The sequence below is a fragment of the Cupressus sempervirens genome, chromosome 6 (assembly GCF_028749045.1).
Source record: "Cupressus sempervirens isolate cs-2001-9-10 chromosome 6, ASM2874904v1, whole genome shotgun sequence".
In the NCBI taxonomy this organism is placed as follows: Eukaryota; Viridiplantae; Streptophyta; class Pinopsida; order Cupressales; family Cupressaceae; genus Cupressus; species Cupressus sempervirens.
This window is the reverse complement of record NC_143123.1, coordinates 594,191,202-594,479,559: the sequence shown is the minus strand read 5'-3', so window position 1 is coordinate 594,479,559 and position 288,358 is coordinate 594,191,202. Positions and strand designations below refer to the sequence as shown.

The 288,358-nt window shown below is 36.0% G+C and overlaps 1 protein-coding gene across 6 annotated transcripts; it reads right to left on the bottom strand.

Annotated features, from left to right (window-relative positions):
• Positions 1-111,398: 111,398 nt before the first annotated feature.
• THO1 (nuclear matrix protein-like protein) lies at positions 111,399-286,655 on the bottom strand. 6 transcript variants are annotated; one of them, XM_089789045.1, is made up of 22 exons: positions 286,388-286,655; positions 270,004-270,087; positions 269,635-269,709; positions 256,032-256,125; positions 255,725-255,870; positions 255,570-255,641; positions 218,210-218,282; positions 218,001-218,069; positions 217,757-217,803; positions 217,469-217,540; positions 217,325-217,342; positions 217,108-217,236; positions 216,875-216,940; positions 180,838-180,879; positions 180,594-180,710; positions 180,155-180,237; positions 159,806-159,872; positions 112,831-112,902; positions 112,676-112,726; positions 112,368-112,427; positions 112,111-112,266; positions 111,399-111,961 (listed from the first exon to the last, which is right to left on the bottom strand). In XM_089789045.1, the coding sequence occupies exons 1-22, from the start codon at positions 286,514-286,516 to the stop codon at positions 111,623-111,625; spliced, it is 2,061 nt and encodes a 686-aa protein (XP_089645171.1). In that variant the 5' UTR covers positions 286,517-286,655; the 3' UTR covers positions 111,399-111,622. The 6 variants fall into 6 exon arrangements, with proteins under 6 accessions (XP_089645171.1, XP_089645172.1, XP_089645173.1 ...); XM_089789046.1 differs by having other exon boundaries at positions 159,806-159,869; XM_089789047.1 differs by lacking the exon at positions 217,325-217,342.
• Positions 286,656-288,358: the final 1,703 nt, after the last annotated feature.

Sequence of the window (288,358 nt, the reverse complement as noted above, 5' to 3'; positions counted from 1 at the left end):
TCTTAGTGCTCCTTTTATACATCAAATAACTCAACCTTTCTCTAGGTACTCGTGTTATCTTATCTTTTCAAATCTTCTTCAACAATCAAACAAATGGTAGCATTTAGACCAAAAAGTAGTTGCCTTACCAAAAAGTGGTAGACTTGACATCATTGACAAAGTAATAATTATTCTATGATAGATTCCACACATCAAACAATCTTTTTTCAAAAATCTCCCTCTTTGGCATTGATGGCAAACCAATAATAACAAAAATACTAAAAAGAAAATGAATACCTTGTATTGAAATCTCTCCCTCTATCAGTATGTGTCCTTCCGCTATAAAGGGTATTGTGAGCTTTGTCAATTTCCTTCAATGTATCTCTATTATATCTTCATTATCAAGATCTCTTATATCTACCTCTTTCTTACTTCCTTTTAGATCTCCCTCATAGTTTTTATCTCCCTCTTTCTCTGAAGATTATATATCCATGTAGATCTCTCTTTCTATCTCTCTCTTTGACAAAAATGCCAAAGACTTGTCATCTCAACATGTAGATATTATAAATTTAGGTTCTCCCTCTATCACCTTGCTTGCGACTAATCTTTTGTTCTAGCTCCTTGATTACTTTAGGAAGCTTCTAAAGTAAGATCTATTGCATCAAATTTTAAAATATGAAATTCAACTCAATTGATATAGGGTACTACTCTTTCTTCTTAAGTAGCTTTGGATAGGGGTATCACCCCTATTTTACCTCTTACATACTCATGAGAATTCTTATGTAAAGCCTTTATGAATATATCAGCTATCTATTCTTTTGTATTCACATATTCCATTCTCACGTATTTGTCTTAAACCAGCTCTATCAAGTAATGATACTTGATTGTAATGTGCTTTGTCTTTGTATGCATCACAGGGTTCTTAGATATGTTTATAACACTTTTATTATCATAGTAGAGTATCACAAGTTTGATAATTTCCCCCTTCGTTCCTTTGAGTAACTATTTGATCCGCACCACATTTGTAAAATTCACTACAATAGCCACATATTCATCTTCAATAGTAGATTGTGATATATAGTTTTGTTTCTTCATAGTCCATGAGATTAATCTTTTTCCTAAGAAAAATGTTCCACCACTTGTACTTTTATGTCATCAATATTTCTAACCCAATCAACATCTATATAGGCTCTCAATTCAAACTTATCATTCTTCTTGTAGTATATACCATAGTCTTATGTCCCTTTAAGATATCTCATAATAATTTTTATAGCCATCAAATGATTCTCCTTAGGATTTGCATAGATCTTGCAAAAATTCCAACAACTAATGCAATGTCAAGTCTTTTTGTGAACTACATATTGTAATTTTCCAATCATAAACATGTACACTATTTGATTTACTTTAGTAGAATCATCAGCCTTAGATAGTTCATGTGACCATAGGAGTACTAATAGGTTTTTAATCCTCCATACCAAAAAAATCAATATTTCCTTCACATACTTGGACTAGGTGATATAAATACCATATTTCATTTGATATACTTGCAATCCAACAAAGAATTTAATCTCTCCAAACATAGAAATCTCAAATTCTTTCTTCATTTCATCAACAAATGTCATACACAATGCATTTTTTTCTCCAACTATGATAAACAAAAAATATTTCAACTAGTACAATACCTTTACCTCCTATCTTCAACTATATTTTTTTTTTATCATTAGTCTTCTCAGAACCAATCTTCATAAGATAATTGTGAAGCCTCTCATACCATGGTCTTAGAGCTTGCTTCAAACCATATAAAGCTTTGTGTAATCTACATACCATGTTCTTTTTGTTTGGATCAAAAAATCCTTTTAGTTGTTCAATATAAAGCTCCTCTTCTAGTATATCATTTAGAAATGTCAATTTAATATCAATTTGATAAACTTTGAAACCTTTGTATGTAGAATAAGAAAACACAGTTCTTACTCTTTCCAATCTCACAATAGGGAAAATATTTCTCCATACTCAATTCCTTCTTCTTGAGCATAACCCTTGCAAACTAATCTTTCCTTATTCCTTGTGACTTCACCATTCTCATCTAGTTTGTTTCTATACACCCACTTTATTCCAATCACATTCCTATTCTCTAGTCTAGGTACAAGTGACCAAGTTTTGTTCTTCTCAATCTGATCAATCTCTTATTGTATGCCTTTACTCCAGTCATCATTTTCTAATGCATCCTTCATTGACTTGGGCTCATTCATGCTTAACAAACATGTATCACTTCTCAACTTGTTTCTTGGCATTGGTCTAGCTTCTTTGTCTCCAATAATTTGTTTAGCAGGGTGATATCTTTTGACATACTTTGACAATTTTAGTTCTGCACTACTTTCTATAATAAATCTGTCAACTTTAGAATCACTATGCACTTCTCATGTAGGAGCATCCTAGGTGTAAGAGCAATCTTGTATCACCCAAAATTGTTTTATTTTCAATCTTTTCCATTTTAATAAGGACTAGTAGATAGGGTGGTTACTATTTATGGAAACTTTCTACTTTTAGTAAGTTTGTCATATGAGCTTGGAATATTCTCATTTTCTACAAGAAGGTTCATTTTAGAGTTGTAAGCCTACCATAAGAATGTCATCACTTAAGCATAAGTATCAAAGAAGTTATTGGGGACTTTTGATGAAATTTTTTGTAGAAAAACCTTTAAGCTCACTGTTGGAGGCCTTAGAGTGCCCGGATGAGGTCTAAAAGTTCAATGGAAGGGTGCTAGCACAATTTTGAGCTTGTAGATCAAAAGCTGGCATTTTCGAAAAGTGGCTATAATAGCCAATTGAAGAAATAGTTCATGAGTTATGGCCTTTCAAAGTTGGGCTACCCAAAATATATTAAATAATTGTCGAAGATGTATTTGGCCAACACTATATGTATTTTTAGGGTCTATCAACCCCTAGCTATTAAGCTTCAATGTCTAGAAACTTTTTGGGTGCATAAAATTTCCTATTTAAGAAAGGCTCAAACATTTTCTAGAATAGCTCTAGGTGATAGTTTTTAGCTTGTCTTGCAAATTATTGTGACGAAGGCACCCATGTGGGTTAGCATATTGTACTCATAAATTCTATAATTTTGCATTTGAAATACAAATGAGAAGTCCATATTTTGTTATCACATTCTATGTTATTTCTTTGTTGTTTGTTATGGTTTATGTTATTAAGGAGAGCACCCTTCATCAAGTGGTATTAGAGCCAAGTTTCTGGAGTATGTGGACAAATCACTGACTATGAGGTAGTTTGCACTAGGAATGTGGTTTGGGATGAGCTTGTAGATAGATCCCCAATTCTGAGGTAGTTTGCACTAGGGTTTCAATGGAAATGCAAAAATGCCTCCAAGAAGTGAGCATGGTGGAAGAGTTATAGGTGTTACACCCGAGGGTTTTTGAGCCCTCCAAAGATAAATGCAAGCATTGGAAGAACAAATGCATAGAGGAATAAATATTCCTGTAAGAGATGAAAGTGAGAATGAGGATGAAGTAGAAGAAAATGTCAAAGTAGAGGTAGTTCTAAAACTAGAGGAAGAGAGGCTTTTTAGGGCCATCTCCAATATTGGAGAAAGACCTAAGCTTCAAGTTCCTACATTTTTGGGAAATATTAACCTAGAGGAGTGGATTGATTGGACCAATGAACTGTAGGAGCAGTTTGAGTATGAAGATATTGACAATCTTGATAGGGTCAAGTTTGCGAAGGTGAAACTAAAGGGACATTCAAAAATCTGGTGGTAGGAGGTTTAGTTGGAGCTAAATAGAAAGGGAAAGGATAAAATCACTAGATAGGATTGGATGATAGCTAAACTAAAGTAATAATTCATTCTTGTGGATTATGAGCTTGATTTTTTGAAGAAAATGCAAGGATTTAAGCATGCAGGAAAATCTATTCAAGAGTATACTGCAAAGTTCTATCGAGTTCTCATTAGAACTAACCATGCAAAAGCTAATAAGGAGAAGGTAACCCACTATCTTAATAGGTTAAGGCCAAGCATTCAGGATGAGCTGAGTCTAGTTCAAATGAACAGTATTGATAAGGCATACCAATTTTCCCTAAGAGTTGAGGTGAAACTAAGAAAGAAATTTGACAACAAGAATAGTGGAAGAGGTCACGGTGGAAGATCTAGTAGATGATCTTATAGTGATTGTAATGATGATTAGAAGAACAAGGATGAGGCTAGAAGTATAATCTAAACCAAAGGGGAAACAATTCCAATCATTTCCATGATCATAACAATAAAGAGCAGAGAGGAAGAGGAAGAGGACAAGGATCTAGAAGAGGAGGCTTCCATGGAAAATGTTTTTATTGTGGAAAAGAAGGGCATAAAGTATTTGACTATTCCTAGCACCAAGGAAGGATAGATCCAAGAATAGAAGGTCAGGCTAGAGTTGTACATGTTGATGAAGATGCCAATAAATCACATTCTAAAGATGTTGAAAGAGGAGAAGTCCTAATTAACAAAAGAGTCCTACTAAGTGGTGAGAATGAACTTGATCAAAGAAGGAGCTTGTTTCACACAAGGTGTAAATGTGAAGATAATTGTTGTGATGTGATCATTGATGGTGGAAGTATTGACAATCTGGTGTCAAAAATGATTGTTGAATCTAAAGAGACAAAAACACTTGCATCCATATTGTATTGCTTGGGTGCAAGATGACCACAAGGTCATGGTCACTGAGCAGTGCTTAGTGAAGTTCAAGACTAGAAGTTACCAAGATGAGATACTATGTGGTATCAAACCTTTGTACATATGTCATATGTTGTTGGGTAGGTCACAAAATTTTGACAGACATGTTGTACATGATGGGCAAGAAAATATCCACACTCTGACCAAGGATGGAGTGAAATATAAGTTAAAGCCATTGAAGGAGGAAAAAAAAAGATATGTAGTGCTACTAGAATATGTTTTTTGATGGAAAAGAGTTTCTCAAGGGTATGAAGTGTCATGTCCCCTTTTCAAATAATAAAAAAAATAATAATCTTTGCTAAGACAGGCAGGCCCAAGAAAGTGAAGTTTCGGAAAAAAGGGGGGTTAATCTTTGGAAATCGTTGGACTAATAAATGAAATTATTATTAAAATATGTTTCATTAACCTCTCTTGGATGTGAGTTACAGTTATGGCCTCTTTTAAGGGGTTTGGAGGCATTTTGGGTAGAGAGGAGAACTTGATTTTTGTTCATTCTTTGTTATTCTTCAGAGGCTGCCAAACCTGTGGAGAAGGAGACCCAAGAACGGGAGTTTGCAGGTTTCCAGGGAGACCCAAGAATGAGATTTTGCAAGTTTCTAGGAAGGCTAAGGATGGGAGCTTTAAGCCATTCCATGTGCATGCTCATACAGAGTTTGCCTTTGTGCTGAACAGTGTAGATTTGTGGATTTTTGGGTGTGTTTTTTGCATGAGTTTGGTGTTTTCAGTTGAGCATTTCATATCAGTTTTGGTTGCTGCTGTATTTTAGACTTTAAGCTTTTAAAATAGAGCTGAATATATGTATTGGAACGTGATTAAACTTCTGAGATAGTTTATTAGTTTTTTTGTGGTGTTTTCGGGCATTTTTGTGTTAATTTCGGGAGCCCGATGAGCATAGTTTTTGTCCTACATTTGTGAGCTGTTGTGTAAAGGCTATATAGATCTGGAAATGTCATTTTTTAGGCTATTATGCTTCTGAAAAATCTGTAAAAATGGCCATTTTCAGATTTATTAATAATAGGTGAAGCTGTGAAGCTTTTGGCACCATTTCTAGCATACCCGATTTGGGGTTTCTTGAGAAATTTGGAGGATCTTTGTGATATTAGTTGTTTGATCTTAAAGATCTGATTAAAGATTGGAAATATCATACAAAATAAGAAAAGGGACATTTCAGTGGTATTAGAGCCATGATCTTGCTAGCCTGAGGGTTTGTAGAAGTTGCAGGTCAGTTTTGACAACTACCCAGATCTTGCATGTCAGTTTTGACAACTACCCAGATTTTGCATGTCATAATTTATGGTTGCATGTTTCTTCTAATCAGCTGCATGTTAAAATTTATGGTTACATTCTACTTCTAATCATTTTCATGTTATTTCTTGGTGAATTTGGTGGTTGTAGAAGTTTGCATGTCAGTTTTGACAACTACCCAGATCTTGCATGTCAGTTTTGACAACTACCCAGATCTTGCATGTTAGTTTTGACAACTACCCAGATCTTGCATGTCAGTTTTGATAACTACCCAAATCTTGCATGTCAAAATTTATGTTTGCATTCTACTTCTAATCATATGCATGTTAGTTCTTGGTGAATTTGGTGGTTTCATGTTGCTTCTAATCAGCTGCATGTCAAAATTTATGGTTGCATGCAACTAAGTGAAAGAGAAAAAAGATATTTGCAGCGAGAAAAGAATAAAGAAATTTTGATCAAACCTCCAGTTGAAAGTAAAAGTATAAAATCCAAGGAAGGGAAAATTATGGCTGATCCAGATGAGATGGCAAAGAAATTCTTCCAAGACATCCAAAATACTCAGAAGCAAACAGTGGATAGTTTGGCAGAAACTAGGGAGACTTTGCGAATATTGACAGAAAAACTACAAGGAGTTGCATCTATTAATGAGAAAGGGAGCACTTCAAAGGAGCCAAGAAATTTGAAATCCACACCATCTAAATCAACCAAAACTATTTTCTTGCCTGCAGATGAGCCACCAGTACCAAATCCAGCCATTAATCCTATGGAAGAGGTTACAGGTAACTTGATTACATTAAGAGCTACTTATAATGGCTTAGATGATGACTTTCGTAGTTCAGTTCCTTTTAGAGAATATGTGGATATGATGAACACTTTGATGCCCAAGAAAGAGTATAGAAGGGAGCATGACATAAGTGGAAGAGAGCTCAAAAATAAAATAAGCAAGTTTATAGCACCTACTTTTGATGGAACAAATCAAATTTCAGCTAGAGCATGGCTACAAAAATTATAGACCTTCTTCACACTTAACCCCATGAAGGAGAGTGATGTTGTTCAAATTCCAAGTCTACACTTGGAAGATGCAGCCTACGATTGGTGGTATCATGGAATGACTACTCAAGGTCATGATCAGGTAACTACATTTGATGATTTTAGTCAAAGAGTGATAGATAGATTTGACCTCAAGGATGATGATTATGAGGATGTTGTTGTGCATGATGGTGAGATACCTGGTGTAGATGAGCAGACATTGAGCATTCATGACTTTTCTGAGAGAGAGTACCAAGCACAGTTAGATGCTTCGTCACATGAGGTTGAGGCTAGTAGTACTTCACATGATTTATCCCGCCAGCTGAAGGTGTGTGAAGACAGTATTGTCACTACATTATCTCATCATGACAGGTATGTGGAGTTAGTTGGTATTGGTCATATTACTCAAGTCAGGATTTTGCTTGAGTTACCAGCTAATTCTAGTTTACAGATATGGACTCGAGATTCTTATATTGGAATTTGGGGTTCAGTTGACTGTAAATCATTAACACTTTTTGGTAGCAGTGATTGTTTGGCTGCTACCATGGATTTGATTAGCAGATTGCACAGTGTTGTCTTTTCTTGTGCCAGGAGCTTATCCGATGTTTGTATTAATTTTTATACACCGGTGTTGGGCTTTGTTCATATATCTAGTCGACCATACTTGCTGGAATGTGTTGATGATATTTCATATTTGGCAGTGTGTACAGATGAGTCCCAGGATCATATTGGCATTGATGACATCCAGGAGGATGTAGTGGGCAGTTTTGAAGACTTAGTTTCCTTGGGTACAGAGGAGTTGGACAGTAGTGCTAATGTTTTTGATACTCCGTATGTTGATATGAGCTTTAGATTTAATTCACAGGGTATGGATTGTAATACTCTAGAGACTAGTGACTTTGAGGATACTCCTTTAGACAGTGCATCAGAGGAGGTTTGTAGGAGGCAATCAAGCCAGTGCCATCATGTGCCTAATCAGTTAAGAGTTAGTGACCGAGACATTGCTATCGCTTGCCAGCATTTTGATGCTGCTCATCAGTTGTTAGCAATTTATGGATGGGGTTCTCCTACTAGTGATGAGCAGGAAGGCAGTTATCTTTCCTTGACAGAGATCCACTCTTTATGGGAGGCTATTCAGATTTTGAGACAAAATTATATGCATTTGGTAGCTGACAGAGATTATCTTATGGAGTGGGGCAGTACAGCATATGATGCATTGTTGGCCAAGGAAGATGAGGTGAGTGAGCTTACCGAGCAACTTGAGGTGACTTTTGAGATTCTTCAGAGTACACAGTTGGCTTTCAAGGAGTCACAGTTTCATTTGGCTAGGGCGACCATGGAGTTAGAGTGGCTACAGTCTTTACCTAATTCTATACAGTCACAAGCTATGGTGTTTGGTGATCCGAGGATGTCCATGGCCCAGATTTTCAGAGACAGTGGAGATGGGGATGCATCCATCCTTGATACTAACATTGGCATATCAGGTTCATTCCCACTAGAGTCAGGTTTAGTTGAGTTGGGTTTTGTAGTAGATTTTTGTATGCCTAACATGGTGGTGGCCTCTAGTACTGATGACATAGAGACTAGAGATGTATCAAAGAGCATGTGTGATGTTGGTGAGTCGACAGTTGGCATGCTTCCTATTAGTAATACTACTCCCTTGGTGATATCTTCAGAGATAGTAGTCAATTCCAACATGGTGAATGATCAATTGTAGTTAGTTTCATCTGGATTACAGTCTGAGCCACTGACTGAGATTGGCGCATTCTATCGGCATTACACTGTGAGGTACACTCATCAATTTACCTTTGATGACCATGTTAATGAGATTATGATACAGAGATGTACTTTGGTTCCTAGTGCTTATCATTAGTTATGGAATAGTTTGATGCCTCGAGATGAGAGTTGTGATGGGCACGACATGGTGATAGGTCCTGCAGTTGGTAGCTTGATAATACATGACTTAGAGTAGGAGTTTTGGAGTGATGCTTCAGCAGGGTATGTACATTAGTTAGCAATTGATCCTTGTGTTGAGGAGTTGATGGTAGGAAAATTTGGTTTGGGTTCCATTTCTTGTTGTTCATCTTGTGATGGCTTTTCACCATCAGGGGTGCATGGGAGTTATGGTTATGAGACAGTAGCCGATGATCTACAGAGTTGTGTTGATTGCAAGAATTGTACAGTGTGTGGATTCTCCATACTTGGTATAGTTTCATATGAGAGCATTCACCATTGTTGCAGAGTTGGATTGTACATTTTGTATAGGCTAGTGGGATGCGTTGATGGTATTTATTGTGTTGGAAGTTTGATTTGTCCACTTTACTTGGGTTCTGATGTTCTAAGAGTTTGTGTCTCATGGGTTTTTGACTATGGTGGTGGTGATTTTGGAGTTTGGTTGAGCTATAATTGTCAGTTTGATTATGGATTCCTCTTGGTCATATTGCAGAGGATATTGTAGGAGCCTGTGTTAATTGGTAGTAGTATAGTTCATGACTACATTTGGGATCCAGGTGGATTGATTGGTTTATTGTTCAGCCATTTCTTGAGGACAAGCAATGTTTGGGGAGGGGAGGACTTGTCATGTCCCCTTTTCAAATAAAAATAATAATAATAATCTTTGCTAAGACAGGCAGGCCCAAGAAAGTGAAGTTTCAAAAAAAGGGGGGTTAATCTTTGGAAACCGTTGGACTAATAAATGAAATTATTATTAAAATATGTTTCATTAACCTCTCTTGGACGTGAGTTATGTTTATGGCCTCTTTTAAGGGGTTTGGAGGCATTTTGGGCAGAGAGGAGAACTTGATTTTTGCTCATTCTTTGTTATTCTTCAGAGGCTGCCAAACCTGTGGAGAAGGAGATCTAAGAATGGGAGTTTGCAGGTTTCCAGGGAGACCCAAGAATGGGAGTTTGCAAGTTTCTAGGAAGGCTAAGGATGGGAGTTTGAAGCCATTCCATGTGCATGCTCATACAGAGTTTGCCTTTGTGCTGAGCAGTGTAGATTTGTGGATTTTTGGGTGTGTTTTTTGCATGAGTTTGGTGTTTTTAGTTGAGCATTTCATATCAGTTTTGGTTGCTGCTGTATTTCAGACTTTAAGCTATTAAAATAGAGTTGAATATATGTATTGGGACGTGATTAAACTTTTGAGATAGTTTATTAGTGTTTTTGTGGTGTTTCTGGGCATTTTTGTGTTAATTTCGGGAGCCCGATGAGCATAGTTTTTGTCCTACATTTGTGAGCTGTTGTGTAAAGGCTATATAGATCTGGAAATATCATTTTTTAGGCTGTTATGCTGCTGAAAAATATTTAAAAATGGACATTTTCATATTTATTAATAATAGGTGAAGCTGTGAAGCTTTTGGCACCATTTCTGGCATACCCGATTTGGGGTTTCTTGAGAAATTTGGAGGATCTTTGTGATATTAGTTGTTTGATCTTAAAGATCTGATTAAAGATTGGAAATATCATAAAAAATCAGAAAAGGGAAATTTCATGAAGTGTGAGCATGTGTGTTTTGATATGATTTCAAAAGATATTATAGAAGTAGAGGAGGTTACTGCAGAAGTTGTAGATATGTTGGGAGAGTTTTTTGATATTGTATTAGATAATGTACCTAATGGATATCCCCCAATGAGGAAGATCAATCACCAGATGGATTTGGTTCCAAGAGACAATTTACCAAACAAGGTAGTGTACAAAATGACACAGGTAGAAAGTGAAGAGTTAAATAGGAAAGTTCATGAGTTATTGCAGAAGGGGTTGATTCAAGAGAGTCTGAGTCCATGTGTTGTACTAGCAGTATTAGCACCAAAGAAGAATGGAGAATGGGGGATGCGCATAGATTCTCATGCTATCAACAAGATCACAATAAAGTATAGATTTCCATTGCTAAAGATGGATAATATTATGGGCTACTCGAGTGGAGCTGAGTATTTCACAAAGATAAATCTAAAGAGTGGGTACCATTAGATTCATATCAGAGAAGGTGATGAGTGGAAGATTTCTTTCAAGAAAAAACAAGGTTTGTACAAGTGGTTAGTCATGTCTTTTCGGCTAACCAATGCACCAACCACTTTCATGAGGCTCATGAATGAAGTACTAAAGGAGTTTCTAGGTAAGTTTATCATTGTTTACCTAGATGATATATTGATCTTTAGTAAGACATTGGAGGAGCATTTGATTCATATTCACAAGGTGTTTGATAAATTGAGGGAAGAAAAGTTGTTGATAAACCTAAATAAGTGTAGTTTTGTAAAGGAGTTGGTGTGCCTAGGATTTGTAGTTTCAACAAAAGGTCTAAAAATGGACCCAAAAAAGTGAAGGCTATCCTTCAATGGCCTACTCCAAGGAGTGTGATAGAGGTAAGATCTTTTCGAGGACTAGCTAGTTTTTATAGAAAGTTCATAAGAGGTTTTAGCAGTATTTTTGGACCCTTTCTTGAAATAATGAGAGGGGATAGGAAAGAGTTTAAGTAGATAGTAGGAGTAAATAAGATTTTTAATCTATTGAAATAGAAATTTATCGAGTAGCCTATTTAGCACTTCCAAATTTTAACAAGGTGTTTCAAATAGACTATGATGCTAGTGGTACTATAATAGGAGCTATTTTGAGCCAAGAAGGTAGACCTATTGCTTATTTTAGTGATAAATTGAATGATGCAAAAAGAAAATATTATGTTTATGATCAAAAAATTTATGCTATATTTCAAGCATTCAAGAAGTGGAGACACTATCTTCTTCCTAAGAAGTTTATTTTATATATTGATCATCGAGCTTTGCAATACTTAAATAGTCAAGGAAAATTAAACCAAAGGCATTTATGGTGGGTTGAGTTTTTGTAGAGTTGTACATTTTTTTTGAAAGATAGGAGTGGGAAGTCTAACAAAGTTGCAGCTCCTCTTAGTAGAAGACAAATTTTGCTAACAAAAATGCAGATAGAGGTGGTTGGGTTTAAGAAACTCAATACTTTGTATCTAGATTATCCTAATTTTGGTGAAGTGTGGAAGGCTTGTATAGAACCTATTACACTTAATAAGAAAAATTGGTTGGATTTCATGATCCAAGATAGTATGTTATTTAAAGGAAGCTAGTTGTGCATTCCTAGAAGTTCAATGAGAGAGAATCTCATCAACAAGAAGTATAGTGGAAGATTGGCTAGACATTTTGGTAGAGATAAAACCATAGCTTTGGTTGCTGAGAATTATTACTAGCTATAGTTGCAACAAGATTTGAAGAAGTTTGTACAAAGTTGCAGAGTATGTCAGATGGCAAAAGGAGTGAAGCAGAATATAGAGTTGTATCATCCATTACCTATACTAGAGAAGTTGTGAGAGGTTGTCAACATGGATTTTGTTCTTGGATTATCAAGGACACAATGTGGGCATGATTCTATTTTTGTGGTGGTTGAAAAGTTTTCAAAGATGGCACATTTTATTCCTTACAAGAAGACTAGTGATGTTGTTCATTTAGCTGAGTTATTTTTTCAGAGAAGTGGAGAGACTACATGGTCTACCAAAGATTATAGTTTTAGATTGAGATACCAAATTTGTTGGGTATTTATAGCATACATTGTGGAAGAAGTTGAAGATAGATTTGAAGTTCAATTCATCACATCATCCACAAACTAATGGATAGAAAGAAATTATGAATCGCAATTTGGGAAACTTGTTGAGATGTTTGGTTGGAGACAAGCCAAAAGGATGGGATATGATTTTACCACAAATAGAATTTTCATATAATAATTCTATCAATAGGAGTAATGGTAAATCACTATTCTAGATTGTATATGGGAGTAGTCCTAGAAATGCTTCTAAATTGAGGCAATTGGATAAAGGAGGATAAGTAGTGTTGAAGCAAAAGAATTTGTTGAACATTTGAAGAACATTCATGAGGAGGTGAGGAAGCACATTATAAATAATAATACATAGTATAAGGATAAAGAAAATGTGAAAAATAGATATAAGGAATTTTAGTTTGGAGATGAAGTCATGGTTCATTTGAGAAAGGAGCATTTTCCAGTGGGTACATATAATAAGCTGAAGATGAAGAAGTTTGGATCATGCAAGATGGTGAAAAGGCATGATTCTAAAAATTTTAGAGTTGTCTATTGAATTATATATTTCACTAGTATTTAATATTTTAGATTTGATAGAGTATTATGAAGGAGGTGATGGAGATTAAGTTGCAGAAGCATAGTGGAGTATTCTAGCAGCTAGTTTGGCTACAAAGGAGATTGAGGAGATATTGGATAGTCATGTTGGCAAAAGTACAAGGAAAAAAACTTATGAGGAATATTTGGTCAAATTGAAAGGGAGGCCAGTAGAGGATTCATAGTGGCTAGCAAAGGAGGAGGTTAATCACCTTGGTTTTCCTATGAAAACCTAAGACATGATGGAGTCACTTCTCAAATTACCCCAGGTGTCTTATGTAGGAGCATCCTAGGTGTAAGAGCAATCTTGCATCACCCAAAAATATTTTTGTTTAGTCTTTTTCCATTTTAATAAGGACTAGTAGATAGGGTGGTTACTATTTATGGGAACTTGCTATTTTTAGTAAGTTTGTCATATGAGCTCAAAATGTTCTCATTTTTTATAGGAAGGTTCATTTTAGAGTTTTAAATCTACCATAATAATTTCATTGCTCAATAATAAGTATCAAAGAAGTTATTGCAGATTTTTGGTGGAAAAATTTGCAGAATAATCTTCAAGCTCAATATTGGAGGCCTTAGAGTGCCTGGATGAGCTCTAAAAACTTGATGGAAGGGTGCTAGCACCAATCTGGGTTTGTAGATTAGGAGTTGGCATTTTTTAAAAGTGTTTATAATAGCCAATTAGAGTAACGGTTTGTGAGGTATGGCCTTTCGAAGTTAGGCTACCTAAAATATCTAAAATAATTGTCAAAGATGTATTTGGCCAACTCTATATGTATTGTTAGGGTCTGTCGGTCCCTAGGTATTAAGTTTCAATGTCTAGAATCTTCCTAGGTGGCATAAAATTGCATATTTAAGAAAGGCCCAAACATTGTCTAGAACAATTCTAGATGATAGTTCACAGCTTTTCTTACAAATTATTGTAATGAAGGCACCCTTGTGGGTTAGCATATTGTACTTGTAAATTCTGTAATTCCACATTTCTGGTGCAAATAAGAAGTCCATATTTTGTTCTCACATTTTTTGTTGGTTCATTTTTTTATGTTATGGTTTATGGTATTTGTTAGTGTAAATACTTAATTAAAAATTACACTTTACTTAAGTTTACTTAGGAATATGCATAGTCATATGAGTTGTCTTGTTGACAGCATAGGAGTTAGCAACTTATTTGAGCATATGGTTCCTACAACATCTCTTTATAAGATACACCTCTGTAAACTTATCCTCTCATCATCGCACAAACTCCTATGCTCAATGGAGGATAATCCACTCTTGGTGGACATGTTCTCAGTTGTAATGTTTATCACTTTGTTGACTCCTAGTCATTCTAGTTTCCTTTATATATAGGCACTTCTAGTATGTATTTATTTGATATGCATTCTCATTACTATTATTATGATCATCCATTATTGATCCATATTGTGCTAGTACTTGAACTTCTTGACCTTGGTGTCATTTTTCCCTAAGGAAAATTCTTACATGGTATCAAAGCCATAGGAGTTTCATTACATAGCGATTGGAGATTTTTTTTTGCAAGTCAAGATTGGAGCTTGCTGGTATAAATCATATATTGGCATCATATTCAAAAGGTCAAAAATCCCCCAAATTGACTTTTATTTCATCAAAATTGGACATTTGAGGTGAAATCTAGAGTCATTTGATTTTTTAAGGTGCGACGGTGGTGATTCATGAAAAATAATTACAGAGGTGATTTTCAAACTATAATATCTCCCTCATACGAACTCCTTGTTTTGAGCAATTTTTTTTTGTTTTGGAGTAAAATTTTGTGATCTACACATTAGTTTAGGTTGTTTGAGATCTCTATACCTAAATTTTTCTACAAATCACAAATCTCAATTTTTGCAACTTCAAAGGCTTAGTTCGGGCTCATCTAGACACATATTCAAGTGCTATTTTTTTTAAAGTGTATGATTTTTTGTCTACTTTCTAGATTTGGTATCAGTTTACAAAAATTAAAAGTAGACATACTACTTTCAAATTTTGGTCTCATTTTGGCCTATTGGAACTTGCAATTAGATCCTTGAGAGGTCTTGTGTCTTATATTGTTGAGTCTGATATAGCTTCGTATCTATTGTTGTATCTAGCAAAATTAAAAGTCCTCTAAAGCCCTAAATTAGCAAGTGGCCCTTGTAATCGCACTAAATATAAAGTGTCAAATCATGCATTATAGGGGTTTCTTTGATTTTCTTTTTGTATTTTTGGGGTGTATACATTATTTGATCCCATGGAGTCATATCAAAATGTCACTTTGGTTTAATATTCAAATTAACAAAAAGGAACTATCAAAAATGGAGTGCTTTGATGATTGATCATCTAAGAGAACATAAGGAAGTGTTTCCTTATCTATATTTGAAGATATTTCCACTTAATACTAATTGGGGACATCTTTCTCTTCTTCTTCACTTTACGTATAATAGTATGAGTAAGGAATCTTTTACTCTATCTTCTATGATGTATTCATCAATTCATCTCATATCCAATTATCTAATATCCATTATCATCTTGATCATTAAAAAAAACAAGCACATGTCAACCAAGAGTAGATTATCCTTCATTGAGCACAGGAGTTTGTATGATGATGAGAGGATAAGTTTACATAGGTGTATATCATAAAGAGATGTTGTAGACACCATATGCTCAAATAAGTTGCTAACTCCTGTGTTGTCAACAAGACAACTCATATGACTATGCATATTCCTAAGTAAACTTAAGTAAAGTGTAATAATAATTAATTATTTACACTAACAAAGTGGATCACCCTTCATCAACTTCTCTATCAAGTAACTTTGCATTCCTTTCATGTACTCTAATCTTAGTATCAAACTATACCTTGGCTTTTGATTGTAACTCAGGTCTTAAATGCAACTTAGTATTCTTTGTATGTGGCTCAGTACACATTGATACTTGATGTTGTTCATTTACAAATTGGTTCTCAGCTTCATCATCATTCATTTCTTCATAGAAGTACACAAAAGTTTTGTAGTCTTTAGATTCCTTTTTAGGTTTAGGTTCATGTCCCTCTGTATATTCATCAAACTTTACATGTGCACTTCCTACAACTTTGTTAGTGTTAGTATTTAAACATACATAAGCTTTACTTCTTGTGGAATGCCCTAGGAATATACCTTCTTCACTTTTAGCATCAAATTTGTCATTCTTGTTGTCCTAAATAATGTAACACATGCTTCCAAATACCTTTAAAAATTTACATTGGGTGAGTATCCATATCATAGTTCAAAAGGTGTGAAATTTGTACCTTTATTGACTTGTACTTGGTTCAAGGTATAGAGAGTTGTAATGGCAGCTTCTCTCCAGTATTTCAAAGCAACATTCTTCGCCATCATTAGTGTTCTAGAACAATCTATTATAGATCTCTTCCTCCTTTCATCAATCCCATTTTGTGGAAGGGTTCTAGGTACAGAAGTCTATCTCTTGATTCCTCTATCATTATAGAATATCTCAATCTCATTTGATGTAAATTCTCCATCTCTATTAGATCTTAGATATTTCAAGCTCTTTCCAGTTTCATTTTCAACTTTTTCTAGATACCACTTAAACATTTGAAAAGTATCAATTTTTTTTTCAAAAACATAACTGTCATTGTCCTAGAATAATAATCAAAAAATAGGATAATGTACTTATCACATTTGTAGCTTTTCACATTAATGGTCCACATAAATCAATATGAACTAATTCCAAAATTTCTTTTGAGGAGTGTCTTACTTTTTAAAGTAGATTTTACCATCTTGCCTAACTAACATTGTTTATAAATTACAATATCTAGTTTCATCAGTTTTGGAAAACCTCTAACTCTCTTCATCTTAATTATACTAACTAAATTATCAAAATTTACATGACATAGTATTTTGTGTCATAGCCACACATCATCAAATTGTGCAACAAGACAAGTAGCATCATTCATGTCAAGATAAAATATATTACTCTAGTCTGATCACCATTTCAAATTAGTTCTCCATCTACATCATAGATCTTAACTTTCCTAATTCCAAATTCAACCTTACATCTAGAACTATTCAATTGTGTCACACTTAATAGATTATAGTTAAGTCCTTCTACATAGTAAGTATTGTCACATATGATCTTGTCTGTCAATCTTATTGATCCTTTTCCTTTGATTAGACATGTTGCACCATTTCCAAATCTAACACTATTTCCATCATGATCCACAAGAGAATTGAACTTACTTTTTTCTCCAATCATGTGATTAGAGAAACCACTATCACTAATCCATCTATCACCCTTGTTCATATAAGACACCAATGCAGTTGTTTCATCTTCATTAGAATCATCCTTCATTGCAACATAGACAACTTCATCATCATGGTCATCAAATTTTTCATTTGATTCCTCTTCAACAATGTAATAGGCCTTCTTTCCTTTTTCCTTATAGTCTTTTCTATTCTCATCTCTTTTACCTCTGTATTTTTCTCTACTTTTATTGTTCTTCTTCTCTAGACACCTTGCAATAGTATGACCATCCACATTACAATTGAAACATATGATAGGTGATTTACCTTTGTATTTCCCTTTGCCTCTATGATATCTCCTAGCCAGTAATGCTTCAAGCTCTTCTACATCATCGTCATCTATATAACTATCACTAAAAATATGTTTGACCTTTTTCTTTTTCTTTTCTTTAAGCTCTTTTAGTGACAATTTGGCTTTGAAAGCATATTCAACATTTTTAGTTTTGAAACTATCGAAATTGGAAAGCTCAAAAGTAGTGAATCTACTCATAATTCCTTCAAGGGTCGGATCATTACTAGGTATACATCTTAGTTCTTGTATGGCAGAGACTCTAATAGCATAGATAAGCAACAAGGTTCTCAATACTTTGTCGATCACAATCTCATCTTCAATAATATCAGTTGCTCCTCTGATAGAATTAACTTCTTTTACTCTAGCACAATACTAAACTATATTCTCACCTTCTTGCATTCTCATTTCATTAAACTTAACTCTAAGATTTTTAGATTTGGCTCTTAGCACATTCTTATCCTCCTCGTAGATATTTTCTATAGCATCCCACATCTTCTTAGCAGAATCACATCCTTTGATGTCATCAAACTTTGAGTATCTTAGGTCAGATGTAATCTCTAACATTACCTAATTTTGTTCTTTCTTCTTTTTTAGATTATCAGTAGTAGGGGCTCTAGTAGGATCAACATGCTCAAAGCTAATGGTAGATTTTGCATAATCTCCAAGTCCTCTTGGATGTAGCTTCATCAAACTTTTCCATGCAAAAAAGTTTTCATTGTTAAGCTTGGGTGCCTCTCTTTTGGACATCTTGATCTTTAGCTTCTAGTACCTACAAACTATTTCCTCACAAGTACCAAAACTTTGATACCAATTATTAGAATACTTTATAATAGCTAGGAGGGTGAGTCAATTATCCAATGTCCAAATGTCCAAATAAAACTTTTCAGCACTTGACATATTCATATCCATATATCCTTATCATGCATGCATCCAATAATTCCATAACTTAGTAGGTCATTGTCCTAGGTTAGAATAAATTTTCATAAATGTAAACATTAAACACCACAAAATCAATCACACATTTTGACATAATAATTTTATGTGGAAATCCAATTTGAGAAAACCACCAATAAAATGCTACCATTTTTCACTCTTCTAAAGTGATGCCCTATGAAAGGCCAACCCTATTAAAGGTTACAATACACACTATTAAATGTGACCTAGTTAAAGGATTTCAATCACCCTTTTAGGAGTGAGGCTTTATAGAGGACTTTAGAACATTCCATTAGAATGTCACCTAGCTAAAGGATTTACAAATGACTATTAGGTCAACCTTAATCCAAAGGATTTATCTAGACTGATACAATGGTTAGAAAGTAATAGTAGGACTTGATCTAATAACAAATCACAACTCACTTGCAGATCATAGATCTCTAGTTCAATCCTCTATTCTCTTGGCAATCAAACTCTTCATCTCTGATAGCATGTTCACCCTTCAAGCATTCATCCTCTTAAGCCATCTTGCTTTGTTTTCCAATTGCAGACTTTCTATATGGCCACCATATGAAGAAACACCCTAGACTTCTTGTCTTCTTGGGTTCTCACACATGAAAATAGTTTCTTCTAGTCGTGTATCCCCTTATAAAGATAATTTAGGTCATTTTTCATTTAACCACAATCATCCATTTTAGGATTAGGTTAGATTTATTTAATCCTCCCTCTTTTCATTTTGTTCCCTCTAGAAACTTCTTATATAATCCTCTTTGAATTCACCTGAAAATGATTTATTTTGAATTTTTTTCTCTCTAGCTCATCATCTGTATCTTCCACACAATTCACATAATCAAAGAAATTAACTTTCTTAGGTCATATTTAGTGAAGCTTTGATCAAACTCTTATTGTTATCACCTGGAAATAACTTTCGTTTGATGCTCAACACACACTAGGTTACTTGGCATCCATTAAACTTCACTTGGCACATACTACCTTTTTACTATCACTTGACACATACTAAATTTACTTAGCATACACTATTTCTTCACTTTTCTTAGTACTAATTGATTATATTCCCGAATTGAACTAACATCACTTAGCCCCTACTAATCACTTAGTTAAGCTTAGCAAACACATTTTGTTTTCCTTCTTCTTCTAGACTAAGATGTTGTATCCATCTATTTCAGCCTTAAGTAGATAAATAATGCATCATATCATCCATGTCTTACTTGGTCTTAGTGCTTCTTTTATAGATCAAATAAGTCAACCTTTCTCTAGGTACTCTTGTTATCTTAATTTTACAAATCATCTTCATCAATCAAAAAAATGATACCATTCAAACCAAAAACTAGTTTTCATACTAGCAAGTAGAAGGTTTGACATCATTGAAAAAATAATGATTGTTCTATGATAGATTCCACACATCAAACAATCTATTTTCAACACTTTAGGATCCATAGTGATTGTAAAATATTTTTGCTCCCAAAATGTTATCCATAAAACCATTTCAGATGCACAGAGTTTACAATATCTAGGTGTGCTAAATGCGTACCTTTTTTGTGAGGAATGGAGGGTAGAGGGTGTGCAGTAGTGCAAAACACCGAGATAGGTGTGCTGTTGTGCACCAAGAATTTTCTTTTATATGTGTTGTTTTTTAGTATTCTAAAGTTTCTTGGATTTAGAAAAACATGCACAGCTACACACCTATACTTAGAGTTTGTTTATTTTATAATGAGTGTAGGTGGAAAAGTGGAGGAGGCACATCTCAGTAGATGTAGTGTTGCAGTTGATAGGGTGCACATTAGCACTCCCCATGAGGTGTGCTACTACATAGCCAATCTTAAAAGCTTGTACAATTTTTCTTAGGTTAAAATGGTTACAATTAGGTTTATTAGGTATCTTCAAGCAATTTAGGTTTCTGTTGCTTTCTATGTTAGTATTAGGGCTTAAGTTAATTGATTTTTCTTTGACCCCAAACTAATACACATTCTTTTTGTGCAAATTAAATGGCCTCTTCATCATCCTCCCTTACTAAAAAGATGGTTCCAAAAATTTTAGTATTCAAATTTTAGGGTGTTCTAACAAATTCACATTTCTAGGATGATTATTCAGATATCTAGGACACCAAATTGGGTCACATAGAATTAACAGCATTCTTGACACTATGCAACAAGCCGATTGAAAGGTCCCTAATGATATCAGCTTTGATCTGATTAGGACTTGTTACCGTAGCATCACATCCAATGTTAGTGCAATCCTCATAATTGATTATGAAACTCAAAAAAAATTATGTGCCTAAAGAAAGGATCATGAAGAGCATAACCAAAGAGATCATCCTAGATCTCCAACCCAATAACATAGAGAAGGTGTTCCATCTTTTGAGGGTAGATCAATTCAATATGTTAACCTATCACCAAGCAGAAAGATGGCATAGGGAACATGTTGATGAAGCCTTCAAAATCATTCAGTCCTCATACCTCAATAAGAAGACTCCTTTAGGTCATAAAGTAGGAAAAGTCAACATGACAAGAGGATATATGAAGGAAGATATCATATATTCAATCATACTCTTGAGTAGATTCATGGGGTTGCAAGCATCGAGGCACTTGAACATATAGATTGTGCATTTCATTAAGACTATCAAGACGATGAAGATGCCAATAGATTGGGCTTCTATTCTCAGTGAGAACTTGGGTGAGTAGCTAGTGGCAATTAAGAATAACCAAAAGTTTTACATTACATCATACTTGGTGTACTTGTTAGCTACAAGTGTGATAGATTACCCTAGGCTCTACAAAAAGGGTAGCATGTAAGATGCAAAAACATGGCCCTATATAATATATACTCAAGTGATGAAGAAGAAGCTTCTAGAGCACAACAAGGAATAAAAAAATAGTGAATGATGCATTTATATTCACAATAATTCAATTCATTGAAGGGGATTATGCGAAGAGGATGTTAGAGGAGGTAGTAGCTAAGATATGAGAGGTTGGAGCCTACTACATCTAGTTTTGAACACTCACATATTTGAGGGTAGTGAGAACAACTATCAATCCAAAGAAGCTCCCTAGCTATCCAAGTGATAGACTTATACTATTGGAGATTTCTCAACAACTCTTCTTTACATATGATAGAGTCAGGAAACTATAAAAAATATGTTGGGTATGGCCTATTACTATAGGAAATTTTAATGTGGTTCAAAGACAAGGCATTCCATCTTTCAAGCCTAAATGGGATCAATATCCCTTAGAAGAATATTATTCTCCTTGGCCCTATTTTGATAACATTGGGAGAGTGTAATATCTAGCTGGCAAGACATTTTGGCATGAAGATGCAATCAAGGATCAGTGGATGAATGCAATAGATGACTACGATGTTCATATAAGGGATTATTATAGGATGACTCTCTATCTAGTAGGTAGTGCTTTAAAGATAAAGATTCCTTTGAAGGCAGTGTAATAGGATATAGAGTATCTTCTCAATCCATTATTCAATAGGGACAAGATTGACAAAGAAGAAAACTCAAACATCAATCACAAGGTGAGGCATGTCATCAAATTGATAAAGGATTGGATCAAGAGACCTTTCAAACTTGATCCAATTCCTCAAGCAGTAGTCTTTCACGCTCAAGCCTACCCAGCTAAAGATCAAGGAGCTAAGGTCGTAGTACCTACATTCATAGCTCAGTCACCATTGAGACTAGAAATGATGCACCAACTTGATAGACTAGTTGTATATTATCAGGTTCAAAAGGGTGAATGTAAGAGCAAGAGAACTTCTCTTGAAAAAGCTAAGCTAGAAGAGAAATAAACTCAAGCACCTCCATAGCTAGGAGAAGAAAATGTACAAGGGTTAGAAGATGTGGAAGCCACACAAGCCCAAGATAATCCTTAAGTGCCACCAGCTAAACAAGGCCAAGGAGAAGCTAAAATAGAAGTACAAGAGGTATCCCCACCTCAACAAGAGGTACAAGCCTCCCCTTCTACTCCTAAGAGAAGAAAGATTAAGACTGCAGTCAAGAGGAGGAAAAAGATCATTAGGAGAGTGATTCCCTTCCCATCAGCTCCAAAAGTTATCCCAGAAGAAGATGAAGAACAGGATGATAAAGACAAAGAGGATAACCTACCTTTAAACTGGAGGACTCATATTGCAAGAGCCACAGAATTGGAATGGAGAAGAAGCTCCATAATCACACCGCTATCCATTCTTGAGAAACCCATTTAGTCTATAACCTTTGAGAATGAAATGCAAAAATGGATAGATGAGCAAGATGTTGAGGGAATTGATGTCTTTTACATGTCATATTTTTATTTTATGTTGGTGGGCACTAAATTGGTCAAGGATAAAATCAAAGATACTCCAACCAATCAACCTCAATTAGAGGATTGGAGTCAGTTGTTACCCAAGCCACAAGGGCCCAAAGTAGCCATACCATCACCTTTTCATGTTACATTTTGTGTAGAAAAGGTATTGGCTACCCCTCTTCCTCTAAGCACCAAAGGAGAATAGGTTTAAGTAGAACAAGAGGAAGAGCCACAATGATTATCACCACCAAAGGATGCATGGGCATTAGCCTTCATCATGAGTGATCAGAACTAGGACTTATTTTCTCACATAGCTATCCCTCCTCTAAATATAGATGTTGAAGAATTGACTCCAAGAGATTATTAGATTAGGGAGGTCATTCTAAGAAAGACTACATTGGATACTATTAAATTGATGGTAATAATGGGGATCAAAGAAGTGTTTAGACACTTAGAATAGGATGTGGTAGAATTGAAAACACTTCAAAGGAAAAATGAGATCCTAAAAGGATATCTAAGTGAATTTATTGGTCTCTTAGATCATACAAATATTGAAGAGACTTTGAACGTAGCATTGGAAAGAAGAGATAGAGATACAAGCCAATTAGATCCATTTTTGAAAGCTTGTTAGCAATGGTGAGAGAGTTTTGAGGAGAAAAGTGTACAAATTATATAGGGAAATCTCAAGTTGCTACACCATATGTAGGATAATGTGGATAGGCTAGTTGCCATTTTGAATCAAGATTTTGGTTTGATGGATGAAGTACATACCTAGGGCAAGGATTTGTAGGCACCACAAGAAATTAAAGGCCAAAGGTATCAGATGTTGATGGAAGTATATACAATAGAGGAGTTACATAAAATTGATGATTGGATAGAGAAAATTGTAGATGGCAATAAATTAATGAAAACATTAGATGAAGAGATTCACAAGCTCAAAGATCAAACCAAAGAGAAAATTTTGGAGGTAGAGAGGCATTATAGTGATGCGTGCTTAGAAATTTTGAAGATGATTCTAGAGATAAGTTAATACTAGTAGAGGTAGTAGTTGAGAAATTTTGAAAAACTTATGAGGAAGCTTCTAATGATGACAACATTAGACAAGCATTTAGAACAAAGGAAGCATTATTAGAGTTGGATGTGAAACTCACAGATCTTTTAGAGACTCGAATCAAGGTGGGAAATTATAGGAAGAAAGTCAAAGACAAGTATGGGGCCTTAGATTTTTCAGATGTAGCTCAAGTCACCAAGATCATTGAGAAATTCAAGGGAAAATACCCAAACATAGCTCTAGTATAAAGGGGAACAAAACCTAGAATCTAGAATTTCAATTTTGACACTTAGTGAAATATTACATTTTTTCAAGGTGCACAGGTGCACCAAGTGTGTAGGTGTTCTTTTTTAGTGGTATTGTGGAAGATTTTGAAGAATTCAAAGGTGCATCAATAGTTAACTGCTAGTTCTAAAATTAGAGCTTTCTATGCATCAGAAATGCATTCTAACAATACTTTAACTCCTAAAAATGCCTAGTGAAGATGGAGCTTCTATTTTTGGCACTTCTAGACACTTCTCCATTATTTGATGGCTTTCTCTTTCTTATTCTCTCATATTTTCTTTGTTTTAAGAAATTTAAAAGCTCGTGCATTTAATTAATGATATAAATATGGATTGAGTCCTACTAAGCACCAATTAGATAGTCAATTTGTACATAAATAGATTTGTTTTGTTAGTTTAAAAGTATGTGATTACATAAAGATATCTCTGACTCTCAACACAAATTGGGAGAAGATTTATTACAAATTCAAGAATGTAATATGTATTTTAGGCTACCATTATTTAGATGCAATAATATATGCTATTGGTGCTCACATTTGGAGTGTAGTGATTCTTGCCTAAGTGTGTTATATTTTGTGAATGTTTTTTCATGAAGTGTAATTGAGCCAATAGTTTTATTGTGTTGTTCTAGTTGTGTGATCTTTTATTTCTAGTGTTTTCTATGGGTCTACAAATTCTATTGACGTACTTAGTTTGAGAAGAAATCACCATATTGTTCCTACATAGCTTTTTGTCTCGCATGAGCGCACTTTTTGTGGCCTTGTGATTAAGTGAACCATCTTACAGTTACTAAGTTCCCATCAATGAATGCATCAGTGGAATTAAGGAAGCACTACTCCTACTTTCATTAGTTACCCACTAATCTTTTCAAAGGCTTAACTTGCAAACACATTGTTTCTATGGCTTATTCCCATTAGGATTTTACTTTCATGTTATTTTCTTAAACTTCTTGTTACCCTACCTTCATCATTTGCATTTACAAAAATCTAGTTAATTTAGGAATTCATATAGTTGCATTGTTAGATTGCATTCATCATAAAAATAGAAAAATACAAAAATATATTTCTTTTTGTGTGTTTTATTCTTTTGAAAGAGCAAGCAAATTCTACATCTTATCTGAATTGTTTAACAAACCAGCAAAGGTCTCCTCATGAACACTCATATTTATCTTTAATTGAGTGGATTCTAGTAGGTTTTAAGATCACTTGGAACCTTGGAGTTGATCCCAAATTAGCTTTTCAAGAGAGGAGTTTGAAAGGATTCTTGTTGTTAAGCATTATGCAAAATGATGGCTCAATAGAAGTGCAAAAAAGTAGTTGAGTATTTAGTGAATTTTCAGTAAGTGATCCAAGGGATTATTGGAGGCAAATTTTGTTATCTGGTATTGACTTTAGAAGGAGAAGAGGTCTGGTTAACAGGATAGAGGAAGAGAAAGGAGTAGTATAGCATAATTCTATTATTCTACAAGGAATAATATAGAGATCATTTGGATAGTGGGTTTGTTGATCTTATGCCTAAAGTTGTTTAGACAGTGGCTCCATTTGTCTTCTACAATTTATAACAGGCTTGACACAACTCCTAACAGTGATTCAAATTCTCCTACTAGGTACTAATATGTATTGAATGTATTTCATGAACTCCCAACATGGTCCATCCTCTAATAAGAAATATTTATATTAGTACATCATATTGTTTATATCATCCCCACTGGGGTTTTCCCTCTAATCAAGGGTTTCCCTAGTTAACATATTTGGTGTTATTGTGCATGATTATCTTGTTGTGGTTTGTTATTATATTGCTCATATGGTTAAGATTAATAAGGTTTATAATTTTGATAATAGTTGGATAACTAATTCACCCCCCACCCCCCTCATAGTTATATTGGTGGACTCTATATTCTAACAATTGGTATCAAAGCATCAAGTCCTTAAAGAGAAAGCTTCACAACTTTGGGAGATAAATGGCAAGTCATTTTAGAAAGGATAGTCCTAGTTTGTTGGAGTCAAATATGATAGATGGAAATAGAAGATGAAGACTCTTCTTCTATGTATGGGTCCATTATACTAGATTTTGACAAAAGATGGAAAAATAATTGTGGAAGAAGAAAAGCTTGAACAATATAGTGAAGTAGAGAGAGTTTTGTTCATGTGAAATATGAGAGCTAGAGAAGCTTTATTAACAACTCTTCCTCAGAATGAATTCAGTCAACTAAAATATCTGGCAACATCCCATCTAATTTAGAAAGTACTAGAATCTACTTTTGAAGGAGATAAACATACAAAAATGATAAGATTGCAAAAATGGATATGTTTGTTTCAAGATGCTAAAATGGTGGAAGATGAATATGTAAGAAGCTATGTTAGTAGGATACCTAAGATTTTTGTAGGAATCAAATCATATGCTAGAACTAAGGAAGAAGATGAGGTTTTGTGGAAGATCTTGAAAACTTTGACACCACCATTCAAGCAAGTGGCACAAATGATTGAACTACTAATTGTTTGTACTAATAAGTTTTGTAGGGAACTAATTTGAACTACTTTGTACTAATAAGATCTTGAAAAAATTGACACCACCATTCAAGCAAGTAGCACAGATGATTGAACTACTTTGGTTAGAATATTGGAAGCAACAAAAGTAGGTTTAAGACAATCTAGAGAATTGACAAGTGTTGAAACAACTTTTAGTTCCTTAAGTGTTTGACCAAGTTTTTCTAGAATTCCAAGCACACGTGGAGATTTTGCTAGTAGTAGTAGAACCAAATCTAATGAAGATAGGAAGATTCAAGAAGGTATAATGCTTCTTGTAAGAAGATAATTAGATGGAAAGAATACCTTTAAATGTTTGACTTGTAATGAATTTTGTCATTATGCACCTAAATGTCCTAAAAGGGATAAAAAGTGTAACTAAAAGTTTAAGCATAAAAGGCCTAAAAATTATTTGTATGAAAATGAAGATGAGAAATCTGATGAAAAAGTTCATAGTGAAATTGATGATGAGCTAGGATTTGTATCTATTAAAGAAGATGATTTTGAAAAAGAAATTAGAGAGAGAGAAAAGATCTAGTTTCCCAAGTTGAAAACAAATATGATTGGATAAAATATGGTGGATGTTCACATTACATGACTAGTGATATGAACAAGTTTGTTAAATTTAGGAATCATGATGGAGGTATTTTCAAAGTTGGTAATAATGCAACCTGTCACATTACAAGAATAGGATCTATTACTCTCGATGGAAAGACTAACACTAATGATGTTTACTTTATTGATGGATTAAAGCATAACTTGTTGAGTGTTGGATTATTGGTGGATAAAGGTTATGAGTTGTAATTCATAGAAAAGACTTGCATTATTAAAGATGAAGATGGTAAGTTGATTGGAATAGGAACAAGGTCCAAGGGTTATGTATTTTAGTTGAGTCCCACTAAGATGACATGTTTGGTTACAAAATTGATAACAGTTGGTTATTGCATAGGAGGTTTTGTCATATAAACTTTGATAACATTATGAAGGTTAGTAGTACATTTGCAACTAGAGATTTTCCTAAGATACTTAAGCCTACTAATATTGTTTGCAAAGAATGTATCTTGGATAAGTAGAATAAGGTATCATTTCCTAGCAAGAAGTTCACTACTATAGAGATGTTGGAGATTGTTCACATAAATTTAAGTGGCCCTACCAAGACAAGAGGATTCTATGGAAAAAGGTATTTTATTGTTTTTGTTTATGATTTCACTAGAATGGTGTGAGTAGCATTTCTGAAGGAGAAATGTGAAGCATTTGAGAAATTTAAGATATTTAAGAATAGACTTAAGAATGAATCTAGTGTTAAGACAAAATATTTGAGATTAGATAAAGGAGGAGATTTCACCTCTAGAGATTTTAACATATTCTATGAATAGAATGGAATTAAGAGATATTTATCGTCACCCAATACCCTTGAGTGGAATAGGATTGCAAAAAGAAGAAATAGATTAGTATAAAAGGTAGCAAGAGCAATAATGTTTGAGAATGATCTATCCAAGACTTTTTGGAGAGAAGTTGTCAATACAACAGTGTACACTATGAATAGAGTACAGATCAGAAAAGATATGGATAAGACCCCTTATGAATTATGGTTGGGTCATTCACCCTCAGTAAAATATTTCAAAATCTTTAGAAGAAAATGTTATATAAAGAGAGATGATGATGTTGGTAAGTTTGATCCAAGAAGTGATGAAGGTATGCTTCTTGTTTATTCATTGAAGAGTAAATCTTAATTAGGTTTTAATCATAGAACCAAGACAATAGTTGAATGTTCAAATGTAAAAGTTGATGAAAAGTTTAGAATTAAGGAAAAGATGATGGATTACAGTTCTGATGAAGAAGAAGATAATACTAGAATTTCTAGACACACTACTACATTTGGACCCAAATTGCAATGGCAGGCTATCACAATTGTGACTTTAGTCATCATCCTAGTGACAGAACCATGAAGTGGCTTTCTTCAAATGGTCATTTGACTTTTGCTATGAAAAATTATGATGGTAAGGTGATCTTTTGTAATGGTGATGACTAACACTATCACAACTTGGAAGAAGCAAGAGGCAATAGTTCATGTTCATGACATTGCAATTATGACATTGATGTGATAGATGTATTGCAGAAGCAATGATCATTTGTTAGGAATAGTCATCATAATTGTGATGTTTTGATAGTTGTGTTGTGCACATGATGGCTAGTCATTAAAATGTTCATCATAATTACTATGGATAGTCAAATTATTTTTAAAAATATAGACTTTGCTCTTTGTTTATCAATGTTTTCCTATTTATTTCTCTACTTGGATCTAGGTAATATGTTTTCCTTAGGTGTCTAGATCTTGTAAGTTTTTGGTGCTTGATATAGTCTTTCCAATGATGTCTTAATGGAGTTTGTGGTGGTTTCTCTTGATCTTGTTATTATGTTCTTTCGGTAGCTACCAATAGCATTCTACCAAAAGGTGGTTTTGTTTATCCAACATGGGAAAAGTGAGTGAATGAGCTCTTATGATAGTGCTATAAAAGAGATTAAAGAGTTCTCTTTGGGTTATATTAGATATGTACAAATTTAAATAATATTGGACAATTCTTCCACAAGGGAATGTGAGGATTAAATCCATAATGAAGGACACTCTCAAGATTGCTAAGGGCTTATTGAAAGGTTATTTACATTTGAGAGAGATGTTGCTTCATTTGTCAATAATCATTTCCATGAGAGTTCAATAGAAGTACTTGAAGTGGTATTTCCTACTACCTTGTGGAGAATAAGTTGGTAGAAATATTTTTGCATTAGTTTGGAATAATGATATTTGTCTTACAAGCCTTCTATAGCATATAAGTAAGCCATCTCAAAAGAGAGGGTTTGTAGGGGGTGTACAAGCTTGTGACTTCCACAAATAGTTGGGCATCAGCTTTGCAACCCTTAATATTCACATATAGTAGTTTGAAAACATCTAAAATTGGGAGCTTAAAATAGAAGCCATATAGACCTTCTATTGATTAGAGTGTCAAATATGCTCATTTGGTGGATGTACTAAGTCTCTAGTTGAGTTTTGGTCATCATTTTGTTAGAAATTTATTCATCACTTCCCTCAAGATTCATGAAAAGGGATTGACTACCTCCTAAGTACTATAAGTTGAGTGGTTGTATTGGACATTAATAGATTGGTCTTTTGATGCAACAACAACCCCACTCTAACAAGTAGTATCAAAGCTTAGTCATAAGTTTGAGTCTGATGCGATACCATCCTGGGTGCAAGGGAAATCTTGCATCGCTCAAAAATATTTTATTTTTACTATTTTGTATTTTAATAAGGACTAGTAGACAGGGTGGTTACTATTATGGGAACTTACTATTCTTAGTAAGTTTGTAATGTAGGCTTGAAATGTTCACATTTTCTATAGGAAGGTTCATTTTAGAGTTGTAAGCCTATCATAAAAATCTCATTTCTCAAGCATTACTATCAAAGAAGTTATTGTAGATTTTCGATGGAAAAATTTGGAGAAAAATCTTCAGGCTCACCATAAGAGGCCTTAGAGTGCCCAGATGAGGTTTGAAAACTCGATGGAAGGGTGCTAGCATAGTTTCAAGTCTATAGATCAGGAGCTTGCATTTCCAAAAAGTGGTTATAATAGCCAATTGGAACAATAGTTCGTGAGTTATGGCATTTCAAGCCTATAGATCAGGGATTGGCATTTCCAAAAAGTGGTTATAATAGCCAATCGGAGCAATAGTTCATGAGTTATGGCCTATAGAAGTTGGGCTAACGAAATTTCTAAAATAATTTTGTGAAGATGTATTTGGCCAATTCTATGTGTATTGTTGGGCTCTATTGGCGCTAGGTATTAAGTTTGAGCATCTAGAACCTTCTCAGGTGGCATAAAATTGCCTATTTAAGAAATGCTCGATGATTGTCTAAGATAGCTCTGGGTGACAGTTCGCAGCTTATCTTGCAAATTATTGTACTAAAGGTGCCCATGTGGGTTAGCATATTGTACTTATGAATTCTGTAACTCCACATTTATAGCGCAAATGAGAAGTTCATATTTTGTTCTTGCATTTTTTGTTGTTTCTTTGTTTCTATTATGATTTTATGGTATTAAGGTGAGCACCTTGCATTAGAGTCCTTAGACCCTCGAGTAATGATGAGGGGGAGGTTGCTAGAAATTATTTTAGTGCTCCCCTTGGGATTTGTGACAAGGGCTTAACTACCTCCTGTGTACTATAAGTTGAGTGGTTGTATTAGACATTGATAGATTGGTCTTTTGGTGTAATAGAAACCCCACTAACACATTTTTGGTAGGTGTTCCTTACTATCACGGTTTGAGTATTATTGGACACTGTGTATGAAATTAGATCTAAGTATTCATGTAATCCTTATTTTTGACATTATCACAACATTGAAATATAATATAAGTCTATTATTATAAAAGCATATTGAGTTCCCCTAAATATGAATATTATTATCATTATTAATCTAGTTGATACAATATAGTATTTGAATGTCATGTCCCCTATCCTTGACCTAACTTTAGTAAATCAATTGAAGATATAGATTTTTACAATGCGCTTCACACATTCACTCCAATAAATCAAATGTTGAAGTGTAGAAGTTGCACACCATCAGATGCACAATGGGATTATCTTTCCTTAGTCTATCTGATCACTCTAAAATCTCCATCAAATGCTAGGGGAATGGATATCCATTAGAGATTGATTATTTAGATTTATTGGCCCCTATAGGTGGAATATTATTTGATAGAACTGTCATAAATTCCTTAGACACAGACTTCAACTTGTGTGCAAAGAAATTTCAAGAGCATAATGGATGTTTTCCTATTAAGGAGGAAATCTTTATTGAGGAGGAGAATATGGATTATCATACTGCAATGAATAAAACTCAAAAAGAATTTAGCTCATTGACTAAGAAAAACATTCTTAGAACCAAGCATATTCTGATAGACTTAGCAAACCATAATTCACCCATACCTACTCCTCCAACTAGAAGCTTCTTTAAATGTAATATCATCATCTCCATAGAAAAAATACCAGATGATGCAAAGGTAAGGGTGGTGGATGAATGGCCCAATTACAAGCTTACTAATTTGTGAAGGTTAACTAGTGTCTCCCAAGGCCTCAAGTACTTCAATGTCTTAAAAACCTAACAAGAACTCTTCACCAAGATTCCAAGTGATAGGGTTGATATATTTAGATGGTATTTTCTTGGATTTAAGGATTCTTAGGGTTTAAAACTATTCCCAACTCTGGAACTGGAACTCTTCTAATCTCTTCAAACTACCTTCTAGGCCTCCAACAAAAAAGAATATTGAATTGTTCTCAACTTTTCCAAAGTACAATCCTAACTCTATAGCTTTTCAGATACCCTTTTGGTCAAACTACAACATATCCAAAGCCAAGCCTAGGTTGTTTCAAACAAAATCTAATTTCTTTAGACTATTTCCAAACAACAAGCATAAAATACGGTGATTTTCCAAAGAAACTACAAGCAATAGTTACTCCCTACCTTCAAGAATTTCAATAGTCCCTAGATATGACTTCAAACCACAAAATATCCAATCAATTTGGTCCTAGATTGCCTCCGAGTATCAAAGCCCCAAATTTCTCCTCAAAACCCTCTTAAAGGTGTTGTCCCAACACTTCTAGGATCAAACAAGTGTGGATTCACCTTGTATAGGGTATATCTAGAAACCTCAAAACATAAACTATGCCCCTCCTTCGAATAGATTCTCTACTCTTGCTCCATACGTATCTTTTCCCTCTCCCTTAACTCCTCCTTCTTGGGTGATCACCTTCAAAAAAACTCACCAACACATGTCAATGTTAGAATAGTATTGTAAAAGTTAGGGATGGCTCATTCCATGAGAATCAGCAATGTCATTCATGGAATGATCATCCAACCATTAGTTCTTGTCAAAAACTAGTAAAAAAACACTATTCCTAATAATGTCAACACTATTTTGCAAAACCAGAGGTCAAATATGAACTTCAAAGCATTTAGGATGGATCTACACAAAGCACAATATCTACCAAAGGTTAGAATATCCACTAATCACAAAACTATAAAGGAAAAGCCTCAAACTTGCATCAAAATAGAGTTTTTATTGATTTTTCTTGTACAATTTGCATAATAAATGGTTTCAAGTGATGTATGTCATACAATACCTCCAACTTGACTTAATAACCTCCCTTAAAACTAACCTAATTTATTGGGATTGGTTTCCATGATTAGGTATGCTCAAAACTCCTTAATACTAATTTCCCTCAAAAATGAACTAACTGTTGGGATTCAAACATTTGAATTCTCCAACTTACAATTTATTGAATGAAAAAAATATTTAACTTTTCAAACTTGTCTAATGGATCCTCAAGACCAATTTAATCAATCCTAAATCCTTTCTAAGACTCCTAAATACTTATTTGAAAGCACATTTCCTTTTCTACCCTTATCTCATCATTAAAGATTCTAAGATCCTTAATAGGCCCTTTAGGATTTATTAGATTTTTAACATCCTTAAGGTCTCCCATGGCCATGATTTTCTTCAAAACATGCCAATTTATTGAATCGCTCTCTTTCTTTTCTTTAATCCATCTTTTATCTTATTTAGGGATCCTTGCATGTGTTGATGCTCCTGCATCATACTCCCCTCATCCAATGAAACTCTTGTCCCAAGAGTTGATCTTCTTAGGCCAAGCATCGTTCTTTGGTGACTTCTAGTATGCAAGGGTGAAGTAATCGCCCAAGGTGACCAGCCTCTTCATAAAATTCCCTACACTCACACACAAAGAATTAGTAAAATAATGTTCCTTTTCTAACTTTCTAGATGAAGGACAGTAAGATGGTTTCAATGCATTTACTGTTGATGCATTCCTAGGATAAAACATTTGCCTCCCCATTTCTTCTTTAATTCTAGGTGATGGCTCCATTATAGGAAATTTAACTACCCCAACTTGCACATGGGTCAAATCCCAAAGTTTTCCTCCCTTAGAACTATTATGATTGCTCTATGACTATACTCCCTTATTGTTGTACCATCTAGTATCATATTGTACCTACACATTTATTTCCTTCCCAAAATAAATGACAATATGTTCTTCTTTCTCTTTTGACAAGGGTTGTAGCTCATATTTCCTACCTTCTTGATGGACCACGTATTTTTTTGTGAAATCATCATGGATAACTCTTCTAGACCATTTCCAAGGTCTTCCTAAAATCAAATGTTTAAAACTCATATTGACAACATCACACCATACCTTGTCCCTGTACTTTCCAAATGAGAACTCAATCATGACTTGATCACTAACAAGAATATTCTTATTCATGTTCACCCAAGTTTCATAATATGGTTGAGGATGTGGAAAATTTTATAGATTCAACTTCCTAACAACTTCTTAAAACACTACCTTATGACTTGTTCCTAAGTCTATAATGAATTGACATACTTTACCTTGGATCAAACAATTGGATTTCAAAGATGCTTGGATTTTGTGGGTTTCTCCTTCCACTAGAAAAAATTCTCCTTCTTTAGGTAAAGCCAATATTTTTCTAGACTCATCCTCTTCTTTTGGTTCTTCTTGGGTTAAATTGACTCTCTTATCTCAACCCTTGTCTTCAATCCATTTAGGACACCTATATGACTGATGGCCTACTTAATTTCAAGTAAAACATCTCCCTATAAATGCTCCATCATCTCTTCCTCAATGTCTTCCTCCCCTATATCCTGCTCTATAGCCTCTTCTTATCTCTGATGTGTATCAATTATCCTTGTCTTTATCACTACTATTCTAAAAATTAGTAGTACCACTACCACCTCTTCCTCTCACTAATGAATCTCCTCTTGTATTACTTTGTCTCTCTTGCCTCCTTTTGATCTTCTCCTCAACCTTAATGGCCAACTTGTAATACTCTTCAACTAAGCTAGGGGTAGAAAGATTAATTTCATCTTGGACATTGAACCTCAGTCACCCCATGTACCTTGCAATCTTCTCTAAAACATCTTCATCATGACTCACCCTTATGTCCAATTTATGGAACTCCTGAGAGTACTTTTGTACATCCATGTCTTTTTTCTTAAGACCCTACAACTTCTTGTATAATTGTACTCTATAATCATTAGGTACAAATTTTTCCTTCATCTTATCCATCATAGTGTACCAAGATGTGATTTTGGCTACCTATTCTTCCATCTCTCTTCTTGAGCACAATCCTACCATAGTAGAGTGTGTCCCTCCAACTTTGACTTTTCTATCTTCAACTTCTATCCCTCTTCAACATCCTCACATTCAAATAAATTCTCTATGGAATTGAACCAATCTACCAATTCCTCATTATCCATTTTTCCTCCATACATAGGAAAATTTTCTCATGCCCTTGTGTCTCCACTCTTTATAACTTTCACAAACCTAGCCATCCTTATATCTTCAGGATCTAATTGTTTTTACTCTTGGGGTGCTTCTTCCTCTTCTTCAATTTCTACTTCCTCATCATGTCTTCTTCCTTTATCCCTTTTCTCTAATGCCAAAATTCTCTCCATCATAGTTTTTAGTGTCTTATCCTTCTCATGGCTCTCCTTCTTTGTTTGTTCTAATGTTGCCTTCAACTTCTTGTTCTCTTCCAACTATTATTTGCCTATCCCTTCCAACTCCACATTTTTCATCCTTGTGGTAAATAATCCTTCCCCTTTAGACATGGTTCATAATCTCCTTGACAAGATAGATCAACTCAAGTGCTTCTCCTCAAAGGACACTTCAACTCTAAGGGCTAACTAAGGATTCAAACTATCAAAGTTCTTAAGACCACTTTCCCAACTTCCAAAGGATTCTTATTGAGCTCTAATACCACTTAGTGCAGAGACAAGGGTGTTGGATGAATGGCCCATTTACAAGCTTACTAATTTGTGAAGGTTAACTAGTGTTTCACAAGGCCTCAAGTACTTAAATGTCTTTAAAACCTAACAAGAACTCTTCACCAAGATTCCAAGTGATAGTTTTGATATATTTAGATGGTATTTTCTTGGATTTAAGGATTCTTAGGGTTTCAAACTATTCCCAACTCTCTAACTCTTGTAAATTCTTCAAACTACCATCTAGGCATATTTTCCCCTATTAGGACTCTAGTGAGAAAGAAGCTTGAATTCCTCTCAAATTTTTCAAATCACAAGCCTAACTCTATAGTTTTTTACATATCCTTTTGGCCAACTACAATGTATCCAAAGACATGTCTAGATTGTTCCAGACAAAACCCAAGTTCTTCAAATTGTTTCCAAATAGTAAGCATAAAATAAATTAATTTTCCAAAGAAACTACAAGTACTCCCTTCCTTCAAGACATTCAATAGTCCCTACATTGTTAGGAATAAGGTGTCTCAACCTTGGATAATTCCTATTCTTATTATTTGTTTTGAAAATGTATTTTTTGCAAATAATGTAGTTAAGTGTGAGTGTACATGTCTAGTTGGCATGTTGATGTGCCACTCCACTTGCATGTGTCAGCATCTTGAATTGTGTGTGAGGAGATCATGACTAAAATGGTTACGATGGATTCCTATGATGTGTAAGATATATCTTTGGAGGATTTGATGATGGGTGAAGATGTGAAGATATGTGGCAATTGATCATTGAGTAATCTACACTCGAGTCTCCATCTAGAGTACAAGGTTTGAGGTATTGCCCCAAAAAAAAATTGAGTTCCTACCTTTTTGGAGAATGGTAAAATCCTAATACAATTGTTCTTTGGAATTTGCCCTAAAAATAGAAAGTGCATGATATAAGTGTTTATAAGGTTGTAGATAGGTGAGTGTGAAAAGTGTACTATTGGTTGCTATTGAATCAGTCTTCTATATCCTAAAAGAACTTGCATTGCAAGTGTGGTGTAACCTTTTACGTTGAAGATAATACATTGTGCAGGTTTTGGAGAGGTAGGGTTATTGTACTGAAAGGTTTTCCCCCACCAGCTTATCTTTGTGTTTATGTATTTTCTTTCTCTATCTAAATTTTGTATTCATGGTTGACTACAATATTATGGTTTAAATAATATCGAATCTGAAATTGTAAGGATTTAATAGGAATTTTCACAATAATTTCCTTAAGGAATTAGTGTAGCAAGTTGTTTCTACACTTGAGTTTCCTTACAAGTGGTATCAGAGCTTGATCAACTTTTGATCCTAGTTATTGAGTAGGGATTTTTGAGCTAATCTCAAGTTGAGTGGGAGTTTTGTGCAGAGCATTCTAAATCTTATTTATAGATTGAGATGGCTAGTTCATCATACAGAAAAATGGTGGAGAAATTTAATGGCAGTAATTTTAAGTTGTGGAAACTCAAAATGGGAGACTTGCTTGAACATCATGATCTATGAGAGGTAGATTCACTTGATGTGAGACTTGCAGTAATATCTCAAGAAGATTGGGATCTCAAGGATTGGAAAGCTAAGGATCTCATTAGACTCTATCTAGTTGATTTAGTTCTGCTAAATGTTCTTGATGAGAAGACTGCAAATAGTTTGTGGACACAAATTGGGTTTGTGTATCAAGCCAAATCTCTGATGAATAAATTGTCCCTGAGGAATAAGTTGTATTCTCTATGAATGGAGGAAGGAGGATCTATTATAGATCATCTAAATACTTTTAATTTACTGATTGCATAGTTGACATCATCTAGTGTCTAGATAGAGGAGGAGGATCGATGTATGACCCTATTATATTCCTTGCTGGATCATGGGACCATCTTATGATAGCTCTTGGAAGTACTTTAGTCACTTACAGAATGGATGATGTTGTGTTTTCACTATTATGTGAGGATATGAGGAGAAATTCATCAAATTTAGCTAAGGAAGCTCTTGTTGTTCATGGGAGATCCAACAATAGAGGGAAGCAAAATGACAACAAGTCTAGAAAGGGTAGATCCAGATCCTATGGAAAATCAAAGACTCCTTGAAAGTCCAAGGTAAAATGTTGGAACTGTGATAAGACTAGGCACTTTTGTAAAGACTGTAAAGAGCCAAAGAATAAGAAGAAGGCCTCATATTTAGGTTCAAAAAAATCTCAAGAAGATGGTGATGCTTTCATTACAACCTTGGTAGCATATGCATTTGATGATGTGTGGTTGATAGAATTGGGTGCTTCTTTCCACATGACCTCTCATTGAAACTAGTTCTCAAAGTATGAAGTTTTTGATGGTGAAAAGGTGTACTTGGGTGATGATTCTCACCTAAATATATTTGGACAAGGATAGGTCACTATTAGATTCCCTGATGGATGAGTAAAGGGGATCGATGGGGTAATGCACATTCCTAGTTTGGCACAAAACCTATTATCTATAAGTATGTTGAATGATGTAGGTGTAAAAGTTGTTTTTTCTAAAGATGGATGCAAGATGATGAGAGGAGCTATGGTGCTTGCTAAGGGTACTAGGAGAGGTACTCTGCTTTTGCTTGATGCATGCATTTATTAGTGCAATAGTTCTTCAATTTCAAAGAAGAGAGAAACTATCACTTCATCCCCACCATCTGAATGAGCAGTAAAGAAGACTATGGTTATTGGTTCCAATGGTAGTGCAGCATGTATACGTAAAGGTGCAAACACATTGGAAGGAAAGCTTCCTATAGAAAAGACAATGTTGTGGAACATGAGATTTGGCCAGATTGGTGAGCAGGGTATTAGAACCCTAAAAAATAAGAACCTCATTGAAGAGTTAAATGATTTTAATCTTGAGTTTGACATCTGCAAACATTGTGTCTATAGTAAAAAAAAATCATATTAAATTTTTCTCTAGTTCTCACAAATATTCTGATGTTTTGGATCTTATTCTTTCTAGTGTATTTGGTCCTATAAAAGTTCCTTCAATCTGCAAGTCTATATTTTTTTAATCTTTTATAGATGATTATAGTAGAAGAACATGGATTTATTTCCTAAAAAATAAGACAAAAGTCTTTATTCAGCTCAAGTAATTTAAAGCCCTTGTAGAGAATTAAACCAGTAAGAAGATTAAGTGTTTGAGAACTAACAATGGTGGTGAGTTTTTCTCAATAGAGTTTACACAGTTTTGTAAAGAACGAGGTATCGAGAGGCATAAGACAACTCCTTATAACCCATAGAAAAATGGAGTTGTAGAAAGAATGAATAGGACACTGATGGAGAAGGCTAGGAGTATGCTTAGTGGAGCTGGACTTGAACAAAAGTTTTGGGATCAAGTTGTGGCCACTACCTGCTATCTAGTTAATAGATCTCCTACATCAGCTCTTGTTGGTAAGACACCCATAAAGGTGTGGTCTAGTAAGAAGCCTTCAATTAAAAATCTTCAATTTTTTTGTTGTGAAGCTTATGCACATGTTCTAAAGGAGAAAAGATCTAAGTTGGAAAATAAAGTAGTCAAATGTATTTTCATCGGATATAGTGTTGGTGTGAAGGGATACAAGCTTTGGGACCTTGCAACTAGTATGGTGTTGTATAGAAGAAATTTTATTTTTAGAGAGCTAACATCTTCTCCTATTGTGCTACAACCAAATGAAAATGAGAATAAAGAAGATATTGTTTCATTGCCTCCTACCCCTGAGAAGACTAAATAGAAAGACCATATTGGGTCTAATGTTGAGGAGAGCTCTAGTAGCTCTAATAGTTCAAAAGAAGAGGAAGAGCAACCTCAACCTCAATCCTTGAGGAGATCCAGAGAGTAAAAAAGCAACCAGAAAGGTTTGGTTATTCTATGTTAGATTCTAGTTGTGCCTTTGCTTTGATTACTAACACTAATGAACCTAGATCTATGAAAGAGGCTTTAGATATGGAAGATGCAGGTTCCTAGATTAAGGCCATGGATGATGAGATGGCTTCATTGGATTAATAAACAAAACTTGGGACCTTGTACCTTTTCCTAAAGGATGGAAACCTATTGGTAGAAAATGGGTGTTCAAGAAGAAATTATGTGCATATGGAAATGTTGAAAGGTATAAAGCTAGATTGGTTGTGAAGGGGAACTCATAGGTAGAGGGAATAGATTATGGTGAAATATTCTCTCCTATTGCAAAGTTTACATCCATTAGATTTCTATTACCTCTTGTTGCATCATATGATTTAGAGATAGAATATATGGATGTGAAGATAGCCTTTCTTCATGGTGATTTGGAGGAAGAGATTTATATGTCAAAACCTGAGCACTACATTGTTAAAGGTAAAGAATATTTTCTTTGTAGATTAAAGAAGTCTCTGTATGGTTTGAAACAATCTCCTAGGATGTGGTACCTTAAGTTTGATACCTTTGTATTGTCAATTGGATTTGTAAGATCAAAATCAGATCATTGTGTTTATTTTAGAGTTTAAAATGATCACCTTCTTATTGTTGCATTATATGTTGATGCTATGTTGCTACTTGGGAAGGGGAAGGTATGATTTCTGATTTTAAATCTCATTTGTTACCATAGTTTGAGATGAAAGATCTTGGGGCAGAAAGATACATCTTTGGTATGGAAATTAGTAGAGATAGGCCTAACAAAAAAAAATTCTTGAGTCAGAGTAAGTATGTGAAGTCTTTGTTGGACAGGTTCAGCATGGTAGATTGTAGACCATTGTGTGTTCCTATTTCTATGGAAACAAATTTATCTATAGATGATTTTTCAAAATCTCCTAGTGAGATGAATTACATGAGTAGAGTATATTATGCTAGTGTAGTTGGAAGTCTTATGTATGCTATGGTCTATACTAGACCAGACATTTCCCAAGCAGTGGGAGTTCTGAGCCAGTTTATGGCTAATCCTGAACAAGTACATTGGGATATAGTTAAGCAAATATTTAGATATTTGAGGGGTACATTAGATTACTCCATTTTTTATCATGGTAACTCTTCTAGAGCTCTGAATTTAGTTTTTATTTGTGGATTTGTGGATTCAAATTGGGTAGATGATATTGACAGTAGGAGATCCACCAACGCTTATGTGTTTACTATGTTTGGTGGTGCCATCAGTTGGATGAGTAAGCAACAACTTGTGGTTGCTTTGTCCACCACAAAAGATAAGTACATGGTTGTTACTCATGTTTGTAAGGAATCCATTTTCCTTAAGAGATTGTGCTATGATATTGGTGTTAATGCAGGATAGATTACTATTTGGTGTGATAGTCAAAGTGTTATTTGCCTTGCAAAGAATCCAACTTTCCATGTCAGAACAAAGCACATTGATGTGTAGTTTCACTTTGTGAGGGATATGGTGGAAGATAGAAAGGTAAATTTTGAGAAGGTAGATACTATAAAGAATGTTGTAGATGCATAGACAAAACTAGTGGGCATAGAGAAGTTCAAATGGTGTGTAGAGTCTATGGACCTTTCGGCCTATAGAAGTTGGTCTTGTTATGTTCTTGTTGCTCTTACAAGGTGTTCAACAAGTGGAAGAATGTTTTCTGTAAATAATGTAATTAAGTGTGAGTGTAAATTTCTAGTTGGCACGTTAATGTACCACTCCACTTGCATGTGTTGGCATCTTGAATTGTGTGTAAGGAGATCATGACTAAAATGGTTATGATGGATTCCTATGATGTGTAAGAGCTATCTTTGGAAGATCTGATGTTGGGTGAAGACATTAAGACATGTGGAAATTAATCATAGAGTACTGTACACTTGAGTCTCCATCTAGCACGTGGGGTTCGAGGCATCGCCCCAAAAAGAAATTGGGTTCCTACTTTTCTAGAGAATGGTAAAACCCTAATATGGTTGTTCTTTGGAAGTTGCCCTAAAAATAGAAAGCACGTGATATAAGAATTTTTAGGGTTGCAGATACGAAAGTGTGAAAAGTGTATTTTTGGTTGCTACTAAATTAGTCTTTCATGTCCTAAATAAACTTGCATTGCAAGTGTGTTGTAACCTTTTGTGTTGAAGATGATACATTGTATAGGTTTTGGAAGGGTGGGGTTGTTTTACCAAAACATTTTTTCCCACAGGCACATCTTTGTGTTTATGTACTTTCTTTCTCTATCTATTTTTTGTATTCATGGTTTACTACAATATTATTATTTACATAAATTTGAATCTGAAATTGTAAGGATTTAATAGGAATTTGCACAATACTTTCCTTAAGGGATTAGTGTAGGAAGTTGTTTCTACACCTGAGTTTCCTTACATACATATGACTTCAAACCACCAAATTTCCAATCAATTTGGTCCTTGGTTTCCTCCAAGTAGAAAAGCCCCAAATTGCTCCTCAAACTCCTCTTAAACTAGGGCTTTATAATTAGGTTTTGTCCTAACACTTCTGTGATCAAACAAGGGTGGATTGACCTTTTAGAAAGTGTATCTAGACACCTCAAAACATAAAATCTGCCCCTCCTTCAAATAGATTCTCTACCACTGCTCCATACCTACCTTTCCCCTCTCCCTTAACACCTCCTTCTTGGGTGATCACCTTCAAACAAACTCTCATCTCCACATCTCAATGTTAGAATAGTATTGTAAAAGTCAGGGATGGGTTATTCCATGAGAATCAGAAATGTCATTCATGGAATGATCATCCAACAATTAGTTCTTATCTAAAACTAGTAAAAAGAACATTATTCCTAATGATATCAGCACTATTTTGCAAAACCAAAGGTTGAATATGGACTTCAAGGCATTTAGGATGAATTCGCACAAATTAAAATTTCTATCAAATGTTAGAACATCCACTAATCACAAAACTTTAAAAGAAAAACTTTAAACATGCATCAAAATAGAGTTTTTATTGAGTTTTATTATACAGTTTGTAAAATGAATGATTCGAAGTGTTGCCTATCATACAATGCCTCCAATTGGACTTAATAACCTCCCTTAAAAATACCCCAACTGATTGGCATTGGTTTCCATGATTAGGTATGCTTAAAACTCCTTAAAAATACTTTCCCTCCAAAAGGAACTAACCATTGGGATTCAAACATTTGAATTCTCCAACTTACAATTTATTGAATAAAATAACTATTTAACTTTTCAAACTTGTCTAATGGGTCCTCAAGACCAATTTAACCAATCCTAAATCCTTCTAAGGCTCTAAAAGACTTATTTGAAATAATATTTCCTTTCTAATCTTATTTCATCATTTAAGATCCTAAAGTGCTCCTTAAAAGAGCCTTTAGGATTTATTACAATTTTAATATTTTTAAGGCCTCTCAAGGCCATGATTGGCTTCAAAACATGATAATTTATTGGTTCACACTCTTCCTTTCCTTTAATCCATATTTTTTCTTCTTTAGGGATCCTTACATGTGCTGATGCACTTGCATCACCAGATCTATTAAAAAATAAAGCTTTGGCGAGCCCCAAATTCAATTCTACAAATCTTGGAGGGCAGGATTCTATAAAGAAAAATCTAAGTGAGTTGCAAAACATATATGATTCATCAATTATAAAGAAGGATTCAAAGACACCTAATGTAAGAAATGGTAGTAGCTTTACAAGCCAGATTTCACCAAGGATAAGTCAGAAACCAAGCAACATATTATGAATTCACTATTTTTAATGTATTGAACAAAACATCTCTTCCATGACTCATGACAACGATAACAACATTATCACTATTCATATATTAATATTAGATGCTTAAAAGGAATAAGAAACCTTCTTTATAGAGAAATTGTTGTACCTGATCTAGAATGGGAATACCAACATTAGTCTTACCAATCTTCCATAGCTTTTTCCTACAAAGGAAAAATGTATGTACTTGATACATACACTATTTTTGTGGAAATTAGTGGCTTCTAAGGTGAAGCTAATTAATTATTTTCTACCATTCCAATCAACTACTAGTTGAGGACTCTGACATAGCTATAAAATTATGGATATGATCATACCAACATTTTTCTAAGAAAACCTATATCAAAAAATAAGGTTTTACATAATTATTTCCATCATATTTACAACACCCATATTTGTTATTGATGTATAGAATCATCTCTCTTAATACTTACATCCTAGCATAGAAACAACTCTCTATCCATATCAAAAAATCGTTAGCCTCACATAATGGGTGACGACAAGAAGTTCGGTCGCAATTCTGCGAAAGTCAAATTCGTGGAATTGTACTTCTCAAAAATGGGTACCCAATTTTTAAAAAATTGGGTACCCATTTCTAAAATTAAGCTTCAGGCACCTGAGCCAAATTTCAAAAATTGGGTACCCGATATTAAAAAGTGGATCAGGTGCCCGAGGTGCTCAAATATTGGGCACCCAATTACTTTTAATAATTGAGTACCTGATTTTTAAAAATTGAGTACCCAATTTGGAAGACTTTATTTAACCACCTTTTTTGGCATTTCTGAAGTCATTTTCATGACCTCAAAAATGGGAGCCTGATTAGAGAAGCATACGGGAGCCTGATTTTCAGCCCTACTGACCACCCCCTTGTTGCTAGTTCTTGATATATCGAGCATTTTAATATCTTTTGTACTATTTTACTTTATTTTTTCAATTTTCAATTTAATATATATGTTAATTTATTATTTTTTTCATATTTAATATAGTTAAAATTGTAAATTTACATTGTTAATGAGTAGATGTTTAAATTTTTGTATTTGTTAATTAAAATATAGTTTCGTAAATGTTTATTTAAAAAATTATTATTTTAGATGTTTTGAAATGTATTTAATTTATGTATTCATTACAATGTTGAATGATTAGATTAGATGTAAATTCATTGTTTAAACATGTAATTTTACAAATAAATATAACCTCGACCTAGAAACATATAACCTTGACCTTGTTTTAACTATAACCTTGACCTAAATTCATTGTTTAAACTATAATATCGAACTAACCATATAGTTATGTACAATAAAACCTTAAACATATATAACTAAGTACTTAATCACATAACAGCCCACCAAGGGATCCAAACAAAAAACTTATTTTTTAAAATGATTTTACTTAAATTGTATTGTACTTTGTTTCATAGATCAAAAATGGATAATGTAAACTATTTTATAAATGTATATTCTTTCAGCCTTTCATACCTTGTGACATGTACACTAGATGATTGTGCATTCCAAATTAATTTTCCAAGTGGCATTCAGAACAAATGTATATATTATTTAAATGGATTGAACTGAAGTAGTTAATATTCTTTCATGTGGATGTGTTATTTATTTTACTTTTAGTACTTATAATTATTTAAAAATGAAATGTAAATGTGCTCATTAAGGAATGCAATGTTTTTTATAAATGTAAATTATTGTATGTATGTTATTACTTGCTTAGTAAAATTTTTGATTAGTTCTTTGGATCCCTTGGCTAGGCATCATTTAGGATTAACAATAATGTCAATTTATATTGAATTTAACTCTAATCATAACCCTTACTATCATCTTAACCTTAATCTTAATTTGCCAAAACCTACACCAGGTAATATATAAATAATTAAATAACTTTCCTATATTACCTTGAGTACTAATTTTATAAATGTCAAACCCTAAAATTGTGACCTTATTTATGATTTAAACTAAATTATCCTAGAGGAGCATCATATCTACATCTACATGTCATGTACATGTGAATCTAAAAACATTTGTACATATCTAATTACATCATTTATTGCATAGGAAGGATTTAAAATTTTCATTATATATATTATCCATGCATATCATATCAAAAGAATCATATAGAGATATGTCATTTACGACATGTCCATCATAGATAATCAAGAAGGGTACTTAGGTAAATTTATATATATGACACTATATATTATAAGAAAAGAAAAACACCATAAATAGGAGCATCTCATGTACATACACTAAAAATAATTACCATGACACATGTAATGAGATCAAATAATATTTTTAGGATTCATCGCATATAATTTATCAACATGTATAGGGGTGATATAATCAAAATATCAAAAAATGAGTGATATCAAAGCATTATATCTTAATATTTAACACTAAAATAAATGAACCCCTAGGTAACCCTAAACCAAATTGAATATATCAAACTAGATTGAAAGGTAACCCTCGCCCTTAACTAATTAATATTATACTTATAAACCAAATTGAATTAAACCATGATCATAAACCTAATTATATATCCCAACTTAACAGTAGAAACCTTGAATTTAACCTTGAATCCTTACCCCAACCATTAACCAAATTGAACCGTTACCCTAAGATTGAACCAAGTTAAACGTTGACCTTAAGACTAAACTAAATCACCCTAAACTAGAACTCAATAATATATTCAACACTTTAAAACAAAATTCAAACCTAACTTTTTTGAATTAATGTTGGTTTTTAATCTAAAAGCTCTAACTATAATTCTTTATCTAAAACCAAATTTAGCACTTTAAAACTTAACTCAATTTATTAACTCTTGTCCTAATTGAAACCTAAGCATGTAAACCTAATCAAACAGTACAAACCAAATTGAACCCTAATCCTAAAACTAATTAAACATTGATATCAAGGTCTCAAAATGATACATCATAAAAAAATTAGAAGAGACTTGAATCAGCTCCTATCATAAATCAGCTCCTCCATCCAAAAAATTAGTAATGAGAAATCCCTACATCAAGTAATCAATGGAGGGCTCATAAAATTGATCAAGTGATCAATTGAGGGCTCATAAAATCCCTAGGTCAAGTAATCAATGGAGGGCTCATAAAATTTATCCCCAAGGGGAGATAAGAATCTCATTAAAAATTAGAGAAGAGACACTCCTAAATATATATCATACAAAATTATTGCCAAGGTCTTAGCCTCTAGACTAGAAGATATACTACCCAAGATATCCTACTCATCCATAAATGCATGACAACTAACTTTATCTCTAACTAGATCACACCTTCTTCCAATCTTCCCATCCTTCAATGGATATTCAATAGTTTTGAATCTTTTTACCTCAACTAATTTTTGTCCAAAAGTAGTCAAAACATTTTCATGCAAACATTCATCTAACAAAGAAAGATTGTTGCACATATCACATGTACTAGAAAGACATGCATTGAAAAGAAAGTATTGATCATTAGGTGGCTTACAAAACAAACTTGATATGAAATCTTTTATAGTTTGAGGTGGTATTTTTATACCACATTCTTTCAACATTTCTTTACTATGCATGGTACCACGTATAGATCAAAATACATCATAATGGTAACAAAATTGAATATGAGTTTTACAAAAATATGTGATTCTTTCCTTGTTAATCCTTACATACCATGGTTTACACTTTTCAAAAGATCTTTGACTAATGGTAATATTTAATACCTTACCATCTACAAAATTTTTAAACAATTCAGTTTGAGTCATGTCCAAAAGGTGTTTAGGATGTGGATCACGTATTTTTGACCCAATTCTCAATTTAAGAACATATCTTGAATTAGGTGATACTCTTGTATTATCATGCTAAAAAAATTTCAATCAAACTTTTGACTTCACTAGTAAGTTTCATATCACATCTCAGGAGTCTACCACTAGAAGTCCATAAAATATTTGTTGGATCACATTCAAAGTTAACCCTTCTCTTTATAGCTCTTTCTAAAGTCTTATGATTCACATTAAGATATCCACTTATGTTGCTAATCAATCTTTTGTCAGATGTTGATTTGTTAACTAAAGCTATTGTTATTGCTCATAGTGTTGCATTCTTATCTTTAGACTGACTTCTCTTTCCAATAACATCAAAGGCACTAGCAACAGTGGATACAACTTGTTTTAAAGACTCATTTTTATTCTTGGGTTTTGCATACATTCCCAACCTTCTCATTACTTTTTGCATTTTAGACATTTTAATTAGTTGCAACATTAGCTAACATTGAAACCCAAATTTCTTAATTTAAAAAAAATGCCTATACAGTCTATTAGCATGTGTCCTAATTTGTCTCCAAGAAACCAATCCCTCAAGATTATCTAACACATCATTAGGAATATGAAAATTATGTTCAGACACTTTACCATCATCCTGACATGTTTGTTTAGTAGTTGGTGTTTCTATGTCTACATTCATGCAATTTTTATTTTCAGACACTTTATTATTTTCACTATTATTTGGGATTTGAATATCATTTTCAAATTTTCTTGGTATTTCTTTCAAGGTAGGCATTTCAATTGGAGTGTTTTTTGCATGATCGTTTGACAATTGCTTCTCATGAAGAAAATCTAAATCATTTAAATTGTAACCTGCTTCTAAAAAATCACCAATTTCATCAGGAGAGAAAATTTGAGGGTTTGGAGACACACCTGTATTGAATGCATGATTAGAATGTGCACCTGAATTTTCTTGTATTGGGTTCTCTTCTTTGACCTCTTCATCCATTGTGGTATCCTCAATGTCTTTCTCCTTTGAAACATTGTTCAAGTCTCTAATTCTTTGTCTTCTCTCTCATTGACATCAAGCTTCATTCTCTTTATTTGCTGCAATCTCCTCATCAGTCAGAACTTTTGATTTTTTCTTTCTTCATTGTTTTGATCCCATGTTTGCACCAATTTTGAATTTGAATCAGTAGCTTGCAAATTGTATAAGAGGACAAGAAAACAGAATAAGCATGACAGAATTCATTATTGCAGATCGAAACTGTTATTCAATCATTGAAACTCAATCTGTGGGGTAGCTTTTGGGGCCCAATGGGTACATTAGAAATGGGTACCTGATTGCCTAAAAATCAGGCACCTGATTCTTTAAAAATAGGGTACCTGTTTATAAATCGGGTACCTAATTTTAAAAAGAATCAGGTGCCCAATTTTTAAAGAGTCAAGTACAACGATTGAAAGCAATTGGGCACCCAATTTTTGAATTACAAATTGAGTGCCCAACTCTTGAGACGTGAGAAGGAATTTGGTATGGCTCCCAACTTTTGCATGGGGTTTTACCTTGGGGAAAGGCATGGCATAGGCTTGGTCCCACCAAGCCATGCCTTTATGATCCTTTTTTTTTGTAAGGCATTTAATCGATAATTTTTGGTATTGTCATAATTTTTTTATAGTCATTCCCATTGAATTTTTTGATGAGACAAAAACCCATTATAGGTCTTACTATTCTGATTCCAAAAATTTAAATTTTATAGTGTTATTAGTTTATTTTCTATTTTTCCATTATTTATTAATCAAAACTATCTCCTAAACATTGAAAAGTGACATTCACTAAAACTTTAATAACTTTTTTATTTTATAATTTTTCTTACATTAATTTATATGTCATCAATCTACATACAATTCTTTTGATGTTAAAAAAAAATTTTGAAAAAAGTGAGATTTTCATCAAATTATGTGGTCCGTACATGAGAGGTTTTAAAATTTACCTTTATAGCCAATTAATAATTAATAATAATAAAATTATTCAATAAAAAATTAAGGAAAAATATTGTCATCAATCTTAGGTGTATTAGGTAACTCCCTTTAAAAGGATTTGTGAAAATTTATTTATTTGTGTCAAATTATGGTGTCCGTACACGAGCATGGTATGGTCCTGAAATAGGCATTTTGAAAAAGTGGTTTTTAAAGATCCATACCAAAAAAATAATCTATCATATGGGTACACAAATAAATTACATATTCAAAAACTAGATTCTGAACACTAAAAAATTTATTTTTGGAGTTTGTTTATATTAAATCTCTAAATACCTCAAATTTTGACATCAATTGACAAAAAAATTCAAAAACAGGAAAAACACTTCCACTTTTTGGCCAAAAGTGAGACCCAACTTCTTGCACTGACCCTAATATCATTCCAATGGAGGCATTAACAAGAAGCCTTTTACCAACCTCACACTAAGTTAATCTTTCTACAGTAGAGCACCTTTAAAGATAATTTATTTGGTTAATGATTGTTCAAACTTCTCACAACAAATGGATCAAACCAGTCCCCATGTAATGAATTCTCTTATATGTTTAGAAATCCATCCAATCAAAATAAAAAATTGATACTATGACGTCTAAATTTTACAATAAAAGGCTATTCCAAGAACACCATTGAGTAAAAAGGCATATGAAATTGGTGTTACAATATAGTGAACATACATAAGAGTGATCATGCAATGAACTACCACATTAGTGTGACTACTTCTGAAAAATGTTTTTACAAAGATTGAGATGGAAAAGGCAATGAATATATTACAATATAATATAGGATTATATCCACAATCAACTTAGTATCCTTCAATTAGACCAAAAAAATGAGCACATATAAAGTGGGAGTATGCCTTACTTGAAGAAATTATTACTTCACACTTGCATGAAAGCATATGAAGATAGATGAATTGAGGATATGATCACCTATTTCAACCTGGAATATGAAGGAAACAATGTTATTAAATGATATGTGTGAAAAAATATTCATATTTATGTGGATACGTGTGAGAAAATATTTTTGAAAAAGGTTCCAAACTTGCAAAAGTGACATCATTTTCCCATCTTCTGGTGCATGTCATTTTTTTGTCACATCCAAAATAAGATTATGCCACTTTGAATCTAGAATGCACATTTTGTTGCATTCTATATGCATGGAAAATAGTCAGAGCTGAAAAATTGCACTACATTTACATTTATTTAATACAAGGTGATCCCACAATAATGGGTTCCACTTTTTGACCAATTTTGATACTGAAACCGATATTTTTGAAAGAAACCTCACATTCGAGTGACAATATCTCTAAAAATATGAATAATTTGAAGATCATGTAAAATAATGATTTTTAGTACTCTATTTCTACTTTATAATCATATTTTTTAATTCTAAAAAACAACTTAGTTAAGTCAATTATTTCTTCTCCTTTGAAAAATGGTACATATAAAAAATCTAAATTTTTAAAGAGTGCCACTCTAGTTGACATGCATAACTTTTTTATGTAGAAATTATAATGATGCAATTCTTTCGATGTTTGACTTGCAACATCAATAACTAGAGGATGCATTTGGTTAGATTCAATTTGGTTGAATTTTGTATAGTTTATGAAGGTTTAAAGTGACATTAATCGTAATTCAAACATAGGTTCATTTCGACTAGGATAACTTGAACTCAATATATCATAAATCAAATTTTCTTTTTTCTAATAAAAATCTATCTCAATAACCTATTTCCTAGATATTTTTCAAAAAAACTTTGATCTAATTCACAGTTTTTCCCGAAGTGTTGAAGTCAATTGATGTTCAATCATTAATAAACCTATAATAAGTTAAACTCATTTTTGAAATACTTAATGAATATGATACCTATTAAAATTATAGTTGTTGGAAAGCTTGCTCCAAGAGGCACAATTTGACATTTATTGATTTATATTAGGAGATTATTTTATCCCAATTTTGAGGGTCAAAACACCATTTTCTCTTTTTTTAAAGAAAATAGTAAAGTTTTTTAAAAACATATATTTGCGTGAACATAGTCTTCATGTGAACATATTTTACATGTTCGCATGAACATATATTTTCAAAAAATTGTAATTTTACGATAGAAATAGTAACTTTTGTATGTTCATGTGAACATTTATAGCACTTATGTTTGTGTGAATGTCCCTATTTATATTTATTTATGTTTGCACAAGTATAAATGTAGGCAATGTTTGCATGAACAATTGGAAATTGGAAATTTCCATCCATTTTTTATTTTGTTTGTGCCACAAAAGTGGCACTTAGTATTATGGGATCACCCTATGTCTATTAAGTTTTTAAATTTATAGACCATCATAAACATTAGAACTCTAGCTACTATTTTTGAGAGAATGTACTCAGCAAGCTAGCACATAGAAAGTCTTGATTTGCTTGCATGCTAAGGACATTACCCTTGCTTATAAGAGTCAAAATTAAAATGTTCATGATAGTCTATAACTTAATCAAAATCCAAACCTATTTCACTTTTCAGCTCTACTTGATGTTGTATGCATATGAATTGAGATTGTATATTGAACTATGGCCTCCTTTTGCATTACCTAAGACCAAGAGATTCACACAGTTAGTTGTCATGCAATCATAGTTTAATTTTGAGCTTCACTTGGTTTTGAGAATAGTTTAATATTGCCTACTAATTAGGGCCAACCACATGAAGATGGAAGCTCATTTGTGCGCCCCCGCCCCCCCCCCTCCACCCCACCCCCCCCCCCCCCCTCTCCCCCCCGCAAACATCTAAATTCTTCGTCAACATCTAAAATCTTTAAGAATGGATCAATCTTTAAAGTACCTAGAAGTTGGGCTACTCTCAAGGGAAGTCTATCTTCATTGCTCATGAGAAATTCATCACAATTGTTTAGTGTTCCCATACATCTAACATAGGTACACCCAAGAATCCCCTCATCACCTCCATAAAATGGATCCAATATTTAAAAATGTCCCCTAAGAAATAATAGTTCAAGTGAAATAAACACACGAAAAATGACAGAGAAAAAGAGGAATCTACTTACCAATAGGTGTTTCCATCGCATCTATGGCCATGCTACATGTTGAGTGAGTTTTATTGTTTTATTATTTAAATTTTGGAATATGTATGCAACTGGATCAATTTTTCTATTGTGCCAAGATCTCTCTATATACATATACATACATACATACATAAACACACACATATGTGTATGTATGTATATATACACACATATGTATACATATACATACATACATACATACATACATATATATATACATACATACATAGATATATACATACATACATTTATATCTCCATCTACTGTATCAACAGAACTTCCATTTCATATTGATTACTTATTTGGACTATCTTTCTCCCATTGATAAGTTTTGATAGTGCAAAGAACTAATTATTTTAGTTGTTGATGAGAACCAATAGACATTATTGTCTAGCTTAGGGACATAAAGAGAAAATATTGGTGCAATGAAGGAAATGTCATAATTTTTGTTTCATTTATGTCTCTTCATTTTGATTTTTTCAAGGGAAGCCCATCAATGTTAATAGAAAACAACAATGAACTTTCTAAGAGTTTACAATTGTTCAAAAAAATTAATGTTTTACAAGAAAATGCACTTGAAAAACTATTAGCTCAAAAGCAAGAACATGGTGTTGAAAAGGTACAGAAAGTGCTTGACATGAGAGGTCCACAAGTGAGGGTTTTGACCAATCTTGAAAACTTGAATGCTAAAATGAAAGATATCGAGGATCAAACACCTATGCTAGAGTTACAACACAATGTGAAGTTGGTTTTAGATATGGTAGAGGTAGATATTCAAAATTTTAATCAAAATTTAAGGCATGAGAGAGAGTATGTGGCAATATACCATAAGGAGAAGGAGAAATTTTAGAAAGACACTACATGGAAAAAACAATAGCTAGACAATATAGAGGATATTATGGGATCACTTGATAGAATCTAGGAAAGTGTTGTGGTAGGTACTTGGTGCAGAGGCACCTAAATTTCAAGAAGACAAAGATATAAAAGCTAGAGAAGCCATTTGTAATAAGTTGTCAAAGGAGGTCTTAATATGATAAATAATGTAAAAATGTTTATTTAATTGGTAAATGGATCTATTGAAATTCATCTAAAGTCATTTGAGTCATAATGTTGGTCTAGGTTGGGTTTGTATGAAAGTTGTAATGTAAAAATGCATAAAGTGCATAAAATGTTGTCAAAAATGCAAAAGGGTCAAAAGAATGTAATGGGTTGGTTGAAAAGGTGATTTGGAAGTTATAACCAACAAAAAATCTATAAAACTATATGTAAGGTCAAACCAAAGCATTAAGGAAAGGAAGAGATACATTTTGAAACAAATTTGGTAATATTCTGAGTTGTAGTTTTGATTGGTTTTTTTCAATTTTAGAGTAGTTTCCAGGCCTTGTACAGAAATGTACAGCCTGGAAACCATGTAATATAGTATTGGATATATATTATGATGAATCCTTCTTCTCATGCTTTTGGTTTGGTTCAATTTTATGAAGAAATGAATAAGTTATGGGTATTTTGGTGAAAGTGGATGTTTGCAGATTTGAGATTCGCCGAATACAGTCATGTTGCAGCGTGTGATGCGGACATATTTTGGAGACTCAAGATATCTAATGATATTCATTGGAAATATATGTGAACTAATTTTCATTTCCAACTGGTTTGAATCATTTTCATTTAGATTTTGGAAAGTTATGAAGATTTGAGGTGAAAACTGGTTTTTAAAGATATCCATTCAAGATGAAGGCAGGGATTTTTGCTTGAAAAATTATATATGAATGGGAACAATAAATGGCTTACAGATTTGGAAACTAGAATCATAGATGGATAATGTGGAATTGGTTTGAGATTATTTGAATTTTTTTTTTGTGAAAGATATTTGATGCCCTAGGCAGGGTTACCAGTTTTGGTTCTGGTTTATTACAGAGAAAATGGGTCTTGATACAAAGATCATAACTTGTAATTAGTTTATTGGAATGGTACCATCTTTGAATATGTTTTAGAATTACTAATTTGGAACAATTATTCCAAAGGGTTTTTCAAGAAGATATTTAGAATTGAAGTTATGAACAATGCAATCAGACATAGCAATCTGATTGTGTGAGTCAAGATGTTGTCTTTATTGGTGTATAATGTCAGGGTTCTTTGTTGTAATCTTTGAGATGTTCTTGGTTCCTTGAGGGTGTACCAGCCTATTGTGAATCCCTTGAGTTGAAATAAGATTCCTTGAAGATAAATACAGAGGGTTCTGCATCAGATTGGTATCAGAGCTCAGAAGATTCTGAGCGTGTAGATAGAAGATGATCTACACCAGGCAGTGCTGGGTTGTTTTGGATTCTTGTTTTGAAGTTTTTGTGGTTGCAGGTGCTAGTTCACTCACTGCAATGGGTGGACAGGAGAGGTCTACCAAAGGATCATAGGAGATGATCCAGGGCCAGAGAGGATGGTCCTTTGTGTGTTGCCAATAGACTGGGGAGAGAGGCATGATGGGACTCCCAGGTGAGGGACAAGAGGTTGTGATGCAGCATGGAGGAGTGGACTGAGAAATGAGAAGCACCATAGAGGCAACCAACATAACTCCATTGATGGGAGTCATTAGTGAAAGAGATAGGAAAGTGGAGGAGGCACCGATCCAGTGATGATGGTGAAGAGGCAAAGGAAAAGATGAGGATTTTGATCTAATATTTTTTCTTGCAGGTTATTGATTCCACGTTTCCAAGGGACTTGGAAACTTTTCAAGGTTGGGAGTATGGTGCAGAGGCACCTAAATTTCAAGAAGACAAAGATATAAAAGCTAGAGAAGCCATTTGTAATAAGTTGTCAAAGGAGGTCTTAATATGATAAATAATGTAAAAATGTTTATTTAATTGGTAAATGGATCTATTGAAATTCATCTAAAGTCATTTGAGTCATAATGTTGGTCTAGGTTGGGTTTGTATGAAAGTTGTAATGTAAAAATGCATAAAGTGCATAAAATGTTGTCAAAAATGCAAAAGGCTCAAAAGAATGTAATGGGTTGGTTGAAAGGGTGATTTGGAAGTTATAACCAACCAAAAAATCTATAAAACTATATGTAAGGTCAAACCAAAGCATTAAGGAAAGGAAGAGATACATTTTGAAACAAATTTGGTAATATTCTGAGTTGTAGTTTTGATTGGTTTTTTTCAGTTTTAGAGTAGTTTCCAGGCCTTGTACGGAAATGTACAGCCTGGAAACCATGTAATATAGTATTGGATATATATTATGATGAATCCTTCTTCTCATGCTTTTGGTTTGGTTCAATTTTATGAAGAAATGAATAAGTTATGGGTATTTTGGTGAAAGTGGATGTTTGCAGATTTGAGATTCGCTGAATACAGTCATGTTGCAGCGTGTGATGCGGACATATTTTGGAGACTCAAGATCTCTAATGATATTCATTGGAAATATATGTGAACTAACTTTCATTTTCAACTGGTTTGAATCATTTTCATTTAGATTTTGGAAAGTTATGAAGATTTGAGTGAAAACTGGTTTTTAAAGATATCCATTCAAGATGAAGGCAGGGATTTTTGCTTGAAAAATTATATATGAATGGGAACAATAAATGGCTTACAGATTTGGAAACTAGAATCATAGATGGATAATGTGGAATTGGTTTGAGATTATTTGAATTTTTTTTTTGTGAAAGATATTTGATGCCCTAGGCAGGGTTACCAGTTTTGGTTCTGGTTTATTACAGAGAAAATGGGTCTTGATACAAAGATCATAACTTGTAATTAGTTTATTGGAAGGGTACCATCTTTGAATATGTTTTAGAATTACTAATTTGGAACAATTATTCCAAAGGGTTTTTCAAGAAGATATTTAGAATTGAAGTTATGAACAATGCAATCAGACATAGCAATCTGATTGTGTGAGTCAAGATGTTGTCTTTATTGGTGTATAATGTCAGGGTTCTTTGTTGTAATCTTTGAGATGTTCTTGGTTCCTTGAGGGTGTACTAGCCTATTGTGAATCCCTTGAGTTGAAATAAGATTCCTGGAAGATAAATACAGAGGGGTCTGCATTAGATTGGTATCAGAGCTCAGAAGATTCTGAGCGTGTAGATAGAAGATGATCTACACCAGGCAGTGCTGGGTTGTTTTGGATTCTTGTTTTGAAGCTTTTGTGGTTGCAGGTGCTAGTTCACTCAATGCAATGGGTGGACAAGAGAGGTCTACCAAAGGATCATAGGAGATGATCCAGGGCCAGAGAGGATGGTCCTTTGTGTGTTGCCAATAGACTGGGGAGAGAGGCATGATGGGACTCCCAGGTGAGGGACAAGAGGTTGTGATGCAGCATGGAGGAGTGGACTGAGAAATGAGAAGCACCATAGAGGCAACCAGCATAACTCCATTGATGGGAGTCATTAGTGAAAGAGATAGGAAAGTGGAGGAGGCACCGATCCAGTGATGATGGTGAAGAGGCAAAGGAAAAGATGAGGATTTTGATCTAATATTTTTTCTTGCAGGTTATTGATTCTACGTTTCCAAGGGACTTGGAAACTTTTCAAGGTTGGGAGTATGGTGCAGAGGCACCTAAATTTCAAGAAGACAAAGATATAAAAGCTAGAGAAGCCATTTGTAATAAGTTGTCAAAGGAGGTCTTAATATGATAAATAATGTAAAAATGTTTATTTAATTGGTAAATGGATCTATTGAAATTCATCTAAAGTCATTTGAGTCATAATGTTGGTCTAGGTTGGGTTTGTATGAAAGTTGTAATGTAAAAATGCATAAAGTGCATAAAATGTTGTCAAAAATGCAAAAGGCTCAAAAGAATGTAATGGGTTGGTTGAAAGGGTGATTTGGAAGTTATAACCAACCAAAAAATCTATAAAACTATATGTAAGGTCAAACCAAAGCATTAAGGAAAGGAAGAGATACATTTTGAAACAAATTTGGTAATATTCTGAGTTGTAGTTTTGATTGGTTTTTTTCAGTTTTAGAGTAGTTTCCAGGCCTTGTACGGAAATTTACAGCCTGGAAACCATGTAATATAGTATTGGATATATATTATGATGAATCCTTCTTCTCATGCTTTTGGTTTGGTTCAATTTTATGAAGAAATGAATAAGTTATGGGTATTTTGGTGAAAGTGGATGTTTGCAAATTTGAGATTCGCTGAATACAGTCATGTTGCAGCGTGTGATGCGGACATATTTTGGAGACTCAAGATCTCTAATGATATTCATTGGAAATATATGTGAACTAAATTTCATTTCCAACTGGTTTGAATCATTTTCATTTAGATTTTGGAAAGTTATGAAGATTTGAGTGAAAACTGGTTTTTAAAGATATCCATTCAAGATGAAGGCAGGGATTTTTGCTTGAAAAATTATATATGAATGGGAACAATAAATGGCTTACAGATTTGGAAACTAGAATCATAGATGGATAATGTGGAATTGGTTTGAGATTATTTGAATTTTTTTTTTGTGAAAGATATTTGATGCCCTAGGCAGGGTTACCAGTTTTGGTTCTGGTTTATTACAGAGAAAATGGGTCTTGATACAAAGATCATAACTTGTAATTAGTTTATTGGAAGGGTACCATCTTTGAATATGTTTTAGAATTACTAATTTGGAACAATTATTCCAAAGGGTTTTTCAAGAAGATATTTAGAATTGAAGTTATGAACAATGCAATCAGACATAGCAATCTGATTGTGTGAGTCAAGATGTTGTCTTTATTGGTGTATAATGTCAGGATTCTTTGTTGTAATCTTTGAGATGTTCTTGGTTCCTTGAGGGTGTACTAGCCTATTGTGAATCCCTTGAGTTGAAATAAGATTCCTGGAAGATAAATACAGAGGGGTCTGCATTAGATTGGTATCAGAGCTCAGAAGATTCTAAGCGTGTAGATAGAAGATGATCTACACCAGGCAGTGCTGGGTTGTTTTGGATTCTTGTTTTGAAGCTTTTGTGGTTGCAGGTGCTAGTTCACTCAATGCAATGGGTGGACAAGAGAGGTCTACCAAAGGATCATAGGAGATGATCCAGGGCCAGAGAGGATGGTCCTTTGTGTGTTGCCAATAGACTGGGGAGAGAGGCATGATGGGACTCCCAGGTGAGGGACAAGAGGTTGTGATGCAGCATGGAGGAGTGGACTGAGAAATGAGAAGCACCATAGAGGCAACCAGCATAACTCCATTGATGGGAGTCATTAGTGAAAGAGATAGGAAAGTGGAGGAGGCACCGATCCAATGATGATGGTGAAGAGGCAAAGGAAAAGATGAGGATTTTGATCTAATATTTTTTCTTGCAGGTTATTGATTCTACGTTTCCAAGGGACTTGGAAACTTTTCAAGGTTGGGAGTATGGTGCAGAGGCACCTAAATTTCAAGAAGACAAAGATATAAAAGCTAGAGAAGCCATTTGTAATAAGTTGTCAAAGGAGGTCTTAATATGATAAATAATGTAAAAAATTTTATTTAATTGGTAAATGGATCTATTGAAATTCATCTAAAGTCATTTGAGTCATAATGTTGGTCTAGGTTGGGTTTGTATGAAAGTTGTAATGTAAAAATGCATAAAGTGCATAAAATGTTGTCAAAAATGCAAAAGGGTCAAAAGAATGTAATGGGTTGGTTGAAAGGGTGATTTGGAAGTTATAACCAACCAAAAAATCTATAAAACTATATGTAAGGTCAAACCAAAGCATTAAGGAAAGGAAGAGATACATTTTGAAACAAATTTGGTAATATTCTGAGTTGTAGTTTTGATTGGTTTTTTTCAGTTTTAGAGTAGTTTCCAGGCCTTGTACGGAAATTTACAGCCTGGAAACCATGTAATATAGTATTGGATATATATTATGATGAATCCTTCTTCTCATGCTTTTGGTTTGGTTCAATTTTATGAATAAATGAATAAGTTATGGGTATTTTGGTGAAAGTGGATGTTTGCAAATTTGAGATTCGCTGAATACAGTCATGTTGCAGCGTGTGATGCGGACATATTTTGGAGACTCAAGATCTCTAATGATATTCATTGGAAATATATGTGAACTAAATTTCATTTCCAACTGGTTTGAATCATTTTCATTTAGATTTTGGAAAGTTATGAAGATTTGAGTGAAAACTGGTTTTTAAAGATATCCATTCAAGATGAAGGCAGGGATTTTTGCTTGAAAAATTATATATGAATGGGAACAATAAATGGCTTACAGATTTGGAAACTAGAATCATAGATGGATAATGTGGAATTGGTTTGAGATTATTTGAATTTTTTTTTTGTGAAAGATATTTGATGCCCTAGGCAGGGTTACCAGTTTTGGTTCTGGTTTATTACAGAGAAAATGGGTCTTGATACAAAGATCATAAATTGTAATTAATTTATTGGAAGGGTACCATCTTTGAATATGTTTTAGAATTACTAATTTGGAACAATTATTCCAAAGGGTTTTTCAAGAAGATATTTAGAATTGAAGTTATGAACAATGCAATCAGACATAGCAATCTGATTGTGTGAGTCAAGATGTTGTCTTTATTGGTGTATAATGTCAGGGTTCTTTGTTGTAATCTTTGAGATGTTCTTGGTTCCTTGAGGGTGTACCAGCCTATTGTGAATCCCTTGAGTTGAAATAAGATTCCTTGAAGATAAATACAGAGGGGTCTACATCAGATTGGTATCAGAGCTCAGAAGATTCTGAGCGTGTAGATAGAAGATGATCTACACCAGGCAGTGTTGGGTTGTTTTGGATTCTTGTTTTGAAGTTTTTGTGGTTGCAGGTGCTAGTTCACTCACTGCAATGGGTGGACAGGAGAGGTCTACCAAAGGATCATAGGAGATGATCCAGGGCCAGAGAGGATGGTCCTTTGTGTGTTGCCAATAGACTGGGGAGAGAGGCATGATGGGACTCCCAAGTGAGGGACAAGAGGTTGTGATGCAGCATGGAGGAGTGGACTGAGAAATGAGAAGCACCATAGAGGCAACCAGCATAACTCCATTGATGGGAGTCATTAGTGAAAGAGATAGGAAAGTGGAGGAGGCACCGATCCAGTGATGATGGTGAAGAGGCAAAGGAAAAGATGAGGATTTTGATCTAATATTTTTTCTTGCAGGTTATTGATTCCACGTTTCCAAGGGACTTGGAAACTTTTCAAGGTTGGGAGTATGGTGCAGAGGTACCTAAATTTCAAGAAGACAAAGATATAAAAGCTAGAGAAGCCATTTGTAATAAGTTGTCAAAGGAGGTCTTAATATGATAAATAATGTAAAAAATTTTATTTAATTGGTAAATGGATCTATTGAAATTCATCTAAATTCATTTGAGTCATAATGTTGGTCTAGGTTGGGTTTGTATGAAAGTTGTAATGTAAAAATGCATAAAGTGCATAAAATGTTGTCAAAAATGCAAAAGGGTCAAAAGAATGTAATGGGTTGGTTGAAAGGGTGATTTGGAAGTTATAACCAATCAAAAAATCTATAAAACTATATGTAAGGTCAAACCAAAGCATTAAGGAAAGGAAGAGATACATTTTGAAACAAATTTGGTAATATTCTGAGTTGTAGTTTTGATTGGTTTTTTTCAGTTTTAGAGTAGTTTTCAGGCCTTGTACGGAAATGTACAGCCTAGAAACCATGTAATATAGTATTGGATATATATTATGATGAATCCTTCTTCTCATTCTTTTGGTTTGGTTCAATTTTATGAAGAAATGAATAAGTTATGGGTATTTTGGTGAAAGTGGATGTTTGCAGATTTGAGATTCGCTGAATACAGTCATGTTGCAGCGTGTGATGCGGACAGATTTTGGAGACTCAAGAACTCTAATGATATTCATTGGAAATATATGCGAACTAACTTTCATTTCCAACTGGTTTGAATCATTTTCATTTAGATTTTGGAAAGTTATGAAGATTTGAGTGAAAACTGGTTTTTAAAGATATCCATTCAAGATGAAGGCAGGGATTTTTGCTTGAAAAATTATATATGAATGGGAAAAATAAATGGCTTATAGATTTGGAAACTAGAATCATAGATGGATAATGTGGAATTGGTTTGAGATTATTTGAATTTTTTTTTTGTGAAAGATATTTGATGCCCTAGGCAGGGTTACCAGTTTTGGTTCTGGTTTATTACAGAGAAAATGGGTCTTGATACAAAGATCATAACTTCTAATTAGTTTATTGGAAGGGTACCATCTTTGAATATGTTTTAGAATTAATAATTTTGAACAATTATTCCAAAGGGTTTTTCAAGAAGATATTTAGAATTGAAGTTATGAACAATGCAATCAGACATAGCAATTTGATTGTGTGAGTCAAGATGTTGTCTTTATTGGTGTATAATGTCAGGGTTTTTTGTTGTAATCTTTGAGATGTTCTTGGTTCCTTGAGTGTGTACCAGCCTATTGTGAATCCCTTGAGTTGAAATAAGATTCCTTGAAGATAAATACAGAGGGGTCTGCATCAGATTGGTATCAGAGCTCAGAAGATTCTGAGCGTGTAGATAGAAGATGATCTACACCAGGCAGTGTTGGGTTGTTTTGGATTCTTGTTTTGAAGTTTTTGTGGTTGTAGGTGCTAGTTCACTCACTGCAATGGGTGGACAGGAGAGGTCTACCAAAGGATCATAGGAGATGATCCAGGGCCAGAGAGGATGGTCCTTTGTGTGTTGCCAATAGACTGGGGAGAGAGGCATGATGGGACTCCCAGGTGAGGGACAAGAGGTTGTGATGCAGCATGGAGGAGTGGACTGAGAAATGAGAAGCACCATAGAGGCAACCAACATAACTCCATTGATGGGAGTCATTAGTGAAAGAGATAGGAAAGTGGAGGAGGCACCGATCCAGTGATGATGGTGAAGAGGCAAAGGAAAAGATGAGGATTTTGATCTAATATTTTTTCTTGCAGGTTATTGATTCCACGTTTCCAAGGGACTTGGAAACTTTTCAAGGTTGGGAGTATGGTGCAGAGGCACCTAAATTTCAAGAAGACAAAGATATAAAAGCTAGAGAAGCCATTTGTAATAAGTTGTCAAAGGAGGTCTTAATATGATAAATAATGTAAAAATGTTTATTTAATTGGTAAATGGATCTATTGAAATTCATCTAAAGTCATTTGAGTCATAATGTTGGTCTAGGTTGGGTTTGTATGAAAGTTGTAATGTAAAAATGCATAAAGTGCATAAAATATTGTCAAAAATGCAAAAGGGTCAAAAGAATGTAATGGGTTGGTTGAAAGGGTGATTTGGAAGTTATAACCAACCAAAAAATCTATAAAACTATATGTAAGGTCAAACCAAAGCATTAAGGAAAGGAAGAGATACATTTTGAAACAAATTTGGTAATATTCTGAGTTGTAGTTTTGATTGGTTTTTTTCAATTTTAGAGTAGTTTCCAGGCCTTGTACGGAAATGTACAGCCTGGAAACCATGTAATATAGTATTGGATATATATTATGATGAATTCTTCTTCTCATTCTTTTGGTTTGGTTCAATTTTATGAGGAAATGAATAAGTTATGGGTATTTTGGTGAAAGTGGATGTTTGCAGATTTGAGATTCGCTGAATACGGTCATGTTGCAGCGTGTGATGCGGACATATTTTGGAGACTCAAGATCTCTAATGATATTCATTGGAAATATATGTGAACTAACTTTCATTTCCAACTGGTTTGAATCATTTTCATTTAGATTTTGGAAAGTTATGAAGATTTGAGTGAAAACTGGTTTTTAAAGATATCCATTCAAGATGAAGGCAGGGATTTTTGCTTGAAAAATTATATATGAATGGGAACAATAAATGGCTTACAGATTTGGAAACTAGAATCATAGATGGATAATGTGGAATTGGTTTGAGATTATTTGAATTTTTTTTTTGTGAAAGATATTTGATGCCCTAGGCAGGGTTACCAGTTTTGGTTCTGGTTTATTACAGAGAAAATGGGTCTTGATACAAAGATCATAACTTGTAATTAGTTTATTGGAAGGGTACCATCTTTGAATATGTTTTAGAATTACTAATTTGGAACAATTATTCCAAAGGGTTTTTCAAGAAGATATTTAGAATTGAAGTTATGAACAATGCAATCAGACATAGCAATCTGATTGTGTGAGTCAAGATGTTGTCTTTATTGGTGTATAATGTCAGGGTTCTTTGTTGTAATCTTTGAGATGTTCTTGGTTCCTTGAGGGTGTACCAGCCTATTGTGAATCCCTTGAGTTGAAATAAGATTCCTTGAAGATAAATACAGAGGGGTCTGCATCAGATTGGTATCAGAGCTCAGAAGATTCTGAGCGTGCAGATAGAAGATGATCTACACCAGGCAGTGTTGGGTTGTTTTGGATTCTTGTTTTGAAGCTTTTGTGGTTGCAGGTGCTAGTTCACTCACTGCAATGGGTGGACAGGAGAGGTCTACCAAAAGATCATAGGAGATGATCCAGGGCCAGAGAGGATGGTCCTTTGTGTGTTGCCAATAGACTAGGGAGAGAGGCATGATGGGACTCCCAGGTGAGGGACAAGAGGTTGTGATGCAGCATGGAGGAGTGGACTGAGAAATGAGAAGCACCATAGAGGCAACCAGCATAACTCCATTGATGGGAGTCATTAGTGAAAGAGATAGGAAAGTGGAGGAGGCACCGATCCAGTGATGATGGTGAAGAGGAAAAGGAAAAGATGAGGATTTTGATCTAATATTTTTTCTTGCAGGTTATTGATTCCATGTTTCCAAGGGACTTGGAAACTTTTCAAGGTTGGGAGTATGGTGCAGAGGCACCTAAATTTCAAGAAGACAAAGATATAAAAGCTAGAGAAGCCATTTGTAATAAGTTGTCAAAGGAGGTCTTAATATGATAAATAATGTAAAAATGTTTATTTAATTGGTAAATGGATCTATTGAAATTCATCTAAAGTCATTTGAGTCATAATGTTGGTCTAGGTTGGGTTTGTATGAAAGTTGTAATGTAAAAATGCATAAAGTGCATAAAATGTTGTCAAAAATGCAAAAGGCTCAAAAGAATGTAATGGGTTGGTTGAAAGGGTGATTTGGAAGTTATAACCAACCAAAAAATCTATAAAACTATATGTAAGGTCAAACCAAAGCATTAAGGAAAGGAAGAGATACATTTTGAAACAAATTTGGTAATATTCTGAGTTGTAGTTTTGATTGGTTTTTTTCAGTTTTAGAGTAGTTTCCAGGCCTTGTACAAAAATGTACAGCCTGAAAACCATGTAATATAGTATTGGATATATATTATGATGAATCCTTCTTCTCATGCTTTTGGTTTGGTTCAATTTTATGAAGAAATGAATAAGTTATGGGTATTTTGGTGAAAGTGGATGTTTGCAGATTTGAGATTCGCTGAATACAGTCATGTCGCAGCATGTGATGCGGACATATTTTGTAGACTCAAGATCTCTAATGATATTCATTGGAAATATATGTGAACTAAATTTCATTTCCAACTGGTTTGAATCATTTTCATTTAGATTTTGGAAAGTTATGAAGATTTGAGTGAAAACTGGTTTTTAAAGATATCCATTCAAGATGAAGGCAGGGATTTTTGCTTGAAAAATTATATATGAATGGGAACAATAAATGGCTTATAGATTTGGAAACTAGAATCATAGATAGATAATGTGGAATTGGTTTGATAATATTTGAATTTTTTTTTTGTGAAAGATATTTGATGCCCTAGGCAGGGTTACCAGTTTTGGTTCTGGTTTATTACAGAGAAAATGGGTCTTGATACTAAGATCATAACTTGTAATTAGTTTATTAGAAGGGTACCATCTTTGAATATGTTTTAGAATTACTAATTTGGAACAATTATTCCAAAGGGTTTTTCAAGAAGATATTTAGAATTGAAGTTATGAACAATGCAATCAGACATAGCAATCTGATTGTGTGAATCAAGATGTTGTCTTTATTGGTGTATAATGTTAGGGTTCTTTGTTGTAATCTTTGAGATGTTCTTGGTTCCTTGAGGGTGTACGAGCCTATTGTGAATCCCTTGAGTTGAAATAAGATTCCTTGAAGATAAATACAGAGGGGTCTGCATCAGATTGGTATCAGAGCTCAGAAGATTCTGAGCGTGTAGATAGAAGATGATCTACACCAGGCAGTGTTGGGTTGTTTTGGATTCTTGTTTTGAAGTTTTTGTGGTTGCAAGTGCTAGTTCACTCATTGCAATGGGTGGACAGGAGAGGTCTACCAAAGGATCATAGGAGATGATCCAGGGCCAGAGAGGATGGTCCTTTGTGTGTTTCCAATAGACTGGGGGGAGAGGCATGATGGGACTCCCAGGTGAGGGACAAGAGGTTGTGATGCAGCATGGAGGAGTGGACTGAGAAATGAGAAGCACCATAGAGGCAACTAGCATAACTCCATTGATGGGCGTCATTAGTGAAAGAGATAGGAAAGTGGAGGAGGCACCGATCCAGTGATGATGGTGAAGAGGCAAAGGAAAAGATGAGGATTTTGATCTAATATTTTTTCTTGCAAGTTATTGATTCCACGTTTCCAAGGGACTTGGAAACTTTTCAAGGTTGGGAGTATGGTGCAGAGGCACCTAAATTTCAAGAAGACAAAGATATAAAAGCTAGAGAAGCCATTTGTAATAAGTTGTCAAAGGAGGTCTTAATATGATAAATAATATAAAAATGTTTATTTAATTGGTAAATGGATCTATTGAAATTCATCTAAAGTCATTTGAGTCATAATGTTGGTCTAGGTTGGGTTTGTATGAAAGTTGTAATGTAAAAATGCATAAAGTGCATAAAATGTTGTCAAAAATGCAAAAGGGTCAAAAGAATGTAATGGGTTGGTTGAAAGGGTGATTTGGAAGTTATAACCAACCAAAAAATCTATAAAACTATATGTAAGGTCAAACCAAAGCATTAAGGAAAGGAAGAGATACATTTTGAAACAAATTTGGTAATATTCTGAGTTGTAGTTTTGATTGGTTTTTTTCAGTTTTAGAGTAGTTTCTAGGCCTTGTATGGAAGTGTACAGCCTGGAAACCATGTAATATAGTATTGGATATATATTATGATGAATCCTTCTTCTCATGCTTTTGGTTTGGTTCAATTTTATGAAGAAATGAATAAGTTATGGGTATTTTGGTGAAAGTGGATGTTTGCAGATTTGAGATTCGCTGAATACAGTCATGTTGCAGCGTGTGATGCGGACATATTTTGGAGACTCAAGATCTCTAATGATATTCATTGGAAATATATGTGAACTAACTTTCATTTCCAACCGGTTTGAATCATTTTCATTTAGATTTTGGAAAGTTATGAAGATTTGAGTGAAAACTGGTTTTTAAAGATATCCATTCAAGAAGATGAAGGCAGGGATTTTTGCTTGAAAAATTATATATGAATGGGAACAATAAATGGCTTACAGATTTGGAAACTAGAATCATAGATGGATAATTTGGAATTGGTTTGAGATTATTTGAATTTTTTTTTTGTGAAAGATATTTGATGCCCTAGGCAGGGTTACCAGTTTTGGTTCTGGTTTATTACAGAGAAAATGGGTCTTGATACAAAGATCATAACTTGTAATTAGTTTATTGGAAGGGTACCATCTTTGAATATGTTTTAGAATTACTAATTTGGAACAATTATTCCAAAGGGTTTTTCAAGAAGATATTTAGAATTGAAGTTATGAACAATGCAATCAGACATAGCAATCTGATTGTGTGAGTCAAGATGTTGTCTTTATTGGTGTATAATGTCAGGGTTCTTTGTTGTAATCTTTGAGATGTTCTTGGTTCCTTGAGGGTGTACCAGCCTATTTTGAATCCCTTGAGTTGAATTAAGATTCCTTGAAGATAAATACAGAGGGCTTTGCATCAGTACTATGAAAATTGAATCACTTGCAAGTGTCTTTGAGAATTTATAGTCCAAATATTAGAATGACTACGAGCTGTGCAAATTGTCATGTATTGCATTTGCATTTGCTTTTCCATTGCTCATAAGAGTGTTTCAATGTTGGGAAACACTTCAACATCCTTTGCATGGTTTAGATGTAATGTCATTGTGGTAGAGGCTTCTACAAGGGAATGAGCCTCATGATTATGGTATTTATATTGAAGCAAAACTTGCTTCTTCAACTCCTTATACTCAACTCTTCACTAAAGTTATTCTTCTAGCAATGAGAATAGTTACTTCAAATTCCTGGGAGCCAAGGGACCCTAAACCTATGCTACATTTTTCGGAACATGGGAGAAGTTATGACTATCTTTAGTACTTCATAACATTTTAGATCATATAGTGATGCCCAAATTAATAGTAGCAGTAGATACTTTGGATCCTCGTAGGGAGACTATGCCAATACATGCATAGTTATATCTTTGGCTTCCATTGTTGGGCCAACGTATGGAGCCTTTGTTTCCAACGATTCATTATAAGTTGGGGAATGCACTTCATGCCTCGCATGCAAGTGATGGATCTGCATATGCAATTTTATCACTTTGGAAAACTGTATGTGATCCTACTAGCTAGGAACAATTGATTGTTTGTTTTATTGTACCTAATCTAATGACAGTTCTACAAGAATTTGTAATCAACCCAAATAATTAGAAACTATACCAACTTAACTTGATTATGATTTATTTCTTTCTAAAAATATCTACTATGATATATTTTTGTAAATTTTTTTGCAAACTTTGCCCATTTTTCTTGGTCTACATTATTTTTGTGTAGGCTCTTGAGGCTAGTCACTTAGCATAGGTTGAGTGAGTTTTATTATTTTATTATTTGGATTCTAGAATATGTATGCAACTAGATCAATTTTTCTATCGTGTTAAGATGTAATAAGCACCTTAAAAAAGATCTCTCTATACATACACACATACATACATAGACACACACGTGCATATTTATGTATGTATATATACACATACATATATACATACATACATACATATACATAAATATGTAAATACATGCAAATATACATATATACATACATACATATACACATAGATATATACATGCATATATACATACATAAATTTATATCTCTATCTACCACATCAATAGAACTCCCATTTCATATTGATTACTTATTTGTACTATCTTTCTCCCATTTATAATTTTTTATAGTGGCAGAGAACTAATTATCTTAGTTGTTCATGAGAAACAATAGACACTATTGTCTAGCTTAGAGACATAAAGAGAAGATATGGGTACAATGAAGGACATTGTTGGAAATGATTGAAAAGATCATGAGGAAAGTTGTTGGAATGATCATATAGAACTGGTAAAGAATGTTCTCAATCATTGTTTTGTCATTGATGTCAAACTTGCTACTTGTAGGAATGACAATTGCTTTAGTGATCCAAATACTATCAATTAGTTGATTGACATGGAGGAGGCAATCAATAAGATGTAACTAGGACACCTAGAGAAAGGTTGAAGTTATGATGTTGTAATGAAGTACAAGGATCAGCTAAGCCATTGATGAAAAAGTGTATTTCATGACATACTATAAGACACAAAGAATGAGCACACTAAAACATATCAAAATGTAAAGCTTTAGCTAAGTCTTTTGTAAAAGCCTAACTAAGTTCATTAGAGAGAGGGAGCGGAGCAAGCAAGTAGGTGTCGAACAGATTTCTAGTTAAAGTCGAGCAAGTAAACTTCAGGTGCCGAGTGATATCATAAACTTTAGATGTCTAGTGATATAGTAAAATTTAGGTGCCAAGTGATATCGTAAACTTTAGGTGCCGAGTGATATCGTAAACTTCATATGCCGAGTGATACAGAGTTTATCAAGTGCCAAGCAAATACAAGTGTTGAGAAAATACAAGCGTCGAGCAAATACAAGTGCCGAGAAAATATAGGTGTTGAGTAACATAGAAGTGTCGAGCACCAGTAAACCAATAGTGCCGAGTAACATAGAGGTGCCAAGCGTCAGTAAGCCAATAATGTCGAGTTGTTGCATTATTTTGAAAATCGAAGATTCGCTAGATCTAAGCCGACAAGGTTGTTATCTAGAAGTTTGTGAAATAAATGAAAGATAAGAATGATGAGCTGGTGGCACAAAACACCATGTAGAACATTTTTTAAAGATACAACTGACGAAGTTTCTAGATAAGAGCAAGATATGGGGTAGATACATTGTATCCTACCTAATCCATTTGAAACCCTAAAATTGGAGAGGAAGAATTGAGCGGCAAAGGAAAATTAGATCTCTATTTAAGGAGTCATAAGGTCATAAAAAAAGGAGAGAGAGGCGGTCAAGCATGAAAGCATAAAATTCTGAAGGAGGTGCTAAAGAGAAAGAAAGCATAGTTACCCTGTTTTCAATAAGAAGACCCCAGATATGGATGCATTGGTATGATGAGTAAGAAGACTCAAGGAGACGAAGCTTGAGAGGAAGACAAGCAGTTAGAGCTGAAGTGATTGAAGCCAAGCATAAGGATTGAACTGAAAGTGTGATCTGAAATCTGCAAAGTATGTTGTTAGTTATATCAGATCAAAAGGCCATTATTGTTACTTTCTAGCAATTGTAACAGTTAGTTTAAATCCTATGGAGGGTATGTGCAAGATCATGGTGTGCCAAAAAGTGGCAATGTGAAAAAAATAGAGTTTGAACACATCTAAAAGCGCTTCAAAATCCACTCTGACTTTTTTTCACCTATCCAGGTACCAAACTTGGAAAGTAAGGCCCAAGCCTTATCAAATATTCGATTTGAGATCGGATATCCGATATGAGATCGAATATCGGATCTCATATCGGATATCCGATATGAGATCCGATATTCGATACCAAGAGCATAAAAATTGGAGGGAAAAGACACAAAAATTAGAGGGAAAAATAAATTTGTAAGTGATATAACTAATTTGAGTTATGAAATGTATAAAGATATAATATCTAACCTATAAATATATAATATAATAACATAACTATTATATATAAAATAATATAACATCTCTATATTATATAATAATATAATATAATATTATATATATATATATATATATATATATATATATATATATATATATATATATATATATAACATAATGTAAAGATATAATATATAATCTATTAATATATATAATAATATATTATGTTATTATTATTATTATTATCTATAAATATAATATATATTATTATAATATATTATTATTATTTTTACTATATTTTTATTAAATATAATAATGTAATATATTATATATATGTTATTAATACATATTATTATTATCATCATATATAAATTATAATCTATAATATATTATTATTATTATTATCATATGTAAATTATAATATATAATATATTATGTTATTATTATTATAATCTATAAATTTTATATATATATATATATATATATATATATATGATTGTTATACTATATTATTATTATTTTTACTATATTATTTTTAGTGGAGTCATTTATATGGGTCAAAAGGGCTCACAAGATGACTTATGACCCCTTTCAACACATTCCATGACGACATATGTCCCTAATGGATCCTAAGACCCTTAGGGACATATTAGAATAGTTTATATGGGTCGAAGGGGGCCACAGGATGACTTCTGAACCTTTTCGACATATTACAAGACGACATTTGTCCCTAGGGGTCCTAGGACACTTAAGGACATTAGAATCTTCATATGAGTCGAAGGGGGTCATAGGGTGACCAATGACCACCTTTGACACATTTCACGATGACATATGTCCTTAGGGGTCCTAAGACCCCTAGGGACATATTAGAATCATTCATATGGGTCGAAGGGGATCATAGGGTGACATATGACCCCCTTCGACACATTCCACGATGACATATGTCCCTAAGGGTCCTAAGACCCCTAGGGACATATTAGAATCTTTCATATGATTTGAAGGGGGTCATAGGGTGAACTATGACCCTCTTCGACACATTACATGACGACATATGTCCCTAGGGGTCCTAAGACACCTAGGGACATATTAGAATGTTTCATATGGGTCAAAGGGGACCCATTAAATGATGACATATGTCTCTAGGGGTCCTAGCAACCCTAGGGACATATTAGAATCATTCTTATCGATCAAAGGAGCTCATAGCGTGACCTATGACCCTCTTTGACCCATTAGATGACGACACATGTCCCTAAGGGTCCTAAGACCCCTAGGGACATATTAGAATCGTTCTTATGGTTCAAAGGGGGTCATAGGTTGACTTATGACCCTCTTTGACACATTAAATGATGACATATGTTCCTAGGGGTCCTAGGACACCTAGGGACATATTAGAATGCTTCATATGGGTCAAACAGTGTCATAGGTTGACCTATGACCCCCTTCGACCCATTAAATGATGACATATATAGCTAGGGGTCCTAGGAACCCTAGGGACATATTGCAATCGTTCTTATGGGTCAAAGGGGGTCATAGGTTGACCTATAACCCCCTTTGACCCATTACATGACAACATATGTCCCTAGGGGTCCTAGGAACCCTAGAGACATATTAGAATGTTTCATATAAGTCAAAAGGGGTCATAGGTTTACCTATGACCCCCTTCGAACCATTAAATGACAACATATATCCATAGGGGTCCTAGGACCCCTAGGGACATATTAGAATCTTCGACCAATTACATGACGATATATGTCCCCAGGGGTCCTAAGATCCCTAGGGACATATTAGAATCATTCATATGGTTAAAGGGGGTCGTAGATTGATCTATGATCCCGTTCAACCTATTACATGATGACATATGTCCCCAAGGGTCCTAGGATACCTCGGGACATATTAGAATCATTCATATGGGTCAAAGGGGGTCATAGGTTTACCAATGACCCCCTTTGACCCATTAAATGATGACATATGTCCCTACCAGTCCTAGGACCTCTAAGGACATATTAGAATTGTTCTTATGGATCAACGGGGGTCATAAGTTGACCTATGACCCCCTTCAACCCATTGAATGATGACATTTGTCCCTAGGGGTGCTAGGACCCCTAAGGACATATTAGAATCGTTCTTATGGCTCAAAGGGGGTCATAGGTTGACCTGTAACCCCCTTCGATCTATTAAATGACGAAATATGTCCCTAGGGGTCCTAAGACCCCTAGGGACATATTAGAATCCTTCTAATCGGTCAAAGGGGGTCATTTCGACCCATTACCTGACGACATATGTCCATAGAGGTCCTAGGACCCCTAGAAACATATTAGAATGCTTCATATGGGTCAAAGCAGGTCATAGGTTGACATATGACCCCCTTCAACCCATCAAATGATGACATATCTCCCTAGTGGTCCTAGGACCCCTAGGGACATATTAGAATCATTTTTATGGCTCAAAGGGGGTCACAAGTTAACCTCTGACCCACTTCGACATATTACATGATGACATATGTCTCTAGGGGTCCTAGGACTCCTAGGAACATATTAGATTCATTCATATGGGTCAAAGGGGGTCAGAGGTTGACCTATGACCCCCTTCGACCCATTAAATGATGACATATGTCCCTAGGGGTCTCAAGAGCCCTAGAGACATATTAAAATCATTCTTATGGGTCAACCTATGACCCCCTTTGACCAATTACATAATGACATATTTCCAGGACCCCTAGGAATGTCTTAAAATTGTTCATGACCCATTACATGATGACATATGTCCCTAGGGGTCCTAGGACCCCTAGGGACATATTAGAATCTTTCATATGGGTCTAAGGGGGTCATAGGTTAACCTATAAACCCCTTCGATGCATTATATGACGACATATGTCCCTAGGAATCCTAGGACCCGTAGGGACATATTAGAATCATTTATATGAATCAAAGGGGGTCATAGGTTGACCTATGACCCGCTTCGACCTATTAAATGATTACATATGTTCTTAAGGGTCTTAGGACCCCTAGGGACATATGTCATCATGTAATGTGTCGAAGGGGGTCATAGGTCAACCTATGACCCCCTTTGTCGCATAAAAATGATTCTCATATGTCCCTAGGGGTCGTAGGACCCCTAAGGACAAATGTTGTTATTTAATGGGTCAAAAGGGATCATAGATCAATCTATGACCCCCTTCGATCCATATGAATGATTCTAATATGTCCCTAGGGGTCCTAGTACCCATAAGGACATATGTCGTCATGTAATGTGTCAAAGGGGGTCGTAGATCAACCTATGACACCTTTTGACCCATAAGAATGATTCTCATATGTCCTTAAGGGTCCTAGGGACATATGTCATCATGTAATGGGTCAACGGGGTCATAGGTCAACCTATGACCCCCTTTGACCCATATGAACAATTCTAATATGTCCCTAGGGGTCCTAGGACCCCTAGAGACATATGTCATTATGTAATGGGTCAAAGGGGGTCGTAGGTCAACCTATGACCCCCTTTGACTCATATGAACAATTCTAATATGTCCCTAGGTGTCCTATGACCCGTAGGGACATATTTCATCATCTAATGGGTCAAAAGGGGTCATAGGTTGACTTATGACCCCTTTTGACCCATAAGAATGATTCTAATATGTCCTTAGGGGTCCTAGAACCCCTAGGGACATATGTAGTCATGTAATGAGTTGAAGGGTGTCATGGGTCACCCTATGACCACCTTTGACCCATAAGAACAATTCTAATATTTTCCTAGGGGTCTTAGGACCCCTAGGGACATATGTCATCATGTAATGCATTGAAGGGGGTCATGGGTCAACCTATGATCCCCTTTAACCCATAAGAACAATTCTCATATGTCCCTAGGGGTCGTAGGGACATATGTCATCATATAATTGGTCAAAAGCGGTCATAAGTCAACCTAGGACCCCTTTTGACCCATATGAACAATTCTAATATGTCCCTAGCGGTCCTAGGACCCCTAGGGACACATGTCATCATTTAATGGGTCGAAAGGGATCATAGGTCAACCTATGACCCCCTTCGATCCATATGAACAATTCTAATATGTCCCTAGGGGACTTAGGACCCCTAGGGACATATGCTATCATGTAATGTGTCGAAGGGGGTCATAGGTCAACCTATGACCCCCTTTGACCCATAAGAATGATTCTCATATGTTTCTAGGGGTCCTCAGGACATATGTCATCATGTAATGGGTCAAAGGGGGTCATGGATCAACCTATGACCCCCTTTGACCCATATGAACAATTCTAATATGTCCCTGGGCGTCCTAGGACCCCTAGGGACATATGTCATCATTAAATAGGTCGAAGGTGGTCATAGGTCAACCTATGACCCTCTTTGATCCATATGAACAATTCTAATATGTCCCTAGGGGTCTTAGATGTCATCATTTAATGGGTCGAAGGAGTTCATAGGTCAACCTATGATCTCTTTTGATCCATATGAACAATTCTAATATGTCTCTACAGGTCTTAGGACCCCTAGGGACATATGTCATCATTTAATGGGTCGAAAGGGGGTCCTAGGTCACCCTATGACCCCCTTTGACCCATATGAATGATTCTAATATGTCCCTAGGGATCCTAGGACCCCTAGGGACAAATGTCTTCATGTAATGGGTCGAAGGGTGTCATAGGTCAACCTATGACCCCCTTTGACCCATATGAACGATTCTAATATGTCCCTAGGGGTCCCAAGACCCCTAGGGACATATGTCATTATGTAATGTGTCGAAGGGGGTCATAGGTTGTCATAGGTCAACCTATGACCCCCTTCGACCCATAAGTGTAAGAAATGAATAATGTTGAGCAAAGAACGAGAAACAATCCAAGTAAGTTAAGTATGAAACAATGTTACCATGAGATAAGCAACTCCAAGAGCATACACCAAGATGGTTCAACAATGGAGACAAGGATTTTATAAGGGGAAAGCAAAGAAAACCCCTTGTGAGTTATTATGAATGAAGGCAAATGCCTAAAGAAGAGAGAGAGAGAGTGTTGGAGCAAAGGTAGCTCAATACAATAACATCAAGTGCTTAGAGTGGTGTGTAGTTGTGGAGAAAGAAGGAGGAGCATCTCTTATATAGAGATGAGAGAGGAGTTGCATTTGTAACTCCCATTTCTATGAATGCCACATTCATAATAGGTGTGTGCAAAGTGTCACAATCCTCTTAAGGAGGATAAACTAAATAAAGAAATAAACAAGAGTTGTCCTTACATGTGGAATAATGGACAAATAATGACATGTCCTCCACATGTGTACAAGTGGACAAATTACATGTAGGGACCCTTGGAATATCCCAATTAAAATATATCCAAGGAAAGATTAACCTTTCTAACACCCCCCCTTAAGCTTTACTTGGGGAGTGTACTTCAACGGGTTGCAAACCCAAATTTTTACAATGGAACTGAAATCTCTCTTTAGAAAGTGGTTTGGTTAAGATATCAGCCACTTGATCTTCTCCTTTACAATAAAGAAGAATAATTTGATTGTCTTCAACTTGTTCTCGAATGAAGTGATGTTGAAGTGAAATATGTTTAGTGCGAGCATGATATACTGGATTCTTTGCCAAGGCAATAGCACTTTGATTGTCACAATGTATAGGTGTAGGTGATTGTTGAGGTAGACCAAAATCATCAAGAAGTCTTTGAATCCACAAAGCTTCTTTAGCTGCATTGGTACAACCTTTGTATTCAGCTTCCGTTGAGCATAGGGAAATAGAGTGTTCCTTTTTGCTTTTCCAAGAAATTGGACCTGAACCAACAAAGAAAACATAACCACAAGTGGATTTCCCATCATTGGGATCTCCACCTAGATCGGAATCAGTATAGCCATGTAAAATGAATTCAGAGTTTGAATCATAAAATAAGCCTATATTAATAGTTCCTTTAATATACCTTAAGATGCGTTTACCAACTTTAAAATGAGTTTGTTGAGGTTTAGACATAAAACGAGACACTAAACCAACACTATAAGCAATATCAGGTCTAGTAAGAGTTAAATAATTTAAACTTCCTACTAATTGTCTATACAAAGTTTCATCAACAAAAGGAGTATTCATATCATTTATTAATTTAGTTCCTAATTCACATGGAATTGAAACATGGTTAGAGTCATTCATCTTAAATTTTTCTAAAAGATCATAAGCATACTTGCTTTGAGAAACAAATATACCATTAGGAGTTTGAAAAATTTGCATACCTAAGAAGTAATGTAAGATACCTAAGTCGGTCATTTGAAATTTTTGTTTAAGTTGGAATTTAATATCAGAAGTCAAAATGTCTAAACTAGAAGTGAGAATTAAATCATCTACATAAACAATAACAATGATAATATCATCGGTAGTATGTTTAATAAACAAATTAGGATCATTTTTGCTTCTAGTAAAACCTTGAGAAATGAAGAAAGAATTAATTTGAGAATACCATTCTCTAGGTGATTGTTTAAGACCATAAATAGATTTGTTCAATTTGCAAACTAGATTTTCACTACCTTTCTTAACAAATCCAGGAGGTTGAGCCATATAGATTTCTTCATGTAACTCACCATTTAAAAAAGCACTTTTAACATCCATTTGATGAATGGGCCAATTCAATTTAGATGCTAAAGCAAGAACTAATTTGATAGTAGGCATTTTAGCAACAGGTGCAAAGGTTTCATTATAGTCTAAGCCTTCAATTTGGGAAAAGCCTCTAGCAACTAGTCTAGCTTTAAATTTACTAATTTCATTATTAGTATTCAATTTTGTTTTATATAACCATTTACATGAAACTAGATTTTTGCCAGGAGGTAATGTGACTAAGTCCCAAGTGTGATTAGCAAGTAACGAATCATATTCCTCTTGCATGGCTTTCTGCCAATGAGGTTGAGAGTTAGCTTGATCAAAAGACTTAGGATCGTTAGAATTCATAATAGTAGTCATCAAAGCATAATTACAATAATTAATCCTTCTATGTTTAATTCCACCAGATTTAGAAATATTTAGAAATATAATCATCAGCTTCATTGATGAGATTTTGAGCCCATTTAGGTTTACGTTTAGTTGTAATGGAATTATCACTAGAGGAAGAATCATGAGTAAGAACGGTATCATTAGTATCTATTTGAGTATCATGAGATGTAGGAGTAGAAATAACCTGTGGTACTTGATTAAAAGAAAGAGTAGGGTTAAGAGAGGGAGGTTGGTCCTCCACTAGCACAATTTTAGTGCCACTGAATTCTTCATCCGTTGTAGTAGAGCAATCATGAACTCCAGTTTCTGCAATACACACATCTCTAGCAACTTGAACTTTGTTAGTAGTGGAATCATAAACACGATAACCCTTAGTGTGTTCATCATAGCCAACAAACATATAAGGAGATGACTTAGCATCTAATTTATGCCTTTTCTGTTTAGGCGTATGGACATAAGCAGTAGAACCAAATATTCGTAAATGATGTAAATTTGGTTTCCTACCAGACCAAGCCTCTTCTGGAGTGATAGCTTTGAGAGCTTTGGTAGGAGTCCGATTAAGAATATAAGTTGCACAAAACATGGCTTCAACCCAAAATTTATAATGCAAATTCTTAGCATGCAACATGCTTCGAGCCATTTCAACAATGGTCTGATGCTTTCGTTCTGCTACACCATTTTGTTTTGGTGTATAAGGAATAGTAAGCTCGTGCTTAATTCCACATGATTTCAAATAAGAATGAAAAGCATTATTCACATATTCTTTCCCATTATCAGTTCTAAGAATTTTAAGTTTATACCCAGATTGCCTTTCAACATATAACTGAAATTCAATAAATATATCAAGAACTTGATCCTTGCTATGCAAAAAATAGATCCAAGTTCATCTAGAAAAATCATCAACAAAGGTAAGTGCATACCGAGAACCTTGGATGGAGGTATTCTCCATGGGACCCAAAAGATCACTATGGACAAGATGCAACTTATGAGTTGCTCGCCATGATTTTCCACTTGGAAAGGGCTCCCTATGCATCTTACCACTCATACAACCTGTGCAGGTAATCTTGGAAGGAATAATGTTAGGCAAGCCATCAACCATATTATGCTTTTGCATGAAAGTAATATAATCAGAATTTAAATGACCAAGTCTTTCATGCCATATATTGAAATCAATAGAAGTATGTAAAGAATATCGTGAACTAGAAAATTCATGGAATTTAAACAAATTGTCATTATCCATTTTAGCATAAGCAATTACTTTAAGAGTTTGAGGATCTATAATATAACATGTATCTTTGTAGAATTCAACTTTATAGTTCTGACATAGCTGTGAAACAGAAATTAGATTAGTTTTCAAGTCAGGGACATATAGAACATTATGCAATTTACCATTAGGAATAGTAACATCACCTAGTCCTTCAACTTTACAAGTCTGATTATTAGCTAACTGAATAGGAATGTTAGCAATATCAGGTTGTAAGGAATCAAAAATTTCTTTATGAGAGGTGACATGTTGGGATGCACCACTATCAACAATCCACTCTAGAGGTTTACAAAGATTAAAGCTACAAGTAAAAGCTTGACGAGAATTAGAACTAGTTGAATTACCTTTTCTATGGTTTGAGGTTTGATGATTGGTACTATGATTCATAGGTTTTCTATCATTTTGTTTTTTAAAACAATTATTGACAAGGTGACCATCTTTGCCACAATAAGAACAATGAGGTTTGGAATTGGAATGGTTCCTCTGATTAGTATTACGAGTATTATTAGGGTGATGGGCATTATTATATTTGGGATGAAATTTATTGTTAGTGTTATTTGAATTAGATGGCTTGTAATTATGATTATTGGAACGAGAATTATTAGTTGAATTTCTAGAGACAAATGCATGTTCAGTTGATTTGAGAGTACCAAACTGGATTAGCTTAGCTTCTTCCTGTCTTAATAAAGTTTGGAAAATAACATAAGTTAACTGAGAAGATAAAGTAGGAATAGCAAGTTGTGCATGAATATTGGTTATAAACTGTTGAAACTGTCTTGGAAGACATTTTTTAAGAATAAGATGGATTAAACGAATATCCTCTAATTGAACACCTAAAGCCATAATTTGACTTTTAAGAGAATCAAATTTTAAGAGGAATTCATCCATACTTTTAAAATCTGCATACCTGAGATCTTCGAGTTGATCTTGCAATTGTATTTTGCGATATTCATCGCCACTGTCATACTTGGTCTTCAAGATGGACCACGCATCATGAGCTTTAGAACAGTGAGCAATTAAGACATATAAATCTGGAATAATAGAAATACCAATTAACCCTAAAGCTTCTTCGTTTTTAGCTTTCCAGGTATCTTTCTCATCTTGAGTAGCCGCTGAACCGGGCTCAAGAGAAGGGTCAGTGGCTATTTCAAAGAGATGTTTAAAACGAAAAATAAATGAGATATGAGTTTTCCAAGAATGATAATTTGAATAATTAAGTTTGATTTCTGGAATTAATGTTGACATGATTGGAAAAAATTCTTCGCTTCTTTTTTTTGAAAAAAAATGCCCTTAATTTTAGAATCAAATGATTTGGAGAAAAAATTAAAATTTTTATGAATTGAACAAAATTGTTTTTTTTTGTTATTTTATATTTTATTATTTTATGTTATTATTATTATTATTATTTTTTTTAAATATTTGATTTTTTTTTTTAATTATTTTAATTATAACTAATAGTGATAGTGAAAATTAAAAAAATAATTAAAGTTGAATTAAAATGAGAAAAGAAGGAGGGGGAAATGGTTTGTTTAAATCAAAAAATGGAGGGAAGCGAGCGGTGGCTGCCGCGTGGCAAGAGAAGGGCCGCGGTCGGTGGTCGCCGCGTGTGTGGAGCGGCGAGCCGCGGGCGGTGTGTTGCCGCGTGGCGGGAGCGGACGAAGCAATTGTGGGGGGTTTTAAAACCACAGAGTGCGCGGCAAGGGTTGCAGAGGTGGTGGCAGCGAAAGTTGTAACCGGCGGCTGTTTGCGCGGCGGCGAGAATGTTGGCACGGCGGCGCGAATGTTTGCGCGGCGACGCGATTTGTTTGCGCGGCGGCGCGATTTGCGCGGCCGAAAATGCTTCGGCGTATCCGGGCCAAAATGTGTAACAGTGCCTTCGACGATCGGCGGGTGGCTGAGGCACGGGGTGGTGCGCGGGTGGTGCGGCCGCCTTAAAAAAAATAAAAGAAGTTTTTTTTTATTATTTGTTTTTATATATATAAAAACTTTGTACTATTTTTTTTTTTTTTTTTAAATAGTAAAATATATTATTTTTTCCTAAAAAAATTTTTTTGATAAATAAAGTAAGAGGAAAAAAAATGAAGAGATAAAAAGCTTCACTATTGTAATATGTTTTGTTTTGGCGGCATGCCGTCCAAAACAAACCAAAAAAAAAATTACTAAGAAAACCCTTTGGCGGCAAGCCGTCCAAAGAGGGTTAGAGAAGAATATGAAGCTTTACAAGAAAACCCTTTGGCGGCAGGCCGTCCAAAGAGGGTTAGTAAAAAAAATGAAGCTTTGCAATAAAACCCTTTGACGGCAAGCCTTCCAAAGAGGGTTAGTAAAAAAAACTTGCATGCACAAGATTAGTTAAAAATGAGCTAAGATCACAACACAATCTTCTTCTCTCAATAACGTCTCCAAATAAAGTGTGCTCCAATGAATGGCAACCTTCACCACAAAACTTAAAACAAGGATTAGATAACCAAGCTCTGATACCATGTAAGAAATGAATAATGTTGAGCAAGGAACGAGAAACAATCCAAGTAAGTTAAGTGTGAAACAATGTTACCATGAGATAAGCAACTCCAAGAGCATACACCAAGATGGTTCAACAATGGAGACAAGGATTTTATAAGGGGAAAGCAAAGAAAACCCCTTGTGAGTTATTATGAATGAAGGCAAATGCCTAAAGAAGAGAGAGAGAGTGTGTTGGAGCAAAGGTAGCTCAATACAATAACATCAAGTGCTTAGAGTGGTGTGTAGTTGTGGAGAAAGAAGGAGGAGCATCTCTTATATAGAGATGAGAGAGGAGTTGCATTTGTAACTCCCATTTCTATGAATGCCACATTCATAATAGGTGTGTGCAAAGTGTCACAATCCTCTTAAGGAGGATAAACTAAATAAAGAAATAAACAAGAGTTGTCCTTACATGTGGAATAATGGACAAATAATGACATGTCCTCCACATGTGTACAAGTGGACAAATTACATGTAGGGACCCTTGGAATATCCCAATTAAAATATATCCAAGGAAAGATTAACCTTTCTAACAATAAGAATGATTCTAATATGTCCCTAGGGGTCTTAAGACCTCTAGGGATATATGTCATTATATAATGGGTCGAAGGAGATCATAAGTCAACCTATGAGCCCCTTCGACCCATATGAATGATTCTAATATGTTCGTAGGGGTGCTAGGACCCCTAGGGACATATGTCATCATGTAATGGGTCAACGGGGTCATAGGTCAACCTATGACCTCCTTTGACCCATAAGAACGATTCTAATATGTCCCTATGGGTCCTAGACCCCTAGGGACATATGTCATCATTTAATGGGTTGAATGGGGTCATAGGTTTTGACCTATAAGAACGATTCTAATATGTCCTTAGGGGTCCTAGGACCCTAAAGGACATATGTCATCATGTAATGCGTCGAAGGGGGTCATAAGTCCATCTATGACCTCCTTCAACCCATAAGAACGATTCTAATATGTCACTAGGGGTCCTAGGACCCCTAGGGACATATGTTGTTATGTAATGGGTCGAAGGGACCTATGACCCCCTTTGACTCATATATATTAATAATATACATATATATTAATAACATATATATATTTATTTATTTAATAAAAATATTACGTTATTATTTATATTAATAACATATATATATATATTACGTTATTATATTTAGTAAAAATAATAATAATATAAATTATATTTATAGATTATAATGAGAATAACATAATATATTATTATATATTAATATATTATATGTTATATCTTTACATTACGTTATTTTATATATATAATATATTATAATACATATTTACATAGTAATATAACAAAAATAATTTATAAATCATAAGCTATAAAATATTATGTTATAATATATATTACGTTATTATATATATATATATTACTTTATTATATTTAATAAAAATATTACGTTATTATATTTAGTAAAAATAATAATAATATAAATTATATTTATAGATTATAATGAGAATAACATAATATATTATTATATATTAATATATTATATATTATATCTTTACATTACGTTATTATATATATATATAATATATTATAATACATATTTACATAGTAATATAACAAAAATAATTTATAAATCATAAGCTATAAGTCTTAAATCTGGTTTTCCCTCCAAAATGGGTTGGGATTTCAAATTTCCCACCAAAATTCACCTAGCCATATCGGATATCCGATTTCAAATCAGATATCCTATTTGAAATCTGATATTTGATTTCAAATTCGATATCTGATTAGGCTTGGTATTTACCAAGCCTACCTGGTCAACCCAAAAGACGTGTTTGAAGAGGGTTTTAGTGATACTCAGACTTCGGGTAGTCATCTAACAATGTTATTTTCATTGAAATTGAATGAAATGAAAAGGGTTTTTTAATATCGCTCTCAAGATTTCATCAATATAATTTCTGTCAAATTCTGAGATCGATAAGTATTTATTAGTTAATTATCAATGAAGATTATTGTAAAGTGCTGATTGACATACTAATTGAAAAAGTGCTATAATTTTCAAACGGTATAACATTTTTTAAATCTAAAAGTTGCGTCACATTCTATGCTTCGCCTAGTACAAGAAAAATTAAATTAAATTAAACTTGGTAAAATTTTCTATTAGTTAAAGTGGTCAGACACGAGACTTTTTTTTTTCAAAAAATTTTTGGTAGAAAATTCATATTTAATTATTTATTTGGAATAAAAATACCAAAAAGTATGCGTCACATCCGGGCATGAGTCTAATTTTCATATCTATAATTATATTAAAAAAATATTATCATTTGATTTTGATTAAGGTGGTCAGACATACACCTACTTTTTATTTTTGCCCTGAAATTTTTGTAGTACTGCATTAAAATTCAAACTTTTGACCAATCAATTATTATTTTCTCCTGATAAGGCCTAGTAGTTTAGAAACTACATTCGATTTCCTACAGATTATTTTCTTACAAATTTTTGATATAAAGTCCATAACTATTTTAAAATTATGTGTCAAGTTGACATAACCTTGATTTTTTTATTTTTCACTGCCACTTAAGGCCATAGTTTGGTACACCATGATCCTGCAAATACCCTAGACTTAGATTGGTTTAATAGCCATAAGATAAATCTTTTAATAGGGTGAAATTCCAAGTGAATGTTCTAAAGTCTTTTAACCAGGCCCATTCCTAACAGTTTGGTAAAATCCTCTAACAAGGTCACATTTAACAGTGTGTTGTAAGCCTTTAATAGGGCAGGCTTTTAACAGGGCATCACTTTAGAAGAGTGAGAATCAAGTAGCATGTTACTGGTGGTTTTTCTCAAATTGGATTTCCACGTAAATCATTGTGTCATGTGTTGATCTTGCACGTTTTATCTCTGCATGTTGGTTTACTGTAACTTGCTAATATAGTTGATTTAAGTTTGGATGGATGAAAAGTGTATGGATTCATTAAAAGTAGTGAAAAAGTATTATTAGGGCATTTGGACCTTGGATAACTGATTCACCCCCCCCCCCCCCCGCCCCTCTTAGTTATTCTAAAGAATTCTAACAATTGGTATCAGAGCAAGACTGTGGATTCAGTTTAAAGGGACTATAAGCAAAAAAGATCAAAATGCCTAAGAGAGAAGTTCCCAAGCTCGACAAAGAAAAATTTGTTGCATGGAAAAGCTTGATGAAGCTACATCTTAGATCCATAGGAGATTATGCCCAAAATTCAATTGTCACTGAACATGTAGATCCAACTGGTACTCTTATTGCAGAAGACATGAAAAATAAGCAGGAACACAATCAGACAATGCTGGAAATTGCCTCTACACTCAACTATGTTGAATTTAATTATATCAAAAGATTTGACGCTGCATTCAAAATGTGGAAAGCCCTATAAAAAATCTATGGAGGAGATCAGAATGTACAAAGAGAAAAAAGAGAAAGTCTCAGAGGAAAGTTTGATGATATGAAAATGGAGGAAAATAAAAATGCTGCTCAAAATGGCTCAAGAATAAAGGAAGTGGTAAGTGCAATAAGATAATTGAGTGGTAAATTGGATGAAGATATTGTTAATAGTAAGTTATCTAATTTTGAAAAGTACAAACCAGAGAATGTTGAATCTTCTTTTAAGGCCAAGTTATCACTGAAAGATGCTAAACAGGTGAAATCAAAGAAAGGAAGAAAAATGAAGTATGTATCTAGTGACAGTAGTACTGATGAGGAAGATGTGGAACAATTGGAAGCATTGCTTGCTAGAAGATTTCACAGAGGTAAAGGAAAATTCAAAGGTAAGATACCTATCATTTGTTTCGATTGCAATGAAGTAGGTCATATTCCTGCCAGGTGTACACAGAAAAAGGATTACAAGGAAGGCAACAAAAATAAATTCGGAAGAGATGATGACAAGAGAGATTACAAAGAAAAAGGCAAGAAGTGTTATATTGTTGAAGAAAATTTTGATGATAATTATGATGAAGTTGTTTATGTAGCCATGAAGGATCAATATGATGAAGAAGAGCCTACAGCACTGGTAACATGTATGAACAAGAATGACAGGTGGATCATAGACAGTGGATGCTCACATCACATGACAGGAGACAAAAGTAAGTTTGTTAACTTTACTTAGTATGACGGAAATAGTGTTAGATTTGGTAATGATGCTCCATGTCAAATCAAAGGAAAAGGTTCCATTAAGCTCACCGAGAAAATTTCATGTGATAATGCATACTATGTTGAAGGATTATACTAAAATTTGCTAAGTGTCTCATAGTTAGGCAATATAGGATGCAAAGTAGAATTTGGAAACAAAACAGCAAAAATCTATGATGCTGATGGTAAACAGATAGGAAAAGGAGATCAAACAAGGAGTAATCTATTTTGCCTTGATATGGATGATGTTTCTTGTTTTATTGCAAAATTTGATGATGAATGGTTATGGCATAGAAGATTATGTCATGTCAACTTTGATAATCTGGTCAATATCAATAAAATGAAGAAAGTCAGAGGTTTACCAAAATTGAAGAAGCTTGATAATATCATGTGCAAACAATGTCAGCTAGGAAAGATGACAAAGTCAAGTTTCAAAAGCAAAAACTATGCATCTAAAGAAGTACTTGAGTTAGTTCATACTAACTTATGTGGTCCAATGGAAGTACAAAGCTATAGAGGAAATAAATACATAATTTTGTTTGTTAATGACTATTCTAGGATGATGACTGTTATGTTCTTAAAACAAAAATTTGATGCTTTTCAAATGTTTAAGTGGTATGTGGCTAGAGTTAAAAAGGAAATAGAAAAAAGCTTAAAATGCCTAAGATCAGATAGAGGTGGTGAATTCACATCAAATGAATTTGAGATATTTTGTAATGATAAAGGAATCAAAAGACAAACATCAGCTCCTAGAACTCCCCCACAGAATGGAATTGCTGAAAGAAGAAATAGATCTGTGATTGACTATGCCAGAACAATAATGATGGAAAAGACTGTTGCTCTAAAATCCTCTAACAAGGTCACATTTAACAGTGTGTTGTAAGCCTTTAATAGGTTAGGCTTTTAATAGGGCATCACTTTAGAAGAGTGAGAATCAAGTAGCATATTACTAGTGGTTTTTCCCAAATTGGGTTTCCATTTAACTCATTGCGTCATGTGTTGATCTTGCATGTTTTATCTCTGCATGTTGATTTACTGTAACTTGCTAATATGGTTGATTTAAGTTTGGATGGATGAAAAGTGTATGGATTCATTAAAATTAGTGAAAAAGTATTGTTAGGGCATTTGGACCTTGGATAACTGATTCACCCCCCCCCCCCCCCCTCTCAGTTATTCTAAAGAATTCTAATAGGACATGTCATAATTTGTGTTGCACTTATGCCTCTTCATTTTGATTTTGTTCAAGGGACGCTCGTCAATGCTACTAGAAAATAATAATGCACTTTCTAAGAGTTTACAATTGTTCAAAAAGTTTAATGTTTTATAAGAAAATACACTTGAAGAGCTATTAGCTTAGAAGCAAGAAATGATCTTGAAACAGTACAGAAAATGCTTGACATGAGAGATTCGCAAGTGAGGGTGTTGACCAATCTTGAAAAATTGAATGTTGAAATGAAAGATATTGAGAATCAAACACCTATGCTAGAGCTACAACACAATGTGAAGTTGATTTTAGATATGGTAGAGGCATATATTCATAAGTTGGAACAAAATTTAAGGCATGAGAGAGAGAGAGAGAGAGAGAGAGTATGTGGTAATATACCAGGTAGAGAAGGAGCAGCTTTAGAAAGAGACAACATATAGGATATTATGAGAGAACTAGATGGAATCCGTAAAAGTGTTGTGGTATGTACTATAACATTGGCATCACTTGCAAGTGTCTTTGAGAATTTGTAGTCCAAATATCAAGAGGACTACAAGTTGTGCAATTTTTCATGTATTGCATCTGCATTTTCTTTGTCATTTCTTATAAGAGTGTTTCAAGGTTGGGAACCACTTCAACATCCTTTGTACCTAATCTATAATAGTTCTACATGAATTTGCAATAACCTAGCTAATCAAAAACTAGACCAATTTAACTAGGTTATGGCTTGTTTCTTTCTAAAATTATTTGCTATCATATGTTTTTGTAAAATTTCTTATGAACTTTGCCTATTTTTTCTGGTCTTCATTATTTTTTTGTAGGATCTTGAGGTAAGTCACTTAGCATGGGTTGATTGAGTTTTATTGTTTTATTATTTAGATTTTGGAATATATAGCTAGATCAATTTTTCTATTGTGATAAGATGTAATAAGTACCTTAAAAAAAGATCTCTCTGTATATATATACATACATACATACATAGACATATGTGTGTATGTATATATACACATACATATCTATAAAGAGAAGCTTCTCTAATCACCTATTGGGGGAAATGTAAAGAGATACATGTTTAGAAGGAAAAGAGAAGAACATTTAAAATAGATACCTCTTCTCCCCTTGAAAAAAATCATAGAGCAAGGGCACGAAGATCACAAGGGCATGGCAACAAAATCCTAGATCTCCATTGATCTCCACCAAGTGCATGATAATGAAATACAAATATCACAAGGGCACAACAAAAAAATACAGTGATCACATGGGCTCACCAAAGAAATCCTAGTTCTCCATTGATCTCCACCAACATTTAGAGCTCTCCATCTTCTTTCATGCATAGCTCTCCACCCTCGTTCAGAACTCTTTACCCTCTTTCGTGTGCAACTCTCCAAACTCAATCAAAACAAATTGGGAATTATTAATGTCATATTTTCTTTTTTTTATTATTAACGTCAATGTCATAATTATGATGTGAATGCCAGTATAACAACGATGTTAGACACACTTGCAAAAAACATAAACATCACAAACAAATCACATTGTCATCACAATTTGACCCTAAACATTGTAGTGACAGAATGTAGAAGTTTTCTTTGATACTAACAATGATCTACAAAATTATGTGAAACTTGTTGAGAAAAGAGGAGAAAGATTTGAACCAAGAGAAGAAGTAAGAGTTGATCTAGAAACTCCTACCTCTAATAGAAATCTAATAAAGAATCACCCTCTAAAGTAGATAATTGGAAACAAAGACAATGGAGTGATGAAAAAGAACAAAGTTAATGAAGAGATATGTTTGATTTCTCAAGTTGAACCTAAGATTATAGATGAAGCATGTAAACATGATCATTGGATTCAAACAATCAAGCAAGAATTAGATCAGATTTTGAAGAATGAAACATGGAAATTAGTTCCAAGACATAAAGACAAGATTGTTATTGGAACCAAATGGGTATTCAGAAACAAGATGAATGAACAAGGTGAAGTTTTAATAAACAAGGCCAAACTTGTGTGCAAATGATATTTACAGCAAGAAGGAATAGATTATGTGGAAACATATGCCCATGTAGCCACAATGGAAGCAATAGGAATGTTTTTTACTTATGCAACAAATAAGAAATTCAAAAAGTATTAGATGGATGTTAAATCAACCTTTCTAAATGGAGAACTTGAAGAAGAATATTGAAAAACCTGAAGGTTTCCCTTTGACAAAAGAAAAATATATGGTATGTAGATTGAAAAAACCTTTATATGGTCTGAAGCAAGCACCTAGAACTTGGTATGCAAGGTTGGACAAGTATTTGGCAAAACTTGGATTTGTTAACAGTATGGAAGATAGTAACTTGTATTTCAAAGAAATTGAAAATGGTTTGTTGTTAATAGTAATATTCATTGATGACATAATATTTGAAGAAAATAATGTAGAAAGTGATAAGTTTGCTAACAAATTGAAGAATGAGTTTGAAATGAGTATGATAGGAGAAATGAAGTTTTTCTTAGGTTTTCAAATTATACAGACCAATGATGGCATTTTCATTTCACAAGCAAAGTATTTGAAGGACTTGTTAAAGAGATTTGGCTTGGAAAGTTGTAAGCATGTTGGTACACCAAAAATAATTCATCATAGGTTATCTAGCAAAGATGAGACACCTACAATTGAGTAGAAGTACAGATCTATGATTGGAGGTTTTCAATATTTGATTCACACCAGACTAGATATAGCAAATGCAGTTGGGATTGTAGCTAGATTTCAAGCTGATCCTAAAGAGTGTCATTATGTAGTAGTAAAGAGGATATTCATATATTTGAAGGGAACATCTGATTATGGAATACGGTATGATAGATCAAGTGATTTCACTCTATGTGCTTATACTAATGTGGATTGGGAAGGCAGTATTGATGACAAAAAGAGCATCAGTGGTGGATCATTCTTTCTTGGAGGAAGATTGGTTTCTTGGGTAAGCATGAAACAAGATTGTATTTCACATGTATAGGTTAGGCAGAGTATGTAGCAGCAGCAAATAATTATAATCAATTTATGTGGATGAAATAGATGTTGAAGGATATTGAGATAGAATTTTTTTTAGAACCTGTTGTCATATGCTATGATAACACAAGTATAGTAAGTGTAAGAATCTGCCTTAGGGCAGAATTTACCAAAGACCAAGGAACTCAAAAACACAAGCACAAATTAAACCAGAGTATGATCAAAATAATTGTATAGTATTCAATTATATGTACAAGTACACTAGGAGTGCCTCAATATAAAGGCCTCTGAGATGCATCTAGAATGCCTTAGAATTAGCATCATGATAAGTCCAACAACTAGGCACATGTCCACTAGATATGAGTTATCCTCCATTATGCACGAAAGTAAGTGTGATGATGAGAGGATAAGCCTATAAAGCTGAAACACACACATCAGTGTTGTAGACAGCATGTGCTAAATTAGGAGTGTGAAAAATTGTGTTGTCTACATGACAACTTAGTGAATGATGCAAACTCCTGTGGTGTAGACACCATGTGCATAATTAGAGTTGCGTACTTATATGTTGTCTACATGACAATTGTAGAAGATGCGTAAACTCCTAAGTGTCTCATAGAGAGAAATAATAAAATAATGCACTAACCTAAGTAAAGTTAAGTAAAGTGTAAATAGTAAATACCTATTTACACCAACAGTAAGTATGTCTAAGAAGTATGTATTCTATTATAAGACTAAGAATATATCTAATAAGTATCATGTCTTGAGAGAGCAAGCAATAGAAAAGGATATCAGATTGGAGTATGTGAGTAATAAAGATCAGATTATGGATATCTTTACAAAGCCCTTACCTAAAGATACATTTGAGTACTTGAGAGGTATGCTTGGAGTTATGCCCATGCCTACTTTTGAGTAGATGATGCAGAGATTGCATCAGTCCAGTGGTACAAAGCACTATTGTTTGACTAAATTGAACGTTGATGCTTCCTATATGTGGGAGTATCTATGATGAGCAGAGTCATTGAGGACTCTTGGTATTTGGTATTGAACAGTGTCTTTAGACACTTGGGATGGTTGAAGACTTGGAGCAATAAGATTGACATAATTAGGTCTTTGTCATTGATTTTAATGGTGGAGAAGAGTGCGTGAAAAATATCTCCTAAGTATATATGGAAACATATGAGTATGAGAAACATCCTCTAGATGAATGGGGGAGAGATAGTTATTAGGGAGTTTTAGAAAGAAAAAAGAATATCTCTATGGGGGAGATATGTAGCATGAAGAGTTCTGATGAATGGGGGAGAAGCTAAGAGTTTTTTAATGTGAATAATTGTTGTTGATCATAAAGAAGATGTAGAATAGAGAAATTTTCAAGTGGATTTTAGATTTGATCCATGAAGAGGATTTGAAAACATGAGAATAGCAGCAACAATAGCATAGTATTCTTTGGAATTCTTAGAACCTAGGTGTATTTCATCTATGTTGCCATCAATGCCAAAGTGGGAGATTATTACCATGAATGTTGATGGAATTCATTTGGGGAGTATCCTAAACATTGGTGAGCATGTGGTGGTATTGACATGTTGCATTTATGACAGTGTTTGTCATTGATGTCAACATACCAGTAAGTCTGTGAAGACTAGCAGAGTAGTAGATATAGATCAAGGTTGTACAGACAGAGATTTGACATTCTGGTGATGCATGAGTAAGGACATGTTTAACACTATGTCTGAATGATGAAGTTAAATGTGTGTAACATGATTCAAAGTCATGTGGAAGTTTTAAGTGATTTACAGAGAGTAGTATAGAGACAGAGTAATTGTTAAGCAGTTTCTAGTTATTGCATTATATCTTCTAACAGAGATATAATTTGAAGATGTATAGTTAGATAGTGACAAGACAATCTAATGGTAATGTCAACAAGTGTGCAAGTCCTATTGTCACACATATGAGAATTTGTATAGATTGTGAGTCAACAGTGCTAATGTTATTGCAAAACAATTAATTATCTTAATATAATTAATTGGGAAAGCCTCAAGGCTGACTCAAGGAATTATTTTGAAGATACAATATAAAGGAAAGATGTTTTCCTTGTTTGTAGAATGTATGGAATGCAAAGTAATCAAGGAAGTGTGAAAAAAGAGTAGATTTTTTTGTGAATGCACATAAGTGATCCAAAGGATTATTGGATGCAAAGTAATCAAGGAAGTGTGAAAAAGAAGCTATTTTTTGGTGAATGCACATAAGTGATCCAAGGAATTATTGGATGTGAAGTTTTTGATCTAGTATTGAGATCAGAAGGAGTAGAGGATAAGTTGATAGGATAGAGGAAGAGGAAGGAGCAGTATAATACAATTCTATTATTCTGTGAGGAATAATACATAGATCATTTGGACAGTGGGTTCATTAATCTTGCCCCTAGAGTTATTTGGATAGTGGGTCCATCTACCTTCTACAACTCCTAATAGGGTTGGAGTCTCCTAATATTTAGGGATTCAAAGTCTCCTACAAGGGACTGATATGTATTGAATGTATTCCATAGACTCCTAACATCATCTTGTGGGTATCACCCCTATTGGGGTTTCCATCTAATCAAGGGTTTCCCTAGTTAACATATCTGGTGTTATTGTGCATGAGTATCCTATTGTGGTTTCTAATTGTATTGCTCATATGGTTCAGATTTAATAAGGTTGGTAATTTTGATAATACTTGGATGACTCACCTTGTCCCCTCAGTTATATTAGTGGACTATATATTCTAACAAAGGACCCACTGCCCAAACAGCTTCAAGGCAACACTGTTGAACTCACTATCCAACTAACCTTAGTATTATCCTTCTCATAATAATATAAATATACAATTTTCCACAACAATTCTTCAGATAGCCTCTTTGTTTTCTCATAGTGCCTAAATTGTAGCAAACACTTCTTTGATCAAAAGATATTCAATATCAAGTTCACTACATTTCACATACTTGCATTACACAAATACTTCACTTAATCACATTTTCCACTCTCTACCACACAAAAATGATCTTTCCTTTATACAAAGTCCTAGAATAAGTTATTGAGTCATCCTTGGGGCTTTCTCAATTTACAATAATAATAAAGGATGATCTTAAGATATTTACATTTACATATTACATTACATCTTTTCATAATTACACATAAACTATCATCTCACAATCTCCATAAATCTTCACTCGATGCCTATTAGGATGTGCACATTTGACCATGGCATCTTCATCATGTCTTCTACCATTTCCTAAGTCTGCATAACCAAATTTTATCTCTATTAGAGGATATAATCTAAACATCATATCATCTCTCCAACAATGTTAGGATACTCCCCCATAGGAATATCATCATCATTCATGCTAACAGAGGTGAGCAAAGAATCCAATCATTTCTTGGCTAGGTTTACAATTAATACATTTGATTTTACCCCTACTCCTCACCTAGATACCCAAATTTTCATGGGCACCTCTCCAATTGCTGCCACCTCACCTACGAGGACTAATCAAAATGAAAAAGACAAGATTTTTTCTAACCCTACTCTAGTGCAGGTTCTGGACAAAGAAATTCCTAAAGGGAAATGTGTTCATTGCCAAGGGTTGACTAGTATTGATTGTCAAAACCCATATCTTTGCCTTAGATGAGAGTTTCAAAACTCTGTCTCAGTTCATTGTAAAGATTACACATGCAACTGTGACAACTCTCCAATTAGTTTACTTATTTTTAAGACAGTATGCTTTAGATAGGTTTGGATAGTCTAGTTATTTTCTAAGCTTGGTTTTTAAAAACAACTATAACTTGGGTACTATTAGCTTAGATGTGATGGTTATGATGAATTTGTGTTTGATGGAAAAGTTAAGGAGGTTTTATTTTTTGATATTAAAGTATAAGGGAGTGAATGTGTTGTTAATCTAGTTACTGGTAGTCTATTGGTTTTGGACTACCTTTCTTTTGTTTACAGACCAACCCCCTAATTTTGGTTGTTTTAATATCAAAAACAAATATTCAATACCTTACTCATCTTGCCCCAAATACCCATTTCTATTGATGTCAAGGGGAAGAATCCAAGTCAAAAGGAGCATTATAGTGTGGGGAGCTTTTTAGCCCACCCTTATTTTAGAATATTATTCTTATAATGATTGATATCAATGATGAACAAGGATATTGTTGATTCAAATTGTTATTGATAAAAATATTAATTAAAAAAATCCCTCTTAAAGAAAACAAAAAGACTAATAAATATTACACTTATTTTTGTTAGCCAAAAAAAAAAAAGTATTTAAGCACCCTAGTTTTGGTTAAAATAGGGCCAACCTCTCATGGATCATGCACCAACTTTGTGAATATTTTTTAAAATAAAAGAAAATTAAATGCTAGTTGACCTTGAAAAAGAAAAGAAAATAACTATATTACTAACCTAGATGATTAGGCAAGTCCATCATTTTGAATATGCATTTTCTTGAAAATAATTAAAGATTATTTGAAATCCATCTTGAAAATAATTAATTGAATATTCTTCCTTTTAAGAGTAGAGATATATAGAAAAAAAAGAAATATAATGAAAAGAAATCATACTAATGTGAGCATATTTGTGAGGATAAATCTAGCACATCTTGTGAGCAAATTTATGAAAATTATGTGTATCTTACAAGTCAACGCAGACTTAGTGTAGACTTCTCTAAAGATATAGTTTTGATTTGTAAATAATTTTTGAAACTTATGTTACAGATCTAAGTATAAACTTAGGAGCAAATAATCAAGGCTTGTGGGTAGATCTTGTTGAAGACATTAAACAAATTGGATAGCCCCAACAATTTTATAGTTGTTTTATTTTTTAAAGTAAATGTTGTCTGCTAGTGCAAGAGGTTTGACCCTTTCATTCATGTGTTGGAAATGCAAGGAGTAATTGAGAGGGGAGATGTGAATTAGTTACCACTAAAACAGTTCCAAGTCCCTTAGATGTCAAAACAAACTACTTACTTAAAAAACCAAATTCTTTCTATGCTCGGTTAGAACTAGATATTCATTGTAACTTGGTTAACAAAATAGTCTTAAGATATTAATGTGTATTAATCTATAGTAACTTAGTTGTAGAAACATAAATCATTAATAAAATAACATGAACACATGAGACACCAAGATTTAATGTGGAAACTGTTAGAAATAGACAATACTGAGAAAGGGGGTGAATTAGTATTCTACAAACTTTTGTCCACAATTGAATATTGTTAATTACTTTATAACTTGCATATGAAAGTAAACCAACAATGTTGAACAGTAAATATAACCATACACAAAGAGAACTCATAACACCATCATTTGTTAGCTAGAGAAACCCTGGCCAAGGGAAAACCCTAGTGGGGATAATACCCACAAGATGATCCATTTAACAAAAGAATCATGATAGGATATTGACCCTATTAGGATTCTATCAAGTACATACAATGGCTTGAGTCCTTATTAGAGGAATAGGCCCTGTTAAAAGCCTCAACCCTAGTAGGAGTTGGTAGATATATAGACAATATTATCTTATTGATGTATTTCGCACTTGCTCTGATCATACATCAAATTTCACATCACATAAGGCCCACATATTATTCAAGCTTTCTTCAAAATAGTTCATATCATATTTGTATCACTTGCATTTCACAACTTAGTTGTGCAAAATATGATCTTTACTTATATCCCAGAAATTATCAAAACTCAGCTTAGTCTACCTTGATGCTTTCACATGCTTGATTGAATATAAAATAACTTGGGGTAAACATCTAGGATTTCGGCCCATCATGGTTAAGTAATTATTTTGTTACCAAAATAATTCCTTAATCCGTACACTTCAATTTACTATCGTTCTTTGTTCTTCTCTATTAATTACTTGTATGGCTAATCCTTCTGTAACTTAAGTCGTACTTTTTGTATAGATCTATGCACTAACATGTGTGATCATGACATTGTGAACTATTGATCCTCCACTATGCATAAGCTAACTCAAAGTCTATCATCTGTACATACCGTATCTATCTTTGTACTACTACACACTATCTAACACTTAGACAATTTTCTAACTTTGTTTACATCATGAAATACAAAAATGGATATGTTGCCAAAAATGACAACTCTCGTACATTTTCCTAGCCATATTGCCAACAATCTCCCCCTTTGGCCTTGATGGAAACATTTGAGAAAATTGGCTAAGCCCTAAAATGATGTCATACAAAACAATAAAAGTAATTATTAAAAAATGCCTTCAAAATATAAAAATTGTATTCATGTCTTGATGGATCATTGCATTCCTTATCACTCAATTACAATGATTCATTGAATACATAGCTAAGCTCGCCCTTACATATACATATACAATTTTACATACTTATCCCTTACATATACAATTTTCCTTACATCGCCCCCTTTGAGATCAATTGAAAAGGTGTCAAGAATTTGTACACACAAAGTTGTGTTGCCTTCCTCTAATCAACTTGACATTCTGGATAAGCATCTGTAAAATAATGTTTCAACTTGTAAAAATCCTTCTTCCAATTTTCCTCAACTATATTAGATATATAAATGAGTGTGCGAAGTGTATAGGATGCCACTTCCATTGCGCTCATGTCAATAAAGGAAAATTTGTAATAGGATTCCTTTGTTACAAGACACTCCTCCAATTGCCTTTGCAAAATGATAACTTGAGGAGATAAATATTCTCTACAGACAAAGAATCTCTTCATTACCTTCTTCTTATCATATCTAATGCCTCTAATAGCATTGTGAATCTTCTCCATTTGTATTCCAATATCTTCAATATTCGCCTCTAGTTGTCGCAATTTGACAGTGAGTGTTTGAAGCTCACTCATTTGGCCTTTGATCAAATTATCGAATTCTAATAGATAATTGTATGACATTTTACATTGCCCATACAACTTCTTTCCTTCATCTATACTCTTCATTAGCTCTTTAATGCACATATTCAATGCCTATAAGTCATTCCTTACATTGTTGCATACTCTGTCAAACAATGATGCATCATGCTTTGTCTGTGCTTGTATTGAAACAACTTTAGACAAGGTGGTGAATTTTGTATGAAATGATCTTATCATTTCTTTATCCTTCTTTTATAAGTATGGTTCTATGATAGAAGTTTGCACTTTCCTTTGCATTCTTTCTAGAACCTTAATGTTTTCTCCAAAGTCTTCACAAACTTATTCTTCTCAAGAAGTTTTCTCAAGGAGCTCATTAATCCTTTCTGATCATCATCATCATTAGATAAAACTAGAAATAGTTTAACTATTGTTGCTAGGGTAGTTTTTGCAATAGGTATAATTATTGGTGCAACATAAGGTATGTCAACGTCATGTTAAAAGACTACCTTCTTAGATTCAATTTCTACATGTTTCAAATTGGGGAAGAATGCTAACTCTTGCATCACAATCTTCCATTTCTATTGTAGTTCAAAAGTTTCCTCTACTTTCTTTCTTTCTTCTTCTATTCTTGCTTTCTCCTTCTCTATTTCTTTCCTTCTCTCTTCTTCTTTTCTTCTTTTCTTCTTTCTTCCTCCTCATTCTTTTCTTCTCTCTTTCTCTCTTCTTCTTATGCTTTCCTCTTCTCATCTTCTATTCTTTTTATTTCTTGTTCCTTTCTTCTTTCTTCTTCTTTTTTCTTTGCTTCTCTCTTTTTTTCCTCTTCCTCTAACTTCTTGTTCTCTACATTTTTCTTTTCTTCATCATCATCATCTTCATCTAAGCTAGAATAGGAAATAATATTGCCAACAATGTTGGTCCCATATTCTGTAAAAGTATTCTCCTTAGCATCTACTGTTATTTGTGTACTATCCACTTGCATGGATTCATTACCAATAACTATATGAGGAGGTCAAGAAGTTTGTTGAGTTTCCTCAATGTCTTCTTCATCATCACTAGGAGTATTGGCCTCAACATATACTGGACTTGTTATTTTAGGCTATGCACTTTCCTTTGTGACTTTAGGCATGGAAGTCATATACTTCACTATGACTTCTTTAGTTTCCTTCTTTAACTCTTCATAGTTACCTCCCATAAGAAGAATTGCTCTTCTTTTATATCTCAGCAAGGCTCAATGCCTTCCAAAAGTATTTCTACTTCCTCATTAGTGTTGACTTCACATAATTTCTAAATCATATTCTATCTCAGCTCTGTGTCTTCCTCTACTACTCTTCTCTTTCTATTTACTAGTCTATTGTACAAACCTTTCGGTATCTTATTTTGAATATTTTCAAACCTTTTATTCCTCAAAAACATATTTCTTATTATAAAATTCTCTAATTGTCTCCTATCTGTTTTACTGTACAGGCTATAATATTAATTTAACTAAACAAATCTGTCATTATTTATAATCTGCATATTTAGATTTTCAACTTTGGGTTTCCAGGATTTCTTACCATTTGGTGTCCTTCCTTCTCCAACTATGTGTTCCACTGGCTTTTCTTCAGTCTCTTTATCAAACTCCTCAGAATCACTAATTTGCAATGTGTTCCTTCTCTTTTCGAGTCTACTAGTGGTTTGCTTGAACCCTTTCTTGGAAGATGGTGTTGGTTCTTGCTTAACCTTCACCACTCTCTCATATTTCCTCTGTGCAAATGTTGTCACCACAACATCATCATATTTCCTCTTTTGTTGACCAAGTTGTACCTTGACTAGTTGTACTTGTGCAACTCCTGCATAAGGTGCAATAGGTATTTGTGAAGTAGTCTCTGCTACTATCAATTCCACAAATGGTGTTGTAATGGCAAAAGGTGTAGTTGTTAACACCTCAAATTGACCATTGGCCTTCATCTCCATTGTTATGCCTTTGATTTCATTGAATTCTTCTCTTATCATGCATGACTCCTTAAGAATAGATTCAATCTTCTTTTCCATATTCTTTTTTATCTATTTATTGTTAAGTTCCTAATGAACTCCCCTTATCTTTTCTTCATAAGTTCCCCATCTTGGACATTTAGTGTCCCTTTCAAATTGCAATATAATCTTTGTGTAACCTTCAATGAGTTCTTCACTCATTTCATATCCCATGGGTTCAATAAACTTTACTCTAGGTTCCACTACTTCCATACATGTAGTGTCAAACTCTACCATGAAAAATATTTCATGTTTATATTTCTCCACCATAGAGAGAGAGGGATTCTATATCTTTTCTTCATCTCAAATTGGAAGCTTTTCATCATCCTATCAATGTCTCTATTTCCGACATTCTCAAGTCTAGCCCTATAGCACTATGTGACCATCTTCATTGAACACTCATTACTGTCCCAATTTGTCATTCTCAGAAACTGCTTGGTTGCATAGAAAAATAGATGTATCAATATGGATTTGAATCTAAAAACTGCACTCTTAGATTTCTTCACCTTTACAATGTTGTTCAACAATTGTGTTGGAATACTTTAGAATAATTGGGGGGGGAGCGGGGTGTGAATTAGTTATCCAAGGTCCAGATGTATAAATAAAACTTTTCACAGCTTAGTAAACCCATAAAACATGTATACTCATGCATGCATCCATAAGATTATGCAATCACTAAAAACTTGTAGGTTACGGTCAAATCAACTTGTAAAAATGTAAAGCATGAAACATAACAGATTCATCAACACACTTGACACAATGATTTAAGTGGAAACCCAATTTGGGAAAATCCACCAGTAACATGCTACTCTTTTTCACTCTTCTAAAATGATGCCTTGTGAAAGGCCAACCCTATTAAAGGTTGCAATAGACACTATTAAATGTGACTTGGTTAAAGGATTTCAATCACCCTGTTAGAAGCGGGCCTTATTAGATGACTTTAGGCCATTCACTTGGAATGCCACCCGATTAAAGGATTTACAAATGACTAGTAGGTCAACCTTAATCTAAAGGATTTACCCTAGACTGATACAATTGTTAAAGAGTAATAGTAGAGCATTGATCTAATACAACTTACAACTTTTTTTATAGATTACAGATCTTTGTTCAGTCCTCAATTTTTCTTGGCCTTCATACTTTGCAGCTCTAATAGCTTGTTCACCCTTTAAGAATTCATCTCGTTAAGCCTTCTTGCTTAACATGCCATTAAAGATTCTTCTCTTAGGTTACTTGATGAAGTAAAACCGTTGACTCTTTGTCTCCCTTTGGTTCTGAAACATGACACCTTTGCTTCATGACTAGACATTCCTATAAATAGGAAATTGAGATTTTTTTTGCTCATTTTCTATCATCCAAATTTAGGGTTCGAATCGCTTAGGTACAATACAATGTATCTACCCCATATCTCATATCTCTTCTAGAAAATTCTCCTAGAATCCACTTTGAATTTTCCTTAAAATATTTTACCTCAAATTTTGTGCCACTAGCTCATCACCTTGTCTTCCACTTGGTTCACAAAATCCAAGAAAACAACCTTGTTGGCTCTGATTCATTGAATATTTGATCTTTTAAATAATGCAATAGCTCGGGATTATCAACCTTCTGATGCTCAGCACATACTGTGATGCTTGGCATCCACTGTAAAATTATGAGACACCTACTAAAGTTTACTAGTGCTCAACATCAACTAAACTTTATTTGGCATCAACTATTTTGCTCGACATACACTAGAATGAACTTTTACTCGGCTCCAACTAATTTTATGCTCAACTTGCACTGACTTTGCTCAGCACCTATTAACCACTCAATCAAGCTTGGTAGACAAACTTTGTGTAACTTGTTCTTCTAAACTTTCTAAGTGTAACCAACCTTTGTAACCTTAAGTAGATTATCAATACATCATGTTATCACTATCTTAACTGATCCTTGTACTTAATTACATAATCATAACTCAACCTTTCCCCTAAGTGGTTTTGGTACATATTTTGATCAAAACTTCGTCTTCAATCAAATAAGTGATAGTACTTGAATCTTATAAGTAGTTATTTTACTAAAAAATAGTAGGTTTGACATTAGTGACAAAAAAATAATTGAAACACGTAGTCTTCTTCAACAATCTCCCTTTTCTAATAATCTCTCTCAACAATGATCTCTTCAATCAGATCTCAACAAACTATGCTCTGATAATTTTGCACACGTTTACTTTCTTCTTCTCAACTGCCATTACATAAGTTGCATGTAAAAATCTTGGTGGCACTGAGTTCACTCTAGGTGATTCAATTTACATCCTAAAATCTTACTCAATACTCTGACTCCATTGTCCTAGATCAAGTCAACTCTCATGTTCCTTCCATCAAACTTAGTCTTCAAGTTTGTCTCAACAGTCTTTCTTACATTCCTATCATTTACTAGATTACATCCTTCATTACTTAAACTTCTGACCTTATGAATTAGGTCATTGTCAATAATAATAGGCACATCTCCTACCCAAAACAATTCCTCATGGACTATGCTCAAAATAATTCTGCTCCAGTCATTATTATCAAATTTCATGTAAAACATATACTTAATCATATTCAGTTCATTCAAGTAAGTGTACTTAGATTTTAGGGTTAGTTCTCCATTACACATAACTCCTAAATCCTTGTGAATATCTTCGTCACCAATACACTTAAAATTTACAATGAATGTAGCTTCTAACATCTTCTACATAAAGTACATTTGAGAATATTTGAGAAAATGCTCCTAACGGATCATCAATCATAGAATCAAACAAGTGCTTCTTGAATTTGTACCTAAGTCTCTCGATTATACAACAAATTGACGAACTTGCTTGTCATACTTGTAAGAATTTGGCTTAGGCTATAATTCACCCAAGAACTAAAGAACTCAACACAAGCACATAGTAAACCAATAGAGAGAGTATGATCAAAATGATGATATTTATTCAATATGCCAACTTAAGAGTACACTAGGAGTGCTTATATATAAAAGCCTCAAGAGAGCTTCTAGAATGCATAGAAATCAGCATCATGATAAGTCATACAACTAGGCACATGTCCACCAAATATGGGTTATCCTTCATTAAGCATAGAATTAAGTGTGATGATGTGAGGATAAGCCTACAATGGTGTAGCATGCAAATTAGTGGTGTAGACAACATGTACCAAATTACGAGTGTGAATAACTATGTTGTCAACATGACAATTCAGTGAATGATGCAAACTCCTGTGTTGTAGACACCACGTGCATATTAGAGTTGTGTACATCTATGAGAGTACACAAACTCATAAGTGTCTCACTTCAATAAATAATTAAATAATGCATTGACCTAAGTAAACTTAAGTAAGTGTAAATAGTGAATACTTATTTACACCAACACCCCCCCTTAAGTGCAACTTAGGGGAATGCCCTTAAGCTTATGAAATCTAGAATGAAGTGCATGATGGGTCCCGACTACTAGGCCATATTAGGTACCCATGTACATAACGATATGCAATCTCTCATAAAGTAGAGAAAAAGGGAAAACCTCATGGGAAAAACCCTCCCCCAAAAAGAGAGATGAATAGGGATGCATGGATGGATGGAGTAATCAAGACCACCCCCCCTCCCCCATTATAACATACATCCAGTATATACATAAGAGAATGATGAGAAGAGGAAGAGAGACAGGATAGGCTCCCCCCTCCCCCCCCAAAGAAGAATGTTGAATAGTGACTGCTCTGATGAAGAAGCTAATCCAAGACTACAGAATGGTGTTCCTCCCCTTAGGAAGAAACAATGCCAAAGGTACAAATGAGACACTTCCATTGTGTGTGAAAAGAATCCAATGGATAAGTGATGTCTCTAAAACCTACTCAACTGTCTGAAGAACCTATCTCAAAGAACTGTCTATCTCTGCAACTGATGAAGAACCCTACTACAACTAGTGATCATAAGTATCCACAATCACTTCAACCTATGAGGATCAATCATGTAGAGAATGAACAAGAGGATCGGATGGAACCCTCCTGACAACTAAAGAAGGTAATTCTGCATCAAGAAGAAGAGGCAAATCATCAATACTGTCCCCCAAATCTGACACTGAACCTAAACTTGGAAGACTGGATGTACCTTGCTATGTTGGACCTATCACTGTGGTGATGTATGCATGTGGACTGAACTGATGTGGTGACCTCCCACTACAACTGTCGATAGAACCCCATGTGTCTGAATCTATTGAACCACTATTGCTAGTGTCACTATCAGTTTCCACACTATATGATGTGTGGAGAGGATTGAAGGACAAGCTATGTGAACTTTCCTCAAAGTATACATCCTTCTCCACAAAAATTTGATGTGTCTCAGGATCCAATAGTCTATATGCCTTCACACTATCTTCATAACCAATGAAAATACAAGGCCGAAGTGACTGTGCCTTGCATCCCCTGCAAGATCTCTTTGCCCATGCAGGACAACCAAAAACTCTGAAGTGTGTCACAATAGATTTTCTGTTGCACCATGCCTCAAAAGGAGTTTTTCTATCTAAGGTTGGATGAGGAGAATGATTAAGAATGTGAGTGGCACTGGAGATTGCTTCAATTTCTAATGATGGATCTAGCGACTTGACATGTATCATGCAACTTGCCATAGACTTAAGAGTTTGGATCCTCAATGCTGCAACATCTATCTTATGCGGACTAAATGCTAGCGGAGTTTGAAGATCAATGCTCTCAAGTCTGCAAAAGTCTTTAAGTCTTCTGTTCACATACATGCTTCCATTATCCATTCAGAGTACTTTGATGGCTTTCCTGGATTTCTATTTAACATGAGTCTTGAAGGTTAGAAACTTGTCCAACACTTCATTCTTATTATGAAGAAAGTAGACCCAGTGTATCTTGAAAAGTCATCAACAAAGGTAAGTATGTAGCAACCCTAGTTGAATGCAAAAGGACCTGCTAATACCATGTGAACCATCTATAGAACACCTGGTGCTCTTGAAGACTTCCCTCTATGTAACTTCCCCTCTGGATGCATATCCATTGAATCCGTTGAACATTCACCCTTAGAAAAGTTGATTTGAGGTAGACCTTTGACCATTTGGTTTGTGCAAAGTTGTTGAAGATAATGGAAGTCAAGATGACCATACCGCTCGTGCCATAATTGTATGTTTAAATTTGATTGTGTTAACAAGGCCTTAGAAGGAGACTTCGGCACAAAATGGGAGAAAGATTACAACTATTTGTTATGATTCACTTTCCCCACTGCAACCAAGGAATCGTCTTTAAGACTGTGCACTTTTACTAAGTCTGGAAGGAACTCAACTCTACATCCATCTCCAAGGTGATTGATTTGGTAGATTGATAAGAGATTTGAACTTAGGTTTGGAACATAGAGAGCATCTTGAAACTCTCCATTAGCCATTTCCACGCTTCCTTTCCCTTCAACTTCCATTTTTCTATCATCTCCCATGAAGATGTGTGGTACCTTTGATTGCTTCATTGAAAAAAAATCCTCCTTTGAAGAACCCATGTGATATGAGGCACCTGAGTCAAATATCCATTCCTTTGAAGAATTTGCATTTGCCATGAATGCTTTCCCTTTGCCCTTGGAATCAGAAGAAGACCCTTTATCCTTATAAGCATTAGGCAATGGAAAATGATGTCTCTTCATGATGTTGGTGAACTCATCAATCTTCTTAAGATAACACTTATGCTCTTCATGACCTGATTTCTTGCAATAGGCACACTTTTCCTTCTCCTTATTGTTGTCCCCTTTCTTGTTGAAATTTGAAGACTTGCTTTCTTGATTGGATTGTGGTGTTGTCTTTTCTGCATCGTTTGATTTTTCTTTCTTCCACTTCTTCTTACCCTTTCCTTTATTTGAAGATTGTCCAACTGAATTTTGAGAACCCTCATTTTTAGCCACCAATGCTTTAGACTAAGGTGATTTGAGAATCACCATTGACTTCAACTTATTTTCTTCAGTATCCAACAAATCAGCATATTCATCAAAAGTGACTTTCTTTTAGGTAGACCCTAAGGTAGTCTTTGAGGTGTTAAAAGAAGATACAAATGTGGAATACTCTGATAGTAGCTTGTTATGTAGGAGATAGATCAGTCTATCATCTTTGATAGAACTCCTACAATCAGTAAGCTTTGTCCTTAGTTCATTCACCTTGATGATGAAATCCTATATTGAATCATATGACTTAGAATCTAAGGAGACAAGCTCATCTTCAATTTTGAAAACATCCTCTTCAGACACTTTACCGTATAGGCTTTCGAGGGTATCCCAAGCTTCCTTGGATGTAAAACACTTCTTGATTTGATACATGATCTTATCATCAACCCCCAAACATATATCACCTAGGGGTTTCCTATCCATTGCTATCCAAACTGAAATATCACTTGTTGATACATTATCACCTGCTGGTTTAGGAAGAGTATCATCTACATATTGTGAAACTCCATTATGCATTAAGTGATACCACATTTTTATGGACCATGAAGCATAGTTATGAGGAGTTAATTTAAAAAACTTAAAGTTGTCCATAATGTAGAAAATGAAAGAAAAGTGCAAAAAAAAGAGAACACAACACGAAGAACACCCCCCCTTTTCACTAAATCAAGAAACCCCACTCCAAAAGAGATGCTTTAGGCACTTTATCGATAGTGCGATTACAATGGGCCACTTGCCAATTTTGGCCTTTATGGACTTCTGATTTTGCCTGTTACAACCTCTTAATGGATTACAAATCTGAAACTTTACAATGTGCTACAATTGTGAAGCATTACAAAGCAAAGAAAGGACCTATTGTTGAAAGCGGCTCTTTTGCCCACACAACCCTACAATCTGACTAAGGATCTGAAAAGTAAACAAAAAATAACACACTTTTTTTAAAAATGGAACCTATTTTCGACTTCAGATGTGCCCTTACGGAGCATTTGAAGTTTCATAATGCAAGATTATGCAAGTACAATCTCAAAAAAAAACACATTTTTTAATCAATCCGTGCACCAAAACCAAAAAAGAGCTGCACCATTGAAAAGTTTAGAAAATTTTACCCAATTTCAAAAAAAATCACACCTGATTTCGAGTCTAGATGTCTGAGTTATGGCCTCTCAAAGGCGAACTGCAAAATCAAAAATCAATCTGGAGAGGGGTTCCATCAATGAATGACAGGGTTAAATTTGACGGTCATACAGCCATCATAGTAATTCAAAATCGACCTGTTATGATGGTTAGACGACCGTCAATTTTAAGCTAATGAAAAGGATGACGTCAACAAAATTAGACCCCTACTGACGTGGCTGTACGACTTGTCGATGTGGCACTTGTACAGTTCGTCTGGAATTGTACGGATTTTCTCTAGCAAATACTAGAATACCACTTGTCGAGGCTACTGGACCCTACGCTTTACACAATGGCGGATGACTGTTTGCAGCAACAAATGAAAAAATGCAACGTGTTCGGGTACAAACTAGCCAAATTTCTCACAACAAACACTGGATTTGGAACAAGGTTTCCAAAATATACCTCGCAGTGGTCGGATAAATGTGCGGGTTGCCAGGCTATGTGTAACTGCTAGAGATTTAATGCAAGTTCCGAAATATGCTGCCGCCAGTGGAGAATATCCCTATAGTACCAAAGTTATTATTACCAGTTGAAAAACATCTTTGCGTTGCTGGATTCCTACTTAACAGCAGCCGGATGTTGGAATGTTAATCCCACATGCAGCGGGATTTTGGTTTGTGTTGTATTTAAAAGTGATGCTGCGGACCACAAGGCTAAACAAGCCACCTAGAGGTGTGGGGCTCTCGGTCAGTTGAGATAATGTACCGTCGGATGTCGCTTGCCTTCGGCCAAAATTTAGCCTAAGGAAATTATGTGGATGTCGCCTGCAATAAATAGTAGACCCTGTGAATTAATACACAAAATTCCACCAAAATAATAGAGACGTGCCAAGGTGTCACTGCCCAATTTGGCTGAAAAAACTTCTCTACTTCACCTACTAATTTCGAAAATAAAATTCGAAAAATACCCAGATAGGAAAATAAATTGCAGAGAGGAAATAATATTCTGATCTAAAAAACCAATTAATTAGATTTGAAATTGACCATACCCGAACTGCAAATCAGGGCCTCTGAGTCCGATTTGCAAAAAAAAATTTGTCTCATGATCAACTTTCACCCAACATAGGCAAATTTATAGTCGATCTTCACCAAATCAACGCTTTGGACGTAATGGTGAGGTCAGATCTAGCTCTAGACACTCTCAATTTCTGTGGATCCTCCGAATTCGAGTCGAGGTGCTAAAGTACGAACGGTTTAGAACGGCTATGTGTAGAGAATCTCCCTTAGCTCTGATACCATGTAAGAATTTGGCTTAGGCCAGAATTCACCTAAGAACTACAGAACTCAACACAAGCACACAATAGACCAATAGAGAAAGTATGATTAAAATGATGATATTCATTCAATATGCCAGCTTAAGAGTACACTAGGAGTGCCTATATATAAAGGCCTCAAGAAAGCTTCTAGAATGCATAGAAGTCAGCATCATGATAAGTCATACAACCAGGCACATGTCCACCAGATATGGGTTATTCTTCATTAAGCATGGAATTAAGTGCGATGATGTGAGGATAAGCCTATAATGGTGTAGCACAGAAATCAATGGTGTAGACAACATGTGCTAAATTAGGAGTGTGAATAACTGTGTTGTCAACATGACAACTCAGTGAATGATGCAAACTCCTGTGTTGTAGACACCATGTGCATAATTAGAGTTGTGTATATCTGTGAGAGTACACAAGCTCCTAAGTGTCTCACCTAAATAAATAATAAAATAATGCAAAATAGTTAAATAATGCATTAACCTAAGTAAACTTAAGTAAGTGTAAATAATGAATACTTATTTACACCAACAATACTACTAATTGTTTATACTAAAATTTCCAACAAAAGCTTCACAAAATACCTTTGATATAGTGTAGTAGGGCTCCTACAACTTTGCACTTCAAATGCTTCACTTTGCACATGAAATCGATATCAAATCACTCACAATTACTCCAAACTCTTCACACGATCAAATGGTACTGAATATCTTACTCGCAATCCTTAAATCATTTCAAATTTAACTCTACATTAAATGTGCATCTACTTCATCTTCAAAAGTTGCCAATGCTTATCAATAAACTTGTATTCTTTCATACGACTTACTGCGACCATAAAAATGCTTGCGCATTTGACCATAGCTTCCTCTCTATGTCATCTACCTTCTATTGACTACACAACTTCTAATTCACAATCTATCATCAGTTCTCATTAACTAATGCTCTACCTCTACTAGAAATGCTTAAATCAAATAGGATGAGTCAAACATTTCTAACTTCAATTTTCCATCAGGCACATCAAAATAGTGTTCTTCCAAAACCATATCAAAACTTTTTGGATTGTTTGCTTTCACAAACAGTTCTTTGAATTTATCAACATGCTCTTTGATTGCTTCCTACAGACTATTGTCACTGCCATTACCACTTCTATTGTCTTTTATATTATTGTTCCTTATAGGGTTCCTATTGAAGTTCCTTATGTCCATTCTACAAAATCTTGCTATGTGTCCAAAGTTATTACATAACTGACATACAAGTGCATTTTGTTTTTGATTGGTTTCATTATGACTTTCAGGTGCTCTGCAATTCCTTGCAATATGTCCAAGATTGTTACACTTGTAACATACGATCTGTGTCTTTTCACCATTAGGTCTTTCTCCATCATTAGAATCTTCCTCTTTCATTACTTGCAAGGTTGGTATTCCTAAATATTTTACCATTTCAATTATTACTATCAAACTTAGGTTTCTTACAATCTATTGTTTTATGTCCATAACCATGACAATTATAACAACAGAAATATGTGATAGGTTTAAAAGGCTTACCTATGCAATCTCTCTTCATATGACCAACTTCATTGCATATGAAACATCTACCTCTAAATTTATGTCTAACTTCCTTTGATGTTTCAACTTGCTTAGGTTCATCAACCTACTATGTTATCTTTGGTTCATCAAATTTCTCAGACAAATCAACTAGTTCAAATCCTTTAGATATGTTTGATTTGATCTTACGTTGATCATTTTCTTTAGGCTGAGGGGTTTCAACAACTAGATCTGGTTGTTTTCTAACTTCATTTTTCTTGGTTGATTTCTCAATAAGATATCCAAGACCTGTATTATCGTAAGACAGTCTCTAGTAAAATATATGCTCATCAATTTTCTCACTATTGGAATAAAGCTTCTCTAACTATTGTTTAGCTTATGTCAACTCTTATTTCACAATAGTATTGTAGTTTTCTAACTCAACATGTTTTATCTTAATGGACTCTAATTCAGATGTCAATTGAGTCAACTGAGATCTAAGGTCTATATTTTCAATTTTTAGATCTGATTCATTCTTAGTGTCATCTTTCTTAAGACTTCAGTTCAACAATTTTCAACGCATGTTTCAAGATCTCATTTTCTTTCTTGAGGATTCCTACTTCATCATTGTCATTAATTTGCTCATTTGATTCATCTCTAGATTTCAAATCATCAACCTTGTCTTTTAGTTTCCCAATGTAGACTTTTGCATCTTCGTACCTATCTTTCAAGTTATCTCTTTCTTCTGTAAGAAGATCAATTGGTTCAAGAGCCTCTTCAAAATTTCTCTTTAACTGTTCCATATACATAAGGATCTTACTCAAGTTGTTAAGCTTCTTCTAAGTGACTAGGCTCAGATACCAATTGTTAGAAATAGATAATACTAGGGGGGGTGAATCAATATTCTACAAACTTTTGCCAACAACTGAATATTGTTAATTACTTTATAACTTGCATATGAAAGTAAACCAACAATGTTAAATAGTAAATATAATCATACATAGAGAGAACTCGTAATACCATTATTTGTTAACTAGTGAAACCCTGGCCAAGGGAGAAACCCGACAGGGATGATACCGACAAGATGATCCACTAAAAAAAAAAATCATGTTAAGGATATTGACCCTGTTAGGAGTTTGTCACGTACATATAGTGTCTTGAGTCCTTGTTAAAGGATTGGACCCCTATTAAAAGCCTCAACCCTGTTAGTAGTTAGTAGATCAAATACAATGTATGCAAGAAGAGCCCACTACCCTAACATACAATATATAATTAAGTTTCTTCACAAGAATAGATATACATACAATATTGTCTTACTATTGTTCTCGCACTTATTCTAATCATACATCAGATTTTGCATCACATAAGGCTCGCATATTATTCAAGCTTTCTTCACAATAGTTCACATCATTTACATTTCACAACTTAGTTGTGCAAGATATGTTATTTACTTATATCTTGCAAATTATCAAAACTTTGCTTAGTCGACCTTGATGCTTTCACATGCTTGACTTATTATAAAATAACTTGGGTTAAACATCTAAGATGTCGACCCATCATGGTTAAGTAATTATTTTGTTACCAAAATAATTCCTTAAGCCGTACACTTCAATTTACTATCGTGTTCTGTTCTATTATGTCAACTAACTGCAGTGGTAATCTTTTTTAAACTTCAGCCATACTATCCGTACAGATATGGGCACTGACATACCTCATCATGACATTGTCAACTATCAATCATCCACTGTGCATGAGCTAACTCGAAGTTTGTCATCTGTAGATACCGTATATGTCTTTGTACTACTGCAAACTGTCTAACAATTAGACAGTTGTCTAACTTTGATTACATCATGAAATACAAAATTGGATAAGTTGCCATAAATGACAACACTCATACATCTACCTAGCCATATTGTCAACCACGGAAACCCAATGTGGGAAAACTACTAATGCAGCTAATTACAACTTTTCACTATTCTAAAGTGAGCCCTATTTGGAGCCAACCCTTTTAAAGGTTCCAAAAAACAACGGTTAAGTGTGACCCTATTAGAGGATTTGAACCACCCTATTAGGAGTGGCCTTGTTAGAGGTCTTCAAACACTTCAATCAAGAAATGCCACCTTGTTAAATGATTTACACAAGGAATGTTCAACCAACTCTGTTAAGAGATTTCTTCATTACTACAATTATTAGAGAGTAACAATGATTAGCCTAATTGTTGAAACAACTAACTTTGTAGATTCAAATCATTGTTCTCGTTTAACCTCTTGATAATATTATTTGCAGCTCGGTCTTCTAACTCAGATGCTCTATCCTGAATCAAATATCCTTCTCATTTCACTTATCTTACATTGTTCCCCAATTGTTTGATTTAATCCACAACTTGAACTTTCATATATATGATATTCAATGTCAAGTTGGCTTGAATACCCTTTCATACAAACATTTAACATCCATTTGGTCGGCTTGTATTAACCAATTAATTAACAAAAGTAAATTGTTGACAGTCAGCTAACACTAGATTGATCACTTAATACAGAACTTCCTTCGATGACCGAACAAACTATCTTCTCTTCATTCACCAACCAAGCTCGGTTAACACTATCTTCTGCTCGATTGATACTAGAATCTCCTTTAGTGCCTAACTGAGCTTGACTAAAGCTAACTATGCTCGATTGAAGTGTTTTCAACATCAAGGAGTTTGGTCTCTTGCTGAGCTGATCCTTAGTGGAGAGGATTTATGTTTCTTGAAAGTTAGTTCCTTTGAGGTTGTAATTCTTTGTACAAACAATATTATATCACTATTTTCTTTAACAAGCATTTACATGTTAAATTTTGTGTAAATCTTCTATTCCTTTTGTTAGATCTTAATTGTGTGACTGCGTTCATTACTTTACAATGCTAAAAATTCTAAATTAAAAAATTGTTCCATATTTGAATTGGATGATAGATGATTCCAAGCCCATGTTTATGTAGATGACATCATTGAATGATTGTGGTATTGCATAAAGGTAATATTATTTGTGAATAATAATAATTAGCAACCTATTCTAGGAGCACCCACAGAGCCACTAGAAAGCTTTATAGTTACAAAAGAAAAAATATATAATATTATAATTTATAATTTATAGTTGTGATATGAGACTGATGTGTACTAAAAACTCATTCTGTGATCTTTAACTAAATACAATTCTCTGCTTGCTTCTTAAAATTATAATTTTACAGCTTCACAGCTTCATGGGTTTTTTAGTGTTTGGAAATTTGGCAAAAAAATCCCAGAACTCCAGGTCAAATTGTAGGCCTGCCAAATGTTTTCTGAATTGAGCTTTTGAACTATGTATTTACCTAAGTATAGAAAATTATACATTTTGACCCCGAGTATCAGAAGTCAGGTAAGAGACCGTTCTCGGAATTTGGTTTATGAAAATAACAATTTGACCATAAGACCTAGGCAACTGAATATCCATGTTAGATGCAAACCACTCTGCAGCTTCACCAGGGTGTTCTGATTAATTTCTGATTATTTATCAAATGTAGTCTATTTGCTTTTCAGGTAGTCTTCATCATATCTGCCCACTCACAGCGTTGGGAAATCCACAATATGTAAAATATTGAGGTTTTCAACTAATATAATTATCTTCTAGAATAAATCAAATGATTTCATGCTATAAATCAGCATGATAATTAACAAAAATAATATTGATAATAATAATACAAAATTCCACAAAACAAAATGAAAATCTTAAAGTGGTTAACATAATATGTTTTGACACCAACAATCAGAAGTCAGGAAAGAGATGCTTCAAATATCTATATTAACACGGGATCAAGAGTCAAGTAAGGGGCGCTTCTTGGGATTCGGTTTATGTTCAGCTGCCTTAGGACTTGATTCTTCATTCAATAAAACAGTGGTTTCTTGGGGGCTTGAATCCCTGGGAACAACCTCTTCTAGGTCTGCACTAGTCGGATTAGGAGAATTACCGCCTTCTGAGTGCAATCCTTCTGCACCACCTTCCATGTCAGAGCTCTGTTTTTGACTTTCTTCCGGGGTAGGATCACCACTTTGAGTTACTGTAGGTATAGCATCTGTATCCATTGGTGTTGGTGCATCTTCTATCTCTTGGGCAGTTCCACCATCATCCAGCTCTGCAACCTTCCCGTTTGCCTAGTTGACAGTTCATCACAATATAGAAAACATATCTCAGGCTTGTGCAGCATCCAGAGCCAAAAATAAACATGAATAAAAGAATATCAATGGCATCAGCACGCAAAAGCTAGAAACTAGAATGTAAAAGATGTCAGATTATGAGTCACCTGATTTTCTTCATTTTGAGTAGAAGCTCCTTTTGTTTCATCTTCTTTTTTAGCACCACGTTTAGATTTCTCTGTGGTCTTTCCATGGTATTTAACTCGGACTTCAGGTGGCAGGAGCTCAGGTGGAACAACACCTTCAATTCCATGCTCTGTGTACTGCAACAAGATGAATATCAGTCAATTTCTGCAACAGAGCATCTGCAATTTACATATTTAGCTTGCATAATATTATAAAAACAAAACTACCACTATACTACCCTTGAAAAGCCCTCAAGATCTTGACGTGCTGAAAAACGCAGGCCTTTCCAACAATAAACCTGCATTCCACTAACAACATTAAATCAGTTTAAGAATATTAGTAATTACGATAGCAATTTCCTTTGCCTCTGAAAGACGAGGATAATACAAGTCATCAGGGAGATGATTGTTATGTTTAAACCAATGTTCAAACTTCAAGTAATAAAAGTTCATCATATTAATTAGCTTCAAATGACAATGTCATAAGATAAAATGTTTTGAAGTCAAGAGATATCTAAATAAATTATAATCTTATGAAACAACTTACACGGTTGTTTTTGTGATGATACTCGGCCTCGATTCCTGCACTGGGATCAATCTGTTGATAACCAGCAGATTGAAAAGCACAGATTAATCAAAATCCTTAGTAAAGAAATATCAACTCTCCTGTGCAACTAGAAGTCAGTGATAAGATAAACATACATCTTCAGCAAGAGGTCTCCAGTAATCTGTCACAGATGGCATACGGACTCGGTTTGGATCTGTTAGTGCATTCTGAAATTACAGATTAAAAATGTGTAAGAATATGAAATCTTTGAAAACATCAAAGATTCATTTGTACAGAATATATGTAGCAAAAAACTAAGCTGTGCTGTAAAGCACAATTAAAAATTAAGATATCAATATAGTTGAATCTAACATCAAGTAATTAAACTCAATATGTAGTGTGTGGATGTTCTTAGATTGTTAGTATCTCTTCTATTCAAGTACAAATATGGTTTGATAAGAATGTACATTGTACAGTTCATAGAAAAAGGTCACTACTAGCAAATGGAGAAGCAAGCCAAGCAACCTTGATCTTGGGGAGAACTCCATAGTCAAATACATTTGAGTTGTAGTAGTAGAATGTGCAACCTCCTAGAAAGACATGATGATTCACCCTTGTGACCATCAACAAGATACAATGACTGCTAACTGAACCATTCATGCTCATGAGAGATTGGTTCTTATGAAATGTCACCCATGAGATATTAGTCGATAAAGAATGACTCAACAGTCAAAACAATGTAGTCGAATCATGATTAGATATCGTGAAATGGAAACAAATATCAAGTGGTAGCATTTTGACCTGAGATAACTTAGGCATTTTCATGTTCTGATACCTTGCTTTATTAATTATGATCCCTTGCCATTAGAAAATTGAGCATCTTTCTACAATGATGCTAAATGATTAAAATGCATATAAATTCATTATCTATGTCCTTCCAAGGATGCAATGGCAACAATAAGAAATTCCGGGAATCCCCAATTTTTAAAGGGCTCTCTTTTCATATATTGCAGAATGTATCTAAACTAGTGCACGACGGATGCCACATGATGAAATTATATGCCAAGTAGTGGCGAATTTCCTTCATGCAAGAGATTCCTTATCTACAGCTAAAGACAATTTTCAACAAAAAAGCAGGGACAATAGATAAGGTATCTTAATTCATTCCCTATATCCTTTAAAGGATGCAATGCTAACGATAACAGATTATGATTTGAAATAAAACACATACTCTTGTTTTTTGGCTCTTCTCTTATTTTCTGTTGAATCCATTTAAGATCGTGCACAATGGATACCACAATGAGATTATATGCCAAGAAGCAGATAATTTTCTTAATGTGAGATTTCTTATCTATATCTAAAGACAATTTTCAAGGTGAAAGTATGATAATGGTCCATTCAATTGGATTAGTGTTGGGCAATGTGTTCCATCTACCAATCACAAATACCACATCAACACCAACCTAGGCTCAATTTATGTACAAGTTTCTTTACAGGCAAGGGAATTCATTGCAATTGCGAGTCTAGCATCAATGACATTGATCAAACCTTCTGAGCATTTAGGTCGCAACACTGCTCTTCACATGGTTGCTCCCGATGAAGTTTATCAATTGGTAATGCTCTATGGTCCACATTACACACAGTTACTGCATCACCATGGGTTCCTTTTGTCATCTTGGCTCATGTTTTTAACTATGGACTGAGTAAACATCATGTAAACTGAAGCATTTTCTTTTTGAATTTCAATGTAGGAGTCGTGCCACTTAATGTTGTTGACTGGGCATTCGCAGTGACGGAGGACACTGAATAGAGAGGGCAAAGATGGTGAAAGACTCAAAGATACAGATATACAGATAGAGATATACTAGAGTAGTTTTCATGTTTGGATGATAGGATATTAGAAATGTTGATTAAAGTTGAAATGATGATTGCATACAACTGTTGACAGTGGAATTTATAAATGTGGTCTGCCTAAGAGATTTTTGATAATATTCTCTGGAGTTTTAGTTCTAGGCTCTCCATCCATGGAAATGCCTCCTCGTCTAAATTTTTCAAGTGAATCTATCAGTATGGCCCTGTTCTGACCTTGTTACACCATCACCCCATTGCAAATGGGGGCCCCCATTCTTTCACTTTGGTAGATAGTGGTTTGTTGGTTTTAGGTGTAGTATGGCAACATTTTCCATGTCTCAAAGGATTGGTTAGGTGAAATTTTCTGTGGGTTTCAAATTGCAAGATAAGTCTAGTTACAAGTTGTGGTCTTAATTGTCGGTAAGGCTATTAGTGGTGAGTCACAGTTCGCACTGGTGGAATTTTGATCACAAACCAAGGTAAAAATCTTGGGCAAACATTTCATACCATTGCCCCATTTCAAACATGGACCCCCTCTTTTCACTCATGGTTGTTATGTTTGTTAGGTTTACGCATTAGAGTTGGCAGTGCAAAGCTTGATAAAACTGAGGGGTGGTAAAGAAATCAAGTGGCCAAGTTGCGACTTAAAGTGGGTACATTAAAATTGCAGTCCTTTCAAGTCAACTTATAGTGGCTTGATAGTAAACTCCTAAGTGTATTTAAATTTTGGCTGGTCAATTAGTCCAAAATTCCATACTAAGGAATATTTCATGCATACAGGCCTTAAAATCATTATAGAAATTGATTTTCCATACTTCAAATTACCATAATCCTAAGGAAAATCAATTTTTCTTTTTAAAAATACACAAAATTCGAAGTTACTATGACTTTCCCCACATTCTATTAAAATTGGGACTTATACTGAATGTCACCACTTATTATGATCAATTTGTCAACTTATAGAGAATTTCCCCACCTATTTTGATCAAAATCCAAACATAGCATGAAATTCCCCACTTTCAATGGCAGTTTCTTGAAACTTTTTAAAGTGCAGGAGTTTATCTAGACATGTCTCATCTTTCCCTGCATGGAATCCAGAGATAGAAGATGAGAGTCTTGTCAAATTTTGAGACCCAAAGTAAGAATTGATGTCATTGGATTTGTGGATTTGTCTAAACATAGGTCATTTCCCCCTTGGGTCATTTTTCTCTTTGAGGACCATGTTTGTTAAGTAAAAATGTCGAGTTTTGGGATTATATTAGTCCCTATGAGGGTTGATTATCCCTTCTATGGACAAGGAAGATTATTTAAATGGGGACAAGGCAAATTAGAAGGAATATGGAGTCCCTAAGCTGGTTGATTTTCCCTTTGGTTGGTTTAAATTACAAAAATTATTAAATAGATGGAAAATAATATAAACAAGTTCTACAAGCTTCTAGAAGAAAAAATGTTTTATCCCAAATTGCTTGTGTAGGTGAAAATCAAACCCAAAACCACATTAAAAGGGGAAGCTACAACTATAAAGAAGAATAAGAAAATGAGTAAGTGTTTACCGTATAGGGTAAACGGATACTTATCGCATTAATAGATTAGAATGTAACACAGGACAGAGACTATTCATATAAGCAAATATGCAATTCCAATTACAATGATGATCCTTCATAAGTCATTCAGATGATGTACATATACTTCCCGAAGGGGTGACTCAACCGTCACACAACCTTTCAGATACAACTCTACCCGTTAGCTATACTTTTACCGACAACATCATCCCCCACAAAAAGTAAAATCATCTCTGGATGACAAAATAGAGACAACTTATACATAAAAATTTCAACATATGACTCAACGACTAATTACATCAAAAACAACTAAGTAGAAGGTTGCCTCCTTGGTCCAACTGTAGTACAACCCTGGTCCAACTTGGTAGATGCCTTCTGTGCTCTAAGCTCGTTTAGTTGTGCTCGTAGCTCATGCACTTTCTTGGTTCGTATATCCAAATCTGCCTCTGCTTGCATCTAAATCTCCAAGGTTGTTTGCATCATCTTTGCAATCCCTCCAAGCTCTACCTCCTTTTCTGTGGAGTCCTATTGTAGCTGACTCTTCTCTTGCCTGGCCTCATCCAGGCGAGCCATAAATGCTATCCTCTTGGACTCCCATGCTGCTCTTTCTAACTCGCAAGCTGCCTTCTCTGCAGCTAGATCCGCCTTCACTACTATTAACCTGGTAGCCAACTCCTCCCGAGCCCTCTCTGCAGCTACCTAGTCTACCTAGCTCCTCTGAAGAGCATAATAAGCATCACGATATATCTAGACTACCTCACGAGTCAAAATCTCTATGCAGCTCTCCACAATCAACTCTCTGGTAGTGACCTAATCATAGCGCATCTCTGAAGTCTCTACTCTAGGCCACCCGCGCTCCTCAAAACAGAAAGAAAAGGCAACTGAGCACCCTACTCTCATGAAGGATATGACGTGCTCCAACTCCTACACCACTGAATCCAAAGCATGTGCCTGCACAGAGATTACCACTCTACGAGCCCAAGTAATTACATTGGCGAGAAATGTCTCCACATCCTCTCCCACCAATGTCTTTGGCCCCATTGTAGGCTACTAGGTACCCATAGTCGTCTTCGCTGCTTCTACCATCCACTAAGAAGTGTTATCCATTGAGGACTGTGGTATCTCATTGATCTGCGTTGGGTGACTCTCCTCTATCTGTGTCTGCGTGCCTACAAGATTTCCTTCCGAGGCTATTTCGTGCTCAAGTGAAAGAATGCCCGACACCTGTGGTGCTTGTGTGCAGTTAAATCTTGTACTCAAGTATGTGCTCAACTTCTGATATTTGCTTGCTCTGCTCAGCTACTCTACTAGTATTGCTAACAACGTTGCATCTATTGTAACCACTGCGTCGAAGCCCACTACATCCAAGTGAACACTAGGTGTCTTCAAACCCTCACTTGTTTCTGCATGTATCGGTATCTCCATCAATCCCTCCCGTGTGTCTACCTCATCATCGAATATAAGTATCTTAGCCCCTACCTCTAGTACGACTTTAGCTGGCAAAGCCTCTCGGACAACTCCTTTTGGTAACTCCATCGCTTCCTTCAATACGACTGTCATCAGTGACGGATGTGACTTTGTTCCAACTATGGCTATGACCTCTGGAATGTTTGGGGTCTCTGTAGCTGGTTGAACCACTATGGTAACCAAGGTCATCATCACTGGCTACCTAAACTGACCAAACATTGGGATATGTGCAGTGTGCATACCCAGCAGAACCAAATGTGTTGTCGCCAACAATGTAGGTCGCAAAAATAGTAGTAGTGTCACCGTAATAACTTCCACCTCATCTTTTTCCTCCTCTCCATTGGTCCCACAGTCTTCGAAAGAAGTCTCCTAGTGACCACTATCAGTATCTCCTACATCTTGTCTTGGTTGCTTCTTCCCGACTGTGGTCTTGCTACCAAGTGTGTCCAGGTGCCTCTAGTGCATGATAGGGGGCACATCTAGTGAGAGTGGCCCAGGCTTGGCTTCCAACCTATCGTGAGGAATCATCCATGTTGTTGCCTCCAAGAATACCCAACTTTCATAGTTAGGCATGTAGAATGTCTTATGCTACAGTGTCATGAATTCATATATTCTTTCTGCCAACAGTGTAGCACAATCATGCACTCCCATTCAAGATCCCATTCATTATCGTGACCTACAAAAATGAGATGTAGGATGCGCTGCTTGTAGCCGGCTATGTTGTGTTGTGAGTTAATCAGTTGCAGTTGGTTGTCCTACTTGCTTGCCCTTCTTTTTACTTGATCCTGTGCTTGTGCCCCCTGTAACACGCACTCTTGACGACAAGGTCTTGACATTTTTGTTCATGATTGTGCTAGTTGTTGAATCTTCCTCTAACTTCTATTTCCAAGCCCTCTTTCCAGTTGACTGCGTAACTATCACTTCCTTTGTCTTTTTGTGTGACGAAAACATAAATGGTTAGGTCAATTGCTCGAACTCCTCCATACAACTTATCTCGAGGCCTCTTCTATTTCTGTACGGCACCTACAAAATAGCCCTTTGAAGTTTATTGCTTTCATGCTAGGTACGGCTGTATGGCCTCTCTAGGCTAACTACAAGTTGTTTTCCTTGCTGCTGTACGGATATCTTGTATCTTGATGCTGCATGTGCTTTGTTTTCAGGTATGGTGTGGGGGTCCCTTTGTTCCTCAAATCTGCATGGCGTGCCTTTGATGGTAATTAATAATTGTTGTTTTTGTGCCTAATTATAATACCTTTCCCTCTCGTGAAACCTGTGACTTCTTGTAACATAAATGTTTTCTCATACAAGTTGTACGGTAGACCTTGCAATGGATTCACACATGCTTTCCCCTTGTTTGCTCATGACTGTACGATAGCTAATGTCTATTTGCTAGTCTCTTATTTTCCCGTCTTTGGTTGGCCATACGGTATGTTTCCTTTTTATTTCCTTTACTACTCTGTACAGTGTTATCTTTTTTGTTTGACATGAAATCCGTACGGTGGGCAACACAACTTCTACATTCGTATAGTACTTTGTCTTCTCTTCATGACCATACGGTATTCTCTCTATTTGCTTCCAAGGTTGTACGGTAGCTTGTCTTGCAAATCCTACAATAGTCGGTATGGTTGTACGGTTTGAAAACTCTCATCTATCCTTACCATACGGTATCCAAACCTTGCTTCACTACTGAGCTTGTATTGTTGGCGTGCGGCCATACAGCCTCCCCAATGAGTTTGTGATCTTTTCCCCAAACTGTACAGTATATACATGTGCTCTTTCTCTCTGATGCTAGTCAGTCGTACAATAAGTAGGACTTTTTTTCCTCTGCTTTTACTTGGTCATACAATTACAAATCTCATTTCGTCTACAACGTTCGTACAATATCTCTGTGTAGTCTTTTGTTCAAATCGTCCGGTGATGCCTTTTGTCCTTCAATGCACACATGTTTTCCTCCGTCTATATGGTAATCTTCCTGTTACTCCACTACAATAATCTTTATTTATATTCTACTACTACTCTATCTATTTTGCACATATTTATTATAATTATCTATATATATATATGCACACATGTTTTCTTCCGTCTATACGGTAACCTTCCTATTACTCCACTACAATAATCTTCATTTATATTCTACTACTACTCTATCTATTTTGCACATATTTATTATAATCATCTATCTATCTATCTATCTATCTATCTATCTATCTATCTATCTATCTATCTATCTATATATATATTACTATTATCTATTATTTATTATTATATTTTTATATTGCTTCTGAGTTGTTCGCCCAGTTCCCATTCTCTCCTGGGACCTTATTCCTTTCATGATATATTTTTAATTTTGACCCATTTACTGCATCCATCACCTCCTTTCCGTGCAGTGTTCATAGCTTTATTGCTCCATTATCACCCACTTTATGAATTTTATATGACCCTACCCATTTCACCTTAAATTTGCCTAGTTTGATATCGTTGCACCAATTGTACTTCAATACTAGTTGGCCCGATTGAAACTTGTTGAGCTAGTGCTTGTTGTGCCATGCCTTATGTCTACACTGTGAAACTTCAGTAGCCCATTGCGCTCGTAATCGTCATTCATCAAGTTTATTTGGATTGTGCAATCTTTCCCCAAGACTTTCCATGTCTCCCAACTTATTTTCGATCGCTATTCGCAAACTTGGTACCATGAATTCTGTTGGTACCACAGCTTCCTGCCTATACAGCAGCTTGAATGAAGTGTGTCCTATTGTGACTTTGTACGAGGTACAGTACGCCCATAATGACAATGACAACTTTTCCTCCCAGTCCTCACCTTCAACTACGTAGGACTTGTAGATTACAACCAAGATTTTGTTTGTGGCCTCCGCTTATCCATTTGCTCTAGGATAGTATAGGCTCGATAGAGAATGGTATATTTTGAATTCAGTGGTCAGTAGCTGGATGATGTGATTGACGAAATGTCCCCCACAGTCACTTGTCAACTATAGCAAGATTCCATACCTTGTGATGATCTGCTCATAGATGAATCTCGCCGTGCTTACTGCAGAGTTGTCTGGTAGGGCCCACGCTTCTACCCACTTGGTAATGTACTCTGTTGCTACCACAATTTACCTGCATCTTTGAGTTTTACTCACCTTGAGGGGTCTGACAAAGTCCAACCCTAATGTTCAAATCAGTGTTCTGGGATTGCGAGTCTGAGCAAGACTCTGTGAATCCGAGGCAAAGGCGGCCTTTTTGAGGCAAATGGCCTCTGGACTCGAACTCGGCGGAGTCCTAGCAAAGCCCACATGGATTCACCGAGTCCCAAGCCTAGGACTCCCGAAATTTTTTTTCTTTACTAATTTTTTTTTTTTTTTTAAAGATTTCTGGAAGGTGTTTTTTTCTATGTATATTAATTCTAAAAATGATGTTGTGGTATGTCAAGGATTTATGAAGGATTGAATCTTAAATCTTAAATCTTCAAATTTATGTCTGAAAATATTAAATATTATAGGAAATTTAATGTTTAGATCTTCAAATGTCGTTAGCCAGGTTATAGCAAATTACATAGTTGAATAGCCCTGCATCACAAAATGAAGGATACCCAAATTGAAGGCTCAATGCCAATATTGGTTACTATTTGAGTTTCACTGTGAAGAAGTCGCTTTAAGCATTGTAGAGTTTAGTAATGTTGTACAGATATTTCCAGATTTACATATATTTGTGTTAGAATTCTATAATGATGTATATGAGTTTTTCTTTTTTTTATAGACTTACATGTTCGTGAATGTTAGAACTCTAGTGTTGTACATAAAGTTATAGACTTTTAGACTTACATGTATATGTGTTGATGGCTATGTCTTAGATCAAATTTCTTGGCAATAATTTGTAAGCCAACTATAATTGTTATTAAAAGGTTTTTTACCATTAAAGGTTGTATTTCTCCAAGCAAATTGATAGACATACTTCAAAGACCTATTGTTGTCTACAATGCACACATAAGCGGTAACAAACTATTTCTCAATATCTGAGTCTTCCATGACTTACCTTAGGCATATTCATAAGAGGGCACGGGTTACTATGAACCTTAGTCTTCTACACTCTAGCTGATATTTTGATATATGTTTTCAACTTTTGATTCCATGGATTTCATTTATTGTGGACATTTAACAATGACACCATGTTTAACTTTATATTATGTTATTCAATGTTTTTACTTCAGAAATTTGTTGTTATACTTATGTGATCTATGCAAAATTGTGTTTAAGTGTTAAGTAGCTTCTGTTCATCTCAATTATTGTATATTTGATGTTAATTGACTAAATGATGCATGAAAAATTCTTTGAATTTCATGGGTTATTTGAATTTTTGAATCCTGGCCAAGTCTAATCGCCAAGTTCGAGTCCAGTCGCCCTGTCAGAGTCAGAGTCAGATTTTGACTTTCAACAATTTCTCCGCCCTCTAACATGTGTCGCATGCAACGACCCACTCTCAAGCGCCGTTGTGCACAGTTGGCCACCATATCCCTTCCAGAAGTATCTTCCACACAGTTGTATCCAGCCCCATATGTGCTCCTACAGGTCCTTCATGTGCTTCCTCTAACACCGTTGGTATTTCTTCTATAACACACCATCGTAAAACCTGGTCGGGTCCCATCTTATACAGCAACCCATTGATCAATTGAACGTTCAACTTCTCAACACCAATTTTCTCCTCTCATTTAGCAGCAATTCCCTAGGAAATTGCCCCGTTGAAAGATATTCCCCAATACTTGTGTACCAGGATGGTAGTACAACAATGTAGAATAGTTGTGCGTCAAGAAAATTGTCGCCGACTCCCTCCGTTGGTTCTCCCGATTTGATCCTTGATAAATGATCTGCACTTACATGGCTTTTCCTAGGCCGTACCACAATTTTAAATGTAAACTCTTGCAACAATAGTAGCCATCTACTTATCCATCCTTAGATGATCGGTTTGTTCACAAGATATAGCAGGGTTTGATGATCAATGTAAAATACGAATGGAGCCACCACTAAATAGTGTCTAAACTTTTGTACGACATACACCATTTCGAGAGCTTCTCAATTTGTTGTACTATAATTCTTTTTTGTTTTAGATAGTTGTCAACTCGCAAAGTACACCGAATGATCCAATCCATGATCACCTGCCTGTGCCAACGTTGCTCCAATTGCGTAGTTCAATGCGTCAACATTGACATGGAACTCCTTATCCTAGTTCGGATAAGCCAGGATAGGTATTGTTGCTAATCTTCTTTTCAGTCCTTTGAAGGCTTCATTCTGCTCTGCTTCCTATTTGTAGGGTTTGCCCTTACAGGTTAGTTTGTCGAGTGGATAGATATTTTCGCAAAATTCTTAATGAACCTTCGGTAGTATCCTGTGTCTAAGAAATGATTTTACCTCCATCACATCTATCGAAGGTGGCATTTCCAAGATTACCCAAATTTTGATAGGATCTGTCTTTAATCTTGCTTTGCATACGATGTTTCCAATAGCTTCCCCTACAGTACCATGAATCTGCACTTCTTCAAGTTTAGTGCCAGTCTTGCTCATCTGCATCTTTCCATGCATTCTTTGAGTGCGGTCAGATGCTTGTCCTCCACACTGAAAATTGACCAATCATCCAAAAATGCCTCGAAGTTTCTTACTAACATCTTATCGAAGATGTACAAGATAATTTTTTGAAATGTTATCGGAGCATTGCACAAACCAAGCGGCATTCTGTTGTAGGCATATACTCCATCTTCTACTATGAAGGTCGTTTTGAGCCTATCTTCTTCCGTGATGGATATTTGGTTGTATCTAGAAAATCCATCCATGAATGAATAGATTTCGTGCCTCGCAACTTCTTCAAAAATACTGTCGGTGAATGGTATTAGGAATGCATCCTTAATCATTACTGCATTCAAGCATCGAAAGTCCACACATCCTTATCCGAGCAATGTCTTTCTTCAAAGATATCACAATCAGTGACGTTACATTCCAAATTTTCGCTCAATTTTAAATGCTCCTTCACAATGTTCGTTACAATTTCAAGTTCATCAAGGACGATGAACCACAAGGGGAATGGTATCTTTTTGACCTAATTTGAAATATAGTCGTTGAGGTTCACATGAAGTCAGTTGATAGTTAAATTGGTTATAATCCTGTGAAATGATAAGATGGTTAGTTGTTACATCCCAAATTTTGCCCTAATTTTAAAATTTGATCGTAACCATTGGTTTAAAGCATTATTTCCTTTCCTGGTCATGTGAAACTAGTTAATTATATATGTTGTATCAATTGTTAACAGAATATTTCTTTTCCTAGTCATGTGCAATGAGTTAGTTAATTATATACGTTGTACCAACTAATAAAAATTATTTCTTTCATAATCATGTGAAATGAGTTAGTTATTATAGACGTTGATGAAAATAAGCAAGCAACCTATAACTATCATCGAATGATTGATAATTATTTAATTGGAATTAACGATGAATATATATATAAATATATTTTTGAATTAATGTGTTGGCAAGAATGTTTTGCTTGGGTGATTGCAAGAAGAAGACTAAAGAGAGGGGAAGCATTGCTAAACAGGATCATCGAAAGGGGATGGTCGATTGGTTCAGTCATCAAGATCAGCAGGTATGACCTAAGACTACCTTGGAAAGAATACAAAGACTTGACTAGAGGTTACATTATGAGACTGCATGAGCTATTAGGAAAACAATATAATAAAAACATAAAATAATCTAAACTAAATATAATTCATACCTTTGAAGATTTATAATTGAATTTTCTTATTTTATCATTATAATAAACCCTTAAATACAAACATATATATATATATATATATATATATATATATATAAAGTGACACCAATAAATTACAATTATATAATCTAATGATGTCACCTCATCCTTATTCGCACATGAACGTATATAAAAGCATATTATATTAATAAAATAAGTTCATAACCTTTCAACTTCTTATTTCTTTCCCTCCTCATTTCTCCACCTTTCAATTCAAAAAGACTTTTGAATTCGAGGGAGTTTCTTGAAAATCGAAAGTAGCCAAAGAGTCACGACTAGCCCTCTAAGGCAAGTCGTGAACCAACCAAGACACCTCTTCTTCCTCTCCATGACTGATATGATTCTTCAAGCCGTATGAATTTGTTCTTGCCAAAACTTCCATTCCATTTTGCATAGCTAAGTACTCTAATCATTCCATTACTCCTCCATTATTCTGTTGTTCGCAAATCTAGTTTTCAAACCGCGGGTGTGGTGATTGCTAACAGGAGTTCCAGCTGAGGACGGGTGAAGTCCATTTCTCAATATTTATTCGGCCATGAACACAGGTCATCTTTTATTTCGTATTCCATTTTATTGACGTCTTCATCTCTGAATTCTGGACCGACTGCAATCGGCTTATGATATGCCATGTGTGTAAAGAAATTGAATATTGTCTTCTTATTTAGATGAGAAGCCATTCATACATCAGCAGTAAAGTAAAAAGGGAACCATTGTGTAATCTGATATCACTAATTATCATCATAAGCCAAATCCTCAAGCACTCACATTACTCTACCAATAGTCTATTGCAATTCTTGGGTGATTGAGATCATTAGTTCTACCACTGTATACTGGTAACAACTTTTGGGATAAAATTATAACTATAAAAAGTGCTAACAGTATTGCATAAACATGATGTTTTAATATTCATGAGATTATAAACACTGAGGAATTCACCAGCGGAAAGCCACGAAATGGTGACGAGGTGTATCAAAATATCAGAAAGCTCAAACACCGAGGAATTCACCGGCAAGAAGCCATGAAAGTGAAGAGGTGTAATTCTAAATAGAATGGTTATAAACTTTAAGCAGCTAGGATTCACTGGCAAGGAAGCCATGAATGGTGAAGAGGTGGAGATAGCCTGCAAAAATCAAGAATGAAATTAGATATAATAACTATGCAATGAAAAACAAGATAATAGCTCATGCAAGTCCTGATAATGATATATGTTGTCAAGTCGAGTGGTGGAGATCGGGTTTACGAACCCAAATTGAAATCCTTGGCCAAGGTAGTTATAGGCATATGTGTCAATCATGAGATCTTTTTGTTTGTCCATAAGCTTCAATTATTTAGAAATAACTAATGGGACACTCAAACCACTGGGTAGCTTGGATAGCTGGACTTAAGAACATCCCAAGCCCAATCCCGAGGTAGGGAGGGTCATTCTATTAAGTTAGGATGTGTGGGGATAAGTATGGTTCGAGGTTGGGAGGTTAAGCCTATGTCAATGCTTCTCTTCTCACCAATGTCGAGGCTTGAACAACATGACAAAGGGATTTCTTCATTATTTTTGTATGTCTCTTGTGCACTTTTACCTCTAGATCCATGGAAGAATAAATAGATCATTTAGATTTCTAAAAGGCATAAATTGAATGAAAATATTAGTTGATTTAGAAGATAGTTGTTACTTTACTTTGAGCTGAACATGTTATCAGTTAGTTATGGTTTAAATGTTGCAATGTATTTATTTATTTATTTCGTTAAAACAGTTGAATATAAATTGCAAATAGAAAAGAAAATTGTTACTTCTTTCTAGTTAGATTCAATTAATCTAAGTCATTGTCATGTGAAATGGAATCAGTTATTTGTTAATTAGGTGTCTTAAATTGGTTAGAAAAATTCATTTGTTACATAGTCGTTATGATTTCATGTGAAGATAACATGATAATTGATTATTTATCACGAATTCATGGAATTGATAAGGCAGCTAGCCGTTATGATTATTTATAACTTGTTATGATAATATGATTTAATTGCAGAGAATTTCCTTCCAACAAACATGTCTAAGGGGTGGAAGCATTTTCAGAAAAGAATTAGGCACAAGAGCATCACCATCACTGGGCAAATGGGTTGAGGACCTAGTGACTTGAAACAGGATACATCGGTGGGATTTGCGTGAGCTATGTAAATAAATAATTTGAGAAACATAAATAATTGAGTTAAAATATAAAACATACCTCAAAGGATTTTAATTGATCTTTCATCATATTATTATAATAAATATTTATATAGATGCATATAAATATAAAAATTAAATGGCACCATTATATTATAACACTTTAATATAATGATGTCACCTCATTGATATACTTACATGAACGTATGCAAGTATATATTATAATAATAATATTCAAGATATAATAACATTTGAACTATAATAATATTCAAACTATAATCTTCCAACTTTATTTCTAACCGATTAACATTTGGCATGATAAATTGGCAATAATCAAATTATAATCTTTCCAACTCTTTCTTCCAACCTTTTTAATTTCCTTATGATAAATTGGCAATAATCAAATTATAATCTTTCCAACTCTTTCTTCCAACCTTTTTAATTTCCTTATGATAAATTGGCAATAATCAAATTATAATCTTTCCAACTCTTTCTTCCAACCTTTTTAATTTCCTTTCTTTGGCAATCAATTTAATACTTAGTATTCGAATTGACATATGTTATATAACCGGCGGAAGCCAAGAAGGCACGGCCTTCCTTTAACTTAAGCCATGTATGAAGTTCAGCATTTTATTTTTTTATGCTCGTTGGCCTTAACGTTGAGTCTCTTATCTAGAATGTATTTCCGCACATCTCAACCATCTTCATACTACTACGCTCCTCTATTATCATTTTACCATCAGCCTTCCAATACCTACTGTGTTCCTTGTCCCTCTAATATCTTTAAAATTCGAGCCACATAATCCCGTGAGTCGAAGTTCACTATATCGACTTCCAGTTTATGCTCCCAACTATCACAGAAATTCTGCCATGAGGACTCAGACCTTGGAGAAGTCTGCATTGAAATGTCTGCAGCAAAAGAGGAATAGCTTCCAATTCAGATTTGCAGGGGATTCAAGCATATTCCGAGTTTATATCAGGTCTTGTGATGACATTAACATTTTATTTTATTTTCCAAGCAGCTAGTTAGGCATCTTGGATAATTATCATATTAGATTTATTATCAAGAATCAATATGAGATGAATTGAGATCATAGAGCATGGCGAGCAAGCGGGAATGGCGACCGCCTAGATGGTTTACAGGTTTTGGCAAAGATGGCTTTATGGCACCCTGGTTATGCAGAGACGGGAGAAGATCAGGAAATTTTTACTTCCAGTCTGTGGTGCAAGAGGCAGCCAGTAGTATTGGGGGAAGATTTGGAAGAACGGAGAACGGGGTTAGGAGACAGCCTTTTAACATTCCCAGGTCGACACAGGTTAAGGATCCAGAGTTTTCACAATGGAAGGGATTCCATACGGGGGAAAAGATTATTTAAATTTTCAAAGGCTTGGGCAAAAAGGGAATGAGGCCTTTCGGTGGTCAAATGGCAATCTCTCGACACCTCAACCCTTTGATTTCAAAAGGATTGAGCATAAGTTTTGGCAACCGAAACAAGCGAATCAGAAGAACATGGCGGAAATGGGTGTGTTCTAATATCCAAACCCATAATGTGTGTAGGGTTTCTACTCTCCTGGTACAAAATCCTTCATGGAGTGAATCTGTGAAACGTTTACGATGTAGGGCTTTATTTTTAAAATGGTTAGGACCTTGGCCATTTGTAAGGAAAATTCAGGAGTGGCTAAATGCTAATTGGGGAGAGAATATTATGCTTAAACCTTTAGCTAATGAATTTTTCTTGGCCACTTGCCCTACACCGGAGGAGATAAGGAGTATTTTAAATTCTGGTCCGCATATGCTAGATGGGAAAGGATTTTATGTGTGTGATTGGAGGCCAAATTTCAATCCGGAAACTGAAAAGGTTAAAGATGTTCTGATTTGGGTAAATTTAAAAAATCTGCCTTGGGAATATAAGGATGAGGAAACTCTAAAAATGATAGGGGATGGTCTAGGAGTTTATATCAAAACTGAAGAATCTTTAGATAAGAACCGTTTGTATAAGTATTCCCGAATCCTGGTAAGAATGCAAGACTGCTACTCAATTCCGGATTACATTGCCATTTGTACTCCGGAAGGGGAATTCTCTATTAGTGTGGATGCTGATCATGCTAATCATGTTTCACTTCAGGAAGATATCAGTAAAGGTAAAGGTCAGGTGGAGAACTTTTGCATAGATTTGGTGAAGCTTATTGAGAAACAGAGAGAGATAATTCCCCCATGGTCTATTTCCTTTGAGGAAGAAATGATTTGTAGAGAGCAAATTGAGGTTGAGCCGATATCTGATTTAGAGAATAACCCAAGGGATGGTAGTTGCAACTTGCAAGCAGGTGAGTATTGCGGGTATGTGGCCCAGTCAACACAAATGGTAGCTGAAACCTCCTTCTCTCAGATGTGTAATAACCAAGGTTTTGTGCAGGGCCCTCCTCAGGATCAAAATATCTTTGCTCCGAATACTTGTGATAAATATTTGGGCGAAGGTAAATATCTAGAGGTGGTCGAGAGAGAATTGAAGCCTCAGGAGGAGAAGGGCTTTAATCAAGAGGTGGGGGAGACTATTTTTCAAGGAAGCAAGGATTGGATGGAGGAGGAGACCTTTAAGGATATCCAAATTTCTCCGATTAGAACTCTAGACTCTTTTTTGGATAGCAAGAAAGCACATAGTAGAGATACATTGGCTTCTGAATTGGAGTTTTCTGGAGATGAGGATTATGGTGTTGACGAATGTGGGATTTTGCATTCTTTAGTGATGTTGGGGAGTGCTCTATAAGTATGACTCCATCAATCATCAGCAAACCAAAGGTTTCCAAGCAGAAAAAAAGGGGCCCTAAATCGATGAAAGTTAAACTTGCCATGGCTAGTAATGCAGCAAACCAGGCCAAATTGTTGAGATCGAGAAGAGGATATACCTCTTCCCAGAAGCAATGAAGCTCCTTTCGTGGAATGTCAAGGGCTGCAATGCCCTTAACAAATTGCGCTTGATCAAACGAGTGGTTGATCAAGCAAATGCAGATGTGGTTTTTCTACAAGAAACTAAGTTAAGTGGTGATAGTAAGGTTTTTCTTTCCAAGAAACTCATTTCATGGCAATGCCTGATGGTAGATGCTGATGGCACGTTTGGAGGTTTAAGGGTTTTTTGGAAAGAGTCTTCAATTAGTGTTTCCTTGATCGAATCTAGCTCATGTTGGCAATTAGTGCTGATATCTTCTTTTCAGCTTCATTTGAATTTTTTGGCTTTTAATGTATATGGGCCATGTCAACAACCTTTGAAATTACAATTATGGTCTATCTTATCAGAGAAATTGTTGTAGTGGAAAGATAGGTTGGTGGTTCTTGGAGGAGATTTTAATGCAATTTTATCTCCGAATGAGAAACTTGGGGGATCGGTTAAACTTCATTGAAGCTATCAGGAATTTGCTGATTTTGTGTTAAGGAATAATTTACAGGATATACCTTTCATGAATGGAGATTTTACATGGACAAATCGGAGGAAAGGTTTTACTAATATTGCAGAGAAGATTGATCATTTTTTATTGAGTGGTGATTGGAGCAGCACGGATTGGTTATGTCAAGCTGATATCTTGCCCCTCACAGGTTCCGATGACTTTCCTATTTGTTTAAATGTCAAAAATGAGTCAACTCCGAAGCGTGCTCCTTGTAGATTTGAAAAGATGTGGATGAGGACAGAAGGTTTTTTTGATTTGGTTAAAGGCTGGTGGATAATGGCTCCTAAACGCAAGGGTTCTTGTGCTTTCAAGTTATTCAAGAAACTGCAATATGTGAAGGAACAACTAAAGGTGTGGAATAGGGCAGTCTTCAAAAACGTATTTTCTAAAAAGTTAAAGTTGGAGGATCAGTTATTGGAAGTGAATGAGGCGGTGATGACAGGGGGTATGGATGAGGCTTTATTTTTGAAGGAGCAACAGTTGAAGAAAGAGTATGAGGAAGTTTTATACGAAGAGGAAATTTTTTGGAGACAGAAGTCTCACGAAGTATGGCTTAAAAAAGGTGACCGCAACACCAAATACTTTCACAATTCAGTCAAGGAAAGATGATCATCCAATAAAATTTTCTCTATTAAGAATGAAGATGGGGTGACTCTCACAAATCAAGCTCAGATTAATGAGGAAGTGGTCAGGTTTTTTAAGAATCTTATAGGATCTTCACACCATATGGCCTCGGAGGAGATTTGCTTAGGATTGCTGAATGGGGTTCCTAAGCTGATTTCAAATGACCAGAATAACATACTATTTCAGCCGGTCTCTGTGGAGGAAGTCAAATCTGCTGTTTCTCGTTTGGGGAAGGATAAATCACCTGGCCTGGATGGGTCTCCAGCATTATTTTTTCAAGAAATATGGGACTTCGTTGGGCAGGAGCTTTGGGAGGTTGTGGAAGAGTCTAGAAGGAAGAAATTTGTGTTTAAAGACATGAATAATACCTTCCTAGCACTCATTCCTAAAAAGGGTGAAAGGGAGACATTTAGTGATTTTAGGCCTATTACATTGTGTAATACTATTTATAAAGTGATATCAAAGGTTATTGCAAATAGACTGAAGCTGGTGTTACCCACAATTATATCTTCGGAACAGAGTGGTTTTGCTCCAGGGAAGTCAATCTTTGAAGGTGTCATCATAGCCCATGAAACAATACACTCTTTGAGAATGAATAAGGAAGTTGGTATGATGTTAAAGCTGGATATTCTTAAGGCTTATGACAATGTGAATAGGCTGTTTTTTATGAGAGTTTTAGAACAGTTTGGCTTTAGTAATTGCTGGTGCAAGTGGATTTTTTCTTATATTGACTCCGGTTGTATTTTTGTTTTAGTTAATGGCAGCCCTCAAGGTTTTTTTGATATGGAAAGAGGTATACGCCAAGGTGATCCTCTATCTCCCTTTCTTTTTATCATTCTTGCAGAAGTTCTAGGGAGAGCAATTTCCAAGGCAAGAAGGGATGGAAGGTGGAAGGGACTGCAAGTTGCTAGGGGTGTTGATCCAGTAACAAATTTACAGTTTGTTGATGATAACTTCCTTATGGGTGAAGCATGTATTGTAATGTCCCCGTTTTGGTTGACATCGTTTTGCGTGCCAGATCAGTCTATCACGGACTCTAGTAGACTGGTGGTTGTGATGAGAGAGTCATTATGGCATTTATTTGAGGATTGGATGGCTTATTATGCTCTTGGAGATATTATTTTATCATTACTTTTTATACACGGCCTACATGTTATAATATTAAGTTGAGATTGCACTTTTTATTTTATAAAGTTATTTAATTATAAAAGTGCATTATAATGAGATTTTATAATGGATGCTTCTAGAAGTTCTTAGTAACTTCTTAGAAAAGTGAATAAATAGAGGGCTTGGCCTCTCATTTGGACAGACTGAATTTGATGATTCTACTACCTTTTCTCTATGAGCATTTGTGGTACAATTTAGGTCTACAAATTTTCAATTGGTCTTTGGAAACGATACCTCCCAGTAGATCGCATAATTGAGGAAGTGAAAGATCTTTTGAAGGGTTGCACTTTGGAGATAGTATTCAGCTATCTCAAGCTGAGCATAATTGTGGCTGAGGGCCAACATCTAGAGGATTTGTTTGAAGGAATTTTTATTGCATATCTTCAGGAAGTTTCTACTCAGTTCAGAAGGGTTTGATCGTGCAATATTCAGCCGGGCAAAATTGGAGTTTCTAGTTGCATTTTCACAGTCAGCTATATGCAAGATTTCATCATTCTGTGGAGGAAAAGGAAGCAATAAGAAGGGTTTGATTCAGCGACAAAGAGGAAGGGATTCATGCTCAGTTTTTACATCATATTGGAAGCAATTTTCGAAAAAGGGTTTTAGCAGGAATTCTGAATTTTGTACTTGCAGCAAAATCATTTCTTTGTTCGAAACTCCCTGCTAGGGCCACATTTTTGCTTAGTGTTGGTTTGGTGGCTCTCCTACAACCTAGGTGCTGCTAATTCATGTTTTTTCGTCACCAATTTGGAAGGGAGAAATAATTATTAATTTTTGCAGGTTGCAGACTGTGTGTTTCAGGTGAACCCTAGCGCTATTTTCTTAACCTGTTTGGGCATCAGTTCTGAGCGTTTTTACTTGAAGGATATTTGAGAAGATTTTAGGGGATCAACCCAATCCAAAAAAAAGGTGAATTTCGGCACTGTTTAAAGATAGGAAAATATATATATATATATATTAAAAAAAATCGCAGGATTCTCAGTGAGATTTCGCTGCCAGTCTGAGAGCTATTCTCAGTTAATTGTTGATCGATCTAAGTGAATTTCGTCTACATAAAATACAATAAATATTCCAAGTTGCTGCGCCATTATTTCTGGGCATTTTCCGTCACATATTAAGGGCAAAACAAAAAAAGAAGTTGCAGGGTTTGGAAGTTCATCATATCAGGTTCCAGCCACAGGCCTGTGTGCTCCAGGAAACTACCTTTATGTTCAGATCATCATCAGCAGGCCATACGGATTCATTCCAGGTTCCTTGGCACTGTTAATTAACTTTATTTTGGGATATTGCTGAACAAGCATTTCATTTTCAGTATGTATATGTTACAGTATTTTGGTATTATGAAATGAATCCATGAATTGCGTTTGCATTGTAATTGAGTCTAGTGGTAGCATTGTTGAAACAAGTTAGACTCATACATAGTGGGAGATTGTCTCTGTAAGGGTCATTGACTTCCTAGGATTTGAAAAAAAAGTTTGAAGGCTGGAAATCATTATTGAAGTTGTTGCTATGACCGGGATTTAATTTTGCATTTGCATTAGCTGAAAGTTTAATTTGGCACACAGTTTGAACTGGCTGAAAGCATATCTCTTGTATCGAATCTATGAATTGATGAATGAAATTTAGCTGACATATTTCTCATCCTCCTTATTTGTTCATCATTAGTCATTTCACTTTCAGCACCAAATAGCTATTGATTGCAAACTGTTGATATAACCATTAAGCAAGCAAGGAGTGTGTTTTTTTTTTTTTTTTTTTTGAGGCTTATCTAGGTGGGGTCATTACATGTATTAGGGAGGCTGAATGCATTAAAATTGTGCTTGAAGAATATAGCAAGGTGACTGGGCAATGTATTAATTGGCGAAAATCAGAAATCTTCTTTTTTAATACTGCAAGTAAGATTCAGGCCAAGATATGCCAAATCTTGGGGGTAAGACAAGGGTTACTGCCTAACAAATATATTTAGGTATACCTCTATTTCAAGGTAGGAATAGTGCTAATTTATGGAAAGAACTGATTGATAGCTGAATTAAATGGTTGGATGGCTGGAAAGGGAGGTGGTTGTCCTTTGCGAGAAGAATTTTGCTCCTTCAAACTATTATTTCAGCTATCCCAACTTATTCTATGAGTTGTTTGAAGATCCCTATGGAGGTTCTTAAGTATATTGAGCAGAGAATGAGGAAATTTTTGTGGAATGGGTCTCAAAATGAAGAGAAAATCCCACTGATTGCATGGGAATCTTTGTGCAAGCCGAAGAAACAAGTGGGAGTAGGCCTTAGACGGTGGTGAGTTATTAATAAGGCTTTGGGAGCTAAGCTGATTTGGGAGATGTATGAACAACCAGATCAATTATGGGTTAAAAATTAAAATTCTACAAGCAAAATATTTAGACTCTAGGGATCCATTGTGCATTTTGACAGTTAGGAATCCCCATAAAGGTTCGGTTGTCTGGAATTTTATGCTAGAGTGTAGGTCTATTATTACTAAACATTTATCTTCGCACATTGGAAATGGGGAAAAAGCCTCATTTTGGCATGACTCTTGGAACGGGTTAGGTAAACTGGATGAGTTGGAAGGATGGAGAATTTGATCCCAGTGATGGAGGCTACTTGGGGGACAACTGTGGATTATTATGTGGAAGAAAAACATTCGGAGCTGGGCCCATGTTGGGTATGGAGGGACCCCTCAAACTTGCAAATGTCTGATGAGTTGAAATTCAGGTTGGAAGGCATTTTTAAGGATAGGCAGATTTTTGAGCAACAAGCAGGATAGAGTGGTATGGTGTGCTTCTAAGACTAGTCGTTACTCTGCAAAATTGGGCTATTAGCTAAGTGGAGATGTGGTAAATCCTGAGGGGTGGCCACATAAGATGTGTTGGAATAAATTATGTATGCCTAAGGCAAGAGCTTTTGTTTGGTTGGCTTTGCAAGGCAAGATTTTAAATGATGATAGAAGGTATAAGTATGGTTTTGTATGAAGGCAACGGAAGCAGCAAATCACCTTTTAGCTCAATGTGATTTCGCTCAACAATGTTGGATGCGGCTAAAGATGCATTTGTGTTGGTCTGGTCCTCTTCCGGATTTGATTAAAGGTATTTTTCAATGCTGGCCAAAAAATTGTAAAAAATCCTTTTACTCAAATATTTGGTTAGTAAGTCTAGCATTAGTTATTTGGGAAATTTGGAAGGAGCAGAATCGGTGTATCTTTCAGGATAAAATGGAAAGTGTGGATAGTGTTTGGAATAGAATTCACCATTCTATTGAGGAATGTATGAATGCCAATGGTGTTCTTCAACATCCAAGGAAATGTTTCAATTACTGGGATAGTAGAGTGCAAAAATTTTGGACAGGGATCAGAATTAAATGGACAAATGATGGTGATTTGGACAAGATAAAGAAAATTGATAGAAAAGAAATTAGATGGCGCCTACCTAAAAAGAATTGGATAAAAATCAAGTTTGATGGAGCGTCAAAAGGGAACAAAGGTAATTCTGGAGCAGGGGCGGTGGCTAGAAATGACAAAGGAGAGATTATTGGATTTGCAACAAAAAGGTTGGCGGATGAAACCAATAATGCGGCTGAGATTGAGGTGGCACTGCTGGCAATTTCTTTGGGAAAAAACCTAGACGTTACGCATCTTCATTTGGAAGGAGATTCGAAATTGGTAGTTGAAGCCATTAGTAGAGGCTTGATGCAAACATGGCTCTATCAGAATGCGATTCAAAAAATCAAAGAGATGTTGGGCACCTTTTTGGACTTCAAGGTTAGCCACGTGTACAGGGAGGGCAATGAAGAAGCGGACAAGTTGGCAAATTGGGCCACTACTTTCTCCCATATAAATGCAGTCGAAGTAGATGATTTACAAATGATGTGATGGGATATTTTTGAGATGGCGGTGATGTTTTAGTAATAAGGAATGTCAATCATTATAGTTGGTGATTGGACTTTTGGGAAGTTGATAGATGGCACATGTAATATGTGGTGAAGAGATTTTTTTGGAATATAAAAATTCATATCTTAGCTCTTGTCAGTGTTCGTATAGTTAAAATGGCAGTAGTCATTTAGTAGGAAATTTGTTTTGAAAATCTCGCATGTGCGATGGATGCCTTTATAGGTGATTTCTAAGGTGGATTTAAGCATAATGTGGTTTATTTGAAACAGAGCTCTTGGCCTTTAACAGAACAGGAAGATGCTATATGAAATGGAAGCCTCCTTTGCGCTGGACTCAAACAAGGAGATGAAGGCTTTTAAAGGGCCGGTCAACAACGAAAGAATGAAGGGCCTTCTGAAGATTAAGACGAATGCTATGGTTGAAGTAGTGTTGGGGGTGGTTGGAATGCAATTTCAGGAAAGAGAGATCAAGCAGCACTCCAATTTAGATGTCCTTGCAATGGTGGTAGCATGGGGACTGGAGTTGAATAATCCCATAGAGGAGGTGAGGTATGTGGCAAGAACACTATTTGCAGAAGATATGCTGGGAGCATTGGACTCCATTCTCGATTGGTCACTACCCAGTATCGGCTCAGATTTTGCTGAATGCTTCAAGGATGAAGATGAAGGCGGAAGATATGGTTATATTCCTTTCTTGAGGTGGAAAGCGAAGGCAGATAAACCCTCCCTGCACAAGGCAGCGAAAGATGCATGGGGGAAGATGTGGGAGGAGCTTAATAAGATGGAAGGCAGGATGTTTCAACCGGCAAATGAGTGGGCTATCTTTCCTCGCCATAAGCGCAGCCCTCAAGGTCAGCAAGCATCATTGGAAACGCAAGGGTAGCGACTTCTCAATGGATGAGGACTCTGGTCATGGAGCAACGAAAGTGGATGGAGGTGGAAGCAGGCAGAAGTAACTATGTTTTTTGAAGCTAGTAGATGTGTAGGTAGAAGGATATTCAAGCTCAATATAGGTCGGGTGGTTTTTTGTATGAACGACTGTGGATAGTATGTATTAGGGATGGTAGAAGGTTGGGTATCTATTTGTATGGGGTGTATATTTGTATGGTGTTTCGGAATCACTTTATGATGTTATTCAAATATATGTATGTAACCTTTTACTTATTTAATATAAAATACTATTACCGATCCAAAAAAAAAAATCAATATGAGATGCTACTTATTCAATGTCATTATTATAAGTCCTTTGTCCTTAAACTTTCGTAATAATTAGATACAACCCTTATGGAAGCGTATTTCTAAATGCATTAAAGTCTGGAATGAAATATACTATCCAATGATATTTTCCAATAGTCTCAAGAACATAATCTTCTGGTCACAGTTGTGATAAGCATACTATGCAGCGAATCTATGCATAGAGCGGATTGCAGCAAGTTTCAATATTTATCATGATGATATCTTGTTTGATATCTTGTTGAATATACAGATTGAACTTCTTTAAATTAGCCTTTTTCATGGCAAGTGATAACCAAGTAACCATAGTATGGATCCTTGTGCCAATGGATATTAAAATTAAACAATCAATTCTGAAATCTTTAAAGAATATAATCTCTCAAATCACAAATTGTGATAAGCTGGAATATATGTTAATTATAAAACAATTAAGAATCAACAAAAAGAACCGGTCCCGCTGTGTAGCCAAGGAAATGGGTGATGAGGTGAGAGAAAGGAATCTGCAATATCATGAACAATATTAGTTATGACATAACAATGTTTATCATTTTTAGAAGGAATCATTTAAAAGCTCATGCATGAACATATTTACCCTCCTGCTATCAAGTCGAATGGTGTGTTTAGATACCAGGATGCTCAGTGAATGATAAGATGATCCATGTCTATTCCGAGTAGGGAGGGTTTTTCTCATTAGAGATTGTGTAGGGAAAAATTAAGGTCTGAGGTTGGGTGGTTAAGCCTTTGACAATGTTTCACCACTCCTCAAGTTGTTGGACGTACAACAAACAAGATAAGCTATACATTCAATTGTTTGTCTGAAACATTTATTTTTATTTTTATGATGTATATGCAAGACTAAAGTAAGATTAATTGAGTTTTATCATCATTACAATTATTTTACATTTAGTTGTGAGGGAAAAATTTATCTGATGGATTGTTATATCAATTTTTCATTTATATGAATAAAATGAGCATATCTTCTAATCTTATGTTATTGCCACAGTTAAGCAATCGGAAGGAAAGGAATGATACAGTGGTATCTGGAGCTCTAAATGATACAGTGGTATCTGAAGCCCTAACTGATTCAGTGGTATATGATGCCCTAAATGATATTGTGGTAATTGAAGCCCTAAGTGATACAGTGATATCTGATGTCCTAAATGATCCAATGGTAATTGATGCCCTAATTGATACAATGGTATGTGATGCCCAAATTGTATATAGTAGTATTTAATGATAATCGTCATTTGATTTTTGATATAGTGGTATTGGATGGAAGTTGTTATATTAAAAACTTATTTAACAAATAAAAAATAAAGAAAACATTTATAATTAATTAAATCCACTTACCTTTTTATTACATACCTTCCATCTTTTACTCCTAAAATATTGGCTATTATTTCTCCTCCCTCCTTATTTGGTGGACCTCATTTTATTTATGCATTTCTTTATTAAATTTATTTCTTATACTTCTGCAATTCTTTCCTTCCCTATTTATAGGGGGCTTCTTGTATTTTTGTTTCATTCTTTTCATTCAATGCTTTTTTGCATGTCATAATGTTATTTAAATACCATCCCTATGTTGTTTTCAAGGTACGTGACTTTTGAGTGGTGTTTCCCATTAATCCAAATATTAGTTTGTTATAAGTATCATTTTCTTGTTTATTATTTATTATTTTAGTGTTTGTGTTTTATATATGTTTGTTAGTTATTATGTTTGTTGTTATTTAATAATATAGAATTTAAGCAATTAATAAATGTAAATTGAATATTGTTTATCTAATCAATTAATAATTATTAATGTTAATTGATAATATTTAATTATTAGTTTAGTTTAATACTAATATTATTTATTTTCTATTATATAGATTTATCAATCAATTAGCTATTTTTATTAAATGATTATTATTAGAAAGGATATTACAGTCCTACCCTCCCAAAATTGCTTGTCCTCAAGCAATTACAATTTCCATTTGATATGTTTGATCATAATGGATCCTTAGATCTCATTATTACAACTCATTCAATTTCAAAGATTGAATTTGACAATATAACCAAGTGTTACATGATAAATTGATAAGTGCATTCAATGAGTGAGTTGACATTGTATGATAGATTCATGCTTGATGACAAATGATATCGGATGATTGATCTTTGTAGTATTGATATATTTTCCTTGATGATTCATTTAATGAAATATATAGGTTAGCATATTGAGATCAAGTCCTTTTGTGTTTCATACATTACCTCCTTAAGAGGATGAAAATCTCAATATCGCAAGGCGCTAGATACCTATCTACGAGTAGGCTCCCTCAAGGCATTGGGAGTGCATGTTCGTACCCATTGGGAGTGCATGTTCGTACCCATCTTGGATTCTTTCCTCAAGAATTTTGGAATCATGTTCTTACCTATCTTGGACTCTTTCCTCAAGGCATTCAAAACCATTTCCTCAGCCATCTTGGACTCTTTCCTCAAAGCATTGGAACCTGATGGAGCTTGAAAATTTTATGTCTTCATTTGTGAGATTATGATGGAGTGGGTCATTTTTATATCTTGTTGAAGCAATAAGGCAGTGAAGATCAGATTTTGTTTAAAATGATGAACATATGTACAACACTGCTCTTAGATCAATGGAGGACACATATTTCTGAATTGTTAATAAACTCATGGTTGCTGAGGAAAGGATGTTCTTATAACTTTTATTTTACTATTCCTATAGCAATAGAAGCTGATACTGTGAGCAACAGTCCATTCAGGCGCAGATACGAGTTAGCACATTCAATAACACTGATTTCTGAAATAGAGCAGCAGAACAGTACCACTGTGATCCCATGTGTGTTAGCTCCAGTGTTATGCCCAGCACTATACAGCAGCATTAAAAATGATATATGATAGCCTGTATATGCAGATAATTTATGGCAGATTGGAGATATTAATAGCCTAAGTAAAGCAATGACTTAAATTGTGATCCTATGAAGCGATCATATACAGAGAAAATGGCGACGAATACACAAATCTCTGTTGGTTCTAATTGCAACTTCAGACAAAGATGGACACAAGAATTCTCATTTAGACAAGTATCAAAAAGAAAAGGGCATTCAATAAATTGCAGATAAAAAGAAAGCGAAGGTAACATATAGTGAAGCATGTCTCTACAGAGGTAAATAATCTAAATAAAACATAGAACGATGGAGAAGAAAACATCTCCAGCATACAGAGGACAAAACGTAAGGACGAAATGTATGAAGTCCGCAGATATTGGAGGCCATGACATATGAGGTGAATTTCCCAGTCAGAAATTGCAGAAGCAAATAAGGAGCAATTCATTTATGGAGCAATAACCAAGCAGTAATAAAATATATATGGACGACAGGTATTTTAAGAAGTGGTTCCAGAATTCCAAACAAATGAAGACAGGAAATGTTCAAAACCATAAGCTTCATCATTTTTGGGTCTGCAGATTGTACTCACACCATATTGAGCATAGCACAAATCGAAGGAGATTATGAATGATAGAAGTTTGTATTTTGGAGAGGCAACTGTAATAGCACTGAAGAATAGAAATCTACAGCACACGCTATTCATTCCTGCAATCACATTGGAAGGACAGTTCGAATTTATCTCCATTCAGTGCATAAGGAGGAGCAAAATGCCTGCAAGAGGGAAGTTTTATAGAATCAAAACCGATAATGATGATCAGGCCAGTGGAGGATAAATTTTTGAACATATAGACTCTATTAATCATTCCTGTATGCTGTAGCGTAGTCCACCCAATGGCATTATGTGATGGAGAGATATGCGTTGAGTCTGGGTCGGGAAAAGCAAAAGAAATCGGGCACATGCTGGAGATGCTTTCTATATTGTAGGGTCTAGAAGTCTGCACAAAGAGGCGCCTGCATGGATTCATAGCAAACAGAATATTTATGATATATATGTTATGTTTGTTCGATTTTTGCTGCAGGTAAGCGTATCCATATGATTATATTTTTGGTATTATTTACTTACAATGTTTTGAAATGTTTGCAACAGGTGCGTCTGGATAAAAGCACCATCATGGAATCGATGAGAACACATTTTGCATTCGATGGGGAGATAAATGCATACCAGCGATTAGAAGCAGCGTGCAATTCTATGGAAATTGAGGAGAAGTGTGAATGATGATTATATCTTCACCGAGGCATATGGCAGATAATAAAGTTGTGTCCAAACAATCCAGTCATGCACAGAAGCAGGCAAAGATACCATTTAATAATAGCATATGTTGAAAGAAAAAGATGGTGCGAAATGGGAGATATGAGGATAGTTGTTGGCTTTATTTAATTTTTTTTAAAATTCCTCAACTATTGGTTATTGCTTAACAGCAAGTAAAGACAAGTCAATTAGTTTTTTGTGAAGAGGTGCGTTGTTTAGTAAAACAAACTGACACCTCTTGCATGTTTATATATATATATGTGTGTGTGTGTGTGTAAAGCAAAGCTGAGAGGAGATATTCTTTTTTTTTGCTTTTTAAAAAGGACTGTAGCTCTCTATATATCTGGCATACATTTTGAAACTTTCTTAAGAGGCAGAGGTGATAGTTTGAACAAAGCTAGTGGATATCGAATTGCTGGCCATATATTTTTTAAACATTGTATGAGAATAAGTTGTATTGATTGAAGCATCAGCCTGTGAGTGTCATCAATACAATTTTATCTTAACAACAAAATCAGTAAGTCTTTTATTTGTTTTAAAGTTGAATTATACATAGCTCGTCCTTTATTGTTTAGTTATTCCTTTGTTTTTAATTTATTGATTCGATAAGTACATTAAATTGTCTATTGCCATTCAGATTTGATCAATACAAATAGTGCAGGATATCATCTCTTTCCCATTATTTGTATCTATTGTGTCCATGTGATGGTTAAAGCATAATAGACTAATTTGAATACGCTAAAGTGTGACAATTTGTGACATCGAATTAATTGAATTATTAACAAAAATTATACCATCAATACTGTAAAGTTGTATGTAAGAAATGTATGATTGACTCTATTACCCAATTAAAGTTCGGCGCTGATCATTTGTTTGCCCATAATTCTTGATCCATAGGCTGGCAATACTTTACAATGTTTACATTCTCTCCTTTAAGAATTTGATCTTATCAGTTTTAATAATTCATTTTAACTTTCTTCTTTCAGCAGCACACAAATCTTAATAAAATAATCAAAGTTTGAAGATAAATAGTTATTGATCACAATCCAGATAATTTCCTTGACACTTGCCAGTTGAGGAGTTTGTTTTGTTGTTATAATCTGCTATAAATCATCTTGGATCTAAGTTTTATCATCCAAGATTTAGGTAAACAGGCCTTGATCCAATGGAACCAAAAGCGCAGAGGATTTGATTCAATCTTGTCATGTTGGCCAAAATCAATTAAATACCCAGCATCGAGCAGGCAAGGCTCATAGGTTTCTAACCAGCGATTTTGATAACCAATAGAACCCATGTCCTTTCCTATCTCGGAATCTACCTATCCCAAGTGGATTTATTCTGCCTCTCCCGTCTTGACAATAAATCACTTGTATGAACTTAGATTCATCATTTGTTTAAATATTTTTCCAAGATTCTTTAACAATTGTATTCAATAGTTTTATCCTTTTTATTGATCCAAATGTTTATAATCTTCACCCTACAGGATGGCAAGATCATGCTTTGATACCTCTGTAATGTCCCCACTCCTTGGGACAATTTTACCTGTAGAAATCATTAGCAACATAGACTATTAAGTCCATTTCTAGCGATTAATATCTCATAATCCCAACTAGTAATGTCACTAATTGTACACATTCTTAAGGATTCCTTTAATCAAGCTTCCTAACCCTCTAAGAGGATCCCCTATGTCCCAAGGAACGATCCTCGATTAGTCAGCCTTCCTCTTTGAAACTACCTTTCAAGTCAAGCTCCATAATCCTCTGGGAGGACCCTCTCTGTTCCGTAGGATGACCCTCAATTAGTTAGCCATCTTTAAGGGTTACCCTTAAGGTCTACGAGATTTGTCTATCTAATCTTCTACATTTATATCATAATCAACCATTAATCCTTGATATTAATATTCCAATATAAATATATTTATTTCTATGACCTTAGTTTATTAATACAACATGATCATTATTAATTATTAGGAATCCTAATTAATACCTTTAATATATTGTAATATTTATTATGATAATTATTTATCTCATAAGAAATTATATTGATATTTTATAACCAATTAATTATTCTTATAGTATCAAATATTTAATTATTACTCCTTGAATTAAAAACCATTTTCCAAATATTATTAAGATAAAATAAATTTATTTTGTAAACTTTCATATATGAGTTCATATATATGTATATATAATATCAAGAAAAAGGTATATTAATAACTCATTTAACAAATTAAAAATAAAGAAAACATTTCTACTTAATTAAACACTTACCTTTTTATTGCATACCTTCCATCTTTTACTCCTAAAATATTGGCTATTATTTCTCTTCCCTCTTTATTTGGTGGACCTCCTTTTATTTATGCATTTCTTTATTAAATTTATTTCTCATACTTCTGCAATTCTTTTTGTTCCTATTTAAACAGGGCTTCTTGAATTTTTGTTTCATTCTTTTCATTCAATGCTTTTTTGCATGCCATAATGTTATTTAAATACCATCCCTATGTTGGTTTCAAGGTACGTGACTTTTGAGTGGTGTTTCCCATTAATCCAAATATTAGTTTGTTATAAGTATCATTTTCTAGTTTATTATTTATTATTTTATGTTTGTGTTTTATATATGTTTGTTAGTTATTATGTTTGTTTTTATTTAATAGTATAGAATTTAAGCAATTAATAAATGTAGATTTAATATTGCTTATCTAATCAATTAATAATTATTAATGTTAATTAATAATATTTAATTATTAGTTTAGTTTAATACTAATATTATTTATTTTCTATTATATAGATTTATCAATCAATTAGTTATTTTTATTAAATGATTATTATTACAAGGGATATTACACATGGACAGAGTATTTCGTTTCCAATCATGTTTTACTTTCACCTGTACTAGCCAACCCCGTCTAAGGATGGCGTTATACCCTTTTCTTTTTAATGGTATAACCATGAAATCCAGTAAGAATGGTTGTGTCTCGATGGTTACAGGTTGCACCATCAAAGTCCCTAAAGGCTTTGATCCCGTGTTCATCGGCAGTGAGCAATTGAAATGTAGGTGACACAAACATAGGTTGCCCCAACTTCCATATATCTTTCAATAGTATATTCATTCCTAATCCTCTATCTACGATTGTGTCTGTGAGGATGCTTCCGAGGATACCCATTTCTACTACTGCAAGGTGTCTTCCTATAGTGAGTGCAAGTATCATTGGGTCTGTCGCAATCGTTTCGCTTCCACCTTGTGTGTCTTTTCCTGGCTCTTCCATTGCCTTCGAGAGTGGTGTCATGTTCAGGATTGCAGTCCGCACCTAAGGCATTGTAAGGCCATTCAGCTTCTTGGGAACTTCAATTTGCATTACCTATCGTATTATATTTTGTTCTGCCAGGTTCCTCCTTGAGGTGCCACCAGTATCCTTTGTTTGCAATTTTTCAGCTTCCATTTCCTTTTCCAATTCTGCTCGTGCTTGTTGCAACCTTTTCTTTTCTTCTTCCAAATTTGGATACGTTTTCGCTTGCGCACGAGTAATGGCTAATGTTTCCTCATCACATGTTTCTATACTTAATAGGTTCACCCCTTAGGGCATTTCGAATCCTCATGAACTCCCAGACCACAACAGTTGTGGTGTTCCCTTCATGGTACAGTCTCTAGCAAAGTGTCCCCAATGGTTGCGTGCACGGCATTGTATCATTGGCTGTCTACTCAAATCATATTGTATCCGGCTTTGGCCCCCATTATTGTTGTTGATACTGTTGTTGTCGCCCCGTTAGCACTGGTTGTTGTTGCGGTGCCCTCCTGAGGTTGTCATTGTTCGTATTCATTCATGCTCTTGAGGTGGACACTTCCTGTCGTCGGTAAATATTGCGTAGTCAACAAGTTGATGTCATCAATAATTGTTATGTAGCCGGCGGACCCCTTCGGGAAGGTTCTTCAGAAAGTATATATACACCCTCTGAGATCATTGTAATCATCATCAGAAGCATTATGTAATGTCTTTGGCATATGCAAATAATAAAAGGAGTACTACTGTTACATATTCTAGTCTATTGTCTGCATGCATTAAATCTATTTACCCATATGGTAAACATTTGGCACCGTTACCCCATGAACCTAAAATGAAGGAGGAATGAAGACTAATGCCAAATTAGCTTAATAAGGATAGAAATAAGATAAAGGGAAAAGATGGAATACGCACCGCACAAGAAAATTTAATTTTGGCACAACAAGCTGAGCGCAGACAGAGGTTTCAGCAGATTGTCGACAGATATCAAAGCATCGAAGAATTGTTGGAGGAGACTCGACAGCGGGTGGAATTGGTGGAAGAAGCAAGGGAGGAATTTTTGAACCTATATTCACCGAGGGAACAGAATCCAAACGGAAGGGAATTAACTCACACGGCTAGGAGTGCCCAGGGAGCACGAGCGTGGAGTGAATTCTTCATTTGCAATCATAGTCTGTATGGTGGCCACGTTGACAGGTTAGAGCAGTACAGCGCACAGAAAAAGGACACAAGAAAATCAAAGGCACAAGGTGTACAGTGAAAGAATCCGTATAGCAATTGAAAAGACGCAAGGTGTATGATGAAAGAGTCCGTACGGCAATCAAGAAAGGAGTGACGACTAACAGCCGTACGATGTATGGTGAAGGAGGAAAGAGGCACAGTAAGGGCAATTACAACATCGTTCAAACCGTACGACAATTGCAATAGACACTTATCCAACTACGACAAGCAAAGGGAAGGCTAGGTTCATTCAGACCGTACAGTATACAGCTTCTAAGACAAGGAATTCGGACCATATGGCCATTAGAAGGAAAAGCGTACACAAGCAGGAAGTCGTACAGTAGAAGCCAAGAGAGGGTCATACGCATCCATACGAACTTCAAGGAAGGAGAAAGGATTTTTGTGTGTCGAGGGATAATCAACCTAACTAAGCAAAAGAACAAATGGAGTCTGAAGTGGAAGAAAAACCTAGAGGAAGAATCTACAACTTCAAAGAAAAAAAAAGGACAAATAAAAAATGTTCAGAATGAATAACACATGATGCCAGGGGAAGGGAAAGACATAAATAGGTAGAAAACGCAAGTAGTTGACAGAAAGAGTGGAATTGGAAGAAAATCACAAAAATGGTGTGTTTCATGAAGTTGTGTGGCTTTGAGAGTGCAAATTTGGTCTTGGCGACAGGGGCGCTACCCCAGGACCCCGCAGGGGCACTGCCCCTCGACCCCACTAGGGGTGATGCCCCCTAGACCCCCAGTCAGTGCAATTATCAGTCATGGGGAAGTGTGACCAGTTGATGAGACCTGGAGCTGCTGCAAGCATAGAGTGTCTGTGTACCAAAGGTAGAGAGAGCACTAGAGCAAGCCTTTCGAGAGGGGTGATATGCTTTGAGGCACTTGGAGTAGGTGTTGGGCGTGAAGCTGTCTTGGTGGATGCATAGAGAGCTCAAGAGGAGCTGATCATCCAGTTGAAGGCACTACTGTGACACTTGGCTTAGTGTAACTAGGAGTTGGAAGCAGAGAAAGCAGCACGGGTGGCTATCAAGGTCAGCTAAGGAAATAGTATTGTGTTAGCAAAGGCTACAGATGCAACATGGTTTGGAGACCAATTTGGTGCAAGCATGGGATGAATGTGAAAGTGGTGTGATAGAAACAAATCTATCTTGTTGTAGATAGTCAGTTAATGTATTCCATTTTGTTAATCTGTCTCGGATATTTTGTAATTGTCGTTCAGAGACGACTTTTTCTTTTGGGGGGATGATGTCGTCGGTAAATATTGTGTAGCCGACAGGTTGATGTCATCAGTAATTGTTATGTAGCCGACAAGCCCCTTCGGAAAGGTAATTGTTATGTTGCCGACGGGTCCCTTCGGGAAGGTTCTTGTTATGTAGCCAACGGACCCCTTTGGGAAGGTTCTTCGGAAAGTATATATACACCCTCCGAGATCATTGTAATCATCATCAGAAGCATTATGTAATGTCTTTGGCATATGCGAATAATTAAAGGAGTACTGCTATTACATATTCTGGTCTATTGTTTGCATGCATTAAATCTATTTACCCATACAGTAAACATTTCCTATATTAGCAATACTTGTTGGTGTCCCTTAGTTTTCATATTGAACTGGCATTCCTTGGTGGAATGTCTCGCAATTTGGCAAATATCACAAAATTGTTTCTTAGGGCAGGAGCCCTGTTATGTGGTTGTCCTCCTTACAATCCGTACACCACAGTTCCCCCTCTCTCGTTGGGCCAGGATTCTTTTTCATGTTTTCATACTCCATACGTACAATGTCCTTCTGTAATGCTCCAACCTTTTTACTTGATTCCTCGTCGCTACTGCTTCCGGAGGATGAATCTTCTAATTCTGATTATCTATCCTTCTTTTTGCTTTTTTTTGTTCACTCTCCAAGCCCATTGCCCAATTATATGCATCCACGTATGACGCTGGAGATACAATTTTCGTTTTCTTCAATATTGGTCGCAACCCTTCGACAAACCACCTTTTTCTTCAACCCATCAACTAGTTGGCTTTCCATTTTTCCTACCAGCTCTTTCAACCTCCTTGCATATACGCAGATTGTTTCATTCTTACCCTATTTAGTACTATATATTTCTGCTACTATCTCATTATCATCCCTTAGTAGTTGGAACACTGCTATGAATTCTTTCTTGACATCTAACCATGAAGTTAATTTTTGCGGATCGACATCCAAAAACCAATCAATTGCTACACCCCGTAGGGCCGCCAAAAACTGTTGGACCCAATCATCCTAATCCGTTACACCATTCGCCGTCCAGATTGTTTCACATGTTTTACAATGTCTGATTGGATCGGTTGTCCTATCGCCATTAAACTTCGGCAATTTTTCCTTAGGTCCTGCCATTGTTAATTTATTCTAAATTTGTGGTACCTGTTGTGCACTCGCATTGTTCTAAGTACATGCATTGCTCTGCACAATTGCGCTACTTCGGACGACTGCCTTACTTTGGACAATAGCATTACTCGATGTAAAGAGATCTTCAAGCAAAGTTGTTCAATTTTCTACCTGTATTCATTCATCAGGTGTATCGAGAACAAAGAGTTCACCCCACACTCGTGCTCCTTCGACCCTACGCTTGTGCTCCTTCGAAACCTTGCGTGCGGGTTCCTTCTCTTCCATTCAAATTCTCTACCCTTGGTGTATAAAACTTTAGGAACTCCTCCCTTGTCTCTTCTACCAAATTTAATCTCTATATTGTTTCCTCAAGCAAGTCCTCGGCACTCCTCGGTCTGCTAGGTGAATGCACTCCCTCGGTCCGTGCTCCACCCGCTCGGTGCCCGTCGGTAAGCTGTTGAAACTTTTTCTTTAGTTCCGCAAGTTGTGTTAAGATTAGTGCTTCTTGTGCTATGCATATATCATCATTCTCTTTTATCTTATTCCTATCTTTATTGAGCAAATTCAGCACTAATCTTCATAACACCTCTTGTATACCAGGTACAACTGGCAACGGCACCAAATGTTTACCATGCAGGGTAAACGAATACTTATTGCATTAATAGATTAGAATGTAACACAAAGCAAAGACTTTATTTATATAAGCAAATATGCAATTCTAATTACAATGATGATCCTTCATAAGTCATTCGGACGATGTACATATACTTCCCAAAGGGGTGACTCAACTGTCACACAACCTTTCGAATACATCTCTACTCATCGGCTGTAGTTTTACCAACAACAGCAAGTGGTTGAAGGAGATAGTGAGAAAAGTCAAGAAGCAAGCTGACATAGAAATCACCTAAGTCTTGGTGTTAGATTAGGTGAAAAACTAATCTCCCAAGAACACCTGCATGCAAAACTCTGTCAAAATGCTGATCTGTAGAACCTCCATGGAAATAGAAGGCACAAACCATCAACCAAAGGAACCTCCATGGAAATAGAAGGCATGAACCATCAACCAAAGAAGCATAGAACAGCAATATAACCTCCCCTTAAGGCAGGTGAGGTGACAGGCAGCTGAAAAGATGGGCCAAAAATCTCCTACAACACAGGAGCCAAACACATTGAGAGTGAGGTACAAACACAAATAAAGGCACGTGTCATCGACACTGCATGAGGAATTAGAGAAAGAGGGCCTATAAGCGGCAAACAACTATCCCCCCCATGGCACTTTATATAATAGTGCGAGTACAACGAATCACAATGATGAAAAGGATCCCAAAACGCAAGAGTGGCACTTTATCTCAGTGCGTTGCATAAAAATGCTTACAATGAATATCAACAATTATCAGAAAAGGCATAAGGCTGAAACAACAGAAGGTAGAGCCCAAAACGAAGCAACTGAAGCAACAAAATCGATCTCCGGACCTGAAACAATCAAGATATCCACCAGAATGCTAAAATGCAAAAGACTGAATAGGATGTGCCTGGAAAAGAATCTGGAACAACAACCAGCATCACTGGAAAGAGCATAGAAAGAGCTTTCCAACGATATAAAGAAGTCCAAAATCGGAGATCGGAAGCTCAAGATACGCCTCCCAGAGTGCAAAATAGAACATCCGGCTTTGACTGCCAAAATAGGAAACCAAACTATATCAAAAGTCCAAAAAGCCAGATCCATCTTATGGACATGCAAAGAGCAATATCTCATATAATCCAATAAGTGAATGTATAAAATACAAAGAGGTGAATCCTTATAAAAGAATCACGAAACCCGAAAAAGGAAACTAAAGCCTAAGAAAGCTAGGGTTGCACAATATAATTAATAAAATATTAATTATATGCACCTACAAGATAGCTTAAGAAAACTAGAGTAATAGGCAACTTAATTAATTAAATCAAATTGATTTAATTAATAAGTTAGAACAAATAATTACTCTAACACCCCCCCTTAAGCGAAGCTTGGGAGGAAGCTAACCTAGCACAGCTATGAAAGAGAATTGGGTCCCGGCAATAAGGCCAGATCAGGTACCCAATCACAACAAAATCTCTATAAAGAGGATAAATAGAGAAAACCACATGGGAAAAACCCTACTCCAAAAAGAGATAGCAAAGAATGTTCCAGAAGAACGAACAAAGAGATCAGAAGAGAATCATTGAAGCATGAAGAACCACAAAACTCTGTCAAAATGCTGATCTGTAGAACCTCCATGGAAATAGAAGGCACGAACCATCAACCAAAGGAACCTCCATGGAAATAGAAGGCACGAACCATCAACCAAAGAAGCATAGAACAGCAATATAACCTCCCCTTAAGGCAGGTGAGGTGACAGGCAGCTGAAAAGATGGGCCAAAAATCTCCTACAACACAGGAGCCAAACACATCGAGAGTGAGGTACAAAACACCAATAAAGGCACGTGCCATCGACACTGCATGAGGAATTAGAGAAAGAGGACCTATAAGTGGCAAACAACTATCCCCCCCATGGCACTTTATAAAATAGTGCGAGTACAACGAATCACAATGATGAAAAGGATCCCGAAATGCAAGAGTGGCACTTTATCTCATTGCGTTGCATAAAGATGCTTACAATGAATATCAAAAATGATCAGAAAAAACATAAGGCTGAAATAACAGAAGATAAAGCCCAAAATGAAGCAACTGAAGCAACAAAATCGATCTCCGAACCTGAAACAATCAGGATATCCACCAGAATGCTAAAACGCAAAAGACTAAATAGGATGTGCCTGGAACAGAATCTGGAACAATAACCAGCATCGGAGAATGTGCGATATAAAGAAGTCCAAAATCGGAGATCGGATGCTCAAGATACGCCTCCCAGAGTGCAAAACAGAACATCCGGCTTTGACTGCCAAAACAGGCAACCAAACTTGCTGATGTCACTTCTCTGTCATACTTTGCTGATGCAGCGTCCTTTTTTGGAAGATTTTGAAAATGTTTTTTTAAACAAAAAACAAAAAACTTTGAAGAATTTTTGCAAAAAAAGCAAACGCTTTTTTTAATAAAAACTCATGAGCCTTTTTTTTAATAAAGCCTTTTGATTTTATGATTTATTTTTTTAATAAAAAAATAAAACTTTTCTTCGGAAAGCGTGCCCAAATCTGGTAACAAATTTTTGCATCAAATTTCAACTGTGTCCAAATTGGACAAATTTTATATGGAAACAGGGGTTTTTGGGTGCTACGAATCCAACGGTGAGGTCCATTTGGGCTCAAAATGCACCAAAAAAATGACCCCTCCAAATCCAATACAAAATAACTCTAAAAATTGAAACCCTTTGAAAAATGCAACTTCTAAAATGCTTCAACAAACCACGAACAACGAGCAGCAAGTTTGCTCTAATACCATGTTAGATTAGGTGAAAAACTAATCTCCCAAGAACACCTGCATGCATAAACCTGTCACATGGATGAAGCAAAGAACAGAGGCAAGGAAAAATCAAGGAGGCCAAAAATGGATGACGAAACCCGAAAAAGGAAACTAAAGCCTAAGAAAGCTAGGGTTGCACAATATAATTAATAAAATATTAATTATATGCACCTACAAGATAGCTTAAGAAAACTAGAGTAATAGGCAACTTAATTAATTAAATCAAATTGATTTAATTAATAAGTTAGAACAAATAATTACTCTAACAAATCATAAAATCAAAAGGCTTTATTAAAAAAAAGGCTCATGAGTTTTTATTAAAAAAAGCGTTTGCTTTTTTTGTAAAAATTCTTCAAAGTTTTTTGTTTTTTGTTTAAAAAACATTTTCAAAATCTTCCAAAAAAGGACGTTGCATCAGCAAAGTATGACAAAGAAGTGACATCAACAAGGTACTGAAGCAGGTCTGACAGCCGCAGGTGCTGACGTCATCCATCTTTGGGCTGAAATTTGACAGCTTTCAAATCATCATTTCTATAATTTGTTTTGTTTTAAAAGCTATTTGTGGTTTTTTGGCCATATCTTTGTCATACGGAGGTATTTTTTGATTTTTCATGCTTCAATGATTCTCTTTTGATCTCTTTGTTCCTTCTTCTGGAACATTCTTTGCTATCTCTTTTTGGAGTAGGGTTTTTCCCATGTGGTTTTCTCTATTTCTCCTCTTTATAGAGATTTTGTTGTGATTGGGTACCTGATCTGGCCTTGTTGCCGGGACCCAATTCTCTTTCATAGTTGTGCTAGGTTAGCTTCCTCCCAAGCTTCGCTTAAGGGGGGGTGTTAGAGTAATTATTTGTTCTAACTTATTAATTAAATCACTTTGATTTAATTAATTAAGTTGCCTATTACTCTAGTTTTCTTAAGCTATCTTGTAGGTGCATATAATTAATATTTTATTAATTATATTGTGCAACCCTAGCTTTTTTAGGCTTTAGTTTCCCTTTTCGGGTTTCGTGATTCCTTTATAAGGATTCACCTCTTTGTATTTTACACATTCACTTATTGGATTATATGAGATATTGCCCTTTGCATGTCCATAAGATGGATCTGGCTTTTTGGCCTCCTTGATTTTTCCTTGCCTCTGTTCTTTGCTTCATCCATGTGACAGGTTTATGCATGCAGGTGTTCTTGGGAGATTAGTTTTTCACCTAATCTAACACTTGGAAGCTGGGAATCCAACCATAGGAGGGCATTAATCAATGATTAGCAATTTGATTGTTGGGTAAAATCAGAACTCCAAGGCAAGATGGGGTGAGTTGGCTGCAAATGGTGGTTCTTCAGATTTAAGTCTAAATATCTCCATATAAAAACAATTTTGGTAAAATTAATTGGATATGGTCTCATGCCAAAATTGTTACAGATCATTGTAAGGAAAATTTCTAAGTTTTGTGGGATGAATTTGAAGCAAAAGAGAAGCTGAAAGTCAGGTATCTTCAGACTAATGTCTGGAATTTCTACATGGTGCAACTTTTCTAGGAAATTTATGGAAAAATATTTGCAAGCCAATGTGGAGGTGTTGGAGTGCTGATAGGCAGGTGTCTTTAGACAAATGTCTGAAATTTCCTCTAGCTGGGCAGTTCTCTTAGAAAATTCATATAAATTGCATAGGATCCCAACCATTCCAGTTCTGATTGTGAATTGATTGCAGGGATAAATTACAGGTTTTGGCTGATTTCAAGCATTGAAATCAAGGGTCTGAAAATGTGAGTTTTCAGACAGTCTGAAAACTCCATTATAAAATTGATTCTTCTTGACAAAACAACAGAGCTTTCTTAAATGATCTTCAATGCTATTTTATCTGATTGCAGACCTTTGGCGACCATTGTTAATCAATTTCAAAGTCAAAAGAAGTCTGATACAGCATATGTCCTCAGACTAAAATCTGAAGTTGTCTGAGACGGGGCATTTTGAGGAAACTTTTCATCACTAACTTCCCAATCTTCAAGATGGTTGTTGCTGAGCCTTTGGGAAGTATTTTGTGCAATAAGTTTAAAGACTAAATTCATCTAGAGGGTAATTTTCAGAAGACTCCTAAAAAATTTAAGTTTGTCATTATGGAGAATGATGGATTTTGGCCATGGTTGGTTGGCATTTTGATTCTACAACACAGGTATTCTATTTTGTCCCTGATTTTGCTTTAGTTTGTGCCATTCTATGGTTGGTTGGAAAAGTAATTCTACAACACAGGTATTCTATTTTGTCACATTGAATGGCACAAACTAAAGCACTAACACAATCTGTGTGCCTAGAGGGTGAATTTGAAATAAACATTCATTTCAAATGAGTGATTAGAGTCTTACCACGGAGAGTCCACCACAATCTCCATATTGAAATAGAAAAGGAATTTCAAAGAAACATTGCAGTTTTGTTATCAATTTTAATTATTGTTTTCTTAATTAACCTTGATGAAATCTAGAGCCCTATCTTTTGGCAAAAATCAGGGCGTCCATTTAAGCATTATTTCTAGTTTTTTAAATAAAGAATGATGATTCAAGTATACAGCCTTGTGACAATATACATTGTAGATCAGATTTAGGATCAAAGTGGCATTATTTTTTGAGATAGAACAACATAACAATCATATTTCAAGCATTAACACTCAGCCATCCAGCTACAGGAAAACATCTATATCCTAATTGACACATGGACTTAGCAGCATCAATCAGAGCTAAAATCAGTATTTAATTCTATTTTCAATAATTGTACTACAGACAGAATGGACAAGAGAGGAGGATGAGAAGCTCCTTCATCTTGCAAAGCTTATGCCAACACAGTGGAGGACAATTACACCAACTGTTAGTCGAGTTCCATCTCAATGCCTGGAACATTATGAGAAACTTTGGGATGCAGCATGCGTGAAGGATGAAAATCATGAACCTGCTGATGTTCCCCAGAAGTTAGGACCTGGTTAAATAAATCCTAATCCAGAATCCAAACCTGCACCGCATGATCCAGTTGATATGGATGAAGATGAAAAAGTGACACTATCGGGTATCTCAACATACAGAAATAATATGTTCTATATGAAACTCAATGATAGAGAAAGACATGAACAGTTCCATGCCACCTATGAAGTGCATAAATTAATCACACAGATAATGATACGAGTGCCATGCCAATATGAGAACCCCAGAATTACTACAGCAAAAACCAAAGCAATCAAAGTGCTGTGATGCAAAAAGACAAATATCAATACACTTATAAATATTACACACTCCGAATGACAGCATACACTTGACTAGAACATAATAGTAAAATACTGAATATAGATTAAATATGCGTGCACACACGTGGACCATGGGATGAACCATGGGACCAACAGTCATGTTCAATGAACAACATAAATAAAGCATCCATATAAGTGTTTGAGTATCTACCGATACAGCATCCATGTCATCATTCGAAGCATTTACACTCAACAAATTGGAAAAGCAGCAAATCTAAGAGGATATGCTATCATTTGGAACAATGCCCAGCCTGGCCTCCCAATGCAACAGTGATCTACAGGTGTACCGTGTCTGCCACAGGTTAAAAAAGAAATCCATTGAACAATTGATTAGCAAATACGAAGTTATATTCCTCTATGCAGAACGATGAACAAAGACATAAATTTATCGATGAAGAGAAATATGACATCATGTCTTAAAAGAGAATCACAGGGAGTCGAATGGAACAGGGACGAAGATAGAAAGAATCAAACCACGGGAGAAACCTTGTTTAGCATATCAATAAACTTACAATATAGAAGGAGCCAAGCACAGCAACGTATATATCAGTAGCAGAGATGATATGCAAAAGTGTAGCGATGAAGAGTACGTGCGTATGATGGCTCGTCTCCAAAATCACAAAATAAATTAAAGCAGTCATTTTCAACGTTTTCCTCTGCCTTTAGTTGATGCTTCGAGTCTGCTAGTGCCCAACATCCTTCCTTTCTGTGGAGCCCGATGACATTTCCATTGATTGGAAACTCTTCAGTGCAGAAAAATCAACGAACTAAAGGAAGAATGTGTATGAACAAATATTGAGTGTGAAGTTGTATATGATGGACATCTCTCCAACAATGATAATTCCTACATAAAAGACTTTGAAGTAACTTGAAAATAGCAAACAGAAAGAAAGCGAATGTGAACATATTCTTCTATAAAATAAATCACAGGTAAGACAAAGGCAATGAGTCCATATATGTACAAACCTCAAATCCATTGTGAAAACCTTATGAAAAACATTCAATTCAAACTATCTCATAACTCCATATTAATCGAGCTCAACGACCTTGCCAAACAGAGAACTCCAAAGCTTAAATTCGCTATAGAAAAGCCTTGAACCAAACAGTCAACGTTTGAGGTGAAGGTCAACCCACCTAGGTGTAGCGGAGCCTAAAGTGCAAGGGTATCAAGGTGCTTCTCGTTCGTTGGCCAGAACTGATTGTGGAATCCTATCGGAGAAGTGGCAAGCTCTTGGATTTCCAATCTACGGTTTTGGGAACCAAAAGATTGGCGACTCTACTAGGGAGAGTTGCTCACAATTTATATTGCGAAGTTGCCCAAAATTTCAGATTTCGTAGACCAGAATCGAAAAATAGTTGTATCAGTTTTGTTTGGAAGCGTACTCTACTAGAAGTGAGAGCCTATAAGATCAACAAATCAATACATTCGTCGAAAGAGGTGGCGACTATATTCTATAAGATTTTTAGTTGGTAGCTTTTCTGAGAGAAAAGACTCGGAAATGATTTGATCATGTACTATGCAGAATGTATTATAAACACGAAGGGGATCTATGTTACACCATGGGGGGAAAGATATGAAGGTGAATCTGTAGAACATTTGTTTATAAGGATGATAAATATTTTTCGGGAAGTACCTTCAAACGTCATACCTCCACGCATGGAAATTATAAGAAAATTTTATATGTTGGGAATCTCACCAGATAACCCAGATTTGAAGCTTCTCTTTCAAATATTAGAAGAAGAGGATGAAAATTCAAGTTAAATCTCCTTTGGATGCATTTTTTAACTTACAAAAACAACAAGAAGAATCCGTAGTACAATTCTTCAAGAGGATGTTTAATGCCTATCAAGAAATACCTTCAGAATGCAAACCTCCATCCTCTAATCTTCTCAACAAAATGCGAGAACTAAGTCTCTTATATGATCATCAGTTTCTTATCTTTCTCAAACTTTTGGATAATGAACTGGTTGTAGAGGAGAATGAATACAAGACTAATGTAACAAATGAGTCAAATGATGTTTCAGATTTGAATGGAGAAGAAAATTTAGGCCATTATGAACAAGAATTTGCCCATGGTGATATTTGCATGACTACAGATGATAACATAAGATAAGATAATGATATTAATGTCCAACAAAAGACCAAAAAGAGGTCTATGGGACTGAAAGATTACAACAAAGCAGGGCTGATAGCAAATGTAGAAATGCAAAGGAACCTGCTATGAGCATTGAGTATAAGCGTGTGGATACTAAAAATATCCATATCAATATCGAGCCCAATAACTGGAAAGCAATAGGGAAAAATATGTGTCTCTATCCATAACACAAAGCCTATATTGTCAATCTTTATAGAGGAGAATTGAAGGCCTAATGAAACATGATGGTCCATAGTGCCAGGAGTTTAGTCCACCTCTACCTGATATAGGAACAAAGACATCTTAGTTGAAAAGCATGACAAATCATCTGAATGTTCACGTCATCTTGGTGGACCTAGCGAATAGTATCAATGATTCTCTCACAGAGGTGTTTGGAACAATATATGTAAGAATTAAAATGGAGCCTGATAAATCATGTGGTTGGAATGTTTGACAAACATATAATATCAAATATCACCATGAATGATATTATTAAGGGGCATGATCATATTAACATTAGCGTATATTGAATATAAATAACAAAACCTATCACGATCATTGTTTGAGTTGAAGTTATCGCCAAAAAAACAAATATCAAAATTATAATAATAATTTTATCTTAAGCGAAAACGTGTGATTTGTAAAGGAAAGGATGGACTAAAGAAAAGGACATCATTTGAAATAAGGGGATATGCCTTTTCGTATTAAGGCATGATATAAAAGTAATATCAAACTTTGAGCAAAAGAAAGCAAGACATATTCGACAAAAGAAGTATTTTTAAGAAGAAAAGTATTTTACATTTATTTGTCGGGGAGGGATAAGGTGCTTATGATATGGCTTTGTAATGTAAATTCAAATATTTTATTTCAATAATAAAATAAAAAGCCTTTTGTTATTTTTATTAAAGGCATCGAGATTTAAACTGTAGTCGATTCGTCCTTTATAATCATTTTTTAATTATGAAAACAATTTATGTCAGAGAAGTAGACAAGGTCATCTATGGCATTTTAAACTCGATCATCGCAAGTTTGTGAAATATTTAATTGTTTCCGAATCTATGTCTAATTTGTCTCCCCAACCTAAGGAGTTAAAGCGCAATCTGGACTAGCTTGGAATTGTGTATATATATTTGATCTGTCATGTCTTAATTATTAAATTGTTTATAGTTTATGCACATAGAACATTATAAAGTTGTACGTAATATTCTTCATTGTAGTTCACTATGTTGCCCGAGTAAGCTAAAGCACTGGTCTGTTTATCATTGAAGTATTGGACTTATATTTGAAGTCAGAAAATCTATAACTTCCTTCTTACAAACCTCAAATTCCATTGTTAAAACCTTATACAATTTATACAATCCAAACACTCATAATTCAGTTCCATATTAATCGAGTTCAAGGACTTTGCCAACTGATGAACTCCCCAAAGCTTAAATTCACTACAGAAAAACTCTGAAACAAGTGATCGGGTTCGAGGAGAAGGTCAACCCACCTAGGTGTAGCAGAGCTTGACGTGCAGGGGAATCAAGGTGATTCTCATTCATTGGCCAGAATTGATTGCAGAATCCTATTGGAAAAGTGGTGGGCTCTTGGATTTCCAATCTCTGGTTTTGGGAACCAACAAAACCTATCAAAATTCAAAAAAAAATTACGGTTTACATACACATTGTTAAGGTGACCTGATTAGAGTATTTGTAGGATTCTCTTTTTGACAAGGAAGAAATGATTGTATTGAGAGAGGCCAAGCTCTAGATGAAAAGTAATTGAATTGAATGAGGAGGGGCATAGCTATTAGAGCTTTATCACCATGACTTGCAGCTTCCTAATGGATAATACTTCATAGAAGCTAACCTCATTGACTCTGTCCACTTTGTCTTACATTGTAATTTGTAGTTCGGCATTTGTACTTTATAATTTGTAATTTGTAGTTGACTCTGAAGTTTGAACTTCAACCTCAAAGAATGTAGTAATACAATATGCAATGTGTAATATAATTAAAAAAACCCTCTAAATTACTTAGAAATTTTCTGTTCTGACGGATTCCCAATTTTTCCCTAGTTCAGTAGCAAAAGATTGAGAAAACCTTTACCTTCTGGTCTGCCTAGTAATTCTTCACAAAAACAATTGCTGCTATGGTAGTCAACATTACTTGGATTATGGCCTACCTACTTGGGCAATTCATGCCTGATCAATGATGATGCAAAACACAAATCCATCAATAGTTGGACTAGTGATTCCACTTCTTCTCCTACTTGGAGGAGCTTGCAGGACTAGGGATCAGGAAAACATGCAAATACTTGTATCTTGATAACTGCCTTAGACCCAAGAGATTGCTATGGACTAGACTTCATACAAAGAAGATCTGTAGCCAGCCTCCATGACAGTAAATGGTACTAACCCCCTAATAAGAGAAATCTTTGAAAATATGGAACACACAACCAAAACTATGTTTTCTATATTGCCAACTTGCAATCATGTCATATGGACTTTACTCTTTGGTATTCAACATCTCTACAATACTGCATTTTTGTATACATTCCAATCCGATACAAGTGATCAGAAATATGAAATTTGTCAGATTGTATATGTTTATTTGTAAAATGATCATATCGGTACCCGTACTAGTGTCCAAGTACCCCCATCTTGACACCAATTTGAGAAAAAGTAAACGGAAAATAAATTGGGGGTTGCAGTGCTGATGAAATTTATAGTTTCTCTATTTGAAAACAATCAACTTTATCCTGCAGGGTGCCAGCATATATTTTAAACCTTTACCTTGATTAAGGAAAACATTCAATCTTTTTGGGCACTAACATTCAGAGGGGTATAACTGTCATAAAATCCCCCTTGTTTATCTGTTTATTATTAAAACATGAAAATTCATTTCTAACACAAGTAGCAATGAAAAATAAAAATATCCAGTGCCCATGGAGAAACATAATTAACAAGCTAAAATGCTATTGCCAAACATTCGGAAATAGAAAACAAACATTTAAATTTTGAAATAAACTTGAGTAAACCATAACAAACCGGATTCTGCTCTGCCCATTTCCAAAGCTGTGAAAGTTCCTTATTTCCTAGTCTCCAATGTGGCCTACTGTTAAAAAGAAAACATTTAAGCCTTATCCAATTAACCAAGCGATTTGTAGAAGATGATGTGCTTTGATGAATTCAAACCAAGTTATAAAAAATTGAATACTTAATAATTGATGATAAAATCAAAGACATTAATGTGTGATGATAAAATCAAACAACCCAATAGAAGCTAAGGGAAATACCTAACCACTTTACAAAACAGTGAAGCACATAAATTACAAATTACAAGAACTATTACTGATCAATAGGACCAGAAAGTTTATTAGAACACTTTGTGAAACATCAAAGTTTCAAACCAACAGTCTCATATAAATATCATATCGTAGATAGTGTGTGTTGGTATTTTGATTTCTATTGATGTCAAGTTATGTGTAGATTATTTCAGTAGTGTGTATCCCGTTCATTGCATATGTTTTAAACTTTGACATGTGCATCTATTTTTGGTGATTGTGTTTCAAGTCATGCTTGATATAGTTCTACCTGTTCATCATCAAGAAGAGGAGATAATTGCTGTTATCTCAATGAATGCTGATTGACATTTTTTTCTTGACTCTTCCTCATTGCCTGTATTCCTTTGTAACAGTAATTGTCTGTTTCCAACTAGTATATGTGTCGTATCAGAATATAATGACTCTGTTTCAAAATGTTGCTACTGACAGGCAGGTGGAATATCCTACGTTCTCTCATTAACTTTTATGTTTGCATCTGTTTGTGGTGATCACTTTTCGAGCCATACTTGATTTGGCTCTTGTTGACGTGAGTTTTATTCCAATAAAACATACAGAATCAAGCACTTAATGTTTTGGGGTGAATCATCAAATTTTGGCATTGCGTTGTGCAGCTGAAAGCTTTAAAACAGAGGGGTAACACAGAGGCCAAATGTCCAAATCATGGTTTTAAAGTGGGAACATTAAAATTGAAGTTTGTCGGCATCATGTTATAATGGGTTGAATGTAAAATCCTAAGTGCATTTAAATTTTGGCCAGTCAATTATTCCAAAATTCAGTATAAAGGCATATTCCATGCATAAGGGTCTTAAAATCCTTATAGAAATTTATTTTGAACAGTTAAAATGGTTAAAATCATAAGGAAAACCAATTTTTCTTTATAAACATAGACAAAATCCGGGCTATACAAATTTCCTTCAAATTTTGGCCAAATTCCAGGCTATACATGAATTTGATGGAATTATTGTCATTGATGTCAAACATATAAGGATCAGTGCCAAAGAATAAAAGTCAAAACTTCAACAAGGTCCTAGAATACAAAGATACAAACCATTCAGAGTACCAAGAAAGTAGAGTCTAGTAGAGTCTAAGCCCATCCATGATTCCTTGCTTTCATAGTAAAGTAAAGGTTAGAAATTTAAGTTAAAGCTTAAGTGAAAAAGTCAAAACATATTTTCGTTGCACATTGTGAAGACAAATCTTTGACTTGATATACATTGAATGAATAGTGTTAGTCCCCTACGTGATTACCAGCAAATCACATTATTTCACTAAGAGAGTTCCCATAACTAAAGGAACCTTCAAGTCATTTCACAATCTTACTTTGCAAGCTTAGCATGAGAAATGAACTTATATTAAAAGAGGATTGAATATTTGGTGTTTCACCCAGGAACAGTGAGTGTTTGATTATGTATGTTGTAGTGGAATAAATATCACATCCATAGAAAATGCCGCTAGATGGAGGGTTGTTCAAGTTCTACTTAGAGTTAACAAAGTGAGGATGGTGTACTATGGGACTTTCTACGCCACAACAACCTAGAACAAATTGGGTGGCATACCAAGTGACGTTATCCTAACATTCTAATCACCTGCTTGCATTCAGAAGAGAAGTAAAGTTGAGTACTTGTAAGTTGCTGATATATTAGAAAAGGAAGAAGAGAAGGCTCAAAGGATCAAGAGGCAAAATCAAGAAAGGTTGGAAGTGAGACACAAAAATTAAAAAATGACGAGATAGTTCTTGCTAGATGAAACCAGCCTAAAGCAACTTGGAGAACACCTCAAGATCATATTGTAGCTACATTGCGCGCAATCACTTGGGAAGATAGAGCAGACAATAGAGAGTACTTGGACATAGTGAGGTGTTGAATCGAGAAGAATCGAAAGCACGAGCACTGGAAAGAAGGATTTAAAGCAGGTTGGAGCATCAAACAGAGATCCAAAGGAAGCTTGAAAGGGAACGAAAAGCACAATGATTGGCACAAACAAGCCTCGAGGAGGATCAAAGTTGGGAATCAAGGCTGGATAAGAAGATTGGATCTTTCTTCTCTGAAAGGTTTGAAAGGCTACAGTTTGAAAGAGAAAGAAGGCTAAGGATATTGAGATCTACACCATACCAAGAGGAAGAATTGATCGAGTTGCAATTTGAAAGGAAAGGAAGAAATCATTGGGTGGTTGATGTTAATCTTTGGTAGCTTCAGTTGGATAAACTCATAAAACTAAACTGAAGTTTATATATATATATATATATATATATATATATATATATATATATATATATATTTGTGTGTGTTTAGTTAAATAATAAACTATTATATTAATTAAATATTAATTAATCCATATCTTTTCCACAATATAACAGAGAGATTGCTAGTCTTGGAAAACATATACCGAAAAGGCAATGTTAATACATTTGCAGCAATCCTGATAAAAGAACATGGTATCAGAGTAGGGCTGCAAATATAAGAGAACAATTACCAGACAAATATCTCAATGAACTTGTATCAAGAAAATGGTTCAGCATAGAAACAACCAATCTCATAAACCACTGCCAGCGTCAGATATGTTTGGACTATGCAGCATTAGACAATTCAACAATGGTAAAGGAATTCTGAATGAAAGAATGCACCAAAAATAGTCCGTCAAGGAACACAAAATGCGCTAGCTTAATCAAGGAATTTTGAGGAAGGGAATTTCCATGAAGATCCCCCAAAATGTGCTCAAATGCATATTCTGCCAAGTCGGGGAATTTTATACGGAAATTCAACTTCCCATTAATCAATTTGAAGAAATAAACAGGAATACATTATGAATTACATATGATCCAGTATATAGGAATGAGCTGGGAGGCCAAAGAGAAAGGAACAAAAAAGACATATATGGAAGCATTAGTAATTGGATGATTTATATACAATTTTTTTAGCAGGCTTCCTTTCTTTGCCATCACCAAGCTTAGAGAATGGGCATTCATCACATAGGAATTTGGAAGATTAAGATGATTAGCCAAAACAATTATATCAATAGTGTCAAGATTAGTCTCTTTTGGATTGAAGTTATCAAATTATTACTATAGTTTTATATATATATATATATATATATGGATTAATTTAATTGTAATAATTCTGATGGAATCGCATCTTTACTAAATGTTTGGTTTAAAGGACTAACCGATAGTTATAGATCAGTGTCTATGAATATACTATGTCAAGCCCACGGGGGCCATGACTCTCAATGGCATATGCCACGGGAGAGTCATGTCCCTCCATGGACATTGACTCTTTATGTATATATATCTACCAATGCTATCAGTGACTGAGATGATCAATATCAATAACAAGGCATAGTGATTATTGCAGTCACCTGATACAAGTCATCACCATTATTTAAATATTTTGTTCTGAACATTGAACATTGCAATTTAACTGTAATATATATAGATATACAAGTATGTAAGTCTGAGATAAATAAGTGCATTGATCTTTCTCTATAAAGATCGGATTTCCTTTTCATGGTATCAGAGCCTTGTTAGAGCAAAATCATTGGAAAGAAATTGATAATAGATTTATCACATCAGTCAAAATAAAATTATGACTAAGATGGTGAACGGGATCAAAGTAGAAGATCGATTGGAAGGGGCTGGAAACTTCTCTTCATGGAAAATACGGATTATAGCCTTACTTGAAGAACTTGAATTAGAATCCTTCATACAAGAAGATCTAAAGATGCTTGAAAAAGAACCTTAAAGGACAACATGGAAAACACAAAACAGAAAAGCCAAGAAAATTATAATCGATACAGTTAGAGATCATATTCTCCCTTCAATAGCAAGATTGAAAACAACTTATGGTATTTAAAACTATAAAAGATACATTTGAAATAAACAATGAAAGCAAAATACTTACATTAAAGCAGCAACTCGTGAATATAAAAATAAACAAAGGAGAGCCAATAATGACCTATTTCTTAAGGATTTCTGAAATAAAGAATCAACTTGCCACCATTGTAAACAATGTAGACAATTCAAAACTTTCATTAATTGCTCTAAGAGGACTACCTATATCATGGGAATCATTCATTCAATGTGTAAGTTGCCCTTCTCTTCCAAAATTTTATCAACTAAAGAACAAATGCACTCAAGAGGAGTCACGGCTAATATCAAGAGGAATCTGCACAAATAAGGAAGGAGAGATCCAAGCACTTCATACAAACTCTAGAAATAAAGAAAAGAAGAGGAAGTTCAAACCAAAAAGAGGAAATAACTCTCAAAATCATAAGGAAAGAGATCTATCCAAAGTACACTGCTATCGATGTGATAAGTTTGGTCACATTTCAAGATTTTGTCTAGAAAGGAAGGAAAATCAAGCTACCCTAGCTGAGTCTCATGACGTGGAAAATCCTCTATTTTATTCAGCCTTCTCCAGTGAATTAAACAAAAGTAATAATACTTGGATAATAGATAGCAGAGCTTCAAGACATAATTGGGTTCATAAATTAGTTTGAAACATTTAGAGAGTATTACACAGAAGAAGTCACAACCGGAGACAATTCTACTTATCCAATAAAAGGAATTGGGACTTGCTCCTTACAAATAAAAATAGGAGAAACTCTTCAATTAAAAGATGTGCTATTTGTACCAAGGATAAAAAGAAACCTAATCTCCATTTCGGGTCTAGTTGATCAAGGATATCATGTCACCTTCAATGAGGATAAAGTGTTACTATGGCCTAAAAACTCTAACATAAAGAACGCCATTAGTACAGGATCAAGAGATGAAAGCCTGTACAAATTAAGTATTAAGGCAAAACAACAAGCACCAAATCATTAAGTCCATAAATCAAATGAACTTTGGCATAGAAGATTAGGGCACCTTGGCTTTAGTGCCCTTCCTACCATAGGGAAAATCACTACAGGCATATCTAATCTCAAATTTGATCACATTAGTATTTGTAAAGGGTGTGCCCTAAGAAAAAATAAAAAAGGATATTTTCATTTAAGTAAAAACAAGTCTAAAATTGTACTAGAACTTGTTCACACCGATTTGTGTTGACCCATGTCAACACCTTCACTAGGGGGATTGTTGTACTATGTGACTTTCAGTGATGATTGCTCTAGAAAAACGTGGATATACTTTCTTAAACTTAAAGAATCTAATGAAGTTTTACAAAAATTCAAAGAATTTAAAGCCCTAGTGGAAAATCACACTAGAAAGAAAATAAAAATATTAAAGATCAGATAATGGAGGTGAGTACACATCTAACATCTTCAAAGGATTCTGCATTTATGTTGGGATTAAGAGGGAGACTACAGTACCTTATAATCCTCAACAAAATGGGGTTGCAAAAAGGAAAAGTAGAACTATTATAGAAGCAACAAAAGCCATGATTCATAAGCAAAATCTCCCTATGTCTTTTTGGGCCGAAGCAACAAGTATAGTAGTATACTTTCAAAATAGAAGTTCTCATGCAACATTAGAAAATGTAACCCCTAAAGAAGCCTTCATAGGGAACAAACCAGATCTTAGTCATCTAAGAATTTTCGGTTGTCCAATCTACATTCACATTCCCAAAGAGAAAAGGTCTAAATTAGAACCTTCCGAAAAGAAAGGCATATTCGATGGCTATAGTGAAACAAGTAAGGCATACAAAGTATATATTCCAGGACAAAGTCTGTTGAAATCAATACGAATGTTAAGTTTGACAAAGATATCGCTTTCAAAACATCCTTAAACAAAGAAGACAAGGAAATTGAGAATCATAAGGAGTTCATCATAGAAGATGATTGTAATACTAAGAATCAGAGGGAGAACACTATAGAAGATAATTCAACTGGAAACTTGAGGGAGATTTTTTCCCGAAGAACAAGACACACCTAAATCTAATGCTGAGAATGATGAACTTTTAAATCACGAGAAAAGGCCACTATGGGCGAGAAAAATGATTGAAGAGAACAACGTAGAACCAGGTGAGATTTCTAGAGCAAATAAGAAAATAAGAAATCAAAAATGATATGTTGCCTTAATAACAAAACTCACAAAAACATAACCAACTAATGTTGAGGAGACTTTTAAATGTCAAGCATGGAAAGATGCAATGGTAGAGGAATATCAATCCATTCTAAAAAATGATGTCTGGGATATTGTCCCTAGACCTAAAGACTAATCAGTTGTATCTTCAAAATGGCTATTTAAAATCATGTATGCACTTGACGGAAGCATTGAAAACAAAAAGCAAGATTTGTTGGAAGGGGTTTTTCTCAAAAGGCCTGAATTGGTTAAGAAGAAACATTTGCTCCAGTTGCACGTTACACCTCAGTAAGAACGATAACCGCCATTGCTACATCCAAAGGATGGAAAATACATCAAATGGATGTAAAGGCAGCCTTCTTGAATGGCATCATTAAAGAGGAAGTATATATAGAACAACCTGAAAAGTTCACCACACATGATAGCAAGCTTTATCTATGCAAACTAAAGAAAGCACTCTATGGCCTTAAGCAAGCTCCCAGGGCTTGGTATGAGAGGATAGATAACTATCTCTCCAAATTAAAATACTCTAAAAAAGAAGTTGATCCTAACATATATTTCAAAATATCCAACGACGACATGTTAATTCTTGTTCTTTATGTTGATGATTTATCGATAACAGGTGTAAACCACCTTATAGCTAAATGCAAACAAGACCTCATAGCTGAATTTGATATGAAGGATCTTGGACTTCTACATTATTTCAAGGTCTAGAAGTGTAGCACAAAGAGAACTATATTTTCCTAAATCAAGAAAAAAATACACTACTGATATATTGACTAGATTTGGGATGATGGACTGTAAGCCTCTTTCAACTCCAATGGAAACTAACCTTCATAAGCTTAAAACTGAAGCAACAGATTCAGAACCTATAGACCCTACTCACTATCATCAAATTGTCGAATCTCTTATGTACCTGGCATTTACAAGACCAGATATCGTTATGCTATGAATGTGTTAAGTCATTTCATGTGTGAACCTAAGAAGATCCACCTAATGGTTGCGAAGCATATTTCAAGATATCTACGAGGAACAATTTGACTTGGACTGAAGTATACGAATACAAAGTTACAACTTCAAGGGTATTTTGATTCAAACTAGGCAGGCAATTCTATTTATCGTAAGAGTACTACAACATGTTGTTTTAGTCTTGGATCAGCCATGATATCCTAATTCAGTAGAAAACAGTCAGCAGTTGCTCAGAGCTGCACTTAAGTTGAATATATGGCTGCCTCTATGGGAGCACGTGAAATAGTATAGCTAAGAAAACTTCTATATGGATTATTTGGAAAAACACTAAAGCCCACCATAATCCACTGTGACAATCAAAGTTGTATTAAATTATCAGTTAATCCAGTTTTCCATAACAAGTCCAAGCACATAGAAATTCCTTACCACTATACAAGGGACATGGTTGACAGAGATGTTATCAAGTTGATTTACATTAGCACCGAAGAACAAAATGCAGACATTTTCACTAAGCCTCTTGCAAAGTTGAAAATTGAATACTTCAGAAACAAACTTAGTATGACTAAGTTGTAACTCGAGATTAGAATATCGTATTATGTAATTTATTCATGAATATTTAAATAAAAACCAATATTGCAATATTGTGGATGTGTTGTGGCATGAAAGATGACAATCTTTTATGCGGATATGGCCGTTGTTGTAAGGTGACGATCTTATCAATAGTTTGACCTATTACCATGTGTCAATTGGTTGAAGCACTTGATGATGGATGTATCAAGATTGACTACATTAAGTTGAAGTCCTGGATTGTGTTGGATATCTTGATATAAGTGTTATCACTAGATCTAGCTCCAAACTAATTTGGAATTGTGATAACGGTTGTATCATAATTGTGATGGATTGAAGAATTCATTATCTTCATCGTCTAAAATTGATACTAGTGCATTCTTGAGTTGAATGATTTCAATCCTCCTTATGTTTACCGTACAAGGTAAAATGATACTTATCGCATGTAGTACAGTAAGATATAACACAGAACAGATATTCTAATCATATACACAATATGCACTCCAATGCTTACAATATGATTATGATGATTACAATGATGATGATGATCCAAAGTCCCTTCCGGACGATGTACATATACTTTCCCAAAGGGGTGACTCAATCGTCATGCGCCCTTTCGGATACAATTCTACCCGTCGGCTACACTATAGATTTTACCAACAACATTATGCCCACCAAAAAGTAAAGTTGTCTCTAGACGACAATTACAAAATATCCAAAACAAATTGACAAAATGAAATACATTAGCTGACTAACTATAACAAGATAGATCTATTTCTGTCACATCACATTCACATTCCTCCCATGCCTACACCAAACTGGTCTCCAAAACACGTTGCATCTGTAGCCTCCGCTAACACAATACTGTCACCTTAGCCAATCTGACCTTGATAGCCATCTGTGCCACCTCTGCTTCCAACTCCTGGGTAAACTAAGCCAAGCGTCGCTCTAGTGCCTCCAACTGGATGGTCAGCTTCTCCCGAACTTTCTATGCATCCACCAAGATAGCCTCATGTCCAACACCTACTCCGAGTGCCTCAAAGCGTAGCATCCCTCTCGAAAGGCTTGCTCCAATGCTCTCTCCACCTCTGGCAGATAGACACTCTCATCAACTGGTCACAGTTCCCACGACTAATAATTGAACTAACCGAGGGTCTAGGGGGCAACGCCCCCAGCAGGGTCGAGGGACAGCACCCCTGCCGCCAAGACCAAATTAGCACCCTCAAACCCACGCATAAGTCCATGGAACACACCATTTTTGTGATTTTCTTCCGATCCCATACTCTTTCTACCAACCGCTTATGTTTTTTTTTTTAGAACCTCCTATCACCCTTCTTCTGTGTCGCCCCTTGTATCAATTTATCTCGTACAGTTGTGCAATGATGTTTTATAACTTCTCTATAGCTGTCGTACGGTGTACAACACTCTCCTGTCTGTGCGTTGGTCTTCTTACGGTGTGTCAAGTACCCTTCTCTGTGTGAATAGTATGACCGTACGGCAATCCTTCCAGTCCATACTGCAATCCTTCCTCCCAATCCATATAGTGTTCTTCCTCCCAATTTGTACAGAAGTCCTTCCTTCTAGTCCGTATGGTATACTTATGTGTCAATCGTACAGTCGTACAATGTCTACCTTCTTCTACCTCCAAGGTTGTACGGTGTCTTTATTTGATGTGCTTCTTTCGTACAATGCTCTCCCCTCCTATTTTGTTGTACGGTTGTTTTTTCCATCTCTTGTAACCTTCTAACTAGTTGTACAGTGCTCTTCCTAGGCCGTATGGTGAAGCTTATGTGATCTCCTGAGAGCCTCATACAAGGTTGTACCGTCTACTATATAGATCTTATGTTTTTCCTGTCCATACGGTCGTATGGTCTACTTTTCATGTGTTCTGGCAAAGTTTCGTACGGTATTGCCTTCACGTCTGTATGGTGAGTGCCTCCCACATCATCTAGTCCTTCGCTCCATTTGAAGGTCGTACGGTGTCTACTTCCTCCCAGTTGGTGTTGTATCTGTACAGTCCTCCTTCATACGCTGTTTCTAATGCTTTCTTTGTATTGTACGGCCGCACAGTTGACTATGCTTCCTATTGCTGTACATTGAGCTCCTCCTTTATACTGAATGGTCGTACGATGAGTTCTTCTCATGCGCTCGTATATATGAATTATTGCAGTCGTATAGCACCTTATATAGCTTTCAGCTTATTTTATTGTTTTTTCGATACATTTTATAATTTTCTTTTATATTTACTAAACTTTATACTCTATTTACATCTATTTATCCTACATATATACATTATTGTTTTTATTCCTCTTTACACTGTCTTTGAAGTGTTCGTCCTCAAAGGCACGTTATTTCTTTCATGATAGACTTTTAGCTTCAATTCATTCACTGCATCGGCCACTTCCTTCCCGTCGAGCGTCCATAATTTGATTGCCCCATTATCACCAACTTCATGGATTTTGTATGGTCCTACCCACTTCACTTTGAACTTTCCTGGTCTAATCTCGTTCCCCCCATCATACTTCAAAACTAACTGGCTTGGGTGAAATTTATTTAATTTTAAATGCTTGTCATGCCATACCTTACGCCTATTTTGTGTAACTTTCGTAGCCCATTATGCCTGTAGTTGTCAGTCATTCAATTTATTTAAATTGTACCTCTCTCTCAAACTTTTCATATCTCCCAGTTTGTTCTCGATCCTGATCCTTAAACTCAATACCATGAATTCCATCAGCTGCACTCCTTGCCATCAATCACTGTATTCTTGATTATAGAACTTTCACTCCGTACTGCTTAAGTTTTTATTAAGCCTTTCCTTTGTTTCCTATGCAAATAGTACAATGTGTTTTCCTTGCCGTCGGTACCTTTCTACTAAATCTGTGGTGCGGTGTAACCTTTTCTTTCCACGCAGCCCATTAACCATGTACCGTATGGTGGAATCTTTCCTTTTTTGGGTTTGTACGGTATGTTCTTCCTCTTGTACTAGCCATATGGTATGTTCTTTTCTTCAGCTTCAGTTGTAACCGTCTTGCCTTATTTTGCTTCTCTATATTCCTTCGAACATTAATTTTCCTCTCCTTTATTACCTTTGTCGACCCTTAACATATTACAGCTCAGAAAGAGCTCGTAGTCCTCCATCTACCAATGGAGTGGGCCATTCACTGAGTCCAAATCATCATCATTAGACCCTCCTTCCAGTTTCAATACTCCCTGTTCATCAGGTTTCATTCTCTTCTTCCCCTCATCATCCCCTCCACCTTCACCTTCAGAATCCGACGACGTTGCCTCCTCACCTACCATCTGTGTGCAGGTTAATTATAAATCTTCTGCCTCAATGTTCCATGGATAGGGTATTCTGTTTTCTAGTCATATTTCACTTTTGCTTGCACCAACCAACCCCGTCCAAGAATAGCGTCATACCCTTTTCCTTTTAGTGGGATCACTACGAAATCTAACAGAAATGGTTGCATTCCAATAGTTACTGGTTGTTCCATCAGGGTTCCCAACGGCTTGATTTTGTGTTAATCCGCCATGAGTAATTAAAATATAGGTGGCCACAACGTAGGTTGACCCAACTTTTTCCATATATCCTCTGGTAAAACATTCACGCCTGACCCTCCGTCCACAATTGTGTCTGTAAGTACGGTTCTCGGAATACCCATTTCTACTATTGTCGGATGTCTTCCCATCATCAGTGCCAGTAGCATTGGGTCTGCTACAGTCTTTCCACTACCGTCCTTTCCTATTTCCTCTGTTGCTTTCAAAAGTGGTGCCATATCCAGAATTGTCGTTTGTAACTGAGGCATTGTAAGGTCTTTTAATTTTATAAAGACTTCTATTTGCATTGCCTTCCTTATCATGTTTTTGTTCAACCAGGTCCCTCTTCGAGGTGTTGGCAATGTCTTTTACTTGCAACTTTCCCATTTCCATCTGTTTTTCCAACTTTGTTTGTGCTTGTTGCAACCTCTTCTTTTCTTCCTTTGCGTCAGGGTACTTTGCCTTCTTAGCTTGCTCACGCGTAATGGCTAGTGCTTCCTCATCACATGTTTCGATGCTTAACAAATTCACCCCTGCTTCGGGCATTTCGTATCTTCATGGTCTCCCGAACCACACCATCTGAATAGTAGTTGCGGCGTCTCCTTCATGGTACAATCTCTGGCAAAGTGCCCCCAAAGGTTGCATGCACGGCATTGTATCATCGGCCATCCACTCGAGTCGTACTGTATCCAACTTCGGCCTCCATTGTTATTATTGTTATTATTATTACCACCCCTTTCATGCTGGTTATTGTTGTGATATCCTCCTGAGGTTGCGTCGTTATTCACGTTTGTTCCAGTGGACACTTCCTGCATTAGTAACACTTAGTAACAAATATTGATGATCTTAGTTAGCCTCTTTAAAACTACATAATTAAAAGGTACACCCGCCTTGGTGGGACAAAAACTAAAGAGGAGAGGATATGACCCTTGAGGTTAATCATGTTTGTTGGCTAAGATTGTATATTTGAGGTTGTAAGTGTTTAAGATTATGTTTTTCCCAAGTTGCAATTTTTATAACCTTAGTTACCAGTTCAAGTTGGATTCGAAATACGGGTTCGAAGAACTGGTTCATTGGTACGACAAAATTTTGAAAAAGGTTTTGGGTTCGTTCGGTTTAGTTTGTACAAAAACATGTAAAAATTATAAACAATTATATATATACATATTTATGAAGCTTACAAGCAAAACTTGTATAAAACTTTATATATATCTGATTTTGTTTCTAATATAGCTCAAAATCCAATCTTTCAACTCCTCCTTGCACAAACTTACTTTTGCTCAATCACATATTTGCTCAAAAAATCACCTATTTCCACACCACAAATGATGTTAGAAGCCAAAATAACCTATTTACATTCACTTTATAGGGCTGCGAAGCTCAAAATAATATCAAAAATATTTTTAAAAATGACTTAAAAGTCGTTTGTCATCGGAAATTCGCCTAGCTTCGATGCAAATTAGATCTAGGCACATCAAATTCACTTGGGTTCGAATCACCCCCTTGTAAATGGAACCCTACTCGAATTTGGGTCAAGCTGGACCAATATTTCACACTAGTTCGAACCCAAACATGATTCTGGGGGCAAACCAGCGAACCCAGGTAACAAAATTTATAACTAACAGATTTGCGACTTTGTTGGCGATGTTTCTAGCTTTAATATTTTCCTTTCTTTAAGGGTGGCGACTATTTTCTGAAATCCCTAGTTTTTATAAAGCAGGTAGTATGTCTTTTCAATTGCATAGAATGCGTAGTTTTAATGAAATTTCGTGTTTCCTAAGCTCTTTGTCGATTGGTATCAAAATTGGTCTACGTGAGTTTAGTGGTAGCATGATCCGGATTTTGAATACCTAATCGATGATTGGGGATGCAAGGTAATCATTATACAATTTGGCTCCACGCTCCATAGGTTCATGGTTTTTGGAATGCTTCAGTGAAAAGGCAAATGATTCTATTCTACTTGAGGAGTTCACAAATATCAAAATACAAAGCAATACAATTCCTTAATTCAACATTAGATTTTTGAAAACTATTCAAGATTTGCAGAGAAATATGAAGCCTAATGATGCATGGGCCCTAATTGTGTATCTCAATGTTTTTGATGAAAATATGAGTTATAAAATAAGAATGGAAGACCCGAGAGACTTGTGTGAAGCATTTAAAATTGCCAGTAATATTGAGAAGGTTAAAAAGTATGGCCGAGTGATGAAATTCAAACCTAATGAAGGAGTATCACTAAAGCATTTCATGGGTTGGACTAATATGAATTATCCATATAATGCGTAGAGGGATCCCTCATATATATATATACACACACACACACACACACACACCCTTTTGTTCTCCCATGACTCAAAATAGAGAAGCAGATGCCCCCCTTTCTATAGCAAAAGTGAAAACAACCATGAGAACAATGGAATCGATGGTTACTGTGATTCAGACTCCCTGCCTAATGATGAAATGGACAAGAAATTGGAAAGAAATGTCAACATGATTAATCCCTTGCTCGCTTAAAATGAGGAGGATACTGATCAAGAATTTTGTACAGGATTACAATGGGGAAATATACAGGTATAAACGAATCCTTTGTACGAGAAATATGAAGATACTGGAACAAAAGATATTAAGCAACTTGATGAAGAACTTGTTATTGAACAAGGAAGTTTATCTGGTTCTCAATATGACACGACTATGTACATGAATCATTATGCTACACAAGAAGATTTTCCCATTAACAAAAATTGTTCATTGAACAATAGGAGATGCATGAACAAGATAATTAGTTAGGAATATACAATTATTCCTCTTCAAATAGATTTGATAGTCCAGACAAACATTAGAACATAATAATCTCTTCATTCCAAATTGTTGATACCTCTCAGTCCGAAGTTTGTTGCAATAAGGAAAGTCTCCCAATGAGTTATTTTGAAGTAATGGTTTTAAAAGAAGTTGGCCTCATCACATTATGGAGATACAGAAACGAGTATTTGACCGAGGGAAACTTATAATTTAAATTTTGCCAAATAAAGTTTGGTCAGCTTCTCCAAAATAGAAGGATTCTTGCAATAACAAGAATGATATGCAACCGCTAGAAAGAGCCACTGATAGGACTTTTTCATTTTTGTACATATTGAATGAAAAGATTGGTAGATGATGGTTTTGAGGGTCTTTCAAAAAGCTATATCCCTATTTCATAGGGTGGTTTACTTGAGGTCTACGAAATAGCGAAATTGTGGGTTTTGCACTGAGGAATGGTTAGGTACAACAACACTATGTGTTGGTCCCCAAAACCACAGATTGGAAATCCAAGAGCTTGCCACTTCTCTAACGAGATTCTACAATCAATTCTGGCCAACGAATGGGAATACTTCTGGATTCCCCTGCACTTCAGGGTCTACTACACCTAGGTAGGTAGACATTCACCTCAAACTTGACCACCCTATTCAAGGCTTTTATAGAGCGAATTTAAACTCTATGAGTTCTCTGGCTGGCAAGGTCTTCAAACTCGATCAAAATGAAATTAAATGTTGAATGTTTGAATTGAATGCATGTTTTGTATAATATTTGTCAATAAAGGATTTGATGCTTGTAAGAAGGAAGATATAGATTTTCTAACTTCAAATATAAATCCAAAAATACTTCAATGATTCAAAGGACTAGTGCCTTTGCTTATTCGAGCAACAGAGTCAACTACAATGAAGATTATCACGTACAACTTTATCAAGTTCTATGCACTTCAACTAGAAACAATTTAGCAATCCAAACACGGCGGATCACGTATATATATGCAATTTTAAACTAGTCCAAATTGCACTTTAACTCCTAAGGTAGAGACAAACTAAACATAGATATGGAAACAATTTAATATTTCAATATATCTAGGATGATCGAATTTAAAATGCCATAAATAACTTAGTCCAAATTGCACGTTAACTCCTAAGGTAGAGACAAACTAAACATAGATATGGAAACAATTTAATATTTCAATATATCTAGGATGATCGAGTTTAAAATGCCATAAATAACCTAGTCCACTTATCTGATATTTAAATTGCTTACAAAATTTAAAGATGATTATAAAGGACGAATCAATTGCAATTTAAATCTCCATGCCTTAAATATAAACAAAAGGCTTTTTATTTATCATTACAATATTATATTTGAATTTTGTATTACAAAGCCGTATTTCTGTTCCTTATTCCTCCTCACAAGTGAATGTAAAAAACTTTTTCTTCAAATGGTTTTATCAAATATGTCTTTTGTTTTTGTTTTTCTCATTATTTATATCTTGATATTGACGGAATGTGACTTTTCAAACTCAATAGTCACTTCCTTGCATAAAAATAAATGATGTGGCTATCCTCCATCCAAATTGTACAGTTGACCAATATTCAAAAAATCGAAAACATCATGGATTTTTCTGAAAATCTCAGCGTTTGATCTTCATGATCTGCATAGTTTCTAGCCAAAAACAACAAAAAAATTGGAAAAAAATCATTAAGTTTTCGTGGATTTGGAAAAAAACAAGTTTGACTTTGTTTCGTCTTTAGTGCATTTTGGATGGAGATTAGCCTGTCCCAAAAATAAATCACACCCCTTCCTTTTTATAATAAATGTAAAGAGAATTTTACTTAATATTTTAACTATTGGTTCTATGAGTTGAATTTGATATAGAATTTATCTGTTTTGTTTTACTTATATGTCATGTAAGTTTTATATGCCTCTTGAAATATACAGCTGTTTTTGCCTTAATTATCGTTCAGGCCACCTGTAAGTCTTTGAACACTAATGTGCTCATTCCATTCTCTTTTAATTGCTGGTGACTAATTGGGCTGCCAGATAGCCTTGCAAACTGTGAGCTTGGACACTCACATGATTGCTTACCATGCTGACGACTCATCTAGACACATGCAATCATTCATTGGTTCGGCTATTAGAGTTATCTACATATCATGGCTCTCAGACTCCCTCAACGGTGTGGTATTGAAACCTTCATTGTTTTCTCTTCACGCGTATTATTCTACTGCACAGGCTACCATATGATGATATTTACACAGTGGATGACTTATACTTTCGAATCTGATATTGATCGCTTATTTGATCTTCTCCTTCGTCAAAAAAACACGTACTCTTCCATAGGCATGATCAGGAAAGGTCAAATGCATTCTGTTGTTAATATTTTATCGGGCCTCCAGTTTATCGTTGTACAAGTATCTTGCCATAAATGACGCTTCTCGGATTCCTGTCTATCGAACACATAATTGGAGACCAAATCCATTAGTTCCTCCATGAAAGCCTTGCTGTATGAAGTGCACAAGTTTCTTTCAGTTATCGATGTACAATGAACATTACGTACAATGAACATCGTTGGACCAATCTTCTCTTAACAGCGACCATACTCCATTTGGAAGAATGCTGCATATGATTCTCAGTGTTCACAGTGTTACTTCGATGTGTGGCTAAGACTCTTGACTGTCGTGAATGATCTTTCTTTTCATCTTGATACCACCATCTAATATTTTTTTCTTGCCTCTCTATTGATTCATATGCTGCCTGTGGAAATGTCTCATTCATTCCCAATCTGAAAGATGAATATATATTTTTTAAGCCAACAATTCCAGACTCTTTACCATAGAAAATCATCCCGGGTTCTTTTAGATTCTAAACTCCCTATTAAAATCATAGAATTGTGATGCTCTTATTGATTTACGTCATTCTTTCCATGTTCTGCTATTTCATTAATCTAGTCTGCTCCAACTAATCTTTGTGGTTTGTCCTTTGTTGGGCTCAGTGTATTTACTTTTCTTGCTATTTAACAAATAGCATGTGTTCTCTAATCCACAATAGTAGGAGTTCGATGATATTTCCATTAGTACTTCATATAGAATCAAATCCACTGCCACCATCTTTTGTTGCCTGTGTATCTCAGATAGAAGAAATGTACTCATCATTTGATCACTGTTCAAGCCATGATGTATAGTTCTATTAATTGTCAATGTATACATACATATATAGTCTTATTGTTTTGTATTATTTCCTTACTGACTGAAAACATTTCTTCATATCTGATTAAATGGATTGCTGTTGGCTTTGAGATTTGCGTGCTGATTAGTAAAACCAAATAAATATGCTTCCTGCTATAGTCCTTTTCTCAAATCAATCTCAATACCTATTGCTAATAATTCAACAAGAACTCGGTTTATTTAAATATAACAGCATTGATCTGCGAATGATGTTGCCATACTATGCTGGTAGGTATGTTTGAATAGACCAACCTTTGAAAAACTTGAGAAACATGAATCCTCCATTGTTCATTATGCATAGTTGTCATACAAGAACTGCATCTTTTCTAGTCCTCCTTTTGTCAATGATGCTAACACTTGTGATCTTGCTCATTAATAGCAATATTTAATCATGAGTCTCCAACATTCTATTGATCAGTATATTATTTGAACATAAGTAGTGGGTAAGATCTGAAAAGTCTCCCTTTGGCATGATATTTGGGACTCTAATATTTGACAAATTTTAGAGTTCCATCACTATGAAAACATCATTTCTTTGACAAATGGAGTGCAATCGATGAAGGATTCTGTGTGCAGATTTAATCAATAGGACGACAAATCACCACTTGGATTTTACGGAGGACTGGAATCAGTAATGAAAAGAGCGTCATTTAATGCATTACGCCATACAGAGGATAGAACAGAATGACAAATGTCTGATACATCAGAAACAGTCGACTGTCATCATTGGAATTTCATTCCCAAGCACAGGGAACCCCGTACGAGACAGCCTTTGCTGTCATGAAGTTGGTTACGGAAATTCTTTAAATTAGCCACTGCACTAATTTTTTCTCAATGGATAAGTTGACGTTTACAATGTGATTGCCTATGGTTGAATTTTCCTTCAAATGAGGACCCATATCCTTTATTGCAACCTGATTTGAATGAAGAAGAAGAGGAATAGACGAGCATTTTCACAGGACTCATGGCAGCTTCCCTAAAACTTTCTACAAGTTATGCCACCATTAAGAATGATATGGACATACTCAGGAGGGAACAAGAGAAAGCTAAACTCTGCACCCTTTTTGAAGATTTTGGAATAGACCTGGCTGATTTCAAAGAACAAATTGAAGATGTTCTAGATAACCTGGACCACGATGACTTGCGGCTGTTTTCAAAGCAGAACATCACCTTGCAGAACCGAAGTTGTGGAATTTTAAAATTTTTGTTGTAAATTATTGATAATAATATGTGAAACGATTGGAAGCTTCTCGCTTCCTCTTGGAGGAAACCACAACTCTTTTTTTTATTGAATATAAATGATATGAGGGCTATGTCAAGATATAATATACATACACAGGGGATAGATATGACAGAGAAAAATATAATGTAAACAATCTGATATATATAATGCAAAACCTTTTTCAAAAATTTAGGTGTCGTGTTTTCGGCTTTCCTCAAGCTTAGTCTTTTGCAAAAATTAAACTACAGATTCAATTGCCATCTTAAAGACCTACGCATGTTCTTCAATTCTCGCATATGTATCTGAATATTAGTAATGAACAATGAAAATATCATCTTATTCTTACTATTCAATTGTTTCCCATGCATGGGATTAAATTCAAGAACTGGCCATGTGTTATGGATATTGACGTAACTGCATTAACAGAATTGGTCAGTTGATGGTCTATCCTAGACTGTCTTGTAAAAAGTACACGAATGCCCGATGAAAGATCACTCTGCAGACTAATAAAAAAGAGAGTGGTCTGTAAATGATTCATTAACTTTTGACGGATTAGGATTTAGGGTTTCTATGTTTTAAAGCAATTTTTAATGGCATAGGATTATTTTGTGTGTTATGATATTAGCCATGTAACACGGGGACTCGCACCCACTTCCAGACCTCGAAGTATCCATCCCCGAAACATCCCCGCACCAGATACTTGAGCACCCAAGTACCCCCACCTCCAGCATTCCCCAACCACGCTGCCATTGAGATGGGTACTTGAATTTCCATTTGAATTTTGATTTTTGAATGTTAGTATTGGGTATGTAATATGTTACTCTGTTGAATGGTCAATGATTCTAGTTCATGTTGTAATTTTGCTATGTTCAAGTATTTTAATTTAGTATGTTCTACTGAAACATCATTTCATAACCAGCATTTCACGTTCTCTATGTATACTATACAACAGCCTCCCTGCCTTCTCCTCCCCTTGCCGTCGTCCCCTGGCTGTCCCCCTGTCGTTCTGAAAATGAGATCCATTTTCTCCCCGTCCCGGAATCTCGTCTCGATGCACCCAAGTACTGGTGTAACACTGGATATTAACCTCTTCAAAATTAGATAACTAAAGGTTCACCTTCTTTGGTAGGACAGAACCTAAAGAACAGAGGATTTGACCCTCGAGGGTTAATCCTGTTCGTTGGCCAAGATTGCATATTTGGGGTTGTAAGTGTTTAAGATTATATTTTTCCCAAGTTGCAATTTTGAGAACCAACAAGGTGGAAAGTGAATTGCCGAAAATATAATTAATAGTTGTCATTCCTGATTAATGGGCAGCACCCAATTTAGAACTGAAGGTCAAAGCCAAAGATGCCACTGTAATCAAATCACTGGACGATGCAATTGGGAAACAGTCCAACAATGCAGATGCAAACAAAAAATAGTCCATATTTGAAATGCCAGGTTCACATATCCTCAAATTCAGGAAACATCATCAATCACCATTTATATAAAGTAGAAATTCAAGCATAGAATCGTCCAATAGGAAAGCTTGGCCTCCATACAGATATAATCATAGATCAGTACTTCAACCATTTGTTAGCAGAAATATTAAAAACACCATATTATGTCTACAACGCAAGATGGAGGAAATCAATACTACTAAACACAAGATGTTATACAAGCCCCAGTCCTCCAACACGATGTTAACACTATATTATGTGAGCTTGAAATGAATACCGTTTCTTAACAGCATCTTGGGTGATTTTCCGTTCCGGTATTTGCTTTTCAAAAGCTACACATCCATCACGTTTCCACCAAACCTGTGTATTGCAACAAATATGCAAACAAGGTTGCAAGTCATATGATTAACATTTAAATATGGTAGTGGCAGTAGAAAGATCTAGGACCCTAGATAATAGACATGAAATATTTAAAGACAAAAAGTAGCTTGTACACATTAAAATTCTAGCCCTACAACGGCAAAAAGGCATGGACTCAAATTATTTTCACTAAAATCCTGTAACTGAGGCCTATGTCAAGCTACAACAGTAATTACATATTTTTGATTGGAAATAACACATGAAAGAAGAGTTGAATTCCTGTATTTGTAGTTAAAACTAAAGAAACCATGCCTACATCAAACTTTATGAGCTATCAAATCAACCTATGGACTTACCCAGTTCTGCTCACGTTTCAGAATGTGTTCAATGCTATCAAGAAACTCAATTCCTTTTGGCGGGATAATCTGGAGAAGTTTCTTCACACGGTCTTCAAGTATCTTAATTTCCTCTCTCTAAGCATCAGGTTGTAAGATATCCAATGATTTTAATTAGTGATTGGGAGGAAAGTAGTAAGCTATTTTTAGTTACTGAATCAACGATCACTACAATGAATATGAAAATAAATACAAGTCTACTAACCACACTTTCCTTGGGAGCCTCTTTGTCAGCTTTTCCTGGACTCTGGAAGCAACAACCGAACAAGTTATACAAATTTCCACACACCAGAAAGTCTGTCTCTGACACAAATTACAATTTGAAAGACAATTCCAAGGTACTTGAGACACGAGATAGGTAAAGAAACCATTTCAAAGTGGGTGCGACACATGATAAAGGTCATGGAGATCGGATGTGGAACAGCAATGGGAACTACCATACTGAAACATATACAATACTTACATAAGGGTGCTCCACTACAGTAGAATCCATTTTACATTTAATGTTTTGGTCCATACTATCTAGGTAACGAAATATGGTTTTGCCATTACCTATCATTATGTATGTCACAAAAATTAGCTTAGTAAAGTAAACAATACATATTAAATGTTAACTACGACAGTCAAATTCAATGTATCTCTTTCTCATCTCATTTATTATTCATGTTCATTGTCTCTTTCATTTTATTCGGTATATTATTTGTTTATTTTGTTTGAGGACATTACTTGGTGTTTAGAATCAAACATCTGGGCAAACACATATTGATAAAACCTAGCTACTAAGACATTGTTGAGAAGATAAGACATCTAGAAACTTAAGGTCTGAGTGCAACAAATACCAATGGTAATTTATGCAAAAACAATTTGAAAACAAAAGAGACAAGAAATAATAAATTTTGTTAACCATATCTAATCTGAAAGAGACTTGTCACTGAAGAGATTCTTCATTGATGCACACATAAGAATGGTGATCACGGGGTTGATTAATTTCTAATTGGTTCAAGAGAATCAAGAATATGCAGAAAAAATTGAAAGACAAGACATACACAGGTGCAGCCCAATATAAGAAATTCATAAATATAATCAGTTGCAAAATCTTATTTTACTCCACTGTGACAGGTATAATTAGCACTCATGAATGGAGCTGAACAAATTTCAGACCACATGCAGTATAGTTTCTTTCCCTCAGACAGTGCTGGATGACTTTCTGCAAGTAGTTTTTTATGATGCCATAGACACTGCTACTCCAGTACTCTATTTATACAATGATTATTAACACTTGAGGTGCAAATCAAATGTATCAGACATAAAAATTAATTGATTATCCATTCTGCACTGATAATCCATCCTGCATAAAAGCATATGATTGTTAGTTTTTAATATGATGCAGTCATGGCAGGAGAAACCTTATTGATATCAGTCCAAACCGTGCAGCCCAAGATACACAGCAGAGATCAATCAACAGGAGATCCACAATGAACTGGAAACATGCAATATCAGATCTTCACATTAACACAGAGTCCTGAATTTACATCAAATTGGCCAGCAACATGCAGACTTACATTCTAGGCTTATATGTCCAATTATAAACGAAATCCACACTTCTAAGTCCTTTGATCCTCAAAGAGTTTTCTACCCAGAGATGATGACAACAATTAACATCTGTCCCAATATATAGAGCCTGTTGGAGGTATAGCTTCAGGAGATATCTTTCTCCCGATTTGAGATATAGAAATGATCTAGTTTTTATTAAAGTCATCAAAGGGTCCTCAATTTGAAGGGACAAGACATTGAAGAGTCAATCATCAAGACAATGAAGACTCAAGACAACAGAGGGTCTTCACTTTGTAACAGAAAGACAATAAAGGGTCAAGGCAATGTTTTATATTCTTCAAGAAGGAATTGGCTGACAGAATTTTGACACTCTTTGCTGAGTGATTGTCTCAAAGGGATATTTCATTTATTCTCTGCAGATCACAGGGATGATGATCATTGCTTCAGTTCAGGCCTAGTTTTGGGCAAATTGTAAATTTGTCAACTGCTCTTTCTATAACAAAATGATTTTTGTCTGGCTAGGCTTCTCCCCCTCAAGTTGGACGGTTTTCCAAGGATAAGTATCTTGAGTTTATTATTTTTGACTGTTGTTTATCAAATTTATGATCATACAAACCAATATGGTATCAGAGCATATATGATCTAGGGAGAGCAAGGGAAGATAATAATGGAGCCTCCTCAAACTATTTAGACATTGATTGAAGGTTAGATGAAAACCAGACTTCCGTGAGAGGTGTATTTGCATCAGCACTCACCAATGAGTGCATTGTTAAAAAGTTTGGATCTGTAGAATGATCAATTTGCAATTGACTGGAAATCCAAGGTAACCATTCTTGCGAGTGTTTTATAATATAAGTATGGGCATTTGAATTAATATATTCCAGGGACTAGTTTTTCCATGAGTATATTGGCCAAGTAAGGATAGATCAGATATTATCACCGTTAGGGAAGTATTTCTAGAATGTTTATAAGGAAGAATGCATTACTAAGAGGCAATTATAATCTATAGCTGAAGTTGAGGTTTATTAAGTGTGGAACCCAATTTATAATTGGGAGTCTTAACTAGGATAGCGTCTTAATATTTCATCGACTCTCATATAATATCGATTATTTGAGGGGATTCAAGTAATATGTCTGTGCGGCAGATTATGGAGGTTAAACATTTGAATAAATACTATGTTTTGATGTTTGGTGAGACTATAATTTGTTGAGCAATAATTTGTGTTTGTCATGTCTAAAGGAAATCGTTGTGAAAGTGATTCAAATAAATATTTCATTCTTTCAGTTGTCTTGGCAACGTATATACTTTGCATGTTGCAGAGACAAAGAGGCATCTTATTTAATTTGAGTAATTCATGGCTTCAAGAAAATTGCAAGGAAATACAAAGGTGGTGTTATCTGTAACCCATTTAGAAAGACTCTCAAGATTTGAGACAGACTCAACCGGCATTGACTACTAAAAGTCATTAATGTTTTGTTCATATTTTGGGCATATGAAGAATTCCTTGGTAGCATTCTTGTTGGATCAGATACCTGTAGCATTGGAGCAGGCATATCTTCCAAGTTCGGATATAAAGCTGAAGAATATTGTTGGTGATTTGACACAGACATATAACCTTGGTAAGACAGACATATCCAAGGCTTGCTTGTCTAGTATGAGGAATGGGCTGTTATTCTGCAACTCTGAGTTCCAAATCAGATTTGTTCATTTCAAGTGTACTACAAATCCTATTTAAGTTGTTTTCAAGAACAGAAACATGGTACTTGGGCACTATTTCCAGCTGCAAAACAAAGCCCATCTCTTGTTGAACAAATTGCAGATAAGTCCTATCTAATAGTATGACTTTTATAATGTTTATAATTTAAATTGTAATATTTTAAGTGAGAATTATAGGTCTGTGGATAGATCTGTGAAGAGACTATTAGAGATTATTATTACCCATGAGATAATTGAAAGAAGCATAAAAGATTACACCTGTTGTAGGTCAACAATTATCATTGTGAAGTTGTGAGATTAAATGCAATTGTTATTATTCCTGTTATTTGATCCTTTGCCAGAATATTCTAATGAAAGTTGTCTTCTATTATTAGGTTTGACGTTTTAATATTTATTGCTTAGACTTTCTGATGTTGGCAAATAGAAATTTATGTGTGCAGAGTGGAGACACACTACAGTGGTTTAATTACAGACTTATTGAGCTTGTTTTATTAAGAAAACCTTGGCAGAATGAAGAGTTGCCACATTGGGCATTTGTCTTGTGTTTACTACTGTATCAGCTGCTGGAGATGGAAGCCAAGTATCATCAACAAAGACTCTGTATATTCATCTTGTGCAAAATTAGGGCAAGAATTTACAAACAATGGGCTTGAATCTAGATGCAATTGTAATCTATGGGTTCTTTCTTTGCATTGGGCAAAGCATGTCCAGTATATTGCCTAGTTTGGGTGTGAAAAAACTCTCAACCACTCTTCCTTCATATAGGGTTAAAAATTCAGAGGGAGTTTGAGCAGCAGCTGAAGAGTGCCAAGTCCTTGGCAGAGGATCAGTAAACTCCTGAAGCAGAGTGGTTTCAAAAACTCCTTGTTTAGTCAAACGTTTGAGCCAATTGCAATTTATTGTGATAATCAAAGCTGTGCGAAGCTCTCTTCCATTGTGAGAACTATGGCCTTGTTGAGAGTGATCCTCTGTGAAGAGGGAATCTCAACATCAGTTGCTCTTGTTATGTGATAAAATGCATATTTCTCAGTGATGAAGATATATGAGGTGAAAGCCCTTGAAAAGAGATTGCCCTTGTACTGAATATTCTCTATGAGAGAAATATGAGGTGAAAACCCTTGTAATGCATATTTCTCTAAGATAGAGATATATAAGGTGAAAGTCATTGAGAGATGTTTCTTTTCCACACATGGAAGTAGCCATGGAAGGCATCATGAAGAGATTCCACGATGACATCACATTGAGTGATTTTGTGATGGGCACTCGTGCATATGCTTCTTTCCACACAGTGGAGTAGCCATTGTAGGCATCATGTTGAGAGATTCCATGACAACATCACATTGAGTTATTTTGTGATGTGCGATTGTGCATATGTTCCTTCCACACATGGAAGTGGCCATGTTGGATGTCATGTTTAGTGATTCCATGATGTTATCACGTTGAGAGATTCCATGAAAAAAAAAATTCCACAAATGAGGTGTAGCCATTGTGGGTGTCATCCTAAGAGATTCCATGACATGGATATCTAGAAAGATGTCTCTCCAGCTAAGAGGGAGCAATGGAGCCTATAGGAGATATCTTTCTACCAATTTGAAATATATAAAGAATCGACTTTTTATTAAAGTCATTGAAGTCATCAAAGGGTTGAGTTCAATATAATGAAGGGTCAAGGCAACAAAGGGTCTTCACTTTGTAACAGCAAGAACATAAGTGTCAAGATAATGCTTTATATTCTTCAAGAAGGAATTATCCAACAAATTTTTCATTCTTTACTAAGTGGTTGTATCAACGGAATATTTCATTTACTGTTGCAGATCATTGGGATGATGATCACTGCTTCAGTCTTGGCCTAGTTTAGGGCATATTGTAAATCTCCCTACAGCTCTTTCATTAATAATATGATTCTTGTGTGCCTAGGCTTTTTCTCCAAAAGTTGGAGGGTTTTCACAGGATAAATTATTGTATCTTGATTTCATTATTTTCGTATATTGTTTAGTGTATTTCTTCCCATTAAAACCAACAAAACCTTTACAAGAAACATGTCAACCAAGATGAATCACATTATCCATGACAAGGAAAATGTAATACAAAAATATAGCTCAAGACCTAAATCTTGAAGATCTTAATCAACACACCACGAAATAAAGCACAATCCTAGAGAGACATCGAATTGGAGTCAAGGAACATCGTGATATGAGCCACAAAGATTTGTAAAGAACTGAATCACTTGCAAGATCATAAAACTCCAATTGGCCATTAGAACATGAAGAACACACAGGACCGAACAAGAATCTACAATATCTCCACTACGAAGAATCAGAATGTGGTGCGAACCTAGACAAAGGTGAAACACAATGTCCTAAACATGCCTTGAGGTTTGCAATAGCAAACGAGAAAAATCGAAGGAAAGCCATAGAAAATTGGTAAGTTTCACAATCAGATCTATATTAAATATTTATTTAGATAAATATTCTTGCCGTGTATATTCTTTATACAATATGAAGAACCCTTCAATAAATTAAAATATTACTACCAACACCTTTCACATAGAAGACTATAAATTTATGTGTTCAACGATGATAAGATTGTCGGCATGTAACTCTAATTTATAATAAGAAATGAAGGAGGCAATTACTAGAGGACGTGACCCCAACATACACCCATTCATCCAACCGACACAATGACCAAAGACATGGTTTGGTGGATAAAAAAAATGCAATACAATTAATCCAAAGACAAGCCTGGTCAACAAAGGAATAACAAACTTCCAAGATTAGATTTGACACCTCCTACAATGTGGCATGTTACAGGAAGGAAGAACACCTGATCACGCACAGTATGGACTGGACTTAGGAAATAATAAAATGCACAAAGCACACAAACTAACATATACATCGTGGCTTTAATGGCCAGGTCAACCTTGACAACTAATTTAGATGTGGCCTCTAATCACGTGCAACAGGGCAACATCACTTCTAATCATGTGAAGCCATAATGATAAGTGACAGACATATCATTTAAAAAACTTGATTAATAATTTGATCATCATACGATTATAGATATCATATATATTCACACACACACACACACACACATTTCTATAATATTATTTAATTAAGGAATTGTCATTTATGTTTTATCCGATTGAAGCTATAAAACATTAACAAAAACATAGAAACTAACAAGAACAAATTGAAAAGTAAATAATTTTCGCCTAGTGCAAGATTGTGATGCACGCAATGATGCTCCTCATCATTTGAGATGCTAAATTGCTAACATTTTTTCAACATGATCATTTGTGCTTCAATTTTTCAAAAGTTCTAATATAAGCTATAATGTGAAGACACTTCTTGATAACTCGCAGTTAATGATATTATCCTCTGCCAGTGGCTAACAACAAAAGATGAGCTGGAAGATGATAATGTTTGTAAGCATGTTAGAGACTTTCAATAAGAAACACCTAGTTTTCTTTACGAGTTGTTTGGGTCGTGTATTCTTGTGCCACAAAAAAAAGCTAGAAAAATGTGCTCAATTATGTAGATCACTAATGTCAGTATAAGGCAGAGGCAGAAGAAAAAAATATAGCATCAAAAGATAAAGCATTAATTTGACAAAGAAATAGGCCAGAAGGTTATGAAGTTGTCAATACTTAGCATGACAATGACAATGAGCCAAGAAGGGAACAAAAGAGGATGGTAGTTGCCAAGGACATATTATTTGTCAAGAAGATGGTAAACCTAATGTTACATCCCAGTTGATTAACAACTTGTTCTCCCACTTTTCTCAATAGAAATATTAACTCTTTCTTTCCCAATGGTGTGAATAAGAGTCTGCTACCGACAGATGGGAAGTTACCTCAGTTCTTCTTCTCCCTTCACTTAACTCTGGAATTTTGAAGCTACAACTCCCTTTTGAGTATATATGCAATGAATTTCGCATAATCCTACTCTGATGATGGGTATTCTCTTAACCAAAGAGCATAAGAGGCTATTACAGGGTTTCCCGTCAATACAAAAGACCCAAGCTAGGTTTGGATTTACAGTTAAGCTACTTCCATGACCATTAAAGCAAATGAACCTTCTCAATATTTCATCTACACCTCTACTTCCACATGCATCTACCCGTCTCACGGAATGATTGTGCAGGCCTACTCCTAAATGCAATTATGAAACAGGGGGATTAGAGATATAACCGAAACCAAAGTAGCTCTCAGACCACCAAAAAACCATCAAAGCCCAATATCATATTAATTCTAATGATCTCTAAGTTTTCCATATCTCAACTACCAAACACAGAGTGAAATGCGCACCCACAAAACAGAGAAAAGAAATTCATATGAAACCACCACAATTCTCGGATCGCCAAAATCATTAAATCCCAATAATCCATTGTAAACTTAATGACCCTCGGTCTCATTATATTTCCATTCTCCAAAACATAAAAAAGAAATAAGTAATGCAATGAACAACAATCCTAATGAAAACTTTCAAGTCTCATACAGTGATCTTGGCCACAAAAGGAAAATTCACACCAAAATTTGTCAATCCTTTCATTAATCATTGAAATGCTACATATATAGGCCCTTAATCTTCTAGTTGTTACAAAAGATTACATTAATGAGAAGATAGAAAGAGAGAAGCTAGGAATAGAAGAACATGTCACTTGTCATCCCAAAAATAGAGCAATGATTAGGCTCGGGGAACTGGAACATTTCAACTTCCAACGTCAATTGGCTTCGCGCTTTCTTGGCTCAACTTGTGTCTCTTCATTGCCCCAATGATAGCTGCAAGATCCTCCGCATTAGGGATTGACACATTGTTGGATCGAATCATCCAGAAGTCGTGATCTATTGCCAATCCTTCTACGGTGTCAACCTGGGTTTGAAATTTTCCCAACACCTTCATTAGCATTCCATCTATGGCAATTAAGGTGTGGAGATCAAAAGTCTGGAATTTATCAGGGCGCACCAATCCATCAATGAAGTCTTGGTAGGTTGTATTCATGTGCCCGCCATCAACTACTTTACCACATTTGCTCAAATGAGACTCTGTATGCAGCTCCCGAAGATAGACAAAAATCGTTTCCCCTTCTTTCTTAACTAATTCGTATAATTTTATCATCTGCTTCTCAGCTTTTACCATACTTCCCCTCTTGAATTCAAGAGACCTCATCCAATGGAAAAGGGGCCCGTCCCCATTCTTCAAAAAAGCCCAAACTAGTTGCACACTCTACCTTCATGCTCATGATTTCCACGAATATGAAATTCTTATACTTCTCTATATCTATGTTGAGAGAATCAAGGTTGTTGTACATGGTCTCTTTTAATTTTTCGATCCTTATACAAAGGGCACTCGAGTTTTCAAATAACGGCAGACCCCTGACCTTCATATCTTCCAACCACCCACCCCCAATCTGACCTAAGTGCCTTTCTTCCTACAACTTAGCAAGTAGGGTGTCGTTTTCTTTTGCAGATGGGTCAAAAGGCCTTGCATCCGATAATTCTCCCGCTTGGCTAGAGAGTGGAGCAAACAATTGCCTAAGGCACTCAGAAAATTCTTTGTTTGCGGCCTTGAGTTAAGCCTTCAATATCTTGAGCTCCTTCAGCTCTTCATCTACTTCTTGATTCAAAAATCTCCACATTGTGTACTTGGTATCATGTCTCAGCAGCCCCATGTCGAATTGCTGAATATTGAAATCTGCTAGGCCGAGATCAACCAAATTTCCATCTATATGGGCTTGGGCAACTTCCATGATGTAGTTGTCTATGTTAGTGTCCTTACCTAAGAACACCGGTGTGGGAGCTTTCTTCACCTTCTTGGTAACTGGTGTCTACTTCACAATTTGGGTGATCAAGTCTTTCGGAGGGGCCCCTTCCTCTATTCTTTTCTGCTTTCTCTCGAGCGTGTTCTCTAGCCAAGACTCTAAGGTGAGGACATTGAATGAGGATTGGAGCGCTATGGCATAAAAATGCTTCCTCACCGGAGTGCTAGTTTTCCTTGCAAAAAAGGAAAACCAATTGTTTTAGTGGAAGAAGCGGTAGCGGGAAGGTTACCTTGGGTATCCGGTGCTTGAGGTGTGTACTATGGTAGTGGCCCTCCGTCATGCCCATCGTCCTACTAGGCTCCATCTAAGCCATCTAAGTTAATCACCTGGACAAATGCATTTTTTTCCTTAGCACCTTCGGACTCTATTTTATTCTCCTTTATCCTGATCTTTCTCAAGCTCCTCTATTGAGCCTATAAATGGTACTGACCCTCCCCAGTAGGTAGGGGTGATGGGGATATTTTTCTCTAGAGGTTGGTCTCCTTAACCTCCTCCGACAGTATGGGAAGGTCCCACAGATGTGATTGTTGTAGTTGCAACTGTGTTGGTGGAGGTTGCGGCGAACATCAACGTTGGCTAAGATCCTAAAGGCGAACCACCAGTCCGTTTTCTTCGAGCCTTCATCCACTCCACCCATTTATCCGTCCTTTTGATTACCCCATCTATAAATTCTTATAGATTGCCAATGGTAGGACCTAAGGAAGGGGTCAAATCAATGGGAGTGTCTTTAATTTTCTTCAAATATGTAAAGGACTACATGTATTGACCATCATCCTCATTCCCCTCCACATCTATACCAACATTGTACAATTTTATTTGCTCCACTGTCATTTTGGAGAAAAATCTTTCTCTGCTCTCGAGCTCATCTGCATAGTTAGCCCAATAGTTCTCCAATGTTCGAACATGCCTAAATCATGACCCTAACTGTAGATTGTTCTTAATGTAGTCTACAGGGTCAAATTTTAATCCGATTACCTCGTATGATGCTAGCTTGCACTTCTCCTCAAAAGCCTTTAACATATTTCTAGCATTAAAATGGGAGGCACAAGAATATGCTCCCATGGTGATCGGAAAAGGAATGCCTACCTTCTTAGCATTCGAGCACAGGTACACTTCTGAAAATCTGCCCGCACATCTCAACTAGCACAATCTAGTCATCCAGATACCTGGAAAGCTTCCATGAGAAGCCATCAAATCCTGCAATCCTTATCTATGAAAATGTCGGGAATTGAATAAAGTAGCTTACAAACTCGATCACGGCAGCCACAGCTTCAAGGGAGAGACGTCTTTCTGGACATCACTATAGGATCCAACATATTTTCATTGTGAAGGCATCATTAACCTTCTTGAATTATGCATAGGTCTGGTGTAGCTGCAAGCATAGATAAAAATCATATACTTGTATGTATTCATTGAATTCCTCCAAGTGCAGCAACCCAAGCCACAATTGGATGGTAGCAAGGGCGTAGATCAAATAAGAAGACATATAAAACTCTCTTTGGGCTTTGGCGGTCTAAAGCCAACTCGTGAGATTGTCACTTATAATCTACGTCCAATCTACATACTCCTTGGCGCACACCACTTGCACTAGGCAGAAATAGTGCTCCACAAAATTAAGTGCATCTTCATTCCCCTTTAGCCTATGCAGGAGGAGCATAATATCAACAATCTCATATTAAATTGGTGTCGCAGAGGGTCTTGGGACCTTGCTCTTATGGCCTCGAGGGGTTTAAAACCATGTGGCCATCATATCTCCTCTCCTTGCTGATTTCTTCTCGTTACGCATAAAGTAGCAGTTCCAGAAGTTCATATCATTGTACACCTCTCTTGTCGGCAATTAGAAGCAATTCTGTAGCACATCTTGGTTGAGGGAAAGGAGCACTTCTTTGTCCAGCATCTTGATCTAGCAGATATCAAGGTCGTAATGTGAAATGCATTCAAGGATCAACTCTAGGGCCTGCACCACCACCGGGAAACCCCCTGCTTCAACTAGACCACTTTCCTTCAACTTCTTGGTGACTAGATGTAAGGGATCCGCCTATAATCTTCTCTGCAAATCACCAAGATCATAAAATTGCAGTTGAATATCACTCAGATTTTTCAAAGTGCAATCAATTATGTTTAAACTATCATACCCAATGAACTTAGCAGCCATGGTGGATAACTTATAAACACTGGAGCACTTAGGCAGAGAGGGAATTGGATACGAGAGCACCATCCTACCACCAAGGTTAACAGATATGAATCTAAACCTCCATGATTAGGGAATGTAGGCTTGGAGAACCTAGATACATGTCAAGAGACCACCATAAGTTAACTAGGTCATCAAACTTAATAAGATATATATGCATTTATTTATGCAATAAATTGAATTTAAAAAAACAAATGTTACCTTTGAGAAGTGAATCGATCACAAATCCTTCTTGTAATGTCAGACATGTTTTATTAAATGGTAACATGGTATTTACATACATTTATACATGTTACACACATGTTTATGTATGTATGCATATACTCAAATATGGCGTATATATGTGTGTGTATACATATATATATTTAAAAATGCAATGTATGCATAAAAATAAGTATATTTGGAATAATAGGTGTATATATGTATGTGTATGCAACACATACAAGTATATGTAAATAGAATAGATACCATTATAGTGAAACATGGGAAGTAATGCATTATTTCCTTTTTATGACGATGAATTATTATTTAGAGCCCATAGCCTATATTCTTTTACTCAATATTTTTGGCACTTGCATTTAATTTTCAAGATTATAACTCATGCTTGCCACCTTGCACCTTTTTCCCATACACGTAACTCTTTTTCGGCTCATATCCTCAAGTAATTGAGCCTCAATCTATATAGCACCCAATCGCAACCATTTAGAGGATGCTTTTCAGTGTATACTCTTGCTTTTTCTGCACACTAGTTTGTAACCAATTTCCTTGTCAGTTCAATATCAGCTCAGTGACAGTGACTGCAAAATCATCAAAGGATTTAGAATGCTATTTATTTGTATTGCATTCCTGAGTGACCACTACAGCAGATTGCATTTAGAGCATTTGCATCCTATTTCCAATGTCTCATACTCATTAGGTTGCATCCCAATTTGCTTGTATCATTCTTATTTGATACTATGTTTGGTTTATTGGAAGTTATCGAGCCTGTAGATATTTTAAATTATACATGTCTATTCATTCCCTTAAGCATCATATGTAATTGCAGACCAACTTCACATATCAAATCCAAATGACCCTATGAGGGCCAAAAAAAAATTGTATTAATTCATGGCTTTGTTCAATAAATCTTTATGAACAAATTAATCGGGGGAAGACATAGGTACAGGGACATTATTAGTTGTATGTCTCTAAGACTAGAAAGCTTCCCTCTCAATAGTCCATCATCTAGCATTTAAATCTTGTATTTTACAAACAGGGAACAGTACCATAATCACATTTAATAACCCCTTAAGGAATGGGAAATGCTTGATTCTGAATATGGAAATCTGTGATCATCATGATTGAGAATGGGAACATCAATGACCATCAAGGACAGTCGAGTAGGGTTGAGATGGAAGATGTGAATCATGTCATTGACTATGTGGAAATGTCATGCAAGTTTGAGAATAATGACAATAATGATATAAGAAGTAAAGCAAACTCTAGAAAAAAACATAACCTAGTCAGCTCATGGTAGTTCATTAAGAAATGTCTTTTTTGTCAAGTTGAGCGGTGGATGATCGTGCACATAGTGTCTATGTAAATCCCTTGTCAGGGTAGGTTTAGTGGCAATTGATGTTGTTGTGATCACTAGAGGTCAAAATAGCCATCGATTGGATGGATAGACTACTAGGAGGGTATGTAAGGTCTAGCCAGCTGAGCAGTTGACACTCTAACACCAGGATGCTCAGGTGGCAAGACGTGATGGTGTTCCTATGCTCCTTCCTGCGAAGGGCAAGGCCATTCTCAGTTGAGAGTGAGAGGGGATACACTAGGTCCATGGTTGGGTGGTTAAGCTTATGTCCATGCTTTTCCTCTCTACCGATGTCAAGACTTGCACAAGACTGATCAAGATTTCATTCATAGCCTAACTGTAATAAACCCAACTAGTTATAACTTCAACAAACACCAAATTCCTTTATAATTCAGTTGTTTGACATTTCATCGAACACTTTGCAAGCAAGCTTTCATACCACTATAATGAGTCTTGTTGGCTCTAAAACAATTTGTGATGAATTGATTCCTTTTTTTTGTTTTTGATGTTTTGCAATTTTTGATACAACAATATAGCAGCAAAATAGAAGATACTGCAATAATAATTTGAACTCAAGTATTTGAAAATTACATGGGGAATATACAGTTGAAAATTTCAGATTTTAATACCAATTTAGATACTGAGTATTTTCACAAAATATCAAGAATTCAGTTGATAAAATATCTCCTATTATCTAAATCAACAATCTCCAAAAAAATTAAGAGTCTGTTTACCGCATGGGGTAAATGAATTAATGCACACAGACAATAGAAGTGAACAGCAGTACTCCTTTTATTATTCGCATATGCCAAAGAGATTACATAATGCTTATGATGATGATTACAATGATTTCCCACGATGTACATATACCGTTTCGAAGAACCTTCCCGAAGGGGTCCATTGGCTACATAACAATGACCGACACATCAACTCGTCAGCTACACAATATTTACTGACGACATCACCCTATTGGCTACACAATATTTACCGACAACATCCACCCATCAGCTACACAATATTTACCGACAACATCATCCCCCCACAAAGAAAAAGTCGTCTCCGGACAACAATTACAAAATATCTGAGACAAATTAACAACAAAATACACTAACTGACTAACTACAACAAGATAAATTTTCTTTTGTCACATCACTTTCACATTCGTCCCGTGCCTGTACCGAACTGGTCTCCAAACCACGTTGCATCTATAGCCTCTGCTAACACAATATTGTCTCCTTACTCAAGCTGACTTTGATAGCCACCTGTGTCGCTTTCTTTGTTTCCAACTCTGGGTACACTAAGCCAAGTGTCATTGTACTGCCTTCAACTGGATGATCAGCTCTCCCGAGCTCTCTATGCATCCACCAAGACAATTTCACATCCAACACCTACTCCAAGTGCCTCAAAACGTATCACCCCTCTCAAAAGGCTTGCTCTGCTGTTCTCTCCACCACTGGTACATAGACACTCCATACCTGCAGCAACTCCAAGTCTCATCAATTGGTCATACTTCCCACGACTGATAACCGCAGCGACTGAGGGTCTAGGGGGCAACACCCCCAACAGGGTCAAAGGGACAACGCCCCCACGAGGTCCTAGGAAGACGCCTGATTGCAGGCTTGTGATGCCCTAGATATTATCACAAAGAACTTTCCTCTATTACTTGCAACAATTTACTAACCTCCATGGGAACATCAGCCACAGGAATTCATTCCACGAAAGAATAAAACACCCCTACCGAAATCATAAACACCTTCACCAAGATAGCACCATCCACGGAAGAGGGGCACTACAAGAATGAAGTCTGCGAAAGAAAAGACTTAGCCGCGGTGAAAAGGTGAAGTCGTCGACGAACAAGATGCAATCCGCAGGGATAAGAAGGTAATCGCCATGCATGTCCACGGAAAGGAGATGCTAGGCCACGAAAAATTTAAAAAGCCACCCGCAAGAGACAGAGTTCAAGCCAAAGGGAACAAATGAAAAACCCATGGACCTTCCCGCGGAACATGCTACCCGCAAGACAGGGGTCCACAAAATAGCCCGCGGGACACCCTATCCGCGGAACAGTCCACGGGCATTCACTTACACTTTTTTTTTCGCATTTTTTCCTTCCGCTTTTTTTTTCGCTTTCTTTTTTTTTTTTTTTAATTACAACCTCAATTCTCCCTCCGGACTTTGTCATTTTGTGATGACAAGGGAGTTTTCTTGGCATGGTACATCTTTAGCTTCCAACTGTTGACTGCCTGAGTTATTTCTTGTCCGTCTAAAGTCCACAATTTTATTGCTCCATTGTCACCTACCTCCTGGATCTAGTATGGCCCTACCCATCTGACCTTAAACTTTCCCGGTTTGATTTCATTCCATTCGTTATACTTCAACACCAACTACTCCGAATGAAACCTATTGAGTTTCAGGTGCTTATCATCCCACGCTTTGTGTCTGTTTTGTGTCACCTCTATGGCCCATTGTGCCTGCAGTCATCGCTCATCTAGATTATTTCCTTGCTGTCGACACCTTTTTACTAATTTTATGGTGCAGTGTAACCTTTTCTTTCCACACGGTCCGTTCACTGTGTATCGCACAATGGGATCTTTCCTTTTTCTAGGTCCATACTGTATGTTCTTCCCCTCAACTTCATCCATAACTGCCTTTCCTTCTTCCGCTTCTCTGTACTCCTTCGAACATTCATATTTGTCTTCTTTCTCACCTTCATCCACCCTTAACATATTACAGCTCGGAAAGAGTTCATAGTCCTCTATCTGCCAGTGGAAAAGGTCGTTCATCGAGTCCAAGTTGTCCTCATTCGATCCTCCTAATCTCAATACTCCTTCGTCCGGTTCCATTCTCTTCTTTCCTTCATCGTCGCTCTCGCATTCACCTTCTGAGCTTGACGAAGCTGCCTCCTCACCTACCATTTGTGTGTGCAGGTCAATTATGAATCTTCTACCTCTGCGCTCTATTGATAGGGTATTTCGTTTCCAATCATGTTTTACTTTTGCTTGTACTAACCAATTCCGTCCTAGAATAGCATCATATCCTTATCTTTTCAATTGGATGACCACGAAGTCCAACAAAAATGGTTGCATTCCAGTAGTTACTGGTTGTGCCCTCAAGGTTCCCAATGGTTTGATCCCGTGCTGGTCTGCCGTGAGCAACTGGAATGTTGGTGGCCACAGCTTAGGTTGTCCTAACTTTTTCCATACATCTTCTGGTAACACATTCATGCCTAACCCTCCATCCACAATTGTGTCTGTCAGAACAGTTCCCAGAATGCCCATCTCCACTACTGCCAAATGCCTTCCCATTGTGAGTGCCAAAAGCATTGGGTTTATTGCCGTCTTTCCACTACTATCCCTTCCTGTTTCCTCCGTCACTTTCGGAAACGATGTATAATTTAGAATGGTCATTCATAACTGGGGCATTGTGAGGTCACTAAATGTGATCGAGACTTCTATTTGCATCACCTGCCTTATTATGTTTTGCTCAGCTCAATTCCTTGTTGAGGTGTCGATGGTGTCCTTCAACTGAGATGTCTCTGCCTGTGCTACTTTTTCAATTTCGGCCCGTACTTCCTCCAATTTCCTCTTTTCTTCCGTTAGGTCAAGGTACAGTTTTGCTTGCTGCTGCGTAATTGCCAGAACCTCCTCTTCGTCTATCCCAATGGTGATCAAATTTACTCCTGATTTTGGGCACTTGGCATCTTCATGATCGCCGGGTCCACACCATCCACATAATAATTTTGGTGTGTTTGCCGTTGTACGGTCTCAGGCAAAGTGGCCCCACAAATTACATGCTTGGCATTGAACCATCGAGCAGCCATTCGCATCGTACTAAATTCGACTTTGGCTGCCATTATTATTGTTCGCATTGTTGTTGTTATTTTGCCCTCGTCTATTATTTCTGTACCCTCCCGACATGGCACCCTCCATACTTGTGTTTCCGCTCCCTCCAGGCGCAAAAGCCTCCTGTGTTAGGAACACTTGTTGAGGTCCTCTGGTTTTCATATTAAAGGGGCATTCCTTTGTGGAATGTCCCATGATCTGGCAGATCTCGCAAAACTGGTTCTTTGGACAGGATCCCTTTGTGTGACCTTCTACCTTACATTTCGTGCACCATAGTTCACTTCCCTTTGTTTCTTTTTGCATTTTCTTAAATTCCTTCATCATCCGGATCATGTCCTTCTGGAGAGCTCGGACCTTCTTGCTGTTGTTTTCATCATCACTGCTCTCTTCTCCTGAAGACGCATCGTCATCTAAATCGGATGAGCTACTCTTCTTCTTTTTTGTCTTCTGCTCACTTTCTAAGTTCATTGCTCAATTGTATGCTTCAGTGTATGACGATGGCAGCACAATCTTCATCTTCTTCTGCAATTTCGAGCATAGGCCTTCAACGAACCATCTTTTTTGCAGTCCATTTGCCGGCTTATTTTCCATTTTATTTATTAAGTCTTTTAATTTACTGGCGTAGACTGGAACAGTTTCATTCTTCCCCTGCTTTGTGTCATATATCTTCGCTACAATCTCATTGTCATCGTACAACAATTGGAATTCGGTGATAAACTCCTTTTTAATGTTGTCCCAACTGGTTAACTTTTGGGGATCTGTATCAGCAAACCAATCAATTGCAACACCCCATAGGGTTGCCGAAAATTATCAAACCCATTTGTTTGTATCTGTTATGCCATTCGCCCTCCAAATCGTTTCGCATGTTTTACAGTGTCGGATTGGATCAGTTGTTCCATCACCATCAAACTTCGGCAACTTTTCCTTTGGTCTTGCCATCACTACTAGATTTTGTGCACGAGCAATGCTCGGTCCTACAACACTAGCGTTGTTTTGCACTCCCACATCGGCGCTCTGCACTCCCACACTAGCGCTCTGCACTCCCACATCGTGGCTTTACACTCCCACGCCGACGCTCTGCGCTCCCACATCGTCACTGTTTTGTATAGGTGTCTTATTTGCAATAGCTGCAAACTTTGGTCAAGAAGGATCTTCTAAAGTTGTCCCTTCCGGAAGTGTATCGCGGACGAAGAGTTCACTCCACGCTCGTGCTCTCTCGGCACTCCAAGCCATGCGAGTTAATTCCCTTTCGTTTGGATTCTCTTCCCTCAACGAATACAAGTTCAAAAATTCCTCCCTTGCTTCTTCCGCCAATTCCACCCGCTGCCACATCTCCTCCAACAATTCCTCAGAGCTTCGATGTCCATCGGCAATCTTTTGAAACCTTCGTCTACGTTCGGCCTAGTGCGCCAAAATTAAATTTCCTTGAGCTATGCGGATTTCATCTTTGTCCTTCAACTTATTCTTATTTTTGTTTAACAAATTCGGCATTAGTCTTCATTCCTCAGCCTTTGCTCTAGGTCCATCAGGCAACGGTGCCAAATGTTTACTGCATGGGGTAAATGAATTAATGCACACAGACAATAGAATAGAACAGCAATACTCCTTTTATTATTCGCATATGCCAAAGATTACATAATACTTATGATGATGATTACAATGATTTCCCACGATGTACATATACCGTTCCGAAGAACCTTCCCGAAGGGGTCCGTCGGCTACATAACAATTATCGACAAATCAACTTGTCAACTACACAATATTTACCAACGACATCACCCTATCAGCTACACAATATTTACCGACGACATCCACCCGTCGGCTACATAATATTTATCGACGACAAAGTCCATGAACTTACATGTAGACATGCTTTGAAAACCCTCTAAAATGAAGACTAGCAACAGCAAAAGAATTCTCCAACAAACAGATGCAATTGCATATATGTTGCTCCCAAAGTACAGATAGAAAATAATGCCCGACAACAAATATAAACAATGCCCAACCAACTCCAAATTAACCAGCACATAATTTGATATAATAATTCCAATGAATGCCTTCACAAATTCCAAAACAATCTCCAACATCAAGAAAATTTTAACTTCTCCTTAGCAATAGTTAATACAGTAGGAGAAAATGGCAATTGTATACCTCAAGTCAATTGCAAATGCAATCCTCAGAATGAACACTCAGAATTGAATCTACAATACTTCAGCTGTAGATCCCAAATGCTTAGGCACAAAATTTCAGAACTTCATAAGTGTCACAAAGACAACATGAGATAAAATATATTCAATCGGATGCCATACTCATCAAATGACCTCATATTTATAATCTCCAAATGGCACAAAGTTTCCCACACACAAAATTAAAACATAATAAAGTGTCATTATAATCTAATTTATTAATTATTTTTGGCTCCATAAATGACCTTTTCCACCATAACTTAATATTCAAACACGTAAGGCCATTGTTTCTTGTTCCCACGATTTAAAAAATTTCGTCCCGATTCTAATGAGCTATGATACTAAGGTGACAAACCAAGAACACCAACAAAAATAGCAACCTCGACGTATTTATATGAATAATAATAATTCACCCATCTTGCGAAAACAACTGAAGAAGCATCAAAATCAAAATCTGACAACACTAAAGTGATCCTGATGATGAAAGATGATAAATGAACCTGATGGGGTGACTTGCTATAAATAGATGTTCCCTCCAAGATTCTCGCAGCTCAAACCAGAAGCCCGAAATAAAAACTGAGAGCATCCTCCAACTCCTCTAACTCAACTGAGTTCATCAAAACCAACAAATTGACTTACTATAAATAGTAAGTCCCTCAAACGGAGCCAAACACACCATAGGTTGCTAGAAAGCCTCTAACCACACAACTAGGACCATCAAATCCCATTGTCAATGCATAGGGTCACAATGGTGAACTGACCTAGCCAACTGCAAGAAGCTGCTAAAAGTGGGGACATTACACTAATGCGGTTAGTGGGTATCTTATTCTTTTCCATGTGTGATTAGTTTTCAATTATATGTGTAATTAATTTTTGTTTATGATGCATTACTTTCCTTTCAGACATTAAAAAGATGTTTAAGTGTAACAACTAGTTAATAATCTTCTATCTCATGTGCACCATCAATTAGTTTCAAATTTCTCTTGTCATTGTTAGTTTGATATTCCTGAGAAACAGTTAATCTATTATACCAGTTAATTTCCTTGTTCATGAACATGTTAGTTGCTCATTTTTAATGATAATAGATGTCAAAATAAGGATAGGAATTTAGGTCGTTACACCTAACTAACGTGATGGCCCAAGTTCGCTTTAGAAGTACTTGGTCATGGAGGTCTAGTGATTGAAGATTTTGTGGATGAGCTAGAGATTATGGAGGAAGGGGAGTTGTTGACTCTGAAGTTGTTATGCCAATGCACACGAATCTAAATGATCACAATGCCTATGGTTTGTTTTGTCCAATGGTTTCCAATGAAACAGAGAAGGCCTGAACTTCATAGATTCTCTAGTCCGATGATGATGGCTTTCCGATTTTTTATTTTTGGTTCAATATGGTTATTTTGTTATCTGAACTAGATATTATATGTAGTGTTCTTAAGGGTAGGTTAGTCGATATTAGGGTAATAGGTGATAGTTTTGGCTCTAAAATGCTTATGGAGCCAAATTGTAAAGAAGCATAAGGTTTGGCTAAGTGCCTCATATGGGCATAATACTTTTTTGGTATTAATATCAAGAATATCCCAATAAAGCTATAATAAACTAATAAATAAAAGATGTGTTTTTTGATTTGTCGAGGTTTTGCCAAGTCCCAAGCCTATTAAATTTTTGATCCAGCAAAGTTATTAACAAGCATGAGTTTCTAAACTACACCCTTAACTAATGCTCAATCGACGCAAAATGCCAACAAAATTACAAAGCACTCTTAAGTGTTACGCTTCTCCTTCACCCCTTATATCTCTGGAAAGGCCAACAATCCTTCTCCTAGTTGCTCCTCTATCTCGGTCTTGCAATCCTCCATCATGCTATTCTAGATTAAATGCTAAGCTTAGACTAGAACTTTAATGCTTCTCTACTATCAACTCTTCTAGGGAAACTACTATTCATTTTCTTCTTCACCTTCCTCCAATGTGCTCCTCCAACTGAAGCATTCTTTATCCATTGTACTCTCACTTTAATGCCTTTAGTTCTATGCTTCTTGATTAAGAATTGCCACCTCTACACATGCTTCTTTAGCTTGAACATATGTGACCTATGAGACTTACTATCAACCAATTAATTGACGTGGCACTGTCGCTTCAACACACTAACAGACATTAAGATGTACTTGAGGAGATTAATAACCTTTGCCTCCAACATGAAAACAACTTGACCACAACCCCTTCCACAAAACTTGTTATAAAAAATTGTATTAGAATTTCATCCATTTAAGAACACTATTATTAGCATTAATATATTTAGGCTGGATTTAAATTCGTATTTTAAATTGTATTCAGTTCTAAAATTTTAAAATTTGTTGATTTTAATTTTTTAGATTCACATTAAATTTTAATATTTAAAATTTAATATTATTAAATTCGTTTAAATTAATGTTCTTAAATTTGTTTAAATTTAAAAAATGTCAAAGAAGAGAACTCGTTACCTTCTCTGAACAAGTCAAACTTTCTATCATGATGCTTCGGATTTGTTTACAGGGCTTTGAAGTTTGGGAGATTAAAGAGGGCAATCCAATCCCTCTTCCTCAAGAACCTGACAATTAAAAAAGCGTTACTGCTAGCTCAAGTGCTGATGTGCCAACCAGGATCGAGTGCTGATGTGCCAGCCAGCAGATATGGTCCTGATGAATGCCCCATATTTTATATTAGTACAATTGATAATAGAATTCCAACAAGCTTCATTCCTACTGATGTTTGTCCAATTGCCATCTCATCTGTCCCTCTTGGGACAGTGATAATAAAGCTAGCTCATTATACCCTTATGTTCCTTTTAATTGTACCCTAATAATTGCCTTTAGTGCGTGAAGTACAGAAATCACACTACGGAGGACAATCTAAGAAAACAATTTAACTCATTGATAAAATATTAAATAGATTCAAGCAAAGAAAAAACGATAAGATCAAGAGATATGAGCAGTGCTGATTTTTCTATATCAATTCGCTTCCATAATTATGGCACGGGTGTTTCGGTTGGATAATACTTCTTTGTCATCCGCTACACTGTATTGGATCAGTTAGTTATTTCTTTGTAAGTCTATTTTGTGTCTGAATATTGTATTATAAAGTCATCAATTCCATTTCTTTGGCTGTCAGTCTCTTAGCTACTCTCAAGGATATTACATTGGAGAACATCTTTGTGTAGTTGGACAAGCTATTCTTTGGATCAATGGTGCTCAATTGAGCTATATTTGCATTCTTAACTCAAAACAACTAGAAAAGAAAAAATAATGTAATTTCATATCTTTTTTATAAGTCGAATTTGTTCAGCTAGTTTAAACTTTAAACATGGAACTATACTTGTGGCATGGCCTTTAATAGTAAAGCACATTGGTATGATAAGTTTTATTTTTTCTGTTTTCACAATTCACTAGATTTTATCCTCAATATGCCTGTTATCTCCAAAATCTGCGCCCTGAAAATTTGCCTTAAGTCTTAAAACTCTCAGCGATTTTGCAGAAACATGGGATCAGCCAAAAGTTGTGGGTAACTTATAACTTGGCTGAACCTCCAGATTCTAGGCTGGTTCCTGTATGATATATCTTATACCTTACTTGTACTAATGGAGAAACAAAAAATTTAGACGGAAAAGGGTAAAAAGATAACCTTAAACACGGAAAACTTAAAGAAATAAGGTGATAAACCAAGATTGATAACACAAAGCACTGCTATACCTGAGACACAATGAAAATTTTTTGACAAGACAATCACAAGAAACCTTATTTGAAGATCTGTTAATTCATAACAATGCTTTAAGAGAAGGTTTATGAACTTGAAAATATACGAAAGGAATTTGATCACAATCGAATACATCAATAATGGAAACACAACTCAAAACCTATGAACAGCATTTTAGATAAAGAAGATACAAGATAAGACATCATTCAGAAAGGTCTATTATTAAAACACAATTTGAACAATATCAATCACCTTAACACATACAACTAAATCTATCAACTCCAAAACTGGTTCCAATGAAAACTTTATTTTAATCAAAGGCCCCAAAAATAGTACGTCTGCATAATGGATCAGAATAATGGAGAAAAAAGTACTAAGGACCCAATCACATAAGCATCCTCTCAAAATCTGAACCTCTTTCCTCAAAAATAAGAGTATATATAAACAATACACTGTCTCAAAACAGGAAAAGCTGGGTCGAAATAATGAGTTAACTCATTATTAAAAACCGCTAAAACTCCAAAAACATGCTCAAAATATCCCAAACTGAGGTTCCACCATCCATGCATGAGAAAAATCTTAAGAAAGCCCCCCAAACTGCCAAAAATCACTCCATAATGCACTCTCAAGTCTTCAGTCTGAACTGTGCCTCTAAATATATCAACTGCAGTTGCCCCTTAAAATTTGGCATTTAAAAATACCAACCTCTCCTTCAACTCACTTTGACCTTTAGACTTTATTATTTTTAATTGCATGAATGTTTATTATTTTAATAATTGATTTATAAGATATCAATTATAAAAATAATAATTACAATCCTTTTCAAATATTTATGCAATTAAAAAAGAAACTTGAGCATGAATCTTTCGATTTGTACTTACATTATTTTTAAAATTGCATTAAAAAACTATAATAACCTTTAAGTTGGTCATAAATCAACTAAAGAATAATAACGTCTTAAGCAATGTGCATGCATAAAATTAACACATTATACAAATGCGCTATTACAAGTGTATGCAAATAATGCAATCCCTTTAGTATGTGACCGGACCCGAAATTTTATAAAATATGATAAAGGGTGAGTTTATGAAAATATGTAACGCAAAGAAAAGGCAAGTTATTTGTTTTTTATCTTATCTTGGAGTTTTTTGCATTCTGCGTAAGAGAGAATGAGGGTTTCTTTCAACCCTATATGCCTGCATATCATGCGATTTTCCTCTGCTGAAAGGCACAATTTGTTATCGAATCTTTGTTGTTTGGACGCCATGTATATTTTTGAGACTCGTGGCATGGAGAAAGAAGGGATTTTTTAAGGCTTTCGACAGGTATTCAAACCCGAATCTGCCTTCTCTTATGAATTTCTCTTCTTGTAGCTGGGCTTTGCCTTGGATGCCCTTACTTCTTTATGCTGTCACATTCGGCCACGAGCTCTGATAGCAGACTATTCTTCTTTGCTTGTTGGGTATTAGACGCCATGAGAGTCATTCTTGGCCATGGATTTACACCATCTTCTTCATTTTTTTGCTGGAACTTACGCCTGGAGATTCACGACTCACGATATGCAATCATGCTGACTTTCTATTGATTTCTCATGCTGCAAATCGTTATCCATCAATCTCTGTTGCTGTGTCTGAACCTTAAACGTTATTCTACCTTCAGATCTATGATTTTTCTTGGAAATCATTTACTAAATTTAAATGGAAGTTTTTCAATGCTGAAATTATAGCAATAACTGTGAATTCTGTTTGGCTCTTTGTTGAGTTCTCAATATCCAAGTACTACCCCTCATAGATATGACTATGTTATACATCTGCTACTGCTGACATATTTTCATTGGTTACTGTTGGAAGTATACCAGATTTTCTCATTTGGGTTTTGACAGGAAGATGCATCAAGGCGCCATATTTGTTTAGATCTGCAATAGCTGGGCACAATTTATGGTTTCTTTACTCTCTTCTTGCTGTATGAGTGATACATCATTAACACGTCATACCATAGCTGTAACTCCTCCATTTGTGTTCTAAAACTAGAAAAAGTTTAAACTACCACCTCAGATCTGTGGTTTATAATGAAGCTTTCCTGCTATTGCCTGATTCTCTTTCCAGATCTTTGTAAGAAATATTGTGAATAATGATTCTTTTGCTGAAAACATTCTTTCCGTATTTGTCTTTGCCTGGAGAACTAGACATTTTGTTTATATCTGCTACATATAAGATATGAAGATCCATTTTTGCTATATTTTCATCATGCTTTGCCAAAAATAACTTTAATTGCTTCCTCAAAGAAGATGTATCAGAATTGTTGGTAGTTTGTTTGCTGACTGTTTGCTAAAACTGAGTACCCCTTTTAATTTTATAATAGTGCTTCTGTTTCTTGAAATGCTGCATACCTGTAGTCCTCTTGTCAGCATCCTGTAGCATACAAGTTACCACTCCTGCCGACCACTGTCTTTCAAAGTGAAAACAAGGCATCTCTGTTGTTACTATAGCATCTTTCTATTGCAATTTCAAAAATATTTGTCCTTTGAATCTATATCATGCACTCTTTCTACTGGCTGAAAAATGGTTATCCTTTGTTTTCCTTTGAAGATCTCTTGTTGTAGCTTTCATTCTTGCTATATAAGCAAAACAAAAAGTTTCAAAACTTTGAAAATTCATCCCTTTAATGTTACATTTGCTGTTATTTGTATGCATACCAATTCCATCTGCTACGTCTATCCTGTTTTCACCAGATTTTATAAATAAAAGGTTTCAAAATCAAAATGAATTGTCCCTTTAATACTTTTGCACTTCATGATCGACCTCTCTCTCTACTGATGTATGTCTGTATTTTACTGAGATGAATAGCATGTAGGATGATGAAAGTGAGATAAAGTGAGTTATCAGCATTGCTTAGATCCATTGGATCTAACCCATTCTCTTTTATGGACACAGGGATTGGAAGCACGGAAAGGGCGAGATCTGGAACAGCAAGACGGTGGATGCAGATGGACACCACTTCACCAGTCATTACAGGCAATGACTAGTGCCCATGACCTTTTTCTCCCTTTTCTCCTCTTTTACGTTACTGATTTCAGTATAGTATAGGTGTATATCAGTACATAGGGACTACTCTCTCAGTCAGATGTGTGGGAGAAATTTACTTTCAGCATTTCTTTTAATTTCTGTCCTGGTTTGCTCCATCATGCAAACATTGTATATTATTTCAAAAATCAATAAAGATACTTTTCTTTGATGCATTTTCCGAAAATTACTGGAAAATAGTAAGCATGTATTTTCCTTTCATTTGAACATGTGTGTGAAAAATGAACAACAATGCCCAAAGCCCACTCAACAGCAAAATGAAATGGAGCCAACAATGAGATCCGCAAATGGGATCAGAGCTTTTAATATTGATGCACATAAGTTCTAATAATTATGGATTTTTTGTTTATTATAAGTATATCATATGCTATCTTAACTGATTTCCTTTCCTAAAGTAAAGGATGTATATGTTTATGAATTTTAGATATCTTTTGTATGGATACACCCAAAACATAATCTATCCCCCAAGAAAATTCTGTGAGCTGTAGCCATTAAACAAGGGCAGAATATAGTGTCAACCGTGGTATATTGTTTTGGTCTTAAATATTTTTGTCATTTCTTATTAGTAATTGAAGCTGCTATAGAGGATGATAACTAGGAGATAAGAGGATGTCACAAGGAAACTATCCAGAGCTTCAAAAAATTCAATACCCAGCGGTGGAATGAATTGGAATAACTGGCAAACAGGATTTATATTGTACACTTACGCAAACAAGAACAACAGAATATAGTAATTGTAGTTCGTGTGTTGCTGTTTTCAGCACAGATATGGGAGGGTCCATTGGTTGTTGTCATGAGCCCAAACTGAAAGAAAATTTTCACATTTTAACCAATTAAAATATATATTATGATCAATAAAGCAATATGATATAATTGTTTATTTTAAAACATAATAATCCATATTAATGAAGTTATGAAATTAGTCAATATTAAACCACCACCTTCATTCATGAATAATCTAAATAAATAATATAATTAGTCAATACAAGAAAATATTATCATAACATCTATGATAAATAATGATCATAATAAACAATGTAATAGTAATACTAACAATATAATAATACTAATACTAAAGCATTAATTAAATATAGTACACATATTATAAGATAATAAAGTGGCAGGGTACTAAAACCAAGCGCCCTTAGCCATTTATTAGGATCACGTTGGTCCACAACCATATAAATAAGTGTACCCAATAGGAACAGATGGGAATGAGCAATATATATGTTTGCACATCATTTGAGGGAGCTTGGAAGTAATAAAGAAAGAATACCAAGTGCGAACGAAAAAGCCCTCGCAAATAAGACAGTAAAACCTTGAGGACCTGGTACACTCTATTGCCCACATGACTACCAACATCAACCCACATACACGCAAGGGTGAGGCCGAATACAAGCATCGAGGAGGTTTCAGATTGTCACCAAGCACTTCCCTTATATAAGGGTGATCGACAAGTTGGAAAGTAGGTGGACAACCATTTCTTATTAGGTACTGTGAATTCCAAGGACGCACATCACTTGCAATTGTGTTAAAAGAATTAGAGATGTTGCCCGTTCCCATTAGGCATTTAGCATAAAGGTGATTTTGGTTATTAGCAAGTAATATTATTTTAGATACAGTTTTTACGTTTTATGTAAGTATAAAGGTAATTTCATTTATTAAAGAGTAATGTATATTTTAAGTTTAGCTTATATGATTTATTTAAGAATTCTTAAAGAATGCCCAATTAGGACTTATAGTAGAATTAGAACTAAATAAATATAGACCATTTCAATATAGAGAATGGTATTAATTTGTATTTAATATTATATGATTATATTCAAGGAACTTTGATCTACAAGTCTTGTAGACCTTTAGGAATAACTTTCAAGAACGATGGCTAACTAATCGAGGATTGTTTTGAGGAACACATGGGTTCTTCACAGTGGATTATGAAGCCCGACTTGAAAGATAATTTCACTGAGAAAGGCCAAATAATTGAGGATTGTTCCTTAGGACACAGGGGATCCTTCTAGAGGGTTAGGAAGCTTGATTAAAGGAATCCTTAAAAATGTGTAGAAATAATGACATTCCTAGATATAAATCATTAGAATCAAATTTAATAGTATGTATTGTTCATAATATCTATAGGTAAACTTGTCCTAAGGAGTGGGGAAATTACAGTGGTATCAGAGCATAATCCTATCATCCTGTGGAAATTAGTAGTCATGCATCTAATAACAATGGCAAAGGAACTAGCCCAAGAATTGAGAAATTTCAATGAACAAAATTATGAGAGATTTGAAAGAAATGAAAGCTCTAATAAAATGCTACTCAAAGCCATACAAAAATTAAGTAACAACAATTAGAATGAAAGACCTAATCCAGAAAGAGATTGTCATTCTAATCATGAGGAAAATGGGCCCTCATCACAAAGTTATGTTCCACGAGATACATTTCCTTCGTTTATTCCAAGCGGAGAGCCTATTACAAAAAAAGGAACAACTACTAATAGTGTGGAAGAAATTGCACAAATGTATGCAAAGTTAGATCCAAATACTCGACAATTTAAACCTTTTAGAGAATACTATGAAACAAAAATCATGGAAAACAAAAAGGGAATTCATGTAGACGAAGACCTTCGGGAAAAAGTAAATAAAGTAAAACTACCATGTTATGATAGATCAATAGAAGAAATTGCTCAATCATGGGTGCAAAAGTTAGATAAATATCTATCATACAGTACTATGACATAACAAGGTGCTATTAAGTTTGCCATACTTCATTTAAGGGGGTCAGCTCAAAAACAGTGGCACTATGGCCAAAATTCCTTGGGGCTCAAAACAATTACCACATATAGTGAATTCGCTCAAAAATTGATGAGTAGATTTGATCTAAGGGATCCTGAATGGTACTTCCAACAGCTAACTCAACTAAAATAATCGAGGTTAGTAGAAGAATTTGCTAATCAATTTAAAGATCTATCTGTAATGGTTCCAAATCTATCCTTGGGCCAACTCACTCATTTATTTATAGGAATTAAAGATTTATCAAAATCCACGTAAAACCTTTCGAGCCCCAAAGTTTAGAGAAAGTCATTAGGAAACCAAAAACCGAATAGTTTCCTAACTAAATTTTTCCAACAAGGTGAAGAATCGAAGAAAGATAATCAAGGAAGACCATGCTAGATATGTTGACGGCCATGGAATAAGGGACATCGATGCCAACAAAGGGAGGAACTACTAAAGAAAAACCTATGTTTCCAGTGCAAGGGACCTTGGAGTTGGAACCATCAATGCAAGAGAGTGAAAATAAGTCAAATAGAAGAAAGATGTGACGACGAAAATTCAAGGAGGATGGAGGCTGATGAACAAGAACATAATCTTTCACAAACTTATGACGACACTATGAGATAATAGATATCATTTTATTCCTTTGTGTAATGAGAGGAAACTATTCTAAGGCACTAAACTTAAATATTTGCTTGAGGACAAGCAAATATGGGAAGGGCGCACTGTCACAAGCCCAGATTGATATAAATATTTCATATATTAACCAATTATAATATATATTATAATAAATAAAGCAATATGATATATTCAGATGAAAAGATGATACCCTAGGTTGTGACCTATCAACTAAAGGAGTAGAAAGAGATCTAGAAGGTTTATGTGCTACCTCTACATGCTAAAAACTACTGATACGAAAGTTTGCACCCTTGCTTGAGGTGTGATCCTCAAGTGACCTTGTGTAACGTGGAAAAAATCTCAAAAGTGTGGGACTTTGCAATCAAATATTGAATCTCCAAAGAAGGACGGCTTCCTCATAATTCGGATACACCTAACTAAGTCTAGGAAGGAAAAGGGAAGGAGGAAACAGAAAAATAAAATGCTGAAGGTGAAGAGCAGTGATGCACCAAATAGATTGTTGATATACTTCTTTCTAATAACTGCACTAAAATCCAATAGACCTCACAAGACATACCACTATTTGTATTCCTTCAATCTTAACACCATAGAAAAGCCAAGAAATAACATAACCATGCAAGGAATACAATAGATTCACTTAACAGATTAGTTAATTGCAAAGTTGCACGGATACAGATACGAATACAAATATGGAAACAGTATTGGGTACAGATACGGCCATTTATTTAGACACTCAATATGGATACGGCTGGACACAACATTAATAAATAATACACATACATATATTTAACATAGTTTTCTAAGTTATTGTAGGAGATTTTCATTACTTCAAAAGTAATATTGACACATAAATGCTACATAAATATTTATAAGTTAATTTAACGCTTTACAATTTGTAAACACAATAGAGTTGCATTAGAAGATAACCCAAAAACAGGTTACTAAAATAGAAAAAACATTTCATTTGTCTTTCTCATCCAGTGGACGCTTTTTTTAATACTATTTTTTTTTTAAATTGCTTTAATATATATTTTTTTAACATTAAAGGGAAGATCTACATCAAATCAAAAAAAAAGAAGCAAATCCCATAGTATTTGGTACGGTTGGAAAATCAAGTTTATTAGGTAGACATGGGTACAATATTCGACATGTATCCGAGTAGTATTGGATACGTTTCCAAATTGGATACGGGGATACGCGTGCCCAAGGAGGGACAAGGGAGTTTCCGGCAACTCCGGTTAATTGAAATAAACATAATCATACGATGCTGCAATTGCAAAAATACATCCAAGAAAATGAGGTATAACAGATTACACAAATTTCACTGGTTGAGAATGGATATAACATTGAATAAGAAGAGCATTTAGAGAGAAATCTGCAAAAGACAAGAAAAAAGAGATCTCGAGACAAATAACAAAACTTGCTTTTATAGGGTGCAGGCATAACCCTGATACAACCTTGAGTTTAAACTCGAACGACCATGGGGTTGGATTGCAGATGAGAGCAATAACTAGAAATCAGAAGGGAAATCTGATCATGAAGTATGATTGCCCATGGAAGTGACAAGATGAGACAAAATGAGTGTACCCAGCCGCAAGAGATCAAATCACTGAAAATTTGATCATTTCATGCATTAAAGAGGCATGGAGTGCATTGGCGTCATGCCAATCAAGGCCCAAGAAGTAGCTAGGCATTTTTAAAAATGGCCCTGATGGCATGCAAAAGCAGAAAAAAAAGAGGGAAACATGCAAAATTGACCACTGGTGGAATCTAGTTTTTTGAAATTGAACGTTGACCATCGATGTAGGTCATCTCTTTAAAATAGACGACCAGATGCCACAGGAAATATCCCCAATGAGAGATTAAGTCATAGTTGTCAATGCAGATCTCCTCCGCCACGTGGCACAATTCCAAATTCCAGAGCATTGAAGAAGCATTGCAGCGTGAAGAAACTCCGAAATGGAGACGCGTGGCAACATCTTATGTAACTTGTTTGATAGAGCGGACGATGATCCTTTAACCCTTCGTGGAATCTCCACCGTCAATCTGTTATGTGCATATTAGGCGGACTTAATTCACAGATGCGACCCTCCACCACGTGGCAGCACAATTTCAAACCTCGAAACCCTACAAAGACTTCATAGTACAAGAAATGTTGGGATGAAGACATGTGGAAGTACATGGACCAATCGTGGACAACAAAACTCTGCCACCCACGGACCCACAAAAGTTGAGCTGGCACATGTGGACGAATCTACATCGACATAACTCTACCACCCGTGGACCTACAGAGCGAGCTCGTTTGGAGTATTCATTGTACGTGGCACAATCTCGCGTTTCTATGATGATGAGCAGGTATATTGCGAAAACATGAGGATCGTCGATCCTTTCCAACATGACGCAATCTCGCACAATTCCGGGCCTCAATGTCTCGCAAAGGCATTACGATAGGAGGAAGCATCAGAATGGCAACGCGTGGAAACATCACGTTGGATGATACTTTAAGCCAACCACCCATGCAAAAGCATGGACGTGACATAGATAATGCAGGAAGTGGGACCCTCTGCCATGTGGTGGGATTCTGAACTTCGAAGCCTTGAGGAAACGCTGCAGCGCATGGAAAAGATGGAATTCCAACATGTGGAAGCATCTCATGTATCTGGGAAGATGGGCGGGTAGCCAGCGAAAGAATAAGAGCCGTCAGATCTCAAAATAAAGAAAACAGCCCAACAAAGAACAAAACGAGCTAATCATTAAATGTTAGCTGCCAACTTTAGTGCGATATTATCCCCTACAAGGAACCAAGCCCATTGAAGGTTTCTCTGATCAGATATCAGTGATGAGCTGAATTGGGGGCAAAAAAGGCCAACAACAACCATTTCTTATTAAGTACTGCAAATTCCAAGGACGTGCATCACTTGAAATTGTGTTAAAAGAACTAGAGACATTGCCTGATCCCATCAATTCTATAGTATAAAGGTAATTTTAGTTAGCAAGTAATAGTATTTTAACTCTATGTTATATGTAAGTACAAAGGTAATTTCATTTATTAGAGTGTAATGTGTATTTTATGTTTAATTTATATAATTTACTTAAGAATTCTTAAAGAATCCCCAACTAGGAATTACAATAGAATTAGAGCTAAATAAATTTAGACCATTTCAAATTAGAGAATGGTATTAATTTGTATTTAATATAATATGATTCTATTCAAGGAAATTTGATGTACAAGTCTTGTAGACCTTTAGGGATAACTTTCAAGAACAATGGCTAACTAATCGAGGATCGCTTTGAGGAACACAAGGGATTATGAAGCCCGACTTGAAAAGTAATTTCAAGGAGGAAGGCCAAATAATAGAGGGTTGTTCCTTAGGACACAAGGGATCTTCCCAAAGGGTTAGAAAGCTTGATTGAAGGAATCCTTAAGGAAGTGTAGAAATAATGGCATGGAGCAAAGGGATTTGCACTTAGAAGCGGCAAAGGAATGCTTCTTACCGCAAAGAAAGTGAAGATATGAAGAGCGAATGTGGACAAAGTCAGTGGAGCAAACCTCAAAAGCAGAATGCATATAACGATGGAAAGATTTGCAATCTATATCGAACCACTAGTTCATAGGGCAAGTATTACGGCATTTGCTGCAAAGGGGCAAAGGAGGGTGATGAGGAATGGAAAGAATGGTAGACTTCTGAATGGTCGTTGCACATAGGTCAAACATGGAAGTGGTCTCGCACGAGTCAGAAAAGCACGAAGGGTTGAGAAGCCTCAAAAGATGAGCGGAAAAGAGTTCACAATCACCTTCGAGGAAACAAAAGCGAATGGGTGAGTGAGCAGTGATAGAGAAAAGATGAGAGGCCGAGAGATTGGGCGAGAGACAAGGGGAGAGGCGAAGATGAATACTGAGGAGAGCATGGTCTGCAAGAGAAAGGCGCAAAAAGGTGACATTGCAAATGCAAGAAATGAAAGAGGGACAGGCGAGCACATAATCAACAACACCAGCACCCCCACCATGAGGCCAACAAATGAATAACTCTAAACCAAGAAAGTTGTAATGTTCCCAAATGGTTTCGGAGATGTTCTCGAATGATTTCAAAATGCTCTCGTGCTGCGCAGTCGCAACCTGTGCTGCGTGGCCTCAGTTGCCTGTGATACACAGCTACTGCCCATGCTGCGTGGCCACTTTTCCCGAATGGTTTGAGAGATGCTCTCGTGTTGCGCGACCTTAGCCCATGCTATGTGGTCTCAACTACCCGTGTTGCGCAGCTATAGTTGCCCGTGCTGCACAACCACTTTCCCGAATGGTTTCAGAGATGCTCCCATGTTGCGCGGCCTCAGTTGCCCATACTGCGCAACTACTGCCCGTGCTACGCGACCACTTTCCCGAACAGTTTCGGAGATGCTCCCGAGCTGCGTGGCCTCAATTGCCCGTGCTGCGTGGCTACTGTCCATGTTGCACGGCCACTACCAGTAGCGTCAATTGCCCGTGCTACGCGGCCACTTTTTCGAATGGTTTCGGAGATGCTCTCAATGATTTTTGCTCTGATACCACTGTAATGTTCCTAACCTTTGTGAGATGCAACAAACAAGTAGAAGGTTCCTGATTTCTGTTGTGTGTGTAATAATGAAGAACAGATACACTAGAATTGGGGCCGTACGGTAATGTTGGTTATGAAGGGGAGTACAAACGATGTTGGAGGCCGTACGGTGGAAGATAAAGTGGTCGTACGATGGACACTTGCAAGTTGTACGGTGGTAACAAGGTGGTCGTACAGTGGAACAAGGAGGTCGTACGGTGCAGAAAAGATAGTTGTACTGTAGAAGTTATGTAGCTATACGGTGGATACAAGGGATGTGGGAAGCCATACAAGGAGGCCATACGGTTGGATTGAAGAGGGTCATACAATCAATGGATACCACACAGGAGGATATGGAACTTGCAAATAATAGATGGGACAACAAAATGCAAGGGAAGAAAAACACAAAATGCTTATGAAATACTTTATTTATTCAACACGAGAATTTGATAATCATGACTTCATCAAATTGCAAGATAATAGTGCTCCGATTCACCAGATCTGAGCGAAGTGCTACAGGCAACGAAATAGAGTGAGGGTTGAATCCCACATAAACCAGAAGAGCCAAATAGGGAAGATCTTTCACTTCCGAAATGGCGAACAACAAAGAATCCCAACTGGAATTCACAGTACAAGAAATAATCCAAATTGCATACCCAAAGACTACCTACAAGCTGTGCTTAAATACCCGTCGGGAAACTTTCCGAGGGTGTACAAACATAGCCAACAATGACACAAACTACGGAAACAAAAATAAAAATGGGTCCGAGATATTAAATCAATTGGAACCACAAATACAAATATTAACTTGGGCCCCATCTTAATTAATTAAAGTAACTAATTAAAGGTCCTTATATTATTTAAATTTTGGGACCAATTAATTAATTTATTTTATTTAATTATTACATTAAAATCTGGGGACATGACAAAAGCAAGAAAGGTTGTACAAGATCACCAAACTCGAAGACTCACAAAGCCGTAGCAAATGTCTACCATACATAGATAACGGCCCAAGAGCATCCTTAGAGTGTCACTGAAGCACAAGGGAAGTTGGATCAATCTCAGTGGAGCAAATGGGATCCGAGCTACCATCAAAAAGCAGAGTTTGGAGTTCCCCGGTTCTCGCATTAAAATCCCCAAGAATAATAATGTCAGCAAGAGCAGCAAACTGAGAAATAGTCTCGTAAAGGTCGACAAAAGGTCGACAAACAGGTCTCAATCCTTGGTACCATGAATAGCATAGTGGAAGCTGGCGGGATATAGCAAGCAGCCAAAAAAAGATCTCTTTGACGATGACATTTATAGTTAATGTAGACTCACATAAATTTGGCAAACGTATCCGACTGTACAATAGAAGTGCTACTAAAAATATCTTCCTTGATCAAACAAGCCATGCCACCCGAGCCACGTACCCCATGAGAAGCCCAAACCTCCTCTCTACATATAGATAACCACTGATAGCCAGTAACACCTGAAAGAGGACATAAAGGACTCTCATGAGTCTTAGTAATGACAAGAATATCTACGGATCTCGCAGCATCACATAAAAGGCCAGGCATTGACCAAAGAGACCCATTGCCATTCCAGCAGTTAACAAGAAGGGAGTAAGTGGGGATCTCCCTCTTGTCCGACTACTGGTGGGACCGTCATTTGGCCTTGGGGGCCTGTCTCTCTTCCCAACCACTGGGAGAGGAATCCCTGATAACTGCTTTCAAATTCCTAATAACTGCCAATTTACCGGCTTTCCTCACCTCCGTGACTAACCCACGAGCATGTTTCAGCTTTGTAACCTGAGCCTTCGTGAGATCTTCATCTAAGAAAAATTTTGGAAGGTAGAGAAAAAAGCTTCCTCTTAGCCCGGAGAGCCTGAAGCTTGTCAGCAAATGAAAAAAATCTGATAAATAGGATGTCCCCATGTCCAACCCAGCACCTATCCAACGTGATATCAGTAAGACCAAGATGATCACATAGGAAAGAGTGTCCAGCTGCAAGAGGATCAAGAATGAGAGGGAGTCCACGAACTCGCAGGTTGAGCTCATGAACCTGCCTCACCCTCTCATCTTCGATCTTACCTTGCACCATTTTATCAATACTAGCAAGAGGTGCAGTTTCTGTGTTATGACAAAGGGAGGCCCATAACTTTCAGTTCAGTTTCCGAAACAAGAGAAGTGTGCTTAGCTGCAATAATGGATTGTTGTTCCCTGATAGCATCAAATCCCTCAAGTTGTGTGATAATGGAACGAATATTGGTTTGTGGCCTGCTATTTCATGTGATCTTTTCAATATGATCATGCTAAGAATGGCAGCTAAGAAGGGTCTATATCATCCATTTTAATAAACAATAACACAAAGAATATAGTAACTGTAGTCCTTGAGTCACTATTTCTCTCTCTGCAAGAAGTATATAAACATGTTACATATTCAAGCGAATCAAACAAAGCAATAATAAGGTTGCCATTTTCTGTCCCAAAAATTTGTAATTCACATAATGTAATGCAATTGCAGTTACCACATCCAGGGCAATAATTTGGACAATTTGCTAAAATCTTGATCACTGTAAATCATACCTTAAGATAATCAAAAATAATTAAGCACTGAACAAGAACATGGCGTCGGAAGCTAGGATCTTTCAACTGCAAAATCAAACAAAAAAGGGGTCCATTATTATTAAGGAATGTACCTTCAATATTCATTCTGTTCAGGACTATACAATAATTAAATGATAAGGCTTTTAAATCCATTCAAAAAATCATTTAAAGACTTTTTAACTTCTAAGGCACACCAAGAATGAGAAACTTACTTCTAGACTCATTAGCTTACTGCTAGTTAGATATTTGATACTAAAAGCAGACGCATCTCTCTCTTCAAGATCATCTGCATTTACATCATCATCAGCAAGAGGTTGAGCCTCAAATGTATCCAGCACGGTCTGTCCAAACCAACAAAAAATAAATTAAACACAAGCAATAATGTTGATAAGCCATTGTCTTGAACATATATTACACAATAAATGAAACCTTTGCTGATGGCATGTGCTGCACTCCCTTCTCCAGCGTAAATAGCATGATCATATTGAAAAGATCACATGATAAAATTTGAAACAAAGTAAAATATCATATATCAAACTGCCTAGAGTGAGGCAAAACTAATTGATCACATACAGCTAAACTTGCAGCAAAGTTCTGCCACTTTGAAAGAGCATGAATCATGGGTGCAGGATTACAAAAGTATTCCTGTAAAACAAAATGAACAGAATAGAACTATGATCAACTTTACCACCTGCCCCAAGTCATACAGAAACAGTAACCACCAAGCAAAAGAGTGAAAATTCAGTAACCACCAAGCATAAGAGTGAAAATTTATTCAAACCGATCCCTTACTGTACTATATATATATATATATATAGTAAACAAAAACAACTTTAGAAATAAGGCCTGAAAAAGCATCACCTGTAAACTCCAGAATGTCTTGTAGAAATTGAAGTCTATAAATATTCCTGTTTAGGCAAATATGAGTCCAATAAAATAGTGTACTTCATATAATCAATGTGATGAAATAAGCATCATTTTGGCAATGACCTGAACAGTTATGAATCAATCTGACAAAGAACAGTTAAGGCAATACAGGATTCCAGAATATAACTCAAATGTTATGTGATTTGCAATAACCTAGGAGAAAAGTTCTCAATTTTACCATCAGGAGGATGTTCTTTTTCGTACTTTGTCTCATTAGATGTATTAAATATTCCTTTTATGTTGAGGGCTGCAAATTATAAAGCAACAATGAATAGGCATCTGATATGTTAATGAATTAGTGATGAATAACATTTATCAAATTTAGAAAAACACAACAAATTTAGGTTTGGATGTCATCATGATGGCAAGGAACCTCAGAATACTTACCTGAACGCTCTGACAATGGGAAAAAGTGTGCAAGAAACATGAGAATACGACCACAGAAGACAACATCATTTGCCTGCAAAAATTCACTAGTTATAAAAGCTGAAATACTGAACACATTCACCAAACTAATAATAATAAAAGTAACTATAATTATAATAAACAATTAAGTTATCAATATGATAATAAACAAATAAACAATAAACTAGTCTAAAACACTGGCCTATTCTGCCATGACTAAGGATTTATTACTTCCCTTGACCAGACGAAGGTAACACTAGACATAGGCATGTGGAGATGCTACATGGGGGTGCCAAAGGTGATTCGAATTGTCCACCAGGGATCAATGATAAGGAGTATTTGAATAGCATTATATATGTTCACTGATAAAAAACATATTAATCTTATTTTCAATAAACATACCGAAGTTTGGGTATCACACAATGAGAAATTCAATCATAATAAATTATCATTGATCTCATATGAAAAGCTGTCATTAACCACACAAGCCTAAAACTTGTTATGAGTTGCAGTTATTAAGACATGGTCATGAAGGGACATGACGCTAGTTGGAAATTAGTCTTAGATATATATGTTCATGCTAGATTTCATTCCTTTAGGCAGACCCAAAAAGAATAAGACACCGATCCAAACAGAAGGAAATTACATATGATTAGATACATCTTTTACATCGGTAATCCATTGATTGCAAATACGTTCAATATAAAATACATTAAATATATGTACCAGGTCCCAAGTTAAAGGCTATATAATCCACATCGAAAGTTGTAATGGCCACCCTTTTTTGTTTATTTGAGGAGACTTGCAGGTTACTAAGTATTATCAATTAGAGTGTTATTTTCAACATGGCATTTTGACAAACACTAAGCAAACATACAGCGATAAATATGCAAAGTCTAGAACCTCTTTATTTGATTATAAAATATGGATTTTGTAATAGAAATATTTACATACAATTGCCTTATAGGCTGCAACAAATATTCAGACTGATATTTAACAATTACAGTGCCTAAAATGAACAGTATGATGTAAGGAACCTGGAAGTAGTGATCTGCAAATGAAATGACAGCTTCCCAACTTTTTAACCCGCAAGAGTGGGCAAGAAAACTCAATGCAACATGTTCATGCACTGTAGCAGCACTATTCACGGCAATGTAGCAATTTCACTATTCGCACACACTGTAGCAAAACACTATTCATGAGCACTGTAGCAAAAACACTATTCACACGCATTGTAGCAAAATCACTATTCACAAGTACTGTAGCAAAAACACTATTCACGTACACTGTAGCAAAAACAATATTCACGCACACTGTAGCAAAATCACTATTCACGAGTATTGTAGCAAAAACACTATTCACACGCACTGTAGCAAAAACACTATTCACGCGCACTATAGCAAAAACACTATTCATGGCTGCATGACTTAAACTTCAAAGCTCTTAAATCATGGGTAAAATCACCAATAAACCCCATTGTGTTTCCTAAATGAAAACACCCGATAATCCTCCTGACTATGTCTTTCAATAGCAAAGAGAATGCTAGCAAAGAGCGGTTTCATCCTCCAAGCTCAACAATTAGATTTCTCAGAAATCTAATAGCATAATAATAATATCATCCAAGCATACCCCAACTCATTCCAGCCAAGAGAATATAAAGTCCTCCATGAAGTCGACTTCATTTGCATAAGCAATGTGGGATAAATGAGAAACACCTTTTTAAAACAACTTTATAATAAAGTGACTTAATTAATAGATCTTTTATTTAATTATCACTTTATAATAAAGTAAATTAACTTCGGCATTAAAATCATATATGAGTCGAACTCAGAATACCATGTATGATAGCTCATCAAAAAGAGCTCAACCAAATCTACCAAGCTGAACACCTGAAATTCCCATATCACTCGACTCCCATTGGCTTACTAAAAGATAGTAACTCCTGAAAATACTGCCAAACGAGCTCCCTCATCACTTCATTAGCCTACAGAAGCTCCTATCATAGGCTAATCTACTGACCCTGATGGTCACATTAAGTAGGGGACATTACAGTCCACCCCCCTTGAAATTGCTTGTCCTCAAGCAATCTCAGTTCTTGATGCTGCAATACCCGCTCTTTTTCCCCTTAATGTAGCTTATGTCAAACTCATAGTTTGCCAAAAACTCTAACCATCTCCTCTGTCTTGCATTCAAATTTTGCTGAGTGAAAATATATTTTAAGTTTTGATGATCGGATCGGAGCTCAAAGGGTTTTCCAATTAGATAATGTCTCCACATTTGTAAAGCATGTACTATGGCTACTGATTTCAGTTCATAAGGTGCATAATTTTGCTCATAATTCTTCAACTTCCTAGACTCATAGGCAATGACTTGTTCTTCTTGCATTAACACACCCCCTAATCTTTCACATGAAGCATCAGTGATTACCACAAATGGTTTCTGCGGATCAAGTACCCTTAAAATAGGTGCAGCAGTCAATTTTTCTTTCAAAAACTCAAAAGTTGATTAACATTTTTCTGTCCAAACAAATTTCTTCCCCTTTCTCTAAAGTGATGTGATTGGATAAGCTATTCTTGAGAAGTTCCTAACAAATTTCCTATAAAATCTAGCTAACCCCATGAAACTCCTGACTTCAGATACATTTCTAGGTATGGGCCATTCCTTAATTGCTTTAATCTTAGATGGATCTACTGCTATGCCTTATGCTAAAATTATATGCCCTAGGTACTATATTTCTTTATGGTAAAAGGCACACTTTGATAATTTCCTATATAACTTATGTTCTCTAAGTCTCTGTAATACTATCTCTAAATGTCTCTAGTGTTCTTCATTTTTAGAATATATAAGAATATCATCTATGAATACCAACACAAATTTGTCCAGACAATCATGAAATATACTGTTCATTAGGTTCATGAAGGCTGCAAGGGCATTAGTTAACCCAAATGGTAGCACTGTGAACTCATAATGTCTATACCTAGTTCTAAAAGCGGTTTTGTGTATGTCTTCTTCCTTAATTTGCAATTAATGGTAACCTGATCTTAAGTCAATTTTTGAAAACACAGTCGCACCCTTCATTTGATCGAAAAGATCATCTATCCTAGGTAATGGATATTGATTTTTGATGGTCACTTTATTAAGCATTCTATAATCTATGCACAGCCTCATGGTTCCATCCTTCTTTCTTACAAATAACACAAGGGCTCCCCATGGTGAGACACTAGGACGAATCATCTTCTTATCCAACATATCCTGCAATTGAATCTGCAATTCCTATATGGGGTTCTGGATATAGGTTCTGCTCCTGGTATTAAGTCTATAGTAAAATCAAATTTCCAGGAAGGGGATAAACCAAGGAGTTCCTCAAGAAATACATCTTGATAGTTCTTCAAATAGGGGTATTTTTCTTCGAATGATTCTTTTAGTTTTTGCTTAATTTCTCCATCTTCATAGATATAATCATCCCCATACATGGTTTCTCTTGTATCTTCAACCTTTACTGCGAAAATTTCACAGCCTTTCCTTTCGTATCTCTTAAGTTGCATTGCTGAAATCTGTTGGGCTCTAATTTCATGTTTGATCCCTGAAATACTTGTGGGTCTACCTCTATCATCCACACAATTGACGGTTTTGACAAAGCAATCTACCTTAGCCTTATGTTCACTAAGCCAGTTTATTCCAATGATAATCTCATAAGATCCTAATGGAGCTACATATAAATTCAGTTCTATAGAGAAGTTTGGAAAATCAACCTGAACTTCAAACAAGCATTGCTCTAACTTGGCCCTTGACTGGTTTGCATATTCGACTATCCACGGTTTTGCCATAAAATCAATTCTTTTTGGAAATCTACTTAACAGTCTAGGTGATATAAAACATTCAGTTGCTCCGGTATCAATGAGTATAGTCACGGGGTTTCCATAAATCTTACCTTATGTCTTGATAGGACCTATCTGTTGCTCCGCCTGTTTGTTATCCAAGGCTGCGTGAATTCTCTATTGAAAAACCTATTGTTGTGGCAAAGGTGAGCATTGTGGCTGATTGACGTTAGGGCACTGTCTCCTATAGTAATTCCCTTTGCAGATATAACAACCCCTCGGTGGTCCTCTTCCTTCATTATTCTTGTCACTTTTGTTCACATGAAAATTTCCTTGAATGTTTCTGTTTCCGCTGCTTTTGTTTTCAGGTTTATTGTTCTTAAAGTCCTTAAATTGTTTCCTTGGTGGTCCAAATTCAACACCTTTTGAATTCCAATTGGTCTTTCTCTTACTGTCCCGAATAGGATCATCCTTTTTAACCTTATGTTCTTGTCGAACAGCTTTTTCCAAGGCTTCTTCCATGGTTCGCAGTGCAAGGACATCTACAGCTCCCCCTATTCTGTTATTCAATCCCATAATAAACTTTCTTACCTTTAGGTTGGTATCTTATTGATAGGGTGGTACGTATTTAAGCAACCTCGTAAATTTCTCCCAGTATCTATGAACTGACAAATCCCCCTATTTCAAATTCTAAAATTCCAGAAGTTTCTGGTCATAGAAAGTTTGAGACAGCCACCGTGTCCTAAATATGTCTACAAACTTTTCCCATGTAAAGTCAGTAGATCTAATGTTCAGTTCCACCTTGGTGTTTCCCCGCCAAGTTGTTGCTTCTCCAGTGAATTGATATATGCCCCATACTACCTTTGAGGTTTCCAAAAAGTTTCGAATCTTGAACTATTGTTTCATCTTTGTCAGCCATGCCTCAGCTTCTTCTCCTGATTCAGTACCAGAGAACTTAGATGGTTTCATTTTCTTAATATCCGCTGATAAGTCAGCCACGATTTCCTTTTTCTTTTGTTGATCAACTTGCTTTGGGGAGAGGATTTTATTATGGCTTGAGACTTTTGTCTCGACTCTAGGCGTGTCTTGCATTTCCTCACGATGTTGCCCCATTTGGGCTGCCATCTCGCTCATTCTTCTGTCCATAGTTTCTAGTTTTAGTTGTGTTTCTTGTAAAATTTGAAGTAGTATTTCATTAAAGGATTGATGGTTCTCACGAACTATCTCTCGATTTTCTGCATTCTCATTGTTACTCATGTTGTATTTCAGGTCTTTCACCTGCTAGTTTACACAATTCAATTTATAGTTTTAGTTTTTCATTGTTCAAAAAGAAAATTTTCATTTCTATTGTTTAAAATTTCTCATTGTTTGCCAATAACAAGATAAGAAAATATTTATATTGCTCGACTAAGCAAATCTTTATTTACAAAATTATATCCATTGCTCAACAAAGCAATCTTTATTTACAAAGTTAGATCCATTTCTCAACAAAGCAAAATTTCATTTCCATTGCTCAACAAAGAATTTTTTATTTACAAAATTCCTCTATTGAGGTAGTTTTACATCCATAGAATATTTTTATTTTTGTTTTACAGCTTTTGGTTCTGCTTTGTACATGTCTCGTACCATCCATAATCTATGAAAATTGAGGGGATTGCTCTGCCGAGCATTCCAATCCTGAATTAGTTTATTCCTGTATCCTGCCTTCTTGGCAGGGGTCCATTGAATTCTCTCCTTCATACGTTGAATGGCTTGGCTCAGTGTTTCTTCATTTTGAGGCTTGGAACAGCAAGAATAATCGTACTTAGTCATATTCTTGATGAGGTAAGGAAAAATAGGATGACGTGTTTTCTTGCAAGGTGTTCCACATACTAGCATTCTATATTCTGTTTTTTTCAAAAAAAAAAAAAATTAGATTTTAGGAAGGTGATGTGCCCTAGGTTCAATGTTGAACCCAGCTCTCTAATACCATATGTAACAACCAAGTTAACTACTAACTAATTTCATCCTTAAACTATCTAAATTATAAATCATATTCACTTGACATAGAATTCAAAAATGGTTTTAAAACTGAATTTAAGCCTACATTGCTTTTCTATTCGAACAAGTTTATCATTAACTAATAATTGATATATATTCAGCTGAAAATAAATCTAATCTAATTATAGATTTACTATAATGAAAATGCAGTTTAATATGCTCGTGAACAACTAAATAAATTTGAAGATAATCTCTAATTTTTCAGTAAAGGAAATCTGCAGCTTGAAAAGAAAATACTAAGTTTACAGGTTAAATAGAACATACTGTTTCTAGTGGAGAGACTTTCTAAATTGGTTGTCCAAGCTCTGACTTTGGTGAGAGGAGAAGCATTATCATAGGCTTAACCTCCCAACCGCGGACCTTTTTACTTATCCCCACAGGTTCTAAATTAATAGAACGGCCCTCTCTACCCTGAGGTCAGGCTTGGGATGTTCATTGATCCTGCCATCAGAGTAATCAGGTGGGTTGAGGTCCCAACAGCTATTTGGAAGAATAACTGAAGCATCAGGACAACAACACGATCAATTTGTTGTGGCAAGTTTGCCTTTAACCACTCTGGCCAAGGATTTCAAAATGTGGGTTTATAACCCGATCTCCACCACTCAACTTGACAACTAATTTTGAAAATGGAAATTGCATGAGCTAATTTCATTAGACTTTTATTTGTATAAAAATGGTTACTGATTTCATTCATGTGTTTCTTTTTATCAAGTTCACCTACACCTCCTCACCATAACAGGCCATCAAGTCGGTGACTCATTGGTGCTTGAACATTTATCTTTATTGGTATAGCTTGCACCTTCATCACATTATCTAGGCATTAGCCGGATGACTTCCTTGGTGCTCTCAATCTAAATTATAAATCATATTCACTTGACATAGAATTCAAAAATGGTTTTAAAACTGAATTTAAGCCTACATTGCTTTTCTATTCGAACAAGTTTATCATTAACTAATAATTGATATATATTCAGCTGAAAATAAATCTAATCTAATTATAGATTTACTATAATGAAAATGCAGTTTAATATGCTCGTGAACAACTAAATAAATTTGAAGATAATCTCTAATTTTTCAGTAAAGGAAATCTGCAGCTTGAAAAGAAAATACTAAGTTTACAGGTTAAATAGAACATACTGTTTCTAGTGGAGAGACTTTCTAAATTGGTTGTCCAAGCTCTGACTTTGGTGAGAGGAGAAGCATTATCATAGGCTTAACCTCCCAACCGCGGACCTTTTTACTTATCCCCACAGGTTCTAAATTAATAGAACGGCCCTCTCTACCCTGAGGTCAGGCTTGGGATGTTCATTGATCCTGCCATCAGAGTAATCAGGTGGGTTGAGGTCCCAACAGCTATTTGGAAGAATAACTGAAGCATCAGGACAACAACACGATCAATTTGTTGTGGCAAGTTTGCCTTTAACCACTCTGGCCAAGGATTTCAAAATGTGGGTTTATAACCCGATCTCCACCACTCAACTTGACAACTAATTTTGAAAATGGAAATTGCATGAGCTAATTTCATTAGACTTTTATTTGTATAAAAATGGTTACTGATTTCATTCATGTGTTTCTTTTTATCAAGTTCACCTACACCTCCTCACCATAACAGGCCATCAAGTCGGTGACTCATTGGTGCTTGAACATTTATCTTTATTGGTATAGCTTGCACCTTCATCACATTATCTAGGCATTAGCCGGATGACTTCCTTGGTGCTCTCAATACTATTTATCAAATATTATGTCATATTTTCAAAAGGATAAAAGTAAAGTTATAAATGAAGAACTTAGATATTTATTCAAAGGGTTGGCAATCTTGGAATTATTCTATCCTTTCCATACATTTGACTAAACTGAAAGTATTACTTGGACAAACATTAATATCCAACTAAGTTTATGCTTAGCAGAATTATGTGGACATAAATACTGACTTATGATGATTACTTATGTTCCATAACATGTGGAAGACAACTTGTTTTAATATTGACCAGAAACATGGAAAAAGACTTAAATCCGACTCAGCCTAAACAAGTTTATGAAAGAAATAAGGTAGAAAAGACAAAACTTCTCCTTACGTCGCTTATTGCCCTACAAATGAATTACTTTTACTGGACTCAATGCCTCCTTCAGATTCCACGAAAAGCAGTTGTTTAGGGATGCAAGGACGTAATTATTCTAGATGCAAGTCGTATCAACTCTGAAATGCAAAAATGTTTAAACTTTGAATGCAAGGACATATAAACTCTGATGCTTATTGGTTCACGGCTCTACAGTCGAAAATGTTTTCCCTGGATTCAATACTTCCTTCTCAGACTTCCACGGCAACAAGGGATTATAGATTCCAAAAGAAAATGATGAAATTCAGGTGCTGGTGTCACCGTAGCAGGAAAGGGCAACTCACAGAAAGGTCGTTTGGAAATAGGGAGTCGGATATCAAGATTGGTATATCAGTACACAACAAAGCTCTCGTAAATATATTTCAAGCCGACCTTACAGCTTCCTTGCCATTACAAGAATTCATTCGAATTCTTTTATCGGTCATTTTGAAAAGAAGAAATATGAAAAGAGGGAAAAATTGAAATGAAAAGGGAAAATGAAAAGTTTGTTTTTTTTAATATTATATTATCATCTTGGTTAAGTTTATAAATACATATTTGCAAGGTAGCATTATTGGATTAATAATTCTAATGTAATGGTGCCACTTTGTATTTATTTATTTATGATTTTAATCGAGAGAGTAAAATAATATTAAGTGATATTATTATTTAATAAATTCAACAAAGGTAAGAACTTTGTTTATTTTTTTAATTATATTGTTTTTAATTTTTAATTTTTAGCTCATGCGATTTTCCACTAAGAAATTTATTGTCAAGCCTTATTAACCTTGCCATGGCGACTTTTAGGGCAAACCTGTCATTCCTGATGACTGAATCATATGATCATCCCATTTCAATGACCTCGTTTCGTAATGCTTCCCCTCTCTCTCTGGTCTTCATCCTGTAAACATTTTTAAACAACATTCTTGCCAAAACATCAATTCAAGGTTCATAATTTGTTAAGCAAAATCTTCAAGTGATCGTTAGGAAATTTCATTGTACAACGGCTAAAATTAACTAATTCCATTTCACATGAACACAACGACTAGATTTAACTGACTAGTTTCATTTGATAATCAAATCAATGCAATGGCTATAATTAACTGATTCAATTTCATATGAACATGAAGAAATAAATAACAACTATAACTTACATGATATAACAATGGCTATTAATGACTAATTGGATTTCACATGAACATGAAAAAAAACAATTGGTTCAACGGCTATAAACAACTTAAAAATTTTAGGACAAAAATTGGGATGTAACAGAGTGAGATCACTTTTTGCCCCTAGATAGTACTCTTAACCTTAAATGTGATTGCCTTCTGAGCCCCCGTTAATCGTGCCAATGACTTCTCATCCTCAGGAATGTTGCTCTCCTCTATAGTGCTACCCTCATTCGAATCAAAGTGTTGATCCTCCCTCTCTGACTATGACTCCTCTATTGGGAAATACTCCATTTGATTTGCCTTAGCCTTGAGCAGACACTTATGAGATAAGTCCCAAGGCTCTTTGCAATGAAAACATAGCATCTTCCTCCTCAACTCATTCAAGGTGTCATTATCCAACTTATTATCCCTTTTTGGCTGAGCATCCTGGTCAAAATGTTTTTTTTCCTTCTCCTTATCCTTCTTCTTATGTGAATCCCTAGGCTGAAATCTGCTCCTAAAAGAAGAAGGTGCTAAGTCGCGAGCCTTCTTACTAGCCTCCTGTAATGTAGCTGGGTCATGCCCCTTGACCCAACCCCTCAAGGGATCTGAGAGTCCGTCCATAAACAACACTACTAACCTCCTCTCTGAAATATCTGTGACCAACACAGCAAACCTTTTAAATTCACTGATATATGTCTCAACTGATCCCCACTACTTGAGTTGTGCCAAATCCTTAAACTATAACTCGGGATCCCTGGTATCAAATCTCTCTATGAGCCTCTCAGTGAACTCCTCGTAAGATGTGATCTGATTATGCCCCAAGGTTACCATGCCTAGTGCCACCACTCATGTGATGGGTCATCCAAATGAAAATTCGCATACTTTATAGCCTCCTCAAGCATAGGATTTAGCTGCAAGTATGAATCTACCTTTTGCACCCAAGCTCGTGCAATCATCTTCCCTGAAGCATCATAATAAGGTAAAGAAAGTTTTCCAACTTTCTTTCTCAACTCAAAGTTTTGATTCCTCCCTCCTGCTCTAGGCACGTGTCTCATCCTCAAATCCATATAACATCTAAGGGAAATGTCCACCTGAAACTCCGGCCCACTAGCCTCCCAGTCCCTCCTGAACTGATCCTGTAACTCAATAATCTGCAGTATGTTTACTGATTGAACCAAATCTCTGGGTGGGAAGGTGGGTAGAAGAGGTCTCAAGCTCGTTGTTGGAGCTGAGCATGCAATGTGTCTAAAGTTATCAGCCTCATTCCCATTGTTGCCATGTCCATTATTACCATTAATGTTATTCTTAGGACCATTGTTGCCTCGGCCTCCATTATTATCATTGCCCCTATTGTTATCGTTTCCCCCATTGTTATTGTTTCTATTGTTGGCATCACCTTGATTAATATTGACACCCATCTGTCTAGCCATAAGGTACAACATCATGTCCATTCACCTATTTTGCTCCTCCTGCATACGCTGCCCCTCCTCTAACATACCCAGTAACCGTCTGAACATTACCTCCTCCTGGTCTGGACCGGCATTCCTGCCTCCACCTAGTCCTGTATTCCTGTCATCTCGATCACCCATACTGCTATCTTGTTCAAAGAATATCTCCTCTGTGTCTGTATGACTGGATTCTATGTCCACCTGCATGGATGAACTAGACTGCTCGCTCTATGAGTTTGAATCTTTGTTGTCTTGCTCTGGTATGGCGGAAGGTAATGGTCTCTGTCGCATGCTCGAACATACATTTTAAACCTGTTTTATTTCTGACTTTAGTGTTTTGACATTTCGTCAAACACTTTTCCCATTATCCGGCTGTTCCAAATTCCCTATCAGGCTTCCACAAGATGGCAGGACTTGAAGCTCTGATACACTGTAATGGCCACCCTTTTTTTTCGAGGAGACTTGCAGATTACTAAGTATTATCAATTAGAGTGTTATTTTCAACATGGCATTTTGACAAACACTAAACAAACATACAACGATAAATAAGCAAAGTCTAGAACCTCCTTATTTGCTGATAAAATATGGATTTTGCAATAGAAATGTTTACATACAATTGCCTTATAGGTTGCAGCAAATATTCAGACTGATATTTAACAATTAGAATGCCTAAAATGAACAGTATGATGGAAGGAACTTGGAAGTAGTGATCTGCAAATGAAATGACAATGTCCCAACTTTTTAACCGGCAAGAGTGGGCAAGAAAACTCAATGCAACACTGTTCATGCACTGTAGCAGCACTATTCACGACAATGTAGCAATTTCACTATTCACATGCACCGTAGGAAAACACTGTTCACACGCACTGTATTAAAAACACCATTCACACGCACTGTAGCAAAATCACTATTCACAATTACTATAGCAAAAACACTATTTCACGAGTACTGTAGCAAAAACACTATTCACGCGCACTGTAGCAAAAACACTATTCATGCACATTGTAGCAAAAACACTATTCACGATTGCATAACCTGAACTTCAGAGCTCTTAAATCATGTGTAAAATCACCAATAAATCCAACTATGTTTCCCGAATGAAAACACTCGATAATCCTCCTAACTGTGTTTTTCAACAACGAAGAAAATGCTAGCAAAGAGAGTTTCGTCCTCCAAGCTCAACAATTAGATTTCCTAGAAATCCAATAGCAAAAACACTGTTCCCGCGCACTGTAGCAAAAACACCATTCACACGCACTGTAGCAAAATCACTATTCACAAGTACTATAGCAAAAACACTATTCCACGAGTACTGTAGCAAAAACACTATTCACGCGCACTGTAGCAAAAACACTATTCATGCACATTGTAGCAAAAACACTATTCACGATTGCATAACCTGAACTTCAGAGCTCTTAAATCATGTGTAAAATCACCAATAAATCCAACTATGTTTCCCGAATGAAAACACTCGATAATCCTCCTAACTGTGTCTTTCAACAACGAAGAAAATGCTAGCAAAGAGGGTTTCGTCCTCCAAGCTCAACAATTAGATTTCCTAGAAATCCAATAACATAATAATAATCTCATCCAAGCATACCCCAACTCATTCCAGCCAAGAGAATATAAAGTCCATAAAGTCGACTTCATTTGCATAAGCAATGTGGAAAAAATAAGAAACACGTTTTTAAAACAACTTTATAATAAAGTGAATTAATTAATAAATCTTTTATTTAATAATCACTTTATAATAAAGTAAATTAACTTCAGCATTAAAATCATATAAGAGTCGAACTTAGAATACATGTATGATAGCTCATCGGAAAGAGCTCAACCAAATTTACAAAGCTGAACTCCTGAAATTCCCATATCACTAGACTCCTATTGACTTACTAAAAAATAGTAACTCCTGAAAATACTGCCAAACAAGCTCTCTCATCACTTCATTAGCCTACGGAAGCTCCTATCATAGGCTAATCTACTGACCCTGATGGTCACATTAAGTAGGGGACATTTGAAAAGGAACATCTTATATGAAAATTTATGAGCTATTGCATACTACTGAAACAATTAACATTGCATCTGTCACACTCAAATTCATTATGAGTAAAGATTTTCTAGAGAACAGTCTCTTATAATTGAGATGATAAGACACAACTAATCCACCCGAGTATCAAGATAACTATCGAAAGTAAAGGGCTTAATATGAAGAATTAATTTACAAATTGAAGTGATAAGAACATTGTCCTAGCATTTCAAGCGAAACGCAATACGCACATTACATCACTTGGGTATTTAGTTACCCTATTCTATCATTTGTGTGGGCTAATCTACTAACCCTGATGGTCACATTAAGTAGGGGACATTTGAAAAGGAACATCTTATATGAAAATTTATGAGCCATTGCATACTACTGAAACAATTAACATTGCATCTGTCACACTTCAAATTCATGATGAGTAAAAATTTTCTAGAGAACGGTCTCTTATAATTGAGATGATAAGACATAACTAATCTACCCAAGTATCAAGATAACTATCAAAAGTAAAGGACTTAATATGAAGAATTAATTTGCAACTTGAAGTGATAAGAACATTGTCCTGACATTTCAAGCAAAACGCAATACGCACATTACGTCACTTGGGTATTTAGTTAGCCTATTCTATCATTTGTGTAGGCTAAATTTATTGGGAAGGGAACAAATTGTTCAACTCGTTGATATTATTGGCCAAGGAAATCAAAATTGGAAAAATATTTTAAATGGCCTTCACTTAATAATTTTCTGAAAAGTAGTTTTAAAAATGAAGGGAAAAAATTATAAAATGACTTTATGAGAATAAAGTAGAAATATTTTTAAAAAGTATGAAGGGACTTTATGAGAATAAAGTGGAGAGATGAAATAAATAATAATAATAAAAGGCAAAGTTGGAGAAAGACCTAGAAACTTTCAAAAGACCTTTATAACGAATATCAACTTCACTTTAGAGGGATCATTGGAGCATTCGCTATTGTTAGAGAATTTCTATTATCAGCTGGCCTTGACAGGTTCAGCCATTTCCAAGGACGAAAACCTTTAGAAATTAGTAGATTGGATGGAAACTCAATTCTACTTTAAGAGGTGGAACTATCTAGGGTGTGGTAGTGTGAATAAATTGCAGGTTTTGATGTTTGACAGCCATAAGGAACGTTTGCATTGCAGGCTTTTAACATCGTTCTTTGGCAGCTGCGATTTGGAGCAATTTGGAAGACATTTGCAAGCCATTTCCATGCTGGATAGTTGAGATCTTGTAAGATACTGAAGATTCAGCAAAAGATAAGAAATCAGAAAAATCAGAATCCCAGCACTTTGAGCTCCCCAAGTGTTTGACAAAATGTCAAACCAATCCAATTGTGTTTTACGCACAGACAATGAAAGAGTTTTTACAATGGTATCAAAGAAGTTTCCTGCCAGCCTCTGAAGTTTCATGAGTGACAGAGAAAGGAGATACTATCAAAGGGAACTAAAGAAAGTTTGGCAAACCCCTCAAGTTTCTGAAAGGGAGACAATGTTTGGAATCTTGGATATTAATCAAGACTCATCTTCCAACAATGTCACACAAGCCGAGATCAATCCAGTTGCAGAAGGTATGGGAGTTAGGAGAGAAAACATTCTGTCACATAGTGGCAAAGAAGCAAGGGAAAATTTGAGAGATCTAGAAGCTCGACAGCATGTGATGTCCCCAAATATGAGTACCCAAATTTTACCCTAGACTACAAGTTTTTATTAGAGCAAATAGGGTTTAGAGATGCCTGTTTTCTTTGATTTAAATACAAAAACCAAGTGAGGAATCACTTATAGATTTATAATCATAAATCTTAATCAGACATTCTTGAGCTAGAAATAAACATATGTGGGAAATGAAGATCACATCAATAGATTTCCTGGATCAGATTTATGGAGTCTCACCCATAGATGCAAGCATCACTAGCTTATCGACGAGAAGACAACTTATCATGATAAGTTTTAAGTGGCAATTTCTAAACACAATTTATCGCCAAAACTTATCGGTGATAAATGCTTTAAATATCGATCGCAGCTGCATACTTAATTTTGATGTCAAAACAAAAGACCATTTTGCATTTTGTGACCTATATTTTGTTGTCTTGGCCCAAAACAACTTTCCAAGGTTTGCAAAGGTGACTCACAAGAATTTAAATCAACTTTAGGTGAATTTAAAGAGGGTTTTAAAGCAAAATCAGATTCACATGTTAGTTTTTGAAAAAAAAAAATCTATTTTTGTTAATCATTTTGTCTTCTCTTTGTTGCATCTAGGTTTACAGAAACTCTATAATAGCATTTCCTAAGTACTCTAAATTGTTTGAGAGTAATGAACAAGATTTAACACCAATATGTTCAGATTTTTCTACTGTTTTCTCAAGAATGTTATATTTTGCTAAAAATTTCAAACCCTAAAATCTTTTTCTTGTTTTTTTAAGATTCAACTATGTTTAAGATTATTTAAAATTTTAAATTAATTTTGTTTGTTAGCTTTTTTTTGTTAAAATGTATTATATTAATTTATAGTTTCAATTTGTTTGTGTAGGTTATGATTTGATTGAAACGGGAAAATATAAATTCTTCCAAAAATATGTCAACTTCAATGTTTGTAAGTGCTTCGGTAGATGCATGCCCATCTAGATATGTTGGTAAACGTCCTAAAGGGGCTATAAATATAGCCTAGAAGTATGACTTTTAAGGACCTCGACCTAAATCCATAATTTGCATAAAACTATAAAATTAGCAGAAGCATATCCCACTTAAATACCACCTTGTCTACATCAAAGAGCATGATACAAGGGATTGTGAGGAAGCCACTGAAGAAATAAAAAGAGAAATGAAGTTCTTGCTTGGTGTCCAAGAAGAGAAATATTTGTAAAGGTTCAAGGCACAACTAGCTATGACGGAAGCCATTATCAAATATCAAGGTGCTTCACTCAACCTATAGAGAACGAATCAACTCTTGAGGGCATAGTGGGCTCTCTTCGTGGCCAACATATCCACATATCTAGCATTCCCTTGGCCAACACTTTTGCTACTTCTAGTAGAGCACCACCATCGGAACCGGAAGCTTGATGGAGAAACTATTGTATCTATGGCCATCCACAACAAATTTGCACAAAAGGCTACAGAGATTGTGAAGGTAACTTGGAAAGTTCAAAACTTGATTATTTACTTCTTTTTTTTGTGTTCAAGTCTTTCATTATTGATTGGTAACTTAATGATTAATCTTTTTGTACTTTTCAAATATATGTATAAGGGTTGTGTTCTCTATTTGGTCAATGGGGACCCAATGGGATATCTCTATAAGACCATGGATAGGGCTGAGGGGACAATAAACAAACAATTACAAGGGGGACAACCTCAAATTTCACCCCAAATGGGAAATTATTGATAGGTGGAACAATCGACTATACCAACCCATTCATGTTGCATAGTATTTCTTCCTCAACCCTGATTTTATTATTTTCTCTTCACGCCATACTACTCAAGTCCAAATGGAGAAATCATGGAGGGCCTCATTGAATGCATGCAGATGATGATACCAAAGGTTGAGGTGAGAGAGACCTCATTTATTCCAAGCTAGACATGTACAAGAATGCAAGGTACAAGCTATTCTCTTCAGCCATGGTAAAGAGAGGAAGGAACACTCAAATCCCAAGTATAATATTTGTAATTTTGGAGCCTTTCGCACGCATGATAAGTAGATAAAACTTAAAATATGTTTTCACCTTGCTTTCAAGTTCTTCAATATTTTATTCTGCAAATGCTTCGTGATGAAATTGGGATGAAAATGTCTTGAATTACAAAGAATTGCCCTCCAAATCTTATCCCAGTCTTCCAGTTCATCGAACTGTAAGCGCAATTGGAACTAGTAAGTGGCCATCCACATAAACGAGTGAACAAGTTAGTGTAGAAACACCCTAATGACTTTGTCTTTGTGCAATATAACCTTCGCTTGCGCTCAAGGAAATTAGAGACAACACCAACTAGTCCACTTGATTTGGATGAAATAGATCCTTACTGTGATTGGACAACACGGGAGCAACCTCCATTTTTAACATAGGATGTACATCTATATTTTAGGGAGGCAAGTTATCGAGGGTGGATCGTCAATGGGATTGTATGACATTGAGGAGGATGAGGAGGTAGAGGATGATCAGAGTCATTGCCAGAGCTAACACCATCTTCATCCAGGATGGAGGTTGAGTCACAACTAGTTGTGCAAAGGAGACACAACCAAAGAAAACTTCTAGGACTAGACCCCCTACCCCTCCCATAGTATTTACTAAAGTTATTGGGAAGGGGGAAAAGTACGATGTAGACTATTTTGATGTTGTGCTTGTATTCAATTATGATTTTATGAATTTGCTATTTTAAGTTTGTTTCAGACCATCTAGCTACTAGCCATTAGAATTCCACATGGGGTTGTCACTTTGTACCTCATTTGTATTTAAATATATCTAGATTTGTTTCTTTTGTTTACTCGTAAATAACTCATTAGACGCATCTCCTCATTGCGTTTGCAAAAAAGATGCATTTCTAATTAAATGTAAACAATTTTTTAAGTTGTCAATGTTTTTTTCTAATAAGTTCTTGACTACCCTCTTCAATCAAGTGGATTCCCTACTAAAATGTTCAAACGTCTCTTTGGCCATGATCACTATGTTTGCAATATGGCTAAGATAAGTTGGTATATTGTTGGAGTTGTCATTTATGGCAACATATACCTTATGTGAAGAAGGCACGATGTACAGGTGAAGTCTATACAGTTAGACATGGAAAATTGTCTAAGTATCAAACAATTATTCATCAGAACAAGGACAGTTTTGATGTTTACAAATGATAGAGTAATTATTGGCATGTGCACAGTTAGGTACGGATAGTAAACAGTGTGAGGATGACATATGTAAGTGCGCAAGTCTATACAAATAGTATGGAAAGAGATGTGTAATAAACACCAGTAAAGGCAGTAAACAGAGCAGAATAGAGCATAACAACAAATGGTGAATTTTAGATTAAGGAATTATTTTGGTTACGAAATAATTACTTAACTAATTAGCGAAGACATCCTAGATGTTAACCCTAAGAAAGCAAGAATTAATTTTGTATGTTGCCAAGCGTGTGAAAGCTTGAAGGTCGACTGGACAGATTTTGTAAAATGTAAAGCTATAAAGGAAAGATTGCATTATGCAAAGTATAAGTTGTATGTGATATGCGAACTATATTGATGTGAATTCTGATGTATGATCAGAGGTATGTGAAGAGCAGCAAAAGAAAGATCAAGTATTGAAGATATCAACAGTAAAGAGATTTTTTTATTTATCTCTTTTGTATCAATGAACCATATTGTATAATTGCAAGTTTGGGCAGTGGGCTCATCTTGCATACATTTTGTAGTTGTATATACCAACTCCTAACAGGGCTGAAGCAACTCCTAACAGGGTTGAGGCTTTTAACAAAGTCTAGTCCTCTAACAATGACCAAGACACTATATGTATGTAATCGACACCTAACAGGGTCAACATCCATAACAAGATACTTTTGTTTAGTAGATCATTTTGTGGGTACCATCCCCACCAGGGTTTTCCCTTAGCTAGGGTTTCCCTAGTTAACAAAACATGGTGTTATGAGTTCTCCTATTGCATGGTTATGTTTATTGTTCAACATTGTTAGTTTACTTTCATATGCATGTTATATAGTAATTAACCATATTCAATTTTGGGCAAAAGTTTGTAGAATACAGATTTCAGCCCCCCCCCCCCCCCCCCCCCGTCTCAGTATTCCCTGTTTCTAGCGATTGGTATCAGAGCATAGATACTCTAAAGAGGCTTAACAGCTTGAGTAAGATCCTTATGAATATAGAACAATTGCAAAGGAATCTTGAAGAAACACTTGAGCAAATTGATCTTCTTACTGAAGAAAGAGATAACCTGAAGGAAAAATATGAAGATGCAAAAGACTACATTGGAAAATTGAAGGGTAAGATTGATCATCTATCATGTCCCCAAATTTTAATGTATTTTTTTTAATTAAATTAATTAATTAACTAGTCCCAGAAGAATTTAAATAATATAAGGACCTTTAATTAGTTACTTTAATTAATTAATATGGGGCCCAAGTTAATATTTGGATTTGTGGTTCTGATTAATTTGATATATCTCGGACCTATTTTTATTTTAGTTTCTATTGATAAGTGTTTCCGCCAGCTATCTTTGTACACCTTCAGAAAGGTTTTCCCCAACGAGTATTGAAGCATGGCTTGTAGATAGTCGTAGATATGCAATTTGGATTATTTTCTCTATACTGCGAATTCCTGTTGGGATTCTCTGTCGTTCGCCATTTCAGAAGTGAAATATCTTCCCTACTTGGCTCTCTAGTTTTAGTGGGATTCAACCCTCGCCCTATTCTATCCGTGAACTGCCTAACTTGGATCTGGCAAATCGGAGCATTATTTGTATGTGGAAATTACTATTTGGTAACAAGTGTGTATCTTTTCACACTCTGGCTTCTGCAAATTATTTGTGTTTAATATATTGCATTCTACATTCTAAGTGGCATCACCAAATTACCTTGGATCACCCTACCCTCCGTACACCCACCTGTACCAACGTACGGACACCTTGGCCTCCACACAGCATCCAACCATCATTCTATGATTTGCAGTATATACCTTACGACATCCTCATACTACTGTACGGCCAGCTCCCACGACTGCTCTCACACACCGTATGGCCATCCCTTGTGTCCACTATACACCATTTTCTGCTCACCCATTGTCATACGGCCCACTGTATGATCCATTCCTTCCCACCGTTCGGCCTCAACACACCACCATCTTTCTATACCTCCCTTTCGACCTCCAGTTTTGTCCATACCGTATGACTGTCCTTCCCACCGTACAACCTCATTATCTCCATCCCACACAATTGCCCCTCCACCTCCACTGCACAGCCACCTCTTCCCTTGAAATTGTACGACCCTTCAAATCCACTACCATATGCTCACCCGAAGACCACCTTACGGTCACTTGTTCCTGCATCATACGGCTTCTCACTACCTGCTCCTTGTCGTATGGCCTCCTTGTTCTCCAACATTGCAATACGGCCTCACTCCATTGTGCATCACCACCCAAAGGAACTACCTGAAGCACTGGCCGCCCGAAGCATTGACGAAGAACTACCTAAAGCACTGGCCACCCAAAGCACTAAAGCAGAACTACCTGCAGCACTAGCCACCCAAAGCATTGAAGGAGAACTACCTGAAGCACTGGCCATCGGAAGCACTGGCCACCTAGAGCACTAAGGGAGAACTACCTGAAGCATTGGCCGCCCGAAGCACTGAGGGATACTATTTGGAACACAAACCAGACTACTTGAAGCACACGACAAGACTACCTTAAGCATACTATAGGACTTCATAAGGAAACTCTACAACAGAACATTACAGTGGTATCAGAGCAGAAATCGTTCAGGAAATCTCTGAAACTTTCAAGAGCATCTCCAAAACTTTCGGGAATATTACCGAAACCATTCAAAACATTATAGTGGTATTAGAGCTAGTGATCTTGCCAGCCTACTGGGATGATTGAGAGATTTTGATACTTGGATCACACTGTGGCCCCAAACAACGATGGAGAGTGGTGGTTGAAGGCACTACAAAGGATTGACAAAGAGCTCAGTGAGGGTGTTGATCTTCCATTAGATATATTGGAAGTTTGTTTGTGTCAGGTAAACCAATTACCTTCAAGATTTATATAGAGAATCCTCTCGCCAATTAAGGAGGCCTTAAGTCAACCCAAGCTTTTGAGACACCATAACAAGGATAAATGATTGGCAGTTGCTGCATGTCTTAGTGAGGTCTTGAGAATTTCGGCTCCTAAAGCATTGTATGATGATAACACCATGATAGAGATATTGCAATTCATAGTTGACAGCTTTCAGAGTCTCAATGACTTCAGCAGTGACCCTTTTGGTAGGAGATCTACAATATTGGAGAATTGTGCAAATGTCAAAGTAAGTAACCTTCTCTTAGATCTTGAATTGCAAAATTTGGTCCATGATATGTTTCATCACTTCTTGCTCACCATCAAGGAAGATCATGACACTAAGATTTCAATTGCTATGGAGAGTCTTATGATTTCATGCATTGAAGAGATGGATGAAATATCCCAACCCATCACATCTATGTTATGGGCTATTCGTAATCTAGTATGTATTCCCTTTATAGCAGCATATAGATTGGTCAATAGTGTTTTCAAGCATTGTGAAGAAAAACTTATATCTCATTTGCACAAGTGAGAGAAAATGGATGACAATGATAAGAGTGATGCTTTACATGAGGAGAATGAAGGCATGATTACGAGGCCACTCCAGGAGGATTTGCTAAATCTTTCTACTAAACCAACATGGGGAGAACACAAAAAAGTGAAGAAGTTGCTTGCATGGATCTTGTGAAGACATGGACGGATCAAGTTGTGCCCATCACCGAAGTTGTGCTCGAGGCTATATCTGTCACGGAGGTTGTGTTTGTTGTTGAGGCAGTGTGTCTATCACCGAACCAATGTCCATCATCGTGGTTTTGCCCGTCATTGAGGTTGTGTCCCTCACTGTCATCGTGTCTTTCACTATTGTGCTCGTCACCGAAACCAAGTTTGTATCTATCACCGTCGTGTCCATCACCGTCGGGTCCATCACTGTCATGTCCGTCACCAACGTCGAGTTCATGTTCGTCACCGTCGTGTTTGTCACCGTTGTGTCTATCACCATCATGTCAATCACCGTTGTGTCTATCACCGACACCAAGTTCATATCCGACACTGTCGTGTCCGTCACTGACACCAAGGCCATGTCCGTTGTCGAGTTCATGTCTGTGACCATCGTGTTCGTCACCATTGTGTCTGTCACCATCGTGTCCATCACTGTCATGTATGTCACTGACACAGAGTTCGTGTCCATCACCGTCATGTCAGTCACCAACACCAAGTTTGTGTCCATCACCGTCGTGTCCGTCACCGACATCGAGTTCGTGTCTATCGTCAAGTTCATGTCCGTCACCGTCGTCATGTCTGCCACCGTCATGTTTGTCACCGTTGTGTCTTAACCGCCGTGTTTGTCACCGTTGTATCTGTCACCGCCGTGTTCGTCACCGTTGTTTGTCACCATCGTCTCAATCACCGTCATGTCCGTCACCAACGTTGAGTTCGTGCCTAACACCATCATGTCCATCACTAACACTGAGTCTGTGATTGTCATCAAGTTCATGTCCGTCACTATTGTCGTGTCTGTCACTGTCGTGTTCATCACCGAAGCCAAGTCCGTGTCTATCGTCAAGTTCGTGTTCATCACCGACGTCAAGCTCATGTTCATCACCGACGTCAAGTTCGTGTCCGTCGTCGAGTTCGTATCTGTCACTGATGCCAAGTCTGTGTCCGTCACCGACACCAAGTCCGTATCCATTATCGTAGTTGTGTCCGTAAACAACATCATGACTGTCTCCATCATCATTGTGTGTCTGTCATTGTGGCTGCATCGGTCGCAATAGCTATGTCTGTCGACATTGAGACATTGCTCGTTGTTGAGGCTCTATCCGTCATCGAGGCTTTAACCAAGATTTTGTGTGCCATTGAGGTTTTATCTGCAGCTAAAATTTTATCTATCGCCGAAGTACTCACTGTTGAGGTTTATTCTACCAAGTTTCCCTTTACTAAGCTACTCTTTGTTGAGGCTCCCATCATTACGACACCCTTCACTTAAGCTCCTGTCGCCAAGGTACTCACAGTCGAGGCCCCCTTTGTCAACATTCTCACCACTGAAGCTCTCTTCATCAAGGTTTCATCCGTCAAGAATATAATAATGATCATTGTGGTTGTGTTAGTGGGTAAGTTTGTGCCAACATCAGCATCTATGTGCATGACCATACCCAAAGAGATTTTTGAACATAATGGCATGAAAGATTTCATCAATTTGTGTCATCGGAATCCTAGTGAAGACTATGACAATGTTTATATCAAACTGGCACAACGGATGCTTAATGATAGTAGGGTGCAAGGGAGGTTTGATGACAATTCACTCATTTCGCCTACGTGTTTGGTTTGGGATCTTGGCGACTAAAGATACGATAATATTTATATCAAAGTGGTGCAGCGAAAGTTTGATAGCAATGTGGTGTTGTAGAGGATTGATGTCATTTCGCTTGTCTTGCCTACGGGTTTGATTTGGGATCCTGGAGTTGGTGTTTCGTCAAACGATAGATTGCTTGAGGGCAAGCAATCTTTGGGCAGCGAGGATTTGTCATGTCCCCAAATTTAAATGCAATTAAATTAATTTAATTAATTAATTAATTGGTCCCAGAATTTAAATAATATAAGGACCTTTAATTAGTTATTTTAATTAATTAATATGGGGCCCAAGTTAATATTTGGATTTGTGGTTCCGATTAATTTGATATATCTCGGACCTATTTTTATTTTAGTTTCCGTTGGTAAGTGTTGTCGTCGGTTATCTCTGTACGCCCTCGGAAAGGTTTTCCCCAACTAGTATTTGAGCACGGCTTGTAGGTAGTCGTAAATATGCAATTTGGATTATTTTCTCTATACTGCGAATTCCTATTGGGATTCTCTGTCATTCGCCATTTCGGAAGTGAAAGATCTTCCCTACTTAGCTCTCCAGTTTTAGTGGGATTCAACCCTCACCCTATTCCGTCTGTGTACTACTTGGCTTGAATCTAGCAAATCGGAGCATTATTTGTATGTGGAAATTACTATTTGGTTAACAAGTGTGTATCTTTTCGGACTCTAGCTTCTGCAAATTATTTGTGTTTAATATATTGCATTCTGCATTCTAAGTGGCATCACCAAATTATCTTGCATCACCCCTACCCTCCATACAGGCACCTGTACCAATGTACAGACACCTTGACCTTGTTATGAAGTTTTCACATCATCGCTCCAAAATTTTTGGGAACCCCCTTTTTTTCGCCAGGGAAATTTTTTTGAAGTTGTTCAAAATTTCCGATTTTAGAAAATTTTACGTCTTAGACACCTTCAGGCCAAGGGAGAAGGTTTAGGTTTATTTTTTCCCTGGTTTTAAGCTTGGTTTTCCAGAACGACTAATTTTATCTTTAGGCCGAACAAATTTCAAAAAACAACACTTAGCAAGATAAAATTGTAAATTTTGTACTTAGACGATTTTTTCTAAAAACTTGGATATAATTGTATAAATTTGAGTCATTTTCAAAAAATGAAATTTTTGTTAGATTTGTGTTTTTTGGAAAATCTTGAATTTTTTCGATAAAAAAAATAATTTTGTGATGGTGAAATCAAATAAAAAAATTGATTTTAGACTCTAGAGAAATGTTTTATTTTTGTTAAAAAATTAAAATTGCATAGCAAAATCGATTTAGATTAAATTGCAAAAATTGGCATTAAATGGATTAAATCTACCTTGAAGATTTTAAAATATTTAAAAAAATTAGTAATTTAAAATTTAAAAAATCAATTTTGGCTTGCCAAATCCGATTTTTAATGATATATTAATTACTAAATCGTCATTAAATGAAAACATTTAGCATCTCCAAGGCTTTATTAATTTTGTTTCTACAATTTTGGTCTAACTGGCAATTTAATAATGCAAATCTCATTATGGCAAAATTAATTTTTGGCTTATAATTTAATTGGCACTGGATTGTGCACTAATTAATGTTTTTAGTTTTTTTCTCCTCTCCTAGGTGCAAATCGGCCAGCTAGGTTAAGACAAGTGAATTGGGTATAAGAAGGATCTCCTTCCCATTGTCTCCTCATTCTTCCATCTTCCTCTTCCATGCTTGGGGCAGCTCTTCCTCCTTGGACAATTTTTGGCAAAGGGCAGATTTGCATATGGGAGCAGCTCTTCTTCCATGGCGTTTTTTTTATAAGGCAATTCTTGGTGATTTTTATAGGGCAAATGTGATTTTCCTTTCCCTAGATGATTCTTGATTGATGTTTGATTTCCATAGAGAGCTACGAATTTTGTGGGGCTGCGATTTTTGTGAAGCCGAATTTTGTGGAACTGCGATTTTTGTGGAGCCGAAATATGTGGAAGTATTTTCTTGAGGAGCTGCGATTTTGCATCAGATCTGGACAATATTATTTGGCAAAGGAAATAGTTGATTAAAGTCTGATTTTTTGGCACACGCATGGGCAATTTCAAGTGGGCAGAATTATGATTTCTTCAGCTAGGGCATCAATATTTACAAGGGGCTTGAAATTCCTAGGTCTGATCCAAAATTCAAAAGAAGACCCGGCTATTGGTAAAGGTAAATTCAATTCATTTAGAGTTGAAAGTGGTCCTTAAGCGGATTTCACTCGTTCGTTCTTGTCTAGTTTTATTTCTCTTGGTTCTTCTTGCATTCATCATCCCATCCTAGGTTGGAAATTAGAGATTGATAAGGGTAGAATCCATGATAGGACATTTGAAGAGGCAGAAATAAGCTAGACCACCCTAAGTTGAAGTTGGGAGATATAAGTGTAGTCCATCCTAAGGTAACGAAGGGGCAAAAATAAGTGGTAGTCCCACCCCTAGGTTGAAGATTGGAGATTGATAAGTGTAGTGATAGGACTTGATGAGGCAAAAATAAGTGTAGAATCCATCGATAGAAAGAACGTTGGAGATTGATAAGGGTAGTCCATATCACTTAGAACGAAGGGGCAGAAATAAGTATTTACGATGGTAGATGTTAGTGCAAGCAAGAACCCTAAGGGAACAAATACTAAGAAAGACAAAGAGGATATGATGCCCAAAACAACTTTTTTATCAAAAATGAGGCGAATAACCGATACAAAAGCAAAATTGGCTACACGAAGAAAAGAGAGGAGTTACCAGATCATCAAGGCTCACCGTGGCACATTTCAAATCAAAGTACGACGATCTCATTGTGCTCCTCAGCCGAATCATGGGCCTAGCTCAAGGTATGCAATTCGAAAATTGGATGTATTACTTTATTGATGAAATTGCAAATGGAAAGGGCAAATTTGATTGGGCTAGAATTATAAGTGAAAATCTAGAATTACAACTTAGGGCAGTGCAAAACTAGAAGCAATTCCACATGGAGTCCTAACCCTTCTAGTTGATTGCAAGTTAGCAAAGGTTGAAGTGCGAGCTTTGGTGAAGAATGAAATCGGGTGAAGGGCGAATTTGATTGAAGATTAAGATTCAAGAAGCCTCGCAATTTCAAGAAAGAGCAGATTAGTAGAAGAGATCTGAAAATATTTGAGGCTAAGCAAGGCTTTGCTATTCGTGCAAGCTAGCTTGGTTGAATTTGAATGGGAAGGTTGGAAGACCAAGAAAGCAAGGATAATGGGGGAGATTAAGTTCGATTTCAAGGTAGTGGCCAAAAGCAAGGCTCTCAAGTTGCAAAGAAGTTCGCATCCAGGAAAGCCACCGAGGCCAACACAAGATTACCCCAAGTGCATGAAGACCTCATCCTTTCAGGGTCAGGACATCAAGCACAAGCAAGTTCGAGTGGTGATGAGAAAGTTTCTAAGGACAAGCTCAAGCGTCCAAGGCTTCACCTTATCTCAAGAATTGAATAGATTTATAAGATAAGGTTGATGAGGTGGCACTTTCATGTGCATGCAATCAAATCATGCCAAGTGTCCTATGTTCTCATTGGTTGACAAATTATTGTAATTTTCTCATTGGCCCACAAAGTTGGTGCCCTCATGTAATTGGTTGAATAATGGTAACCCTAATTAGGGTTTGTAAGATATAATCTTGGCCCTTGATTTTGCCTCTTAACCTTGGCCATTCATTGTAATTTGGAGCCTCTACATAAGGCCATTTTGCTCTCATTTGTGGAGTTATGTTGGAGAATTGTTGCCAAAATACTATCAAAATTGTTCTCTATTCATTGTTGTGGCTTGCATGGTGAATATACATGATCATTTTGGTGTATTGCATGGTTATTCTCGTCTCTCAAATTAAAAGTAGGATTTCATCGCATGTTGCTAGAGTAGAAGTAGATGGCTAATTGTATGGTGACGTTAGTGAATGTTTGATAGGGACCTATAAACTAGGCCACTAGCATCCTAGTGGCTTGTTAGGAAGCCTTGTGTGGTAATCTAGTCCAATCGCTCCTAAGTTCTACTTGCATATATCTTTCGCTTGTACTTCAAGTTGGGTTGGAAGATAGGTGTCAGTGTGAAAATCCTAAGAGTATCCCTTAGAATCATCGCATCAATGGAGGTAGCGCCGCTGGCAAGCTTTCATTTGGTTAGATCCCCATCCATGTCCTAATTTCTCCATCCATAGGAGTAGTGGTAGAGCAATAAGCATTTAGTGGTAGGAGTAGTTGAAAGTGAAAGTAATCAAGGAGAAAAGAACAAGTCATGCAAGCGAAGTACCACCAAGTTATCTTCGAATGAATAACATAAGTCCGCCTATGTGATTACTAGCAAATCACATCGATAACTGAGTTAGTATCCACAGGTGTAAGGAACATTGGAGTTCTTGCTTATGTCCGCATAAGTTTTAACTTTTCAAGAGAGGAATTGTGTATTTGATACCCCGTATCAGATATCCAATTGCTAATATGTTATGTAGTGGTACAAAAACTGACATCAACAGGCCTCCACACAGCATCCAACCATCATTCTACGGTTTGCAGTACATACCATACGACATCCTCATGCCACCATACGGCCAGCTCCCACTGCTAGTCTCACACACCGTAGAACCATCCCTTGTCTCCACCGTACGCCATTTTCTACTCACCCATTGCCACCGTACGACCCACCATTCACCATTTTCCGCTCACCCATTGTCACTGTATGATCCATTCCTCCCCACCATATGGCCTCAGCACACCACCATCTTTCTGTACCTCCCTTTAAGTCTCTAATTTTGTCCATATCGTATGACTGTCATTCCCACTGTACAGCCTCATTATCTCCATCCGGCACAATTGCCCCTCCACCTCCACCGTACGGCCACCTCTTCCTTGTCACCATACGGCCCTTCAAATCCACTACTGTACGGTCACCTACGGTCATACGGTCACTTGTTCCTACACCATACGGCTTCTCAGTGCCTGCTCCTTGTCGTACGACCTCCTTGTGCTCCACATTGGAATACGGCATCACTCCATTATGCATCGCCACCCAAAGGAACTACCTGAAGCACTGGCCACTTGAAGCACTAAGGGAGAACTACCTAAAGCACTAGCCACCCAAAGCACTCAGGGATACTATTTGGAGCACACAACCAGACTACCTAAAGCACACAACAGGATTACCTAAAGCATACTATAAGACTTCATAAGGAAACTCTAGAATGGAACATTACAATGGTATCAGAGCAAAACTTGTTCGAAAAATCTTCGAAACTTTCGTGAACATTACCGAAAGCTTTCGGGAAAATCTCTGAAACTTTCGGGAATATTACCGAAACCGTTCGGAGCATTACATCATCTCAAATCCAGAAAGGAACCTAGAGAGCAGACAAAAGATAGTGATGAGATATCAACTTTAAAGAAGGAAAATGAGATTCTAAAACATGAGTTGAAGATTGTTGAACTAGAGCTAAGTCCGAAGAAAGATGATAGCAAGGTTCAATCAGATCTGAAATCGAAAAATGCAGATATAAGGTCCTATCTTACAAAAGTGACATTTGAACTTGAATCCATCAAGATAGAGCATGCAGAACTTGAGAAGTACAATACTATCGTGAAAGGAGAGTTAACCCTGTCTAAGCAACAATTAAAAAAGTTATATTCCAATAGTGAGAAAATTGATGAGCAACTATATTATCAAAGACCTTCCTATGATAAGACTGGTCTTCAATATTTCATTGGAGAAAAATCAACAAAGAAATCTAAAGCAAGAAAGGACCCAGATCTAGTTGTTGAAACCCTTGAACCTAAGAATTATCAAAATGAGATTGAACCAAGTCAATCCAAAGATGTACCAGAAGAAGTTGAGTAAGTAAGTCAACCTGAAAAACTTGATGAACCTAGGTAAACTGAGCAAGTTGAATCACCTAAAGAGGTAAGGTATGAATTCAAAGGTAGATGCTTTCTTTGTAATGAAGTTGGTCATATGAAGAGAGACTGTACAGGTAAGTCATTCAAACCTATTACAAATTTTTATTGTTATAATTGTCATTGTTTTGGTCATAGAGCAGTTGATTGTAAGAAACCTAGATTTGCAGTAATAATAGTAATAGTAGAATGTTTTGAGATACTAACCCTGTAGGTAATAAGAGGAGAAGATCCTCTAGCAGATCTAATGAAGGAGAAAGATCTAATGAAACAAGGAGTAACATTGTGTGTTATAAGAGTAACAATTTTGGACACATTGCCAGAAATTTTAGAGCACCAGCTAATCAAAATGGACCTAATCAGAGAAGAAGTACACCAATATGTCAGCTATGTAACAATTTTGGTCATATAGCAAGATTTTGCAGATTGGACATGAGGAACATCAACAGGAAGCCAAATTTTAGAAGAAACAATAATAGGAACAACAGAAGGAATGCTAGCAGCAACAACAGTCAGAAAGACAAGTTGAAAGAACATGTGGACAAATTCAAAGAGGTATTTGTCAAAGCAGAAGATCCACCGAGTTCACATGTGGTATTAGAACAGTATTTTGATGCACCTGATGAAAGATTAAGGTCAGCTATTGTATGCAATTCATCCTATTTGAATTAAGCACCATTTATTGAAGATCGAGTATCAGAAAGAGAAAACTGAGGTTAGAGATCGAGTTAAGAGGTGCGCAATTGATATGAGATAGACGATGATGAGTAGATGCTCTGGTTAAGAGCGCATGTCATTTGGAGATCGCATGAAGTTATACATCGCATGAAGTTATACAAATGAAAACAAGTTTATTGGTTATTAGAAACAGCTTTTTACGGATTGAGAAGTTGCACAATTAATGCAAAGTTTGTTTTGATGAGATATAAGTTGTGCAAGCAAGATTGTGTGTATCATTCAACCATCTAAAGAGTTAAGGAGCAATCAAGGGCGATTTGACAGCAAAACTGAAGGAGAACTGAAGAATTTCAAGCGCGAAGTTTAGAAAGCCCTAAATCACTTGTCGAAGCAAGGTATTTCACTCTTAAGCAAGGATTTAATCTGCGAATTGTATTAAGAATTCAAGTATAGAGATGGATAAGTCTTTGTTACATAACATTTAGGATGAAGCAAGACCTAAGGTGAAGGTAAACGTTGTTAAATATGTGATTGATGACCCTAGCAATGCATTGTTGAAAATGCCCGAGAATGTCATCACCTAGAAGATGTGGGTAGTTACCTAAGAAGAAAATTTGAAAATGTAGAAGAACACATCTTCGAGGAATTTAATAAGATATACACAATCAAGACATGAGTTCTCAACAAGGCTTTGAATATTTGAAGGATAATGACCTAGTAAAGTTTTTGTTTTACTATGAGTTTGACAATGAAGAGTGGACTAAGGTGATATTGAGTAGAATTCATGATGGCAAGTTTTGGTTAGGAGATAATGTGGTTGAAATCACAGCTTCATGATGGCAAGTTTTGGTTAGCAGATAATGTGGTTGAAATCTCAGCTAACCTTAATTCATGAGGTTACTGGATTATGTAATGAAGGCAGTATACCAGTGAATGAGAAGAATGTCAAGAAGTTAGTACTTGACAACACTAAGTCTGTTTACAATGGTAGAGGCCTAGTGATCAGTAAGATCAAGCTGGATGATGTCAGATTCTTGAGCGGAATCATAGCAGCAAGGATGTGCTACAGCTCCAAAGAAGATGATATGGCAGCTGGCTTTATTCAAGTAGCTTATAAGATATGTGTTGATAGAGAGAAAGTCAACTTGTGTGAAATTCTAAGAGCCCACTTGACAAAGAACCTTGAAAATTTAAAAGGTTAAGAATAGTTAGTTCAGATTCCAATCCGTGATCAATCATATGTTTTTTCATCTGATCAAGAGATTTCAGTTAATGCAAGCATCAACCATAATGAGCAATAGTAGGAGCACAATGGAAAAGATTTCTTAAGTATATAACAGACACCTTATTGAGAAGGTAAATGATAGTGCAAATTTGATTGTGAAGACATACCAAACTGATATAAGGGAGAGATTCAGAATTCCACATACATTGAGGCAGTAGAGCCTAGGATGTTGTATGTTGAACCCTTGGGATATGAGATCACTGAAGAGGAAATAGAAGGATATAGCTTGAATCAGATAAAGATGAGGAGTTCGATAGATTCGTAAACTATGAAGAGCTGATCCAATCAGCTAGCCAAGCTCAATTGGAGAAGTCAGCAAAGAAGAAAGTAGAATTTGTTATGAAGAAGACTATGGAACAAGCTGAGATGACAGCTGAAGAAGTAAGTGCAGTGAGGCAAACAATCACTGGGATGAAACAAATTGGTCAACAAGAGATGATGTACATTCCACCCTTGGCATCTACTGGACCATCAGAAGGAGTAACAGTGGCAGCACCTGCTACTACAACACCTATTGTAGGATCACAGCAGCAGGCACTCATCACACCTGTTATTCCTCTAACAAAGGAATCAAAAGAAATAGAAGTAGAAGTTGTAGAGGTAAAAGGGAAATCAGTTAGACTGGCAGAGGTGAAACAAGAGTCATCAGATTCTCCCGGGAAGAAAAGAATGAAGGCAATAGCAACAGGACCAGGAAAGAGACAAAAGGTCAAGTAGAACCTCAAAAGACAGAAGAAAAGCAACTAGAAAGTGAACCCTCAATGAGAAAGGCATGGAAACCTAAAATTGAGCAAGTAAACAGTGCAATCGTCAACGAAGGGAACTTTGTTCAATTAAATAAATTTTATCATTTATATACATAGATTGACAGATTAGAGCTAGAAAATGTTGTTATTAGACATTATTCTGTCTAATAAGAAATTTGAGGATGTTAAGGATGAAATCCCAAAAGACCTCTATGAGAGGCTAACAAACAGAGGGAAGAGAATGGTTGAGGAGGACAAGAACATCAGGCAAAACTAGATAAGGAAACTATGCCAAGTTGACAGTGGTGAACATATGGCTAGTTTAATGAAGAGTCTAGAACCATATATAAGAAACAAGAAAAGGGCCATACTGATAATGGGAGGAAATTGTCAGCAAGTTAATGAAGAGACTGAAAATGCTATTGTGCAGATGATACCAGACCTGAACAAAGCAGCAGCAGCAGCTCTAGAGATCTCAATTGGAACTGATACAATGCAGATTGGTGGCACAAAGGTCACAATTGATATGGCTGACAATCCTTTTAAAGATTATGGTACAAGCATTGTTGGCAATATCTCCAACTACTCTAGTTCTGATAAAGAAGCAGATGAAGAAGAGGAGAAAAGAAAGAGTGAGGAAGAAGAGAAAAGAAAGAAAGAAGAGGAGAACAGGAAGAAGGAAGAAGAAAGGAAGAGAAAAATAGATGAGGAAAAGAAGAAGAAAGAAGAAGAGGAAAAGAAAAAGGAGGAAGATGAAGGGAAAAAGGAGGAAGAAGAAAACAAGAAGAAGAAGTGAAAAAGGAGGAAGACGAGGAGAAGAAGAAAGAGGCAGAAGAACAGAAAAGAAGAGAAGATGAAGAGAGGAGGAAGAGGCTAAGAAGACAAGTGCATCAAGCACGTCTCTTACCCTTGCAGCTCTAATAGGCTCAAATGATAATGATCAAATAGAGCTGATATCATCTTTGAACAAGATAATCAACAAGAACAGACAGGTGAAGGGTTTGCAGAAAACTCTTATGGATGTAACTGAAAAGTTACAGAGCACATTCACGGTAAGAATATCAAACTCTGATCCAGAGGATAGAACTAAGGCTGATTCAAGCATTTGATGTTGAATACACTAACCTATCAGATGTGGCAGTAGTTCAAGCCCAAGCAAAGCATGATGCTCAAATGTTTGACACTGTGTGTCAGAACATTAGGAATGATCTAGGAGCTCTTGATGCTTGTATCAAGGAGCTAAGGAGATGCAAGCTAGAAGGAAAGGCATTGTATGCCAAATGTGCTGTCTTTTAATTTCACAAAGGACAGTGATGACGAGTTGCAGAGCAAGTGAGATGAAGTCAAGACTTTAGCAAATCAGCTTCAGCAGTCGAGCACCAAAATTGAAGACATTGAAGGGAAGATAAGCAAGACTTATGATGAGATAAGTCTCATAGAATTGAACAAGGAAAGAATTACAAAGAGGTTCTCAATTTTGAGGGAACACCTATCATTGAAGATCAGCACACTTGAATAGCAAGTGGAGAAGTGTTTGAAAGCAAAGACATCCTTTGATAAGTTTGTATACTCGGACTTGAATGCAGTAGAAATAGCATCCTATGAATTGTGTTCTCTCTGCAGCATATCAAAGGGAGTGAAGGACACGAGAGAAGAATTTGAAAAGTCTGAAGGGAAGTTTTGATGACTGCATTTCAGGCTTATCCACCTAAGTGCAAAGGTAAAGTTCTACAATTTGACATGTATATAGTTTTTGACACCTTTGTCATTGATGTCAAAAAGGGAGAAGTATAGGAAAAATGTATTAAGTATAATGTAAGGGGGAGTAACTGTAATATACTAAGGGGGAGTATTATTATACAGTATTGTAATAGGAGTTATAAGGAAAGATGGTTATAAAAGTATTGATCCACAAATTTTGAATTTTAAAGTTTTGTAAATTTTTGTAAAGGCCAAATTTTTAAGAAAGTTTTTGTACAACATTTTGGGACTTAGCCAAATTTCCCATATGTTGCCATAAATGCCAAAGGGGAAGATTGTTGGCAATATGGTTAAGTAAGATAAGTTGGTATATTGTTGGAGTTGTCATTTATGGCAACATATACCTTATGTGAAGAAGGCATTACGTACAGATGAAGTTTATACAGTTAGACATGGAAAATTGTCTAAGTATCAGATAGTTATTCAATTGATCAAGGACAGTTTTGATGTGTACAAATGACAGAGTAGTTATTGCCACGTGCGCAATTAGGTACAGATACTACACAATGTGAGGATGACGTATGTAACTACACAAGTCTGTATGGACAGTACAGAATAAACATCAATAAAGGCAATGAATAAAGCATAACAGTAAATGGTGTACAGGTTAAGGAATTATTTTGGTTATGAAATAATTACTTAGCTAATTAGGGATGACATCCTAGATGTTAACCCTAAGAGAACAAGAATTAATTCTGCACTTTGTGAAGCATGTGAAAGCTTGAAGGCCGACTGGACAGATTTTGTAAAATGTAAAGGTATAAAGGAAAGATTGTATTATGCGAAGTAAAGTGTAAGTTCTATGTGATATGCAAACTATATTGATGTGAATTGTGATGTATGATTAGAGGTATCAAAGAGCAGCAAAGGAAAAATCATATATTGAAGATGTCAACAGTAAAGAGGTTTTCATATCTATCTCTTTTGTATCAAGGAACTATATGAATAATTGCATGTTTGAGCAGTGGGCTCATCTTGCATATGTTTTGTAATTGTATATACCAACTCCTAAGAGGGTTGAGGCTTTTAACAGGGCCTAGTCCTCTAACAAGGACCAAGACACTATATATGTAATAGACTCCTAATAGGGTCAACATCCATAACAAGATACTTTTGTTTAGTGGATCATTTTGCAGGTACCATCCCCATCGGGCTTTTCCCTTGGCTAAGGTTTCCCTAGTTAATAAAATATGGTGTTATGAGTTCTCTTATTGCATGGTTATGTTAACTGTTCAGCATTATTAGTTTACTTTCATATGCATGTTATAAAGTCATTAACAATATTCAGTTTTGGGCAAAAGTTTGTAGAATATTGATTCACCCCCCTCTCAAGTATTCCCTATTTCTAACACACTATGCTATACCATTAGGTAAAGTCGTATACATCTCCTTCCCCAACAATTCCACCATCAATCAATATCTATCTGGGAGTCTCCATCAAATCTTGCAAGGTTGAGACCACCTTATCTCAAATAATACATACATCTTTCCACGACTCCTCTATGCAATGTATCTTGGAAAGGATGAATAGAGTCCTTCATGAATTTTCACCAAGTCTTAAGCATGCTTATATGCCTCATTCTAAAAACCTCTTATCCAAACTTTTGCACCCTGAACAATCGGTCTAATCCTTTCTATACATTCTACTGACTCAATCAAAATAAATGGAGGAACAAAGGTTGGGCCTTCTACTCTTTCAGGATGGGATGGGTTATTTATATATTTACACAAGACCTTGATCTTGTCATTCCACTTCTAATATTTTCCTTCCAATTTCCTCATCTTAAATTTCATTACTTGTTCAGAGTCGCCAAAATCTTCAATAACTTTCTCTAATGAAGCATGGCCTAAATCAAATTGTCACATTGTATTCATCTGGAGTAACTAGTCCCTTGCCTTATGAATTGCACGTGTTGTAAACTTAAGGGTTGCAATGTTTCATTAATTAATTTACTTATAATAAAGATAGCCAAAATAATAATATAATAGTTCAATTAAGAAAAACTAGAGTTGGAAAGTGCTTTTTTGTTTTTGTTTTTTTTTTAAATTGAATTCTTTTTGCTTTTCCAAGGGAATGTGCAAGCCCTCTAAGGTACAGCCTAGGTTCATCTAGTGTCCACCCTATGGACCCTAGAAGGACCCACAAGATACGCAAGGCAGATCCCAAGCCATCCTTGCACCAAACTAGGACCACATGCATACAAATGGGGTTGGGGGCTCTAAAGAACTTGATAAAATAGCATTTAAAGAGCTATTAGTGCATTTGACTATAGTTGGAAGACTCTGAAGTCAACTTAATGCAATTTGAGAAAAATATACACGTGTGCCATCTTTGCATTTTATGACTTGTCCCAAGTTTTGGCAGCAGTTTTTGGATAATTTTGTACTGACTTGGATTTATTGATCTTGCCAACTCCAATTATGGCAATAAATAGATAAATGCTAAGGGAGAAAACAAATATGATGTTGAACAAATTACTTAAGATATAAACAACCTATTTAAATCTACTATAAATCGATGTTGTATTAAACAGAGTACATGAATGCTCCTTATAAAAATTTACGAAGGCAATGTTTGTATTATTTAACAATATGAACTAAAGACAAAAATAGAAACTACCTAATAAACAAAATACTAACTAAAGGATGACCATTAAAAGAATATTTCAATATCCTAATACCCTTCATTAATAGTTGTCATAAATTGCAGAGAATTTTGTTGCTACTAAGACCCTCCCTAGATTTGCAAAATGCTAATAACCAAAGAGTAGCCAAAATCCGTCTAGAAAAAATAGAGAAGGTTGTCCCCTTCTTCAAAATGTTTTCCAACAAGAGACAAGTTCGCCACTAACCCTCCCAAAATCTGCAAAACTTCTAGCCAAAAATCATCACAAAACATCCAACCAAATGTTGGATAACACTATTGTCCCTCCATGTAGCTAGAGACACACTCGAGAATAATTGTCACAATTTTGACAAGAAATTGGAACCTTCCAAACTTTTGCAGAAGAGCACGATTCCCCAACACATGCTGCAAAACATCACTAAACCCAAGATTACAAATCATTGTTTTTTTAGGAAAATAAGGTAAAAACCCATAAAGGATTTTTTTAAAATAAAATCAAAAAACCAAACATATTTCTAGCACAAAATCCGAGACATGAAGCATAATACAAAATATTATTTTTAAGGAAAAAAAATGATAAGAGCTTTCTAGAAACAAGAGAGCCCTCCCTAACAAAAGCGAACCCTCAATTTTTTATGAAAAAGTTATAAGCCCAAAATAAAACAAAATTCACAAGAAAGAATTACTTAAATCATTTTAAGGGAAAAAAAAATTTTGAAATTCCATCAAAGAAACCTTTATGCAGCAAAACACAAGACTTCATGTGATAAACAACATATGCAAGCAATGCAACTCAAAAGGCACATGCAAGAGATAGGCATCTCACAAAATGCACATGCAATAACTAGGAAATCACACAATCAAAACCCTTGACCAAGCTTACAATGTTCATCAAAAATATTTCTAGACAAACCACAAAATTTTCATTGATTTCACCTCCAATGATTTTTACTCTAAAAAATTGAAAAACAAATTTCTGAAAAAATTCAAATGAAAAGAGGGTCAAACTTGTCTTGAAAAATTTTGCCAAATTCAATGAAATCCCATCACCCCATTTTGATACCATGTTATAGTAAACTGATGTTGTATTAAGAAGAGGAGATGAAAGCTCCTTATATAGATTTGCATAGACAATGTTTCTATTATGGAACAGCCATGAACTAAAGACAAAAATAGAAACTAGCTAATAAACTAAAGACTAAGATTGCCATTGAAGAAAAATACATTTTACTCTAAAAAATCGAAAAACAGATTTTTGAAAAAACTCAAATGAAAGGAGGGTCAAACTTTTCTTGCAAAATTTTGCCAAATTCAATGAAATCCCATCACCTCATTTTGATACCATGTTATAGTAAACTGATGTTGTATTAAGAAGAGGAGATGAAAGCTCTTTATATAGATTTGCATAGTCAATGCATCTTCTTATATAGATTTGCATAGACAATGTTTCTATTATGGAACAACCATGAACTAAAGACAAAAATAGAAACTAGCTAATAAACTAAAGACTAAGATGACCATTGAAGAAATATTACAATACTAATACAGAAAGATGTCTTACTATACAATTAAGCAAAATGGAATACAATATCTGAGCAATACTCATTCCATATCTACATTGATGATTCTTACGTGTACCTTGGATAGACGCCGAAGTAATTGATTGCATGTTCTAAGCATGACCAGCTTCCCTCTTCCAAATAGTTCTTGCTGGCAAGGCAGCACTTCTTAGAATCCAAATGAGACAAACACAAAAAATGTGCCAGATGTAATGCAATATACCAAGTTCTTACCTTTCCCAAAACATCTTGTTTGCTTTCAATGTATGCAAAAACTTCTTTACAATCTTTCATTGTTGACATTTCAGTCAGATCCTCTAGTAGCTGGAAGATCATGCCCCCCTCCACGTGACCTCTTTCACAAAGATAAAGCACGATATCTGTTAAAGAAAGAAATTTGATTAGAGAACAGAGAGTAAAAGAAAAATCCAAAGTAACATGTTTCCACTGATTCTTGAAAAGTTAATCAGTCATCAAAGGCCAGATATTATGCAATATTACTGATAACATCAAAAAACAAAAGGCATTAATTTTTGCGCACCAAGAAGCCTAGGGATAAGTCCGCGATTATTTTCTCCCTCCACAATAGAACCTCCATGTTGCATAGCTGGTTCTCCAGCCTCAACAGCAGCAGCCTGGAGTTTTGACATGTAACGGATGAACCAGTACTTCCCGCTTATAAAAACTTCATGAATTGACAAAAATTTAAATCGATTTACAAAGCTAAGGAATGAAAATTCCAAAGTTTACCCAGGACACACAATATTTGTGGTTGTCCCTAGTATTGTACTGAAGCTGGATCCTGTCTACATTTAAAAATCGTCATCTACCATTTTTGTGCTGTATTTGAAGTGTTTAGTCTGAAAGCAATAATTTACCAAGAAGACAAATTGCATACTGATTCTACATGTGGATGTTACATCAGAACATGTAGGCTGCAATTCTAATATAATATGCACCTGCATACAATAAATTTAACACTAACCTAGGTTCAGCACTCATTCATTCCTTCAACTTTATTGATCACTTTCCCGAACAGCAGATGGTTCCTGATACTAATTCAGTCCAAAAACTCATACACAGACAAGAAAAAAAACTCAGTAATATTAATACTTTACAATCATAAGCATGCTTCATTAAGTGTTTCATAGGAAAAGCTAGACCGAAAAGGAAAAAATCACAGGCTGGAAGATTAAACTTGAACCTTTAGAAATTTAAAATCAGGAAGAGTACACACATTGTGTTTAATACTTCCTTGAGTAGGGTTTTGGGGACTATATGATGTATGTGCATGAACTGCATGCTCAATGGAAAACAAAAGAGCAGTTGCATTGCTTTATAAAAAGTCAATATGCATATCTATACACCAATCCTAATCAATGACAAATGCACCTTAGTAGAGACAGATCCTGAAGCACTATATCTTAAAAGAAAAAGATTTTATCTTAGGCATATGTAACTTCAACAAATAATGGCTATTTGTACTCAATGTTAATTGACATCAGAGATTCAACTGTACTTCATTCAATGGCTGTGCTTTACATTTAAGTTCCAGTAAAAGTTTCCAAAAATATTCCCTTAGTAGTCATCTCCTTAGAGCTTGGAGAGAAAGAACGTTTTCCTCTATTCAGAATTCTGACTTGACATATTTATTACCCTTCAAATAGGACAGTCACCTTACGGAGACAAAAAAAGAGTTCTCTTGTCAAAAAGTACTCCTTTCTTCTACAGAAACCAAACCTATCTTACATATGAAACATATCTGATGGCCTGCAAATCTTCAGTGAGGCATAAAAAGCCTCCCAAAAATGAATTGCCTGATTTTCTCCTACTTTAACTTGTATTTAAATAAAAAATGTGATATAATTTGCTACATATGTTCAGTGATTAAACTTATCCCATTTGCACTAATTCAACCAAACAATAGAAGCAATAGATATTCAAGCAACACTTAAGAAAAAACAAAAAACAAAAAAGTCCGATTCACTTATAAAATGATTAAAAAATAACAAAACTGGTTAAGGGCATCTATCCTGGCTCTTATATGATATTTTCTTGGTTGTACACTTAATCCTAATGACCTACTTTATAAATTCATTGACACTAATACAATTTCTTAGTACAAAGACTGCTCAGGAAACAGGGATGTGTTTTGGGGACAGATTTTTTTTTTCCTGTTTTTTTGAGACTGTTTTATAGAAAGGCTATATAAACAATAGGGAGAAATTTTAAGACAATACAGGCAAAATTTCAAATGTTCATATAAAACTGATAATGCATAAAAGCTATATAAAAATAAGGAAATTTTTTTAAAACATGTACAGGAGGTTTCAAATATAAAATCCTTAGTACACAACATTAGCAACAGGGAAATGCGGGGAAATTTCAAATATTCATCACGTACATTGTACAATCCTTAATACACAACATTAGCATTGAATTGAGAATAGACATAACAGTTTAACACATTTAAAAAATGTCCAAGCTTAAAGTTCAATTGCTTCCACAATTCATTGTCAATATGAACATGATATAAAACTTAAAACACAACAAAATTCCCAATGGCTGAAAGTTTGAACTACACAATGACAGTCACAAAAACATAGTGATAGAAAATGAGGAGAAAGACCTGCATTCTGAACAAGCAGTAGAGCCTTCCTCTGAAAAAAAAGTCCAAACTTAAAGTTCAATTACTTCCACAATTCACTGTCAATATGTACACGATATAAAACTTACAACACAACAAAATTCCCAATGGCTGCAAGTTTGAACCACACAATGACAGTCACAAAAACATAGTGATTGAAAATGAGGAGAGAGACCTGCACTCTCTGAACAAGTAGTAAAACCTTTCTCTGATCTCATAGTAGATAGGGCAGCAGAACACAAGAATGGGTCTCAGACTTTGTCTTCCCAGGGGGCAAAGACAACAAATCTTGTCCTCCCAATCAAGCTAGTGATCAGTTTGTATACATAACCGGTAGAAGCCCACTCTAAAGGATATGAGAGATATGTGGAGGCCGTGGATCCAGCAGCGGGTGAGGTACACTGGGAGCAGAATAACCTCGTCCTTGATATCTACATAGCGCTCGGCAAAGGAGGTCATCCTCGGGTGGAGCCCCTAGGAGGATTTCTCCAAGTCATGATAATGTATTGCATGTATATGTCAAGCCTGACATTCTCATTCAGTTCTTGTCAAGACATGTGAAGGTGAGCAAGGGCATCTAGAGAAAATTGGAAGGGGTGAAGGTGATCTGTCAAAATCCCAATCGAACCAAGAAGAGTAGAGGCACGGGCGAACTAGCAACAAGCTCTGCTAGTAGGATCGAAACCTGCAATCACCTTAAAGGAATAGTATGCCAGATAGGAGTACCTGTGAAAGCGCCCAATAGAACCCACAAAGCACCGAAGCCAATGAAGAAACCAGACCAAATAGAAGATGGTCTCCAATATGAAAGGATGAGACCCAAACTCAACCAAGATGATACTATGGGGAGTGGACTAGTGACATCTGATAATGCCTCAAAGGAGGGGGCTCTCTTGAATGCAGCCCAGTCAGACTCCAAGAGAGAAGGCCCCCATACAATCGACCCATAAAGGACGGTCGGCCTAACCAAGGAGTCCAGCATGGACAACTTGTGGGGTATCTTGCAAGTGGTGTCTAAAACATTGTCTCTCAAGCAGAGCTAGGGGCCACTTATTAACCCGAGATTGCATGTCAGGTCTCCAAATAAAATGGGGGACAAAGAACTTAACCCCAAGGTATGTATAACAGGAAGTGACCTCAATAACATCGCCCTAAAAGTAGAAGTGGAGGTACAAGGTCTTTAAGTAGTTGAAGACCATAACCCAGTTCTTACCCAGGCTGACAACAAGTTGGCACAAGTTACAAAAAGAGGTCAAACTGTCAAACTGTCGTTGAAGTCCCTTCAGTGATGAAGCCAAAAGAACTACATCATTGGTGAACAATAAAATAGAGAGTGTAAAAAGTAACCATCACAAGGAAGCGAGACATCTTGGAGGAAAGCTTCAAGCTCATCAATGTAGATGCCGAATAAAGTAGGGGAGAGGGCAGCCCTGCTTGACATCAATAGTGCCCTGAGTAGGATTTGGAAAACCATGTGAGGTTTTGAATCTGCACACCACCCTCTTATATAACCTCATTATAGTCGTCGGTATATGGTTTGAAATCCTAATGTCCTGAAGTCTCTAGAGGAGAGTCGTCTGTGGAGAAAATCAAAAGCTTTGCAAAAGTCTACAAAGCAATAGTAGACTTTCTCCAAATGGTGTCGACCCTCCTCAATAATAGTCTGTGTAAAGGTTGTAGCTTATGTCGGATTGATTCGATCTAATATATATTATTGTTATTGGTAAATCATCATTTCCTATATATACTTATCCATGTTAAATAATATATATCATTGTATATAATATATATAATAGTATATAATCTCTCTCTCTCTCTCTCTCTCTCTCTCTCTCTCTCTCTCTCTCTCTCTCTCTCTCTCTATATATATATATATATATGTATTTCTGTTAATATATTATAGATAATTAAATGATGATTAAACCATAGAGACATGTCTCTTCTCATATTTATATGAGATTCAAATCTACATTTGGAACACACCTATAACAATTGGCAATATTAGTACATTTGCAGCGATCCATGAAAATCAACATGGTATCAGAGCCAACTGCAAATGTAAGAAAGAAACAAAAAATATCACAAATATATTAAGGAGTAGATTGCATAAAGAGATAAAATATTTCTAGTACATTTTAGGAGGAGTTATTGAAGCAAATTTTTATTCTGAATATTCGGGCGAGAATTCAGAAATTGCTTGGCATCACATAAACTTATGTAAGAAATATTTGATTGCAGCCGAAGCTTGCAAATTTAACATCAATTTGATTATTGTTGGCAATATGGGAGTTAGCGAGAGTTTGGCTAAATTTTTACATACGTATTGCAAATGTAAATATTGAAATATTATTTTATAAAGCTCCTACCTTTCTAATAAACTGTGACTAAGAGATACTGTGCAGATTGGTAATAGATTACTGTAACCATGCCAAGGGTGTAACTATCGAAGAGGAATACAGCCTCAACATTAGTCATGAAGTTTAAGCAGCGATGTGATTCCCCTGAGGCATTGATATCCAATATTAGTGATTCCTCAAATGAATGTTGACTTATGGTAAACAGTCTTGATGATGAGTGCATGGTTATAAGGTATTAAGAGACATCAAGAATTATCTATGATGGTATGGTGATCGAATAGAGTAATACTAAAAACAAGAGAAATAGTGAATAAGGGCATTGCAACAAATAATGAGACAAAGATAAATTAAATTAATGTTCTCTAGACCACTTATCATTGGAGAGTATTATTCAAAGGGGGTATTTTATTATCATAATAAAATTAGGAGACCTCCATGTAAGTCACCTACAATCTGAAAGCATATTGGAGCTATATAAGGGTTCATGACATGCTCACAAAATGGACTTCCTTTATGCCATCTTCGGTCCTTGATTTGGAAATTCATGGAAAGTTTCTCACTCTTCTATCACATCATGACAAAAGGCTCACACTTCATACACCAGTAAGCAGGTCAGATAGGACATGGAGATACAAAGAAAACTTCATTCCTCTTTGGCAGATCGGAGGACAAGAGATTTCATTTCTATCCAGATGACATATCAACCAAACGTCTGCATTCACCTTGCAAGAATCAAATAATCAAATATCTCGATAACATAAGCTTTGACATGATTTGATATAAGAAGAGAAAAATGGCTTGTCTGCCTTGGCCAGTTCAAGAGTGAAGTTTCACCTCACTTGTTTTCAACATTCATTACTTTGTGTGACCAACTTAGTTGACTCCTCTGATTGAGTCCTCCACTTCTTCATCATTGACTGGGGAGACGTGCACACCACTGGACTTCTTGGCATCAAATATAATTTTCTTTGGAGAAACGACTTCTAAAATTTCCATAATATTATGTGGAAAGAAGAGAGTATATGAGCAAGAGATAAACAAGAAAAATGAAAAAGAGAATTTGTTGTACAAAAGCAGCACATACAAGTATTAGCAATAAGAGAGATGGGATCAATAATTTTTGTTTGACATTAGAAGAAATCTATATTGGTATTTCTATATTAGCCTGAAGCTTGGGAGCCTTATTGGAAATGGTGAAGGCAAGGTGGGGACTTCTATTCATTCATAACAATAATTTTGAAGGAACATGTGTTGTTATTATTCAAAAGTAAGAATTTGTTGAATGAGCAATATTTTTGAAAGATGTGAATCAATTTGATGCTCAAAGATGGTCTGTGTAGCATGAGAAGTTGAGAGTTCATTTAGACCTTGAAAAAAATCATCGCAAAAACAAATTGTCACATTATGAATGAATTTGCAATAAGATTAGCTCATAGGAAAGTAATCACATGAAATTGGTGTAAGTTAATGAAAGTCCAATTTTGATGAGCTTGATCAAATTGAGAGTTGCAGTTGTGTCATCAAGAACTAACAAGAAGCAAATAAAGACTTTTTAGTTGAATATAATGACAAGTGTAGAGTTAATAACTACAACTGCCTTGATTTCGTATGAAAATGGTGACACCAATACTATACTTTGTGTTGAAAAATTGAAAGACACCTACTCATACTTTGTCTACACACATCTAAAATGCAATGGAAATTGGAGGAAGAAGCATCGGTATGGAGCAATGTAATGCCCAACACAAACGTTATGAGTGCCTTATTGGTGTCGCTAAAAGAGATGTTCAACAGTGTCGTGATGACATCCTGTTGAGCCCTAGAATCTATAGGACATAAAAGAGGGACCAATAAAGGGAAAGCCGTAGCCATACACCTGCCAATCTTTGTCCCATGTTTCACCGTAAGGGATAAAGACTTATGAAGAAAGCATTAACCTCTTCCAATGATCTATCCCTAAAAGACTGAAAACTCTACAAAAGTGAAGTTTGTGGGAATTTTACATTGTGAGGGGGTGAATAATTATCTTAACCAATGTTTCATTCCCATTGAAGGCATTTTCTAATTTGATGGATATGGATCTTCATTGGAGAAATTAATATCAAGGATGTTGATGTACAAATAAGTATTTATTATTCTTAAGTATTACTTTTATCTACTCATTATAATCTCTCTATCATTTACATTTTATATGTACTATATGAGTTATTTTCCTTAATGTTTTCCTTTGTACCTAAAGTTGATCCTGCACAAAAAGAATGGTACATAAGGCAGCTTATGACAGTAGCTTCAAAAAAGTTGTGATTAGGCTGGATAAAGTGAAGCTCTTGAAGCATATATCTTTGATGATGATTGAGATTATGAGTATCCTTCTACATTATAAGGAGTATGACACTCCTTCAAAGGCAACGCAGGAGCTTAGAACATTGATACTCGGAGAGAGTCTAGAATTACATGTTTGTGGATGCATGATTTTGATGGGCCTACTCCTGTGTACATAATGAGGAAGTAATGACTTATCACCAAAAAGTCAAGAAGATCGATATCAAATTAAGAGGGAGTTCGACTAGCATCCTGAGGCCAAGAGAGTAACTAGAGGAGTTGACTTCCCAAAATTGTTGTTCAAAGGGAGAAATTTGAAGTGTGATCTCTTCTCTATAAGAGAAAAGTTCGAAGTGAAATTCCTTGTAATGCATTCTTCTCTGTGAGAGAGAACTGAGGTGAAAGCCCTTGTACCACCCTTTGACTTGGTTCATAGTGGTTACTATTTCACATATGATATGTAATGAAAGGTGACAATCTTTCATTGACATATATAAAAAGAAGGTAACTATTATAAGATGACGATGTTATAAATGGTAGACCTATTATCATGGCAGACTTCATTAAGTTGTTGTCCCAGAGTGATGGAAGTCATGATAACGAATGTATCATGATCAAACTTCATTAAGTTGCTGTCCCAAAGTGCCCCGAGATTATCATACTTATCATGATAGAGACCATGACATTGTGATTTCTTGTTAAGTTGTTGTCCCGGAGTGCTAGAAATAAGATAACGTATATCCTTCTAGAATATAACATATTCTTTTGGTAGGCATTGAGGATTTGATGCCAGTTTACGTGCCAAAAGAATATATGTATGATGAATATCATATGATTGATATTTCTTGTTAAATCATACTTCTGATTATATTGAAAGATAACATCTAAGTTGATGGATTTATGCTGATATCCTTAAATATGTCATTCTACAAATATCATACTAAGATAATATCTCTTCATATACTTGAGAGCATAATGTGTTCTACAAATCCTCCCTAGCTAAGAGAGAGTGTTAAGGTTGTAGCTTCAATCGAATTGATTTGATCTGAGATAGATTATTGCTATTGGTAAATCATCATTTCCTATATATACTTATCCATGTTAAATAATATATATTATTGTATATAATATATATAAATATATTATATTATATATAGTTATATATATTATTTTTGTTAATATATTATTATTAATTAAATGATGATTAAACCTATGAGACATGTCACTTCATGAGACATGTTTCCTCTCATATTTATATGAGGTCCAAATTTGCATTTAGAACACTTATAACAATGGTAATGTTAGTACATTTGCCGCGATCCATGAAAATCAATAGTTTGAAGAGTCAAAATATAATCTATGGTCTGAAAATCTGTCCAAAAACCGGCCTGCCCTTGTGGTCAGAGTAAAGTAACTATTATGTTTAGTACTTGTTAAAGCTAGTCGGGCTAGGTAGTTAGGAGGTGAGGAAATGCTTCGGTTGGTTCCCAACAAACCAAACCTTCTATAAATATTTGGAATATTGTCAATGTACCCATGTTGATTTTTGGTATTAATAAAGAGATCATTTCCTTGCATACTAATAATGTGGTATGAATGGTATGTTCTCTGTTTTACTTCATGTGTATCTCAATTGGACTATCCTGTATGGTTAGCATATTATATCTCTATGAATTTGAGTGATATTTCCACTCTACAACACTCTAACCCAACAATGTTGCCAATCAAGCTCCCTGGATATGATAGTGTTCAATACAATCGCATAGAGTATGGCAAATGTATGCTTGATCATGATAATCCTATAGTTATTGGGGTCAAAGACCAACCCAGTCTTATGGATCGTATAGATAATGTGGAGCAACCAAGAGTCATATTCACCACCTTGTTAAAGAGCATGGTGAGAACAAAACCCAAAACAAAAATACCAAGCTTGAAGAGCTCCACTTCAAACTCTTCCTCATTTGCAGCCCTGCTACTGCTCATGCATCTAATCACCTGACTGATGTTGGAGGCTATGAGAATTTGGTAGTGAGGCGAGGGGTGAGGTGGATAGGGGGTTGGTCAGGGATCTCATAGACAATGGAGGTGTGGGAGATAAGGGAGTTGTGATCCACAGCATAGGGAGGGGGAGGATGGCCAGGGACAAGATATAGCAAAAGAGCTTTGGAAACTGCTAAAGAGAGGCACAGAGGTTTCTACATTGCAAAAGAGGAAACTTTGGTAGGCAAGCCTCAACTAGACGAAAGAAGGGGAGAGCATGGTGAAGGCCAAGCGAACCGAGTGGTGATAAGACTTGCAGTCCTTGTCAAACCACTAATTCATCGGGCAAGATCTCCTACACTTGGTGTTGAGGGAAAGACGGGAGGTGCAGTGGGGGATTAAAAGGAGGGCGAACTCCCACAACATAATCGCGAGCAAGTCAAACATGGAGGGAGCATCCCCAATATCAGTGAAAGAATCATGGGGGAGGAGCCACCTAAGGTAGCCGACAAAGGGATTGCGGTCACTCTCAATAAAGTAGAAGGTGGGGGTGAGGGGAGCCTCCATCAGAAGGTCGGAGGGGGCAAAGAGGTCAAGGGAGGAACCTAAGGGTAAGGCTAATAGAGTGTAGTCAACCAAGGGGAGACAAGAAGAGGTGAAGCAACTGATGGACAAGATGAAAGAAGCAAAAGAAAAAGCATAGTGCACAATACTCGAATCACCACGATAAGGCCAACAGGTGAAAAGACTAGAACCAAGAGAGCAAGGAAACCCATTCAGGATCACCAGGTCAAAGGATTCACATAACTACAAAAGACAGCATCTTTATCTGGTAAGGAGTCCCTAACCGTCCTTGGAAGAGCTTCTAAACCTAAGGAGCCTAGATCTAATTCGGTTGTACATACCAAATCAAATCCGCAATCATGAAGAGGAGTTTCTAGGTCTCTAGTTTGCACATTAAAGTCACCCAGAATAATGATGACACCCAAAGCCGAAAGCCTAGTGATATGCTCCTAAAGGTCAATATACAATCACCACTCTCTGAGCAATGAATCACAAAAGAGATTGGCAGAAAGTAATAAGTTGCAATGAAGATGTCTCTAAGGTGAGGCATTGAGTGATTGATGTGGATCCACAAATACCTAGTTGAGTTGTCCGCATGAACCACTGAAATCATACTGAAAAGGTGGTCTCTAAATAATCAAGAGACCCCCCCGAACCCTTGAACTCATCTCTAAAGACTAATAACCACTAACAGCAAGAGAAGCCTAGAAGAGGACTGACCGAGCTCTCATTCATCTCCATAACCACAAGAATATTTGCATAACCAATAGCAACCTGGAAAAGGCCTGGCAAGGACCATAAAGTGAAGTTGTCGTTCCAACATTTCACAAGAAGGGAGCTACTTGGAGGACTCCTTGTCAAATTGTTGTTGGGACTATCATTTGGCTTTGGAGGCAACTTCAGTTCCTAGTCTAGATGGGTGGGGGGACCTCAAATAACTACTCTGAGGTTCCTTATAACAGCTTAATTCCCTTTGCGCCTAGCCTCCGCAATGTGCCCCTAGGAATATTTTAACTCTGACACATGGGATTTTGTGAGATTATCATCAAGGTGGATCTTCAAAGGAGGAGTGAAAAGATTCCTCACCTTAAGAACCTAGAGTCAGTGAAATAAAATAAGGAATATCCAATCCAAACCCTATCAAGTGTGATACCAAATGAACCTAGCTAGCCAAAAAGGAAGGTGTGTCTAGCAGAAATATGGCCTATGGAAGAAAGAGAGAGGCTATGAATATGCAATTTGAGCTCACGAGCACGTCTAACACATTCATCGACCAATCTATCCTATACAAGTTTATGCATACAAAGCACAATACCAAGCACGAGAAAAAAAAACCCCGAGCTCAAACCCATGAAAAATAATAGCACCAAACATTTGGCAAAACAAACGAGCAAGCAAAAACAGGGCAACCACAAATAAACAAACGAGTAACAACAACAACCTTTGGGCAAAACGAATGCAAACAAATGCAACCACAAACAAGCAACCAGTCGCGAGGAAAACTATAGAGACACACAAGCAAATGTAGGAGCAAACCAAACACTACAATCTTCGTCAGTCAGCTCGCACAATGGTCATCTCTACATTTTCTTCCCATAGTAACTTCCACAATGTCCATTAAAAGCAAATGAGCTAAAATGAACTTTTCAAGTTTAGGATCCTCCCTCATGCCAATTTGAAATAAAATCAAATGAAAATCTGGAATAAGAAGGACATCTCCCTACCCTTTTGCAACATAAATCGCTGCCAGTAAGATAAATTTCGCTACTAAAAGCAAAGTTCGAATGGACATGATTGGATGTTATAGGGTCTAGGTATCTAGAAGGGGCCGACCCCCTATAGGGTCAACTTAGCCTTAAAAATTGTTTTATTTCAATTGCATTTTCAGACCTTTCTAAGACAATTGTGATAAATAAATTGAAATTTCAAAAGGAGATAACCCACATATGAAGGAAAGACCTTGGGAGGAAAATCCTTTGATAGAGAAATCCCACCAAGGCCTTTTGTCAAAAATTTTGAACATTTTCACTTCAAATTTCTTACTTTGTCAAACAAAGGCAAGACTAGAATTTTTTGGTACTAGAGGAATGTTGATGGCGGAGATTCCTCTAAGAAAGAAATTTCCACCAAGCATGTTTTAGCCCAATGATTATCTCTTACCCTCAAATCAAAACTTTATGCTTTCAAATTGATCTCTTTCCTTCGTCGAATTTATCATTTTACCCCTCCTCAGTCTATTCGTTGATGGGCTGCTCTAAAGTGTTGGGCAGAATTTTCATTCTTAGAGGAATTGTGTGGTAGAGATTCCTCTAAGAGAGGAATCATTGTCAATCCTTTCTTGGCTTAATGATAACTTCCTTCAAAAATTGTCCTCGAATTCTTCATTTGCAGCGTCAATTATATCCAACTTGGCCATGATTGTGCATTTAGAAAGGGCCGGAAGTCTTGAGGATGGAGGAATATAGTGGCGAAATTCCTCTGGGAGAGGAAATTTGGCCAAGCTAAACTTGACCTCCTTTCCTTGTAACTCTTCAAACACTTCCCTTGTTATCGAATTCCCTTTAACTTATATTTTGCAACCCCAAACTCTTATCTAAGTTCATATTTAGCTCAATATGGGGGATGAAAATCTTACCATGAAAGGATTTTATGAGCCAAAATTCCTCTGACAAAAGAATTTCTGCCAAGTGTGCTTTGTCCTTCATTGTCTTAAAACTTCACCGTTAGCATCAATTTCACCTCAACCCAACCCCTTTCATCTCCAACACTTGGTTGGAACCAATTTTGGTGCAAAGTGGAGAGGCAGAATTTTGTTCACATGACCTAATAGGCCTAATTAAGCTTGGTTAACAAAGGAAGTAACCAAGAAATGGGTTCGTAGAATCAATCCAACTGTTCACGGAGTCTTCTTCCAACTTAACTTCATCGAATCCACCAAAAGATCCAACCTAAATACCCCTTAACTTGATTGTTTGCATCTAATTGCCATTCTTTAGGTTGAATACATAATCTTATTTAGCCTAGAGTTTGGTGGGAAAAATACTTGCCCAACTTTTCTTGTCCTAAGCCTTTAGGATCCTATAGTACACATCCCTAACTTGTATTTCCTTAATGGTTGCTGAATTCCACCAGTGAAATAACAATTTAGGCCACTTCTGGAAAAAAAAACCCTTATTTGAGGAAGGTTTCAGACTAGTTCTTAAAAAAATCAATGGATCTCGCTTCAGAAGTAACAAAATGATTTCAAACTAATTGCATTACAAGAACTCACCAATCTAACTTTCCACGAAAATGGATTTGAACCCCCAATAAGGTCGTACAACACAGAAAACAAAGCAAATTGACATGAAAATCAATGATGTCTTACTTATCCTTCATCAAACTCCATACAATTCCAACCTTTGACCCCATGGATGGGTTCAATATGCCTAAATAGACCTTTTCCAATGATCACAACTGATTTTTGAAAAGTTATGACTGTTTGGGAACAAGTTGCAACTTCCCAAGCAAATTTTTGGAAAGTTGCTTGACAACAATTTTGCAACTTTTACAATATGTTGCAACTTTTTGCAATTTTATTCCTTTGAGCCATCTAATGATTCAAACATGTCCTACGACCTCTTCTATGGTCATTATAAGACAAAACACCTATAAAAACTCCTACGATGCCCTATTTTAGACTCCAACTAGGTCCTCTTGGTCTAATGAGGCTCGAGGTTTACAAAGGAACTTTTGGAACTCTTAGCCTTACAAAGTGGACTGAATGACTACATTAGGTTGATCCAAGGGCTCCAAACCCTTACTACATCATGCTAACCTTTCTAGATGCCTAGATTGCACGAGGTGCCCTGCACCACATTTTCACTGCCAAAGCCAACATACACTGTAAACATGGCATAAAGCTCTGAAAAATAAAACAGCTGGGAACACATTCACGACTTTAATGCCAGGGACTAGCACTAATCAACAAAGAAAAAATAAACTGACTCTTCCTTTGGTATCTTTTCAGGGTTTCCACCTTTTAACTTGAAAACCAATCTGGACAAAGCAGACAAAAACTTGAATTTAATGAAGAATCAAGTTTTGAAAAGAATAAGAGTAGTCTTCTGAAACAAGCAACATCCTAGCTACTTATGTATAAAAGAAAATGCTAGCAAAAAAAACTACTGTTCAAGGAATGATAATAAAAAATTCAACTCCAATCTTATTTGCTCAAAATAAACCACGTAGTTCTGAAGGCACTGTTACTAAGAAAGAATGAACAAACATCTCACCACTAGCTCCTGAAGCAGAGTCCGCAACCCATTTTCTAACAACTGATTTTCATCTTGAACAAGAACGGTTTGTTTCTGTAGAACGGCATAGGCAATTCCATTAATTTTGGTCGAGCGTGATTCAAAATCTCTTTAGACACATTGAAAGAATGCATGTAAATTTCAAATTGCTAAAACAATCATTGCATTAGTAACAACATTAACCCTTTGACAAACATTACATATGAACATAAATGTGACAGCACCCCATGCATGAAAAGAATTATTAATTGTTTTTAGTCCATATTAATATCAATATGCTTAAATATAACTATATTATGTTTTCTAACAAGCAACCAAAAAGTAAAATGTTAAAAAAGGATATGTCACCTGAGGTTTTACTGCATCTTGCATTGCCTGAACAGCAAAGCTTGACAGATATCCAGGTTTTGACAGCACATCTCTGAATACCTCCTGCATAATACAAGTAGGTTGAAAGTACAATGAGTGGATTGACAATCATCGGAACATCAGGTAGATAGAAGTCCATAAGAAACCTTTAAAGGTAATATGAAGCATCAAAAATTCTTCTGAAGGCTCTAATCCAACTTTAAGTGAACTACGTCAAAATGAAATCAAGGAGCAAAGCTACTGATTTTCTCTGTTATTAATGTGATTATTACATGATTTCAAATACTTTCTTTAAGAGCCAAGTTTTGATACTGTTTTTTATTAGATTAGCAGGGAAGGGGCCCTAATCCCTGTTAGAAACCAACAAACAAGAACAGCAGAGGCAAAAACAGAAAACAGCCTTTAACCTGGCTGATCAAAAACCAGACTATTAGTCTTTAACATATTAACGAGATTATTTGAAAACTTATTTATCATTTTTATTTGGCCCAACCTTGGGGTACATTTGTTTAGACTCTTTACTTCAACATTAATATTCTCCCATTATAAACTTCAAAATTTCTCGTGAATCAGAAAACTAAAATATAATGTTCAAATGGTAAACTCATTCAATGAGATGAATTTTCATGTGATCTTCAGACCAACATCATGATGTGAACGCATTTTGATTTCAATTTATGGAATATGCTGATAAAGTAAGATTTAGCAACCCTGTCTACACTGCCACACATATCTTCTATGGAACCCAAATGTTTGGCAAGGAAATATCCAACACCTGACCTGAGTTTCACAAAGGGAAATCAATGAATAGTTGTCTATTAACAGTCTACTGAAAAAGATGCATATAAAAGATTAACAATGGGCTTGCACCTATGTCAATGGTAATGTCCCGTGAAGCTCAACGAAGTATTTCTAGATTGGGCTTGGTTCTTGAAAACTTGGTTGTTTTCAATGTTTGACAGGTAATGTGCTTTATTCACTTAGATCACCATTGAAATGAGATTATCTGGTCTCAAGGCCTTCTTTTCCATAATCATCTATGTGATTTATAAATGACCCAACACCACATGACAACACTAGTTGTCATGTCCCCATTTTAGACGAAGTCAATTACGCCCTAGCCTGTTATTTTAATTTCCAATGATTAAAAAGAAGGGAAAAAAATTAAGTTAAAAATAAAAACTTATCTTATAAAAAAAAATTATATTTATTAAAAGGCAATTTATGTTCTTTATCAGATAAGTTATTTTTATTTTAAAAAGTCTTTCTAGAAACTGTTACAATAAAGTTCTGAAGGGTATGAAAATAAAGTTTAGGAGAGAAAATGGAAAAAAAATATCGTATTCCCTCAAAGATCCTACAAAAAGAGGGGGCTGGGTGTAGAAGTGAAAAATGCATTATATTGTTGCCAATGCCCCTCTACTCAAAGATCAAGTACTCAATGTTCACCTTTTGGTAATATTTTTTGTGTAAACCACACAAAAAATTTCAATGCAAAATATTATTTCAATGATCGACAATATGATTAAAATTAAAAATCAAATTCTGCAATAAACCAAACAAAATATAAATATATCATTCCCTAATTAGACAGGCTGCTCTGTGAAGTATATCGCAAGAAGAGAAAGGATTATATCAACAGCTTTATTAAGATTCTGATTCTTTTTATCCAATATAGCAACATAATAAAAGACCCAAATATATGTTCAATTACCCCCTGAAAAGAATAATGTTAAGAATTAGTATTTGCATGTGTGTAAAATCATTTATTAGGTTTATTCGTCCATAAGTAAACTTTGTTGAAAATATAATGTGGAGGTTAATATATGAGTATTTATAGGAATATAAGTTGTGTTGGTGAACATTTTGTCACTCAGAATTTAAGTGCTGGAAAAAATCCTATAAGCCCACGAACATAATAGAACATTCACAACAGACAAATGGGGGCACCATTACGCCTAACCCATCTCTGAGTTTTGGAGGTACGACTCCCTCGTGTAAGATATGCAATGAATGAAAAACCAGTACGCTTTTATACAGAAGGCAATGAAAGAAAAGAATCATGCATGCAAAGTAACAAAATAAACTATCTTTAAAGCAGGTAATGAATGTAAATGAAACAAAGTCCATTTACATAAAACATTCCATAATGCGAATAGGCAAAGTAAACTTTGATATGCTCATAGATGTCTTTTTACAAGAATTCCCCTTATATAAGACTTACTACCCATTAATGAATAAAAAACCAGTACGCTTTTATACAGAAGGCAATGAAAGAAAAGAATCATGCATGCAAAGTAACAAAATAAACTATCTTTAAAGCAGGTAATGAATGTAAATGAAACAAAGTCCATTTACATAAAACATTCCATAATGCGAATAGGCAAAGTAAACTTTGATATGCTCATAGATGTCTTTTTACAAGAATTCCCCTTATATAAGACTTACTACCCATTTCTATGACATTGTAACATCATTAAATGCAAGGTAACGTTATTAATGACTACACTTTCAAAACCCACCATCAGAAGCACTTACTTCTAGAAGTTTTGAAGCTTTAGTCAAAAGTTATCAACATAGGGAAAAAGACGGTTGGGCAACTTTTTCGTCAGGTTAAGAGAGCACAAAAGTGCTGAAAACATGGTCGCGACCTATGGACATTGTAGATCTTGCGACCACATGACATTGTGGGTTATGATTTTGGCCAAGACAACGATCAAGCAACTTTTAGGAATGGTGGGACCTGCAATGTGAAAATTTTTGAAATGGGGGGTGCATAAACTGCGGCTAACACTAGCTCTGAATGGGGATGAGGACTAGAAAGGATGAAGAGAACCCAAAATTGAAGGGAAAAACACGTTAGTGTCTTATTCATGGGAGCAAAGTCAAAGCGGGAAAGGACGACTTGTAGAGGAAAGGCGACAAAGCACACGACAGAAAACCAAAATGAAGCACAGCAAAAAAGGCGTATGTACAAAATTTACAGAAAAGGGAAGAGGACTACCTTCAAGCAAACCCATTTATAGGTTGCAAGAAAAATGACCCTTTCCTCCATAGTGGCCAGTAATCATTCAATATGCTGAGTAAAAGGAACTCATCAGAGATCTATTTCATATCCCTCGTATGGCTCATGTCGAACCATTTTCTGTGAAGGGCCTTCAGTTGTTTACCTTCATGCTTTTCCACGAGAAGGTAGCCTATGAATGAGCAGAGATTGGCTATTCTGGTGAGGGAAGCACTTCTTTCCTTAAATCAAATAAAGCCTTGAAGACATGAAATCTTGTTTTCCATCATTTCTTGAGTGTGTGAGTTGCCCAGACCTTCTTGTTCTGCTGGTAAGAAGCTCTTTTCAACAGGAGGACCATCAATGATATCGAACCTAGTATGCATAGCCAAGTTGACAAGAGTGTCCTAAACATCTTTTGGCAAAGACTCGACAAACCCTCATTCTTTTTGAACCTCTATTGATCTTTTAGCATTAAGACTGGCCACTAAATTGCATATATTGCCTTCTCTGAGCATGGGGTTGAAATGCAAGAGGGAGGAGGTGCATCAATTTTCTCGTTTCCCAAGTAGGAGCATTCCAAAAACAAAAAATCTCTTGTTGCTTCTCTGTTTCCCGTCTTCCTTGGACTGACCATTTCTTCCTCAATCTCACCTTTTGTGAACCTCTCCTCAACTCCCCTCCCACTCCCGTCTGCCTCCTCCCTTGCTCCTTTGTACTGCCCTTGCCTACCCGCACCACCTTCTCTTTCACAGACGCCAACCATAACCTCTTCATCACCCACCTCAAACCACTCCCTTCACAGAGCTGCCATGTTCCCACTTCTACCATGTTCGAGCTCATCTCCACGATGCTCTAAGAGGTTGCCACCCTCTCTTTCTCGCACTTTTCTACCCCTCTCACTGCCCACCCCAACTCCTATTCTCGGAATCATTGGTTTGATGATGATTGCAAGTCCTCCCACCACCTTAATCGCTCCACCTTCACCGATCAGGATCCCTCCTTCCCCTGTGCCAAGTTCTCCTACCATAGCTTCCTTTGTCGAAAGAAACATCTCTTCTACCTTGAGCAGTACAAGTCTCGCAACTCTTCCCTTCGGGTCTCCCCAAAGCACTTTCGATGCACACTCTTCCCCCACCACCCTACTTACCCCGCTGACCTAGATTTCAATTCCCTCATCTCTCACATCATCACCCTTTACAACATTCTTGGTCAGGCTTTCGTTTGCCTCACCCCCCACCCAATTACATTCTCTTTTCCATTTCCACCATCTCTGAAGCCGTTAGAGTCATGAGTTGTGGTAAGGGTGTTGATGAGGAAGGCTTCTAGGCAGAGCTCTTCAAGCTGGGGATTTTTGTTCTTGGTTCGTCTCACTATGCTCTATTCAACAAAGCGGTGTACACTTGCTTTACACTATCTTGGCCTCACCATATTATTCACACGATCTATAAGGTTGGGTCGACCTTCAATCCAGGCAACTACAAGACCATTATGATCGAGTATACCTTTGCCAAACTCTATGCCACTGTGTTGCACATTATTCGCACGAGACAGCTAGACAGATTGGGTTGCAAGGCCATAGGCCCAGCTGGCTTCACAGTGGATTTTCAAACTGCAGACCATATTCTCACCCTCAGGGCCATTATTGAGTAGGCTAGGCATCGCTCGACGAAAGTCTACCTTAGTTATCGATTCGAGATACGAATCCAATTCGGGCATGTGAATCTGACTCGTGGATTTGTGATTTTTTACTTGATTCGTGAGGATTTGAGAGAATATATATATATAGTGTCCAATTAGGGCATGTGAATTTGACTCGTGGATTTGTGATTTTTTACTTGATTCGTGAGGATTTGTGATTTTTTACTTGATTCGTGAGGATTTGTGAGTATATATATATAGTGTGTATATATATGTGTGTGTGTGTGTGTGTGTGTGCATTATATATATATATATATATATATATATATATATATATATATATATATTCCAAGTTTGGCATGCAGGTCCTTGGAGATTCATGAAGAATTTGTGTTGGATTTGTGAGTATCCACATGGATTTGTGATGGATTCAAGCAGATTCCTTGTTTTGGATTGTGGATTCATTTGGATTCGCGGTCTGCAAATCTAGACAAATCCACAATCGAAAACAAAGATCCAACCCAAATCCAAATGAATCCTGGCACGAATCTAGATCCGACCTCCTGGGCACGAATCTAGTAACTAAGAATTCTATTGCTTTGTCCCCTACTCGGCATTATTTCAACAACTCAAAGATATTGGGGTTTCTAAAGTTCTAATTGTAGCTATCATGAGACTTTACGAAAGGGTGGTGGGTCATCTCAAGACTCCTTTGGGCTTCTCCAACTTCATTCGGAGTTCTATTAGGGTCATGCAAGGTTGTCTACTTTCTCCTTTCTTATTTGGTATTTACATTGATGAGCCTGAGACTTATCTAAGGAGATTCTCGCTTTCGAAGGACGATTGTTATCTTCACCATGTCTTGATTTCCATCTTTTTGTTGACGACATGGTGTTGTTGCCCTCATCCCCTAAGGGATTATAGCGTCTTTTGAACGATTTGGCCTCCTTTTGTGATTCTAGGCAGTTGGTGGTTAGCCTAGGCAAGACCCGAGCTATGGTTTTCAACTGCTTGAAAACCTTACATCTCCACTTCTTCAGAGGGACCAAGATGGAGACGACCTCTAGCCACACCTATCTGGGCATCTGGTTTTCTAGGCCACGCTTTAGTTTGAGACCAGCCATGACACCGCGGGTTGGCAAGGAGCTTGGTTCACTTGCTCTGCTTGAGAGACAATGCTCCGGACACCATTTTCAAGACACGTCTAAGATAACTATCTTAGACTCCCTAGTTAGACCTATTTTCATTTATGGCTCGACCGTCTTGGGGGCCCTCCTTGTTGACCACGGATTGGGCTTTGGTGGAGAGGGCGCAAACTCTTGTTTGATGCTTCATCCCTGTCAACCGACCAATCCTACCAGCATTATCTTTGCTGAGTTCAATGCTCATCACTTTAGACTTTGCACAATCTTTGATTTGGTTTGGTTACTTCACAGACTCAATGGCTTTGCCGGCTTTGTTGATGGCAGATATTGTTATTTCTGCTTGGCCTATTGCTCCCCAACTTCAATAGTGGCCTCTAACCATGCTAATCGTGCTAGATGTTGGTATGCTTAGGTCTATAATCTCCTCAACTCTGTGGGTATCGATATTGACTGCCTTCCTCCCTTTCAATACTCCCTGGCCACTCCCGCTCATCTTCTCCTCCCGCAGGAGAAGCTAAATCAGGATACCGGGATGGGCATCTATAGGAGATTTATTCACGTGACTTGGGTAGACCAATTGGAGGGTGTTCGCCCTTATATGGCCTTTTATACGGAGCACTATATTAAAATTCAAGACCTTACTACTCTTCCCAATGGTGGCCCCATGCCTTACGTATCCAGTTAGGCTCTTCCAAAGTTGGCTCTCACCGGCTCTGTACCCAAACAGATCACTTGACCAGTAGAGATGAGCGAATTTGTCAGTGTTGTGACATGGGTGTAGCTGAGACTAAGATCCATTTTCTATTTTACTATCTAATTTACTACGAGATCCATGGGAGGATTCATTGCCTATTCAGAGTGCAAGTACCTCTCCTCCTTCAGGTACAAGGATCAGTGGTACTTGCACTCTATCTCCAAGATGCCTTCCATATTTGGGATCTCTCTCTACGGGAGCTTTCCCTCTCTGGGTCTACATCCCTTCACCAGCTTATCACTTCCTTCTTCACTCTTGTTACCTCTCCCAGAGGAACCAAGTGTGTTGGGGGCCTATCTACTATTCCTCACACCAGATCGGTGAGCCTACACAGAGATCATATCAACATACACCATTAGTGACAGAAGTCCATGTCTCTCAGGCAACATGCTCGGACCTCTCTGCACACAAAGTGTTATCCTTCAATTCTCGGCTACTTTTTGAAGACTACAAATTGCTAGTTGCTTCGCAGTCTCACTGTCTCTCTTTCATAGTGTTGCTTCTCTTTGTTTTGGTCTTGCTTTGTTTGCTTCCTTTCTCTCGGACATCGTTTGGTGGTCCTTGTTGATGTCAATTTTGTACCACTACATAACATATTAGCAATTGAATATCTGATACGAAGTATCAAACACACAATTCCTCTCTTGAAAAATTAATGCTCATGGGATATGAGAATAACTCCAATGTTCCTTACACCTGTGAATACTAACTCAGTTTTATCGATGTGATTTGTTGGTAATCACGTAGGTGTCCTTACGCTAATTGTTGAGGATGACTTGGACTTTGGTGGGATGATGGAGATGGTGATTCGGTGTGAATGCTCTATGATGTTGGTGGGGAAAGTGATGATGGCGGAGGGTGAATGGTTCTTATGACTGGCATCTTTCTAACACTCTTCTTCTAAATTCTAGGTCCTAAACTACTTGCTATCCTACTCCTACTCCTATGGATGGAAGATTAGCAAATGGACTGAGATCAAATCTAATGAAAGTTAACTAGCGGCTCCACCTTCGTAGATGCAATGATTCAAAGTAAAATAAACTAGTTCACCACACAAGGCTTCCCAACAAGCTGCTAGGATGCTAGTGGCCTAGCATCGATCCCTATCAAACATCTACCAATGCTACCATGCAACTATTCATCTACTTTACTCCCTACTTAACAACTTGAAATGCAATCCACTTCAACAAGTTGAAAGAAAATTTTACTCTTGGAAGTAGAAACCATGCAATAATACCAAAGGCTCTTAATCACCATGCAAGTCACAGCAATGAGAAAGAAATAGCGAATTTTGGCATTATCTTTGCAACAATTTTCTCCGACCATTACAAATGAGAGCAAATGGCCTTATATAGAGGCCAAAATGTACAACTAACGATAGAGATAAAGAGGCAAAACTGACGATCCAGATTGAATCCTAGAAACCCTAATTAGTGTTGCCACCCCATCGGCCAATGAAGAGATGCCACCTCGTCAATGGACCAATGAAAAAAGTGGAAAAGTGGCAACCAATGAGAAAGCACCAAAATAGTGGCCAATTAGAACTAGACACTTGTCCTATCCTAGAAGAAAGAGAAATTGCTACTTGGGCTTACATCAAATGATCTTCTAATATAGCTCTCCCTTTTTCTTTCATTCTTTTAGCTAAGGCAATGAACCTAGCTAGCCTTTTGTTGACTTCTCCCATGGGAGGGCAAGGTGTATGCTTTATCTTGAGCTCAACCAATTTCATCATGCTACTTGCTACCTGTAGTGTCTTTTCACGATCCTTCTCATACTCTTTTACAAATCCGATAAATGCATTGAGGGAGGAAAGGGTGCTCAGATGTTTCTTCTTGATAGCAAACTTCCCCAACTCATCCAATCTTGATCTGAGCCTTGTCTCATTAATGTCCTCTTCTCTGATGCCTTCAAAATCAAGCACCACCCCAACGTCGCTCATCATGGTTGAAATGGAAGTGTCGACGTTTGAGTTGTATTGTGCAACTGACTTCTGTATCTCCTCAAGTGTTCTCAATCTAGTAGTCAAGGCAACAAACCAAGATTCAATCGTACTCAATCCTCTCTCGTCAACCAACTTGGCCCTCTCCAAATATGCCTTTGGAAGCCCGGTGAACACCTGTAGCCTGAGAATAGCCAAATCCTTGATTGGAAGGAAATCCTTCCACTCCTCTTCGAATATTTTGAATTTGTTTCTAACAGTCACTAACGATCGGAATGTCGAGATAAAGGAAGGCAAAAAATTTCGCCCATCTTGGATTGTATCATGGATCCAATCCCTAACTTCATGTAGTTGAGCTGATATTTCTTCTAGGTTGCTCCCGCTGTCTTGAGGAAGGGTTGCCTAGTGCAACTATTGGATAGGCTGGCAATCTCTCCAATATTTGTTCTCAACCTCCAACTTTATAATCCTTTCATTTGCCTTCCTCAATCTTTCTTTGATTGAAGGTATACCCTCCTGGATCTCCTCACATTCCATGTCATTTGTATTTCTTCCCAAGTTATGTTCCACTATCTCATCCACTGCCTTGTTGATTGTTGGTATAGCAATCTGAACCTTTCGGTGACCATCATTGTCGCTCCTAATTACCTTTGCCACCATTTTTTCCATTTGTTTTTGGTTCTCGCTATCACCCTTTTCTATTAGCCTTTGGATGTCTTCAACTGTTCGGGCAGTTACTACCTCGCCTCTTGGCATGAGCATTTGCCTTAACCATAGTGGTGCGGTGCATCTCCCCAAATCTGGATTTGGTTCGACTAACAAAGCATCACCAACGGCCTCGGGTGCCCAACTTATTGCCTTAATGTCAATCGGCCCATCTTCTTCTCCACTAGTTACTGTCATATCATCTCCTTGTTGCTTTTCTGAGAGAGGAGAGTACTTGGTGCTCTCACTATAACCACTTGATTCTGAATTAGAGCTTACCTCTACCACAGCCCCTTTATCACTTGAATTAACCTCTTGCCTTCTAGCCTCAATTATGCTTTCCCTTGACGGTGTTGCATGCTGTCTCTTGGCTGGAGGTTTCGGATGTTCTTTACTCTTCTCAACCTTCAAAGTTCTCTTCTTGCCTTTAACTATTTCTTGTTGTCAGCTACTTCCTTTGCCCTTCTATCCGACTGATTCTGTTGGACCCTCTTTTGGCTTCATCTTCTCATAAGGGGAATCCTTTGACTTTGTAGCTTCCTTAATCTTTCATTATACCACGACTCGGTATGCAAATCAACTGCTCTTGTAACTACCTCCAAGGAAGGATCCTGATGGTCATCCCAATCTACTAGATTCAATTTTGTTCCTTCTACTGTATCAAAATCATTTCTCAACACATTTCCATCATCTTCCAATTGATCGGGAATATCAAGGCCTCTCCATTTGATATCTCTCATCATGTTCACCGACAACCTTGAAAAAGCTAACTTTCTCACATGAAAGTCATCCTTGGTATTAGCCCAAAAGTCTTCAATAGTGGAAACATGTTTAAACACATTTCCATGAGATATCTTGATAAGACCATTAGGATTGAATCCTTGCCTTGCTCTGTACCATCCTAGATGATATCATTCCAATTCCTTCTCCGTAGTTGCAAAGGCGACCCGATTGGGGCAACTATCATTGCCAATTCCAAATGAGAAGGTAATCCCTATCTTACCTTCGTTTCTCATTATTCTATCATAATGCTCAAGTTGCCTAGCCAATTACATCAAAGCTACCTTGTCGGGTGGGTATCTTGGAAGCCTCTTGGGACAAACTGTGCTTCCTGCTACTCTAATGTAGGTGAATTGCGGAAATTGGATAACCAACTCCCATACTTCTTTATCTTTGCTTCTACTTCCGATGAGAGTCTCCTAGCAGGTGTCTCTTGTAATACCCTTACTGTCTTCATGGTGAAGGCATCACAAAACATTTTGTAATCCTTGTTGTCGTGCAAATGAAGTTGAAGATAGCATTCATGCACCAAATATTGCCCCAGCCCATTGCCAACTTCTACTAAGGCTTTAAGTCTCGGACTCTTATACAATCTAGCAATTAGGTAAAATAAATAGGATCCCATGTAGAATTGTTTTTGGTTTTGTAAGGTTCTAAGTTCCAACTCTAGGTTCTCGATTATGATCCTAGCCCAATCAAATCTTCTTTTTCCTTTTTCAATTTCATCAATAAAGAAGTACATCCAGTTTTCGAACTGTATACCTTGAGCTAGGCCCATGATCCGACTGAGAAGCACAATGAGATCTCCATATTTTGATTTGAAGTCCGCTACTGTAAACTTTAATGACCTAGTTACGCCTTTCTTTCCCTCGTGTAGCCAATCTTGTTTTAAATGTGTGAAATAAGCTTCCTAGTTATCCTGAAATGATTTGGCTGCCTGATCCATCATCACCACTGTCATGCTCTTGTACTAGGGAATGTTGAATGCTTCTTCAATCGCTTGCCCGACAATGTTGGCCAACACCCTCTTCCCTTCATCAAAGATGATGGATTTACTGATCAAATCAAACCTAGATGCGCACTCCATAACCAATTATGGACAAGGCAATGTGGAAGGGAAAGCTGTTGCGTGTACAATTCCACTCCTATATATCTTTTTTGCCAAGGGGGATTGTCCTTCCTTTAGTTTGTCCTTCATCTGTAGCATATTTACTGTACCGACATTGGTATCGGTTATTCGCCTCATTTTTTGAGAAGAAAGTTGTTTTGGGCATCATATCCTCTTTGTCTTTCTTAGTGTTTGTTCCCTTAGGGTTCTCGCTTACACTAACATCTACCATCATAAACACTTATTTCTGCCCCTTCATTCTAAGTGATAAGGACTACCCTTATCGATCTCCAACCTTCTTTCTATCGATGGATTCTACACTTATTTCTGCCTCGCCAAATGCCCTATCACTACAGTTATCAATCTCCAATCTTCTTCCTAGGGGTGGGACTACCACTTATTTCTGCCTCGCTTTTGCCTTAGGATGGACTATACTTATATCTCCCTCTCCAATACCTAGGGTGGTCTAGCTTATTTCTGCCTCTTCAAATGTCCTATCATGAATTCTACAATTATCAATCTCCAAACTTCAACCTATGATGGGATGATGAAGTGGTGGATGATGAATGCAAGAAGGACCAAGGGAAACAATATCTAGACAAGAACGAAAGAGAGAAATCAACTTAAGGACCCCTTTCAACACTAAATGATTTAAAGTTACCTTTACCAATGGCTAGGTCTTCTTTTGGAATTTAGGATCAGACTTGAGAATTTCAAATCCCTTGCAAATCTTGAGGCCCTAGTTGAAAAAATCAGAATTTAGTGCTCTCAAAATTGTCCACCATTTGCCCAAAATCAGACCTCTATCATGTGCTTCTTTCTCCAAGGAAAATCGCCCCAAGTTAGGGCAGAAATCGCAGCTCCTTAGAAGATATAAAATCAGACCTCAAAATCAGTTAGGGCATGGAAAAAAATTGCAGCCCTCTAGCATATACAAAATCAGACTTGAATAACAATCAATCTACCCTCTAACTTTGCAATTCTGAAAACGTTTCCCCTTGCCAAAACAGATCGCCAAGAATAGGAAGTTGAATCTGCATTAGAGAAAATTGCAATCATGGGAAATTTGCCTTTAATCAAGAAAAATCGCCAATGGTGCAGATTTGCCCTCAATCATGGAAAATCGCCAAACATAGAGATCTCTACCATGAAGAAATTTGCCAACAATAATGCCAATCTGCCCTAGCTGGTAAAATCACCCAAAGAAGATGCCAATCTGCCTTAGGAAAATCGCTCAAAGAAGAGAAAATCTGCTCTTAGCCCAAAATCGCCTAAGCACCAAAGAGGAGTGAGGAATGAAGAAATAAGGGGGAAGAGCTTCCTCTTATACCCCACATGCCTCTCCTTCCTAGCTGGCTTACTGCGACCCTAGGAGAAAAAAATTAATTAATTTAAACACAAAACTGGCCCCCAATTAAATGCTTAGCCCAAAATTAACTTTGCCAAGATGAAATTTACTCTTTTAAATTGCCAATTAGATCAAAATTGTAAAAAGAAAGTAAATAATGCCTTGGAGATGCTAAATGTTTCCATTTAATAATGATTTAGCAATTTATGTCATTAGAATCGGATTTTGGCTAGCCAAAAGCTATTTTTTCAATATTAAATTACCAATTTCATTAAAGGCTTAAAAAGTTTCAAGGCAATTTTAATCCATTTAAAGCCAATTTTTTGCAATTCAACTCAAATTGATTTTGCTAAGCAATTTAAATTTTTTGACAAAACTAAAATCATTTCCAGAGTCTAAAACCGATTTTGCAATTTGATTTCATCTTCACAAAAGAAAAAAAAATTTCTCACCAAAGAAATTCGAGATTTTCCAAAAAAAACTCAAATCTAGCAAAACTTCACTTTTTGAAAATTATCCAAATTTATACAATTACATCCAAATTTTCAAACGAATCGTCTAAGTACAAAATTTACAATTTTATCCTGCTAAGTGTTGCTCTTTGAAATTTTATCCGGCCTAAGGATGAAATTGGTGGTTTTGGAAAATCAAGTTGAAACTGAGTGAAAATAAATCTAACCCTCTCCCCACTAGACCTGAAGGTGTCCAAGACTTAATCAAATCAAAATTTGCCAAGGCGATTAGTAAAAAAGGGGGTCCCCAAAATTTTGGGGCGATAGTGTGAGAACCTCACAACAGTCTTGCCACCTTCTAGCCTCTGCTTGTATTTTCAGTCCCTCAGGCTCATTTGTGGTCTCTTGTTGGACATTGATATATTATCTTATCGTATCTCTAGGTGCTCTAGATTTCCCCTAGTGGCTCTTCCTACCTTAAAGTGGTTCTATGAGAGAGGAGAGTAGTATGCAATTAATTTCTCAATATGGTTATAGGAAACCTCCTCCGAGGACTTGGGTTTCCATGATCAAGGGTTTTGTTAGGTAGCAGAGCCTTTGCTTTAAGCATTAATGGAGCAAGGTTGACTGGTAATCCTCAAAAGGGTGCAGATTTAAGCTCTTGGCTTCAATTATGCTCTCTTTTAAAGAATTCCAACATAACTGAAGCACTTCATCATTTATACTACTAATCATGTGAAAATGCATCATAATTATTACTTCATTCATGGGAAAATGTATCATATTTATTAAAAGGTATGCCCACTTTACGATGTATGCAATCATAATTTAAAATTGCCTTAGCATCGTGAGGGAAGTCCCTCTCACCTCGCAAAGTAATCATACTATCTACTCTCACTGCCACGTTAGCAACCCAATTAGCTATAGCATTCACTTCTCCATACCCATGTGATATGTGACAATTTTCAAAGGAATGAATGATATCCCTAGCTTTAGTGATAATATTACTTATGGTCCAAGAAGGGGCGAAATACCTTTCAAACATCTAAGCCACAAGTCAGCCTCCAACAAATATTAAATACCAAATGCCTTAAAAGGCTTACAACACTTATTAATAACATCAAGAACAATTAACCAAGACCAAAATAGGTCCACAAACTCCATCGATCAATCCACATCACAATCTCAATCCTCATGCAATAAATTCACCAAATCATCCGAACAAATCCATGAGAACTCCATCCTGCAAGCCACACTGCCGAGCTTCAGCAAAACCACAAGCATCATCAAGCTCCCACAAGCATTGTCGAGCAATATGGCCCATGTCGAGCAACAGTATATGCCGAGCAATGGTATATGTCAAGCACCTTCAGCGACCGAGCCCCTTTAATGACCGAGCAAATCGGCCAACACTACACCCAATAACGACCGAGCACCACTCCTTTGGTAACCGAGTCCACAACACCAAGCCAAACTCCCTCCAACATGCAGGATTGCCAACTACCATAGGATGCCCCTACATCATAGTCATAGCTTTAAATATATCATCATTCCTAACTATCCAAATGAACCAAAGTAAAAAAGATGAAAGAAAAGGCTCGAAGGATGTGGATGTCAGAGTTAATATGGATACCGAACCAGCTCCAGACCTCCTTGGCAATGTCACATTCGGAGAATAGGTGAACAATAGATTCAGGTTAAGAGCAAAAAGTGCAAGGGTATGGATCACCATCTAGCTTAGTTAAGGGTAACTGATGAAGCAAGGCTTGCCAAAGAAAACAATGGATGTTTGGTGCAACATTAGGATGCCAGATAGAGGAAACGTGTTTAGACCACCATTTCAATTCAACGTGGCAAGACCACTTGTTATTGAGAAACTCAAAGACTTCATCATTGTTAGACAGCAAGTTATAAAGGTACTTCGCTTTAATTGAGAAAAGAGGAGATATATCCGGCCAACACAGAAGGGGTAGCCTATCAATTTCCTCCCCACAAACCCCTAGAAGTTTGGCACTCTGTCGGGCGCCTTTCAGAACAGCATTTCTTCTTTTATGGGATAGGGGGAGATTGAATCTAGAAGTAATTCCCTACCAACTACACAACTTTCCTTCATCAATGAGGTCAATGGACCTACAAATGCGCAGTTTGGCACATGCCTTGGCTAAGCAGCCTTGTAAGAGTGCAAGGGGTTTATAATTTCTTTCAAGATTCCACCAAAGAGACTTTTCTCTACAAATTCTAGACTGAATATCAATGATCCCAGCCCCAGACACCTAATGTCTCACCGTCTCCCATGCTTTCCATATGGCTTTAAAGACTACAGACTCTTCTACATTGATTTTCCACCTTCCTAAGAGAAGGTCATGAATGTGTAAGTTCTTCCAAGACTTCCCTTTGGATGGGACACCACGAGTAATACTATTCTTGATTAGAACCTTCCAGGGTTTGTTACCAGTCAAGGATAGGTTATTATTGTTCAGTTTGCCAAGCTTACTCTCAATTTTGCCTTTGATCCATTCCCACATGGAATTCAGATTGAGAGCAATAGAGAAGGGTATCCCCAAGTAACTAACTAGATGAGTGGGAGATCCCCAGGAAAAGCCAATGTTACTATACCAAGTAAGGAGGTGCTCATCCCAGCCTAGGATCCATCATCTATTATAAAAACAGCACAACATGGTAACTTTAGGTTAAGATTATGAGATGCCTTCAATATGCTATGGGCTAAACTTGGATCAAATTTTAAATCATAAACACCTATCAGGCTCAACTGTCCCCCATAATCAATTACCATATCCTTGCCACATGTCCTTTCTGGTTATGGGCCAGATTATTGCTACTAGGAGAATTTAAACTTGAATCACATTCTTAAGAGTTTCCCCGTTACTATTGCACCACATCCCATTAGCCCATATAAATTTCCAACGGCAATAGAACATTCCCCTTCAACGAATGTGGGTAAACTCGTTAATTTTCTAAGTGATTGATGTCCCAACAGCACAACATAATTCAACATTATTTTTCCATCACTTGGTATTTGTAATTTTACATTTATTATTATTTAGTGACCCTATGCCATCTTTTTTAGATTTAGTTTTAATAATGATTCATTCCTTCCATGACTAATTCCTCCTGCGAACGTGTTTCTTCGATCTTGAATTAAGCATTTCACATGCATTGCACCAGTTGATAGTCGCCAAGATGAAGCGGTAAATTGATCTACCGAATGAACCAATTTAAATTGCTGGAAATTCCCTACTCCACCGAAAAAAATTTCAAATATTTTCTTACACACCCTAATTAATTCAAACTCGAACCCGATCAGAGAGCTCCGCTGAGACGGGTATCAGATAACCCGATTAATAGCACTCCAAAAAAGGCCATCTCTCACAGAATTCCAATATCCCGGCCATTGCTTAGATTGAAAATTGTTTAATCCTATAAGTATGGAAATGGAGGCTCGTTTACAGACAAAATGAGTTACCTGTACGCGGTCTCGATCGGCGTGGCTGGAAACGGTGATAGGAGGCCTCTGTTGATGCTGGTGTTGATGGAGCTGAATCCTTAAGGCAGGGGCAGGGGCAGGTGCAGGAGCAGTAGGGGCATCTGCCATTTCTACGACCCCAATACCTCCTCTGAACTTGAGGATTTATATTTTATAAATATGGCAGCATAGTAGAAGGTGAAGCTTTCCAAGACTAATGAAAGAACGTCGCCGTCTGTAGCTCTAGATATTTGAATTTTAGACTGTTATCTTCTTCTTGCTTTATACGAAACTCTTTTAAGGCAACGAAACTAGGTTTTCGGAAAGAGCTCTCACATTTGATATACTCAGATTAGTTATTCCAGCATTGCATTATTTGATTGGTAGAATATATATATAGAGTGTTTATTTCTTCATACTAAAATTAGTTATAAAATTAACAGTTTACAAAGAGGGGTTATCATAAAATTAGTTGTTAAATGATTGGATAAAATTAACAAAGAGGGGTTATCATAAAATTAGTTGTTAAATGATTGGAAGAAAATTTTCATTTTTTATATGAGAAGTAGAAAATATTTTTCACATTAAGTGAAATTGTAATATTATTATTAAAATTCAATTGTGTAATTTGTGTGTCAAATTTATTGATTCATGTTTTATGACTAGTGATTCACAAGAATCTATCTCCAATGAGTAGTTGTAATGTCTCTTGAAGTATCTGCCATAATTTTGTCTTTGAATGACAAATTCCATTGTCTAAAGATTGAAAGATGGGTCAAACTATAATTGAATACATTGATTTTTCCTTTTTAACTAGATAAGTATTTATAATATGAATAACTAATAACCTTTGTCCTTTTTATCCATTTTTGTTAACCCCTTGCTTCCATACGAATTTTATCTAATTAGTGTTGTATCTCCTTCGTAATGAATAAGCGATAACTTGTGTTTAGAACTAGATATATCATGATTTGGTTTTCTGTCCATCCAATATAATTCTTATATAAATGTTAATCTAGTTATGTTAATCCTATATTTATTCCTTTATCTTCACTTTCAACTTGTTCACTACTATATAGTAGGATTCGTTATTCCCTTATAAATCTATGTTGCATATATATGTATATTGATCCTTCTGTTAGGATTAATCTCAGATAGAAATAAGAGTTACATGCAAATATAACCAATACCAGAAAATAGTAGATCGCATAGATAACACAAGACAACAAGATTTAACATAGTTCACCCAATCCCTGGGCTACATCCACCAACAGTAAGTCCAATATTATTATTATCCAATGATTACACCTTGATTACAATCTGCAATCCCTTACAGCTTAATACCACTGCAAGAAGCTACAATATCACCATTCATAATGAAATCCCTGGCCCTAAGCCTTTTATACAAGTTTTTTGTCACTTACAAAATTAGGGCTAGAATAATAGAAAAATAGTAGCCAACACCTTTTACAACATAAGGTCAATTTTGGCTTCGGGGGTGCTGCCCTCAAAAACCCCTGCGAGGGCGTTGCCCCTTGACCCCACTCTGTACTATGATAGGAAGCGCAACTGGGGCACTGCCCCTTGACCCCATCTTGAGGGCATTGCCCCTAAACCCCCGTAGAAATAATATGGAGGGAAATCGTGCCAAATAAACCTCTGAGTCTAATTAGGCTCCATATCACAACATTTTCCATTCCAAGATGTGTAAAGTTCTCTTATCAATAACTCACCACTAACTGGATTTGAATTGTGTGTTGATTAAGTTCATAACTATTAACTTGGTCTTTAGCAATTGATTGACCATTCATTGGTGGTTGCTCTCAAATTCATTGGATGTCTTATGTTAAAGATTTTTCTTTGATACTGATCACTAGATATAATGTTCACTGTCTATTCAAAATTTGTATTGAATAGAGGAGATATTCATCAGCATTCTAGTGCAAACCAAAGGATCAAGTACTAATAGAT

Bases quoted from the DNA above. Each gene is read 5' to 3' on its own strand.
- THO1 (XM_089789045.1), bottom strand. From the start codon at position 286,516: ATGGCAGATGCCCCTACTGCTCCTGCACCTGCCCCTGCCCCTGCCTTA. The intron at 159,873-180,154 runs GTATTCATTTCA...TCTTTTTAACAG, and splicing joins CAAGATGCTGTTAAGAAACG to TAGGCCACATTGGAGACTAG. The intron at 112,727-112,830 runs GTATGTTTATCT...GGTTATCAACAG, and splicing joins GGAGACCTCTTGCTGAAGAT to ATTGATCCCAGTGCAGGAAT.